Raw genomic sequence first — 231,697 nt, 5'->3', positions numbered from 1 at the left:
ATGCAATGCAGCTGTTGCACAACTGAGTCAGAAACTCCTGTTATTAGATAGTGTTGAGAGAGATCGTGTTAAACAATGCTGATTGTCCTTGTAAGGGAATCAGTAAATAATGTAAGTTATAAGCAGACTTGATATGGCACTACAATCAATTACTCATTAATACCAGTCCCTGCTTGCAGAGCTGTCTGAATAACACTGGAATGTAGCTTAAAAATGTAAACAATCACAGTCAGGCTGGGACAATCCTGATCTTTTTCTTCTGAACAAAATGGCTTTCACAAATAACTGTTGTCTGATTTATCTATCTGAGTTGTCTAACTTCTCTATCTACAGTTACAGGCTGAGAGGATCTGATAGCACTTTGGGTGTTTGGGTAAAGCGTGGGTGCACTCTCAGGGGGAAGGGTCACATTTCTATACCGACGATTCCTAAACTGTTCCTATAAACAGTGAAGCACACCGATCATAGGTTCAAGAGGAAAACATCGCTGATTATCTTGTGTCAGTTTGCTTTAAAAGGAGGTTTCTCACTAGTCACAACATAAAGTCTTTGCAGTACATGTAAGGCTATCATGAAATATGCGAGAATCATATCCTGCATATCCTGCTTATAAATGGGGATTCGTTACATTTTTTTTGACAGAATTTTACAGCCTGATGCAGTCACGCACTGATATCTTTAATGGATGACTCCATATTACATCTCGTTTATGGAACCTTTGAGAAAAAGAAAAAAGAGAGATCACGGTTTGATGAAAATGATGTGATAGCTCTAATTGCACATTTCTGCAAATGTCCAGGATCATGTCAAAGGCATATTGCCCATTCCAGCACACAGCTACAGCTACACCAGTTCATGTTAAATGTAGAATAAAAATGCACCGATGGCTTCCGTAATGAAGTTCAATTAAGTCATACCTAATCAATGATGTGTCAAATCCAATTAATTATGACTTTGGTAGCTGGACATGCTTGTGGGTCACCGAGCTAAAGTAACGTTACCTAACAGGAACTAGTTCTTACATGAATGTTAAGCAAAGGTTACATGCTACATGCTAGATAGTGAATTTATAGAACGTTTGGTAAAAACCAAGTTTGACAGCTGTGATTGTTAAATTTTATAAATTATACTTCTTCCATCTTTTACATGCGGCTCGTTGGTCTAGGGGTATGATTCTCGCTTTGGGTGCGAGAGGTCCCGGGTTCAAATCCCGGACGAGCCCACTGTTTTTGTGCCGTAAATCACAATTATTTTTGACGCACCATTCCACAGTTTCTTACAGACGTGTATTACGTTAAACTTTTGGTTTTTAATAATGTTCTAAAGTAACTGATATTAGTAATAAGGCTTTTTCTCAAAAGACACGGGCTGTGTGTGTGTACGTTCCTGAGTCTCCTATCACTCAGCGATATACTGATCTCTTGTGGATTACTGCGAGTACTGCAGGTAGGTGTGCCGAATACTGTTTTTGAAAATATTTCTCAAACATCATTTAGAAAATTTAATGTCATGAATACACATTTGAACCAAATTTAGATGAAACATAGTTTAAATGCCTTCCTGGTTAAAATAAATAAATAAATAAAGGTAGTTTAGAAAACATTCATGTGGATTGAAGGCTGTCTTTCTGTATTCAGCCAGTAGTAGCAGCTTGTCAAACCTTACATTGTGCCAACACCTCAGCTCTCCCCTTTTTAATGTAACCCAAGAAAGCCACTCCTCTGCTTAGGCTGAGTCCAGAAGACGTCTTGGGAAATACCAGCCTGTTTCCCTTTCTGTAACAGCACTCACATCATCGCTACAGAAACTACACTATTTCCATTATTTCTATAAGCTCCTTAGTGGCAGCTCAGTCTGTCATATGTATTGGCTTCATAAGATGAGGCGTCTTATGAAGTTTTTTAAAAAATATATTTCATGTGCTTGTTTCCTCGACGCGACAACATGGCAAAAAGCTAAAGTTATGCTTTGGATAAGAATAAAAGTTCCTGTGAGAGAGTGCAAACAAGAGAGATCCATGTAACGAGCCACAGCTTCTCTTTTCTCAGCATCATGTTTTTTCAGTGGAAAACAAACTTCATAGCAGAATCTGAGACAAACAGGGAAACAAATTCTTCTCTGGTTTTTGGTCACATGTACAGCAGATATGTAGATATTTTACAGATGTTTAACATTTTCTGTCAACAATATTAACCCAGGCAAGCACTCCTCTCCTCCCTCCACCGTCGCCACAGCCTTTTAACCAGAGTGTTATTTAAAGTAAGCAGCTGCCTGCTTAGCCGGCACCTTTCACTTTTCAAGCAGCACTTAATTTACTGGAGGACATTTTAAATCTCTTGCCTCCATGGCACTGAGTTGCTGACAAATGCCTGGTTGCAAATGTATCTCATTGACTGCTGACTCGGTTGTATTACAAGCTGGCTGATAGGGGCTGCCACAGTAATGTGGCCTTCAGGTTTATCCTCAGATGTTGGAGGAAGTGTATTAATTTGGTTTAGATGGGGCCTTATGAGAGCGTACTGGCAGGCAGACACGAGCCAATCCCCCACCCCCCTCTCCGTCGACCTCGGATTGAAGCTATCTGCCACAGAGCCAAAGCATATTCTACCATCAATGTGTCAGGGGAAAGCTATTAAAACCGCTTTACTTTTCCTAAGTATCATGAGAATAAGCACAAGATTTAGTGAAATCCTCCCTGGAGCACTGAAAATCTTGGGGATTTTCCCGCTGAAACGTTTCCTAATGGGCAGCTCAGAAGTGTCAGAAACTCTTGTTAGACTTGAATGTTTCGGGATTTCAGTGTATTTATTTGCAGCTGAAATGACAAAATTTTAAGTCTGTGCGTCAGAGCTTTCCACATCATCAGATGGAAACAAATTCACCAGCAGAAAAAAACAGAACCTTAGATAAACTCAGCTTACCTTTTCTCAAACACCATCAGTGCACACTCAGATCACGCACACTGATGTGCAGCAAAGCACGGCAGATTAATGTGGTAAAGCACCTGAGCAGTTTCTCCATATGATGATCTTTATCTGCTACTTCGACCCTTCACTGAGATCTTAAAAATAAATAAGTAAACAGGGGGCTTTTTGTCAATAAATCAGTAATTTTCCCACTCTTCTCTGCTGAGTTTGTTCGTTGATAGAAGTGATGACTGAGATTACAAGCTCAGCATTTTGATTTATTACGCAAACTTTCCCCATTTTTATGGGAATTTCATTTTGACCATCAATTAAACTGCTAATGTATTTTTGAGTTTATTCATTGTTTGGTCTACAGAAAAGAGAAAAGTTCATGACAGGTTTATTTGATTTGTTTTGCAGTCTGAATCCATTTGATGCCACGATTACTGTATCTTGGGCATAAAGTAGAATATCTGTGGTAGATGTTCGTAAATATTAAGATATTGATCCAAGATTTATTTTGGTTTTGAAATAGTTATTACATCAAAGTGGAGTGCTGTAATTCCACCATGTTAGGCAGAAATAATTATTCCCACTACTGAAATGACACCATTGCTCATTACTTCTCATGCATAAACTCTTTAGGCTGCATGACTACCAGCATTAGTATTAACAGCATTGGTAAATCACTTTAAGGTGTCTTCTTATCTGTTTACAGTGAACATAAAATTACATTAGACAGACCCATCTATGCTGACACAATGATACACATTAACCCAGCAACCCACTGCACTTATGGTGTCTCAGCTTTCATTATATTAATGTATTTTTAAAAAAATCACAGGCTGAGGAACTGACCTGTAAATCAATTCAACAAACAGAGAACAATGGTACTTCCCCGGTGCATGCACTTAGAAAGCTACAACATTAACTGACAAAAAATTGATTAAAATTGTTGATCAGCAAAAAAAAAAAAAAAAAAAAAAAAAAAGAGAGAGAGAGAGAGAGAGAGAGAGAGAGAGGGTAGAAAAGTCACTGAAACTCAAACTATTTAAGTAATTAGGTCGGGGGTGGGGCGTTCACAGCTTAATCTATTTAATTCATTTGTGGATTTGGGCTGAAAGTACTGAGAAACATACATCTGCCCAAATGCATGTACGAGTCACTTTACTGGCTACACTAGTACTAGGCTGGACTCCACATCCATGATATTAATCTCCTTTTCTACCAAACACCAAAGGAGATGTGGTGACTGTGGAGGTCATTTAAGTGCAGTGAACTCGCTGTCTTGTTCAAGAAGCCAGACTGAGATGATTTGAACTTTGTGACATGGTGCACTGATAGAAGGAGCCATCAGAAAATGAGTACACAGTGGTCATAAAAGAATGGACGTGGTCAACAGCAATATTTAGGTAGGCTGTGGCGTTTTAACAATACTCTGTTTGTACTACAGGAAGCCAAAATGTGCCAAGAAAACATTCCCCGCACCATTACACCACCAGCAGCCTGAGCTGTTGATGCATTCATGTTCTTTACACCAAATTATGACGCTACCATCTGAATGTCATGGCAGAGATTGAGATTTAAATCACCTTTCTTCCACATTCTGATGCTCAGTTTGAACTTTACCAGGTCATCTTGACAATGTCTACATGCCTAAATGCATCGAGGGGCTGTCGTCTGATTGGCTGATTGGAGGGGATGATGGATAAATTCAAGTAACAATGTTTCTCCCTTCATATTTTACGGGCTCCTGTAACTACCTTTCATATCATTAAGAAAGTGATCCGCCCCAGCTCAACTTTTCATTTGCTCTCACGAGCTGAAAAGGAGCCGTTGTTTACACGTCACGAGCTTTACCCAGTCAGTAAAATCAGGCCGTGCTGTAGTTCCAAGCCTTGTCAGAGCAGCCCAAACTCTCCTATTAATAAGCCTTTACAGCAGCTTTGATCCACCTCCCAGCAGACAAGGTTGGGCAGATTGTAGTAAGGATTTTAAAGCCATTCATGCAATTTTCCAATAAACCCTTTTCCCCAAAGGAAAAATCCCCAGAACATCCCAACAATGACTGTAAGAAGGTTCCTCTGAACCATGATTAAACGATTAAAACAGGCTGATTTTAGCCAACTGACTCCCAGTTAAAACAGTGAATTCGAAGTGGGGGCTTTATTTTAACAATGCACCGTGACATGACCTATCCGGGATGTAATCTTCTCTTAGGGACAGCCTGGAGGAGCTTCTATTAAGCCCAACACAAACTATGTTGGAACATCAGTGAACAATATACCTGTCAAACCCATGAGTGTTTCATCTTTTTAAAAAGCTATTTCATAAGATTAAAGACTTATGTGATTACTAATCAGCTCTGCCAATAAATATGCAGTCAATTAATGTGGTAAATAAGCAGGAAACTGCTCTTCCCTCAACATTAAGTTGACTTGATGGATTCTTTTCTTGTCAGACGCCAGCACACTCCCCGGCTCGAGTGCCTGGCCTGCCTCTCCGTGTCGTCTTTCATTTCCTTTTCACCCCCAGGTCTTTTTGTACCTGTCAATTTCTTTCTACAGTGTGACTCCTTAATCCACCTGAGTGCATAGAGGACAGTTTTGACATAAGAAGAAAAGATAGACTCCTAAGGAGAGGACCGGTATCTTTAGAGCCTTGGGGATAACCGGATTACGACAGCCATTTTGTGCTGCTGGCAGTTTTTCTTATTACCCATTTCCCCCCCATCATCTCTCCAGAGTTGAAACACTGCCCTTTCTTAGAAGTCACTCCAAACACAGACACAATACACGTTTTTCTTTTATTTATTTTTATTTCCCCCCCCCCCCCCAACTAAAACAACAGAGAGAGCTTTCTGCAGGATAAAGAAAAAAGACATATACCAGTGACAAAGATAGTTTCCCCGCGCTGCCCTTTGTGCAGTCTACCTTGCACGTTGTTGTTCTCAAACAGTGGAAAACTCTCTAAAACATGGTCCCTCTGCAGAAGCAATAATTGTCTCTGTGTGGCTGCGGGTGCCTCCTGCGTGCGAGGCCCGTCTGAACCTACCGCATGGGAGATAACAGCACAGCTATGAGGAGACAGATCAGCTGTCTGACCCCTGCTGCCAATCACTTTGTCCCTCCAGCCCGTCTGCTGCGAGGGAACCCACAGGGAAAAAAACACTCCCCGAAAACGTCTTATCATCTCCACCACCGACGCATTGTGCCCTATCGGATCTTTTATGTCCATTTATTTCGCCTTTGAAGAGGCCTGCGGCGCCTTTGATTGTGGGAGGTAAATGAAAATAAGCCCCCCCCCCTTCTCGCTGGTACCCTGATATCTGAATTCATCGCTGCTACCGAAACCTAAACCCTGAGTTTCAGCTGACCACCGCAGGTCTGCTCACAGACAAACACATCCTGCTTCTGTCGTGGGTATAATCCGTTTCGCAGAAGTCATTTTTGGGCCTGGAAACCCTGTTATATGTTGAGCCTCTACAGTACATGTATTCTATACATTAAACCATTAGGGTTACCTTTTATATTAGGCAATAATAAATTATATGCACATAAACTACATATAAATCATAGTTAAGTTGCTGCTAAGTTTCTAAAAATGTCATTTCAATAACAGATGAGAAAGCTGAAGCATACATTTGATCAGATAAGGTAGTAATGATAAAACCTGTAACAATCAATGGAGTCACCCAGGACCTGTGAATTACAGCTCTGATTAATATTGATCCCACAGAGTACGAAGGAGGGAGGGGTGAGCCACTCACGCACATATTGATATATAATAAACCTGCATTGTGTCATTGGACAGAATTCAAATGAGCGATGTAAAAGGTAAGAGTAAAAACTGATTTTGCGGCAAATGTGGAAGCGAGTTTGGAGAGAACAGAGATCGGGCCATGGTGGGTGGCATCGCAAAGTGGGAAAACTGCAGGAAAAAGGGAGGGTGAGAGTTTGGGGGCGTTTTGTTAAGATCGGACTGAGGTCTGAATCATTGTCAGTTTTACAACCATGGCATGCAAAAGTAAGATGTTGAGGCAAAGAGGCAAAGACCCTTGCCGACAAGTTTCTTTCTAAAGACAGTCAGCCAAGCTGAATATGGGGAAATCTTTAAGGCATACTAATGAAATAGCACTTACCTGTTTGGAAATGTACTGGTCTTTCCTCACTAAAGCCAGTGGAAGCATTTTAAAGATGTCAGCTTATTATGCAAGGGCTTGTTGGGGTTTGGCCCAACAGCCAAGACCTGCAGGCATTCCCATTTAATTTAGTTTTACACAGGGCCATATTTCAAGAGCCGTGTCATCCGTGTTGGAGGGGAATCTGGAAGTTTTAGCAATTTGAGGGGAATTAACAAGCTGCAGTTGGATTTTTTGGGCTGATTACATTGGTTTTAGACACTGTGTTTTTTCCACCATGCATTTAAAAACAATAGGAGCTGGTTCAACGTGGATTAACAAAAGAGGTATGCAAGAATACTTTGAATGGACAGCACAAAATTTAGAACAGAACTAAGAGTAGAAAAAGAAAACACTGTAGCCAAGAACAACTGTGGTGCTAACTGTGGCACAGTTTCAGAAAACCTGTCAAAATAAAATAAAATAAAATAAAATAAAATAAAATAAAATAAAATAAAATAAAATAAAATAAAATAAAATAAAATAAGGGTAGCTGACTTCCTTTGAAATGAAGATTATTATTGTGCAAATGAGGCATTCAGGGCCACAAGCAGCCGCACCTTTCAACCCCCTCATACAAATCCTTTTAGCTTCTAGTTTTCTGCAGTCCAGCTTCTTCGCTGGTTTTCATCCCTGCTTCTCTCAGTTGAGATTTGAAGAGACTAAAAACTGTTGGAGAGCGAGAAGAGGGGGTGCCCCTCAAATGTTGTAGGCCTTAACAGTCAGTTTTTTTGTGAGAGGATTACAGTGCGCTCTCTCATTCCCATTGGCTTGGCCCGCCGTGACAGTGGTGTGATGATGAGGAGGATGACATGCCCAGCATCTTCCATAACAAGCTTCCTCTTGGTTCCATTCATACGCCCAGGCTTTTGGCTTTATGTAGTTTTCAGCTCCACTTTGTGTAAACGCTTCAGTCAATTTGGACTTAGTGTTAGCTTAAAATATTTCTCTGGCTATTCCCGAGAGTTCTTCGCACTTTTCCATTTTACTCACTAGAGAAACATGAGCTTTTTGAAGGAGTAGGTGAATTTAGAGTGCGGTCAGTGGGTGTTTTAATTAATGCGTCTGTCCCTGCGATGGCAAAACCTTTAGATCACATCAAGAGACCTATGAACGCCTTCATGGTTTGGTCCAGAGGTCAGAGGAGGAAGATGGCCCGGGAAAACCCGAAGATGCACAACTCTGAAATCAGCAAGAGACTCGGAGCGGAGTGGAAAATGCTCTCTGACTCTGAGAAGCGTCCCTACATCGACGAGGCCAAGAGACTGCGGGCTCAGCACATGAAGGAGCACCCGGATTACAAGTACAGACCCCGGCGCAAACCTAAGAGTCTCCTGAAGAGGGACCGGTTCGTTTTCCCGTTGCCGTCTTTACTCGGGGACGCAGCGGAACACTTGAAAGGATTTTCCATCGACTCTTTTCTCGTCCCCGGGGATAAAGCCAGAGCTCTCCTGGCTCCCGCCTCCGCTGCTTCCTCATTCTCTCTCCTGGAGCCGGTGGCACATTTCAGCACCGGAGCTGTCCAGCGGATGGCGGAGATACCGCACTCTCTGACCGCAGGCGCCGTGCCCTACAGCGCGCACACCTTTGGATACCAGACTGGAGGGTTTGGGGGTCTGCCCTGCCCCGCACAGCACACCCACACTCACCCATCGCCTTCCGGCCCGGGATACATGATGCCGTGTAACTGTGGCGCCTGGTCTGCAGCTACTTTACAACCCCAGGTGGCATATATCCTCTTTCCTGGAGGGATGACCAAGAGCGGCATGGACTCGTACGCTTCACCCAGCTCCAGTGTGTGACAGACTGGATACACATAAAGACGCATGGGCAGGAGGGGGAAAGTTTGCGCACAGAAAGAAGAAGAGGTCGTTTAGAGACTCAGGCTTAGATGACCACATTTAAATATTAAAGTGTCAGCGCAGATATTTCAATCACGGATTGATTAAAAAAAAACTATAAAAGTCCCTGTATTACTCCTTATTCCATGTAAATAGAGTAAAAAAAAGTATTTAGAGAAGGGGGAGGGTGGTGATGATGCTAATTTGTTACTCTTTTGTAAGGAAAATCGTTTCAGTTTAAATACAGTGGACATGCATAACATAGGACCAACATGCTGAAGTTATAGACTTGTCTCCTCCCCCCTTTCCAAAACAGTCAGGTTTTCATTAGTTCTCACACTTGGACAGTTATTCCACAGAATATCTGCTTCATTAAGTGGGACTGTTTTTGTTTGATTGATTGATTTGTACTCTGAATTGGGAATAATAAATGTTTTCAGAGGGACTGTCTATATATGTATGTTTAGAACTGCATTAAGACTGTGTTAAACCAGGTAAAGCAGTGGGTCAGTTTCTGTTTGATGAATAATATTAAGCAGAAGCTGGTAGTTGTAGTCACTGGGGGTGATTCACAACCCTGTTAATCATATTTTACATCACACATGAGCTGTAATAATTACTTCACTGTTGCGATTGTGTTAAGCTCTAACCACCTATATCTCCTGATAAGCTGTTTTACAGACTTACACTAAAGACAAACAGATACTAAACCATCACAGACACTTCACAGCAACTGACAAACATTGCAAACATTACAAAATTACATTTTCCAGTCCAGTCATGTTTGACTACTGCATGACTCCGTGTGTGTAAGTGTGTGTGTGTTTAAGCAAAAGTGAGCCAGGGTGATGATAAGCGAATAATAGGAACTTATCTCCTCTCCCGTTTGTTGACCAAGTGATAAGCAGAATCATGGAAACTGTATGAGGTACAAAATTGTTTCACGTCTACAATATACAAGAAAGAGAACTCACAGTGAGCTCTGGTCTTCATGTACAAAAGCTCAGCAAGCAAATCTCTTGTATTTGGAAGTGTAAATGGAAAAAAACAAGGTGTCCTTTATTGTCTAAATGTGCATTTGTTCAGCATTACATGGTAGAAATGCATCAAATATTCCTCACTGTACTTTTAGCAGGGACACTGCAGCTCAAGAGAGAGGAGAGCCTGCAATCTTCTTAAACTTCTTAAGTCCTCCTGTGTAGCTGATGGTGATCTTTGGCCACCCTGATCGGTTCCCGCTCACCTGTGTGTATCTGTACGTTGTTTTTCCAGACTTTTTTCTGGTGTGAGGGAGTTACTAACGATTCTAGACTGACAAACAGTTTGTAATTCGCAGGAATAGTAACGTTCTTTCTCAGGTGTCAGGTGTTCCTATCACCACTGCGTTCACACCACTTGGTAGCCCAACCCATGCTGCCGTATCACCCAGGGGTAACACCCAGTCTCCTCCACCCACCACACTACCACCATGACTACAAAGCACCTCTTTGCACATTTTGATTCTCTGCATCACACGGCACACCTGTGACACCTTAATCTACACTCAGTTATATGTCCAGCTATACTTTAAGTAGTATCTATTAATCTACACACACACTGCATCTCCGAGGTGTATATTTTCCAGCTTCCGAACCACCACACAACAATGGCGCCTTCAGTTCTGCAAAATGGTGGATTCATCTTGGGTCTCATCGGTGCAGCTGCCCTCATTGCGGCCACAGCCATGAACAACTGGAGCGTGAAGGACAGGCAGGAGCAGGTCGTGACCTCCGTTTATACCTACAAGGGTCTGTGGCAAGACTGTGAGACGACCTCCGCCGGACTCACAGAGTGCCGCCCGCTCTACGGCCTTCTGGGTTACTCAGGTATGGCGAGGCTCTCTCAAGCCTTAATTTTCACATCCTATCTGGTGACTGACTGTTTGCTTTCAAATTAGTCTAAATCATTGTTGTCTTAAACACTGAACATATTCAGGCTGGGAATTATTTTTCCCTCACTGACAAGGCCACAGCCGCAGGAGTTTTTCTTAACAAGGAAATGAACACTCTTCCGTCTCTGCTCTAAAAGGAGATGTTACATTTTCACTGATCATAGAAGCAATTCTGTAATTTGGTTATTTTAAAATGTCTTGAGTGCTCAGGAGACGTTCAGGACAAGGCCGTATGTCGAGATCCAACATATGCTTCCTCTCAAATGTCCCAGGAGGAGGTTGTTTCACATCAACATTTCGGCCATGATGAAACATGTAAAAGCAACAGCATTGGAAAAAGATTGCTTTCCTCTCTGCGTCTCTTTCATTCAACAAATTTGTAAAAAAACAAAAAACAAACAAAACAAAACTGTAAAATAATGAAGTGAACTACATTGGCTGATTAACATCCTCACTTAGAAACCTCCCTGAACTCTTTGCAAAGTAAAATGTAATTATTAGGTTGAAGAACTTGTAGGGAAAAAAATATGTTTTGCACTTCGGAAACTCATTTTGGTCAACATAAAAACTTGATAAACCTGACTCACAGGTATATTATCATGTCTGTAAAAACGTATTTTTTACATTTATTTGAAAATTTCTTTTAACAAAGACTCTGAATATTAAAATAAAAAAATACACATATGGATAAACAAACAAATAATGATCATTTTAAAAAGCAAATCCAAACTGGAAACCAACTAAAACTGAAGTGAGGACAAAAATGAAAAATAAAAAAGGAAAAGTGCTAAGAAGTGAAATGCCCTACTGGTAATAATAGGGTGAAAACCTCACCATGTTCATCAGCCATGAACCTGAGTTTTTAAATGTGTCTGTAGAAGTTTTGAACTGTCGTGTAGGATGTAGATACGTTTCAAACTAAGTAAAGAGGAAGTTAAGACAAAACAAAAAAAGTGTCACCGAAAGAGATCAAACCCTTGGTTTTTGTGAGGGTTGGGCCCGCACCTATTAGTGTTTGCATTAGCATTTCTATCATAAAGGCCAGGCCCAGACTCGGTTATCAGAAAGCAGAACAAACAACAAGCAAAGGCACCTCCCAACAGCACATCTACTGTAAGAGAACACACTTCAAATCTTTAGACACATTGTATTTGAAGAATTAGTCATTTCAGTATAAAAGCCTACCTTGAGTGTTTTTTGTGAAGCCATCTACAGTTTTTGACATAATAAGACTTGAACTGAACTCATCAGTGGTCTTAGGTTGACTAGAGTCAATGTAACGCGCTAAGGTCTCCGTGTTTTCTGTCCACCAGGTACCTTCCAGACGGTGCGAGCTCTGATGATAGTGGGTGTGGTGCTGAGCGTGCTCGGGATGCTGATATCAGTCTTTTCCCTGAGCTGCCTCACAATGAACAAGATGGCAGACAGCGCAAAGGCTAACATGAGCCTCACTGCTGGCATCATGTTCGTCATCGCAGGTCATTATTTACCTCTGTGAACTTTCTAGTACAAACTAAACTGAATTGTTTTTGTCTTTTTGTTTCTTTTTTTTGGGGGGGGGGTCTATTATTGAACACCCCCAGAGTATCTTTGTATGACCAATGGTTCAAAATCATCTTTTTTTTTTAATCTTGCACATTGCAAAACCCGATTGGATGCCCCTCACAAACAGGCAGGTGGGCGGGGCCTCTGTGCTGAAAGTCATACAATTAGGGACATCCGTTGTGACTGGTGTCATTCAAATCAGTGAATGTTTCTCCTAAACTTTGTCGAAATATCCCATTTTTGTTTTTTATACAGTAACTTTAACAGGATTGTCAGAGTTACAGGCCCCTCAAGGAATGCAAATGGCTTAAAATCATTGTTACAGAAAACTATTTTGACATAGAAGTAATTGCAACTTGAAGCTGAGCCTGGCCTGAACAGGTAAAAAGGTCAAACGGAGCTCTTTCATATGAGATAGCTTGTGTGAACCACCCTTGAAGTTGACCCAAATTACATTTTTTCCATTTGGTTTCAGTTTTCAATAGAGTTTAAATGGTTTTTGTTATTGATTTTTTTCAACCATGAAATATTCATGTGGTGTATTTATGAAGTTATGAGGGCTCAAATATACTGAAAAAATGTATGCTACCTAAAAAGAGCCAAGTTCTACCCACCCTTAAATACTTTGAGGGCCTGTAACTGGAACAATATGTGAACTGAAGTTAAAATTTTGTACACTTTCATTAGATTATGTTAAAGTTACGGGACCACCAAAAGTAGCAGATTCTGAATGGGTCGGTTGTAAACTTTCCTCAGACCTGGCTGATTTTATATAAAACCATCCACTGACACCATACTGAGCTACACTGTAAGAGTAAGTAAAATACTTACAGTGTTGCCAGCAAGTTGCTGTAACATTTAAAGCAACCATGCTGTAATTTATTTAACATTTGTACAGGACAATGCTGCACAAATGTTGTGATGCTTTAATTTTACTGAGGTTCTTTCACACTAATGTAATCTTGTGCTTTTGTTGTATTTACTTTAATTTGTACAGTTTCTATGATAATTTCTTTCATGAAACTGCAGTATTTGCAAAGAAGTATTGACATTCATCATATCCAGGAGATAACTTTAACTGCAGGAAGTATTCTTAAAGTTCTAGCTAACTGCATCTGACATCTGAAATTTACAGCACAGACTGTATATTTGATCTAATGGTCAAATAAACTGATATGGGCTCCCAGAATGCAGTTTGGATCAGTCTGGGCTCCACAGGAATTATTTGCACCTCATTAGTTAAAACACCTCATATTTAATATGAGCATCCACTGCAGTCATTATAGCAGTATTTGACCAAGCTGAGAGTGTGGCAGAGGTAAATAAATCACTGAGCTCCTGTTTTTCTCCTTCTCTCAGGTGTGTGTGGCATTGCAGGAGCTTCTGTGTATGCCAATCAAATTGTGGAAAGTTTCAGGACGTCCACCTACACCAGCTACACACAAGAAATGATGGGAGAGGGGATGAACATGGGAATGGGCGGAGTAGGAATAACCACGTATGATGCTGTTTTGCTTGCATGTAATTATTTCACCAAATAATTCCTATAGTGTGTGTGCAATGTAATGTTTTTTGTTTTCTGCTTCTTCTTTTTTTTTTACCAGTTACACATTTGGCCCAGCACTGTTCGTTGGCTGGATCGGCGGGGGCGTCCTGCTCATTGGTGGCATCCTGAAGTCTCTCGCTTTCAGAGAGATGATAAAAGATGAGAAACCACGGTAAGTCCCCTCATAGATGTATCATGTTTTTAAATTACTTTCTGCTGCAGTTTTATCTGGAGCAGTTCTCTACAAATGCCCCCCTCAATTTTTCATTTACATTTACAAGAGAAACATTTTCACAACAGATTTTTTCCTGCCATTTGTTTCTTTTGCAGTTACCCAGGGGTTGTGTACAAACCTCAGTCCAACAACAAAACTGAAGTGATGGACCACCGCTCAGAGGGAGGCAAGAAAGAGCACCAGTATGTGTAACCTCAGCCACAGCGTAAACACGTGTAGTGACTTTACTATAGAAATGTGTTTCCAGCTTTACACGTTCAGTTTGCCTTATAAGGGGATTTATTTTCATTTGCTTCATATACGCATTCAATTGTGCATTCTTATTTTCTGATAGTAGAAGTTAGCAGTGTCTCACGTCTGTCCAGCTGCAGGTGCAAGGAAAGAGTTTTTGGCTATATTATTATTTTTATTTTTTTACATGGACATAACAGTGGTTATGTGATGCTCAGATGCTGCATGTAACTGAAGCTTCTTTTTTTTACTTGAGTTTTGTGTAATCATTATCTGTCTGAAAATAAAACAGTGATTCCATCAAGTGGTTGTGGTCGCTCCAAGCATTTACTGACTATACATGCAGGTATTTAAAGTATGACGTATGTATAGAAACTTTTACTAAAGCTGTATATTTTGCAGATAAGTCCAAGGAACAGGCAGACCTGGTAAAATCAGCTACTGTATCACTGTTTCCTAAACAAATGTATTGTTGTAAAGGGAGATCTGTAATAAGGTCAGGCAAGTTTAAAGCTGACACAAGCAACCAGGCAGATATCTTGGAGCTCATTTTAACAGTGCTTAGAAGCTTACTGCACCTGGACTCAGGCTGTCTGAAATCCACCTACATTGTGCTGGTGCCCCATCTTCAACTGGTTCTGCTGTAAAAAACCATCAGACAGCTGGATCCAGTCCAGTATCCAGAGCTTTAATGGCTCTGTAACTGTATCTTTATTTTTGGTGTTGACATGGAAACATCTCTACTGAAACCCAAACTAGCAGCTGAAAAAAAAGTTTTTACAGTTTTATAATAACAAAAAAGGCCATTCAATAAGAACACAATTTGTAAAGATAAAATAAATTTTTAAAAATGGCAATGCATCACAGGACTGATGTGATGTCATAAATAACCACTAGATGTCAGTAAAGTCATACCTATGAATCTAAAACCTGCACCCACAGTACAGTCAGATGTTTGGTGACTACAAATGACTTGGCATGGAAATGTCTAATGGAAAGGACAGAGCATGGAGAGAAAAATCATCAGTGACTCTGTTTATTGTTGCATATTTCGACCCATCACCTGGACATAAAAAGCTTTCCAAAAACAAATGCAGTTTCTGTTCAAAGCAGATGGTGCAGAAAAACACAAATTTACATCAGATTTCACATCCCAAAACTGGTTTCCTGTGAGCTCTTCACTAACGTGTGCCTCTGCAAAGACATCTGCATTTGGAGAGGACCTAGAATTTGTTCACTCCGACTATAAATGCGATCAGTCGCAATGCTGAGCATTATTAAAAAAAAAAAATAAAAAAAATAAATAAATTTAAAATGATACAAGAATATCAAACAGACGGGAACAGGAAGTCCCACATACAGACAATACAGTTCATTATGTCCAAGGTCGTTTCAAACCTAAATGTATGATCAGTACTTAATGAGTAAAACTGAACTGAAGCTCACATTATCCTGTTGAACACTCTCACGTGAGCAGTTTGGTGAAATCCAGATGACTCGTGATTTTCAGATACAAAAAAACAAAACAAAAAACAAACAGTCGTACAGATCAGAGATTCAGAAACCATCTATCAAGGCCAAGTTGTGTACAAATTGGTAAATAACTAAGACATCTCAGTTCACACAAAATACAAATCATATCTGCTCACTCCTCTAGTAATCCCCAACCAGGGCGAGAGATTTTGATGAATTTTTCACGTCTCCTGAGTTTTTCTGCCACGAGCTAATAAAACGCAGATGAACTAGATTTCATTTGTGGTGACTAAAACGTGGGAAATCAGATTAACAGCTGCAACAGTTCACCTGTTACAGCAGCAGCCTGATCACAGACGAGTTATGGATGGCTATTTGTACGAATGTGTCGGAGCACCACAAACAAAATCCCTCTCACCTGAAGGTGGAGGCACAGACCTCACAGCGAAACTATCTGCACAGCTAGAGTCAAGTACAAGCAGTGAATAAATCATTATTTGTAATCTGGGGAAACTGAGTCTTCCAAATTATAAAAAACACAAAAACAAAAAAAAATAAAACTCGTGTCTATATTCGGTCCAACTTTTCGCTCAGGAACTCCTCCACGCTGTCTGTGTTCCACTTGAGGATGCTGAGTTCTTCAGCAATGTTCCCGTTGTCATCCAAAAGCTTTAGTACAGGATCTGAGCCTCTGACGTACTGCGGGGAGAAGAACGAGAAAGGCTCATTTGATCAGCATAATCTGGTTTACATCTCCTGAGAATAATTACTGTGGCAAACAATGCTGGTACATTAGCAACACGATTCATCATGGCTACCTTGATCTGAAGACCCTTGAACATCTTTGGCTTCTCACTCCTAACAAAAGCTGATGAGAAAAAGAGACAAATGAGTCAGTTAACTCTTTATATTTTAGCTCAGAGGTTTGGAATGAGTGACTACTGCAAAACATCCCCGAAATAGATTTTTAACAGCAGAAGAGACTGTTGTAAACACAGGAGGGACACAGCTGAAGCAAGCATATGGCACAAGTGGGGCTCCAGACGTCTACACCGCTGCAACCTGACACCAGGTTTAACCACACGTCTCCATGTGGGAGAGACAAAGGATAAACAAATGCTTCAAAAGGCTGTTTGAAAACAGTCCTGCTGGCTTTTTAGTGCTGTTGTCCCTCCCACTGATTAAAACACAGACTCACACAATGGAGGAAGATCAGTTTCAGTTAAAGCTGTTGTTCCAAAAAAAAGTAATGATGCCCCAACTGAGGACTCACCTTGGACTTGAGGGAACCTCCCCAGTTTTCATCCACACACCTCGAGGATGGCTCCAGCGTAGAGCTGCACAGAGAGAAACGCAACATGAGGCAGTCCGAGAGATTTCCTCCCAACACATTAACGCCTGCACACAGTCTGAGAGGACCGAAGCTCCACTGGGGATGGACTGTCTGCCCGAAGGAGTAATTTGATTCAGGCAGACTGATTCATAAATGTGTCCGGGCGACTCCTTGGGGGTCATTAAGCTGTGAGCCTGTGCATATGGAGTGGGGCTGATGGATGGCGGTTTGTGCAGGGCTCACTTGTAATCAAACCTCCGGCACCAACACACAATAAGTTAGAGGAAATTGGAGTGTCACAGCAGTATTTCAAGGCCACGCTCTGCGTGTTGTTTTCAAGGAGGAGAGTGGTAAATGGCCTGGTTGGCCAGTTCACACAGCAAATTAAATTACGCATGCAAGGCTAAGATCCTCTCCTGTTCTCTCCCCGTCCTCCTCTGTGTGTCTGTAAACCATCGGCACAGCTTAAATTAAATTTCCAAGCTTTTCATTTTACCACACATGGCAGATCAGAAGATCGGTGGAAAGTCACGACTCGGTTGGGAGCGGGAAGCTAATGATGGATTACTTTATCCAGACCTACTGCAGCACTTTAACATTTCAAAGTGTTGTTAATTAACTAATCACCCCCTCCATCAGTGATTTCAAAGCTAAAAATGAATAAATAAAGAAAGAATCAGACTTTAAAAGCTTAACTTTACCTCTGGCATGTCTTAATCTAATGGTTATCCTGTCAAAATAAGCTGACTTAGAGGTCAGCTTTGATAGATCAATATAAAATCATCTCATCTGAACAGATTACATTAGAAGTTTACAGGGAATATACAGCCAACGTATAATCCATATTTTCCACGATGATCAGGACCGTTCCTGATTCTAACACTTCTTTTTGAGTAATCAGTTAGTCGCTGATCTCAGAACATTTTGCTGTTTGTCCAGCAAAGAAAAGCTTTTTTGTGGGGGCCCCAAACACTACGTAACCAGCCAACAGGAATCTTGTTCAAAAATCAGCCAATGTATTGTAAAGTATGATTTTTAATGAAGAAAACAGCTAAAATAGCTTGTTTCAGACCAATGATGATCTGAGGGGCTGCAGGGAGGCTCAGTAAAATGCACTTCTCAAGAAAACTAAAGCTAAAAGTTGAAAACATCAGATCTGAATGAGAAAACAAATACTGCTGGATATGGACTGGCTAATGTGTTTGTTTTCATTTCCATCAAATGCAGCAATCAGAGGGCTAGATTCAAAGACACCCCAAAAATCTAACTGAAACTATGATGTGGCAAAGAGCTCCTGGGCAGTCTGAGGAGCAACTTAGTGGTGTCAGACCAAAACAAAACGTCCAAGAGGTGTTTTGGTGGATTTAGGTCGGGCGAGTGCGGGGCTGATCAGTGGTATCAGTTCCTTCATCTTCCAGGAACTGCCTGCATACTTTCCCCACATGAGGTCAGGCACTGTCATGCATTAGGAGTAATCCAGGACCCACTGCACCAACGTAAGTTCTGACAACGAGCACAAGGATTTCATCCAGATACCTAATGGCAGTCAGGGTGCTGTTGCCCATCTCCATGGATTTACCTCCCCAGACCATCACTGACCCACCACCAAATTTTCTCCTCGGCTTCTCCAGATCCTTTCAGGTCTTTCACATGTGCTCTGGGTGAACCTGCTCTCATCTGTGAAAAGCACCGGGCACCAGTGCCAGTTCTGGTACTCTATGGCAAATCCCAATTTGACTACACAGCCTCATGAAGTCTGTTTCTAGTTGTTTGACTCCAGAGGTCATTTTGGAGCTTTGGCAGTGCTTATCCTGTTCCTCCTTGCCCAAAGAAGCAGACCGCTGTCCTGCTGCTGGGGTAAGGACTTTAACCGTCCTGTCCAGCCCTCCTAGAGTAACTGCCTGTCTCTTGATTTCATTAACACCAAAGCAGCTGAAACTGATTAACAACCCCCTCAGCAACTTAACAGCAGATCAATATCCCAGAGGTTTAACTGACTTGATGCTATACAGGGATTTAAAAAAAATGTTCCTTTACTTTTTTGAGCAGTATATAAATGAGGAGGTCACGGAGTTTTTACTGTTTTATTTGATTATGCTTCAAATGTTATGTCATGCTTATGTTCACATATTTCACCAGACACAGCTTTCTGTAGAAACAGGAAGCTGACCCTGTGACTTTTACTGAAAGAGATTAGCACACACACACACGAACTTAGTGATACATACACCCACGTATGCAGAATTAAAGGAAACTGCTATGCTTGTCCCACCCTGCTTCTGCTATAAAAATAAACGAATACTGCAGCTCGGGGTGACTCTCTGTCTGAGTTTCACCCGTGCCGCACATTATCAGTATCAAGTGTCTCAGTGTTGTTTATTCACCTGACTGTTTGTTAACTGTAAATCTCTGACAGAGGATTATTTTGAAATGAGAATTTCCTAAAGGTGGTCTAGTGTAGTTTAATAATAAATCGAGCTGGAAACAAGCACAAGTCAAGAAACTAAGGCCTCCAGTGTTACCATCATCAATTGTGCACCACAGAGGTCTGAGACACTCTCATAAAGGTTTAGCTGTTCTACAGAGATGTAATACATCATTCACACCCAGAGGAGCTGAAGTGCTGCTGCACCCAGGTGGTCTGCAGAGAAGAGCACATTCGAAGATGAGTAAGCGAAATGCCCTCCGTGCTCAGTGAATCTTACTAATCGACCAGGCTGTGCAGTAAGCCATTTGTCCGAAGGCTTTAACAATACGGCGCTGATGGCAATTGAGATGCTGAAAGGAATTCTTAAGGCAGATAATTGTCGCCGTCTGAGGATAAAAATGTGCTTAGTGACGCCGTCGTTTCCATCGGAGACCTCTGAGTGCAGCGAGAGATGGGCAACTGCTCTTCTAAGTGACATTTTCACTCCAACGCCGAAGAGGAGTAATCTCTGCTCTAAGTGTCTGTCTGAAACACAGTTATCATCAAGAGGTGTAATGAGGTGTGTGCTGCACATTTCCAAGGTGCTGTTGCTAGGATACCGCACGCACGCACGCACGCACGCACGCACGCACGCACGCACGCACGCACTGGGGGCCCTGCTTAATCAGGGAAAAATTACATTGTTTTTCCACCATCACTTAAGTCAGTGTTGATCTGCCAGAGCACAGCAGAGAGTCCTCCCAAGCAAGCTGTAATATCCGGGGCAGCGAGCATACAGTAACTTGCCCTCACTGCTTAGACAGGGTAACACCTGACACGCCGACCCCGAGCTGAGGTTAAGGAGCCTCGACTTTGAACATCTGAGAAAGATTGAGACGGACAGCTACTAACAAGCTGTGTGTGGCACAGCTGCAAACAGTGTCAACCGGAAGGCTGGATAAAGCTCGGCTGTTTTTAGTAGCAGTTCGAGCGTTGAGGGACATGACCCTGTCAGTAAACGTGACACATTTCGACAGAGGTCCTGTAAACCCTTCTGCAAACAACTGAGGAACAGAACAAAATGTCTTCTTTAAAACTAAGTATTCATTCATAGCTCAAGACCCCCACAGTTAAGAAACATGAATTTTTTAATGTCACTATATGCTCTTTATTTAACCTTAGTTGTGGTTACACTTCATCTACTCTGATTGAATCTCCTTGTGTCACACTGCACGCTGTGCCTTAATCTAGACAGGCAGTTGCTTTCTGTCGACCCGATCCGTGAGCCCTCCGTTTTTCTCTTTACCTTGCGCCCGTCCATCTGGGCCTCCTGCTGGCAGCACTGCCGACAATTAGGCTGGAGCTTGGCGAGGCTGAACTCCCCGAGCAGGTCACAGGAACTGCACAGCAGGTTGCTGGAGAAACCCAGCTCCCTGCAAGCCTCAGACGAAAGATCGGCACCGTATGCCGACAGCTGTAGGGAGGTACAAGGACAACGATAAAGGGAGGAAGAAACAAATGTTTTCATAAAGGACAGAAGTGTTAGGTTCCAACGGCACAACTACAACTAAAAAGTTCAAATTAGCAACAATTAAGTACTTTGTCATATAAGATTTTAGAGTACTAGGACAGTTATGCCATCTCAAAACAAATTTAGATATCAATGTAACTGGAAAATATATTATTAATTATTATTCTAGGCAAAGCTGAATTATATTATTGAGTAAAACCAAAGTATATACACTTCACCAATTATAATTTGTAGCTTTTATCCAAAGTACAATCTAAATGAGTACCTCAAATGGTATTAATACTACTGTCACTCAGGGAACATTGAGTTATCTGTGTAATATTTGTATAGTGAAACACATTAACATGCTACACGCTACAGTGCTGTACAGGTTATACAAAATATACACTTAACAGTCACTACAATGTGTACACACTAAAAATCTAATAAAACAAGTACACAAGACTGTTTGCAGAATAAAAACCAGGGTACAAAGCAAGAACAAATGGGTTTTTAAAAGTGTTTGAAAATGATAGGAAGAGCAGGCAGCTCTTTTGTGAAAAGGTAAGTTGTTAGAAAGATTAGGAACCAACAGTGAAAAGGTTCTATCGCCTCTGCTTTTAAACCTGGATCTAGAAATATCCAAGAGCAGATGGTTTGTAAACTTCAGTGCTCTGATAGAAGTGTAGGGTCTCAAAAGTTCACTTAAGTGGGCGTCAGACTCTTAAAAATGAGTAATAAAATATTCAACTGAATTCTGAAATGGACTGGAAACACTGCTAGAAACTCTTGTACCCTGCTGTCAGCTCCTACGTAGTGCAAAATTATGTGACATGCTATATTTCTGTGTGTCTCCTTAACGTGACAGAGTACCACCCAACCTGACAGTGTGTGTGGTACTTTCAAGCTCAGGCTTCACACTGCTCCAAACACTCAGTTTGTTTGGTTTTTTCTCCATTATTGGCTCGGTATGCTGTCATAAAGCGAGGATGCCCTAACATGGTCGTCTAAGGCAAGCAGCTCTGGCTACAGCACAGCAGCTCACCTACCAGCTGATTAAACATTTTGTTTATGAGGGGCAGCCAATCAGAAGAAAGCTAGCTTAAAGGACGGGCTTTTATCATCAAAGGATGAACTGGGGTTTCCACCAAGCCCCCAGTATAAGATAAAATAAGAATCATTTTAAACTGTAAATGATGCATATTTACTCTAACAGAAACAAACATAAAATCACGCATTTCATACGCCAGATGCCTTTGAACGAGATTTCCAAAGAACCTAACACACCAGTTTAAAACACATAACAATAACCTGAAGTAGCAAAAGTCTTCTGCGTGGAAGATTTCAGGGTTAGATTGCTTAAATCAGCCTGTGAATAACAGACCACCGGGCTGCTGTTTGTTAATCAACTTTGTCAGCTTTCCTTGAAGACGCCCCCGGCAGGAAAACGTGATTCGCTTTCGCATCAGTGTCCTCTTACATTCGACCACCCCACAAACACTTTCATATTTGGGTCGAGGAAGATCTCATTCTGATGATTGTCTCCCTTTAACTTTAGCATGAAAGGTTATCTTCTAAATAAACTACAAGATTTTAAACTGTTGTAGCGCAAACGATTGTCATTTCCAATGATTCTGTGTGTGTTTTTATGTCAAAGGCTTTTGCTTATATTATTCAATAGACTGCAGTCAACAGGGTCTATGAAGGAAGTTCTATATAAAATGACCTGTTGCACAAGCATCTTTATGACCCGGCTTTATTGTACCCACTCTATGATCTACATTATAACCAATCCAGTCATTTTTAATATCGTTATAGAAATATGTTATATTTCTTGCTATTTGTGCTGCCATCTTGGCTACATCTCACTCTCTACAAAGAAAAAGACAGCTAATGTCAATGAAGCTTTTTTGTACCCAAATAAATAAAGGGCACATAAAAACTTGCAGATTCTACCTTGTGACAGAAATATTCCTTGTAGCTCAAAACGACTGGATATCATTTATAAGATGTATGTTTGATAGAAAATAAATCATTTACAACAGTTGAAATTCTACCAATCACTTTTCAGCACGGCACCGGCACTGAGAAGCGCTCAGGTACAGTAAATTTAGTACACCGGAAGTCTTCTCTTTGTCATCGACTTTCTCCTAAAAATACACAAGACTCGAAAAAGTAACTACATAATAAGTAGCAAAAATCTAACAAGCACATTATAAAGGTATCACTTCCCCCGGGACTCGGAGCTGTTTTCAGGATAAGCCACGTCAGTTTGAAGCTCCGGGTGCAGCAGGATGTGGCTCATTAAAAGCTGAACCTAAAGATCGCCAAAAAACAGCCCCGCAGCCGCTCACACTCACTGTAAGCAGCTGTGACAGCGGCCAGCGCTGCCATTTCTCACAGTTAATAAACTCACCGTCTGTAACAGCGACAGGAGCCACAGGAGATACACCTCTCCCGACATTTTGGAGCCTGCTTTGTTAGCGAAAACTACTATTAGGACCTCTTTATTCCACTGAAGGCCGGTCCGTGGTCGCGCCTGTCCGATAAACGTTAGTGATAATCATTTCTGACTTTTATTTATCATTTTTAACCTTTAATGATAAAATACATACAAAAAGCTTAGAAAGCACATTGTGTAAATATTTGAAGTAAAAAAAATATTTCTTTTTAATTTTATGCTTTTTTGTATTTTGGCATAAACCAAGCCAGCCTAAAGAAATTCTTCCTCACCTCGGTCATTTCATGGTTGCTAATGGAAGTGCGACCCCTGGTGTCCAATTCTGGGTCCCACAACGGAAAACGGTCCAATCCGAGAGGAAAAGGCAGAGAGAGTCGACGAATGGGAGATCTCAGCTGTGTGGTGGACTGTTAATACACCCAATGGCCTGAGTGGTAGTAACAGTGTGTCCGTGGTGCGGCTGTGAACACACTGGATGGGACGGGACACCTCTGTGTGGGGGACGCAGACGACAGCGGCTGGTACCATCGCGAACAAATCCCGGAGGGACAAATACGTACTCTGGAGAAATCTCTAAGGCTCTACGACCCCTCCTCCCGCTCTGCCGAGATTTAACAGAATGAAATAACCAAGCCGAGTTTGAACACGTCGCGTTTGAGGTAACCACAGGATCTGAACGCTGGGAGATATCCACACACACGGAGGGGGAGAGATTGAGAGAGAGAGAGAGAGAGGGCCATGCACACACTCTCAGCCGCTTTGTAACCACCATCGTCGCTGCTGTGTGTGTGTTTTCGGTGTCTCCTCCTCTTCCTCTGAGCATGGACTGACCATCATCTCTCTCTGGATGATTTGATGGGGCTGCTCAGAGTCATGATGCCGCCCAAGTTGCAGCTTCTGGCGCTGCTGGCGTTCGCAGTGGCCATGTTCTTCCTGGAGAACCAGATCCAGAAGCTGGAGGAGTCCCGGGGAAAGCTCGGTAAGTTTACGGGGCCCTCCGAGCCTCTGATCCCGTCCTGTCAGGGACCACTGCAGGCTTGTGTGTGAGAGTGAGGTCCCTGTATAGATGTGGGCATCACCATTGTTTTGCATTTGGGTCAATCAGAGCTTCCAGCACATATGCTTCACATGGTCCAGACAAAGGTTCACAGTAAGGACGTGTTTTCGTATCTGGGAGCTGTCCTGCTGAACTTTGCATGACTGTGAGGCAAAAATATTGAACGAATTTGAGTATGTGCAGTAAAAGCAGTGCATGCAAATTGAGTCAACCTCTCATCTCATTTTATGCAGTCCAGTGTGAGACAGAAGACTGGGGCGCTTTTTGTCCCTGACTTGATGCATAATGGTGTTTACACAGTATTGTTTTCATTGGAGGTTAACCTGACAGGTATTCTCTGTGCTTATGATTTGGCCTTTCCATTGTTAGAGTTGATGCAAGTGATGAAAATTGACCTTCAGAGTTTTCAGAAGTCCAGGTAGAGATCCAAGATTCCTCTTTTTTTTTTTTTTTTTTTAAATCACACACAGATAATCAGAGATTTCTTCTCCCTGCGAAATGACTTATATGTGTAAATCCCCCAGCTCTCTGTCAGAGGAATGATCAGCTAATTTAGAAAGATGTGAACGTAAACTGTGCCTGGGTCTTAATGGTGCTGGACGCAGACTGTAAGGCCAGGGCGGTGAGTGAGGAATATATCCCAGTGTTCACAGGGCAGAAAGCAGCTCTTTGCTTAAAGTACTTCTTAGTAATATTTTGTATTCATGGGGGACACCGCACTGCTGCAAATCCTCTCATGCCCCCATCACCAAACTCTTTCCTCTGATTGAAACGTGGCCGGCGCTGCCTTCAATTCCCCTCGCTGGCTCCCACCAGGGGCTCAGTCCCAGTAAAGATCTGGGACATTGGAGGATTATCTCTCTGGTGCTTCCACTTTGGGGATTTTTTTTTAAAGCCGTGCAGACACTGTGAGAGTGCAGCCAGCGTACCTCAGGGGTTCACACCACATCTATTTGAAGGGAAGGCAGCCGGGGGACCTTTTGACATGTGGCAGCAGGGAAAAGCACAGGTGTAATTCTGTGGCAGAGGTGATAGCAGGAATGAATTCAATCCAGGCGAGGCAGTTTGGGGGTCCTGATGGCGCGTGGGCTGGCTCAGGCACGGCTTACAGTTAAAACTGGTGAAGGAAAAATCTCTTTGGCATCATTACACAAAGGAACCTGTAATAACTTTTCACTATTTTTAAGTTTAAGTGGTCTGAGAGGGAGCAAGACTCCCTCACCTCCTCTGAGCTGTTTTTTAGAAAATCTAGCCCACGACAAGGGACCCTGTCCCACAACTGCAACCTTCATCAGTCAGTTGTTCAGAAGGTAAAATATGGCCCGTGTAACATCCCAGAGCTGTGGGTTACCAGCAAATCCCCACTTAAGGGTTGTAAATTAAAAATGAAAACGTATTTTCAGGCAAAAATTCCATTTCAGCTTCTCAAATGAGAGTTGTTTGTTTTTTTTGTTTGTTTGTTTTTTTTAACACTTGCGTGACAGCAGTTCGAACATCTGTGGGTTTTTCGAAGTCAGCTCCAATTCCACTAGTGAGCAGCAGGTTTACCGATGAGTGGATCGACTTATGAAGCCACCTGAATATTTTCTGCTTCGATTTCTGGGCAGAGAACCATCATTTGAGTGTGTCGCCTTTGCTTTGTGAAACTGAGTAATATACTGATCATTGTGTGTGTATCCCGGTCACGTGTTGTATGGCATGTGCTCTGTGGTCACGTCTCCTTTGTGTTACGGACTAGAGGAGGTGATCTATTTATCCGACGGCTGGTGGTTCGATCTCTGGCTCTTCCAGTGTGTGAGTGGGTAAATGAGTGATGTTGTTTAAGAAGTGCTCACACAGAGTAGAAACGTGCTATGTAAGAAGCAGGACGTTTACCATTTGTCAGCCCAGGCTGACCTTAGAATTTAAACACAGTCCTCTGAGAGAGAACGTCATGCAGCTGTTACCCTGGGAAGGATGTTAGTTCAGCCTTGTTGATAGTCAAAGCTGTCAGTATTTTTCTTTGTTGTTTTTTCTGGTCATAACCAGCCTAACCTAAGTGCTTCTATAGTGTAGAGGTTTACGCATTTGTCTAATGAGTGAGATGCCTGGTTCAGTCCCAGGAGAGACACAAATCTCCCGGAGGTGACTCCCGGTGACTAACAGCAGCTGAAAGTAGCTTTATCAGCACTACCTTAGCTTGGCAGGCTGAAGGTGTAAAATAAAAAATATTGTAGTTTCATATTTATATCATTTGTCTTTGGAAACGTGTGTGTTAGGGGACTTTTTTGGAATTCACTTTATTAATGAGATTATATGACATCTGCTGCAGACCACAACAATCTGCTTGGATTAAAAAAAATCTAATTAGATGCTGACAGCTCAAATCCTGCATATCAAAGTACTTACTTCATTTTATGTTTATACCCTGGACTCTACTAGAGTAGCTTTGCATGATTCACAGTTCAAAATAATCCTTATTTACCTGATATTGAATCGTGTTGGAGCCTCTTAAAGCCCCTTTCCATTAGTATGTAGTCGGCTCGACTCGACTCAGTGTTTAGGGTTTTCCATTAGGTGATAGTACCTGGTAACGGGTACTTTTTTACTAGCTGCTCGGCCGGGGTTCCAAGCAAGCTGAGTAGAAAATGTGGCGTCACGCACATTTGGTGGTACTCAATTATAATGGAAAAAGAACGAAACCAAGTGGAGTAGGTGCTCTAGTAAGTGGAAGAGACTCTTCTGGTGTCTGAAACAAACTGTATAGATCCTCTTTGAGAAAACTTTCCTCTGATTGGCTGCCCTTCATAAACAGGTTTGCTGGTGGGTGGAGCTTCTGTGATCACAGCCAGAGCTGTGATAACCATAATAGGGATATGTCTTCTCCTTGACATCATATAGATCAAAGAGTAGGATAAAAACTCTCTGAAGCCTGAGCTTTTGGCTTACTGGGATTACTTTCACATATACTGACCTCGGTGTTTAAACATGTTTAGCACCGCAGCAGTATTTATGTGTCTGGGGGGAAAAAGGCAGGCGTAATAGGTCCACCTTTAGGGCAGCTGATTAATAGTTAGATATTATCAGATCAGTTGATGTTGGAAGGCGTTCTGGCCAGGTTATAAACAAGAAGCACTCAGAGGGTGCTAACATCCGCCAAGGCAGCGGAGTCTCCCTGTGCAGTATTTACTTTTAAGGTAATGGTGTTCTATTTTATATATTCATTTTGTTTTCTTTGTGCTCCAAGATGTTTTTAGTGTAGTTAAAAACTAAAGCAATGTGTAGGGTTTTGTTATTTGCTCTTTTTTTTTTTTATACTCCTATAGGACTTTTTAATCAATTTGACCTTCAACTATATCTGTTGACCTTAAAGGGAGGTCAGAGGTCAAATGCGGCATGATATATGGTACTTTCCATATATGGACAGCACACACCACACTTCTTCAATCATAGTGTCTAAGCTATAATGCTTGTTGCCAATTTTTAACCAATAAATCAATAAGTTGACCTTGTATACCTTGTTGAATTTAAGCTAACTTGTAATGGACTGTGAACATAAGCTCACTCTACACCCCTACAAAGATTTCATGCAATTTGTTCAAAAGTTTAGGAGCTATCGTGTATACAGGCAGAATGACTTGCATGTACGCAAACCAAAAACCACGACCTCCTTAGCGGAGGCTTAATCTTAATTGAACAAAGCTGAGATTTCCCATGTTGGAACAATCAGGAGTCCTGCAGGAATAGATGGCTATATTGGTCTGTGACATAGTTTACTGCTGCCGTAAAGAGCTATACTTTACACCCAGCGAAAACCCAAACACACACACACAGCGAAAGCTGAAACACAACCTGAGAGGCCTTTTCCCTCACCGCCCACCACCATGAGAATCTGTTGACTTGGCAAAAAGCAGTCTGATGGATGACTGGACTCGGTGGACGTCTGTATAACGGAGCTCTGAATTATGTGCTGCATAGCCAAATAGTTGTGACTGATGCCTTCATGTGCTGACAGACAGCCAGGGGGCCGGTTACAATACCAGGTACGCCTGTTACAGATGCATCTGTGCAACAATGAAAAAAGAAGGTGGGGGTCTAAATGTAACTGAAAATGGGGATAGGGGTTTGAAAAGATGAAGATCTATGTGATCATGCCGTGTCACGCTATTACTTGTTCACTGTGAAATTTTTGTGGGATTGAGTAACGGAAACGTGCGCCTCACAGCATGGGATCGAATTACGCAGCATCCAGGTTGAATCATTTCTCCCATTAGACACCACCCGCAGGGCGGACAAGCTGGGATTTGTTTCCAAGCTAATCTTCATCCCAAGGTTTCACTTAGAGGAGCTTCCTGCATCAGAAACACGCTGTGGTGCAACTGCGTGTCCCGCTGTGGGCCCCGATCCATAATTCTGACAGGATTCCTCTCTCCGGCTTCTCACCGGCTCGGCTGCCGAGCGGGTCGGCGGTAACGCAGACGGGATGTGCAGGGATGGATGGAAAATAAAGTTTCTGTAATAAAGAGCCAAACAGAGAAGCATCCAAGGCTTCTCTCGCCCCGTCAGAGTTGTCATTAATTTCCTCTCAGTTCACGCCTGACCTTGAAGAATATCACTCTGCTTTGTTCTCAGGTTTGAGACTGAAAATCAGGAGTAATGTTTCCCTAACAGGAGACAAGCGCCCAGTTTGATTCAGCAGGGACTGGATCTTCTCCAGAAGTTGACAAAATGTAATGAGGTGGTTAAAAGCCAAACCACATGTTTTTTTGGAGTTTTTTTTTAAATCACCTTAAACCAGAGAGAATCCCGTGCTAAAAATGACTGATGGTGACAAAGATGTAAGTGTAAATCGTTGCTGGGGTTCGTGACACAGCTGAATAATTTTTATTTGTCAAAACTGTGAGTGCCTCCTTATTTTGTTGGAAATGTCTCGATGAATGGATAGCGGTGCCTTTCACTTTCAGGAACACTTTCTTCTTCTCCCATCTTTTCTGCCTGAAAGCATGTTCATTACATAGCTGAGTGCATCATTATTTGTGCCTGTCCTTGCTACCTTGCTTTTATAAATTGAAGCCACGCTAAACGTATTTTCCTCGTGGAGAGGCTCGGCTTTTCAGCAGCTTCTGTGCCTGTTTTAAAGGTTTTTAGATCAATCAGAACCGAGCCGTGGCCGCGCAGCTATATGTCGCAGTTTCATTCTAGGGTTAGATAGTGAGGGCTGTGGAAACAGACACATTTCTTATTAGGGTGTCGCCTCGTGGCCCTTCTAACTGGAGAAAAAACAAAAAGACCTCTTCAGCTCTCTGCCCTGCAGGCCATGTGAGGGTTGCGTGTCTCCCAGCAGGGCACATGCTCAAAGACTTTCTTCTTCTTTTTTTTTTTTCTCCCCCCATCGGCATCATCGCTTTTTTCTTTTTTTACTGGCCGTTACTCACCCTGATTAAAGGAATTCAATTTCCATCTGTTGCGTGGTGATATTCAGTTCCAGACACAAGCGGCTCTGTGATGAGCTCTGAAGAGAGAAGAGAGATGCTGTTGAATGCAGAAAAAGGAAGCCTCGCGCTCATTGTCGGCGTGTTTGCAGAGCTGACGTGAGACGTTTAAGCATTCATTTGTTGCCGCAGCCCATCGCTGCGGGGCCCGCGTTTGAATTTGACTTTGATTGTTATGCTGGGCACTCACAGCCCACACTCCAGCGCTCGGGGAACAGGGGGACGTGGTCAGGAATTTGCTCTTGGAAGGACATCGGTCAGGCACCGCTACCCTGTCCTCACGCACGCCCTCGCAGACTTTAATTAGACGGCCTGATCGCTTTCTGAGCCGGCCTGCCGCTGTCTCCTCCTCCTGCTGCTTATGTTGGAGATCGAGCTGCAGTTGTGTTTGAATGTCACTCTTTTTATGTCTCCCTTTACTCCTACACATTTGTCAAGAGGATGTCAGCCGGTGTCTGTGAATCACTCGACACCAAACAGTGGCTTCCTTTCTAAAGTTAATTGGTGACGCGTTGGCAGCGCTCAACTAGACCCGTTTAAACCTGAACCTCCTTGAACGTGTCAGTTCCAGCTTCTCTTCATCTCTTCTCGTCTTTTCTTTGGCTATGCCGCTGAGATTCCCTTTGAACTCTCCCTGACACCCTGCATCTCTGTTTTTAGTTTAAAGGGGGGAGGGTGCATAAGTCATTTCCTTTCACTCTGCACCTTGGCATCTGCTACCAAGCAGCCGGTAGCGCCTATTGCCCGGACCTGCCAGCTCAGTCACTCTCTGATACGTGCCATTTGAGCAGCTAATGGAGAGGAGCCCGCTGAAGGGATGGGCATAGGTGTCAGGGATGGATTTGTTATGGGAGACTGGGAGGCAGAGTGTACTAATGGTCATACTGGGCTCTTTGCTGTATTGTTAGAAGCAGGCTCTGATTGAGGCCGAGGATTTATGGCCCCTGGCGTGCACTTTGTGCGACAGGAAATGTGTTCCTGCAAAGTGGAGCACGCAGCAGCAACCGGAGCCGGCTCTGCCTTTGCTGCCGGAGCAGGATGACAGACAGGCTAATCGGGGTGTTATGGACGGTTTCACACCCTGGATGTAATTGGAAGCTGTTCTAGAAGAGCAACCCACTCTACTACCGCTCGGCTGGCCCGTCCCCAGTACTCCCTTCCTACCTCCTCTCAGGCTCTTCCCTCCTCACTGTCTTCATATTTTCCGGCGTCACTGCCGGGGGAAGGTGTCAGCTCACTCAACGTGATAAAATTGGCTTTGAACATCACGCGACGCGGAAAGCCTGCCGGTCATGTTATATCGGCCAAGCTCATTTTGACGACGGGAGGTGTGACTGACAGCTGCTGAGATATTATTTAATTAAAATGGAAGTGAACACTGACTCTGAGAGATGATGTATAACGACGTGTTTAAGGCCATTTAAGGTGAAATGTATAAATTTAGTAAAAGAAAAATCATGATTTGACAAAAAAAAGAGCTTGAAATAAACAGTTTTTATTTTATTAAGTAAGTAAATCAGACACAGTGTCAAGAAAATAGTTGGTACTTTAGCTCATAGTCACCTTATCTGACTGATATGGCACTTTTAAGACCAATAACTGTCACGGATTGCCGGGGCAAGCCGTGTGGAATTGTAGAAAGGGACCAAAAGGCGGCAGCTCTGGTGCAGGTGAGTGTTTATTCACAGAGGTGGGTAAGTACAAACAACGGTGGCGACAAAACATGAAACTGGAAACCTAAACTGGGTAAACTAATAAGACAAACCAGAAACGAGGATGCAGGGAGGTCCGGAGAAATACATACGGGAAGACGCAGGGAGACCGAGGGGAAACAACACAGACGAACCAGCAATTACTATGACAGAAGACACAACTTAAATACACTCAGAGAACACAGGGGGATTACATACAGGTGGGAACACAGCTGGGAGTGATCACGTGACGAGAGTAGGGAGACAAACTGAAACACTCACATAAGAAGCAGACCTTCACAATAAAACAGGAAACACATACACGCAATGACATAACACACCAACTTAACACAGACTGGGGGACACAGAACATAGGAACATGAACCATGAAACAGAAGAGTATAAACACCCAAGGTAACCAAAACCACAGAATACTAATAAACTAAACAAACACGGAGTCGCAGACTCCGGATCATGACAATAATGATATTTGCTGATATAATTAGTAAGTATCCGGTTATAGTTATAGATATTGTTCATCCTAAAACCGAGGCAGTTAACAAAGAAAGTTTCATCCAGATTGATTAACATAGGAGTCGTACACACATACCTTAGATCAGCGGTGCCCAACCTTTTTTCACCACAGACCGGTTTATGCCCGACAATATTTTCACAGAACGGCCTTTAAGGTGTCGCGGATAAATACAAAATAAAAGTAGTACCGGTACCGAAAAAAAGAAGATTTATTGAAAAGACCCAGGACAACCGAGTAAACGATAAAAAGGATAACAAAATAACGCTGACAACCGATAAAAACCCTGAAAACCATACATTTCACACCTGAGCCTCAACTCTCGTGGCCTGGTACCAAACGACTCACGGACCGGTACCGGTCCGAGGCCCGGGGGTTGGGGACCGCTGCCTTAGATCATTATCGCATGATTTTAATTAATTAACTCAGGCTTGGAGCGGAAAGGTGCCCTCTGGTGGCCAAACTTTGCAACATCAACACCCATAACATGCCTGAAGGGTGTTTCTTGGGTTTCTTCTTTGATGAACATAGTTAGCTAATATCGGTCGATAATATTGGTTCACTAATAAATCAGTCGGGCTCTAATGGATATGCCGATTGAGATGACGTCATGTTTTGGGACTTTTCCGAAATATAAACACAGATTCTTGTTAGTCAGAAGCAGCCTGGCTTCACTCTGTTGCAGCTCCTCAATAAAATAAAATACATCTACATTGTTTACATTCGCTGGTACCTCTGTCTTTAAAATCTGTTTATATACAATTTTCCCCTTTGTCACTTTAATCTCATTGAATAGGTTTGTCCCACTACATTTACAACATGGAAATATTGAGATTTTTCTTGGAGCTTTGCCTCCTTTTCCATTAACTTTTTCTGTTCACCTGTAATTACGCTGACATCCCTAACATGCTAACATGTACTAATGTGACTTTTCCTCCTGCTGATCTCAGAAATGATCTGTCCTTTACTCGTCGCTCTACTTTTTTTTTTTTTTTTTTTTTAATGATATTAAATGCTACATGAACAAATTTACACCGGAGGCGTACTTAGTTAATCCTGTGCGCTTCTGACAGACAACGGAGCCTGTGGTTGTAAACACGTGACAGCAGGTGTCAGTTTCCTTGCTTCTCCTTTAGCGGGGCTTCATTTTTCTCCTCCTCCTGACAGGAGAAACAGCAAGGGGCTAATAAAACCCCGCCGTGATAATGACTTATAATGGCACTGCTCTCATCCAGCTCTTTCTGGATCAATACTTGTAAACAACTTCTTCATTTGCTCGCTGAGCCCCTTTTGTGATATTCAAATCCCTCTTGTGTTTTACGAACCCCACTGGACGAGCGCATGAAATGAGAATATCTGCTGCTGGATTTGGAAAATAAGGCGCCATCAAAGGAAGAGGAAGTGAGGTGGAGAGGGGTGAAACGCAAGAGATGATTTAATTTTCATTGTCACACAAAAATATTTAAAGCCATGGCTGGTGGAAATCGTAAGCCTCTACGGAGCGGGGGGGGGGGGGGGGGGGGAATGAAGAAAGCAAGCCTGCAGCATTTTTACAACCCATTTCATCAGAGCACAGAGGGATGTAGGAGGAAGGAAGGCTGAGCAGCGCTGCCCTTGTTCTTCCTCAGCCTCCGGTTCATCTTTGCTTCTAATTGTCGCAGAGTGGGCTCAAAGCCGTTCAGCGCGTTCACCTGTGACATGTCCAGCACCGCGCGTCCTCGGGGAAGAGCTGCTAATTTCATGCCACCACGCTGTTTCCAATCAGGCTTCTTCTCATCCATTTCTTTATTTCCCTTTTTTTTGCACTTTTCCCCTTCTTCCTGTCAGTGATGGAGCGCCTGACATTCAGCTAGAAAGTTTTGGTTGGTTGTGTTTTTTTAGGCAGAATACAAATAAGTACAAACACCTGGGTTGAGATGTGTGTTTGTGCGTGCGCAACACTTACTAATGAAGTATCTGGGCTGCTGGACGCACAGGTCCGACACTCGGAGGATAAGTAGATTCGTGTGTCTGCGTCCCTTTCTGTTTTTCATCAACGTCTGCTCAGGCAGTGAACGCCACGCACCAGATTGATTGATCGAGCATTTTTGTTTTTTCTCGTTAGCGTAGTGTCTCTGTGCGCCCTGCTCCTCCTGACCAATACTAATGTGCTAAAGCAGTGCACCGGATTAGATTCCTGCTAATTGTGACCTTATCAAACAGACTGGATGCCGGCTTGACACGATTGATTCAATGCTACATGTGAGCATTGCCTGGATCGAGTAATAAAGGGCCTGTTGTGCAGGTCAAGTGTCCTTTCATTCCCCCTTCTTTTTTTTTTTTTAAATTTATTTACAGGAGCAGATCAGTGCAGCTTCTTTAGTGTAGACATTACTAGGCATTTCAACACTTCCCCCAAACAACTCCCAAATCTCCTTCATGCCACACTTGCAGCATCTTAGCTGACTTACTTGGGTAAAAGGAGTCCAGCTGGGTATGGAGTAGTTCGATGGGTTGTTTAAAGGTTAGAGTACAGTCTTGAGGAGACGCGAGAACATGAAGGACATGAAGGGCCTGCACCACTGAGCCACCGTGCTGCCAAATGTTAACCGTTTCCCTCCATAAAGACATCATTTTACGACCTCATTTGCAGCCTCCATGACGTGTTTTGACACCTAAGTGTATATCAATAAAGATGCAGTTTGATGATAGCTGCACAGAGGCCACCTCACTGACCCAGTCATTTTGTTCTCGACGCAGAAACCGCTCAGTTCAGAAAAATACCTTCAAGAGTTGCTCTTCAAGGCTTTCAAGCAGCAAAAGTTAAAACTTTGATATTCCTCTCTCTCTTCAGAGCTGCGCGTAACCTTGACAGCAACACGTAAGCAAATAAATAAAAAGGGTTTAACCTTTAATCTGTGCTGATTACAAGCACGGTGTGGGAAAGTGACTGTTGTGACCAAACAACCAACAGCCTGTTGCCTCTTCAGAGGTCACGGGGCTTCCACGTGACAATCCCTTCCCCTTGCACTGTTTTTAAAAATGTAAATTAAATGGATTACTGTTTATACAGCCCTCATCTACCCTCACTGAGCACTCAGTGCTTTTACACCACCAGCCACCACAGCTGCCTCAAATCGTGAACAACATGGTTAAAATGTGCACGAGCTTCAAAAGCCTGTTGCTATATTAACGTTTACTTATTACGGATGCCACCCACAGTCGCTTGTTAATTCATTCGGGTTCCATTTACATATTTTTGCATTTTGCTCTCAAATACCATCATTAAACTGGTATTCTAATGCGGCCTAAATAAAATAGGAATGCAGCCCTGTGAAACCCTCACTGAAAACAGCATTAAAGGGATTTTAACACTCTGCCCTAGTGTGTTGTTCCTTTTTTAATCAGTAAATCAGACTATAAATGCATCCAAGTGGCCTGAGAGGCTGTACCAAGAGTAACCCTAGCAGACCTAAAGCTGTTTATTTCTTTTATATGAATTCTGCATCATAGGTTTTAGAAGGAAGCTGGTCTCGTTGGTTGGGAAGCTCCCATTTTACAGTCTAGTTTCATTTTTGACTTTTGCATGAATGACAGGGTGAAGTGCTGGCTCAGCTGCTTACTCTCGCTGAAAACTGAGCACAGACTTCTTGGACGACCTGTCAGCATAATTAACCTTCTTATTTTATTTGATATCTGATTTAAGTAAAAACGGTCCAGAAGACGCCAACATCGCAAATGCTGCTGAAAGGTCCAGTTCACTGACTACGCTTTGCTGTGTCCATGGTGATGTAAATTTTAAGCGTTTGTCCACTTCAGACTGGGGAGTTAAATATCCCAGTCCCACCCACAGAACCTACAGATTTGCACAAATGAGAAAACGACTCAGAGAAACCAAAACCATTATTGTACCCGACTGTAAACATGTTTATTCCTGCTGTGATGTTGGGTAATTTTGGTGCTCTGTGAGGATTGACTTTCTTTTGGAGCTGGCCTCATGTGGCCATCTCAGATACTCTAATTTCCACACTGTTGATTTTCACCTAGTTTACCCACAATGCATCACGGCCATAGACGGTTTAACCAAGGACACAGGTGTTGCACTAGTTGTAACTAGCAGAAATGGGTAGCGGGTTACAGGGGTGGGCATTAGCGCGTTAGCTTAAAGTCTGAGTCGCTAAAGGAGTTAGATCGTCATGGTAACATATAGGTTCAGGCTACGTTCAGAGTCTGAGTTTAAAATTGACTCTCAGTGTGCATCAAGTGTGATATACGTTCCAGTTTATATAGACCACTTGTTGATGTTATTGGTACCGCTGACTGAAGTTACTGCAGTGCAAACTGTGGTTTGCTTTATCAGAGGATTCGCAGTCATTCAGCTGGAGATGCAGAAAATACTTAAATGATTTTTGTTTTAATGTTTTGACCTGATCTACAGCTTTGATTTCCAAATTTATAAGTTATCTTTGTAGGGTAATTATTAATCAGTAAACTTAATTTTACTTTGATCTGGTGACAAACTAAAGCAACAGTTCTTATTGTTTGGGGTTTTTTTTTTTTTTTTTTTTGGTTTTTTTTTTTTTACATCTTCTTTATTAGTCATATCTGAACACACTGAGTGACATTTAACATTTGCATGCATACAGATAAAAGTTTCAGAGCTAGAAATAAACTACAGCGCCAGCAGTAAAAATAAATGAATTAATTAACTCAAGAATTTATATTTATCTAACTGGTTGAGCTTGCAATGTTCATGAATTCAGGACTAATCTGCAGCATTACTCTCTTTCACCTTTTTTGCAGCACCAGTGTTGCATTTTACTGTTACACTGTAATATTCTGCATAGATCTCGATCACCCATTCCCCTGGTAAGGTCTCTGATTGGAGTAGTCAGCACTCAATTGATCTGTTTTGTGAAGAAGAAGAGCTTCAAATGGTTCCTTCTTATGCAGCCTGAAGCACGGAGACTGAAGCAGAAAGCCCGAGTTAACGGAGAAAGCTAATAACCATCGTCGTGATCCTCATTCTCTCCGACTAGGTTTTTAGGTTTTGTCAAGCCAGTCAACACAAAGAAAGCCTGGCTTCTTTCAGCTCACCTCATTTGCAGTCTTTACACAAAAACATCATTAAAATCAGAACGTTTGCACATCTGCTAACCTGAAAATCCATTTTTATGCTTTTACACCTGGGGAAAGACGTTTTCTTTGGAAAGATGTTTTCAGATGTGTACATTGTATAAGAATTGGTGACGTTGATCAAAAGGATCAATGACTTTTTATTCTTTTATGTCCATTGCGAGTTTCTGCCATCTGGCTTATGGTTTTGTCGAGCGAAAGATTTTATTGAGCAATCCAAACTCTGACAGACCCGAAAAATGGGCAGGATTATTTTATCAGCATCTTGAGAAGCCATGTGTATTTATATCCTCGGACGACCTTACACACAGCGGAAAGTTTCATATCGATCCAACACGGTGAGGTTTATAGACTTCAAACTGGAAATAGAAAACAGAGACTCAATGCTGACTGAAAATCCTGAGTTTAGACCTGCAGCTGAAGAGCGGAGTGGGACCTGATCTCCTGATGGTGAACTCGGTTCTTCATCCTTGGCCTGCAGATGCTTTACGTGAAGAGATGAAAGAAGAAGACAAACATAAATGTTCACCTGTCCCACCCACTTATCATTATTAAACCTATGAATAGCTGTTGTCAGCTCCATCTAATAGAGTGTGGAGTTTTCCCCGGACTCCCATACATGCATTATTAATTACGTGTTACGGGGCGAAGAGGCGCAGAAGCACAGTCAACACAGGATATCTGAGTTGTGCTTGCAACCAGATCTGCACTGTTATACAAACATCGTTGTTATATCAAGATACAACTGCTCTGAGGAAGACTGCAAATCTATATGCATTCAGCCGCTTCAGGTTTCTGCACAGATTTGACTGCAGCGTTTGTGAGCCTTTGAGTGGAGGAAGCATTTAGCAGTGACAGAGACCTTCCTGCCGTGGGTTTTTTTTTCTCCTTTTAGCAAATGCATTTACTGGCTCATCCTCTCGACAACACACGAGTTACCCACATATTATTCTCCTTCCCTTTGAAGCGCAGCTGCCTCTGAAAATGTTGGCTAATTCCCACTGCTTAGTCACTGACAATCTGTGCCAAGATGAGATCTGTTCCAATCAATCGCCCCCCACCCCACTCCTTTGCAACTTGTCAGACCCGCCTTTACTTAACAAGGCAGGGGAATGATGAGATCTGCCATCTGTGTAAATTGCTCCATAATCTCATCTGACTGGTTGTTTTCTGATGAAGCAGACAGAACGTGGCCGCCTTTACTCTTTCGGTTTTTCCCAGACATTATTGGCTCACCTGTCAGACAGCACTACTGGCTTCGATCGCGCCAAAGACATATTAGGGTGGGAAATGGCAGGTTGAACCATGATGATTATCACCTCCATCTATCCTGGATTGTTATCATTAGTGTGGAGACATGTTTCGCATTTAGACTAGAAGATAAAAACGGCCCGCATGTGTTTGGGGCTGACTCGGTGTACTATTTGAATTTGATCCTGCTTCTTCATCATCATCATCTGTATTTCAACTCCCCAGTTAAAGCCGACACTTTCAAAGCATTTTCTGCCAAAAAAAGGGCACTTTTGTAGTTTGTAGTCTGAACGTCTTCCTCCTAAATGACATTCAATGGAGTAATTGTGGACTCGAGACCCATACCACCTAACCACTGTCTGCGCTGACAAGGGTGCGTTTTGTTGTCGTCTCCCCATCTGAGGGATGCTTTGTGGGTATTTTCATGACAGAGATACCCTTGTTTTCAGCTACTTTTGTTGGGAAGCGGGGAAAAAATGTCGTTTTGAAGCTTTACAGGAGGATACGTGACCTTTACGTGGACTGTTTTTGATTAATTCAATTCCAGAGCCGACGCAGAAGCAGCAGAGAGGGCGCTTCCATCGCCCTCGGGTCGTTATAGGTGGAAATCTGACCTTAACAGTGCGTCTCTGCACCTTCTAGTAAAAGCAGAACAAACAATTAAACAGAGAAACTCTCTTTGGTGAGCATTTATAGAGCCTCGCAAAGCAGCAGTGCCAGGTCCTGGGCGGGAAATATCGCGTCACTGTGAAACTTGTTATTTATTAGGATCTGCAGTGTAGCCAGACGTTTTATTTTCACACGTCACCTCCCTGGCTGGTTTGAAATAGTGGAGCCTTCCTGTTACTTATATTAAAATCTGACTTTGATGCATTGTTCGCCATCATTTAAAGCATTCTTAATCAAACTTCCCCTCCTTTTACGATCAATCTAGACAACAGACCAAACGGAGGCTCATTACATCTTCTTGTAGACAATAAATTTTTGTGTGTTTCTGTGCTGCTGCTGTCACTGACATCCCCTCAAATGTTGACTTGAATTCTCCTGGCTAAACACATACCAGTAAATCATCGCTCATACTGGGACTGTAGATGTATAGATTAGCTACCATGCAGCTATCCTGTGGTTAATGTTCTGCCATTAGCAAGCTGCTGCTTTAGCAAGTTTTAAGCTTGGACTAAATACAATTTCTGCAACAAAAATTTAAAGTTATCGTTTACTGTGCGACTCTTGTTTCGCCCTACTCGTCTTTATAACGTTGCTTCAGTTCATTGAGGTTTGCACCACAGCATTTCAGTTAAGGTCTAGACTTTCACCGGACCTTTGCAGCAGCTTGATTTTCTGTTGTTGATTTGTTGCTGTGCATGGCTTAATTGTCCTGTCGTATGAGCCAGTTTGTGCCAAGCTTTAGCTGTCACACAGATGATTGAGATTTGACTCTAGATATGACTACAGAGGACATCGTTCCAGAAGTCTTCAGGTTTGGTCAGATGATACTTTGTAAGAGGGAAAAGGCTATTCCTGGAAATCTTTCCAAACAAACTTTAAATTAGTTCAGTCATATTTTTTTTTCTTCTAATCGTACTGTCGTGAATTTTAATTTGTAACATGTTAACAGACCTGTAGAGTCTGAAATCTAGGTCTTCATTTTTTTAGTTTCTCTGAACATTGCATGGTCTAAATTTGCTGGGATGTTCACACCTCGGAAGATTATGGTGTTTTCTTAACCCTCCTGAATGCTCCACGCCTGCTTTTATAGAGATGCTCACACTTAATCAAGTGCACTGGATTAAAAGAACAGATCTGCAATTTATCGCCTTAATTTCTATGGAAGTAGTAAAGGTGTACTTAGTTTTTCACACTGCTGTAGCTGCTAATTAGTGCTAACACATAAATTACACCTAGCTGTCACTTAGAGCACTCCTCTTATATAAATTGTAATGGAAAAGTAAGAGTTGAAGAGCAAACCCGTTATTTGCTCAAGGATGTAAACATTTTAGTTTCTGCAGGGACCGACTCGCTTCAAGTCGGTCCCATGCAGTTCCTCATGTGGCCAGTCGAGGAACTGCAGTTTTTGCCAGTTTGCAATCACAATTAGCTAATCCAGTGGTTCCCAAACTTCTTTTTGCTAGGCCCCGCTTTGTTTTACAAGAATATTTGTAAACATTTTTTTTTATTTTCATGCCCCCGCAATGGCTCTGCTCCCCACACTTTGGGAAACTCTGTTAGTGCTCTGTCTCATAAAAGCTACTTGTTAATTTATTATAGTGCCTTCATTATTCTGTTCACACACCACTGACAGGTTGTCAGCCAGCAGATACATCTTAGCAATCAGAAATAAAATCATGTATCTGGCCACATGGAAAATGGAAATCCAAGTCGTTTTTCTTTTACCTCTAGTTGGGCTCCACCAGCTCATTGGGATAATATCGGTTCTTTTATCTAATAATGCTGAGGAGACCAAAGGCTGGTGGCATCCCTGCTACTCCAGCTCTGCCTCATAATAAACAGTGAGCAGATTCTCTGGCCACATTTTTGTCTGTCTCCATCTCAGACCTGGTTCGTCCTGGCCTCCCTCCTTCTCCATAAAGCCCCCGCCTCCTTCTGTCTCCCCCAGCTGTACGCTACTGCGGAGAAGCGACGAGTGAATGAAACCTTTCTTTGAGCGTCAATGTTGCACTTATGTGTCAAATCTAGCGGAGAAAAAGTTCCACGGCGTTAGCAATTACCCCCATTTCCTTAGCACTTCAGTCTGCTGGAGACTTCTCTGTTTTTGTTTTGGTTTCTTTCCCACTGAAGTAATGTGCAATTAAATAAAAGTTTTCATGTGTGGTTTTAAAGTTTAAAGGAAGGTTGCTTTTTTTTTTCTCCTTTTTTTATAATGCGCTGCAGTGTGCGTGGGTTTTGCACGTCTCTGTTCCTGTCTGTCATTCTGATCTCGTTTGAATGCACCCAACACCTTCACAGCCACTTAGTGCAAGCGGCCTTGTTTATCTGTCTCTGTGTTCGGTTCTCTGCGGCTGCCAGCAGCGCTGAAAAGCTGCACCAACCGATTCCTCTCACAACATGTTTCATTTTCCTTGTCATCGCTTAACTAACAGTGCCAATGCAGGTTCTGCTCCGTTTGGTCATCCCTGAATCTCTCCCTGTCGGTCTGACTTTACTCCTTTTTCCTCTGATAATCCACCCTCTGCTAAATGTGTCCAAAGGCTGAATTATATTAGAAATTCAGAAGTGCACAATTTATCCAAATGTTCGTGAGTGCTGCAGTGGTGACATAACTGTCCCCCTGGAAACCTGGCACTGCAAAACAGTAGCATGCATCCAAGTCTATATAGAGGGGGACGAGGAGAAACAGCAGCAGTAGACTAACTCAATTTTTTTTATATATACAGCAGCAACCTAGATCTCCTGCCTGTCATCCTTCATTGATTTTGCAATCCAGCGGCATCCAAGCAGAACCATACAAGCCCATAGACCTCAGTCTGCCGCTGATAGCCGATCTCTATTACCCACCTAGCTCAAGGCTTCGGTTCGAGGGGCTAAACTTCTCAGGGGAAGAGTCAGAGAGCTCCAACTGGCGTAACGGAGCGACGGTAAATTTATGAGCTGCTTGGAGAACGGATCATCTTCTCTCCCCCACTTTTATTATCCCATCAGATCTGACGTGATAGCAATAATACATGACGGCCTGTCACATTCTGCAGATCTGGCGGCGAATATGAATGATGATTTCAAATGCCTGGGTCTAATCGGCGTTAAATTGCTTTAGTAAATATGTTCAGCTACCAGCACTCTGTCTTCCTCCTGTCTCTGACTTTGAATGAAGCTCAGAGTAATAGGCTTGTAGTTGTCACAATGTTTAAGACCCGTGTTGGCGTCACGGTTCATAATTAGCTTTTAATGCACATAGTCGGCTTGAGGGGAGGAAATCGACGGAAATGTGGAATGAAAAGAGGCCTGCTGTGTGGCCATAGTAATTCAGGCTTTTGTTCTCTAATTAAATGACCTCAGAAGGGAGCACTAAGCTTAAGTTTGTGTGTGGGGCGCCCTCTGATATGGAGGTTTGCGCCAAGTGTGTTCAATCTTGCAATGAATAGGGCGTCTACTACAAAGCCCAAGAAGCCCTCTCCGTGTCCCCTTCGTCTCCTTGTTAACTGTTGGAAATTTGGCACAAAACGCCGTGTCTTTAACAAGTGGCTCACAGCCCCTTCACATAGTTCAAGACACTGTAGTTAGGGACACGGTAGCCCCCGGTGTTTTCTCACTATTCTATCCTTCAGTTTTAAAAGCAAGACACTGAAAGACATCCCTGCAAGCTGAAGCTGCACATACTCTTCCATTAGTGTGTTTATTCCACGGCAAAGCAAATTGCACGCTCTTCTCTTTCTTTCTCTTCTCTCTCTGATGTCTGCGGTTCGAGGCGGACAGAGCTGAAGCCTGTGGGAACACATTTTAACAGTTACCTCCATTTATTTGTGTTTGTATTTTAACCATGTGGGCTAATTTGGTTCTACTTTGAACGGGGTTTTGTTTGCCATGCGCACACAGTTTCAAACCGTGTTGTTTTAAATATGCAGCTGCAGTCGAAGCACTTACTCCTTGCTCTGGATAATCCAAAGATCCCCGCTGTCAACAGTTCTCACTGGGAGTATTTTATTTAATGGAAAGTAGTCCCAGTAAAACACTCCTGACAGTGAGGCCTGTGGATTATTTAGAGTAACTGGAGCACTGGAAAAAGTTGCTGTTGAATATTTCAGATGTTTCTTTTTCTTTCTTTAAGCTGTAAGCACTGGAAACACGTTTTCATTCATAATATATTTGGCATGTGAGAAGTGAGGTAGATATGTGGATTAAAGCTGCTTTTAAGTTCAGATGATGAACGTTTTCTGAATAATCAGTAAGAATAGCACAAATCAAACACAAATTTACAGGTTAATTAATTTTGATTCATGAATTGCCAGTTTTATGGAACTTTATATTGTAAAGCAAAGACCCTACAATATCAGAGAGAAAACCCCAACAGTCATGTGACCCCATCTATCAAAACAGGTTATTTTATTGTTTTAGCTATTTTCCAAACAGTACTGAAAATACAGAAATATAATGAGCACGAGCTAAAGTGCAAGCTCTCAGGTTTAATGAAAATATTAGATTAACCATTGAGGAATTACATGTGTCTATATTTGTCATAAAACTTGAGAGTGATTATGCTTTTTTTCATTTTGTTTGTTTGTTTTTGTCCATATAGGCCTCGGTCACACAGGTCTAAAAAAAACCCTTGCAGGTTAAAAGTAATTACAAGGTGATTCTCTCAGTGACACGAACCAGAAACGGAGAACATTCACCTTCAAAATAAAAGTTATGCTTTGCACAGCAACCGACACATTTCAAAAGGTTCAAAATGTCCACGTTTTAAGTTTGCAGAGTTTGACTGCCATCGTGTAATTAGTTTGCAAGTGTTTGGAGACAAGTCGGCATCTTCCATAAAAAAATCCTGGCGACCTCAGCAACCTGTTAGTGATCCAAATAGTCGCAGCACCGAATACTTCTTTGTGACAGCTTTTACACCACCAACTGCCAGCAACCTCCAGCAACCAGCTGGAGGCAGAATGCACATTTTTCCCTAGAAGCAGGTGGTTGCCAATGGGTCATCAATTTCACGGTGACTACCTCTTTCATCCACTTGCAACCAGTCAGGGATTATTTCTTTTTCCCTTGTGGTCGGTGGTTGCCAGCCCTTAAATAACAAAAAGTATGTCATTGTCCAAAATTATATAGACCTCATTGTGGGAAGTATAGGAAAAATAACTAAGATGTAATATAGCGCTGTGCGATATGAACAAAATCTCATATCCCGATATAAGAATTCTATCGTCCTGATAACGATATAAATCACTAAAATGTAACATTTTCTGTGAATTCTGTGAATCTCGGGCAGCTCGACTTGCGGGAAGTGTTTCCAGCTGCGCGTCATGTAGCTGGAGTCGAGTGTTTTAACAGATGCATGAAACTAGACATTTTTAGACATAAGTTGTAACGGCCGCCGTTTTCTTTGTGAGTATTTATTACACGGCGTGCTGCGGGGGAAAGCCTGTTCTAACGTTTGAGCCTAAGGTTTATTTTTTAGCACCTGACGGCTCTTTTTTTACTTCTCATCCGTAAACTCTGTCCATCTGCTCTTTCACGTGATTCGGTTTATTTTGAAAAGTCTCAACAGGATCTTGAGCTTTATTGTGAAAGGTTTATGTGGAACATAAACAAGCGGACACGAGATGGTTTTACCATCGTTGCTGCTAACCACAACGCATAAAAACAGGCGGTGTCCGTCAGTAGTGTGGTTATATTAAATATAAGAGAAAAAGAGAACTTTAAGAAATTAATATAGCCACTACAGTGAGCATCAAAACGATGAAAAAAATATTACAGTAAACAGTTTATTTTGCGACACCACGAAACAAACAATAGCGTAAAATGAAACGATAGACGTTTTTATATCGTCATCCGATATATATCGTTATATCGAACAGCCCTAATGTAAGATAATATTTGGAATAACCATTATATTAAGGTTCCCATCATTCATATGAGTCAACTCTCTGTCAAAACCTTTGAGAATAAAGAGTGTGTCCTTAAGACACCTGGCACTGCACACCCGTAAAACTCTTCTTTTGTCTTTGCCATTCTCTCTCTGCAGTCGCAGTACTCCATTTTAAAAATAATCCAAAAACGACACTTGATCCCACGTTGGGAAAGTTTCAACATAGCAACTGTTATTTCTGTTGTTGTTGGCCAAGGCGCTCTTTGGACGGACATGCGAATGAGTATCTCCATTACAGCTGTTCTGCACGCTGACAGCCTTCAGCCATTACAGCCACCTGGCACGTCTCCACGCCATCAGTCCAGTTGTGAGCATGCGGAAACGACGAGGCACCGTCAGAAACCAGATCTCGCTTTCATGAGTGGAACATTAACAGCTGCTCGGGAAGCTGTAAGAGCAGGGGCTGAGAGTATGTTCGCATTCACACAGATGAAGGGGAGGCTGCTGGAATCGCAGATGACATCTTAATTGGCCTTTTGGTGCCAGATGCCAGCCTGGAAAGACGTCCAGGCCAGGTCCAAGCTGTAACTGTGTCTCAGTTGCCAGGCATGGCATTAGGAAAGGTTTTTAGGAGCCTAGTGGCTCCGCTGGGAGCTCCCACGGGTATTAGGTTCTCCAGTGTTGTGCTGCCTCCCCTCCTCGTACAAACACCCTTCTTCTCTCTCCATGCTTCCTGCAGAGCACTCTGAGGCTTTGTCAACACCCGTCAATCTGAGGCGAATTCAGATAAAGAAAAGCCCAAGGACGACAAAGGCCAGGCCTTCTTTGTGTTCAATCTATTCACACCGAGCTACTGGGGTCTGGCTTTTCTGCAGCTTCGTGCAGTGTTTAGGTGGAAACAGCCCCCCCACGCCTCACAAAAAAACCTCCACCCTTCTCATTTAAGCTACATTGATGTCCTGCAAATATCCAGTTAGCCACAAAATAACTGCCAACCTCTAACCCTGAACCACCTCTTACTGTTCCCTTTCCCACTCCCCTTTATGTGACACCTTTCTCAGAAGAATCATTTGCCATTACCCTGAGCCTGTTCTCCATGCTAGTCCAAATGAAGGTACATTTATTTGATCTAAAATATGAGCAAACACACAGTCCACTCTGCAGTTAAATGAGGAGAGTGAAAGTAAAGGTAGAGGACTGATATTAAAGATGAATCTGATTAGCGAACAAGAGAAGCAGTACCACAGTGTGAAATGGGCTGCTCACAAAATGATTACCTAATATTCCTGTTTGACATTACTCTTGATCCTCGGCGTGAAGCAGGGAAAGATCTTGAAGCTCTCCCGACAGATGGTGAAATGAAAATCCATTTTTAATGAAGTTACAGTTTAGTCTCTCACACAGCGCTGACGCTTCTGACAAGGAAACACGATATTTTAAGGTGTAAGTGGATCAGATTTGAATCAAAGACTATATTTGTAGCATGCATATCAAGTACAGTGAGTGTTGGATCATAGTTGTAAGTAAGAAAAAAACACAAAGCTTTGAGGATTTGGGATGCTCTGAAATCAAACTGGAGCATGTGGTCTTCTTATTTTTCTCTTAAATCGATCAGTAGTTTAACAAATGAGCTGGACCTTTTTCACGGAAAAGTTCCTGCTGTTATTCTGCTTCACAGGGAGGTCAAAGGTCAAGTTCAGCTTGAGAACAGCTTCACCTGGAGCTTGAGTAATCAGTAACTCACCGAAGGACTTTTTTAATCTTTCCTTTCAGGCAACTCTCATTTAAAAAAAAAAAATCTAACTTCTGCATCTTGAACTCGCCTTTTTCTAATTTCCGTTCGTCTCCCCAGAACGAGCCATCGCCAGACACGAGGTACGAGAGATCGAGCAGAGGCACACGCAAGACAGCCTGCGGGAGCGGGACTCAGCCGCAGCGCTGTCCGACAGCGAGGATGACGTGGTCATCATCTACAACCGGGTGCCCAAGACAGCCAGCACTTCCTTCACCAACATCGCCTACGACCTGTGCGGGAAGAACCACTACCACGTCCTGCACATCAACACCACCAAGAACAACCCGGTCATGTCCCTCCAGGACCAGGTCAGGGGACCTGCGTTTCCTCCATCTTCCTACACCTGATCATCTTTGTCTGCTACGGAGGTCATTATTGTGATATGTTGATTTTGGTTTGTTCAGGTGCGGTTTGTAAAGAATGTGACTGAATGGAGGGAAATGAAGCCGGCTTTCTACCACGGACACGTCTCCTTCCTGGATTTCACCAAGTAAAGAAGCCTTCATTTCACATAGTGTTGTTTTTTTTTTTCTCCACAGCCCTGTAACCAGTTAATCCACCCTGCTGTGGCTTTGATCAGCTGACTCCACCTTGTGGTCACTTAAAGCTGTTCACTCTCAGAGTGAAAAGCAAATTGTAGCCATTTGAATGTTTAAGAAAACAAAATTGCATAAAAACAAAAATTCTGTTTCATGCATTTTGATTTCATTCCTGGTGAGCTTTCTGAAACGAGTAATTCTCCTCAGGTTCGGGGTGAAGAAGAAGCCCATCTACATAAATGTGATTAGGGACCCAATTGAAAGGCTGGTGTCCTATTATTACTTTTTACGTTTCGGGGACGACTACAGGCCCGGCTTGAGACGCAGAAAACAAGGAGACAAGAAGGTAAAACAGCTTTATTCTTTTATTTAAAGAATGGATTCATTTTCATTTAAATAACAGGGATCTGTGGATGAAATCTCACTTAATATTTGGCTTGAGTGATCAAACCGAGCGTTTATCTTCCAGAGCTCAGCATTTCGAGGCCTCTGTGCTGCCGACAGTCATCAAGGCATTGAGTGGTTTTGGGGTGTCCGTGGTTGAATCCCATGGTTATAAATGGAAAAACATCAGGAATGCTAGCAAAAACAATCTAATTACATCTGGCACAAATGTTCATTTGGACTCAAGGATGAGCTCATTAAAAGTTAGTAGTCAAGATCAGTGTCACCTCACCAAAGTCGAGAATTCGCAGTTTAATTATCGCTAAATTTCACACAAATGCCTCTAACAGGAAAATCCGATGAAGTGGTGACATAAAATGTCACCAGACTGGGTTGTTACCAGCTACTTAACTAGCATACCACTGTGAGGTGGTAATTCCAGTTAAAACAAAATTCCCTCTCTTTCATTTCTCCCAAATGTGTGTTTTGTTTTTTCTTTTGAACTAGAAGAAAAAATTACTGGAGAATTGAAGTTCTGACTAAACTGTGGAAAATAACCACTTAAAGTACCTTTTAAAGGCTCCGTGTAGCTTCAGGATTATATTTGTGCATAAAGCTACTTCGGAATGTTGTCGTCTTTCTTTTGTTTCACAGTGCATTAAGGGATATGAAGGTCTAATATGAAGGAACACTTATCTTTTCGTCTGCTTTCTTGGTGTTTTTCATGTTCTGTGTTTCAGACGTTCGATGAATGTGTATCAGCTGGTGGCTCGGACTGCGCTCCCGAGAAGCTCTGGCTCCAGATTCCCTTTTTCTGTGGTCACTACTCCGAATGCTGGTGAGAATTTAAACACCTGCTGCTCCTGCTGTGTCGCATTCAGACCACACTGAGTCTGAGATTATCAAACGTGTCTCCTTTTTTTATACATTTGCATGTTGACAGAAGAGATCTGGTTATATTGCAACCAAAAACAGGAATGAACAGGCTTAATGATACAGCTTATGTACCTAATAAAATAGTGTAGCTATAAATCAATACACTGTTTTGTTTTCTTCGAGGTGTGCATTGTGTGTTTTAAAAAAATTTTTTTTTAAAAATGAGCAAAGCAGACAAGATGAGAACAAAAGAAGAAGTAGCAGACCTGAAAAAACTACAGCAGAGAGTAAAGTATCCCAAAGTCATGTCAGGCTTTTATGTAGCATTATTGCTGTTGGCAATCAGTGGATGGATCAACTAATGTTGCAGGTCCTGTGTCAGGCCTGTGCTGGGTGTTTAACTGTTTCTTAAACACATGACTTTTCAGATACTGTTCATCAGTCACAGGGAGGTTGTTTTTTTTAAACTTGCCATTTCTTTTATCCTCCAATGTCCAGTTTTTGGGGGGGTTAAGGACACGCTGCACACCATGCTGAGTTTTTGGCTAATAGTTCTTTTGGGAATCACCTTGTTGGTGCAAAAGTACTGTTTTATGCCAGTTTAACTGTGTTATCTTCAGCATTTTCTACGGATTCAACTGCAGAAATTGGTTGACAGGGCAGATTTAATGTTTTCATAAAAGAGTGGTTAAAGACAGACTATTAAAACATCTATCCATCTTGTTTCGCTTTTCTGGGTCGCGGGGCAGCAGTCTTAGCAGAAAAGCCCAGACCTCCCTCTCCGTGGCCACCTCCTCTAGCTTGTCCGGTGGAACACCAAGGCATTCCCAGGGCAGCTGACAGACATAATCCCTCCAGCGTGTCCTGGGTCTGCTCCTTGGCCTCCGAAAGAAAACCGGTTCCTCCTAAAACAGTCAGGTACAAGAACTTGACTGAAAGTGAGCGAAAAAGCAGCCGATGTCTGAAGAAAAACTTCTGAAAGCCCAGAGTACCATTGCTCAAGAGCACTTTAAAAAAAAAAACTGCATTATAATTCTGCCTCCTTGGGAGCAAAATAAGAATAAATCAGGATTGGCTCGATGCATTTACACAGTATCAAATGTTAAATATGCTCGGTTGGGTTCAGATTTAACACCACTGTTAGGGTAGGAATAAATGCAGCGGTGAGATATTTTTCTCTGGGTTTGTTGTCAACAACACAAACAAGCAAAGTCACTGACCTTGTCTTTTCCTCGGTGCATGCAGATGAAATTGTTAAAAAAGACGTGATGTATCAGTCTTCTTCAGTAGAGCACCACATTCAGTCATTCTCTGCTTTGCTACACTCTCTCCTCAAGGTCTCCAGTAGCCCTCTCACTGCCTTGAGCCGTTCTCTCTACATTGTGTTTTCTTCCTTTTTTATCAGTCTCTCGCTGACCCTACTCTTCCCTCTCACCCTGACTAATCCATCTACCCTCTTGCTGACTGAAGGTCTGAGTGTCTGGGATTTAGAGAGCAGTATATTAAAGTAATGGAAAGGCCCTTGGAAACATTAAATAAATAGTGAAGACAAAAAGGTGAGGTCAGTGCAGCCAGTCATAGATTGATGTGTTTAAGAAGGCCTTGCCAACAATTTACTTTATAGGTTTAAACAATCCTTATTTTATTTTCACTACCAAGCTTTTTTTTTTTTTTTTCCTTTTGCTCCGCTCTCCTGTTGTCTCAACCCTCTCCGGACTCACGGCTCACCTAATCGTTCATCCTGTCTGTCTTTCAGCTCCTCTCTGCTGCTCTTCTCTCCATCACCTCCTCTTCCTCCGTGTCAGGCCTTACATCATTCTTCCCCTCCATTTCTGCTCAGTTTTTCCAAGCTGTGTGGGATATTTTTTTCCCATCCAGCAGAGCAGCGACTCCCTGAGAATAAAGAGAAAATATCCACATCGAAAAGAAAAACATGACTTTTTTTTCTTTTTTTTGTGTGTAGGAACGTGGGCAGTCAGTGGGCTCTGGAGCAGGCAAAGTACAACCTGGTGAATGAGTACATGTTGGTCGGCGTAACAGAAGAGCTGGAAGATTTTGTCATGATGCTGGAGGCCGCGCTGCCACGCTTCTTCAAAGGAGCCACTGAGCTGTACAAAACAGGTGCTGCTCCTGCCACACAGTTTGAATAAAATAATAATAATAATAATAATTATATATATATATATATTAGGGGTGCAACGATATTCGTATCGATATTGAACCGTTCGATACAGTGCTTTCGGTTTGGTACACATATGTATGAACAATACAACATTTGTAATTTATTTGATCAATTTTCCTTCTGACGATGCTGTCTGTGTTGAGCGCTCAGTGAATCTGTGTTCGACTACTCCGCCTAGGCTGCACTGTCGAGCGCAGATCCACTGAGCGCTCAACACAGACAGCATAGTCAGAAGGAAGAGCGCAGGGCAAGCTAGCGAGACAGAAGTTAAGCTCTCCTTGCAACAGGCAAATTGAACCTCATTCAGATCTGGCGTTTGGAATTATTTTGGTTTTCATGTGACGTATGACCCTGAAGGTAAGCGAGTCATGGACTAAAGTAAAACAGTATGTTGGATGTCCATGCAATGCTCAATTACATTGGTGTGAACTAGTGTGTTAGCGCAGTTAGCTCATTAACGTGTTGGCCGTCCAGCCCCATGCACAGAGCGATCGGCGGTAGCTCGTTAACGGAGATTTGCCGTGTTGTGGCGTTAAGGTCATTTCAACGAGATTAACCTGAAAGCACTAGTGGGAACACAACGAATATGACTGCACATTTACGCCGACATCATCCTAGTGCAAAGACAAGTGAAAGCAGACAAAAAAAAGCAAGCATGCTACTAACTTTAGCCGAGTCATTTAGACAGCTGTTAGCACATGATTCTCCTTATGCTGCTGAGAATATAGCCCAGAAGAAGCGGATAGTATAGCTTTTATTTTGGAAAGAGCCATTTCTCTGTAATAAACTCTCTTTTCCAAAGATGAGTGATTCCTCAATCAGATACAGGGCTCGCAATATCGCTAGCCCGAAGTCCCGAAGCTAGCGATTTTTTCAGTCGGGCTACCAAAATCTATCTCTTCCCTGCCCGTCGGGCTATTGTAGGAAGGGAAATATATGTCAATGCTTTTGCATTCTTTCAGAAATGTAGCTGGGTAATTATGTCATTGGCATCATGAGCCACTGTCAATATGTGACATATTGAAGTCGCGTTTGAATTTGCGCTTGTTTTTTTGCTTTCACTTTGCAATCGTGCGAACTGTGTATAGAGAACAACAGCACTGATCTGTGAGTGATGATAATTTGTGCACCAATTCCTCTGACATCGTCTTATTAATCGTTAGCTTACTATGCAAACATGACAAGTGAAATCTCCCGCAGCTTAAACATGTGAGAGGTTGATCGTGCAGAGAATCGCTGAGCTTATGTGAGTGAGCGTGTAAAAGCATTTCAGTTCTGCTGAGCCAAATAAGACAGGTCAGGGTGAAGAAGTGACAGCCAAAGAAAAGCTTACCACAAAACGGAGAAGTTATGACAAATCAGACTATAAGGCAAAAAGAAAGTGCAGCTTTATGGTTTCATGGACAAAAGAATTTCTGTGGCTGCAATATGACGAGCTAAATAACCAGGGCTGCACATAAGTGGTCCGCAGGTGCGCATTCGCTGTCAAAATAAAAAACACGCACAAGGGTTAGGGTTAAATTTAAAAACTGTACTTTTGAGTTAAAATATATATTTATAATTTTAATAAATGACAAATTAAAAATGCATGAACATTTTTTTTGTATCGAAAAAATATCGAACCGTGACACCAAAGTATCGAACCGAACCGTGAATTTTGTGTATCGTTGCACCCCTAATATATATATATATAATTAATTTGCTGCTTCAATCCTCTCACTGCAATTTCAGGGCTAAATATTGTGTGTTTACGTGCTGCGGTTGTTCATTAGCGCTTTGAATCGCTCTCCTGTGATCGGCTGTGATCAAAATGCAGTCGTGCTGCTTCACTGATGTAGTTACAGATTAGTTATAATGAGTGCAGCCAGAATGAATAATGGGCAGCACAATAGGGTCCGGTGTGACAATCACGCCGATGCACAATGATTCAATATACCCGAGCGCATTAAACAATTAATCTGAAGACTAAGTCTCACATTCAAATGTCACGTCGTCTTGATCTGTCTCATTTCTTTGTGCACGGGTACAGCTAATGTTTACTAAATTACTCAGCTAGCACCTGGTTGCCAGGTTTCTGGCATTAGTAAGTTATCTGTGACTTTCAATCTGGTCAAACCGGAGGACTGTAGATAACGCATGACCGTTTGTGGTGCTTCTTTCTGTTTGTTTGTTTGTTTTTTATTTCTCTGACTACTGCACAGTGATGATGCACAGTCGCTGTGCCTAGTCAAGTGTCAGGCAATTAACAGTTAATTAAAGAACTACTTATTTTACAGTGCGTGGTTTTTGTTTTGGGTTTGTTTGGTTTTTTTAATACAGAGCAAATAAACTTGACACTATTTAGTAGCCTGTTTCCAGAGTTAAACGGACAGTTAACTGCAAAGTCATATTTATCTATTATTCATCTTTATTGTAGGGCTATTTATTCCTTTTAGATACACTATATTGCCAGAAGTATTCATTCACCCATCCAAATCTTCTAATTCAGGTGTTCCAATCACTTTCATGGCCACAGCTGTATAAAAGATACTGTGATGTATAATGTGCAGAGGTGGACAACTTTCTGTAGAGTCAATGCTACAGATCTTCAAACTTCATGTGGGCTTCAGATTAGCTCAAGAACTGTATGTAGAGAGCTTTGTGGAATGGGTTTATCATATTAAAGCCAATGGATTAAATTGGGATCTCACGCAAGTGCTTGTGACGGCAGACGAGCATATAGTTTTGGCAATATAGTGTCTTTTTGGTGCAGGTTGCCTTGTTTTGGAGATACTGGCTATAAAATCTGCTGAGTCTGATCCATCTTGATTATGCTTTGCTTAAATATAGGAATATAACCAAAATATAAGCAGTTAATTCAAGTCCCCCTTCTGCAAAGACTGACAGTTGACACAACAATTGTTTTCAAACGTTTGCCGATCGGTCTGAAAGTGACTGCAGTCTTGTTTGGAGACGGGTTGGAGATGAGTTGCCTCCCAACCGGTGACCTATTTGATGTTTTGCAAAAGAAAGTGGTCACCATGCCTACCTGCAATTGCTTGTCGAAGCAATTTTTGTTGCCTACAAGGAGGTGGCCCCCAATTCCCCCCTCACCCACACTTATGTATTTTATTTTTACATTTCTGAAGAAAAGGCTTAAATAACTGTGCGTCACACACCAGCACAATCTAAATGAATAAAAGTCCTATTTTTAGGTGAACTGGCCCTTTAAGACAGCCTCCCCCACACACAGAGACACACATGTTTAGTGTTAGCTGTTTATTGGACATACAGATAGCAGTGTTATGTAGGATTTTGTTGTTGTCGGTTGTGTAGTTTATATTAGAAAAAGCTCACACTAAGTATGCTTTAATGTTGCTGTTGTCACGGCAGCCATTTTGACACGAAGCAGCAGGAAGTCACTTTAATGAAGGCCACGCGCCTAAACAGAAAAGAAGCTGCTGCTGTTTCATGTGAAAATGGCAACTGTTCAAAGATCTCGGAAAAAAGAAAAGGTGTCGTTCTGATTGAAGCTGCTTGTTGTTAATGCCAGTGGATTAACAGAAGAACTGCAACAATCGCTTCTGCAAAACTAACAAAAGTAACACTTAAATGCATTACCAGTAAATATAACAGGCCGCTTATGTACTAAGTACTGAATGATTGCGTTCATGTCCTTTAATCCCATGTTGTTCCTCCCACTCGCATCACAGGTAAGAAGTCCCACCTAAGGAAGACCAGCGAGAAGAAGCCACCCACAAAGGAGTCGATTGCCAAGCTGCAGCAGTCCACCATCTGGAAGATGGAGAACGACTTCTATGAATTTGCCCTGGAGCAGTTCCAGTTCGTCAGGGCGCATGCTGTCCGGGAAAAGGACGGGGAACTCTACCTGCTGGCCCAAAATTTCTTCTATGAAAAAATCTACCCCAAAAACTAGAGAAGAGAGCGGAGTGCTTTGGAGGAGGACGGAACACTTCGTCCATGCTCAGTCATGCGCTCTTGAGACAAACAGAAGTGGGAGTGAGGTGAGACTTGAGGACTACCGCTGACCGTGTGCCTCGTTTGAGAGCATGATGCGGAGCTGGAGAAGCAATCCGGCTGTGACGCAGCGACCGGACTGGCAGCAGTTGCTACTCGCGGCTGTGCCGGCCAGCTGGACGAGGAGCTCGCGTTTCAATCGGCAGGTTGCTATCGCTACCGGCAGCTGCTCCACTCCCTTTCACTTCAACGCCGAAGGTCGTCCATGCCGAGGGCCTCTCCCGGCTCGCGTCTTAAAGGCGACCGGCCGACAGCTGATCATCCCTCCACTCCTGATTGGATTCACTGTTCTTCTATCCAGAAGATTCTCATTGGCTCTGTACTGTTTGGTTGTGTTTGGTTGTATTTTATCTCTTTATTACGTTTTTGGTTTGTACGTAAAGACGTTTGACGGTGAAACTACATGCCTCACGCCTCATCACCACTACTAACTTAAAGAGACGGTACTGTAAGAAACGTTGCTGTGTTGCTGGACTTGAATGGAGCCTTTTGAGGTTTTTATGAGTAAAAGTCCTGTGAACGCGGACTGTTTCCTGGGGCACGCGTGTATGTTTTATACTATACTAAGTGTGTGACTCTTGTAAATGTGCAGCTTTTCCTTTGGAGGGTAACAGAGGAAACATTTACACCTTATTTTATTGAAGTGAGGTGAACTTGCTGCTTCTGTAAATATTTACAACTTTTTAAATCCATTGCATTTCCTGGCAGATAGGTTACAGAAGTCTGGACGTGTTGTTGGTTTTATTTTTGTCACGTAGAAGCATTTAAACACGGGAGGCTGCTAAAATCCGTTTGGGGAAATGTGCTTTTCCTTGTTTTCAATGCGACTTTTGTACCAGTAAATTTAAGACTTTTAGCAACTAAAGCATGAAGAGTGGACATGAGGAAGTTCCCCTGCTGTATTGGGTGTCCCCTAACTCCACTATGAGCCAAACGTTTCCATTTTTTTTTCTTTTTTTTACAAGTGGCGAAATTATGCATTAATTCAGGAGCTTCAGAAGAGCATTCCCAGTCAAAGCCAGACTGTTTCTCATTGATTTTTATGCCAAGCTAACCTAACCAGCTGCAGCATTACAGTATGTTTAAAAGGCTGATAAGAGATCAGTCTTCATTCATTTACTTGATAAATTGGCTTTATTTGGGCTCTGATGGGGTTTATTTTTTTAATCGTGTAAGGGAAACGATGAAAATTACAAGTATTTTAAAAAGTATACTTTGTTATGATGGGAAAGAGCCCCAGCTTCTTCCTGGATGTGCTGTCACTGTCTGTATTTGTATATCCAGGTGAATGGATGCTCCCTTGCCATCTGAGGACATACTGTAGTTAACCACTCTGTCTTGTGTGCCTTCTCTAGAGTTCGCCTTGTTTTGCAGGTTTTTCTGATTGAACATAAAGACAACACGGCTGCCATGTCTGTTTTCATCTTTTGATTGACAAACAATATAAAGAAGACTTTAAAAAAAACTACCTGAGGTTCATGACTGGTTTTTAGTTGTTTTTTTTTCTTTTCCAAATGTTTTTGCATCATCATCATCACTGTGTACAGCAAAGCAAGGATTTTGCGAGGTGATACACATAAACGGAAAAGTCGAGCTGGCTTACTTCAGGTGTCCTGCAGGGGGCGATAAAGAGCCTCCAGGTTCACTCCTGCCTCTGAGTGTGTGTTTATCATTTTCACATGACTCTTCCAAACAGTGTTTGATGATTGCAGTGACATGTGGTTGTGTGCCAACCTCTTTATATTCCCAGCACGTGTTCAGCACCTCCTCTTCTCGTAGTTCCTGCAGCTGAGCTTCATAAACGGAGGGCACTGAAACAGGAGCCACCACAGGCCAGGGAAAGTTTATGTGAGCCAGTGCTGCCACTCAGCGTTATTCACCCATGCTCTCAGATAATCCCTGGACAGGCATCAGCTACTGGACTCATCCCCGGTAATCTCAAATCATTCTCCAGTTACAGCTTCCTGGTCTTGGCCCTCTGACCTAGATTAACATGGACAATGCCCCCCCTCATACTCTGAAGCCTCAGTTACACGCTGCCTTTTAATATTAGACCAGGGACTGCCTTTTTTTACGACAGTCTGCTACTGAAAGCTCCATGTACACAACCTAAAATAAACCTTTAATACACACCCATACATGCACAACATTTAACATATGGTCATGTAGCGTTGTGGTTTTCAGTGTCAGATGTGAGGTTCCCTGTTGATTGGATGACATATAACAAATGTATAAAACCACTACAGATACCAGATTTTCTACTGATTCTTTTTTCTTTATTTTATTGTTTACTGGTAATTAAGTGAGCCGGGGGATTCTTTCAGTTTAGCAAAGCTGGTCAAGAATTTAAAATGAGCCAAGCTGTCACATCCTGGGGTTTTCATTCAGTCACTAGGGTAATTTTTCCATGCGCTAACTCTGTTGTCATGTCAGTCACTACCACTCCCACATGCCTGTCCTTTCTTGTCAGTAGTGTCACCTGATCTGCCTCTCCTCTCCACTCACCTGCTCCTATTCAGCCAACCGATACCGCGGTAGGTGTTCATCCAGCTCCCCACCACTGATCAGTCAGACTGTCTTTGAGCTCGGTGCCTTAGCTTTCCAATATTCTGTGTCAGTGCCTGCTTTTTAATATCATTACCTGTAGTTTTAGAATTTGCTACATCTCGTGCTTTGTTTGTCAGTAGAGTTAATTAGCTTTTTATTTATTTAGTTGTTTTTTTTAAACCAGGAGCCATTTTACTGGATGTTCATTTCCCCACTGTAAAACCCGTGCTATGTAACGTCATTCAATATGTTTTGCTTAGTGTTGCATCACTGGAGGTTTGACTAAGAATAATGCATGAGCAGAGTTTCACACGCAGGCTGTGGATATCGACCTGAGAAACATGGAAAAGGAAAATAAACAAGCTAGCCTGAATCATTCCCTTTATGTCTGTGAAGTGTATTTTTATGCTTTGCCGCTATTGGTAATAATTCCATCCATTCATTTTCTTGCACCTATCCAGCTCAGGGTTGTGGGGGTGGTTGCAGCTGTCACAGGGTGAAAGATGGGGTACATCCTCCACAGGTTGGCAGTCTATTGCCGAGCTAACACAATGAGACAACCATTCACACCAGTCACTTTGAAAATCACCAATTAGCCTTTCCTGTGCAATGGAGAACATTTAAACTCTGGTAGAGTAGCTGGTGGATTTTAACCCACTACCTTTAGGAACGAGTGCTAAACACCACACCACCATAAACTCATATATATGGGGTTGCTTTAAAAAAAAAGGCAAAAACAAGCTAACTTGAAATATATAGAGTGAATGAAAGGGTTGTTTTTCCTTTTTCTTTTTAAAATCCTGTCTGAACCATAGCCATCTCACTAAAACGTCACCATCACCTCAGTAATCTGGATAATAATCGTTTATCATGTGTTGTAACACACCCACATCTGTATTATTTGAGTGAGATAACAGAGGTGGAACTCTGGGGAGGTGCAACGCAGACATACACGTGTCTGATAATGGCAGATATCAATAAATATAAACAAACCTGCCAGCACATTAAATCGCCTCCATTTTTTTCCCCTCCCACACCATGCACTACGCCTGAGCAGTTCACAGATTGTGAATACTGATGATGTATCACTGATGTATATGAAAGGCATCACAGCATCTATTCCGCCCCCTCCTGTCCTCAGTGGGCTTTTGGAGAATGACCTTTGCAGGAATTTAAACAGGAACATCACATTTAAAAGTCTTTAGTCTCTTTTGCATGTACAATATGCTGACAGTGCTCAGTTTATGACCAACAAAACAACTAAGTACAGAGAAAAAAGTAAGTCCGGTCTCTGGGACATATGGCTGGTGATGAAGAGTGTGCCTCTGTGGGTTATGTAATGCTGCAGTAACTCTTCTCACTGAGGTGCGACATATCAGCCACTGATCTCACTTCAAAACCACAGCAACAGAGTAATGTTTAAAAGAAGTGGAAGCACAGTGGGAAAGGAGCCCCTGTACCAACTTTGTGAAAAACATGGCATCAAATTAAAAATGAGCATATCATTTTCTTTTAAATAAAATACGATTGTTAACATTTGACATATGTTTTGTGCTATTTTTATCCTTGGACATGGTTAGCAACAATACTCAGGTAGGCTGTGATGTTTAAACGATCAGCTGCTATGCAAAAAGATATCTACCACACTGTTATATCACCACAAGCAGCCTAAGCCAGTGGTATAAGGCACGATGGATCCATGCTTTCATGCAGTTTACACCATATTGTGACGCTATCATCCGAATATCGCAGCACAAATCAAGACTCATCAGATCAGGGAATGTTTTTCCAGTCTTCTACTGACCAGTTTTGATGAGCTCGCGTGACCTGTAGCCTCAGTGTTATGAACTTAGCTGACAGGAGTCCCATCTGGTGTGATCTTTTGTTGCCTTGGGCTTCAACATTGGATGTGTTGTGCATTCAGAGATACTCTTCTGCATACCTTGGTTGTAATGAGTGATTATTTGTCATCAAAAAGGGATTTTCAGCCAAAGAACTGACCGTCACTGTATATTTTCTATTTTTAAGACCATTTTGTATATGGTTGTGTGGGAAAATCCCCGCAGATCAGCAGATTTGCATGTTTCAAAGTCACGCACATCACCTTTGTTGCCCACTCTGATACTGGGTTTAAACAGGCTGTGATGACTTCATCTACATGCCTAAATATGATTATCTGATTAGATTAAAAGCAGTTGAACAGTTGTACCTATAAGAGTGGCCAGTGAGGTTAGGGTTAAATTTTAAATGTTATCTTTTTTTAAATTGTACTTTCACTTACCTTCTCAACTTTGAATAAATATAAATAGTTGCAAGACTTTTACTTGTAAAAGCATTTTATTTAAATTGACCGGTGTTACTCCTCCACCTTTAATGTCTAATACGGCTGCTTCACATATGTAAGCCTTGATTTAATTTCTTTATTTGTGTTTGGGGAAGATTTGGGGATGTTAGCCTGAGGTGAGGCCAGCCTTTACGAAGTTTCTGATCACATGTGTGTAGTAGCTGTCCCGGCAGTGTTGCAGCTCCTCTGGGCGGACTCTTCTATTATAACCACCGCCTCTTTCTCCAGCTGCACTGGGACAGATTTATGCTTCAGCTTTTTATTTATGAGCGCCAGTCCACCCTCCTGGACTCCGCTAGGACGGTGCGAGCGCGTCAGAGAAGTGTGAAGACGGCATGGGAAACTCCGTGTACCCGAGATGACCGATGGTTTGGTCAAAATAGTGAAGTTTTTTTGTCGCCAGAGAGGGAAACTTAAAACAAGGTTTGCTTTTGGAGTCCCACCACCCCTCCCTCCGCTCTCCCTGTAGGATTTGATTCAAAGGCGAAAACCAAGATGGCCGCCGACTCCGTGCAGGTAGGAAAAGTTGACAACTGTTGCGAAAAGTGCGCAAACTTGCTCCAGAGGTGCAGTTAGAAGTTAGCTAACAATTAAAACGCTTTAAAACGAGGCTTGCTGTGAGTTAGTCGTGTGTTAGAGGACTGCAGGGCCTCTGCTAGGTCCCAGAAGGCTGCCTGGGAATTATCCATGGATTGAGGCCTGGCACACAATTGTCCAAACTAACTTTCAAACCGGGAATTTTGTGCGAAAACCGCCGTGTTATTTAATGTAAAGGATCCTGTTGTAGTAAACGAGGTTTAGCGTTTGCGTAACCGTAAAAGCTCTTAAATAGTGGCTGTTTAAAGTAAACGTACAGGTCTTAGTTAACCTGCGTTACTTTTTTGGGAAAATAAAAGTTGCCGCCGTGTGTTTAGATACTGGCAGTGTGCAGAAAATGTGGTAAAACTAGACAAAAAAGAAAAAATGTCGTCTTTGTAAAGAAAATGCTTTGAGTTTTCTTTTCCAAGCTCGTTATAAACTGGTTGAACGTATAACCAGCGACACCACAGCAGCCAGCTTAGTGCCAACTGCAACAGTAATGCTAGTTTCTGTTTTTAAAAGAGAGGCTGGAAGTCAGTGTTACGCTCTCCTTTTTTTGTTCGGTGTGAACAGTTATGACTCACTGATTAATACAGTTTCACTCGAGTGACGTCACTCCCCCCTCCTCCTCCAAGTGCATCTTTATATCAGAAACACTGTTGAGTTGTGCGACAGCTCATCCATACAGCTCGTTGTCCGATGGCACTACTTTATGCGTGACCTCCAAAACTCGTGTTCAACTTGAAAGCTGCCTCACCTCCACGGGTGCGGGAACCTAATGCTGTATTTGTCATGTATGGATGACTCAGACCGATGAGGTGTTTAATTTGTGCATCTTAAATAATACATGCCACATGATCTAGGTAGATTATACAACACAGAATCTATACTTGTTTATACTTATTATATTTAAACATTATATTGCCTGGGAGCAGCCATGTTTGAATGCTGTACATGTGTAAGGACAGACATGTATGTAAGTTAGATTAGGCTCACAGACTAATCTTACTTTGAGGACTGGTTGATTTGTGTAATTAAAAGAGTGTAACCGTAATTTGGTTTGTACCTTTTGTTTTTCTTTAGAGCTAACGAATAACAAAAAGCAAAACCTTCACCGTAATGACTAAAACTAGATGATGTATTAATACTTCAACCAGACTTTTAACAACTCCATCACAGTAAGAGAATCGTGGACATTTGGATAATAATTTCGGTCTCTGTTTCAGAACCGTTACACCGGTTAAATTATAAGAAGATTTACTTTTACTTTCTCAAAGGTTAGCAATATAATCTGGAGTGAAATCTGACACTGCACATTTATGGTCGTGTGTGGGTGATGATGAATGATAAAAACAACAGTCGGCATAATGTAACAGGAAGGCAGTGTCAAATTTGTGTGCATGAATAAATAACAGTAGGACATGTTGGTTTCTCCGGTGCTGGGGTCTTTATCCTGTTAAAAGCCACACGTAGCTTTTAATTTTATCTTTGGCATTCTGCTAAATTTAAACACCTGCTTCTGGAAATTGGAGTCGAACTCAGCAGGGTGACAGGTGCAGGAAAGTGGTTTACCTCTCATTCAGGTTTTTTGGACACCTACTGCCTGAGGAGCTCAGAAATGACCTTTAGCTGCTGTGACGTGACATGTGAGGCGTTCCCTGCTGTTTGACTTGCTGTGGGATATGTAGACTGCTTGCGAGAAGGTTGCACTTGTAAGAGCTATCTTTATTAGCTTGTGTTGCTATTTTTGGCGGCAGCACAGAGTACAGGGCTGTGGCCAGTGCTCTGCAGCCAGCTGTGGGGGTAAGATAGACCGGGTGTCGGGTTGTAGGCTGCGATTAGGCCTCGCACAGAAATGGCAAGGGCTTGGCTTTTTTAGCACAGACTTCGATAGCGGGCTCATACTTTGCATTGTCCTTTTGTGTGAGTGGAGCTCTTGTTGTTAGACTTCTACTTCTACCTGAGGTTCAGACCAAATGTTTGCTTTTACCTCAGTTGCCTTTCATGTCCCGGAGCTCTAAAGGAGCTCATTAACAAAGGTCAACATTTGTAGGTAACCCTTGCCCTACTCATTTAAGAATATGGCACCTTTTTTGTGTGCTTTTCCTTAGACGCGCATTAAGTGGTTCCCAGCAGGACTGTTTTTGTAACATCAACTAAAATATGTATCCACAAGGTTTTCGGTACTGTTTACATTTGTTGTGAAGCCTTGGATGTTTCACAGTGCAGCCAGCAGAGCCACACTGGCAAGTTCCCTCCATTCATCATGAACTGTATGTATTGTAGCGTGAGTGGAGACATTTGCTTACAATTTCTGCTCTGCTCGTCTTTGAACTTAGTAAGTCTCGAGTTCCCGGTATGATGTCACTCCCCCTTACGGGGTGATACGTTCTAGCGTCAAAAGATGATAAGAGCAGTTAGAGGTAAAGGAGCAAGTCAGTGAGGTATTGCAGTGAGAGGAGAGCTTGGTCTTTTTCTTTTATTTGATCTCAAAATTAAAACACAGGCCCCGCGGGGTCTTCTAGCTGATTAATTTCTGCCTTATCTGATTGGCCTTTCATGGATTTCCTTGCATTGTTGAACAGTAAAATAGGCCTCTTCTGGTGTCCTCCTGCTATCGTCATTCCACATTGGGCAGATGCAGCTACAGTGCAAACAAGTTTTGCAGAGCAGCCAACTTAAGAAGAGGACTCCCCCACCCCCCTCCCAGCTGTGACCTCCATTTTACCTACGAGTCGACCAGGATATGTGCAAACTATAGTTTCCTTTAAAGACTACTTATAGAAGAGAGGCCAGGATGGGGGAAGGGAAGGAATAAGCTGATGGAAAGCCCTCATCTTACCAAGCGTGATGCGTTTTCCTTAATATTAATCTGTCAGTCATATGCCATTGACTCGATTCAGGGTTTGGTCCAGGTACATGTGGTTAGCTCCTGATGTACCTTGTGTAATGATCAATTCAGGTACATGGTGATGGTCCTAGAAATAGCTTTTAATGTGAAACAGGGGTTCAATCCTTGGAAAGGAAGTAACTGTGAAGAGAGGTGGAAAACCAGAAATGCAGCTTGGATAAAGGACAATATACCACAGTCTTGTTTGAGAATTTCTTTCTCCACCATCACTGACACACACACACACACACACACACACACACACACACACACACACACACACACACACACACACACACTGGCTGTCTATGGCAGGCACACTGCTTTCTGGTCTGCCATAGACAGCCAGCGTTGTTTTTTAACATGGGTTAATTTTAGCCACAGCCCTCTGCATGGAGTCAGATTAAGTCCCATTCTGGGCTGCTCTGACCTCACAGAGTGAGAAGCTAAGAGGGATTTGGCCATCGCTGCTCAGACGGTTTATCTTCCCTGCTGATGTCAATAGTCTGTAGGAGAAAGAAAGTGTGAAGAAGGGAAGGAAAAAAGCTGGAGAAAATCGGATCATAGTGGAGTGAATGATTGTGGCTTTGGGCAGAGCCTAGGTTGGTTACGCTCGTCTCACCTCCGTGGGAGAGGATACTATTAGCTTTATTAGACAACAGAAATCCACTGGAGTTGATGGGATGATCGTGGCTGGTCAGCAGAACGTGCGTGGACCGGTTTGTTCAATGGATCTAGAGATGGAATTGGCTGAAACCGATGAAGTTGTGGTAAGACAGAATGATCCTTTCAGCATCCTCTCATTAGCAAGTTTAAAGAGTAGTAAACCTTGAAACTGAAGATTTCTGATTAAACCTAACTACAGTTATGAGGGTGCAAATTTCGTACTGATGGGTTGAAAGCAACAAAGATTTTAACAAATCATTCTTTGTTTTCTTGAATAGAGTAAGTTAATGTCCTTCTGCTTACAGCCCAGGGGCTTTCAGGACGAGGCAGTGAGTTTCTCTCATGTTGAATCTGTTGTTTATTATTATTATTATTATTATTATTATTATTTTATTTTTTTTCCCCAAAAAATCATTCTTGGAATAATAAAGCAAAGGCCTGGCTAATATTTTGTTTATTACAATTTGGCTGCTTTAATTAATGGTTAAAATGAAATGCCGGTCGTTCATTGTTGCCATGGAGCACAATTAAAAGGTCATGCTGACAACTTCATATTTAAAATCAGGAGATATTTTTCAAGCCAAATAACTTTTGCTTGAATGACTTTATAATAAAATGTAATATGCTGATAATCAGACCTTAGATGCTCACATACTAGTGGATCATTATGCTGTACTATGACCTTCTAGAGCAGAAGTGTTCAGGAAGCGACTTCTAATCCCTCTTTAGTTAAGGTGATGGTTTTAAGGATGCAGGTCATTGGTGACTGACAGCAGCAGGGAAAACAACACGCACAGCGGCTAGCTCAAGTTCAAAACACACCACTATGCTGGGGTGATGCCAGAACACCGTGAATGGGCTGCCTGCGCCGAATTTCTGAACCCCGTGTTTTGTTAATGGATATTTTCAGTGTAGTTGATGTGACACGTTCATTTCGCATAGTAATTTTATAATGTAGAGGTGAAGGGGGGGGACCCTTTAGTGTTTGGGGGATCAGTATTGTGGTTTCTGTATTACACAAGCAAAAGATCCCCAGCTCCATCCTGGGAAAACACCCACATCCCTATGGAGTTGCTTCAGGAAAGGCATCTGGTATAAAAACTTGTCAAATCAAACATGCGGGGCTACTCGATGCGGCGGCCTCTTGTGAGTAAGAGAGCAGTTGAGAGTAGGTCTAATACAGAAAAGACTGGCAATCTCTTGGTGATGAGATCATATAAATTTGTGTCCAGGAAAACGCCTCTTTGGGCTCCAGAGCTTTGATGGTAATCAATAAATATTAAAAGCTTCAGCAAACAGGAGGATTGCATAATTGTAATATTGTCTACGCCTGTGCTGTGATGTCTGACTGAAATAGTCAGTTAAAGAAAAAGAAACTGGCTCGTGTGCTTTCTCGCTGAACAGAGGTGAAGGGTGAAATATGCTTCACTCTGCAAGTGGACTTCTTCCAGTTCTTTTCAAGGATCTTTATTTGTTGACGTGTGCATTAAAGGCTGTGAATGATTGCTATATCTAGCTACAAAATCATGAAGTTGACAAAAAAAATGAAAAATCGTAAAATTAAAAGAAGAAAACATTTGAAGTTGGGTATCAAGCATAAGATGTACTATCTTGCATCAAAAAGCCAAAAATAACAGGAAAAACACGCGGGACCTCTGACTGTACGTAGCTGTGTCATGTGACCTGCTGGCTTTACCTGGTGCATTTCCTACTGGACCTGATTTTCGTTTATTATTAAAAAGAATTCCAAGAGCTTTTGAAAGATTCTCTCTGGCTGTGCGTGTTTCTCTTGTTTGTACAGTACCTTCTAATCTCAGCACGTCTCAAACATTTCATCACTCTGAGGGGGACAGTTCTTCTGCTTTTGCTGTTAAATGCTGTTTGATGACCAACATTAAGGTGCATTACCATGATCTTCCTATGCATTAAATCTACCAGGTGTTTGTTGGCTACTTCTTATTTAAAATAAAATACAAATCCCTTCTGTCTGCTCATCAGTCATGCTTACATGTGTAGTCACCACACAAAGACCAGGAACAATTTGGATTTGGTGAATATTTGCATTCAGGGCTTCAGATTTCACATGAACTTTGCTTGTGATTGTGAGAAACTCTAACTGCTGGGCCGAAATTGTTTTTAACTCCTCCTTTGTGTTTCCATCTCGTCATGAGCGCTCATGACGAGATGGAAATCCATGCATGTTATGAAGCAACAGCTTCAGCTGTTTTGCAATTCTGCACTTTAATGCAGTGCAGATTTGTTCTCTCCTTCATAGTTTAACGTTGATAAGACCTGTTGATTAAATGCTAGTTTAAAATGCCAGTGTGCACAGTACGTGACTGACCTCTGCTTGTCCTTTCCTCCTCTTTTTTTTTTTTTTTTTTTTTTTTTTTTTTCCCTACCATCCCTTTACTCTTCTTCTTCTCCTCCCTTGCTGAACTACTCTTAATTACATTCCACATCTTCACCCTATCTGCTCTTTTGTTCCTCCTCCTCTTCCTCCTTCTCCTCCTCCAGGGGGATGCCCGGGGCCAACAGGTGGCAGAGCGTCTCGGTCTGGGACACAACCTGGACCTGTCGGACACCATGGTCCAACAAAAGCTGGATGAGATCAAGGAGCAGATCCGCCGTGAGATCCGTAAGGAACTAAAGATCAAAGAGGGTGCAGAGAACCTGCGAAAGGTAATGTCACAGATATAGTATAGTATCCGCTGTTTCCCTCAAAATGTCTAAATCTAAATATATTATGCAGTTTTTTCTATCTCTCCCTTGTCTAATAACATCACATTTATGATTAAGTTAATGGAGATGCTTTTCAAGGCTTTAAGGTGGTCTCCTCTCATTTTTCCGCCTCTCAGGTCACCACAGATAAGAAGAGCCTGGCTTACGTTGACAACATGCTGAAAAAATCTAACAAGAAGGTCGAGGAGCTTCATCAGGAGCTACAAGAACTTAACGCCCACATTGTGGTAAAAGACCCCGAAGAAGTGCTAGGTAATTACACAAGCACTAAAGGAGGGCAGGGTCAGATTCAATAGATGGTACCAAAGTAGGAAGGGGTTAATATAAGTAGTCAAATAATTAATCATCAGAAAAATAATGTTCCCACCTAAGTTTTTGTACAGCCACTTAAGTAAATGTAATAATGCCATGCAAAGATTAGCCTTCATACAATGAATATTTTCCATGTTAAACGTCCAGGAAGTCTGTCATAACTTAATAATTACAAAAGCTGCCTACATCAGGTTTACAGGGCCGAAACTCTCATTTAAGCTTTGGTAAAAACTGTAACCAAATCAATACACCCATGTGTCACCGCCATCAGATGGACAGCGTCTTTTTAAAATCAAATACCTGACGTTAAGTTTACTTTAAGCTTCACATGCAGTTTTTCATATACACACAGTGTTTGTTTAATTGTCTTATATGACCGAAAACTCGCTGAATAATTAACAGATGAAGCACTGATGAAAATAAACTGTAGCTCCAGTCCTAATTGGCTTGTTGCAAATGACAGCACAGTCCAGGAGTCATGGTCTTGGACATTTTTTTTTTTTTTTTTAAGTCTTATTATGAAGCTCTGTTTCTTTATATCTTAAAGTGTTCACATTTATTGTCGTCTTGTTTGCAGTCGTAATCGTACGCTGGCATTCTTGTTTGCAGCCAGTGTTTTTTAAAGCTAAATTCATTCTCAGCTATGAGTTTATCCAGGTCACATAAGGCAACAGGCCACTCTTCCAGTTAATGTATGTGTAGCAGTCTTATGGTTTAGCTGTAAATGCACAGCACCAAATAATTTTGTCTCTGTTGTGTCAGACGAGCACCTATGTAAACACACACAGAGCACATTCAGTGTTTGGAGGTGACTCACTCTCCAGAGGCTGACATTGTTGCATTCCACATTCCCGTGGCAGTTACAATGAGCTGTCGATTGTTCCTCTCCGAGGCTGTTGAAAGCCTGCTCCTTTGCATTTGTTGACAACAGTGGAATTTGGAGAGAGTGGACCACAGCAGCATCTGTGCATTCAGTGTGCTTTTTGTCACAGTAGCTGCCTTTTAGGGTAGCTGTTGGTGGCAAATGTCTGCGCAAATTCAGGAAGAGAAGGAATGGTATTTGTCTGCCTGTTGCCGTCACGTTGTCCCGGCTCATTTGACAATAGGAAGTTGATGAGGAGGGATTTGTGAGTGTGTGTGTGTGTGTGTATTTGTTTGCTGGAGGAGGGAAGGGAAGTTGTCTTAGTAAATGGTTATCTTAAGTGAAAATAAATTTAGCCTGACTCTGCGACCTATCTGGTGAATAAGGGCTTTCTTTTTAAGTGACGCGAGGCCAGTGGAATGTCGCTGGCCATCGCAAAAACGGCCAAGAGGGACTGAGCGCAGTTCAGCTCCTTAGACACGAGACAGCTTCTTGAAATATGTTCAGCTCTTGTTCCCTGAATTAGCAGGAAGGAGTTGCTCTGTCTCTCCGAGCAGCCCAGAATGTGTTTCTGTTCCAGGAGAAAGTTGAGGGGGCTCTGGTTATTCTCCGCCACTCAGCTGAGGAGGCCAGAAATGGACTGACTCGCACTCAGGCGCTTTGTGTGAGCAGCAGGGGACACCAGTCAGGTCCTTCTGTCACATATGATCTCATTCATAAAGAAAGCTAACCCCGACATCGTCTGTTATTAAGTCTCAATCTGTTTGTCTACCGCTCATCACACACAGGTTTAAGGTTCCCACTCACGATGTACTAGTTTAGACGGTGTAAGCATGTCTCATTGCCTTCTCATCAGATGCAGATGGGGTTAATCTGAGGGAGGGTTCCCCTTGTCGATTGTCCAGCAGTGACATCAGCCCTGCAGCTATCTTGTCCTACGGCCCAGCAGGGACTGGATCACTCTTGGAAGAGGCGGGGGTTGTAGTCCTTAAATTCTTGGCTCAATGCGACCTCAGCCAAACCGCACCCCCAGGCGAAGAGGAAAGCCCCAGACATGTACTAGATGACACAAGCAGCACTTCTGCATGTGTCTTTTTAAATAGATGTCCTGTGACAGTTTTGCCCCGAGCACCTCTAAAATTCTCACCTTGCTCCACAGGCTTTTCTGCAAATACTCTGCTTTTCTTGTCTAGCCCTACCTCTTCAAGTGTGTCACCATATCAAAGCGTTACCCTGGAAGGACTAGCATCCTCCCCTCCTCCACATTAACAGAAAACTCAGCAGTGAAGCGCTCTTTCAGCTTATTAAGTCTCATTAGATGAATCATTTAGACTTTTAGTTCAAAGAATAAGTTACTTCCTTTTTGCCCGTATCCCGCAGGTGCTCAAAGGAATCGTTAGAGGGTGTTTTGATGAAGCATTCGGACTGAATGAATCACAGACCTGCCTGCTGGTTATTGTTATCTGCATCTGGCTTTGTCTCAGAGTACAACGCCGTTTCTTTGCCAGTGTTATTTTGGGTCTTGACACCTTCAGTGAACTGTTGGTCTTTGGTTATGTCATGTGACATGTTTTGTGTCTTTGGATTTGGAAAACTCACTAAAAAACAGAGCTGAGCTTAAAGGCTAGAAGTTAAATACATAATGAAGAGTACCATGTTAAAGGACCTTGCAACAGATTGGAAGGGTTCATGCTTCAGATGTGGGCTCACTTAAAGAATGCTCTGACTCTTTTCTAAGACTACTAGCTTTATGAAAACATAGCTTCTGAAACTCAACTTGCAAGTCAAGTCAGGAGAAGTCGGGCAGGTTTTTTTGCCCACCTCACCCGTGTGTGTGTGTGTGTGTGTGTGTGTGTGTGTGAGAGTGAATGTTCTGCTCTGCTTTCAGCTGCAATGATCAGCTTGGAGAGGGTTTTTTATTTTTATTTTATTTATTTATTTTTTACCTGCACCTTTCAAGTTCAGACTTGACCAAAAAACACAACAAAACAGTGAACCTATCCACCAGGTCTGTGGTCCATCTCTGAAAGTAGACGACAGTGGGTTTAAGTATCTCTGTGTGTTTGCCTGTGTGCATTTATGTGTAAAAGGAAAAACAATTAAATGTCTACAGATCTATGGACAGATTATTGTTTAGTCTTTGCAGCCTGTGGGATCTGGACATGGATCATTTTTAAGAGTTGATATTCTGTTGCATGTATCTTTTTTGGGTTTACTTTGTCTTTGCATAAACAGTATAGGCACTAGTACTGGCAATCATCTGCATGTTCACACTTGTGTGTTGTTCCTTTTTTTTTTTTTTTAAATGCGTACAATAGAGACGGCCGCAGGGGTTTCCCTGTGCTGTTGGAACAGCGCAGACTTCAGGAGAGAGTCAATGAGCTGAGATCAGAAATGACAGCCTTTCATATTACAACTCCTGAATACCAAAGCATTAAAGCCAAACTCAGACTGAATAGTTGTGGCTTCACATTTGAAGGATTTCCGTTCTGAGCAAAAACTTGTTTGAAAAATCCACGAAGCTTAGCTGACAATAGATTTCTTAATCCTAATGTTGTTGACTTCTGTAGTAGTTTTTGTGCTGAGTCAAGCATTGTGCTAACAAACCTCATCAAGTCATAAACAGCACACCCTTCTGAGCATGTAAAGTGTCCACTGAAGTTGCAACAGGACACGCTTTATAAGCAGTTTATCAATCCTTTTGCAGAGCTGCAGGATTGTTTAGCTTAATAAAAAATGGCGCACACATGCTCCGTTAATATTTGTAGCCTCTGCATATTTGTGCCAAATGTAACATGCTTTATGTAATGTCTACAATTGTTTCCAGATGGCCATAAGATGCTAACTTTTTTTTCTTTCCTCTTCCTTTACCCAGAATGCCCTTTAACACCAGGTACCCCTAACAGCGAAGCAAGAATGTGCACCAGCAGCAACCGACTGGCGGCCTTAAAACGGCAGGTTGACATTGAGCTAAAAGTCAAACAGGGCGCCGAGAACATGATTCAGATGTACTCCAACGGGTCCTCCAAGGTAGGCGAAGGGTTACCCGGAGATTCAGGCTTGCTCTGGTTCACGTCGGACACATTCTGATGATACTTTATTTAATGAATAGATTCACTTCTACATAGCTGACTGCTTCTTCTGTTTTAGTCTTTGTTCAGTAAAAATAACAATGCTGAGATCTGGAAGCACAATATTAGCCACAGTTATGTACAAACGATGATGTTGCTGGGTGGTAACATTATTACCTCAAACTAAACATATTATGTGTTTATACAGTCAACAGACACACTTCAAACCAGTTGGCATAGTGCCGTTTTGAGCTGTGTGGGTTCAGCCTGAACCTCATTTAAATTCAACAACTTAAAAACAAAATTTTCTCCTCCTGGCACCTTAAAGAAAGCAAGTAAGCAAAAACACCACCTGTAACTGCAGTAGGAGTGTTTTTGTCATCTCAATCCGGGTGATTTGGATGGCAAATGATTGTGATTCTTTACGGTTTAAAAAAGATGACATATCTTTACTACTTTGGAAAACGAATAAAATGCAGCGGTACAGATTCAGCGTTATAGCCGTCTTCTTGTGAGCTGTCAGCATTTCAGTAGATTGCTTTCCCACCACCACCAAGTGGCTCACTGCCATGATAACAATAGGACCAATTTTCCTGTGAAATTTGTGATTATCACTGATCTGTTAGTTTTCACATATTTGCATGTAATTGTGTATTTACTCAGAAAATGACAGCGCGAAGTGTGTCTGCCTTACCTGGACTTGAGCATGCTTCATCACAGTGATGAATGAATTTACTTAAGGGGCTCACTACTATTAATTAAGCTAGATTTGTACTTGCAGAACCAAGGATTTTTTTTAAAAGTCATTATGAACAAATGATGAGGCTTGCTGGTTAATCTGAGTATCTGATTTGACCTTTTCCAAAACACTACTTAGTGTAATTTTTGTACCGCAGGTTGTCAGTTTCCAGACTCATAATCACAAGTGCTTAGACTACTTAAGGTAAAGTCTTTGCAGAGAGGTGCTGTGAGCATAATCGCATGTTAACTGGAGCCGGCTGGCCTGTTGCCATTATGAATACCAGGCTGCTGCATGGCAGGTTTGCTTTTATAGCTTCACTGTAGGGGAGGAGGAAACGGGAGAAGGCGCTGACACATACTGTGTGTCATATGCACTGCTGTTTGTTCACAAAGCTCTGTTGGTCCTTGTGTGTCCTCGAGTCCTCAGAGTCAGGGAGGACTATAATTTAGTTGGGAGGTGTGCGTTAAGTCACGAAGACCGGTAATAACAGCCGAGAGCCTCTCGTGTTAAGCTCGGCCCTTGTATCCGTCAGTAGTAATTCAAGCCGGTGTGTAGTAGATGGTTTGGTGTAGTCTGGGGTTTCTGGATTGAATTGGAATCATTGGCAAACCCCAAAGAGGTTTTAAGCCGAGTCGAAGGAACTGTAATAACATTATTTCTAACATTTATTTTTTGTTTTTTTGGGGTTTTATTTCCTTAACAAAAACAGACATGGAGCCTTTGGTTTCATGAAACATGCACACGACTCATTTTGTGTGTGTGTGTGTCTCTCAAAATCATCCTAACCTGACAGAGTGTGCGCTGCGCTAGCGTACTGCCACTCCCTGGTTTCTCTAAGGAGACACGTTTGCCTAGAGGTGTACCATGCAAAGAGTGGTGGAACTGCTGTCAGAGTGACGCTTAGACTCGAATTCACAGCTGAAGAAAGTGACACAAAAGTGTGTTGAGTTTGAAGCTTGAAAGAGCCGAGTTCTCAGGAGTGACAGTGTGTTAGAAATATAAAGGTTGTAGTGTCCGGTAGCAGGTGGAGACCAAGGACCACCTGATCTGTCCATCCAAGATGAGTGGCCCACTGCAATCGTAACTGGGAATAACTGCAAAAATGCTGGAATGTAGTGTGATGATAGGTTATTGCCTTTTTAACCAGTGTGTGGCTCTATTAATGTAATTTAGGTAAACTGTGTGAATACTTTTATTTTATTTATATTTTTTATTTGATGAGAGCTGCGTCTTTGTTCATAAACTCTGCTTGAGGCAGTTCTACATTTGTAATGAAGCAAACTGAGGTTAAGGATATTTTGAGGAATCTCAGATTTGTGTGTGAATCATGTGGTTTAACTTTGAGTTTGTGAGTACCAACTGTTTGTGAATGAGGCCCCTTGCTTTTACTGTACATAGACAATGTCATGTAATCACCACCCACCAAAAACCGAAAACTCTTCTGCTTTGAAATGATATAATTTAGCTTTTTATTGCAGGATATTGTTAATAAAACTGTTTTGGTGGAGGACACTTGAAATTCTGGTGAGTGTAGTTTGAAAACTGTAATGCAATAAGCATTAAGGGAGCTGTAAATTGATTTGCATTGTCTGGCTTGCTGGGGCGGGTGTAAGCGACCTTTCCCTGTCAGACCGACGGAGGCACCTTCCAGTTGGAACTATTCCTCTCCTGATGTCAGAGAGGAAGTGCCTGTTGAACGGAGGCCTTTCCTGCAAGCGCAGATATCAACAACCAGGATTTAAACTTAACAGGAATTTGGGGTGGAGTTTGCTTACTCCAATGTGTGTTTGCACGTAGGAAAGGTTCAGCAAACACAGCAGTGCACACATTTTTTTTTTTTTCTTTGGTGAATAAGATTTTCCATGTTGTCATTTAGACTTCAAGTCCAATTAACGGCACGAACGGGTGTCTGGGCTTTTTGTGTTACATGCAACAAAACAGAACACGTGCAGAGGGATTAGGTGCATTTAGACAAAATGTTATTGAATCCTCTGATTTGGTCATCAATGGTCTGTAGAGATAAAATACCTCCCTAATGAGCGGTGATGGTTTAGTTTCCAATTTTACTCACAGGATCGTAAGTTGCTAGCAGCCGCTCAGCAGATGCTTCAGGACAGCAAGACGAAGATTGAGTTCATCAGGATGCAGATCCTCAAGGCCAGCCAGGCCAGCGAGCTGAGCTTTGAGAACAATGATGTGATGGGTGAGCCTTCCCTTCCTTCAGAGCTTTTTTTTTTTTTCTGAGGAGATTAAAACAGAAAGACAGAAACAGTGGTTATAAATCCGATGTCATCAGAGTGAATGATTTAAGTGTGACCTTGTACTCCAGAAAAGCCCATCATCAGCCCTTTAGATCTGCGGGTGGAGGAGCTGTGTCACCATGCCAAGATAGAGGCTGCGGTAGCCGAGGGAGCCAAGAATGTCATGAAACTTCTGGGCTCTGGAAAAGTCACAGAAAAGAGGGCACATTCAGAGGTAGGCTGTGTAAAACTGGACAACAAGTCAAAATCTGTCACTTTTGAGATCATGCAATCTTAGACTTGAGATGAAATGGATCTCTGGACTGCTGTAGTAAAATAATTTCCTTTCAATCTGTCTTAATTCGCTGCCTTATCCTCTTCCTTTCCTTTCAGGCCCAGGCTCGTTTCAATGAGTCCAGTCAAAAGCTTGACCTTTTGCGATATTCTTTGGAGCAACGCCTCGCTGAGTTGCCTAAAAACCATCCTCGCAGCAACAGCATCATAGAAGAGCTGTCCCTGCTGTCGTCACCAGCCCTCAGTCCCAGATCCAGTATCATCTTCCCACAGTACAGCACCGTGACCAAGCCTGCAGCACTCACAGGTAACTGGACTATTGAGCTGTTCCTAATCACTAACAGTGCAAATATGACTCTGTTTCTAAAGGTGGTCTATTGGTTTTTGTTTGTTTCTTTACCCTTTAATTTAAAGTTGTATCCACTTTTAAGTATACTGAGCTGATCTGTGTGGACTGGTTTTTATTTTTGGTTGTAATACAGTGTGTACTTTTTGCTGTTGAATCAAAAAAAGAAGATGGATTATTAGACAATCAGATCTGGTTGGTTGGTTGGTTGATTAGTTGTTTTTTTTCCCCCCTAGTTATTTGGAGGTGCACAAATTATAGTCCAGTTTAGGAGCAGACAGTAAACTGGGCTAGCTCATTATACCAGTACATGGTGTCACTTGAAGTAACCTGAAGTGGGAACAAATTTGTGCAGGAGCAATTGTATAACACGTGTGTCCTGTCCTCGCTCACCTCCAGGCACATTAGATGTCAGGCTAATGGGCTGTCAGGATCTACTGGAAAATGTCCCAGGTCGTTCCAAAGCTGCATCTGTCCCGCTGCCTGGCTGGAGCCCCAGCGAGACCCGCTCGTCCTTCATCAGCCGAGCAAACCGAAACCGCGGCGTGAGCTCAAGGAACTTAACCAAGAGCGAGGAACTCTCCAGTAAGTACATCTGATCTCGTACACAAAATAATTACCGAAAGATGAACTGTGATATTGTGCTGATTCACAAACAAATGATCTGTTTACTTAAAGTGTGGGCATGACCCAGAGCAAGTCACACCTGAAACTATAATATGGGTGAAGTGAAGCAACTGCCTGTTTAATACCAACGGGGATAGAATTGGGGTTTTGTTAATAGCTCAGTGCTTTTTCCTCAGATGAGATCAGTGCAGTGTTGAAGCTGGACAACACAGTGGTAGGACAGACGAGCTGGAAACCAGTCAGCAATCAGGCATGGGACCAGAAGTTTACATTGGAGCTGGACCGGGTAACACACACATTTCCACCCTTGAACTACACCTGCGCTGTTGACTCTGTGTTTATACAGCACGGACGCTGAGTTTCACATCTTTGCGTTGCAGTCCCGGGAGCTGGAGATCGCTGTGTACTGGCGGGACTGGCGTTCACTCTGTGCTGTCAAGTTTCTGCGGCTGGAGGACTTCCTGGACAACCAACGTCATGGAATGTGTCTGTACCTGGAGCCACAGGGAATGCTGTTTGCTGAGGTATACAAACACCATTTCAGTTTAATTCCATAAAAGGGGGATAAGTAGTTGTAACTGTCGGCATATTTTAGTAATCTAAAAATTGAAAAAAGTAATTTAAGTAGTAAATTAGCTTTGAATGGTCACAATTAAACATTATCTGGTAGGACATGTATGGATAGACATACTTACTTGTACTTATAGGAAATAAAATTGGAAACATGGTGAAGTGTGTCAGTTGGTGATCTTTTTGCTTATAAAAGCTCACTTTTAAACTTGAAAAAAAATTGTAAATTATAAGAAATAAATACTCTGAGAAGACCTAGACTGGAATCTTGGTAAAGTCTGTCCACAGAAGAATATTTCAAACGTATTGTGGAGATGTCCAACTCCATGTTTTTTTTGTTTTTGTTTTTTCATCGTCTTTATTAGAGCAGTTTCATCACTGGGTTCATCCACTGTCTGAAACAAGCTCCAAAACAACAAGTTTTTAGCTTCTCTGCCTTTAAGCCAGCTTTCTTCTGATTGGTTGCCCCTTGTAAAGAGAAGGTTTAAGCAGCAGGTGGGTGGGGCTTCTGCACTCGCACTCAGTCAGCTGTTATTGAGGGTATCTCCTCGATATCAAACAGATCCAGGAGTACAAAAAACTTGCCAATAAAATGATATCTGGAGCAGCCTGAAGGTTGAGTTCTGAAATAACAACGTGCCGTAAACTAAGTGTGATTGTTAAGCTTTTGTTGCAAGACGGGGTTTAAATAATCGCTCACAGATAAAAACAAACTAATGACAGTCACTTGCCTCAAACAGTGTCTGCATCAGAAGTGTAGTTTAATAGATGTTGTGTGTAAAATTACTCATGCATTAAACTTAAAATAAAATCAGAAGGTTTTACTGTTGGATGTAAGATTGTAAGATTAGATGTGGAGCTTTTTCAGTGTGATCTAATCCTGACAGAAATCTGTAAAGTGTTACGGGTGTGCATGATTTGGCACACGTTTGTGTTAGTTTCTAGTCTTGCGACAGCGTGTCCTATGCTTGTGCATAACTACAGACATGTGTATTTGCACAGGAGTAAAGAATGCACAGGAAACAGATATTTTGTTTTGTGAAATTACTTTTTTATTTCTCTGTTTTCAGGTAACATTTTTCAACCCTGTCATAGAGAGACGACCAAAGTTGCAAAGACAAAAGAAGATTTTCTCCAAACAGCAAGGTGAGTCGCTGCTGTGAAGCCATCATGTTCTTATTTCTAAGGCAGCAGTGATGGATTCTTGGTTGACTTGCGTGTTTAAATATATTCAGTGATTCTCCAGTGTTCATACATTTACTAAGTACTGTATGTAATTTCCTCGGATCCCTTACTTATTTGGTTGCATATTCCTGATTCTCTTCTTCCATTATTCATTTTTTCCTTACAGTCTTTTTCCTGTCTTTTACTCTTTGTCAGGTAAAACTTTTCTGCGAGCCCCTCAGATGAACATCAACATCGCCACCTGGGGCCGTCTGGTTAGAAGAGCCATACCAACCGTCAGCACAAACTCCTTCAGCCCACAGGCGGCTGAGACTGGATCCAGCAGCCTGCCTGGTTCACCCACACCCAGCAGGTACACAGCCATACAGCAACCACAGACTGTATAGAAAAGATGTGTATAGCCACTGTGACATCTGCAATTTTAATTTTGATCTCTGCCTTCTTGTAGGGTGCTAAGTAATTAACTAATGCTAGAAAACTTGTTTAGCATCTGCATAGCTCCATAAAGTGTATGGCTGCATTGCAAAGATTTTTACTCGCATGTAAACATGCATTTTAATGCTGTAGTGTTTGCCATTTTACATGAGTGTCTATGGGCACAGCTGCTCGGTAAGAAGAACTTTCACCACTGCTGTACTTCTGTCCCTTACACAGCGACCCGCTGGTGACCAAGCTGGACTTCGACAAAGAGCCCACTCCAGGGCCCAAACGTTACTCCATACCCGATGACATCCGAGAACCACAAGTGCATCACAGCGTTTCTGACAAGGGGGAAGTACAGGTATGGTTTTGTTTAAGGAATTACAAGAAGTGGTGATAAGACGCATGCGAGCTGATACAATCACAGATGCAGTCATGCTGAGCTCTCTGAGAATCTCCTGTGTGTAAAAGTCCACCATGCTGGGCCTCATTCCTGTCAGCTGGAAGGAAGTGTGTTGTTGCCAAACAAGTGAAATTTAATTTAAAAAATTAAAAAAAAGGAAGGAAATATTAGATTGTTACGCACTGAGAGAAATGATTTTTGAATTATGTTTTGTTAGTTAGATTCTTTAATAGAAAACCTTTATTTCTCCAACGTTAGTTTTCATCTACAGAGAAACACTAAAGACTAAATTTAAAGTCACAACAAATAGGTGACCAGCACTGTTTTCATATTTACCCTGTGTGTCTCTTTCTGTTCTCCTGTGTTTCCTCTCCGCAGGATGCACTCGCCTCATTTGACTTCCTCAACAAGAGAATCAGCACGGTGATGAAGCCAGATATGGATGGAGTGGTGCACCATGAGTTCCAGCATCCAGACCTGGAGCTTACAGCCATTCAGAAAGACACAGAGATAAGGTAAGGAGGGTCACTGCTTGCCATGTATATGCTACTTTAAAGCTTTGAATTGGTTTCCTTCAAATAAAAACGACTTACTACTCAAAACAAATTACACTGGGTTAAACACTGCCCCCTGGCTTTGGCTCCAAGTCACTGAATTTTCATGGTGGTGTCTCTTTCCTTGTTTTGTTTTGTTTTGCTGTAACTTTAAAGTTTAATGCAGGTTGGTTTGGAGTGAGTGAGTACACTGATGTATGCACTGGTCTCCTTCTAGGGAAGAAGAGCCGTTCCAATTCAGTCTCCAAGACTTTAAATGCGTGGCAGTCCTTGGACGGGGTCACTTTGGAAAGGTACTTTGAATAAAAATGCTGCTGATGATTATCTTCTTGACATTTCTACTATATTAAGAATGTTTAGTCAATTTAAAAAAAAAAATAAAAAATGTTTGCCATAAATTTTCTGTGGACTGAATAACTTTTAGTAGACAAATCAAGCAGGAAAAAACTGAAGTGTTCATCTCCTCCACAGGTGCTTTTAGCAGAATACAAAAGCACTGGAGAGATGTTTGCCATCAAAGCTCTAAAGAAAGGAGACATTGTGGCTCGCGATGAGGTCGACAGGTACTCACTTAAAGCTCTTTCACAAACCCCCCACTGTCAGGTCACTTCGGTGTAATGTGGTGACTCAGCTTCCTCCTCTCTTTGCCAGTCTGATGTGCGAGAAGAGGATCTTTGAAACGGTCAACAGCGTCCGTCACCCGTTCCTGGTCAACCTGTTTGCGTGTTTCCAGACGCAGGAGCACGTTTGCTTTGTGATGGAGTACGCGGCTGGAGGCGACCTGATGATGCACATCCACGCTGATGTTTTCTCTGAGCCCAGGGCTGTGTGAGTGTCTTGTTAACGTGTGGGCAGGACCACAAACTCTCACAGCGGCACGTCGTCTAAATCTGTGTTTTTTTTGTACCTTTTTGCAGGTTTTATGCAGCCTGCGTTGTTTTGGGATTACAGTTTTTACATGACCATAAGATTGTGTACAGGTAAGGCCTGAGAAATTTAAAGTAATACTTCAATTCAAAGTCAGGGTCCCGAAAGTTATTTTTGCTCTCATTGCAATTTTCAGAGATTTGAAGCTAGATAACCTGCTCCTGGATACAGAGGGCTATGTAAAGATTGCTGACTTTGGGCTTTGCAAAGAAGGTAAATGGATGATGATGTCAAATTGAAACTTTGAGAGTTATTGAAAGCATAACCCTGTGGTAGATTGTTCACTCCTGTGCTGTAAGATCTTCAGAGAAGCAGAGTTATGAACTTGCTCCATCAGTTGTTGGAGGTACACATGTAGATTTGTTTTGGAGTGATGGACGTGCTCTGTGCTGCCTTCAGGAATGGGTTTCAGGGATCGCACCAGCACGTTTTGTGGCACACCAGAGTTTTTAGCTCCGGAGGTGTTAACTGAAACGTCGTACACCCGCGCCGTGGACTGGTGGGGCCTGGGCGTCCTCATCTTTGAGATGCTGGTTGGAGAGGTGAGCATGTGTTTCGTCAAGATGTCAAGAATCCATCATTTATTTCTTGAATATGTTCCTTACATCAGGTTTTTTTGTTTTTTTTTTTTTTCTCCTTGGCACGTCTCTCTTTCAGTCACCCTTCCCCGGTGATGATGAAGAGGAGGTATTTGACAGTATTGTCAACGATGAAGTCCGCTATCCACGGTTCCTCTCAACTGAGGCCATCTCCATCATGAGGAGGGTGTGTAGACAGACAAGAAACGGTCTCTTTGTGCTCCTGGGTGTAAACTTTAACATTATATTTTTTGTCTTTGTGCTCAGCTTTTGAGGAGGAGCCCAGAAAGACGGCTGGGAGCAGGAGAAAAGGATGCAGAGGAGGTTAAGAAACATCTCTTCTTCAGGGTAAGAGGCGCAAAGAGAAAGTTATCACTGTGGTAATCAAAGAAAAGAACGCTGTTGTTACCCACTTGCTCTCTGTCTTTATTGATAGACCATCGATTGGACCGGGCTTTTGGCCAAGAAGGTGAAGCCGCCGTTCGTCCCGACCATCCTGGGCTCCAGTGACGTCAGCAACTTCGACGATGAATTTACCTCAGAGGCTCCGATCTTAACCCCGCCCAGGGAACCCCGAGTGCTGAACTCCGAGGAGCAGAACCTGTTCTCTGACTTTGATTACATCGCTGACTGGTGTTAGCTCCGCCTGAATCACACACATACACACACACACACACACACATACACATACACACACACACACTGTGAACCAAGCACAGCAATGACTGTAGATCCCATTTTTTTGTTTGTTTGTTTTTTAAATCCTTAAACAAGAACAGACAAACTCTTCCCTGCCCCTCATGTTTGGGGAGGAGCTTTCGGGCAGAACTGTGTGCCATTGAGAAGAAAGTCCAGATGCCTCCTGAGGACACACACTTACTACTTCTTTTTTTTTTATATCCACATGAAGAACTTTTCTTTTTTTTTTTTTAAAGGAGAGGGGAAAAAGAATGAATTCTGTTGTTGGAGAGTGAAGCAGGCGGGATGTCCTCCTGTACAGACTGCCATCGTGTCCGTTGTCTGACCACTGAGAATGTTTTCCACATGAACTCTGAGAAAACGGCAACATCACAGTCATGCTATTTAGAGTCACTGTTTTCAATTTTTTTTGATCTGTACAGATAATATTCAGTCGTATATTTTATTGTTTTGTTTTGTTTTGGTTTTTTCGTTAGTCTCGAAGCCCTCGCCGTACCTTATCTCACTGTAAAGTTCTGCAGCAATCGCATCTGAAAGTGGCGCTCATTGAATTTGAAGTGCTTAAAGCATCGTCACTGAATAGTCAACAACAACAAAACATCTTGACGACTACTACTACTACTGCTTCTTGACTTGAAAACAAGTAAGAGTATTCACTACATATTCTTTTGGGTCTAGCGGTCCAGTTTACCTCCTTTTCCTCCCAGCGTGTCCACCTGAAGCTTCCATGTCTTACACACCGCCCAAACTGGTAAATGAATTACTGTTTATTTTGAGCCGAGTTCATTAAAATGCCCTTTGGCTGGGGAAAAAAATGATGAAAAACACTAAAATTATCTTGTCTGGTGCCCTCTAGTGGCCTCGCTGCTTTTAGTGACCAGCTGTGGAGTTGATACAGTATCCAGTCGAGCATCACGATCAAACCATAACATTATATGACCGCTGGTTTTGCGCTTTGATTCCTTCATGTCCTTACAGAACAACCATGTGTTGGACTTGACTTCTTCTTTCTTTTACCTCAGTAAAGACACTAAAGCGTCTCGCCCAGTTACAGCTACCGAAACCAAACTCATCCTGTCCTCCTCGGGAGTAGCAGAGGAGCGGCTCTCTGTAGTTTAAACAATCTGACACACTGAAAGTTTACATAAAGGCAGATTTAATGAGGTGGTTTTGTGCAGAAGTCGGTGTCCTCAGCTGTTGCTTTGGAAATGAGGCTACAAAGCTCATAGTAACTTCAGGTCTCCATCCAGAAGCCATTTGAAAGCTTCCTGTTGTTCAGGTTACATGTTGTAGCTGACATAGGGGGCACGGCACTCTGTTAGTGTGGCTGTTCTGTATAAACTGACTCAAATGTTGCAGACCTGTTTATGAATCACTACAGGGGGAGGGCAGGGTATATTTTATATAAATATATATACATACTGTATGTATACAATTAAGCTGAAAGCACTAATTTTATCAATAGTTTTTAATTATCAATGTTTCTTAATGAAAATAGATTGTACAAAGTGTTTGTTTTTTATTCTTTTGCTTGTGCATGTTGTTGCCAGAACAGATGAACTTTATGGATGGTACACCAAGTACTCACAGCAGTTGCTCTTCATCCTCCGGTGTAAAAAAACAAAGAAAATCAAAGGCATTGTTGCAGTCATTGTTTGTTGCCCATCACGAATGCACAAATTAAACATTTGTAACAGTGACTTTGTTTCTGGTTTTCCCATCACCTCTGGAAGTTTGAGGTCATCTCCACATACACAGAAAGTTTAGTTTGATCCAAACACTGACCTGGTTTAAAGAGAAATTTTATTTTTAGTTAAATTACCCAGAACAATTCAAACACTAACAAAATAGAAACTGGTAATTTTCTACAAAAAAAAGTTTGTGTACAGTAGGAAATCAGCCTAAAATTGCAAGTATCAGTTACACTTCCCACTTGGACATATATACATTGTACAGTATATACACTCAAATGAAATACTGCAAGTACAGTCTGCAAGCTGTTTATTTAAGTACTGGAATGTGTGTCCGTTGCACCTGTCAGACTTTGGTGTCGTCTAAGGCAGGACGAGAGAAATCTTCCAAAACCAACACTCATCATTTAAAAAAGAAAAAACAGCAATAATAATGGTGATGATCTTGTAGGTACAGCAGAAATTGTTGTGCTGTACGAGAGGAGTGTTCTTCACAGTTGGGGCAGTTTATCAACAGGTGTATCAAATTTGAAGTCTGGGGGGAAAAGCTCTGCAGCCCGTGGGTAGATGAGTCGATACGACTGTCTGATCGTCACATCTGCAACACCAGCGATGTCTCCAATTTCTGTGGAAGAGCATGACAGACAATTCAGCCATTACTAGAAGTATATGCGGAATGACGCCAGTGCATTTTTCTTAACAGCTTTCTTGACAGTAAATAGAGCTTTAACACTCCTGACGTTTTTAAAGCGGTTAAAAGTTCTAACTTTGAACAGAAACGAGCATTGCATATATGATGAAAAAAAGAGGGGCTTTTGTGACAGACTGCTAGGAAAGAAACAACTTAAAACTATTTCTTTCTCCAAAATGGTACAAGGTCTGGACTGAAGAGAAGTAAAAAAGCAGCCAATGCCCAAAAAACCTTTGAAAGGCCTTCAGAAAGTCTGGAGACCTATTGCTCAAGACCTCACAAGAAAGTCTTTCTCCTTGGAAGCAAAATATAAGGAAACGAGGCATGGATCAAGACTTAAAAATGGCGTGAAAAGTCTACCTGTTGTCTAACTCCAGTCCATAACCTCTTACCTTTCTGGGTCTTCTTCTCTGCTGAAGCTTGGGAAGCCATGTAGATGGCAGCTGCAGCTACAGAGATGGGGCTCCTGCCAGGCACCAAGTCGAGCTCCACGGCCTTCCTGGCGATGAAGGTGGCTGCCATTTGCACCTGTTTGGGTAAGCCGAGGTTGGAGCAGAAGCGGGACATGAAGTCCCCGGTGGTGATGAGGTCTACGCTGGTCTCCAGTGCCTTCAGGATCAGCTTGAAGCACCTACCGATCTCTTTCTTTGAGATCCGGGACACAGCGCAGATCTCTGCAGAGGAAAGGAGATTTTTAGGGGTGGTTGGATGGACTGCAATTACTTTTTTTTTTTTAAGGTTTTATCCTTAAGCACATCCTACACTTCTGCCTCCTGACTACTCCTGTAAATAACATTTACTAATGGCAGCACATGAATAACAAACAGTCCTATGTTGGCTTATTCCATGAAAATGTGAGTGAATAAGTTCTTTATGTGAATACATTTTGTCCTGAACACAACAGAGTTATATATAATCATTTAAACAACGATAGTAAATTACTCAAAATCACACAAGACAAATTTATTCTGACCTTTAAAGGTTCGCGGCACACCCTCCTGTCTGCAGGCGATGTAGAGACAGGCTGACGCGATGGCATCATTGGCTCGGCCCTTCAGGCTCTTCTGTTCATAAACCTGCTTAAATAAGTTGTTTGTTCTGTCCTGAGGGGAAAAAACATTATTTACACTTTAATTTCAGTGTCATGGATTTTATGCTTCTGTTGGAATTTAACTGCATGTTAACAGTGTGATGTTTGTCTTTACATGACCTTAAAACAGGGAAGTCATTTCGTTTCAGTTTAACAAAGTTGCTGAGCCCTATGTTTGTGGCTCTTTTATGACACCATTTTGCTTAATTTTGAATGAAAATGATATGATCGTGTCTGAATTAATGTTTAGGAACACGACCATAGCCCACGACCCTTTTGTTCCTCAAAATGAGAACATCCTCACAAGGAAAACTGCGTGACAGCTTCAGCTGAGACTTCAGTGTGAAAAACAACAAGAACTTTGATAAAAAGAACAAAGGAAACAAAAACAAAAGCAGTTTTTTGCACACAGCAGGATTTTTGTTTCTTGCTCCTCTCCATTAGCAGTCTGTTAACTTTTAACATCTCATTAGATTCACTTTCTATCTCACAGGCTGTCACCTGTTCACAACAATGACAAAAAGCAGATGGGCAACTTTCTCTGCTCTCAGTGAGACTGTTAGGCCACAGCAGAAAATATTTTTACAGGTCCTTATTTTTTGTTACTTACTACGATGTTCCTCGGCAGGTTGATGCGATCCGCCATGGTGCTGATCTCTTTGAAGGCGTTGAGCATGGCCCGGTCAGAGCTGCTCATGGTTCTCCTGTTCTGGTACTTCGAGTTCCCAAATTCATCAAAGCTGGCAGCTCCTGTTCCCTGTGGAGGTAAACGGTGCACGTTTACCAGTGAAATTATTTCATGTGAAACCACAGTAACGTCAAATAAATTACAGCTAAAAATTAAATTCACTCAATATTTTTGTACCCAAATTGAGCCAGTACACTTGACTTCTTCATTCAGCCACTAAAAGTAATTTTTCTGTTCAGCAATGTCAGTAAATAAGTAATTTGCAATCTAACAATAATGTGGTTTGCTATTTTTTTCTGCATTTGTTAAGTACTGTACATTCTGTTACAATGCTCTAATTCAATTTATGATGTCAAAATTAGGGGACATCCCCTAATATGGTCGTTCAGGCTCACAGGACAGCTAATCAGAAGAAATTTTGTGTAAAGGGGAAGAGCTAATGACATCCCGTGACATCATTTGTATGCGACACAAACGCCACAATACAGGTGGACGTCGAGGTGATGGTGTACCTGCTGCTCGGTCTGTGGCTTTTCCTCAGACTCGGGGACCACGGTACAGTTTCTATGTAGCCGGGTTTAGCAGGGTTTCAAAAATATTGGTTTTGATTTTCCTGATGGAGATTCTTTCATGTCTCATCGAGTAATGCCGCTGACTAGCTATTCGTTGCCATACAGTCTGCTGACATCACATTTTTGGATCGCCTTGGATTGTCCCAGTCAAATAGGAACTAAAAAAGTACCTCCTACCAGGTACAATTATTTAGTCTCAGGAAAACCTTAAAAACCGTGTCTAGCTGTGCCAAGGCAACCCGAGCACATACTAATAGAAGAGCTACTCTGGCAGCCATCTTTAATAGGGTGAAAACAAAAGGTTGGCTTTTTATTTCAAACAGTGTCTCACCTTGCTGATCATGGTGGTTAAGTCTCCTCCATTGAGTAATGGGTTCTGGGCGTCTCCCACTCTGGATGGGTCCTTGAGGGCTTTCTCATTAGAAAACGTTCTCCACTCTGAGCCCACGTCGATTACACGATCACCTGAACATATGATTTGGATAACTGAATAAAGATTCATTTAATACAACATTTACTATTCAAACTACCAATAGATCAAGATCAAGTTCTTGAGCTGCAACATTTCACTGTATTACAGCTTGGACTGAACGAGGCGTTTCTGATGAAGCTCCAGCTTTTAAATTGTTGCTGATTATATAATTTTCTTTAAATGCTTAAGATTTAAAGTTTACTTTCAACTCGATTACCTAACACTCGCAACTTAATCTTCAGCTGCTTGTTTATCTGTTTTGAAGTCACATCCACTGCTCTGAAAAGGGTTACTCTCTGACAGATATAACTGACACTACAGAAGGTTTTCAGGGATTCACCAACACTCAAAAAGCTTTGATGGCTGCTGGTGTTCCTTGTGCCTGGTAATATTTCATCCCTCTGAAATAAGTCACCAGAAGATGGTGCAATAATATAAGCAAATTCACTCAAAGACATGCTCAGAATTTAAGTTTCAAACACGGCTGCTACTATGTCAGTCCTCCTCTATTGTCTTTCTTTGGCTCTTCCTCTACATGTTCTCCTACTACGCTCCATTACTACTACTGCGGTTTTGAATATGGCTCAATTATTTTACACCAAAAAGGAAAAGATAGGGGTGTGACATCAGCAATGAGGCAAACTGTCTGAACAAGGCCATTGCATTCTTCAAGTTATTATGACTGTCTCTTCCAGGAACTGTGTACTGGGGTTGAAGATTAGATTTGATATTTTAATCCTGTTTTTCTTGCCATCCATCAGTACTCCTAATATCTCGAGGCAAAGTGACATTCATCTCCTTAGAGGCTAACCAAAGCTATGGAAACGGGAACAGAGGGCACTTAAGCTTGCATTAAAGGGCGGCGGGCGTCTCTATTCTCTCGGCTAACCTGCTCTGTCCTGAAGGGGCTCATTAGAGGAGAGCTTGTTGCTCCCTAAAGCTTTGTCTAATAGCAAGCATCAAGCTTTTTGCCTCTTTAACTCTATCCACAAGACAAAACCTGTCATGTCACCTGACATCTATGGATAATTTTAAACAATATATTTAATTTACCTATACACTTTTGGAAAATGTGGCCTTGCATAGCTTGGAATTGAACTATGATGACAAAGCAAATGAGTTCAGGAAGATGTGTGCTGAAAAAAAAATTGTTCCGTTTAGTTGAGATAACAAGTACAGGAAACCAAATGCAGGATGTGTTCAGTGGAAGCTTGATCTAAAACCATGTATACTTGCCTACTACAAGGCCACATTCAGGGCAGATCATGTCCCCTGCTCTGTAGTCCTCCACCAGACAGGCATCAGGGTGGTTGGGACACTGAACTCTGGGAAGGGCCATAACACCTGGGCTGCAGAAACAAACAGATAAGAGGTCAAAAGCAAGAAAAGTTTAAAAACAAAGGCAAAGATGGGGAGGGGCAGAGAGAGAATTTGTGTTCAATTCATGACAGTAAACATAATTTTTACCCACAAAGTCAAATCTAAATGAAAAATAAAGATTCAAACGGCCAATTCACAAAAGACTACTCAGAGTAAAACATGGGAAAATAACACCAACTGTTCTGAGAGGGCAAATTTACATACATACAGACTATGTTACAGTCTAAATATACTTCACCTTTTCAGTTTCCTTTCCCTTTTTGTGTTTCAGAAGAAGTGCCTAACTGAATGTTCACCAACAACACATCTCCCAAAGCAAGTAACAGCATCAAAAACACAAAGATAGTAGCTAGCAACAGTACTTTAAACACAAGGCTGTTTTGGTGACAGGTTCATCTCACTGTTCTGATAATCTTTAAGACACACTAGTGTTCAAAGGTTTGAATTCAGTCATAAACCTAGTGTTTTTTGTTTTTTTAACTGTGTAACAAAACACAGGGCATGGAACAAGACATGGGAACAATACACACACAAAGTAATATACTGGTATAAACATTAATATGAGATTGTGTGTGCCGCATGGATGTTTACAGCTCTACTTGGTCTAAAAGCTGGGATTTACAAACATGATAAGAAATAGGGGGGCGGAGATGGCAGCGTAGAGGTCTGGCACGATCAAACTGACTTGTACACAAAATAACTTCAACCAGGACTCTGTGTGCTCCCCCAAAAAAGCTTGAACTGGTGATAAAGGACTATAAAAGAAAAAAACGAATGGCTCACAACAAGCATTAATCTGCTGGATGTTAGCAGAAATGCGGTGTAATGAAGAACAGGAAAAAAGATCTAGCAAAATTCAAACTACGCTTGACCAAAAGTTGAGCAATTTAGGTGATGCAGCAGAAATGCTGGTCAACAAGAACCACACAATGCGACAGAGTTAAAATAAACTGAAGATAAAAAGCCACCCACACTAAAATCCTCAACTTCCTACATCAAGAAATTAGTGACTGCTGTGGATGCTCAGGTTAAATCTGTCTCACTCTTTGATCACTGAAGAAATAGTGTCCTGTTGAGTTCCACTGTGTCACTCTTCATCCCTTTATCACGTATGGATTACTACAACTGTCCACATACCTAAGCAAAGCCTCCCAGAAACATCTGCAGGTTGTTTAAAACGCCTGTTCTGACTGAGTCTTCCAGCTATTCACATTTCACACTATTGTTAATTCGGTTGCACCGACTCCCCATTAACATCCACGTTAAGATCCTGAGTTTGACTTTTAGGGTTATGCATGAACAGGCACAATTGTACATCAGTGAACTTTTACATCCCTAGCAGGTTCCCTGAAATCATGTGATCAGGGCCTGTCGGCTGTGCATCATACAAGGCTGAGAACTAAATGAGAAACAATTCAGACTCTGGAACTCTCTCTCCCACTGAGCCTGAGATTGTTGAACTCTTTTTAAAAAAAAACAAAACAAAACAGCAGCTTAAAAGATTTTTAGGGCATTTCACACAATTATTTTACCCTGGTCTGACTCAGCTGATAAGTTTGCAAACTTGTAGCTCATCCCCGTGGTTTGGTTTGTTTTCACACAGAAAAATTCAAGTGAATGTCAAGCGAATAAAAAATGCGTCACAACAAATCATATGAGAATGTTCAGTCCGCTCACTGGCCAGATGTGTCTGGGGTGGATTCAACAAAAGTAAATACAGGAATATGGTGCTGTGTGAGAAACCCGAGAATTTATGTTCATTTCAAGGTTAGTTGAAAGGAGATATCCTTGAGTTATATATATATATATATATATATATATATATATATATATATATATATATATATATATATATATATATAGTTATACATTCTTACTTAGTTTGGGCAATCTGTGAGAGTAGTGGGTGTTGTTCCTCGCCGCAATGACGAAAAGTAACAGAACAGTCAAGGAGTGGGAGGTTTCTGATTAAGGGTGGATGAAACAAATAAGGTATCCTTTTTATCCGTTTAATCAAGAGAAATCCACATCTCTTTGACAGATGCTTGTCAATACATGACCGCTGGTGGGTCAGTAACCACACAAGGTGTTATACACAAATGTACATTTCTGTCATTGGCAAATTAAATTGTAAGCCACTTTTTTAGATCATGGATGGTAGTCTCGTCATTGTTGGTGGATTTCTGATTTATATCACATTAGGGGTGGGTTTTGATTATCGATTTTCTGTGTTTTATCCTAAGTTACTTTGATACAAAGGCATCTGCTGTGATGCTTACACCTTTGATAAAGTCTCACAAGTGTCAGCTTTCTTTTTATAGGTATAAAAATATGGCTATGTACTGATAAATGATAAGAATTATAATATTTCTGACTGTGAGGCAAAATTTCACTGATTCAAATCGAATCCATTCGGGACCTTGTGAATCGGAATCGAATCGATTCTAGAAATCTGTGATGACACCCAACCCTATAATACATACGTCCAATATTGAATTTGAAAAAAAACATCCATCGGTTCTTTACATTTTGCTAGGAAAACAGGGAATACTAAACAATATCAATCATTAAAAGAGTGGATGTGAAACTGTCAGTCAAATTAGCTCAATCAACTGCATTTTACTCCTTCATACGCACACCCTTACTGTGCCACTGATAGGAAAATCAATAACGTAAGAAACTTTAAATGCAAAAATTATTTGCTAAACTACAGTAATTGATTATACGTGCTTAAAGGAGGGTACGTCAAACCACTGTTGTGTAAAGGTAGACGGACTCCACGGGAAACTGCGTGTGTTTACAAATGATTCACAACTGCTCACTGAGTGGTAACGTCAACAACACATTAGCTTCAGTTTCAGCTACACACCATTGTAATACACGAAAAAATTTGAAATGGTGGACAAACAAGTCTACAATGCAAAGACGATAACGTGGCAAAAAGCAGGAGCATCAGCACCACATCGCTGTGCAACAAAAACACCGACTTCTGGTGACATCTAATGATTAGCTGCTAGCCAGCTAACTAGCTGTGCTAACAATTAGCACAATGAAACGAACAGCAATCGGTAAGCACAGCGACGTATATTGTTTTAGCTTTAGTAACCACGACGCACACCAGTATTTGTTCTTATGAATTAACATTCTTAGAACCATATGCAAAGAAAGTATAGGTATTACATTTACTCGGCTCTACCACTTACTGGCTTGTAGACGCCATGTCACTCCTCGTCTCAAATTCAAAGAAACAAACGAGTGCGGCACCTCTATTTATAACTTCTTCTGATCACGTGTCCATATGAGTACGGGAAGAGAAAAAGACCAAATTAAATACAGGTAGCCTTCGGTTTCTTTTACGTTGGGCTGTAAAAATTCGTTACATAAATACGCAATATTTGTTTTGTTTTTAGGAGATTTTCATTTATTGTCAAGAATGACGTACCATTGTAACACCATTAAGGTGTTGTCATTACAACACCTTAATGGTTTAGCGAGCTAAGCGAGCCTAACGTTAGAGTTTTCTGTGACATGAACGTGTCTATTTATTTGGCTAATGACCAAACCGTACTAAAACCACTAAATGAAGTGCAAAGTGGCTTTCACAGGAATGTGGATGCATTATAAACACCTATAAAAACGTAAATAAATGTTGTTATGTTGATTCTAATCTGTTTCTGACTCCAGCTGTAAAAACAGAGAACACCACGAATTTCGTCAATAAAATTAATTTCAGTTTGAACTACTGACAAACTACAGTGACTTTCAAGCATCCTTCATTACACCGTGGGACGGTATCAATCAATCAATCAATCAATCAATCAATCAGTCTTTATTGACAGACTTTATGGCCATAGTTAAACAAAACAAAAACAAAAAAACAACACAACACAACATATAATCCTTAATGAAAAAAATATTTTTAAAGATATTAAACCATGATATACATAAAATACACAATTACTTAAAAGATAAGATAAGACTTTTTTGATGAAATTTTTGTGTTACCTCAGCTCAGGTTCATATATCAGAAGGAAATACAAAAATACAAATAAGTACAATCAATGAAAAAAAGTAAGATAATACACTATACACAATGGTAGCATACACAGTATGTGATTATGGATATGGTTGGAAATATGCAAGACATAAACTATATAGCTTGACATAACTATTGTACCACTATTATTCCTAAAGAAATATTCCTAAAAGAAATCAATAAACACACAAACTCTTCACATTCAGACTGAATGAGTAACAGGAACCACTCACTGTCAGCTTTGTCACTGCTAAAATTATACTGTAATAGTATTTGCCTGAACAAAGAGTTTCCACATTGTCCATATATGTCATCATCATTCATTCATTCATTTGATCAGTAATAAAGTGACCAAGGTATTTCACCTTTTATGAACCTCAAGAGTATTGTCGGACAGTTTAAACACAAAGAAATTCAGCTGTTTATCTTGCTTGGTTCTACATGTCAAGATAGCACTTTTAACAGCATAGTACATTATATCATATAGCACACCATATTCAGTACATGTATTAAGAAGCTACTCTAATCCAGCACTACTTGGACTAAAAACAACCAGTTCATCTGCATACGTATGATGATTCATCAATGTTTTACCTAATATACATACAGTGTTACAGGTTCTCAGCTGTATGGACAATCATTATCAACATATAAATTAAATAAAATTGGAGACAAAATCCCACCCTTTCTGACACCATTGCTAACACAAAAGGAGGCAGAAATCCTGCTTCCCCATTTAACCAGCATCTTCTTATGAGCGTACCAGTAAGACAGAATCCAATGTATCCAGGAACTCCCTGTCGCTTCAATTTATCAAAAAGTTTTTCAGGGTTCACTTGATCAAAAGCTTTAGAGGCATCAATGAAACCCATAAGGGCAGATGAAGTTTAGGCCCTATTCAAACTGAATAGTGGCATTGTAAAGCGCTTTTCAAGGCACCCAAAGCACTTTACAATGCCACTATTCATTCACACACTGGTGGAGGCAAGCTACGATTGTACCTACAGCTACCCTGGGGCAGACTGACAGAAGCGAGGCTGCCATATCGCGCCATCGGCCCCTCTGGCCAACACCAGTAGGCAGTAGGGTAAAGTGTCTTGCCCAAGGACACAACGACCAGGACAGAGAGCCCGGGGATCGAACCAGCAACCTTCCGGTTACAGATACGCTTCCCAACCCCCTGAGCCATGGTCGCTCCAATTTAACAGCTGTGTCCTTTGTAACTACTACAAATAAAATACATAGCATTGAGTCTGGTAGTTTGCCATGAATCATAAACCTTTAATATCTAATTGTATGCAGGTTAAAGTTTCACTGTCATGTTTTTAATGTTTGTTTGTCTTTTATCTCTGACTGGAGGCACTCATATGGATCGTTTTGTGAGAAAGAAGAGTCATGGGCCCACCTTTCTTTACCAGACATGTTGGAGACAAGTGGTGATAATTGGCACTGTGCCTTTTCGTACTTGGAAGTGTTGGTGACTATGTGGTGATCTCCTTTGAATTTTTTCCTGTAAGAGAATACAGAGAGTAGGCCTACTCGAACCTTAGGGCTAATGGATCCACACGGCAGAAAAGCCCAGCAATATCAACAGTCTCCTCCTATCCCGTTATCTCTGGTTTGTGTTGAGCCAGCTAACACAAAGAAATCGTGGCTATGTTGAACTTCACTATACCCCTCACATTGTCAGATAGACCACTAAGGCAAACATTTAACTACCGGCCAAACCAGCCTATGCAACAGACACATGGTACTGCATAACCTAATAAATACAAACCTCACATTGCACCAGACTGTGACACAAATTGTGACTGTGGTTAGCCTGTGTTGTAACACAAACCCATCGGTGGCTCTATGTTTGAGAAAAGTTAACTGAATCTTTCACACTTCTTTATTTAAAACAAATCTTTAAACTGCACAGTTTTTTTTTCATAAGAGGCAACAAAGGTCTGCCAGATTGCTGTCAGTTTGTCTGTGTGACTCAGTACCAGTCTGTGTAATAATTCTTTGGCATATGCAGGAAACCACAGTCGCAAAGACTCAGGTTTTGTGGTAGCAAAATAAGATAGACATCAGGATCTGAAGCAACTAAACCTGAGTGAGATAAATACAAATATAATTGTGTTTGCAACTTATATTAATGTCTGTTGCTTAAAGAAAATGCTTTCAGCTGCAGTCTGCAGCGACTGCATTTTCATTACATCAGCGCATAAGCCAGGACAGTCAGCGTGCATCAGAACAACACCAGATGGAGCTAAAAAATAAAAGCAGTGACTGAGGTGTGGAATATGCACGTGCTACGAGAGCTCGGCAATGCTTAGCATGATTACAGTTATTGATCATCATTCAGCATGATTTGGTTCAGATTTGCTTGAACAGTACCACGACTCTGAGACTGTAACTCTTTGACGAGTGTATACATCTTATATCTGCAAAGCATGGCTGATTCTGGCTCATTGAAAAAAAGCTTTTGCATGGTTATCCTACCAGTATGACTTAAAAAAGAAAAAAACAAAAGAACACTCCAATGTGTTTCAGCTGTTCAGGAAATGATACAGAGGACAGCTGTGCACTGCGAGATAATCTCATTTTTTGCTGCACAAATGATATTTGCCTGAAACATGGCCTCGTGTGATGCGTTTATAAATCTTTTAATATACAATAGCTTTATGAATATTCGAAAAATGTTATTAGTAATGATCAAAACAGAGGCAACGCAGAAACATAAAAGAAGACCAACAGGAAAATGTCTCTCTTAATGGTAATTTAGTAACAATGACAAATATAACATACATACATGTGCAGAATTCAGCGGTCTGTGAGGTTTGTGACTGTGCTGGGGTTACAAAATGCCTTTCTTACTCAAGATCCCTTTAACCTTTGAAAATATATTTCACTTTACACCTTCAAAACAGTCCAAATTGTCAGGCTTAATGTGTGGCTTTAAGTGCTCCTTCAGCCTTTTCTCCCTGTTTCACTTCCCTAAGAATGGCTTCTTGACAGCTACACTTCCACTGGGACCATTTCTGATGAGGCTTCAGAGAACATTAGATGGATCAACTGAAAACCCAGATGCAGCTCTCATGTCCTGTGTTAGATTTGTATTGTTGATTGTCATTTATGCTTAGAAATATCTACTCATATATGCTTAGAGTTTTATAATCAATGTCATGTTGGTAGAGGTTTGATCCTTAGTAGTCTGTGGAGACTCTGTGTGCCTCCCAGAGCACTCTGGCATGCACACACAACTTAAGGTCAGGAGAGAGGTTATATCTGCTCTTACTGATTTATGGTATAGAAGGACACCTACTCTGTATCTGGTTAAGTATAAGAGCCTTTTGTTTAGATGGACCGCTAGACTCCTGGCACCAGCTTTGGGGAGTCTTCACGGGGTCACATCTTGACCCCACACACACACACTTACACGACACACACAGACAAGGTATTCTTTGTCCACATGTATACCTATATGAAACGTCATATGTTAATGAACCTATGCATATTCATGTGACCGCAATAAAAGGAGTGCTACAGGGAACCTGGCTGAGAGTCTGACGGAGGTCAAGTGGGTGGAATGACACTTGGCTCCAGGCAGGTCTCCCTCATGCACGAGTAACACAAAGAACTTTGCCTACTTGTGTCTTGCTTTTGCTGTGTAGTAAATTGTCTTGAACATTCCAGCGAATAGGTTTATGCTACAAACTTATCATACTTCACTGTGCAATACCTTTTGTGCAATACTTTTGTTAATGGTCAACGGTGCAATAGACCTCAATACTTGAAATGTGCAATTCACTTGTATTTTTATTTTTATTCCTATTTATTCTATTTATCCCCTTCGTATATTTTATTTATATATGTCTCTGTATTTATATATATGTGTGTGTGTGTGTGTGTATATATATATAATATTCTGTAACTGTAACTTCTGTCGGTGCTGTGCTTTTGGAAACCGAATTTCCCAGAGGAACCCACCCGAGGGATTAATAAAGTTTTATCTTATCTTATCTTATCTCCTGTGTGTTTTGAAGATTCAGCTAAAGAAATTAGAACAGATTGTAGGATTCTTGTGATGTGCCGCTAGTAACAAAGTGCCGAGAAATTGAACTTAAAATTGACACTTTGCTAAGCTGTCTGTTGTGTGTGGACACAACTCATTTCATCTCTTGAGTCATTCAGGGTCATTCTGTATGCTTTAATGATTCATAACTAAAAAAAAAACAAGAAACGTTTGGCTCAATATTCAGTGTCTCAAGATAAAATACTGTTTCACCAAATTACTGGAATCACTGATCTTCTGTTATATTCAAATCTTTTACAATGGACCAAAAGTGCCCCCAAGCCTTTCAAATATTTTTTGTTTGTCTTTCAGTATAATCTTTGTCTTTCTAGTGAAATGTTTGCCTGACTCATGCTTTTTAATATCACTGATAGCGAAAACCCTTGAATGGGCCAGCTGTTTCTGTGCAGATTCCACTTGGAGAAATTGTTACAAATCACAGCATAATGACATAAAAATGGTAATGTGCTCAGTCTGCTTCTTTGTCTCAAACACATGCAGATGCACACAGAGTAACAACTACCTCAGGGCCTCAGAGGTTGTTATCCATCATTTTCCCGCTGCATCACCACATTATCATTCTTTATGACTGTCATATTACTACATTTTCTTCTCTAAGTATACCCAACAAATCTTTATTGATTGCATTCATCCACCAATCCCAAGCCCTCCCCTAGCACATAGCCAGCATTAGATTAGTTAGTCTAACTAACCAAAGGCTGAATTTCCCTCTCCACTTTGTGCGTGTGTGTGTTTGTGTGTGGGTGAGAGCTGTGTGTTTACAGTGCATGTGGGGGAAATTAACTGCCATAGAAACAGGTCTGTTTGTTTGTCTTTGTTGGTGCTTTGTGGCTTGAAAAGAAGCTGAATGTATGTTTATTTTTCCTACTTCTACACAGGGACCTCACCTGTATACATGCGCAGTTATTTCATATTTATTATTAATGCAAAGGCTGATGCAAGAGTGTGATGTTGTGCAGCGCATTCTTTAGAAGGAGATCCATGCTGAATAATTTATGCCACTTGTAAGCCTCACCACAGTCACCTAAACGAAAAGAGGTTTGACATGAGGGCAGTGGCCAAATTTAAACCTTATGAATGGTTATAAAGGTGGTCATGGAGTGACTGGGAGTTGTGTAACAGCACTTTGTGAGATCAGAAGGTTAAGTGAGTCCACTTTCTTTTTTCATTCACTTCTCTTTGTGCAAACACAGCCATCACAAGATGGTGTTACTTACTCTGAGTAAACATTTGGCCCCACAGTAGAAATAATACATTTGATATACTCCACTGTATGGATTCTACCTGCTTTCTACAGAGACAAAAATATGCATCACTGTAATTCTTCTACACGTGTTTAAGTCAGGAACCACTTCCTCTTTTGCGCTTCTTCTTCTTCTTTTTTTTCTTTTACACACATCATGTACTCTGAGTCGTCTTTCTTTCATGTCTTTCTTCTCCTGCCTCCTCCTGCCCCCCCCCCCCTCTCAGAGTACAGAAGTAGCGTGAGCACAGCTGCCAGCAGCCTTCGACCGGTTGAAACCTGTATGCATTGCTACTGAAAAGACACTTCCTCCACCCATCACCAGCCAGATCCAGAAAGAGCTGGAAATCAGGAATGAATCTGATACATAGTCACAGTGACACAGTGTACCCCTGCCTTGTGTGTGTGTGTTTAAATTATCTTTTTACTGTAACTTAAGTGAAAGTGTACACTATTTGTAGAAAATACCACTTTTATGTTTCTCCTACCGAGTTGACGTTTAATTAAGACCAGCTATAAAAACATTCCACGCGACCCCTGTCGTGGTACTACTTGCACGGCCGTAACGCGGACTCGTACGGGCAGTGCTGCGGCCGGCCGTTGACCGTCTGTGACTTTTCCGGTTTTCCCCACCGCCACAGTGAACGCAGCACCAGGAGACGAACTGGTGGGTGGAGCATTCGGGAAGTTGCCGTGAACGCTATCCTCCAATCAGAAGCGCCCATCGCACGCGCAACAGCGGTTCGCGCAGCTCCATGTTGGATCAGTCGTTTTTTCTTAGAAATGTAGTGACCCGGAGGTGAGGCTGCGCTTACTGTCTAGTAACAAACGGACGGCCCCGGGCAGTCAGACGGGTTCAGGTATGAGGGCTACCCGCCGACAGACCGCAGGGCTGCAAACGAATGTTTTCTGGAGGTTTGCGTGAGCGAGCAGCGTCATCCCTTTGCTTTGAAACGAGGCCGAGAAATTAGGTTAAAGACGCACCTGGAGAGGGGAGCGAAAAGTGGCATGCGGGGTGAAGAAGAAGTAATTGGATTGAGATAACGCCTCGCTGGCAGTAAGTATATTTTCTTCTCGTTATCTTTTCAACACATTACTAAAGGGATAAAAATAAATCGCTTTAATAACCCGCAACCTGTTGTTTATTGACTAACGGAGATAAGAGGCTGATGAATGTTTAACGCGGGGACACGTGCTGCTTCTCTTTTCTCACGCGTCTGGGTGAATCACCTGATCCCGCACAGCGGGCAAAAAAAGAAAGAAATGGAAAGAACCATCGCGTGCGCCAAAAAAAAATCAGCAGTTTCGTCAGACTGTAGCAGAGATGACTGGTGTCCCATGTGGGTGCGCAGGTCTCCACGAGTTAAATACATCGTGGTGCCTGGAGCTGGTGTTGTAACTTCAGGTATGACCTAAAGTTCAGTCTGGCCATCTTTAAACTTCTGCTCAGTCCTCAATGAACTTGACTTGGAGCAAAGCGGCTGCTGTCACGTGGTGAAAGTCTTAATTCACCCTGAACCGAGTAGCGTTATTCCTCTACGAGTTTAATCAGGAAACTATCGCCAACGCTAGCCCGTCCTTGATGCCAGGGCCGCCTATAATAACCGAGGGCCCCACCCTTTCCTGGGGGCCCCACATCCTCTCACGCAACGCCTCCCCCCTCTCTAATCTGTTTGGATCTGTTACTTCGCCCATGTGTGAATGTGTGTGTGCATGGGTGGATGACTGGTTGTGTAAAGGGCTTTGGGATCCTTAGGGACTAGTAAAGCGCTATACAAATACAGGCCATTTATCATATGCAAAAGACTGGGGGAGGGCTGATAATGCAAGCTCCTTCTAGCTTTGCCACAGTTTGATAAAGATTACTCGCTCTGCTTTGCAAGGATATAGAATAGAATAGCCCTTTATTGCCACTGTACATGTACAATGAAATTATGGGTGCTCCATGCCAACTGTACAGGACTAAAACATAAATAGTAAAACAGCAGGAACAAATGACTCACAGAAGAAATGTATACAATCAAGAGGAATGTATACAAAACAAAAGAGACATATAATAGAAATAAATATAACTATATATTATCTATAGGCTATCACAGTTGCCACTAACAACAATTAATGGTGATTCCTGATGACTTCACAGTGGTGTACTAAGAAGCAACATTTCGCATCATATGCTGAGTTTAAAGTCAGAGATTTCTGAATACCTGTTCAATCAATAAAAGTAATTTCACGAATTCCACGTGTACTTTTTTAGGCTGATGTAAGTAACCTGTAATGGTCCAGTTAAAGTTTGAAAGCTCTAAAGTGCATCCGGCATGTTGGAATTAAACATCAGCCCTAAGGGTGTACTCAGTTAAAATAATAAGCTTCAATTAAAAGTTTTATTTTACGGCTCTGTGACACAAAGCTCAAGATTTTTCTGCAGTGTAAATCTCTTTGTTTGCAACAGCTTTGCATTTTACTGCTGTTTTTATACTATTTGCAGATTTTTAATCACCATTTTTGCTCATTACACGTTAATGTCTCTGATTGGAGTAGGTTGCACTCACAGGGATCATTTTGTGCGGAAGAAGAGTCATATGATAAAAAAATGCCCACTTTTTGTGAGTGTGCAAAGAGCCTGAAGCAGAAAGCCCGGCTCACAGAAAAAACGGAGATAACCATCATCATGATACCCTTTCTTTCTGACTGGGATTTGCATTTTAGATTTTGTCCAGCAAACTAACACAAAGAAAGCCTAGTTGTGTTGAACTTCTTTTATAGTACACTGCTGTTTTATTTACAGCCACAGATTTCCCAAACATATTTCTTAGGTAAAATATATGGTTAATAATGTGGCACTATGACACAACACCATTCTAATAATGACTAGACAGCCAAGCTATTAGTGTGACCGCATCTAATAGTGCTAAGTCATAGTGGTAGCTGTAACAAAATGCGACCTCTCATTCAGTATTTCTTTCTATGTTCATTCATTTCTATGTTAAATCCATGCAGTATGTTAAAACAATTGGATATCATAGTTAAAAAAAAATTAAACAGCATTTTCTTTATGGGCACACAGTAAAACGTAGAACCAGCAATCCGGTGTGATCAATGGATGCATTAGGCCACACCAAAACTACATGCACAATCCTTCGTGCAAACATTTGACTGTCAATTTTGTGTTCTTACTGTGGAAACTGAGGGAAAAACACGTTAACAGTAATGACGTCTGAGATGGTCATTCATGTATGTGACTGTACCAAATGCTGTATATGCTGAATAGAACTAAAAGCTGAGTGAGTAATGGTCAAGGGATTACCTCGTGGCCGATACACAGACAAGCTGTTAGCCTTAGTTAAAACATCCTGTAACATGTAAGGCTGTCACGCTAAGTGAATTTTTAAATTGCAAATGACTATTCGTACCTCTAAGGAAAGACTTGTATATATCTGAAGGATGTTGAAACATTCAAAGCAGATTAACTGCTGATTTGAATGCAGATCATATTATGATGTTTTAGTGTGTTTTCCAAACTATGTAAAAAGTGCAACATTCACTAAGTAAGAGAACAATTTTCAATGCATCACTAAAGGAAATGCACATCTGTCAAAGGTCTTAGTGAGTAAGAACACTGGTGGATTTGGGGCTTCATCAAAGGACTCTGTTCCAAAAACAGCATGTTGTAATATGTCTGGATTTAGCACAGTTTTGGCCTGGTGCTTAAACACTATGAAAAGGAAGTGAGAGTTCAATGTAGTTCACACCATGATAAAATGATAGGGCACTTTAATACTTGTAGTCACTGATTCATGGCTCATGTAGCGGGAGGATAAATGTGTTACTCCAGCAGACTTAGCTGAATGCATGAAATCAGTCTCCAGTTTGGTAACTTGCTATGGATTTAGATTTGTTTTATATGGAGGAGGCCATGATGGAAACAAATTAAATGCTGGGACTTTATCTCCCTTCCGGTCTTTTTCTTTTTTTTTTTATATATACCTGTTGTTTATTTTTCTCCTTATAGGGGCAAACATATGTTGCTCAAGCTTTTCTACAACTTTGTGCATTCCCTCAGGAATTTTCTGACATTTGAGAATCCTTATATTTATGCTAATATTATTATTTCTTATATTGAGACAGTGATTGTTATCATCTCACTGATAAATTCAAAAACTGGAGTGAAAAAGTAGCTGAGCATGTATAGGAGGAATCAACAGTATTGAACAGGCCAATCACAATAGTTACGGCGTAGGTTTTAGATTTCCTGTTGAAGCATAAATCCACATCAACTTTGTCCTCTAAACAAAATGTGTCAAGTTATTTTGGAAGGTTTTTTTTTTTGTTTTGTTTTCTTACTCGGGCTGCTCATGACAAGAACTGAAAGAGGACTTAAAATATCTCCAAGATGTCCAGCTGGCCCTGTGCAGTTGTTATGTCCATGAGTTCCCAGCAAAATGTCAGATTTTACAAGCATGGGATATCATACCAACATACCGTTTGAAATACTAATATTAAAGTAGTTGGACAGAGTCATCTGTTCTTGCAAAAGGACACAGGGCATAAGTACCACAATATCCTGCACTCGTGTCATAATTTCCTGTTGCATGTTTAACCCTTTTTCTATTAGTATCTGATCGCCACGGTTCACTAGTTTTCAGGGTTTTCTAGTTGGCCATAGTACCTGGTACCAAGTGCTAAAATAGTACCTACTTGGCCACCGGTTCTAAGCGATCCAAGTAGGTACTAAAATGTGACATCGTCAGACTGCATGTTAGCGACTGGCTGGTCAGTGGTGTCACTCAATGAGTCATGAGAGTTTCTTTCTCATGAAAATCAAAACTGCCACACGAAAAGCCACAAACTGAGCAGTAGCTATATCATCGCTTCGACGGTCATCTTTGTTGTAGCCTTCGTGTCACATGCTTATGTCAAGGGATGCACGGATGGGTTGCTGTAACAATGACCACGCACATTATGTGGTACTCGATTGTAATAGAAAACCAGTTGAGTTTTGGCGAGCTGATCTGAGTAGGTTTTAATGGAAAAGGTCCTTTTGTTGGACCACAGTGTTTACAAAGGTTAAATGCATCTCATAGCACTGCTGCACCTCAGTGATCATATCAAAATGTGTCTTTGTGGTGGTATAAACTTTGTGTTGGTTTAAGCTAAAAGTCCCGAGACACGTCTGGTTTAAATAGGGTTACAGGTCTGTAGGTTTTATAAATATTCAAATATCATGTTTTATGCGACAGGCATGGTGCACACCCCAAATACAATCAGCTTTCATTAACGATCATGATCATGATGAGGATGAACTAGAAAAGTAACTGACCAATTTATAAATAATCAGAATTAATCAGTTAATTGTTTTGTTCAAGTTTAGTGCCAAAAAAACCATAAAATAAATAGTATAAGTAAAATTAATTGAGTTTTGTCTCTTTGTTCCAGCGATGTTCACTCTCACTGAGATTGCATCTCTGAACGACATCCAGCCAACATACCGCATCTTAAAGCCATGGTGGGACGTCTTCATGGACTACCTGGGTCTGATCATGCTCATGCTGGCCGTATTTGCAATGACCATGCAGATCACCAAGGACCAAGTAGCTTGCCTTCCATGTATAGATAATGCAGAGGAAGCCTCAGGAACAAGCTCGTTGCCCCAGCAGAGACCTGAGGATGTAACCTCATCCACCAGAGCCCCTGTAGGAACAACCATCCCACCGGTCACTAAGGACCTAACGGATGAAGCGGTCAGTAAGATTACTGCATTACAAGCCCCTCCAACAGGGGTCAAAACAAACCTGGACTTTCAACAGTATGTCTTTATCAACCAAAAGTGTTACCATGATGCCTTGCCCTGGTATTCCAAATACTTTCCATACCTCACCCTCATCCACACCCTCATTCTCATGGTCAGTAGCAACTTCTGGTTCAAGTACCCCAAAACAAGTTCGAAGATTGAGCATTTTGTTTCTATTCTGGGACGGTGTTTTGAATCTCCTTGGACAACAAAGGCTTTGTCTGAAACTGCTTGCGAGGACTCGGAGGAAAACAAACAGAGGCTGACCGGCACCTCTTCTGCACCAAAGCAGGTGTCTATAGAGGGGAACGATGACAGCACAAATGTGAGCCCATCCACACCCATGCTTGGGGTGAAATTTTCTGCAGATAAGCCTATTGCGGAGGTCCCAAGTAGCATGACGATCTTGGATAAAAAAGATGGGGAGCAGGCCAAAGCTCTTTTTGAGAAGGTGAGAAAATTCAGAGCCCATGTGGAGGACAGCGATTTTATCTACAAGCTTTATGTAGCACAGACAATTGTCAAATCTGTGAAGTTTATTTTGATATTGTGCTACACTTCAACCTTTTTAGCCGAAATAAAATTCACACATGAATGTAAGCCTGATATAAAACATTTAACAGGATATACAAAGTTCTTTTGTACACACAACATGGCTTTCATGCTGAGCAAACTGCTCGTCACCTATGTGGCATTGATAATGATCTATGGGATGACATGCTTGTACTCTCTCTTCTGGGTGTTCCGGCGACCCCTGAAAGAGTATTCGTTTGAGAAGGTCAGGGAAGAGAGCAGCTTTAGTGACATTCCTGATGTCAAAAATGACTTTGCATTCCTTTTACACATGATTGACCAGTATGACCAACTTTACTCCAAGCGCTTTGGCGTTTTTCTGTCTGAGGTCAGTGAAAATAAGCTAAGGGAGATCAGCCTCAACCACGAGTGGACTTTTGAAAAATTAAAGCAGCTTGTCACGCGTAATGCACAGGACAAGCAGGAGCTGCACCTCTTCATGCTCTCTGGACTCCCGAATGCAGTGTTTGACCTCACAGATTTGGAAGTGCTCAGACTGGAGCTGATTCCTGACGTGAGGTTCACTGCAAAGGTCTCCCAGATGACCAGCTTGCAAGAGCTGCATCTTTGCAACTCTCCGGCCAAAGTTGAGCAGACGGGCTTTGCTTTCCTCCGTGACCATCTCCGCTGCCTTCATGTCAAGTTCACCGACGTTGCCGAGATCCCGGCTTGGGTTTATTTGCTTAGGAACTTGAGGGAGCTTAACCTAATTGGCAACCTGAGCTCAGAGAACAACAAAATGATTTGCCTGGAGTCCATGCGAGATTTGAGGCATTTAAAGACGCTATGCCTGAAGAGCAACCTCACAAAAATCCCCACAAACATAACAGAACTTTCTCCGCATCTGATTCGGTTAATGGTTCACAATGATGGTACAAAATTGCTGGTCCTAAACAGTTTGAAAAAGATGACAAATCTGATTGAAGTGGAGCTGCACAACTGTGAACTTGATAGGATTCCCCATGCCATTTTCAGCTTAACCAATTTACAAGAACTTGACCTGAAATCCAACAATATTCGAACCATAGAGGAGATCATCAGCTTCCAGCACCTCAAGAGGCTGACGTGCCTTAAACTGTGGCACAACAAAATAATCACCATTCCAGCCACCATCGGCCACATCAAGTCTCTGGAGGCTCTCTACCTCTCTCACAATAAACTGGAGACCCTCCCTGCTGCCCTGTTCACTCTGCCCAAACTGCGACACTTGGAGGTGGGCCACAACTCCATCTCGGTGCTTCCTCCAGATGTGGGTCTCCTCCACAACCTCCAGCACTTGGCCATCAACTCCAACAAGCTGGAGGGGCTGCCCAAGCCTCTGTTCAGATGCACCAAGCTTAAGGTGCTGTGTCTGGGGCACAATGCGCTCACGATGCTGCCAGAGGCTGTGGGTCAGCTAGTCCAGCTCACTCAGCTGGAGCTCAAAGGAAACTGTCTGGACAGAGTGCCTGCCCAGTTAGGAAATTGCCGCCTGCTGCGCAGAAACTGCCTAATCGTGGAGGACCATCTTTTTGACACACTGCCCGTGGACGCTAAAGAAAGTATCAGCCGAGAAACCTTTTAGCACAAAAGCCACCTAAAAAGACGGATGGCTTCAACCATTATTTTTGTATTGTATTATCCATGCATTTCTTGATTAGTATTTTTAGGCTGTCTTAGTTGCTTCTGTTTAAATACAGCATAAGAAAACAGAGCTTTTGTTATTGCGAAGTATGTATCTAATGCAACATTGTTATTATGCTTTTTTGATAGCTTTGAGATATTAAAAATCCAGCTTCTTTGTATATTATTCTATAGACCAAAACCATTTCAGTGGCACATTATATACATTTGTCATTATTGTTTTAGGTACTCAGGTATAAATGTAACCATTGGGAACAATCTTTTTGCCTTAACTGCTGCTATTTGTTTGTTTTGTTTTTTTACAGTGAGGGCTTTCACAAACAACAGGACAAAAATTAATAATTTATGATTTCTTGTCAGATTTCTTTCTTTTTGTGTTGAAACTATCAAGGTACTTTTTAACTTGTTGAAATCAAGTAACCAGTGTATTTTTTTTTTCTTCATACCTATGTAGCCGAAAGAATTTGAGTTGTAAACTCAGGTGGAGACCAGAAATGAACTTTTACCCCACTGTAGTAAAGATTGTATATGAAAGCCTCCAGTAATTCATTTGCACATTGAAACCCTAATGATGTAAAGATTGGTGAATGTCCTGCTGAGAGAACTAATAAAAGGGAAATCGGTTGACTAGCTTTTGAAACCATGTTTTGAAGTGTGATTTGAATCTGTTGTGTTGAGCTACTGGTCCCACATGTCACAATCATGTAAAGATGATGACATCTGCCTTCATTCTTGTCAATGTACTTCTGTGTAGGCCTGATATACGTGTTCTTCAGAGCTGCTGTACCACCTTGATGAGCCTCTGCTCAAAGTTCACATTTTTATTGTACAATAAAACAACAGTCCAGATTAACGTCTAATGATTATCGATCGCCTTCAGGTTCATGACACTTGCTGCTGTCCTGCAGTGAAATCTGTAAGTTTGGAGATTATTCTTTTAAATATGTAAGGTGGATTAACAACATTTTAAAACTGTATCATTGGAAAATGAACAGATTTTCTTTCAAAATTGACTTTTTTTTTCCCCCACTTGTTTCCACTTTCATTGTTCTATTCTTGGACTTGAGTCACAGTTCAAAATGATCCTTACACTGGGCCTTGGTACAACCCCCTGACTTCAGCCTATAAAACCATCGTCAAACTTTGTTCTAACTGGTTTTAAATAGAAGCTTCAATCAGCAGTCAGTCTGGGAGTGTTTTCTTAGCCGACCATGAATTGTGTAGCAGAAATCAAGACTCGTCAGAACAGGAAATGTTTTTCCAATTTTCTTTTGTGTGTAAATTGTGTGTAGACTCTGTTTTCTGTTCTTAGGTAAAAGGAGTGGCACTTAGTGTTAAGTTCTGCTGGTGTAACCCATCTCTTTCACAGATGTGCCTTGAAGGTTGCTCTACTGCATACCTCGGTTGTAACGCTTGACTTCATGTCAGCTCATTCTCCTCCATCTTCTGGCACCAATAACCGTGCCACGATCAAAGTCCCCTATCTTCCCCATTCGGTTTGCTTAACCATGTCTACATGAATATACCACAGATGTACCTATTTAAAAACAGTATATACTTATAATTTTAAAAATAAATAGAATTTTAATACACTTCAAGTTTGTCACTGGCTTAAGTGTTATATTGACACTAAACATGCTTCTTATTGAATATGGTGTTGTTTGATCATCCCTGTTTTTTTTTAACCCCCTGGCATAAGTTTTTCACACTAACAAAGCTCCAAAAAAAACTTCCCAAAAAATACAAGCTAATGGCAAACTCAAGTGTTTGTGTTTAATCCAACAAACCAGTAGGGAGATAAACCTTTTAAGAACAGTCTATGATTTATTTGAAGTTAATTTGGATTTTCTTTCTGACCTGGCTCACACTTGTTTCTGTTTCTCGTTGGATTCGCAGCAAAAAAGATCATGGCTGCAAACCTCCTGATTCTAATGGAGCTGTCCTGTATGAAGTACATCAGTTTCCTCTCACAGTTATTTCAGGTTAATTAGTGATTCTAAAATGGTACTCGTAGATGTGAGTGGTTGTCTGCCTCTCTGTGTTAGCCTTGTGAAGATGGACAGTCTGCCCACTGTTTAACCAACTCTCACCCTGTGACAGTCCCCACAGCCCTGAAAGCAGTTAAGAAAATGAGCACAGGGACAGCAGAAAATATACAGGAAGAACCAAAAATATTAAGGGTGGCTCGTTCTCAGTAAGTACTTCATTCCAGCATTTTATTATACCCTTGTTTGTTTCACTCTACATTTTTCCTCCTGGAAAAACAGTTTTTTCCCCCTCCACCCTTTTCTGCTTCCTGTCTGCAGCAGAAACTCAAGAAAGATTTAAAACGTCCCTTAAGGGCTTGAGTACAAAGGCCCCAGAGTCACGGCTCTTTTGTTAATGTTGCCAAGAGACAACTGACAATGTTACATTGACCTCAGCAGTTCCCAAGTAATGGTATGATCCCAGTGTACTCTCCAGTGAAGTTAACTGAGTTCAAATAATGTGTTTTTAGTCATCCGATGTCTAAAAGTTAATGACTGATAAAGTAAATGTCTTGAGTTCCTCCATATTGTCATGCACGAGATATTTTCTGAAATGTGAATCCTATCAGACCGTTGAGAAGCAGGGGCTAGATTTGGTGCTGCACTGCAGACAAGTAACAATGTGTTTGATTCCTCCAAAGGAAGAACAATAACAGCACTGTTTCTAGGTAGGTCTTGACCAGATTTTTCTGAGAATTATGAGAACACACCTGTCCTTGAGATATCCTCCTCTGGAACTAAACATGCCCGCATGTAGTGTCATGTTTCTGTCTGCCTGTGCTGACACACATTCATTCTTAAACAAATTCTTTCAGATTTCACACTGCTGTCTGTTTAATCCCCTGTTCTTATCTGTAAGTTTTTCTTAACTTATAAACACTCAAAGAATTCAACATTGTGCATTCATCTATATATAATTAGATGAGCAAGCAGTCTACAAGACCCTACTGAGGTCCTGCTTGTTTTAATAGACTTAAACACAGTTAATACTGGAACATTTTTAAACTAATCAAAAAAGGAGATTTTTTTTTAAAGCTGTGTTTGACAAATGACAAAAAATTAATATGCACAGAGAACGTGTTATCTTCAGTAGGCTATCTGTTCAGTATAAGATGTGCGACACTGAAACATCTGAATGTAGTTGTACTTCTTTATAGAGTTAAAAATAAATTGAATTCAAATTGATATCTTCTTTGGGGAGCATTTTGAATTTCTGGTGATTGTAAAGACAATTTCAGTACAGTAAAATCATTGTCTCGCTGGAAGCAGTTGTCAGACAATGGGTACACTGTGTTCATAAAGGGACAGAGATGAATTAGCAACAATACCCAGGTGGATTGTAGCATTTAAATAGTCCTTAGTTGGTAATAAGGGGTCCAAAGTGTGCCAAGAAGATTTCCCCACATTTTCTTTTTACGTTTGTTAGCCGCTTGGCTGTGATAGTAAACAGTAGACACTGATGTAGCTTACTGAATCTTTTGGACTGTGTTCAGCACAATATTAATTAGTTATTGTCAGTTGCTGATTTGTCCTATTTGCATACTATGCATACTCTCGCTCTCTCTTCATATATATATTTGTGTGTGTGTGTGTATGTGTGTGTGTTTATCTTGTTAAATTCAGTATGGTTCCAATAACATTTTTTACAGTAAAATATGTTAATGTACAATCCTTAATATAAAGAGGCGGGGTGGGGTGGGGGGGGGGGGGTGCCAGAGGGGGTGTTCGCCCAGGGCACCAAACAGGCTAGGACCGCCACTGATGGCTACATTGACTTTCTGGTATGTGATTGACTGATTACACATTTTTGCCCATGAGCAGTTGATTAGAAATGCTTATTCGGGTATCAGGTGAATGTACGTTATTATGAAAAGGTTTTTACCTCTCGAACCCACCTAAGGTCGGATCAGAATGAATGTGATCCATGAATCGATCCATTCTCTGCTGCACTTTGCTACCATCTGTCGGCTGCTCTAAGTATCATCTAAACAACCTTTTAATAGGCGAACCAGCTTTAGCTTTACCAACAAAGCATATCCTCTATTTTTTTTAAAAATAATGAACCGTCACAATGTGGAAACGTTTCAGGCCCAGGCAAGAAGCAAAGGAGCTACTTCAGGATTTAATAAAATGCCGACTACACGGTATGTGGAGGCTGCACTCTTTAAACGGGGCTAAAATTGTTATTTGGGAAAGTTTCTGATTTACAACCTACATTAAGGTGCCTGTTAATTCAATTTCTGACTCAGTTTTTCTTTTGTCGAGTGGGTGTTAACGGTGCAAGCATTTAATTCTACCAGCTAACGGTGCATAAAGCTTTGTTGTCAACAAATTGTTGTGAGTCTAGCTGTGCAGCTAAAGCTAATAGCAGGAATGGCTAGCCGGTGATACATTCAGTGTTAAATGTTGCGTTTACGTGCGTTGACATTTTATGCTTATTTTTGTTTCATTCGATGAACAGAGTACCCCAAGACTTTATAGATGCTATGAAACGCATATCGGGAGGACAACCAGACATGGCTGCTAACACTCCAGCAGCACAGAAAGGTACAGGTAACCTCTATGCATGCAAGAACGAACACGCACACGCGTCCTCACAGAGGTGCTTTATTACTCTTTAGCTCAACGCTTCCTTTGTCTTTGCGTCGCAGATAACCACTCTGCAAATACAACTGCTGTTTTTGTTTACCTTTTGCCTGATTTGATTAATTTCTGAGTCTAATACGTGTCTTTGAATTATAATGAAAAAGATTTCAGGAACTAGGGCAGTGCAGACGTCACCTCGTGTCTTTTTTTTTTAAATAAGTTACACACAGCAGAATCACAAGTTCATTAGTAATCAATTACACCTAGAAAACCCGAAATGTAATGTCCCCATATGAGAACGCAGAGGCTCTGAAAGTTATCGCTCACTGGACATTTTATCAGGTACACCTTAGAAGCACTTTTGCCTTCAGAGCTGCGTCAATCCTTCATTGCACAGTTTCAATTAGGAGTTGGAAACATTTCTCCAAGATTTTTCTCCGCATTGACAATGTAGTGTCAAATAGTTGCTTCGTACTTGTCGGCTGCACATCTATGATGTGAATCTCCCGTTCTGCCACATTGCAAGGCTGCTCTGCTGGATAGAGATCTGGTGACTCCGGAGGCTATTTGAGTACAATGAACTCATTGACTTCATCAGTAATCAGACTAACTAGATTACATATCTGGAGGCGTGTATTCTCTGAACATACGTTGCCTTCATTTTTCATTTTTATACTGCAGCTTCATCCTCAGTTGACAAATGGAAGTCTTCATTCAAACCAATCGGTGATGAAGATGAAGACTCTCAGGACAAAAGCAGCACAGAAAAGTGAGTTGTGTCTCCTGTAGCCTCGGTCAAGGCTGGCCCACATTTGAGGCTTCATATTTTCATGTAGTGAATTAAATTGTAGAAATAGTGTCTGTCTGCCCAATGAAAGCCAAAACATTTTGTTTAATGTGTGAACGTTCAGTCATTGTTCCAAAAAAAAAAAAGAAGAAAAAATTAATTAATCCTTCTTACCCTCATCTTAGGACTGGGCTTTATGACCCTTACAACCCTTTGTCGTCAGACTCTGAACCTGAGATGCCACCGGACCAAGACCACAAACTCTCCCCACCCACTGAGGATAACAGTGTGGAGCGTCAGTGTTTAACTTCAGCGAGAGATTGTCCCGAAGGCCGACACTGGGGCTCAACCTACTCCAAACCAGGAAGCGGACCCCTAGACAGAGGAGAATTTGGCACTGGAACCAGACCTATAGAAATCCCAGGTCTCAGTGCAGGAATTAGAAAGCATGAACAACAGATTTATAGCCCAGAAGCTGAATCACTTAATTGTTCAAGCTTTGGCTCCTTGAGTGAAGTATTGGGCCAGAGAGGTGGCACCCCTGACAGGTGTATTCACAGCTCCTCCACCCAACAGTTTCCTGTGCCTTATGGACAGAGAACCAATGGGGAGGAGACGATAACAGTACCAGGATATAAGATGGAGGTATAGATTTTGACAATAAAGAATCATTTTTATGCAGTTTGGCTACTGTGGTTCAACTGAATCCAGTGTGATAACCGATCCTTTCTGTTCTCTTTAGACTATTAGATTATCCCCACCGAGGTCACAGGACTATCAGCATCAGGTGGGCTATATGAAAAAAGGTAATGGTAGCTGGGTTACCTTGTTTGTCTCACTATTTCAAATTAACAGCAAGAAATGGCTGAAAGGACTAGATGCTTTAATCACGTCACATTGTCTGAGTAATTCTCTGTATTATATTGTTCTACAGGACGGGACCAAGACCTACCTTCTACAAAGGTGACAAGGAACATGCGCCAAACTGTGACTTTGGAAAAGTAAGCACTGTTCCTTCTGATGTCAAGTTGACAAAGTGAAATCACATGTCCTCTCACCATGTACTCTAATACAGTTTAGTTAAGATGTTGCAGGTCAGTCTGTAACTTTGCCAGTGTTAATAATCTGTCAGACGCACTGAGTCCAGCTGAGTTTGCAGAATTAGTTTTTGCTGCAGCTGAAGCTTGTAATGCTGGAAGTATTCATAGTGATGTCAGCATTTTGGCCGCTTCCATGTTGGTTTTATAGAACCAGAAGTAACCATATTTGTACAAGTGCACAGAAGCAAATTCAGTTAGTAAGCTGACGAAACGTTTCTCCCACTGAACACGCTAATTATACTTTGTACCTCATCCAGCTGAAGGACCAATAAGCTCAAGTCACGTCATCGCGAGGGATCCATCCCTTCACAAACAAAAGCTTCTCTACTCCCTGAGTGTTCAGAATTTATTCAATTTTTCATATAAAGCTCATCAAATAGGTCCTCGCCCGAAATGTGCTCAAGGTCTAACCACATTCGGCGTTGACCTTTTAATTCGCATTATCTTGTGTAATACAGCCAACTAATAATAGACCTTTCTCTCTTTTTCTGTACTTTACACACATCACAATAACCTGTGACTTGTGAGTCACGGGGTTTTGCAGTAAGCTCGATGAGCTGCGTCATTGAAATTCTGGTTTCGGTACCACGCTGTAAACATGTTCATTTTCTTGCTAAAGCTGGAACTACAGTTTGGCACTTCCACCTTGGCTTCCTCTTTCACCCCTGAAAGTTACCACAAGACGTTAATACGTTAAACCTGATTGACTAAACTCTACAGCTCTACTGACTAAAGCCCTGCTAAGTCCTGATGAATATGAGCTGTAACGTAAAAACAAATTAACTTTCCTTATTACACAGACCTGTTCCTATTTTGTTATGTACATTTCCATCACAGCAGTTTTGTCGCTCTTTTGTATATGTTAGGAGGCAAGAGACTCTGAGTTACCTCAGGCAGTGCATGTGTTGTAAAGACATATTTAAAATAAGCAATATGTAGCAGATCAGTTGAAGAGTGGGACTGAAGCACTACGCTGATATGGTTGTTTCAGATGCTGCTTTATATCATAATATTTTCCAGGTTTGACCTTTTACCTCCTACTGGGGCAGTCTGGATTAGTTAATGCCCAAATATTTTTAAATTGCCCAAATCATTTTTCTTCTAGAACGCCCATCACTTGTGACCTTTGTGAGGTTGAGCTTGCCAATGGGCAGGAGCTGCAGGATCATTTGGACAGCAAATGTCACTGGGACACCCTGGAGCACATTCAGCAGAATAATAAATACGATGACGTAATGATAGCGTTCCTTCAGGTACGATCACTGACAGAAATGGTAAAACGAATTTCCCAGTCATGTATTCTGGCTTCTGTATCATAAGTTTGCACTCTGCATGTACTATAGATCCATAGATAGATGTCCAACAGATCTTTTCTTTTTTAGGAAGTGATGCTGTATAAGAGCCATTATTGTAGCCAAGCGGTAGAGGACAACGCTCTTCAAAGTAAATACATGTTTTGAAATGAAAAGTCATGATGTTCATGACAGACTAAAAAAGAAATACTTTCATCCTACTCACCCCTATCGTGTTGTCAGCTCTACAGGAAAATAACCACATGACAAAGGTGGAAATGTTTCATTGTGCTGCTTGCAAAGTTTACATATCCACATCTGTTGCTGAAGTGCAGGCTCACATCACCTCTGAGGAACACCTCTCTCGCACAAAGGTAATGCTGCTGTCCTACAAGTGCAACAACACAGATGTGTTTTCATTAAATATCCTTTTTGTTTACTGTGATTGTTTGACTTTCCCGAAGGAGTTTGAAGTGCATAGGAGACATGCTTGCCTCAGCAAAGCAGAAGCCATGATGAAGGAGCTCAAACCACAGTTTGAACACTTCCTGAAGGTATTTTGCAAGAGATTTCCAAACTATCTAGAGTGTACACAGTGTGCTGGCAGAGCTGCTTAACATTAATCTACCAAGCCAAAAAAAGCAGCTGGGGCCTTAGACTTTTTTAATATTTAAACAGTCGTTTTTACAAAGTGGTTATTTTGACCTAATATTTTCTTAAGTTGTCCAATTGTGGACTAAGTGTACTCAAAATTCAATCTTCTACATGATGCTTCTAAAACGAGTACCTGAAGCTATCCAGTGTTTGGACAATAATAGGATTTTGCCTCTGTTTAAGATGGCAGTGGAGTTTGAGTGAAACTATGAAGATCTGCGGTTTCAAAGGTTTTAACGAAAGTATTGTGTCCGCTTTTTAGAAATTGCAGACATTTTCAAGAGGCTCAAAAGTAACTCGACAATTGATTGACTAGGAGTTTCATGGCCAGTTTTGAGGTCTGTTTACTCCATGACAAATTAACCAGGTAAAAGATCTGGAGTTGGTTTCAATTGTTGCCTTTTGTAGGCTGGAATTCTAAATATGAGGTCCAAAGAGTTATCAGTGTTAGAGACGGAGGGCATCTCTTAGGGTGCCAAACAGAAATAAACCTTTCAGAGAGATAACATAACAAAAGGAAAAAAGAGAGAGTGGCTAAATCAACAGTCTCTTTCCTTGGTTTAAAAAAAAAACCCTCTCATGTAGTCAAAGCTAGTCAGGCAATGAAGTGAAGAAAGTCTGATATCAAAATTCATCTTGTAAATACAGAGGATTTGCAACAAGGTGCACACCACCGGTTACGGTTAAGAACAGACAGGTTAGAATAAACTTTGCCAGAAGGAGTCTGCACAGTACTGTAGAAGGTTAAATTTGCGGTTTTGTTAATACTTATTTGTAGCTTCCACACCAAAATTTGATACATAAAACCCCCCCGACTTGAATACAGAAGTAATTTGAAAAACATTAGCTTGCTTCTTTGTCTTTTATTTAGTACAACTGGAAATAAATCTTTTGACAGATTAAACCAACATGAACTTAAAGAACAATAATGGGAAGAGAAATATACGGGCAAGGAGAGAAACAGCTCATCCAAATCAAATGTGGTTGTTGTAGTGTTAAGATATGGGGATGTATGGCTGCCTGTAGTTTTTATTGATGAAATACCTACTGATAGAAGTATCAGGATGAACTGTGAAGTGCACACGGCTATACTCTCTGCTCTAATTTAGACAAATGCTGCCAAACTGCTTAGACAGCATTAGACAAAAGCAACCCAAGAGTATTAGTCACCTGATCTCAAAACAACAAAGCATGTTTTACAGGTAAAACTGACAACAAACAGGTAAAGACCCACAATTAAGCAGGATCTGAAGGCAGCTGCTGTAAAGGCCTTGTACAGGATCTCAAGGGAGGAAACAAAGTATTTGAGGATGTCCATGGGTTTCTAGACTTCAGGCAGTCATTGAGTACAAAGGATTTTTATCCATGTATTGAAAACAATCCTTATATTTAGAGTTTGTCCAGTTACCTTTGAGGCTCTGTAGATGGAAGTCTGTGTATGAAACTGGTTCTATTTCCTAAACACTTGAGGCATAATTTTTGTTAAACCTAAGCTGAAAGTCTTCACTTTATATTTGGGCCTGGTATTATCACTTTCCTTATGTTTCTATACATTTATCCAGGATCTCTGGGCTACTTGGATCTTAATCAGTTATACAGATGTCATCTACTGCATGATGTATTTTGATATTTTTAAGTAATATGAGACTATTGGGTAGATGCGAATGATTTTTTTTTTTTACTTACCAAATTTAATGAGTTCAAACTTAATACTAAAATGAATTGGCTATTTTTTAAATAAAGATAAAAATCAGTTCTTAATGGGGGACAGTTCATATGCAGAAGATATTCATGATTCATATGAGTTCAAATAAGTAAAATATGTCTTATTAGTGTGTAGGTAAGTGCAGGGAATGTAATCTTCTGTCTTGCAGAGTTAACTTTAATGCACTTTTGTGTGAAGTGAGACATCAAAGCCAAATTGAAACGCAACATTGTACATAAAAGCATAACTTTATCTTTATGTATCAAGTGAAACGTAACTGAAGCCATAAATCTTATTAATGCATTTGTTTTCACTCTCCGTACACTAGCTCGATTAGTAGAAGCAAATGATAGCCTGCAGAGCTAGGAGTAATTACTAGTAATTAAAGTGTGTGCACTCAGCATGTCTGGAGCTCTACAGATGTAACTAAACTAATTCTTTTCTTTCAGGGTGGCAGCCCATTCGAATGACAGAACTTACGTGATGTTGTCATGAGACTGTTTACACTGAGATGCTGCGGATGAAGAGCAGTCGACTTTACTCTTCATTACCACACAAAACTGCTGTCCCAGTACTCGTGTCTAATGCTGACAGACATGCTGTTGTGGGCCTGTGAACACAATGCAGCTTTTCTTTGTTTATATACGGATTCCCATTTCTCATCTGCCTTGCGTTGCACTGACTACAGCTGCTCCCAGACGATCTCCATCTGGGTGCTTGTAGAAGGTTAAACTTGCAGTTTTGTTAACACTAATTCTTTGTACCGTCCACATCAAAATATGCTACGTTAAAAAACAAAAACAAAACATGAATGCATAAATAATTTGAAAAATGTCAGATTGTTTCTTTGTCTTTTATTTAGAACAACACAAATGTTTTAAGCATTGTATCTGTGTGATATAGTACATTTAAAATTAAATTATTTCAAAACAGTATATTTAAACATTAAATATAGGTGACATGTATGAAGGGCTTGGTCAGCACGGGTTGTGCGTGTTAGGTCTCTCTCTCTTTTTTACCTCTTTTCTTCCTCAACCACCTTCAGTTTAAATCTTGTGTTAGAAACAATGCAGTTACTGAAATACTATAAAACACTCTTTCTATGCATGACAAGTTTTCAGACATTTTTTTTCTTTTTCTTTTTTTCCTCTTTTTTTTTTTTTTTTGTTGTTTTGCACTTTCATTCAAAATATTTCTCTCAGTAACTCTGGCCTGAAAAGAGACTGTGGGTTTTGATTTGACCATGTTGCAATACAAAGGAAACATGACTTGATGTGAATATTGATACAGAAGAGAAGTGCTCCCAGAAACTGACTCAAACCATGAGAAATCTGAGGTAAAGGTTGTCTTCATTAGAAATGGATTCCACACTACATTACTGCATAAAACAAAACAGTCTGTCCACTTGGAATTGTATTCCAAAAAAAATGGACCATGTAAAAACAGACAGGGTAACAATATCCAAAATAATTGATTTTTTCATCTGTCCAAATGTGTACAATATCTCAGGCAATATTGTACTTTTGGCCGGTAATTTGTTGACTAAAAAAAACCAAAAGTGAACATCGAATATACATACACATACAGTCTAGTGAAATCTAAAAAGGTCCCCACTGGCCTCATGAGACAGCATGTGTGACTGTCAAGGAGCCATCTTGGTCAGTCTTGAAGGTTGGGGTGTCTGTGGGCAACGAGGTGACCTCTACCATGCCTAGCCCAGTGTGAGGGACGCTAGTGTTCATTATGTGTCTTTGTAAATGTTTTATCCAGTCCTCCTGAACTGACAAGGGACCTTGGAAGACCAGGTCACAGAACCTGGAAACACAAAGAAATGCAAAACCAGGCAACCAGGTTATCTGGCAGCTTGAGACTGGGGAAAAATGAATTGGGGATTAAAAAAACAACAAAAAAAAAGCAAACACATTACCTGCAGGTGAGCCTGTACATTTCCTCTGGTGTTTGAGTTAAGGGCAGTGTCTTCTTTTTTGAGCCAGGCCTTGAGCGTGTCCTAACTGCTTTACAGTCAATCGCTGAAAGACAGAATTTCATTTACAGCCCAACATTAACACTACAGTATATTTAACATTATAATGGATGAAAATATTTGATGAACACTGGAAAATTGTCTAATGACATTTCAGCAAGAGTTCTTTGAATGGGCTTTGAATGTGTGGACGTTTTTGACTTTTGCTGTATTATGCATGGTCGAGTGTGGCTAAGAAAGGGCCCAAGATCAAAGTGTGATGATGTGCGCCTGCAGGAAAACTGGGTCCTGACAACTTGAAGCCACCAAGAGGTCGCTCTGCAATTAAAATCTCTGCTAAAGCTCCAAAAAGCTGATGCCCTCCTACATTCTTACCTTGGGGAGCACACAAATAACCACTGGTGGACTAAATATAACTAAGATTTGGACATCGCAGCTCCTTTTGGTTTCCAGCTACACAGTTTTATCAGGCTGAGATTTCTGCTGCTGTTGGTGCCTGAAAGTTTGTGAACCCTTTGCATAAATATGACCTGCTGCCAGAATAAGAGATCCCAGTTAAACAAGATAAAAAATATTACATCATTCCTTTTATTCAATAATCCAACGTTACATAAGAGAGGTAAAACTATGTGCTTTTTGCTTTTGCTCTAACATTCTTGCTAGGTTAGGGGTTAGGATTCTGACTTGGCCGCATAGTCTTTATTCTTCTTTAACCTTTAAGTACAAATATTAGCGATGAAGGTCATTGTATTGCTGCACGACCTACTTTCTCTCTCGAGATTTACATCGCAGACAGATGTCCTGGTTTTCCTTTAGAATTTGCTGGAATAATTCAGAAGTCATTGTTCCATCAGTGATGAAGAGGCATCTTGGCCTAGATGCAGCAAGCAAGGCCCAAACCATGATACGACCATCTGCTCCTCTCCCTGCCACGCACAGCTTTGCTGTTTGGTGTTCTCCTTTTAACAATTTAATGAACCTGAACATTTGCCAGCATGGAAGTGGTGTTACCCTGGGGTCCTTTATGATCATATGAACTACACACCTTGCTCTTGGGTGATCTTTGTGGGTCGACCACTCCTGGGGAGTGTAACAGTGGTCTTGAATATCCTCCATTTGTACACAATTTGTCTGACTGTGGAACGGTGGAGTCCAAACTCTTTTGAGATGATTTTGTAACCCTTTCCAGCTTCATGAGCATCAACAATCCTCTTCCTGAGTTCCTCAGAGAGCTCCTTTGTTCTTGGCATGATGCCGTTCCACAAACACAGTTAGATTCTTTTTTTTTTCTTTTTCTTTTTTAAACAGAACAGGCGGTGCACTCACACCTGATTGTAATCTGGCTGATTGAAAACATCTGACTCCAATTTCAGATTAACTGATAATCCACGAGGTTCACATACTTAATGCTAAAATAATACATTTTAGGACTTGAAAATCTGAAGTTGTTTTTGGTCACATTTATGCAGAAATCTATTAAATTCTAAAAGGTACTTTTCTTTGGAGGTTTTAACCAACAGTAGAGCATTTTTTATAAGTAGATGCTCACTTTCTTTGCATTGGCTACACTTGAAAACAAATATTTTGAAGGTAATGCGATCTGATGTGATGCTAGTGTAAAAAGAAAGCAGAAGGAGACTTCTTTGTGGTAAATGCTCCAAGACCAAAGATTTTTTTTACATTTTTTTTTATTTGAAGTGGAACTGCTACTAAAACTGTGGTCAACACTGCAGAAAACAGATTGGCTTTTGCAACTATTCCCAATCTTCCAAAAAGGGTAAAAGGAGATTATTCAGTACCAGGAGAAGCCAAAGAGTATGCACAGAGGAAGAATAAAATCACTTGTTTTGTGAGCCCAGCTGTTTTGAGTTTTGATGTTTTTGTTACTGATAAGACCTAGTCAGGAAGAAGGCTAAGACAAAATTCTGGCGTGAAACTGGATTAACAGTTTATGGGGACATAGTAGTGTGAATGGTAAGTGTAACTGTAAAGGTTTTAAGAAGAAAGCATACAGGGCGTAGTCTGACTAAAGATTTTACTAGTTGCACTTACTGGTTCCCTCGAGTAAGGCGATCCTTTTTCTTTTTGCATATGCCCGGAGGTGATTTGACAATGCAACACCACTGTGGAACGTTGCGTTGCAATGGATGCACACCTTCCTGTTGAATTCACCCTTCTCTGCGAAAAGACAAAATCAATAAGAAGAAAGTAAATACAGAGGTTTAGTGAGGTTTACTTATTCGTCAGAGGTGTTGATGAATTGTAGAAACAGACACTGGTAAGTTTATCATGTCTAAAATCAAGCTTTCAACAGTTTTCATCACATTTCAGCAAATAAGCTGTCTGTGACAAAAAAGAAATGTACTTGGAAATGCCTAAGTGTCAATACTTTATTTAATATTATACTATTAACTGCAAGGCAATAAAACAAGAATAAAGCTAATCTGTATTTCGTGTAACAGGCACTTCCGTTTCATCCACAATACAAGGTACAGTGGGGCAAAATAGTATTTAGTCAGCCACCGATTGTGCAAGTTCCCCCACCTAAAATGATGACAGAGGTCAGTAATTTGCACCAGAGGTACACTTCAACTGTGAGAGACAGAATGTGAAAAAAAAATCCATGAATCCACATGGTAGGATTTGTAAAGAATTTATTCGTAAATCAGGGTGGAAAATAAGTATTTGGTCAATAACAAAAATACAACTCAATACTTTGTAACATAACCTTTGTTGGCAAAAACAGAGGTCAAACGTTTACTATAGGTCTTTACCAGGTTTGCACACACAGTAGCTGGTATTTTGGCCCATTCCTCCATGCAGATCTTCTCGAGAGCAGTGATGTTTTGGGGCTGTCGCCGAGCAACACGGACTTTCAACTCCCGCCACAGATTTTCTATGGGGTTGAGGTCTGGAGACTGGCTAGGCCACTCCAGGACTTTCAAATGCTTCTTACGGAGCCACTCCTTTGTTGCCCGGGCGGTGTGTTTTGGATCATTGTCATGTTGGAAGACCCAGCCTCGTTTCATCTTCAAAGTTCCCACTGATGGAAGGAGGTTTTGGCTCAAAATCTCACGATACATGGCCCCATTCATTCTGTCCTTAACACGGATCAGTCGTCCTGTCCCCTTGGCAGAAAAACAGCCCCATAGCATGATGTTTCCACCCCCATGCTTCACAGTAGGTATGGTGTTCTTGGGATGCAACTCAGTATTCTTCTTCCTCCAAACACGACGAGTTGAGTTTATACCAAAAAGTTCTACTTTGGTTTCATCTGACCACATGACATTCTCCCAATCCTCTGCTGTATCATCCATGTGCTCTCTGGCAAACTTCAGACGGGCCTGGACATGCACTGGCTTCAGCAGCGGAACACGTCTGGCACTGCGGGATTTGATTCCCTGCCGTTGTAGTGTGTTACTGATGGTGACCTTTGTTACTTTGGTCCCAGCTCTCTGCAGGTCATTCACCAGGTCCCCCCGTGTGGTTCTGGGATCTTTGCTCACCGTTCTCATGATCATTTTGACCCCACGGGATGAGATCTTGCGTGGAGCCCCAGATCGAGGGAGATTATCAGTGGTCTTGTATGTCTTCCATTTTCTGATGATTGCTCCCACAGTTGATTTTTTCACACCAAGCTGCTTGCCTATTGTAGATTCACTCTTCCCAGTCTGGTGCAGGTCTACAATACTTTTCCTGGTGTCCTTCGAAAGCTCTTTGGTCTTGGCCATGGCGGAGTTTGGAGTCTGACTGTTTGAGGCTGTGGACAGGTGTCTTTTATACAGATGATGAGTTCAAACAGGTGCCATTCATACAGGTAACGAGTGGGGGACAGAAAAGCTTCTTACAGAAGACGTTACAGGTCTGTGAGAGCCAGAGATTTTCCATGTTTGAGGTGACCAAATACTTATTTTCCACCCTGATTTACGAATAAATTCTTTACAAATCCTACCATGTGAATTCATGGATTTTCTTTTCACATTCTGTCTCTCACAGTTGAAGTGTACCTCTGGTGCAAATTACTGACCTCTGTCATCATTTTAGGTGGGGGAACTTGCACAATCGGTGGCTGACTAAATACTATTTTGCCCCACTGTATACTCTTATTCTCTACATTTATGCTGATGAAACCTTAATTTCAACACACATGCACACTCACAAACACACAAAAAAATCCTGACAAAAAACAGCTGCTGCAAATCTGAGTTTTAGAACATGCACAAGCTTAGACAATTAAATTTAATGGTAGTCCAAAGCATTGTTACTTACCAGATATTTGGTTTGGCAGTGAAGATACAACTTTTGCTCCTGAATTGTGTTCACTGTTTGAAGAAACTGTTATCATGTTTCTGGATATCTGAGAGGATCCCTTTAGTCTGGCATCTTCCTGACACTTCCTTTTCTTTAGAATTCCTATCAAGGCAGTTGTGCCTGAGAACGAATTTTTAACATCCAAATTCGTCTCCTGTTGCCTTTGTTCAGATTCAATTTCTGCTAAAGAAAAGGTGGGTATCAGTGGTTTGGCTTCAGTGCAAACGCTTGAATCGGAATTACTTTTTATGATTCCAGTATGGGGCGATGTGAAACGATCAGCACTGGACAGCTTAGAAGAAGCACCATAGTGGAAATGGTTCCGTCTCTTTCCCACAATCTGAAGGGCCCTCTGGAACTCCTTCTTGTCCCTCATCAGCTCTCGTAGTAAAAGTAATGGGGATTTGTTTTTTGATGCAAAGCTTTTACCAAGCTTTTTGAGGTGGCCTCGTATGTGGTTTGACTGCCCAGTCCTATTGTCAAACGAGTCCCCACATAAGGGACAAGAATGAATGCTCTTCACGGTCTCAGAGTTTGACTCTAGCTGTAATGCTGAGAGAAATAAAATAAAATTAGGCACAAAAACATTGCACCGTATAATATCAGACATTTGAACTTTGTAACACTGAACGACTTTTAATCTATAATTTAAATCCAGTTTGCAAGTTGGGTTTTATGTTTTATGCTCACAGTTCCTTCCACTGGTTTTATACAGGTATCTCAAAAGAATGACTGTCAAGATTTCGGATGCAGCTAGCTACTGTTGGCTAGCGCTTTGTCACATGGAATTACACAGCGGGTAGCTCTGCATGCTTTATTTGGCAGAGTTTTTACCCCAGAAGGCCTTCCAACTATTCCCATCAGGAAAGGCCAGATAACCAAAGGGGATTTGTGTCTCTGGCTGGAATCAACACAGTAATCTTCCACTTGCCCAGCAGATGTGTTAACCACTACACTATGGAGATGGACGCAGCCAGGCGGCTAACCACCCCCCACCAAAACAAGATGGAGAATTTGGAAGAAGGTAGCCCCACTAATTTTCACAAAGCAGTTCTTGAGAGTTTGTCAGTGTTGATTGTTACAGATACAACCTACTGACCTTTGACACTATAATGTTTACATATAAATTACCGTATTTCAAAATGCTTAAATTCTGCTGCACTGTTGGCTGCAGAAATCACCAAGACCAGAAAGAGAATCTTTAATTTTCTCTTGTTGCTGCTGATGTGGACAGAAGATGACACTGGATTGCAGTGACAGATCACAAACAATGGAAGCCTACAGTAGATTGTGGAGCGAACATTTCATTTGATCTAACCATCTTGCAGAAAACCCTATTTATAGATAGTGTACATTAGTGCTGGGCGATATGACGATATATATCGTGTGGACGATAGAAAAATGTCTATCGTGCCATTTGTCTTCTATTGTTTCTATCGTTTCTAACCTAGTTTTATAAATTATTATATAAAATATATCATTAAATAGCCTGTGGCAAATATATTAGTGTTGTCTTGTCACTATACATACTCTAACTTTATGCAAGAGAAAATAAAGTATAAAAAATCTGATATTTTTCGTAGGGGTGCAACAATACTTGTATCGGTATTGAACCGTTTGATATAGTGCTTTCAGTTTGGTACGCATATGTATCGAACGATACAAAATTTTAAATTTATTTTATCAACTTTTCTTCTGACGATGCTGTCTGTGTTGAGAGCTCAGTGGATCTGCGTTTGACTACTCCGCCTAGGCTGCACTGTCGAGCGCAGATCCACTGAGCGCAGCGCAAGCTAGCAAGACAGAAGCTAAGCTCGTTGCAACATGGCAACTGCCTCAACGCTACCCGAAACTGAACCTCCACCACCCTCATTCAGATCTGGAGTTTGGAACTGTCTTTGTTTTCATGTGAAGCATGACCCTGATGGTAAGCGCGTCATGGACGAAAGTAAACCAGTATGTCGGATGTGCCACGCAATGCTCAATTACATTGGTGGGAACTACTGCGTTAGCGCAGTTAGCTCGTTAGCGTGTTGACGCCGTCCAGCCCCATGCACGGGGCGATCCGCGGTAACTCGTTAACGGAGATTTGCCGCATTGTGGCGTTAATGTCATTTTAACTAGATTAACGCTGACAGCACTAGTGGGAACACAACGAATATGACTGCACACTTACGCCGACATCATCCTAGTGCAAAGACAAGTGGAAGCAGACAAAAACAAGAAGCACGCATGCTACAAACTTTATCCGAGTCATTTAGACAGCCGTTGGCACATGATTCTCCTTATGGGGACCTGATATGTTTAATATGCTGCCGAGAATATAGCCCAGAAGAAGCGTATAGTATAGCTTTTATTTTGGAAAGAGCCATTTCTCTGTAATAAACTCTCTTTTCCAAAGATGAGTGATTTCTCGATCAGATAGATTTATTTTTATTTATTATTTTGTTGTTTCAGCAACATTAAATTTAAAAACTGTACTTTTGAGTTAAAATATATATTTATAATTTTAATAAATGACAAATTAAAAAGGCATGAACATTTTTTTGTATCGAAAATATATCGAACTGTGACACCCAAGTATCGAACCGAACCGAACCGTGAATTTTGTGTATTGTTGCACCCCTAATTTTTCGCAAAGAAACTCCGTCTTGTGGTTTTGCGACATGCTTTATGGTAACTCAAAACGATGGACGCGCGACAGGTTGCAGTTTCATGCCCGGACATGCAACAGGCAGAGACAGCTACAAAGGCAGCCCAAGAAGAAGCACTTTCACCGAAAAGAGGGGATACGTCTGTGATTTGGTTACATTTTGGGTTCAACAGCACCGACACAGAGCAGAAGACGCCCATTTGCAAGCTATGCTATAAAACTAATCCCGCACCCGATGGCAACACAACAAATCTCTTCTATCACCTACAGAAGGTACACAAAGGAAAACTCAAGAACCCAGAAAATCCAACCTAAACCAAGTTATGGAACAACGGAAGCAAGTTTGGAAAAGAAAAACTATAGCCAGCCGAAGATAAAGCAGTCTTTCGCACAAGGTACGCCGTTTGAGAAAACATCCCAGTGCCATAAACAAATCACAGGAGCCATCTCGCGTTACATTTGTAAAGGCATGGCCCCTGTTCATGTAATTGAGAAGGACAGCTTTCGTGACCTCGTCACCCTCTGCGCTCGCTGTTTACAGACTGCGTACTTTCCACATGACCACACTGGAGTCATGTTAGCCCAAGGTATGAGTCTGCCATTGATACATATTTAATGTGCATAAAGTACATTATGTACATATATACATGCATGTAGTACTCATGTATGTATGTATATATATATATATATATATATATATATATATATATATATATATATATACACACATATTAGTTTTACCAACACGTGACTTTCGCGCATTGCATGCCGGGAACTCGTGGCAAAACAATCCAAGTACTGCATCAAATGCAAGCATTTGCAGCACCGCAAAACGTTCATTCTCCGGTTCCAATACCTTCTTGCTTTTCCTTTGTCCCCCAAAAAAGTTATGTACAAAACGAAGGCGAACAATGCCGGTCCGTACAAAGACAGACTTGATGAAAAGTCAAAGAAAAGATACGAGGAAAAAAATCAAACGACTGAAAGGGTCAGACCCTTACGAGCACACAGAGTGGACAAAATACATTAGCGTGCTGCCCAACTTTCACCACGCTCATATTTATAATTATACGGTTCTTGGAGTGAGTGCATACACTCATGAAGTTTAGTAACTTCAGGTCACTGCAACAAGCCCAGGTACAGTTTACCGATGGATGGGTACAAATATTTTCATCTACTGTTCTGGCTGTAGTAATTCCGAGTGACCCCTAATTAAGAATTAATGTGTCTAGGTCTTTGTCAAACTTTTCAGAGAATAACTGGAAACATTGTGGTAATATTGCGGTATATTGTGATATATATCGTCATTGTGATATAAAATAATTCATATCGTGATAAATATTTTTTACATATCGCCCCGCACTAGTGTACATAACTAATTATTGCAGTTAATAACTGGTCAGTAACAACCAGTCACTAGAGAAAAACTCCAACCAATTGGCGAGTGGTACCTTCAAATTAATTTGATTAATCTGTTGATGGTTTAGTTTTTGGAACCACATTTTGAGATCTCCTGCAGTATCTGTTACAACTCGGCAAGAGCACATTTTAACAGTAGTAATAAGGAAAGCTGTAATGTACAAGAGTTTTTCTTTTAAAGAAGAACATGCAATAAGCAAGTACCTTTTTTCAATCGGCGTAATGCTGACATCTTCCGTCGAATTCGCGGCCTTCTGTCTTGACAAGCCACCTGCTCAGGAGGCACAACATGGCGCGCATTGTAGCTGAGCCCTACCCTATGAAGATGCCCTCGGACGTGATTTGACAATCCAACACCTGACTCAAATACTGCAGGACAATAAGGACAGTTCTTGCGGTCCGATTCCAACTCTGACAAATCATCTCCGAAGGACTCTCCCAATGGTATTTGGTGGGCTTCAAAGGTTTCTTGAAACACTTCTGTTTCTATGCATTCTTCTTTGATTTCAGGGTCAGTCTGCTCTTGCTCTTCAGTCTTTATCTTCTCAAAAAGCCTTTTAGATGCTTGAAGGGCACCCCTCATAGACATTCTTCTGCTATATGTGTAAATGATGTTTTGTTTTTCTTTTTTGATGCCATTGTCAGAAAGGTTACTGTTTGCATCTGTATCTTTAAACTGGAAAATATCCCTTTCATCATAGTTGGCCACTTCTTCAGGATTGACTTTTTTCGGACTTGGCAAAGGTTTTGGTAAGATAAAGCATGAGTCTTGGTCGGAGGTGTTGCGATATGGGGTGGACATCTTTCTTTTAGATGGTGTCTTTTTGACTGTCGAGGGATCTATAGTCACACTGGAGCCATTTGGGGATAAAGTTGATTCTTCATCCTTGACTGTCAATGTTTCAAGCAACTCATCACAACCATCTTTGTCACTGTGCTGAACAGGTTTACTACAATTATTGCGTTCCTTCTTCTGCTCTAAACTCTTTTTTCCATGTCTTTGTCGAGACAGGAGAACATTAATAGATTTGTCCAGTTTTGACTCTGTTACTTGAGACCTGGGGCCTCTCTTAAGCTTGCTATTTCTGAATAAGTCTGAAATGTCACTGGACCCATTAGGTGAACAAGCTCTTTTAGAGGCAATCTGATTTTTGATAGAGATTTTAGATGTAAACTCTGCATCTTCGACAGGAGTTTTACAAGTAGGCACTTGCTGCTCCTTACCTAGTTGTGCGTTTTTCTCTCTATGCTGTGCGGCTTCATATTCTTCAAAACTTTGTTGATGGCGTCTGAGAAGGTGATTCTTAAAAACAGTTTTGCTAAAAGCTCTATAAGAACAAATATCACATGAGAATATTCCATGATCATCCTCCTGCACTTGCTTTCTAACCGTAATAACAGTGTGCTGCATAATGTCATGTCTCCTAAGGTCATTTTCACTAAGAGTCCTGAAGCTACATTTGTCACATCTAAACTTTCTCTTGTCCTTCTCATGTGTCTTTGCATGTTGAACAAATGTGTTTGGGCAATTTGTTCCAAATGGACACTGAGGACAGAAAAACTTAGCGTTTTTATCATCTTTTTTCCGATCATTCACACCTTTGATCTCTTCAGTAAGTCTTGTTCTCTTGTCCTTATGGATGGACATGTGGTCAATAAGCAAACCACTTTGTCTGAAAGACTGGCCACACTCTCGGCATATGAAGGGCTTTGGTGAAATATTGGGAGGTTCAACATGAGACTTCATATGACGATGCAAATGATGTTCTTTCTTAAATATAAGTTTACATTTTGAGCATGGGTAACAGGACGGCTTCCCCTCTGAATGAGAATTTATTGTGAGTCTTCCCTTCAATGGAGAAAGTCCGTGTTTCATGTTGTTCTCATGCGAATTCCTTGAAGGTCCATTGTAAAGAATTTCCTTGATGGCCTTTACTGTTCCATTTGGATACTTTGAAACTTTTCCTGTTGGTGATGACTGTGACTTAGAGAATTTCCTTGACTTTCTGACTTTTCTGACAGGAATGGAATCTTCTTGGCCTTCAGCCTCAGACAGTTCCTCAGATGACTTGGGGCTCAATTCAGGGTAAAGGTCTTCTGAAGGATCTACCATCACAACCATGTCCATTTTCCGTTTCCTTCTCCTTTGGCTATTAGCAGGAGAGACTTCCTCTTTAGTCTCCTCACCAGGGGAATCACTATGGTTTTCCCAAAGAAACTGCATAAACTCTTTGTGTGGGTCCCAATTTAGGTCACTGGTGCTACTGAAATTATCCAATGAGTTCTCAGGTGACTCATCAAATCCCCAAATTCCTGCAGTGTCGATTTCATGTACAGTTTTTAGAGGCGTGATACTCTTTTCCTCCTCTTTTTCAGAGGAAATGCTATTTAGTTCATGGGCTTGTGTAGCCTGATGGGAAGAAGGTCCATTTCCCAAGCCAACCGGAGACAACATATCTTCATTCGACAGAACATCAAGGACATTGTTTTGTTTTGGGGAAGGCTTGCCAAAGGAATCAGTGCAAGCAGTGGATTCTTGCGCCATTCTCACTGGTTCCTGTAGGAGTGTGAGGGCATTGATCTCAGGATCTGCATCTTTGTCATCTTCATCAACACCTGTCAGACATGACATTTCTGCTGCCATGACCTAAAAAAGAAAAGACATTCTTAAATATACTCACTAACAAACAACTAAATAGTATAGTATTATTCAGTTCAAACCTCTGCCCTGAAAATAGACCATTGGTCTGGAAATTATGTAGCTTTTTTGACTTCCTCTTCATAGTACACACATATTTGTAAATAAAAGAAAACTTCTGTGTTAAAAAATTGTATGGTAATTTTTTTAACATCATACGTGAGCTATTGAGGTCACATGAGGCAAGGTGTGCATGGGGGATTAAATCAAGGATCACGTTAGAATAGTAAACTATAAGTTAATGCTCTCATACAGGTATTTTCTAACCAACTATTTTCTAACCATTCATTCATCGATCCATTTGCTACCACTTATCCAGCCAACAAAGAAACCTAGATCTCCCTCTCCTCAGCCACTTCCTTAAAGTGTTCCTATGACAGTCAAGACATATAACCTCTCCCAGGACATGTCCTTTTTCCAGGACATGCCCTTCTTCCAGGGTATGTCCTGGAAAAAGGACATGTCCTGGAAGAACGACATGTCCTTGGAGAGGTTATATGTCTTCTTCCAGGACATGCCTGGAACACCCAGGAGACACTATAATCAGATGCCCAAACAAGCCCCTTAGTGGTTCTACTCTGAGTCAGTGAATGACCCAGCTTGTCCCTGACCTGGAGTGGGTATTCTATCCTTTTCTGACTGAGAACCATGGCCTCAGACTTGTGTTAAGTGTTAATTCTCATTTCTTCCAATTAACACTGGGCTGCAAACTGCTTCAATGTGAGCTGGAGGCAACCACTTGATGAAGCCAATAGAACCACACTGTTTACAAAAAGCAGAAGCCACCAAGGTGAAAGCCTTCCGGCACCTGTTGTTTCCACCTGAAGATTCTGTCCGTAAAAATTAGAATAGAAACTGTGACAAGCCCCGGTGAAGTCCAACACCCACTGGAAACGAGTCCGGCTTATTCCCAGCAATGCAAACCAAGCATTTTGTTTTTCTTTTGGTACGATAACAAGGAACAAAATGACTATGTTTTTCCATCACATTCATGGGTGAAGGGAGCAATGCTGTCATCCATAGGCCCTTTCCACTGGGCATATGGAGAGCCAATGGAAAGGGGTTTTCCATTGGCTCTCCATAGGCAAATACCTCAGCAAATGGACACAACTACAAAACCATGTTAAGCATAAATCTATTAACAGTTGCTTACTACAGTACTAGTCACAAACATGCCAGGGATGGTTACTAGCTAGCTATAACTTAGATATTCATCATGTAACTTATTATACTAATAGTCAAGTATAAAATATATATATATACACCGGTTAAAACCGGATGTTTTTATCAGCATGTCAATATTATTGGCCAAAATTTGCCATTTGGAAACCTATCAGTATCACTATTCATAATGGTCGATAATTTAAAAACTCGAGAGATGGGAGAAACACCCTTCTTGCTATGAATATTGACATCACATCATTTTTCTGCCTCTCCAACCTCTCTAAACACAAAGTAGGGCAGGGCATAAACAATTAAGTAAATACCCTAACAGTTGTTGTCTGTGGTTAACTGTTTAAGGAAAAAACAATATGGCAACATATTGGAACATCGATTTTTTAACTCACCAAACAAAACATTTTTGCAATCTTGAAGTAACACTTAAATTGCACATTACCGTTAGCTAATATTTTTGAACTTTTTCATACCTCGCTGCACAGGAATAAATGTTTATTTTGAACCTCAAGGGCGTAGGTAGGAAAAATGGTGCAGTAAGCATAGAATCCACAAGAAGCTGCTGCCAAACAGCAAACAGAGCTGGGGTCATCAATCAACCGGAAGAACATTATTCATTTAATTCAAAAGCTTCTTTCAGATTGGAAACCATTCCTGACACAACCCTGTGTCTCCACCCATTTTTTTGCATGTTAGGCAAATGTGTTAACCACTACACTGCTGAGCCACTAATTGTTGTTTTACTGAGTATTTTGACTATTCATGTCATTTTTCAAAGTAAAACACAATTACATTCTTATAAATAGTACTTCTTTATCTTACACATTAGGTGAATGAATGGGTTAGGTTTTGGACTAAAGCCAAAATTCATCTTAAATTTGCCAAAAAAATTGTTTTTTGACACTAGCCAAGAGAACCAAGAGAACAAACATTTAATGGTAAAAATCATTAACAGGAGCCCAGAAATGCAAATATAGATCAGTGGTAGTTAGCATTGTCTGTACATGCAGCTTGTAGCATGCTTTAGCAGATAGTATAAACTTGACAAAACAGGAAACTGTTCAAAATAACATTGAATATTTATATTTTTAAATGTGCAATTTGTAGTTCTTGGTTATTTAGATGTATAAAGTAAAGCGTTTGGCTATGCTACCAGAGTTGACTTCATGGCTCAATCAGCATTTACTGTCTACAAAATAAATAAAACTAAATACAAAATACACTCGATCCTTAGCTTAGATAATTAATTCTGGTCATTGTTAACACCACAAGGTCGAAGGAGCGAGAGGTGTTGTTTTTGAAGGGCAATAAAAGTGTCATACCAAGTGAATGCTTCTGTGGCACACAAAGGTGATCCTAACATGTACGTAGCAGCACCAAATCTGCACAGGGATGGACCTTATAAATGGCTTTTGGTGAGCGGTGTTGGATTTTGTATAGAGCTGAAACTTTCAGCACAGTTGTTCAGGTACATGCCAGCCCACGACAGTTGGTGTCAGTTTCAAATATGCCTTTTTTTCAGAGCAAATATGATCATCTAGACAAATGTTCCGTTGAAGGATCATTACATTTCTTTGACGTTTATATCACGATGTGTTGCTGGATGCTGCTTGCAGGAGCTGCAGACCATTCCATTAAGGCTGTTCCACACCAAAACCTATTCCTCAGGCTAAAATCCAGCTAATGACAATCGTTACTCGCTACTCATAATACAAACACCATTCCAAATGATGAAAAACAAACAAACGTTACCTCTGAGCGGTGTGGATGAAAACAGGGCGCAATTTATACGCTGCATTGAATAATTTCTTACTTTCGTCTTCCATCTATTTCACAGTCGCCATTTTCCTGTGGTGGTCTGGTGTGGGACAGATCATTTCTTTCGTACGGGTAATCGTACACCTAATTTACTCTAGTGTAAGAGGACAAACTTTTATCCAAATAATTACGTTTAATCCTGTGACTGTTTTATATTACAGCTATAGCAATAGCTCATGTTTTCGTCAAGTATTACTTCGTCGCGTATTGTTTCGAGTCGGCCTCATGCTCCCCCGAGAGATTTGTAATGGTTCAGTCCAGATAGGAGGCATAAAAGCAGAGTTAATGACCATCTCTTTTGGGTAGCAGATTTTTGGGGGGGCTTGATGTCGTATAATCACAGTTTTAATTGATAAGATAAATTGATAGGTTTGGTTTGGATTATTTTAAGCACACATCTGGTTTTGCTTTTTAAAGTTGCTACTGACGCACAGACAGGAATTGTATGCCAACACAGGAGAAATGTTAGCACTACCCCCCCCCCCCCCCCCCCCCCATGGTTGTCTTCTCTTGGGTCTTTGTTGCGTTTGTAGCCGGTTATTAGCTTAGTTCTGTAACTCTCTACCTCGTAGTTTAAAGACTTGAGACACATTTTTTAAACATACGCGACAAAATATAAAAATTAATCCTGTAACCACTCTTATACCTGCCCCTGATTGTTTATAAGGGCATTTTTCTACAGCTGAGTTCAGCACTGTCAAAAGGAAAACGTATTAATAAAACTATTGTCAGTCACTGTGGAGTGAGGTCAGGGGGTTAAACTCAGGCCTGACTAAACAATGTCTTCGTATCTGCAGAGTAATGTCTGTTATCACAGGTGGGTATACAGTCATCATTTTAAGAAAGACATTGTTTTTAACTTACCTAAGCGGTGAACCGTCAAAATGTCTGCATAATTTATTGTGATTAGCTGGTTCTTACATGTTAGCTAAACTAAAGCTGCCGACACTTCTTTTGTCCTTAACATAACAGCCTAGAAAAGTAATAATGTAAGCATTTTGCTCTTAAACACCTTCATTTAAATGCAAATGAAATGCAAACAGATTGTATGTTGCTTTGTTCAGGAGGTGAGCTGTCATGCTATAAACATTTTCAAGAAATCTGTTAATAACTTGTATTAGCTTAAATGCTAAAGCGATATCAACTGGATTATGACTAACACGAGGGCTGTGCAAAAGGCCTTTGCTAGGAAAGTGGGCAGTAGGTGCAGTGATTTATTGAAACATGTTCAAACGTACATGGAAATGCAGTATATAAGGCAAAAACAAAAAAACAGAGTTCATATAATTCTAACGTGCTTGAAAGTTGATATTTGACCACCTTTATTCTTCATCACAGCCTGAACTCACTTAATCAGAATCAGAATACTTTATTAATCCCTGGGGAAATTACGTAGCATTAGGCAGGTAGAATTAGGCACCTTTCCTGTAATTTCTCTAAGTAGTCTTGCTAGTGCTCCAAGCTTCTCGAAGGACATTCAGAGGTCGTCTTTGGATGTTAGCTGCCTTCTGTTCTCTGTCAAGATGATCCCACACTGCTTCAAAAATGTTGAGGTCCAGGCTCTGGGGAGGAGAATCCATAGTGTGATAGTGTGCCATTGTGTGTGTGTGTGTGTGTGTTTATATACAGGTATGCTTTTACTTCATCTGCAGTGTGTTTGGGATCATTGTCATGTTCAAAAAATGGTGTTGTCAATCAGACGCTTTCCAGATGATATTGCTTGGCGAATCGAAATTAGGTCATGACTTTCAGATACTGTTCATGTGCTATAGATAGTTTTGTTGGCCTTATACTTCTTCTTTTGTCCTCTGCTTGCCCAGTTTACTATTTTCCTTAGGAAAATACTGCACACAGTACTGAGATCTGATGCATTTTCAGCTAACAGCTCGTTGGGAAGCACCTTGTTGATGCAATAATTTTATTTTAATGCCTGCCAAACTTTGTGATCTTTGGTATCTTTTGTACTACAGAAATGTAAAGAAATTATTTGCTGACCAGCTGCTAGTAACAAAGTGCCTAAAGATAGAATTTAAAATAGGTTCTTTTGTAAATTGTCTGTTATTTGTAGACACAACACTGGTACCCTTTCATGCTTCAGTGAGTCATAGGTTATTTTTAACTGGCTTAACAAACAACAACAAAAAATTCGTAAAATGGTCAGGTACAAGGACTGGACTGAAAAAGCACCCAATGTCCAAAGGAAAACTTTGAAACACCTTCAGATGTTTGTTTTTTTTAATACCAAGAAAATCTGGAATCAAAATATTTTTAATAATGAGGGATGGCTCAAGATTATAGCACAGAACTGTATATTAAAGCTAAATCATTCCCATGTTATCTGCCCAATGCTATGATACTGTGGGGATTGAAAACTTTAAGGCCATAAGGGCATAAACATGGTATAACTACATCATTAAGAGGCTTGATTGAGTCATGAAACAAAAATGAAGATAAACCTGTTAGCTCTGTGTTAATCTTTACCACAAACCAAAGTCCTTTGGTTGGCAGCAACAATGGCAGTTTCCCCACATTCTCTAATCTAGGTTTTATAGCGAACAGGTCAGTTGTGCATATGCATTTGTCAAATCTCTATTTTCTTTCCTCTTAATCATTTACCCCTAAACCGGTTTGTATTCAAATTCAGTGAGTACATAGCTGTATTATCTGGTGAGATGTTGGACTCTGATGACTGCACCTTGGCCTTGGATGGTCTGTTTTTTGACAAACCCGCTGTCCATGAAGTGTAAGTACAAAAAGGTGTCCCACTTATTCCCTTTTGTCTTTACTCCTGTAATCTGAATTATTCTTTTTGACAGAAAACCACTGCACCAGGAGGTCAGTCAATGGCAGCTGGAAGAGCCTCCATCTCTTACTCATATTCCAGCCACTCAGGATATACAAGAGGAAGCTGAATCGCTCTCTACACGATACAGTATGTTGTGCTCAGGATTAGGTTGAATTCCTTTTCACTTGACTTGAGTAAACTGCTCAGTATCAGGCCAATTGAAGCCCTACTAAATTTAACTCTGTGACTCACTGACTCAGTGGCTTGAATAGGCTTGAAAGCATTCCCAGTTTTCTTTGACTTTGCATAAACAAATCTGAATCTGGGTCTTATGATATATTCAGGTATAGATGGAAAGGTTAATTCCCCGATGTTAACTTTGTTTAATCTAATCAAAGCACTGAAGGCGGCTTTATTAAATTTTTTAGAGGGAAACGCATCACAGCTACCAGCAACTTGGATTCAACTCTTTCTCATTCTTCAATGTGACTTGCAGGTTTCTCAGAGGCAACCCATAAGTTTCAGCCTCTTTTTAAAGGATCTGCTGGCCTTAAGGTGCTACCTTCAGCAATCAGCAGTTCCTGCAGTTTTAACAGTGATAAGAAAGAGACTGAGAAGACTAACGGAGGTAGCAGCAGCAGCACCAGCCAATGCGATGGCCTCCAGGGAGGTGAAGGGTTCAGGGATTACTCTCAGGGTGGTTGTCAGAGTGGCAGAGGTGGCGATGAAACCCTGCAGGACTCTGGTCATGTGGGCCTCAGCAGATGGTTGTCTCAGGACTGCAGCAAAAGCCTGCCTCTACGGACAAGGAAAGTCTTAGTTATGTGCACATTGTTTTCAGATATTTACTTTGTTGCATGTGTTTAATGATGAGTAGAAACGTAACAGTTCCTTGTTTTCAAGGCGTTTTAACTGCAGACCCATCACTGTGACCCATGTGATGCCATAAAAAGCAAGTCAACTCTTTGCTGATCTGCGTTATATGGCCCGTGGGATGTTTAAACTAACAGGATTACTATCATTCACTCTATAAAACACACATTTCCATTTTTTTATACATGTGTACCGTAGTGCTGATTTACTCTTTAATCTCTGGACTCATAATAACACAAGAAGATGCTAAGCTATCCTCCATGTTAGCCTTGTTACCTGATTGTGCAGCCCCCTAACAGTCTAATCTGCTTCCACCTCTCTTCTCTTTCATTTCTTTATTTCCTCCTCCTTCCCACAACAGCTTGTTCAATATTCAGGTGTATACCAGTGGAGGTGACTCTTTAAACACAGGTGACCTCAGTAGCAGTGGCGGCAGCAATCAGACAACATCCAGACCTCAAACTTTTCTCAGTCAGGTTACCATGGCGACAGCGCCTCCTCCTCCTCCTCTTCCTCTTCAGCCGCCACGGGCGACAGTTGGCTGCGCAGCTCCTCCTTTCCCCTCCAAGCCCACCCTCTCACCCCCTCCCATGGGTTCATCTGCAGCGAGCGGCCGACCCCCGCAGCAGGCGGCACATGCAGAGACGCAGGACAAGGGCACAAAGAAAGGTTTCGTTCCGCCCATGACGCCTCGGCCGCTCCTAATCCAAGGTGTTACACTGCACTGATATACTGGCAGGTTGACGCTGCGCTCACTGTGTAGGAGCTCTTTAAATACAGCTCATATAGCTTCTGTAAAGTGTTGCAGCTCATCAACATGCCAATGTCTGGCCATGGTAGCAGCTGCCATGGTGTATTTGGGTGTGATGAGGTGAGCTCTGCCCATTGATTGCTCCAGTGTAATGAAACATACTGGTCACTAGGTGGTGAATAGTAGACGCAGTGGACAGGAACAATAGAGGCCATTTTAACCCATTGTAGTCTGCAAAGAATCAGCAGATTCTCTTTCGTCACAAATGTACAACACTACCAAATACTGCATATTCAATTCAATGTGTAATTGTTTCAATGAAAATCTTGCATTAATGAAAATTTATAATGTCTTAAATAATATTGTCATTTCAGGATCTTCTGGATCTGGAGTTTTGCGCCCAGTTTCAGAAATACGTATCCTTTTTCTTGTTCAAATTGACACAATTTGAAGCTGTTAGGTAGTGTCTGAATCAAAGTGATGTTTCCTAAAACCTGTTACACAGCATTTAAGTTCAGATCTGTCTTCAGTGAGTTTCCCTTTTTCAATTACGTTCAGTCCAAAGCTCTGGATGATGTAAGCATTTGTTTGTAAATCTGCATACACAGAAATCATGAAAAACACATCTGGTTAAATGTAAATTTACACCTGTGTAAATGTAAACTACCCCTGGCACTGTGTCCTCCAGTGTATGTGTGTTTGGTCTGTCTGCAGGTTCTTTATACAAATAAAAACTTTGTGGCCTGTGCTCCGACTGGATCTGGTAAAACAGTGCTGTTTGAGCTGGCAATCATTCGCCTGCTAATGGAGACACCAGAGCCCTGGAGAGATGTCAAAGCTGTATATAGTGAGCATGCAGTATTATTGGCTATAAGCTGCTAAATCCCACTGCTCATTCACATTTATTCAGTGCTTTGAAATGGCACACCTAGCTATAATCACACACAGGGGCTTTGAATATGTGTGTTACTTTCACCATGTTCTGATTTTTTTACTCCAATAATTTTTGGGGGGAGGATTTTTGACTTATGAAGCTCTCGTATAAAGAATCCATTGTTTGTTTTCACCAGTGGCCCCTATCAAAGCTCTCTGCAGTCAGTGCTTTGAGAGCTGGAAAAAGAAGTTTAGTCCTCTGGGGCTGACCTGCAAGGAGCTGACTGGTGACACAGAGATCGATGACTTCTTTGAGATTCAGGACTCCCACATCATCCTGACCACACCTGTATGTGACAATATGAAGCAGCATAATTATGCAAATGCAAAATAAAGGGTAGAAAAGGAGGGGAAATGTAAAATAAGATGTTATGTCTTAGTTAAATATTGTTATATTTCTATGCATCATAGATTGATACATGATCATTTATATTTTTAAGGAAAAGTGGGACAGCATGACCCGAAAGTGGAAGGATAACTGTTTGCTGCAGCTAGTTAGGCTCTTCCTTATCGACGAGGTCAGTGTGTTTGTCACATATTTTGCTCACAGAACCGTTTTTGGATGTTACTTCTTGCCTCTTTATTTTCCTGCACAGTGGGGGATGCACTGGCTACTTTGTGTCTTAGGATGGAACATTGCACGATAGCACATAATTAGCCTCTGCCCTCAGCACTTTATTTTACTTGAGGTTATCCATTAAAAATGATGGAACATCTTGTTCCTGGAGTCTCTATTATGGGAGTACACAGACACTGGCCTAGTTCCTTTAGACTTGCACTCATTTGTGTTAATAATAAAACATAAAGATTGATTTTGTATTTTACGTGCATACAAATATCCCTGAGCCGTTTCCACACATGAAAAATATTTTTGTACCAGGTGCATGTCGTGAAGGATGCAACCCGTGGTGCCACGTTGGAAGTGGTGGTGAGCAGGATGAAGGCAGTACACACCTTCAGGACTTCACAGTATCCAGAGGCCAGCCTCTCTATGAGAGTTGTGGCTGTGTCTGCTACCATACCCAATGTATCTGATGTAAGCACCCGCTGTACCTGTTTGCATTGTCTCTCATTTGTAGATCAGTAACTTGTGGATTCTCAAACTTCCTGCTTGTTTTTAGATAGCAGACTGGCTGTCAAATGAGAACGGCCCGGCCATATATCTGGATATGGATGAGAGCCACCGTCCGGTGAAGCTAAGGAAGGTGGTGCTGGGATTCCCCTGTGGTCCAAATCAAACTGAGTTCAAGTTTGATTTGGCACTTAACTACAAGATAGCCAACATCATACAGACGTACGCTGAGCAGAAGCCTGCACTTGTGGTGGGTTGTAAAATGTATCCAAACTGCATGTTGTTTATGCTTTCTTTCTGAACATGACAGAAGATGCAGGTTTTTGGGTTTTTTTGCCTCATTATCTGAAAATTGTGTCTTGTAGTTTTGCTCTACAAGGAAAGGAACTCAGCAGTCAGCCGCAGTTCTGGCTAAGGATGCTCGATTCATCATGAGCATCGAGCACAAGCAAAGGTTTGATGTTCAATCATCCGCAGTGAAACATCCGCGCACGTGCAAGTTTACAGAGCAGGCTGTTCTGATTGAACTTGTGTGATCTGCTTGACTCTGCAGGTTGATGAAATATGCAAACTCCATTCTCGATTCTAAACTGAGAGGTAAGGTATCTGAAACATGTTATCAGTGGTACTTTTTAAAAGAAAAATGACCTTGGGGCCTCCTTTAGTGGTTTGCAATGTGCTCAGTGATGCTTTGTAGTTTCAGTTTCAACATCCTCTCGACACAAAATAAAGTCTAAAGAAATGAGCTTGAAGAACTTGAATGGCCTGCACAGAACTCACAGATCTCGTTTGTATCTAACTTATGTACGATGAATTGGAGAAAACACATTCAATAATGCAGATGTTGCATTTGGTCATATTTATGTGAGTTTTGACATTGTCGACTGATGATTATGTGACACATTGGTGTATGGCCGAAAAGTAACAAGATGACAAAGACACTTGTAGTGCAGACACAGTGTATATAGAGTGTAATCAAAGGAGCTTGCAAAGAAAAGCGTCTGGACTTCTTTAAGTTGCTTGAAGACGTTTCACCTCTCATCCGAGAAGCTTCTTCAGTTCTAAGGTCAAATGGTGGGGAGTCCCAGATTTAAACCTAGTGGGAGTGACCCCCCACAGAGGGACAAAAGGACCCCCTGATGATCCTCTAATCGCCTGAGCCAAGGTGTGAAACTGGGTGTGGGTCCCAATCAGCCAGAGTTTCGGGTGTGTTCATTGTGAAACCTGGCCCCACCTTATCATGCGAATTCCTGAGGTCAGCTGGCCCAGGATGTGAGTGGGCGTTAAGGCGTCTGGGAAGGGATCTCAAAACTGGATTATAGATGGCAGAGAGTTGGTGTCGTAAACCCCCGCCTCTGTTCAAAGATGGTCGCTCACAGTGGACATAGATGGCTTCTTTCACTCCTCTTTCAAACCATCTGTCCTCTCTGTCCAAAATGTGAACATTGGCATCCTCGAAAGAGTGTCCTTTATCCTTAAGATGCAGATGGACTGCTGAGTCTTGTCCTGTGGAGGTGGCTCTTCTGTGTTGTGCCATGCGCTTGTGAAGTGGCTGTTTGGTCTCTCCAATGTAGAGGTCTGAGCATTCCTCGCTGCACTGTACAGCATACACCACATTGTTAAGTTTGTGTTTTGGCGTTTTGTCTTTCGGGTGAACCAGTTTCTGTCTGAGCGTGTTGCTGGGTCTGAAATACACTGGGATGTCATGCTTGGAGAAAACTCTCCTGAGTTTCTCTGATACACCGGCTACATAGGGGATGACAATGTTGTTGCGTCTGTCCTTCTTATCCTCCCTCGCTGGTGTCTGGTCTTCTTTTCTGTGCCTCTTTGCTCACACAACACACTCACTTTCACTGCACACAGACAAATCGTGCTTAACTTGTGTGTAACCCCGTTTATTGAAAACTTTGTGTTTTGAATATGCAATATGTCAAATGTCTAACATAACTTTGTGGTAACTTTGTTTGCGGCCCAGATTTGGTGGCGTTAGGAGTCGGCTACCATCACGCAGGAGTTGACTTGTCTGATCGGAAGTTGATAGAAGAAGCCTTCACTATGGGAGACCTGCCTGTCCTCTGTGAGGCACAGTTTTATCCTGCGCTGTGAAGTAATATGTTACCACACAAGTGTGCAACATGATACTTTTTTTTCCCTGTCACACTGCTGACACAAACAGGAAGGACAAGTACCACAGTAATTGTTTTTGCACATCAGCTCCTTGTACCAATCACAGGGTTGTGTCAAAAATAACTTAGGTTTCTGTACAACAATAAGAAATATTGTTATTTTGATGGTAATAGTATATATATTTAAGATGATATACTTCATTTGTCTTAAAAGTGCTGAAATTGTGTGACAACAGCCAAAATATGAAACGTATCCTGTACAAATAGCAGCTAATTAATTTGAACAAAATGCAACAAAACAAAAATGAAATAATTAAAAAAAAACTAGAAACAGAAGCAACAGTGAGAGCTCAGTGAATAAACATTTAAGCAAAAGATAAAATATATTTTTTGGGCAGCACGGTGGCATGGTGGTTAGCACTGTTGCGGCACAGCAAGAAGGTCCTGAGTTCAATTCCACCATCAGGCCGGGGTCTTTCTGTGTGGAGTTTGCATGTTCTCCCCGTGTTTGCGTGGGTTCCCCCCGGATACTCTGGCTTCCTCCCACCGTCCAAAGACATGCAGCTTGTGGGGATAGGTTGATTGGAAAATCCAAATTGCCATTAGGTGTGAATGTGCGAGTGAATGTGAGTGCGAATGGTTGTCTGCATAGGTGAAGACAATAAGGGAGTCACACAGGAAATAACAAGAAGACTAAACACAAAGAGCAGAAAACTCACCGAACGTGAGACGAAAGCAAGACTAGCGGAATAAACCAGAAATACAGGAAATAAACACAACAACAAAGATAACAAAAACTCCATGAATGAATACAAAACTAGACAAATACAAACATTAAGAAAAATATGGAAAACTCAACCCAACGATGCTAGTAATGATAACTCTGGAATAACAGTGAAAAACAAAAAACTCCAACGTCAGGCAGATCCTTAGATCATAACAAACTGAGCACTAGTAGAATAACTTAACCAGTCTTCTGTTTTATTTTATGGTGTCTCAATTTGTGTTTGCTCTCTCCTAGTTACCACCAGGACTTTATCCATGGGGGTAAACCTACCAGCTCACCTGGTGGTGATCAAATCCACCATGCAGTATGTTGCAGGCTCCTGTCAGGAGTACAGCGAGGCAGATCTGCTCCAGATGATAGGCCGTGCTGGAAGACCACAGGCAATGACATGTTTATGACAGAATATAACAGCAATGAATGCATTATTATATTTAGGTTTTATGATGTACTTTCATTTTCATCCTTTCTGCCTCCAGTTTGACACATCTGCTACTGCTGTGATCATGACCAAGATTCAAACCAGAGAGAAGTACCTGAAGCTTATGAATGGGATAGAAGTCATTGAGAGCAGGTAGGACCAGTAGTAATGCTCTCTTTAAAATCCCTTCTGTCTTTTTCTTCTTTTTCTTCATATCGCTCTCTCAAGAGGACACACAGGTGGAACGATCATGGGGTAACACTAGACTCTGTTTCCACAGCTTACACAGCCACCTGGTGGAACACTTGAATGCTGAGATTGTTCTGCAGACTATCAGTGATGTCAAAATGGCTTTGGACTGGATTCGCTCCACCTTCCTTTACATCAGAGCCCTCAAGAACCCCACACACTATGGTTAGAGCCTTCTCCTGTCTTCTGCTTGTTGTTAATCAGCTGTGAGGTCCGTTAATTTTTTAAAAAACCAGTGAGTGTCAGTTTGTCCGCATTTTCATTTCAGGATTCTCTGCCGACCTAGACAGATGTGGAATTGAAGCAAAATTGCAAGGTGGGCCATAGCTGTACTTTTATGAAACTGTAGGTTACTTTTAGAAAAATACAAAAAAATTCAAGCCACAGTAACCCGGCTGCTTAAAGAGGTTTTGTGTTTGCTTGTTTTTTTTGCTCAAATGTAAGTGTCGGATCTGTTCCCTTATTGAAATTTAAGCTATGTACCGTTTCTGTCATCTTCATTAGAACTGTGTCTGAAGAATCTCAACTCTCTGTCCTCTGTTGGGCTGATCTCTATGGATGAGGATATCACCATCAAACCGACAGGTAGATGTTCAGGCTGTTTTCATGTCTTTTTTTGCAGCCAAGTCTAATACTAAAAACTTGAAACTGTTAAGCAATTTATTTCTCTCTTACAGAGGCTGGCAGGTTGATGGCTAGGTACTGCATTGCCTTTGACACCATGAAACAGTTCAGTAAAGTGTCTGGGACTGAAAACCTGTCTGATCTGGTAGGTTTTCTGTACTACGTATTTGATGTAAATACATTTATTCAAGATTGACTCTATACAGTGTTATCCTTGACATTTTGCAGGAACAGCATGCCTGACCTTGTTCTTTCTCTTGCTGCCTCTCACAACTAAACTAAACTCAGCTAGAGAAAAAATAACCATTATGAGTATTCACCGTCCTTGTATTGTGTGTACAGATTGAGCTGCTGTCAAAGAGCAGAGAGTTCAGTGACATCCAGCTGAGAGTGAATGAGAAAAGGTCCTTGAATGCTTTGAACAGGGACAAAAACAGAGTCACCATCAGGTCAGACACATTTATAGGATGCACAAATGTATGCACAGCATCAAAAACTTTGTTTTATATGGGAAATGCATAATAGGGGGGTGAGATAGACACAAGCCAGTGAAAACTAAATCTTTATGCGTTTTTCCAGGTATCCCATTGACGGAAAGATCAAAACCAGTGAGATGAAAGTAAACTGGTAGGTTTAAAAGAAAGTGTAGTTTTTGATTTTATATTTTTCAGAATTTGCAGTGTTAAAGAATTGTATTACTGATTGTCCATGTACATAAATATTGTGCTTTGTAGTTTGATTCAGGCTCAGTTAAGCTCCATCCCAGTTCAAGATTTTGGACTTACACAGGACACAGCAAAGATCTTCAGGATTGGCATGCGCATCAGCAGATGTACGTTCAGGGAATAAGAAACGTACAAAAGACGAGTTGCCTGTATTCATGTTTTTAAGTTTTGATTTTATTATGATCCCATTCAGGTCTGTCTGAGTTTCTGAGTCAGAGGGTCAAGGCTGTTTTTTCTGCTGTGGTCAACTCCCTGATCCTGGCTAAGTGCTTCAGAGCAAAGCTTTGGGAAAACTCACTCTATGTTTCCAAACAGCTGGAAAAGATAGGTGGATGCCTCTCTATGTTCTTTTTACATTATAAATTGATACAGCATACTGCATTGTAGGTCAACTGCTCATGCAGTAATACTAGAAGAAATATTATTATGCCACAACTGCTGCATAATGGAAATATTAATAAACCAAATATTCTTTCTGTTAGACGTACACTCACTGGACACTTCATTAGGTACACTTTGCTAGTACTGGGTTGAACCACCTTTTGCCTTCATTTCTGTCTTTTATTCTTTATGGCACAGATTCAACAGGGTGCCGTAAACTTTCCTCAGAGATTTTGGTCCATATTGACATAATCACATCACACAGTTGCTGCAGATTTGTCAGCTGACTCTTCTTTTGCATCACATCCCTAAGGTGCTCTATTGGATTAAGATCTGGTGACCCCCGGGGCCATTTGAGTCCAACAAACTCATGTCATGTTCAAAAAAACAGTTTTAGATGATCTGAGCTTTGTGACATGGTGTGTTATCCAGCTGGAAGCAGCCATCAGAGGATGGGTACACTGTGGTCATAAAGGGATTGACATGATCAGCAACAATACTCAGGGAGGCTGTCGTGTTTTAAAGAACTTCAGCCGGTACTGAGGAGCACAAAGAGTGCCAATAAAATGCCACCTCATTACACCCCCCCACCCCCACCCCCACCCTACCGTTGATGTCATGTTGCTAATGCCAAATTCTGACCCTGCTTTTTTGAATGTTGCAGTAGAAATTGAGACTCATCAGACCAGATAAAATGTTTCCAGTGCTCTGCATTTTTGTGAGTCCCTCCAGTTTCCTGTTATTCGCTAACAGGAGTGACACCCAGTGTGGTTTTTCAAGGTTCCAGAGATACTCTTCTGCATTCCTTGTTTGTAAAAAGTAGTTATTTGAGTTACAGTTGCCTTCTTATCAGCTCAAAGCAGTCTGCTTATTATTCTTATTCTCCCACTTGCAGCGTCGACCATTTTCTCCCAGAGAACTGGCACTCACTCGCTGGCTCGCTAACTCACGCCCTCTTTTCAGGTCATTCTTTGTAAATCCTAGAGGTGGTTATGTGGGAAAATCACAGTACATCAGCAGTTTCTAAAATACTCAGACCAGCCCATCTGCAATCAGCAACCACAGCATGTTCAAAGTCATCATGTTAAATAATGTTGCGGCTAACAAGCAGTTGAACAGGTGTACCTAATAAAGTGACACAATAGGTTATTGTATATTGTCGTTACAGTTTATAGTAATTAAGTAATAACATGGGTTGTTTCAGGCCAAACTCTGTCAACTGCCATGGTGCATGCTGGACTCACCACATTCAGCAAAATAGAGCAAACCAACGCCAGAGAGCTTGAGCTGGTAAGTCTGTGTAATACTTAAAAGTAAAATGCTTTATAATCTGAAGATAATCTAATAATTAATCTAATCTAAATTATCTAAAGCTTTTAATTTGTGTGCTCAGTTTGTTGTTCAGTGGGTGTGTGGTTGACGTGGTACGTTTTGGTTCACATGCGTGTGACTACAAACTTTGGCCAGGTCATGAGGAAGTTGCACCACCCTACACCCACCTACTTTTACCTTCACATGATGCCACTATTTCTTTCACACTTTAGGTTAATGTGAAAAAAAAACAACTAAAAAAACAAGAGTAGACAACAATACCTAGTTTCTTAACCAAGTATCCTCACAAAACGTGTCCATTTCACGTTTGCCTCTCCAAACCTGAAATGGACACTTGTGAAATGCTGTATCATTTCACGTGGAGAGGCAAAGCGTGAAATGGACACACATGAAGAGGTTGCATTAGTGCATGCTGACATTGCATTATTAGCAGGAGGTAATATATTTAAAGCCAGAAAGTTGGTATTGAGCTAAAAACATAAGTGCATTCCAGTGTCCTTAATCATCTGACTCTATTAAACTAATATGTACGTACACTTAAATGTGTCTGTTTAAACGCTTTCCCATGATTATTTTCATGTTGGCTTTAAAAAAAAAAAATCTCCCTCCACTGTTACTGCAGATTACTGCAACTTCTGCATGCTCGTACGTTTCACATTTTGGAGCGACAAAATGTGAAATGGACACGGTGAACTGGTGTGTCTGTTACACACTTGTAGTGATATCAGGTTGATGTTAAATACCAACAACTAAAGGTGAAAGTGTAATTCTGTTTTTTCAAAATCACTCAGTTAATGTTAAGCATCTCCTCAAGCACTTAATGTCTGCTGAAAGTGTTTGGGTGTAACTTTTGCAAACTTTATGTTCAGATTCTCAATAGGCATCCGCCATTTGGAAACCAAATCAGAGAGTCTGTCATACACCTCCCAAAGTATGACGTAATGGTGGAGCAGGTAAATGGCATTGCAAACTATTGTTATCACGGCACAAGGCACAAGCACTTCAAATTTGTTGATCTTAAAAAATCTGAAATCATAAATATTTGATCATAAATGTAGTGAAAAATAGAAAAATACACTAAAATTTGATTATTTTTTTTTGTGCTGGATGTTTAAACCACATTTACATATTTAATTCTTCATTCTTCATTCTTGGCCTTTGCTCACACGAGAGCTTCAAGAGGGCAGTTAATGTGAATGTGATTTCTTCTGGGCATGGCTACAAAAAATCAAAGGAGATTATTTTGAGCTTTCAGTTAGCCACAGTTCCCTCTTTAATGCGTTTTAGCCAACATAATCTCTTACTTGTTAATATGTAAAATGGCACAGTATACTGTTAGCTTGCTGAAGGTCCAGCATTTAAATTATTTATATTTTCTTGGCTTTTATTTGAAAGCTATTTCAAAATTGTACCTGTTTTCACCCATATCAACACATTTAAGTGTTTATTTCCATGTCTGTTCTGTATCATGTTCCTCTAAAGCTGTTGTGATTTATAGCTTCCAAGGTACAGCAGCACCACAGCAGAGATTGTGCTTAAAGTGAGCCTCAAAAACCAAGCACAGCTGCTGACCAGGAGAGCAGCTCAAGACCACCATTATGCCTCCGTCGTCATCGGAGACGCTGATAACAATGTCGTCTTTCTGCAGAAACTCACGTGAGGATAAAACACCATGTCTTGACTTTCACCTTTTGTAAAAGAAGCCAAAATATGGAACGCCAACATATGCTGTTTGTTTTCCAGGGACGTAATGCTGCTGAAGGGTGGTAGCTGGTCAAAGAAGATTGAGGTGGCGAAGGCTATGAAAGGAGATGAGATCAGTGTGCATCTTATCAGTTCAGAATATGGTAAACCATGGAAGCACATTTACATTGTAACCAAAAAGAGGAAAACAGCAACATCTCATTTGGTTCCAATTTTTTGTATTTTTTTAAATGAAGGTAACAGCTCACTGTGTCCTTTGGTGTATAGACTCTTATACTGGACTGAATATATGTAAGGAGAGGATTTACCATGTGTTTCTTCTGCTGTAGTGGGTCTGGACATCCAGCAGAAGTTCACAGTGTACTACTCTGCAGCTCGAAGATTTGGGACTGAAAATCCACACAACATAACGCAGGATGCCAGGAGACCGCAATCGGTGCTGAAACCACTATCAACAAATCAGGCTGCAACTCACAGGGAGAACGGCACATCTGTGGGAGAAGAGAGCAGTTGTAGCTTTGGTACAGATTACTTTTTCATGCTTTATCATGATATGGTTTATAAATATTGTATTTCTTCTGAGGCAAATGCATATTTTGTTTGTTGATACATTTTTTTCAGACTTCAAATGTTATTTTTTAAACTTTTTAAATGTTCTTTTGCAGATATGGGCAATAAAAGACATTGCAACCACTTCTGCAAAAACAAGGCTTTCTGTGCCCATGACTGTTGTGAGTATGATGCATTTTATGAATCTGTCTGTGCAGAGGTCCTTCCTGCCACAGCGTGCCAACAGTGTTCATGCATGTCCTCCCAAGGTAAAGTAGGTGTTACTGTGACAAGAAAGAGGTCAGCAAACCAAGAAACCAGTTTCACTTCATATTTGAAAGACCTGAGGAGCCGATGTGACACATTTGCGCCGACCCCTGTTAAGCGACTCAAAGTGAGCAAAATACCATATCTGAACCCACATCTCATACTTTCAGTAGCTTTATCTAGACTTTTAAATGTGTTGTGTGTCTGAGGGTGTGCTATATCCAAGCAATCTCAATAGGTCATAAACAGTACAGCAGAATAACATTGTATTATGTTCTTACTCCTAAAAAACTGCAGAAGCTGACCAGTCACCAGTAGTTACAATAAAACAATTAAAAGAAATTTCAGTCAAGTATGGAAGTTGCAAATAAAAAAAGATATGCACTATCCACATGGCAGACTTACATATATGTCCTATTATAAGAATAGGACGTATATGCAATGTAAACAATCCTTATTGTGGATTTATAAGTGGAAATTGTTTAGTAGCAATAAGGGACACTGAAACATATATAATGCACATAGTATGTGCATTAAAGTTGTATTTGGCATACAGAAAATACAATTATACAAAAAAGAAAGTCTTTACAGCTATTTACAAAACTGAGGTACTAACGCCAGACACACACACAAGGTTATACTTGCAAATTACTGGGCACAGACACTCTATCAAAATAACGAATCAAAAACACATGCTCTTTGTTGGATGGCGGAGGCTAGTAGAGAGGGGGGCCAGGTGGCTGTCATCTGGTAGTTAAGTACTGGAGGTGATCAACCAATTATCCAATCCCAAGACAGGAAGAGACTCCACCCAGCTACTCAGCAGGCACGCCCAGGTGTCCACCTCCTAAGAGAGAAAGGGGAAAAAACCCACAGCCATCCTCTGGTGGGAGGAGTCGCACATAACACAAACACTGACAACCTTGGATCATAACACTAGTGTATTTAGAAAAAATCAGAATGTTAGATTTTTAAATCACCAAATATCAGTATCGATCTTAAAAATCCAATAAGTCGAGCTCTAAAACTTCTACTTTACAGCGTTGTTTCATTTCTCCTGCCACAGTCTTTCGATCAGCTTGAGGCCTGGACTTTGACTGGGCCATTACTACGCCTTGGCGTAGATTTGCTGCTGTGGTTCTGTTTTGTTTTGATCGCGCATGACCCAATTTCAGCCAGGCTTCAGCTGGAGACAGATGGCTTCACATATGAGTTTAGAACAAGTTTGGTATACAGAGGAGTTCATGGTGGACTCAATGACTGCAAGGTGCCCAAGTCTTGTGGCTATAAGACAAACCCAAATCATCACTTCTCCACCAACATGCTTGACAGTTGGTTTACAGTGTTTATGCTGATATGCTTGATGATTGTGTTGCTGTGCACTATGGAAAACTTTGATCTTGTCTGTCCAGAGGACATTGTTCTAGAAGTCTTGTAGTTTGTTCAGGGACAATTTTGCATACCTAAGCTGTGCTGCCATGTTCTTTTTATAGAGAAGAGGCTTCCTCCTGGAAATCCTTCCAAGCACACTGCACTTGTTCAGTCTTTTTTTGTAATTGTACTCCCATGATCTTCAATATTTAACATGCTAACTGAGGCCTGTTTTTGTTCTTTCTCTGAACACTGCATGATCTAATCTTGGGGTGAATTTGAGAATATTGTGGCATTGTGTTAACACACACATAAATGCTCCATGCCAGTAAACTGCCAAAAAGTTTGCTTTTATAGAGGCGCTCACACTTGCTGATGATCAGTTAATTAACTGTATTGGATTAGCAGCTGCTAATTACCCTTTATGATGGTTTTATTAAGTATAAAATATAAAATATTTCGAAGCTCATTCAGTCCAAAGTTCCCTAGGCAGATATACTCTGTGTATAACTATGAGGGCATAAGGATTGTTTTGGGTTTCTGTAATATTTTGCACCAAAATAACTAATTATAGAAAATGGCATATATATATTTTTTGTAAAGAAAACCGTCTTCTGCACACGGCGGGCACGTTGTCTGTATTCCTGAGCTAATTAATAATATGGGTGATGTTCTGTTTTATTTCTTTAGATGAAAATGGCTGAGGAGCCTGTGTCGCTCAGCATGCAAAGGTTTGCTTACAAACCCAAAGAGATGCTTCCACCCCCTTCATGGTACACACAGCCACACTGAAATTACAGATTTATCTTGATTCTTATGTGCAAACATGTTAATAGTTTCCTTAAAAGAAAAGCTGAACATTAGATTCTCAACAATCATGAGCAAAGACGCACTTGGCTCACATTACTTTCAAGCTTGGTTTTTTTCCATCTGAAGGAATAAAGAAAATCTCTGTAAAGCTTCAGTGAGACCTCAGTCTGGGACTGACTTGGCAAGTGAAGCTCAACTACCTGACGTAGAAAGCCTGAATGACCTTGACGGAGGTAAACGAGTGACATGACTAAGCTCCACATATTCCTTAACATTTGAATGTCACTTCTATCATATCTTCTTTGTGTCACGTGTTATATCATATATCATTGATATGTTATATCATCAGCTGTTTTCTTTCTTTTTATTTTTTGAGATTATGATGACTATTATGTGGAGGACATGTACACAACGATGGGAGGGCCTTCCCAAAACGCTGCTGCAGCTCATCCTCACCATCAAAGTATTGTTAAATAACTTCAAACTCAGTAGCAGACGGACCATCCTGTTGGTTCACATGTTTTTGTTCTGCTCAGCTTTAAGTTCTGCTCAGAGGAGGTCCAAGTGCAGACAATTGTTATATGGACTGTAGTAACAAAATAAAACATATTAATTAAGTCAGACATACTCAGGAACAGGTTTATTCAGCATGCACAAGATTAAATGGTAGACTTAACGAGTATCACCCAACCACGGTCAGCTTTGAAATCAATAGCTGCGTGGGAGATGGAAGAATCTAAAAAGATATTAGATAGATATTATTTTTCAAGTTGAATTTATAAATGCACACAGTTGAGAAGGATTTGATGATGTGACCATGCTTTTATCTTCCTCTGTGTTGAGGTTCCTCGTTGTGGATGACCACAGATATGAGTGTTGGGAGTCAGGACTCTCAACAGGATCTAAACCAGGTCAATATAACCAGCACGGGTCACTCAAAGAGCTCCACCGCACTGCCAGAACAGGCTGCTCTCTGCAAAAATACTTCATCCCTCCAGATACCGACTGTCAACTTTGACCTTGGAAACGAGTGGGATGACTGGGGCGATTTTGATGATGATAATCTGATCCATGCCAGCGAGCCAGCACTGACTTCATACACAACTGCACAACCTCAAATTCAGCAGTGTGGTGAAAACCGCACACCAGGTAGAGTGAACTGAAAATCAGCTTTTCACACATTTCAGTCATTAGGACTTCACTGTGACATGAACACAGTGATGTTTTAATATCACTGGATACCCTTAAGCACACATGCCCATGTGGGATTATACGTCAGATGTTCTTATGGTTTAATTAACACTATACATATGTCTTTATGTAGGCTATGTTACAGCTTCAGCACCAGTATTACTCAGCCACTCACACATCAAACCTTCCATAACCGCTGTGACTACACCACTGAGGTAAGACCACAACCTTATGCACCATTAACCAACAAGTAAGGTATAACCAGGAAGCCAGGAACCAGAAACTGTGTGACATACTGTATGTGTAGTGAGATAGTACCAGTAACCGTTAGAAAATTTGTCATATTTGCAGACTCCAGTTGTTGATCCTGGATTTTCTAAAAGTAAAAGCTTTCATGTTCCCTTCCGTTGGAAACAGCTCCCAGTTTGGATTCAGGAGACAGCCGCCCTCTCTTTTCTATTCTTTTAGTTTTAGTCGATTAAAAATCGTAATAGTGTAGATTAAATCTAAAGTAAAATACAAGTGTCAAAGTTTATAGTTTTTACACAATTTACAATGACAACTTGATATCACATGCAAAAAGTGTCTATTCTTCTCTTTTGTCGCATTGTCATGAGAAACAAGGAGCATGGAAGATGGTTGGACTGTTTAATGACAATACATGTGTAATAAATGTTTTTCATGATTATTTCAGGTTGACTTCAACAAATGTCAGTCCTGAAATCAAAAAAGCGGGACCCTCACCAGTCAGCCGGACATTCACACCACAGAAGAGAATCACACCCAAGTGGAATCCAAAAGTGCATGTATGTGCACACGCGGGAATGTGCACATGTCTATTTGTGCAGTTAGTTGTTATATGTAAAAACACTGAGAACACCATTTTCTGTCTGTTGACATCTTTTAGTTATCTATTATCTATTTAACTGTCTATTTATTCAGTTAGTACAGTAAAGCTCATACTTGTGCTATTTTTCAGTTAATGGTTCTAACCTCACCTTTCTCAAATGTAACAGCCAGCAGTCAAGCTAATGTGCAGACATGAATCATGGCTCTATTTCTTTTTGTTGTGCAGAGGCCAAATATTTTCAGTGAGGAAACCACTATAAAAACATCATTAGAACTTCTAAAACAGCCCGAGGAGGCAAAAGTGACTAGGAGATTGGATTTCTTTTCAGCATTGAGTGCCCCACCCAACGCCAGCTCATCTCTCAATAGAAGGTAAAAAAGTGGCCTTGATTCACACCTATTGCATGTTTTCTCAGCAAATAAAAAAAGTGATCCTATATGCAGGGGATATGGGATAAGCATACTTCCTTACAGGATTAATAAATACCCTTTTTCCTTTTTTCCCCCTTTTGCATATAACACCAGCAGCAAAGAGGAAGATGCTTTTGTTGGCATTTTTGATGGAATATTTTAGAAGTACTGGTGGACACACTCTGATATAAACATGTCCCTAATGTAAGGTTCTTTCTGTTTCCTGTGAGATTTTCACCTGGAGTTATATATTGTTGCATTGTTCATTCTTATTTTGTATTGTAAATGAAACAAGTTCAAAAGGGTTTTTTGATGTGATTGTATTTATGTGCGCTGTTTACTTAATAAAGCCTGCGTTCACCGGAGGATTCAGTGGAGTCTTTGGGTAATTTCTCAATGTGTGAACTCACTTGTAGACTAATTACAAGTAGTTTTGTGACAACTGTCTAGTATCATAGGTGTGTATTCAAAGACTGCCATTCAAGTTGTTGCGTACTCCAGTGAAAGTATTAATTTCAACTTAATGCAAAGGAATACGTTCACATGTCTCTACATATAAATCTTGTTGCATGGTGGTGCAAAAATAGTATTTTACTGTTATTTTTAGATATTTTTTTTTTGTAGATTCAACTAGCTGTTGTGAAAGTAATGAGCATACTAGTAACAAAGTACCTAAAGATACAATTCAAAACTGGTTCTTCACTAAGTTGGCTGTTTATACCTTGTGTTAGATGATGATGACTTTTTTATGCTTAGTTATAGTTCTGTTTTTGGTGGCTTAACAAACAAAATAATTAATTTCACTAAACATGGTCAGGTACATTGAAAAGACTGAAAATTATTTTAAAAAAGCAGCCTCCTAAGAAAAATGTCCAATGAGGTTTTGAAAACCTGGAGAGAAAAAGTATAAGGAATTCTGTCTCCTTGAAACCAAAGTAAAAGCAAGAAATGAGGACTCAAGACTTTTGCACAGTACTATATATCCAAGGTTATTAAAAATATAACCACAGCTATATGATAAACCTATAGGAGGTGTTAAAAACATGTTTGCTAACCGAAGTGAAAATAACCGGACATGAACAAGAAAAACAAGAACTGAAATTATGCATTAGATTTATCTGTGGGACGATATTATTGTAAAATATGAACTATTTCACAACCTGTTGATTTCTGCATTTATAACTGCTGATAAATGGAAAAAAGTAAAGTGATGTGAGAAACATCCTTCAACCATGTTAACTAAGTTTTGATGAGGCACAATTTGTCCACCAGAGGGCGCTCTACATCTGTTTTTTGTGTTTGAAAGGGAAAAAGAATATTCGACTATTTCAATTGAATATTATATTTTTAATCAAAAATCAGTGTTGAATGGGCTCCTAAAATATACAGGAAATGTTATTAGTTTTAGTCTTTTTAAATTTGGTCAAAATTGTCAACAGCCATTCTTATGAGCCAACAACTCATAACGGAGTAACAAGGAAAATAAACAGAAAACACTAAACTGTTATTTGGCTGTGTAACGTGTAATTCACAGGCAGCAGTTTTAGTTTTAAATAAGTCATGCAGCGATACATCACAACTGTAATTAAATCGTTCTCGTCCGTGTGCTTGGAGCGTCACGTGATTTCTGCTGCTGTACCGCGAGATTTCGTTGACGTCACTTTTAGCGCGGAGTTTGTTGTTGGCGGAGACGCTTCAATCCGAAAGTCTGTACAAAGTTCTTCAGCCACCGCCAGAGCGGAATATAAACCTATAATTGATGCTTTACCGGTAGAGATGTTGGTCGGGGCTGTATGGTGACTTTATGAGGCGTTAATTTGAGACACTTTTGGACTTTACAACCAACTGAAGCGGTAAGTTTCTTTGTGTTTTTGCTCTAGCAGCTGCAGTTAGCGAGCTAACTAGTGCTAGTGGTATCTAGGAAGTCGGACCGCGCTCTTCAAAAAACTATAACTGCAGACGTTTACAGTAACGAGGACTTGTACAGCTACAGAATATTTTAAATAAAGTGTTTACCAAACTTAAATCACGAGTGTTTGCTCCATCTGTAAGTGTCTCTAACGATGTTCCTGTTTTCTGGTTTTCAGATGGAGTTTTCTCCTGCCTGCGTTGAGCCCAGCACAGACGGATGCCTTATGAAAGCTGACAGAGGTCAAAAGAAACGGAAAATCTCCCGTGAGTTGGACAACTGTGATATGACAGAAATATTTCAGTAGAAATGCATCCTTATATTGGAACATTATTATAGCTGATATACAATTAAAATCTGTGTGCTCAGCTATAGTTTGTCACTGTAGCTTAGGGTTTGCACACAGTATTAATAACCTCACTCTGGGCAGAATTCATTTTTAAGACAATCATATCATATTTTTTATATTTATTTTGCTTTCTTTATTCTTTTTAAACTTACTTTAAGATTGTAGGATTTTTTTTAAATAATACCATAAGTGCATCTACTAGAAGGCTGAGGGGTAGCAGTGTGGCCGCCAGTATTTTTCTTTAACTCCAAATTGTGTCACAGTTACTGATCTCCGTCTGCATTTAACACATTCACTCAGTGAAGCAGTGGGCGCCCGGGGAGCAGCGTAGGGACGGTATCTTGCTCAGGGGTACCTCAGGGTAGCCGTTCAGTGGATTTGAACCCTCGACCTTCCGATCATGGGGCCTCTACCTACTGAGCTATCCCTGCCCTCAATGCGAACGCCCAACGCAGCGCTCAAACCCACCACCCTGAGATTAAGCCAGGCTTATACAGCTGTATCGATACTCTATCTCTCTCCCTTCCCGTTCCTATTACTTTCTATGTGTTAACCATATACACCACACTAGTAATGGTGTTCTGACAGTTGATTTTTTTTGTCTTGTTTGTTTCCAGCGGACGTGGAGATGGACATTGAGTTTCTTTACAAAGCTGTTCCTCAGCTAGCCAAAGTTTTCCGCATTATAGACAAAATTGGAGCAGGTACGTAGTCAGTTTTGGAGTTTTTATACAGCTGGGAGAAGGATTGTTAGCCGTTCACTAACCTCATAAGGAGAAGTGCTGATGACATTTGTGCGTCTTCATTAGGTACGTTCAGCTCAGTATACTTGGGTGAGACGCAGATGCGAGATGGGAGAAGAGAGATGTTTGCACTGAAGCATCTCATCCCAACAAGCCATCCCACACGGATTGCTGCTGAGCTTCAGTGTCTCACTGTTGCAGGGTGAGACCAATGAAGTAACTTAGAATTTTATTGACATTACACTGATGTTTTTTCTATCAACATCTATTTATTTATTTAGTTTGTGTTACTGTAACACTATACACTGTCACTAATCCTTCTTAAAGACCTGGACCTGGTTAAATTATAGAGTTCCTTTGAGTTGCACTTTCATATTTGGCATTTCTTACATGCCTAATGCATTGAGTTGCTGATATGATATTGGCTGATTAGATATTTTCAATAAAGAGCAGAGTAAGTAGGTGTGCCTAATAAAGTGGCTGGTGAGTGTATGTTTTTATTCTTTGACAGATAATGCGGGGATTCAATTTGATTATTATTTAATTTTCCTATAATTCCATGTGGAATTGGTAGCACACCTCCAAATTAAGTCTGTGAAGGTTCTCAGTCCAAATTAACCTCCACACTAACTTTTCTTTTAGTATTACCGGTACTGTGTTTGTGAAAGAGCCGAGTATCCCAAAAATGTAAAATCAGAAAAGACCAAATTTTATTTGATTTCTTGCTTTTAAGTTTATTTTTATGCTGTGGTAAATCGATGTGTGGGTTTCTCATTTGTGACATCTTATGATTCAGTTTAACCTACGCAGTTTGGTACACTGCTGGCTGGGGTTGACAAGACGTGCAGCATAAAACACACCAATTTATAAATGAGTGTGCATTTGTGGTTGAGTGCTTCTGTAATGATTCTTGGAAGTGAACGTCCGAGATTGACATTTCTTGCAGACATAACACATTATAATGAAATGACGCCTGTCTTCTGAGCTGTGCCCTTAATCCACTTTGCAGAGGCAGAGAGAATGTGATGGGAGTGACATACTGCTTCAGGAAGGAGGACCATGTGGTGATTGTAATGCCCTACATGGAGCATCAAGCCATTGTGGTAGGTACTTTGTCGTATGTTACTGCAGTGACATGCAGTGTTTATACTGAAGTGATTTATTTATTTTTAATGGACACAATCTGAGCTTCTAAATCAGTCTCTTCTCCTGATTATGTTGACGTTGCTTAAAAATGTCTTTTAAAACTTCTGATTGAAACTAAACATATTCACCAGGACATCATTGGGTCGCTAACTTTTGAAGAGGTCCGCCTGTACATCTACCACCTGTTAAAGGCTCTGAAACACATCCACCAGTTTGGCATAATTCATCGAGACATCAAACCAAACAATTTCCTCTACAACAGAAAGAGCAAAATGTAAGTAGCTGCAGAACATTTGTAATGTTTTATCTGTTGTCAATTCTTTTTTTTTTTTTTTTTGAAAATATTTTTATTGAAAAAAGAAAACAGTACTTGCAGTTACCGAAATACAATCAACCTTTCTTAATTTTCCTAAGTAAATTAACATATATATATATATATGAAAAAAAAACACAACGCCCCCCCCCCCCCCCCCCCAGTCCCACACAGATCAACACAACCATCAAACATATTAGAGGAATATAACAGTAACAAAAGTAGATTTAAACAGGCAATACCTCTAGACTAGCAAAATAAGAGATAAAGGGTTGCCACTTGTGAAAAAATTTGGCTGTGCAACCTCTCAACGTATATTTAATTTTTTCAAGTTTTAAAAAAAACGGGAAATAGTAGGATACTTAGCAGACTTCCAATGCAACAATATTAGACGTCTCGCTAATAGGGATGTGAAGGCTATAATATCCCTTTGTGTGGAATCAAGTGTAAGTGAGCGAGCAGGAATCCCAAACACAGCAATCAGAGGACAAGGATGAAGAGTTACCCCAAGAACAGTTGACATAATAGCAAAATACCTTTTCCAGAAACCTTGTAGCTCAGGGCACAGAAAAAACATGTGGCTAAGGTGACAAGGAGAACCATGGCATTTATCACATTTATTTTCCACTTCTGGATACAATTCAGAAAGTCTAGACTTAGAGAAATGCACCCTGTGTATGACCTTAAATTGAATAAGTCCAAGACGAGCACAGGAGGTGGAAGATCGTATCCTCGTTATAGCCCGTTCCCAAGACTCCTCATGTATTCGAAATCCCAGTTCTTCTTCCCATGTACGCTTAAGCTTAACATTAGAGTGGTTACTAAAAGACAGAATAGCATCATAGAGTTTCGAAATGGTTCCTCTGTGATGAGGAACAAATGATAACGTAGTTTCCCACTGCTGTTCTGGAGGTAAAGAGGGGAAATTTGGGAAACACTTGGCAACAAAATTTCGAATTTGAAAATGGCGAAACAAATGGGTAACAGGGAGATTGTAACGAGAAGACAAGTTGGGAAAACTATCGAAAACACCATCCACATATAAATGTTTGAACTGTTTTATACCCTTGTCACACCACACTGAAAATGTCGAGTCCAAAAGTGAAGGGGGAAACAAATGGTTTTCGCTTAGAGGACCCGAGGAAGACGGCATTACAAAATTAAAGTGACGTCTAAACTGAAACCAGATTTTGAGTGTGTTAAGAACCACCTGATTATCAGTGTACAGAGAGGGTCTCACGGGTAAAGAGGAATAGAGCAAAGCCGGTAAAGAAGAGCCCTTACATGATGATAGCTCCAATTTACACCACGAGGAACCAGAAGATTTTAGCCAGTAGCAAAGTTTATGGATGTGAGCGGCCCAGTAATAGACTAAAAAATTAGGTAATGCAAGTCCTCCACTAAATCTGCATCGCTGCAGCAAAGTTTTAGAGACCCTAGGTGGCTTCCCTCCCCAAATGAAAGAACCAATAATCTTGTCCAGTGAAACAAAAAAATGTTTCGGCAAAAATAAGGGAATTGACTGAAATAAAAATAAAAATTTTGGTAAGATGTTCATTTTAACAACGTTAATCTTACCGATTAAAGAAAGGGGGAGATTACCCCATCTTTGAATATCAGATGTGACCCTAGATATAAGAGGAGACAAATTTGCTGATTTAAGGCCAGCTAGAGAGCGAGTCACGTTAATCCCTAAGTACTTAAACCCAGACGGACTGAGACGAAAGGGTAGATCGGACTGTTGAAGTTGACGTGCTGCCGTATTAACAGGAAAACACTCACTTTTCCCCAAATTCAATTTATAACCTGAAAACGAACTGAAGTTCTCCAGAATACTTAAAACAGCAGGGATGGAGCATGCGGGGTCAGTCATATATAATAACAAGTCATCCGCATACAATGATACTTTATGTGTAATTCCATTACGGATGATTCCCCTGAATACAGAAGAAGATCGCAATGTAATAGACAGAGGCTCGATGGCAATGGCAAAGAGTAAGGGAGACAAAGGGCAACCATGACGACAACCACGACCCAGCGCAAAATAATCAGAGTAAACATCATTAGTATGAACACTGGCTTTAGGGGACGAATAAAGAAGCCGAATCCAGGAAATAAATTTATCACCAAAACCAAATTTCTCTAAAACTGCAAACAAGTACTCCCACTCCACCCTATCGAAAGCCTTTTCAGCATCTAAAGAAATCACAAGTTCAGGAAGTTCAGATAGACGCTTTGAGTAAATAACATTAAAGAGTGTACGGGTATTAAAAAACAATTGCCGTCCCTTTATAAATCTGTTGTCAATTCTAATGCTAATATTCTGATGTAGTGCTCATGATCTGATGCTATGTGTTGTCTATATTGATACAGTGCTGGAGCATCACTCAGCTATAAGATTAGAATGTATGTTAAAAAGTAAATTACACTAATAAATTCCACATACACTTTATTACATTTTGGCTTTTGTGGTTTGTTTTTTTGTGTAACTGTATGCACAGGTACGCACTGGTGGATTTCGGCCTGGCACAGGGTACAGCTGACACCCAGATTGAGCTATTGAAGGTGGTGAGAAAGAGACCATCACAGAAAGGTGGAGGGTCCACAGGGAAACAAGTGGCTGCACAGCGGAGCAAAGCACCACCTAAACTCTCTTCAAAAACCACAACAGTCTCCACCTCTCTTCCACTGCCTGCACGGCAGCAAATACACCCAACAAATTCCTCCGCATCTTCCTCCTCCACCACAGCTTCTTCAACCTCTCGAAAAGCACTGATTAAAAAAGCACATTCTGCTACCACCACTGTGACCACCTCTCGCACAAAGCACACAAAGGTGTCTGCACTTATTTTATTTACCATCATTTTTATCTTCATTAGGTGTTTCTGTCCAGTGATAAAATTTACTCTAATTACACTTCACTGTGTTGCACAAGACTGAAGTATGGTTATGGTTGGATGTTTATAACATCATTGTTTATGTTTTGCTTATGTCATCGTCCATGTTGGTTTTCTTTAGGATTTGATAGAGCTACGCAAAGCACCACGGACTGTGTTTGGAGAGAGGGACCTGAACAGCTGCACACCAGCTCTCTCCAACACCAAACACGCTGCCATTAGGACAGAGGTAAGCAATGGGGGGAAACTACAGTACTGTGCAAAAGTCTTGAGCTGCTGCTCATATCTTTAGATTTTCTTGCAAGAAAAGTTTTTCTTTGAACATTGGCCGGACCCAAGCATTTTAAGAGGAACATTTTTTTGTTTGTTAATCCACTCAACACTGACCTTTGATCCAAGCATAGAAAAGGGACTAAACTAAAGGGATGAGCCAGTGTTTTGTCTACACATAAAAGACAATTTAGCCAAGAAAAACATTTAAATTGTAGCCTGTTACAAAAATAAATTGTTTTACTATGAAGTGATGGAAGAAAACAATAACGACAATAGCGCATTATGAGAGACATAAATGGTATATTTGCACCACCAGGGTGATTCCGAAAGAGCTATTGGCTGAAAGCTTTCCGTAGCTCAGCATGGTGTGCATCACCAAAAAACATATTCAGCTCATCTACAGTTATGCAGTTCACACTGAACATGACACAGCCATCCTAATCCTAAACCTTGCTATTTTTCCTCCCTGTACTGCAACTAATTACCTTTAAAATATTAACACTGAAAGCTTTTTGTAGTCTTTGCGCTGCATATGTCGCTGACCTCCAGACTTTCATTCCCTCCCACTCCCTGTGGCTCATCAACAGATTTACTGTCATTAGCTTTCATCAGCATGGACAAGATGGGTTTTTAGAGGCTTCTCTTATGCTGTGACGAAGCTCTGCAACTCTTGTCTCTCAGGTTCACATGTAGGACTGCTTAACAGAAATAAAATTACTTTTTTATATAAGCTTATTCAGTTTGATAGCATTAGGTGCTATCAAACCCCATACTGAGCTACACTGTGTTCCCTGCTGCAACTTTTCCTGCTGGGTCTTATTATATATTATTAAGTGATATAAGGTGACCTTGAGTGTTTTGGAGGTGACATTAAAAATTGAATCATCATTACTCTTTAGCTGGTAAAACCAAGTAAAACAGAGGACGCAACCAGCCGTAAGTACTCTTCAGCCACCCTGCCTGTCAGGACCCAGAGCAGCAGTCAGAGACCCGTACAGCGAGGTCTAACCTGTAACTGCTACTTCACTGATCGGGTCTGCAACGTCTGCTTGTCCAGGTAACTAACAAAACATCCTCCTGCACCTCCTGTTTACCTTGCACATGTTTTGGGCATTATTCTAGACAGTGAAACATTTATATGATTTCTTTCATTTATATGAAATATGATTTAATGGTGCTTGTGTCAGCTGTACAAGAACAAAAATTATTTATTATTAAAACTAAATTCTCGTTCCAATCCACTTCCACTAAACGAAGAATTGTTAGTTTCTGTTTTGTGTCACTTCTAATACCTCATTCCTGTCCTTGTTTGTGACTGCAGAAAGTCGCAGGTGGCGCCCCGGGCAGGAACTCCAGGGTTTAGAGCACCAGAAGTCCTCACAAAGTGTCCCAACCAAGGCACGGGTGGGTGTCTCAAGTCATTATTTATAATACATGTTTAAAAGCAAAGAAAATAAATATATGTATCTACCACACTGCTGCTTTAGCCCATCTGCTTTGATGTGGTTTGTTGAACGTGATTTAAGGTGCTGCATGCTCAGAGATGCTCTCTAGTATTAAAAAAACAAAATCTGTTTTCTCATGCTTGGTAACATTTCCTGTCATATGAGCCAGGCAGGTTTTCCAAAAATTGCCTAAAAATAGCAAATTTGGGATGTTCTCTTTTTTATTCTTACTAATCTGCACTCTTGCACCCTCCCCTGTCCTGTCACCCTGCACTGCAGCCATAGACGTGTGGTCAGCTGGTGTGATCCTGCTCTCACTGCTCAGTGGCCGTTACCCGTTCTTTAAGGCCACCGATGACATGATTGCGCTCGTTCAGATCATGACCCTACGAGGCTCCAGAGAGACCATCAAGGCTGCCAAGTCGTTCGGTGCGTATAAATGTCTTCTTTTGGGTCTTCTGCAGAACGCAGATCCTCACTGCACCTGCAAGACTGCAGTGATTAATCCTGCAGGCAGTTCATCACCAATAGAGTCACTATAATTCTGCAGTGGAACAATATTCTGCAGCACAGTTTTCAGAGTTAATGCACTGCATAAATATAAATATGAAAAAAAAGTATAGTGAACTGAAAATGGTGCAGAACAACACATGAAACTTTTTGTGTTGTTTTAAATTTGATGCCAGCTCCATGTTTCTGCAAAGGTCTTGTAGCAAACTCTGTAACCTGATCAGACCAGGGGGTGCAGTGAAATGCTTTCCTTCTCTCACGTGATTTAGGATTTAAGAATTCATGGCTTCCTTTGTTGTATTTTTGATTTCATGATGCTCCAAATGCATTCAGGGGGTGACAGCTCTGGCCTGCATACATCTTAGTTTAACATCTGGAGCCGTGCTGCTGAAATGAATCCTAAAAGAGGTTCAGCAGGACCTTCCCTGAAAAAGACGTATGCAGATGTTCCAAAACATTTCAGAGATGTTCTGGATAATCTCCATACCGCAGAAAGACTGAGAATCTAGGATGACCTTTTTAGCTCGACTATTTTTAAAAATATATTTCACACAGTATAGAATTATTGTTTTTATTAGGTCCTGAGATGGGAAGAAAAAGATTCACAAATCACTGTGTTCCGTTTTCATTTACATTTTAGTGTCACATTTTCAGAAACAGGGTTGTAAAAAACCTCTGTACAGAGTGATCTTATTTTTATGGGCTTGAATCTGATTCAGGTAAAGCGGTGGTGTGCAGTCGGGAGCTCCCTCGACAGGACCTCAGGACCCTGTGTGAGACACTCAGAGGATTGAGGCCATCGCCAGATAACAAAGTCACACCACTTCCTGAGGCTACGGCAGATTCCACTGACACTCATCATCACAAGATCCAAGATGATACGCCCACACACCGTCCCACTGAAAGAACACTCAAACCACACAAAAAGGAAGCAGATGAAACTCCTGCAGAACTCTTGTGTAGTCACACGAACAAGCACAAATATTCAGGTGGTAATGACACCGCAACTCGCCTTCCAAAACAGGAAAAGATGGGAGAGGAGGAGGATGAGCGTGGCTGGGACAGAGTTCCTGATGAGGCTTACGACCTGCTGGATAAGCTGCTGGATCTGAACCCTTCCACCAGGATCACAGCTGCTCAGGCTCTTCAACACCCGCTGTTCAAAGACCTGTGAGACTGTGCTGTGAGAGCACCAGGAACCAGTAAAACTATGATGTCCTAGGCTGTGGTTCAGGTGCAGAAAAGGCACGTCAGCATGAGAGAGAACGTTCACTCCTTGTAAGGTGCTGCAGTTTTCCCCCCTTCGGCTTCGTGGTTGACACGGTGCACCTCAAAGTAAAGATTTCTTATATTCACAGCAGCTATGATGTAGTCTAAAGAACTGTGAAGAAGGGCATTTTAAAATGGTGGAAACATTGCAGATATTGCTATAACTCTTGACCTTTTAAAGAGGGAATAATCCATATTTTGTTTACAGTTATCACTGCCATAAAGGCTTTTAATTTGAAGGTGCATATCTGTATCCTGTGAATGTGTGAAATTCTGCTTCATTAGTGTGTGCATGTCTGAGTTTGGTTTATTTATGGAAAACACTGAAGTGTCAGTTTTTCCCAGTTCAGGTTAATAATAAAGGCAAAAACAAAATGACGTCTCTCATTCAGGTTACATGGTTATATTCATTTAGAAGGAATTTATTTTCCACTTTTTGTTACCTGGACCCAAGAAAACAGTTCAGCATTTATTTATTTTTTGTAGTAACCTGGGGTAAAAATATGGGTTGTAGTGAAATAACTTGCTTATGAATTGCTAATATCACCAAATTTTGCAAAGTTTTTTAAAAATGGTTGAATGAATGAAAGGAAGTATTTTCTCAAGATTGGACTATTGCTGCTCTCTTCTCTGGCATTAATGAAAAGTTGCTCTCTCTCTTGTCAAAACACGCCTGTGGCCTCGATGTACGTAGCAGAACCTCTGACCCCACGTGTGCCTGCTCACAGCCTCGGGTTGGACCCTTCAGGCTGTGCTAAAGGCAAGAATTTAAATCTGTAGGTGATTTTGCTTTTTCAGGCCCCCTCACATCTGGAATGACCTACCTGAGAAGATCGAGCACACAGAGCCAGACTTCCTTTGAATCACTGCTTAAATCTAAATTCTATAGACTTAATTTTAAACAATTCTGTTACATGGGATACATTTTATTACTTTAAGTGTGTTTACCCTTTTGCACTTTGTAAACTTATGTATCGTTTTGTGAGCTACTTTTCTGAGTCTTTTTTTGTTTTTACCTTTATAACCTATAGCATCTCTTTGTGCTAGAGTGTTCTGGGCAACACAGGCTGCATGAACTTGAGATATTTTTGTGACGGCAGGAGAAACTGAAGCTTCCAAAGGTTACAAATTATTTTTACCAAACCACAACTTTTTTACACTTTCACCAAAAATGAAAACACTTGATTTAACCTGCAAGTACAAAAGTTTGAAAGTTTATTACAGAGCTGATACAAACTTGCCTTTTTTTTTTTTTTTTTTTAAACTTCTAATTGACAATGTATGCAACATTTTATAATTACACTGTAAAACAAAGAGACCAGCAGTGCACTAGCACTTTGTTTTGAAACAAGTAACAGTTTTCTGTTTGAGATGAGCTTGTGTGGTTACAGGTTGTCCTTCACCTCGATGAGTTCCTCTATCCGTGCCAACACGCTCTCAATCATGTCAAACGTGTGCAGGGCAGAGTGCAGAGCCTGGCAGGACCAATGAAAATGCAGTCAGGAACATCACAGTGCTTTCTTAATCCCCACACGCATAAATACGTAGTATGATATCTGACTGTGTTACTCACCTGAATCTGTGACTCTGGTGTCATGCTGGGCAGCTCCTCACCACCAACAGACACAGAAAGTACAGACTCTTCTGTGAAGAAACAAATGCTGTCAGAAAGCCTCCTCTGAACACTTTTGATGATGCTACATGTTGAAAAGTGCCATTAAGAAGTCGTTTGAGTTGGGACGAGTACAAAAGAAGCCTGAGAAAAATGAAGCCAAGCTACCTACAAAATACAACCCCTCCTGTGCATGCATAGAGTCTCTATGTTGTACTAAAAAACTGGAAATTAAAGTAAGTGTTGCTGATCTGACCTTTAGCCTTGCTCTTCTTGGCCTCCATTGTGTTCTGCAGCTCTCTTTCATAGTGGGCCCTGGACATGTTCACACCAACACGAAGAGGCTTCATGAACATATCTTCTACTTTATACAGTTCTGTCCAGATGCCGGTCTTCAGCAGCATCAGAAAGCACAGATAGAGAAAGCTTATATACCCTTATAGGCCATCATGAAGGTGAACAGCTTGTTTTAAAATGTAATTTTTGGTGTTTTCAGCTCAACAGTGCACTCACCTGGTTCTCTGTCACTTTGTCTCTGATGACCAGGTAACGCAGCAGATTTAGAGACTCCATGACTCTGTAGAGATCAACACACACATGCGCTATTTCTTAATCTACCTTCCAGACATTTCCAAAACTTTCAACTACTCTCGTCCATAAAGTCCGAGATTTTGTTGTTAAATAATGACTTCTGATCAGGGCAACACGTACACTCAACCAGCCACACCGATTCAACTGCTCATTAATTCAAATATCTAATCAGTCAATCACATGGCAGCAACTTAAGTGCATTTAATAAGTGACCAGTGAGTATATTTTACTGGCCTTTTTTAAAAACTATAAAATCAACAGCAATACTACTTTGTTTATACTTATTGCACAATTTAATATAAAAAGCACCAAAGGATGTTTGTTTTTTAAAATCTTATCGAGAAAAAGACTTATAAAATTCCTCTTGATTACACAGAAGTGTCCAATTAAATTTAAACATCTCATATTTTCTCAGGAAGAAACAAAATTAAACAATGTAATACTTTCTTTTAAACTGTGTATGATCCTTTTTAACAGTGTGTGTTGGGGCTGGCTGTCACACTCCTGTGACCCGCATTAGTGTGTGTGCACAGACCTGTCCAGGTACTGCAGGAGGTCAGTCTCTGGGCCATCTGGAAGAATAAGAACCTTACGCAGCAGAGGCATGAGCTGAATGCCTTCAAACCAGACGTTACTGTTACCTGGCTGGAGACAGAGCGATAAAGATTCTTTTAGGTCCCCCAAGAAATTTTAAACATGGCCCACACTGCCATTTTTTCCTTTAATGTACATCTTCACCTGCAGGGCAATGTCTATCTGATTCTTGATATTTTTAATGATGTAGCCTTCAACTCCTGAGTGGTTACTCGTCTTCAACATGTACCTGAAACAAGGACACAGGTCGCTTGCAGTGGGAAGTGGAAAAGACACATTTCTGATTAATTTTCAGGGAAGAAAGGTGGAGCTCACTGGAAGAATCTGTACTTGGCTTCAGTGTTGAACTTATCAATGCTCAGCTGGAAAACCTTCAGTCCTTTAGTTCTCTGAAGACAAAAAGAAGTATCGTCAAAATTGAGTCCCAAGATAAGTTTCATTCTAGGTACCAAAAACGAGATGAAGGTGACACAAATGAAAGCCGATTTCAAACCAAATGATCTGACATTAGATTTTAAACACATCAAAATTGATTAAAAACTTACCAGTTCATGCTTTGGACATATCGTCATGACCTTTATTAAGTTCTGAAATTAAACACTGACATTAATAACATTATATGACGCACACAAAACACAACAGTAGACCCAACAGGTCTATAATGAAGCGACTGCATTCACCTGAGGGACTGTGAGGAAGGTTTTAATCTCCAGCAGGTCGGCACGCAGACTGCCGTCCTCGACTCGCACCAGACTTTTCTCATACAGCTCCTGTGTGATGCACATCCATCATACACTGATGACTGCTTTTAATGTGCAGAAGAAGATTTAAGTAACACAGTGACCATTTACACTGGCAGGTAACGACCCTTACAGCCTCATTCTTTTTCTTCTTTGGCTTCTTCTGATTGGCTATTATAAGAAAAAATGTGGGGAACCTCAAGTTTTAGAGTCTAAAGCCTCTCCAAATGCTAACCTCATTATTTGAAAACTTGGCCATGTTGAATATGAGCATCCAAGATGATGACCGTACATATCAAACCATAAGAAAAACTTTTCATAAGCTTTTAAACATGTTGTGTTTAATTAAAATAGCACCATGGAAATATATAGGATTAAATCCAGGAGTCACGTATTGACTCCTGGATGATTAAGGTCATTATAATTTATGTAATAAATAACTAATAAATAAGTAAAAATGTCACCTACCAGTCCTTTCTGAAGCTTGGACTCCTCAGTTCTATAAAAGATAGATATCACTGATTACAGGTTGATCATTAAAGTGGACACTTATGGTATATGTGTGTGTTATATATGTGTGTATAATGTGCATATTCATATTTTACAGCTTTTGTAAAACGCTAACAAAGATTATAACACGACACATTATTATGTCATGTTACCTGGACAGGAGGACAGAGACGTGCTCGATGTTACATCGAAGACTGAACACGGGACTGCAGAGAGAATACGGAGTGTTGGGAGCATTAACATTATTTAAATGTTTCAGTATTTGTTAATGTAGAACTACTGAAACACCCAAGTACAGATTCATTTCAAGCCAAGTGTGAATAATCCCACATTGTGCATCCCAGGAGAAAAATATGTTTTCAAAATACCTGAAAACAGTGGGGAAGGTGTCTGCAGCCAGGTGATGGACAAACACCAGATGAGCCAAGCTGGCCAAAGACTCTTTAGGATAACGCACCACCTCCTCGAGAAAGCCGGGAACCTGCTTTCTCTTCAAAAGAGGCTGGTGCACGAGACTGCTGAGGGACTCCCCGATAGAACCGAGGATGTTCTGCAGGACACAGAAAACCACGATTACCACGATATGCAAGTACGTGACGAACCGATGACATATTAGAAACCAGCAATGACACCATTTACACGTTTGAAAAATGGGTTTACCAAAATCTCGGTGGCAAAAGTCCTGAGGGGGGACAGAGCCAGCGTGTCAGGATCCTTGAGGTGTACTTCCAACAGAGGATGACTCAGACTCTTCATACAGCTCAAGAGGAGACAAACAAAAAGGAAGCCTCAGCATCATCAGTTTTCAAGAGCCCTGCAGCGCTTTTCTATGACATTATGTCGGACTATCAAACGTGAGTCTGAGCTGGAAAACGCATTTTTTTTCACTCACAACTTCAGAAGTTCTGTCCGCAGCTCATCCTCTTTATCCTTCCCCTGTCTGCCCACAGTCCTGTTTGCAGTCTTGCTCTGCATCTCATTATTCAGCAGGTTATGCCTGACTTCTTGAACAAAAGGTCTGACGAAATCTATCATGTCAGTGCAGCACCGGCAAAACGAAAAGACGTCATCCTCCTCTTGCTCCTTGGTGTGAGGGAGAGGCAGTTTGGCCACCTGGTCCAGCACGGACGACAGCGCCATGCCCAAGGATGACGCCTTACGGCCGCCCAGGCGCACGAGCACTGTTCGAAGCGAGAAAAAGAGAATACATCACAATAATAATAGCAAGAAAAAGCACCCAAACAGCAATATGCAACATATACAGTCAGCTCCATAAATATTGGGACATCGACACAATTCTAACATTTTTGGCTCTATACACCACCATAATGGATTCCAAATGAAACAAACAAGATGTGCTTTAACTGCAGACTGTCAGCTTTTATTTGAGGGTATTTACATCCAAATCAGGTGAACGGTGTAGAAATTACAACAGTTTGCATAAGTGCCTCCCACTTGTTAACGGACTAAAAGTAAGGGGACAGGATAAGAACCATAAATCAAACTTTCACTTTTTAATACTTGGTTGCAAATCCTTTGCAGTCAATCACAGCCTGAAGTCTGGAACACATAGACATCACCAGACGCTGGGTTTCATCCCTGGTGATGCTCTGCCAGGCCTCTAATGCAACCGTCTTCAGTTCCTGCTTGTTCTTGGGGCATTTTCCCTTCAGTTTTGTCTTCGGCAAGTGAAATGCATGCTCAGTCGGATTCAGGTCAGGTGATTGACTTGGCCATTGCAAAACAGTCCACTTCTTTCCCTTCAAAAAACTCTGCTTTTGCAGTATGCTTTGGGTCATTGTCCATCTGCACTGTGAAGCGCCGTCTAATGAGTTCTGAATCACTTGGGTGAATATATGAGCAGATAATACTGCCCGAAACACTTCAGAATTCATTGTACTGCTTTTGTCAGCAGTCACATCATCAATAAATACAAGAGAACCAGCTCCACTGGCAGCCATACATGCCCATGCCATGACACTTGCAGCACCATGCTTCACAGATGAGGTGGTATGCTTAGGATCATGAGCACTTCCTTTCCTTCTCCATACTCCTCTCTTCCCATAACTCTGGTACAAATTGATCTCGGTCTCATCTATCCATAGGATGTTGTTCCAGAAGTGTGAAGGCTTTTTTTTAGATGTCGTTTGGCAAACTCTAATCTGGCCTTCCCGTTTTTGGGGCTCACCAATGGTTTACATCTTGCGGTGAACCCTCTGTATTCACACTGGTGGAGTCTTCTATTGATTTTTGACTTTGAGAGTGTTCTTGATCTGGCCAACTGTTGTGAAGGGTGTTTTCTTCACCAGGGAAAGGATCCTTCGGTCATCCACTATAGTTGTTTTCCGTCTTCCGGTGTTCTGACAAAGCATCCTACTTTGGCAAAACGTCCTACCGTAAGTAGTTTATCCACATTTCTGCTGTCACAGAGTAATTCCAGCACAAATTTAAGTGGGTATGACGGTTTGCCACTTACCTTTGCCCATCAGAGTATGTTTCTAGCTCATAATTATAAAGCCAGGACGGCTTGCCACTTCATTTTACCTGTCAGAGTATGCCTCTAGCTCTTATTAACAAAGGAAAAATGATTTGCCACTTCATTTTAGCTGTTAAAGTATGCTTCTAGCTCAGATTAACAAAGGTAGGACAATTTGCCACTAAATTTTAGCTGTTAAAGTATGCTTGTAGGTCACATTCAAAAAGGTAGGATGGTTTGGCACTTCATTTCGTGTTGTGCGCATGCGCAAAAACAACGGGTAGGATGGTTTGTAGGTAGGATGGATTCCCAGAACACCGGGTCTTTTGGTGTTGCTGAGCTCACCGGTGCATTCCTTCTTTTTGAGAATGTTCCAAACAGTTGTTTTGGCCACGCCTAATGTTTTTGCTATCTCTCCGATGGGTTTGTTTTGTTTTTTCCAGCCTAATGATTGCTTGCTTCACTGATAGCGACAGCTCTTTGGATCTCTTCTTGGCAGTTGACAGCAACAGGTTGCAAAGGCAAATAGCACACTTGAAATGAACTCTGGAGCTTTTATCTGCTCATTGTAATTGGGATAATGAGGGAATAACACACACCTGGCCATGGAACAGCTGAGAAGCCAATTGTCCCATTACTTTTGGTCCCTTAACAAGTGGGAGGCACTTATGCAAACTGTCGTAATTCCTACACTGTTCACCTGATTTGGATGTAAATACCCTCAAATGAGAGCTGACAGTCTGCAGTTAAAGCACATCTTATTCGTTTCATTTGGAATCCATAGTGGTGGTGTATAGAGCCAAAAATGTTAGAATTGTGTCGATGTCCCAATATTTATGGAGCTGACTGTATGTAAGACAAGAAGAAAACCAGTAAGAAGAGTAGCATGATGACTAAAAAGATTCTTTACCTTTCTGTAAAGGCTTCAAGAGCAGATGGAGGCTCTCTGCTATTGTATCAGGATCATCCTGCTCCAGCTGCTCCAACAGGCCGATCAGCAGCTCTTTCGGTCTGCACGTCTGCAAAAACAACCACAAAGATCACCCTTACAATGCCACATTCATCCAGTTTTCATCAGTGATGTTTTATCTTAAGTCCACTCCTGACCACTGACCTCCAGCAGGTGGTTAAAAATGGCCAGACACTGAGGAAGATTCTTGTCTTCTTTCTTCAGCAGGACCTGGATCAGCGGAGGCAGCAGGTTCCAACCCATGCATCTCACAATCTCCTGCACAGATGAAGACAGTTACACAGATGAGTGTGTGACAAACCTGAGAAGCAGCGATTGGTGTCAACTTTGAGAAACGTTACCTGATTCTTTTCATCCAGCACAATACTGAGGACCTGCGCGCTGTTTCCCTCCTTGATACAAGTCTGCCCAGCAACCGTGAAGATGTTGTGATCCTCGGTGGTGTAGCTGTCGTCTGGAAGAGCCTGCTGCATGAAAAAGAGACAAACAAGTGGGTAAAAATAGAGAAAACAGACATTTTAAACAGTTACTTATTAAATATTATATTCTATCAAATATCTCAAAGACACAATCCTGGCATATTACACTCTGGTTTGGGTTCAGAACACAGTCGCCCCCTCTGCTTTTAAGATTAGGCTTTTTGATAAAGTTTACAGTTAGATCAGGTGACCCTGGACCATCCCTTAGTTTTGCTGCTACCTCAGGCTGCTGAGGGACTTCCCATGATCCACTGAAGATTTCTCCTCTATTCCCGTCTTCACTAACTGAGCATTTATACACTGCTGCTGTATACCAGCATCCAGGTTGGTGCCAGTGGCTGTGCCGACATGCTTTTTAGGGAATTGATATCAAAATGAAGGAGTGGATGTGGGTTACAAGTACCACTGAATACTTACACATCTTTGGACCACCTCACTGAGCTGCTCCAGAGCCATCCCTGCTGTCTTCATACGGGTGTTGTCCTCATGCAGAAGTCCTCAAAAACAGGGGAAACTTCAAGTATATAAAAAAAAAACAGGTCCAAAGGTGTCAGAGGTTAAGTTCTGTGCCTGTGTGACTGTAAACACAGCAGAGCAGCAGGGATGCTAACCCCGCTCCGAATTAGCCGAACAGTGGCTAGCCAAACAAATTCACCGCCACGAAAAGAGCCGTTGGTGTGGACGCAAACGGGACCGAGGTGAAGGGGACACGTACCTCAGCTCAACTTCCACAAACAGCCCGGTGAAAAAAAAAAAGCACACACACACACACTACACGCTACGGACGCACCGCGCGAACGTGAAGTTGTCCCCCTGGCTTGTCGTAGATGGAGATACGTCACAGGTCAAAGTTGAAAGTGTAGAAAACAGAAACAGCATGGAGATGGATGAGAGAAGAAGGAGCGGGAGCTCCAAAAAGGGTTCGTTAAAAGCCTGTTTTTTGTTTCTCGGGTTTTAGAGAGGTGTTTACAGCGTTGTGGAGGGTTACACGGATCTCAGAGCGCTCACAGCTGGCTTGTGTAGCCGTTGGTTGGTTGGTAGAGTAACGACATCTCTTCCTTCAGAGATTCGTTTAACTCGTATATTCAATTTTTTTTGTTGTTTGTGAGGCAGGTGGGAAACGTGTCAAAGCACTCGCCGCGGAGGAAGAAGCGAGAAGGTGAGAAACCCCTACTCCACCAGGACATCTCTACTGGACGCTTCAGCTGCACCAGTAATCATTACCAAACATTTGTTGGTTGTGGAGTAAACACAGACACTTCTTCACGTGTGTGCTTTGTGTCAGGAGAGAGGAGCTGAAGGAGAAGCTGAGGGAGAAGTTGGAGCTGGAGAAGAGAGCTTTGAAGGTGGTGGAGCGGCTCCTGGACGACAGTGTGGCTGAGGACTTCCTAGTGGACTGTGTATGTGTCACCGGTGACTTTAGACAGGGCACAAGCTTTAGGCAAACCAGGAGACGAAGTCTTTCCTCACTGCTCTCACGCACAGGTCCTGTTACCCTTACATCACTGCCAAGCCTCTGTCATACTAAACCCGTCTCTTTTATTCACACACCATGTCTGCCACGATTAATTAGAATCTCACAGTCTCAGAACATGGCCCAATCTGCAGTTTCCAGGGTTTATAATTGCCATGACATCCCTATGATTGAGGTTTTGCTATTGGCCCAGTATAACGCAGCCTGGCTCTAGCATGCTATTTAGACTTGTTAGGAATTTGAATACACCGCCTCACTGGTAGCAGTGCCATTGCCTCACAGCAACAAGGACCTGAGGAGTATGCTAAGTTCACTACAGCCAGGCTTTGTTTGCGTTAGCTGTTGACAAAGCTTAAAACCCCAGTCGGAGATAATGGACATCATTATGATGGTTATCACCTTTCTTTAACTAGGCTTGTTGTTACGGGATGTCATATTCTACTCTTCTTCCACACAGAATGATCCCTGTGAATGCTGTCTAATCAGACTCTATAAGGTTATAAGGATAAAATGCTGTCAAAAGTCTCTAACGAACAGCAAAAATATTACAATAAAATGCAAAACTGTTACAGACAACGCAAGATATTAATGCTGTGGAAAAATGTCAATCATGGCATCTAGTGCTTAGAAGGATAAATTAAACAACGTAATGTATCCGGCATTAGTTACCATGGTGATGTAGCCAGGTGAAAAGAGAGACACTTTTGTGGCACAGAAAATTCTGACTTCAAGTTCGACATAACTCGCTAACCCATAATCTCATTCTGTAGTGCCTTTCTGTGTGGAGTTTGTTCCCCCTGTGTCTGTGTGGATTCCCTCCAGATACTCAGGCTTCCTGTCACAGACCAAATGCATCCATAATTGGTTAGCTGGTCGGAGCTGTGAATGGTTGCCTGTATCTGTGTGTTAGCTTTGTGATGGACTGGCAACCAGTCTAGGGTGGACTCTGCCTCTCACCCTATGGCAGCTGAGATACGCTGTGTAAACACACACTTTTTTTTCCATTTCTGATGACAGACTTTAGATTACATGCAGGTTTTCTGTCAATATTCAGATAATTTAAAATGTCAAGCAATATTAATTTTACACAAATTTAAACCAGAGAAAAGCTGCAAAGTAACCGAGTTCTCTTTACTTCACAGGCCAAAATGATCACCCCAGCTAATTACAGAGATACTGTAGAGGAGAGGTCTATTGCTAAGCTGTGCGGTTATCCCATCTGTCCTAATAAACTGGGCAAGGTAAGGCCACTGATATTGCATTTTGTTTGCAAATAATAAACATCTCCATGTCTCATATGTGATGACTGAGTCTGTGGTGCTGTTCACTTTCTAGATCCCATCTCAACAATACAAAATTTCTACTAAGACCAATAAAGTGTATGACATCACAGAGCGCAAGGTGAGTGTTTCTACATGAAATAGTTTTTTTTTGTTTGTTTCTTACACTTGCCAGAATGCGCTTAAAGACACATTTTGGTCTTTGCTTCTTTTGTCTTTAGTGTTTTTGCAGTAATTTCTGCTACAAAGCCTCCAAAGCGTTTGAGCTACAAATACCAAAGACGCCTCTTTGGGTTGGGCAACATGAGAGGTGTGTGTGTGCTGCTTCTCATCTCTGTCCTAAATCACCTGATTGATCTAATCGTTGAATGCAGTGATGTTCTGTATAATGTCTTTGCTCCCTTTCTCTCTCTCAGTCCTCCTGAAATTAAGTTGTTGAAGCAAGGAGAACGGTACGTAATAAGTTTCGTGTTTAGTTTTCCATATTTAGCCTTATAAATAGAAAGACTGATCCAGGGTTACATGTGTGCATTCAGTGGGAGCTCTGGTGAGGAGGTGATGCTGTCTGAGAGGTGTCTAAAAGAGGAGGACGTCGAGAACCCTGTGGCTGCTCAGCACAAGGAGCTTCACGGCTCTCGGGATCATCCTGCTGGAGGCAGCCACAGTGATGTCAGTGACGACGAACATGAGCAGGACTTTGTCTCCAGCGTGGTCTCTCAGCAGCAGAGACCCCGGGTCCACTGGGGTGACCTGCCTAAATGCTCAGATGAGAATGAGAAAGGACAACAAAGGAATTCTGAAACAAGAAAGATAAACACCAAAGAGGGGAATGAAGAAAAGATCGAACCTCCTCAGAGTCAGAATACAGAGGAACAGAGAAGTATGATAGAAGATGAGGAAAGAAAAGAGGCAGACGTGCGTAAAACTGAAGTTACCGATGCTGAAAAACCCAAAGAGCGGCAGGTGACACATACGGACCAGGCGGCATCACAAGAGAGAGAGTTGTCTGAGCTTTCTGGTGTGGAAGAGACTACAGCTGAGATGAGCGTGTGCAGTTTATCGGAGACGGTAACTCACAGCGTTCCTCGCTCAAACCCTCCAACAGAAAGTAAACAAATTCCTGCCACTAATCAGAACAGCCACGGCCAGCAAGAGCTCAACATCACGCAGGTGGGTATGAGCAAGAGGGGGGCAGCTGGGCTGCGAGGTCTACTGAAGAACCACGCCGAAGTCAAACCTGACTCTGTACGGATGAATCTGCTCGATTGCCTAAAAAACACATTGAAGGAGTGGTGTACCGATGAGACGTTAACGTTCCTGTACGGCTCCGATCACTCCCTTGGTTCTCCCTATGCCGAGGTAAGAGAAGAAGAAGGCAAAGAGGAGTTGGATGAAGATGACCTTGAGGATGAGGTGACAGCCGACAACAGCGAGGACAAGAAGAGGCCGTCAGCTGCAGCTCCAAACTATGACACGCTGCGGAGGGAGACCCAGGATCTAGAGCTCCGGGTCAGGGAATTTTATAAGGGCACGTGGATTCTGCCTGACGAGAAAGAGGAGCCCAATAGAAAGCAGGTAAGTGCATATTAAAAGACTTGCTTTAAGAGTTTGAGTTTAAATTAGGTGAGCTCACAGAGTGAGTTTTGTTCTTAAACCGTCCCCACACCAGGTGACAGTCCAGGAAAGCATCAAGGATCCGGTCCTGCCGCTCGTTGACTCTCATGCTCAGAACCTCATCCAGAAACGAATCACAGTGGAGAAACTCTCCAGCTGGTGCGTGTTTGTCCTTTATTTCTTGGATGTGGCACACGGAGCTTTATTAATTTCTTTTCCTGGTTTTTCTTCAACAGCTGTGAAGGTCCCGTGAACCTCACTGCTGCACAGTTTGACATGGCTGCACATAATCATGATTTTCATGATCAGTTCATCTTAATTCTTTGCTCTCTTGTCTTGTGGTTGTGCTGTGCAGCCTCAGAAACATTGTAGGTCCACTGCATCTCACCATGATTGACATCACTACCGACCTGAACAACCTGGTGCGGACGTTCAGGTCAGTACACTACACACTCAGTCTGATATGTGCTGTCTGCTAGTCTGCCACCAGAAAGGGGACACACACACACACACAGGAGAGGGGAGGCGAGGCAGGTGTGAGTTTATAGTGGATGAGCTCTAGAAATGTGTCAAAAATTGCTGTTAAATTTAATTCATGTTAAGGAAAGGAAACCTAGCATTGAAACTGCCTTGTTCTGTGGGTTCATATTAAGCTCAGAAACATAATAGTGAAACTTGATTGTTTGTATGTAACTGAATGGCAGTTTACTTTTGAACAGCTGCAGGATATAGACGTGTCCCGTTACCCTCTTTGTCATAAACCTAAATCTTTCACTTTTGCAAATTGGTGAGCTTTTGCACAACTATGAGCATTTATTATAGCCATGCCATACAACCCCAGCTGCAAAAAATGTTGGGATGCTGCGTAAAATGTAAATAAAAACAGAATGCAACCATTTCCAAATCTCACAAACACTGATTATACAAAGAATAGAAAACATATCAGATGTCTAAACTGAGACATTTCACGATTATGTGAAAAATATTAGGATCAAGACTGAGCAGCTAGGGTATCATGTCAGACAAGAATGAGACACATGCCTCTTCCAAAAAGATGCTACACAGCAGTAAAAACGACTCTGTATTTGGACTCTATTCATAATTAACTGTTATCACACCACATTGGATCTACTGAGAAACACTGAAAATCAAGCTACATAGAACAGGAAACTAACTGATTAGTTATCTGTTGTGATTTCGATCTCCTCTTTTATCTCCTTGCATGAGCAAAACATGCCATGAATGTTCTTGGAATCGCTCTTATTCTTCAGAAGAACTCAAAGAAATGAGTCTAACGTGTATTTAATGAGTTGATTTCATCTAAATTCCACAACACACAGTTGTTTAGCTCTGCTTCCCCCTACAGGCACACATGAAGTATGACGAACAGTAGTTTTATTGACTCTTTAAAACTTGTACTTTTTTCATGTGATGGGGCTAAATGTCTGCTTCAAAGAGAATTATGTCTGTTTTCTGAGAAAGTGTTTTAATCTCCTGCACATCAAAATAAGTATTACGAAATGTCATATATCTCACAGTGTGCCACACATGCCAGCATGCATGACACCAGGACTGGGTAGAATGAATTATTATATACGCTTGCTGTTTTTACTCAGTCAGCATAGCAGTATGGCTTCTGTTTCTCTATAAGAATGACAGAGCTCTGTTTTAAGAAAAAAATAGGGGGAGGGGGGGGGGGGGGTTTAAACTTGTGCCAGAATTGAGCATTTCCTGCCTTAGACACACCCTGGATTGCCATTGGCTGCTTAGGATGTTTTCAACAGCCCTGCTGTTAAATCACTGTGTCTGTGATTTAAACGCACATCAGGCTATGGAGCAACACCGCCACGGCCCTGCTTCCGGGAATTGTCTTTGTGCTGTCAAGAGGCCCCAATAACAAGAGGCTCAAACCAAAGAAAATACACAGCGCTGGCAGAAAGACATAAATCATTGCTGCATGCAGTGTTTTTGGTTGTTGCTCTTGGTCTGTGCACAATTTATATTTCTATTATTTATATCTAGAATGAAGCATTTCTGCAGACTATCTGCAGAGGGACACAGATGTATGGTGACTGTGGCCCAGAACATATAGCGGGTTATGATTTGATGTCCAGCTGCTCCAGTCGGAATTCTGAAATGTCGATGGGCGAGATACTGGAACTGCTGTGCATCCTCCATAAAATGTGCACGCACGCGCGCACACACACACACACACACACACACACACACTGTACTTAACAGTGGTGCTTTATGTTCACAGGTTCACCAACAAAAACATCATCCATAAAACTCCAGAGTGGACCCTCATAGCTGTGGTGCTTCTGCATCTGTAAGTTTTCTCTGTGTGTGTGTGTGTGTGTGTGTGTGTGTGTGTGTGTGGTGTGTGTGTGTGGTGTGTGTGTGTACACACGTGTTTAAGTTTAATGTCAGCTGTCGAGCTGCTCCTCAGCAAGCCCGGTTGAACATTGGAGAGAAAAAAACATTGCAAGGAAATGAAGAACCATAGTTTCTCGGGAAATAGACCACGTCGGCCGTCTTTACCCGTGTGTGCAAATGTTTGCGTGCCTTGACAATGAGAAAAGTGTGTATTTAAAGTTTACTGTGCTGGTGTATGATAAGATTTATTCTTTTATTTTTTAATTTTTTTGTAAAACAAGCAAGAACCAGATTTCTAAGCAATAAATGAGCATTATAACGTATGACTGGGTGAAGATGACCCATATAGACACATACTGGATTTAACATTATGTTATTTCCAGTCTGGTGCATGAAGAGGTGCTTAAATCAGAGATGCAACAGCAATCTGCATTTTTAACACTGTTTGAAATTGAAAGAAAAGAATAAGAAGTCATCATGGTGCATTTGATAGACTGCTGTGTGCTTTGGCATAGTTTGGCACCTACCATATGGTCTGTGTGTGTTCGTGTGTATGTGTGTCTGTGTTGCTGGCAGTTCACGGACAGTTCCGTGCTGCTCCCGTCTAAGTACACAGAGACGCCTCATGGCCTTATCTGCACCTGATTACCTCTGTCCAGATCCGTGATGGAGGACAGAAGGCACACAGTTCCTGCGTATCCTTTATATTGCCCCGGGCTGGGAAACCTTTCACCTGACGCTGACGGCTGATTCTGATTTATTACTCCCTCAATGGTTCCTGGTCAGTTTGCTTTAATATCACGGCACACTGTGTGTCGTCTTGAACTTTAAAAGAAGTGTTGCACAGCTTTAGGTACTGTAGGGGATCTGCCACCAAGAGGCCTCTGAAACCTGCCCGACAGAAACTGTTGTGTAATTTTCAGGGAAATAAAGGGAATGAAATTCAACTTGTAAAACAGAACCAAGATTTCTCATCTGGGGTCTGAAGTGATTTTACTGTTGCAAAAAAAGAAAGATAAAAGGGTAAAAAGGTTAGTGAATGCTTTGGAATTACCAGGATTTCAGCACTGATTACTCACAAAGTGTGTTTGTCACATTGTGAATTATATGAAGCTCAGGCCGCCTTTTATGAGTAATCACTGCAGAAATCCTGGTAATTCCAAAGGGTTCACAGAGGGGTTTTGGGAACGGTGTCCATCTCTAATTCTGACAGTTGTTGTAATACATTTCCAGATTTGATTTTAAGAACGTACTGACTCCACTTCTGAACAGTCAACATTCATTTGTAAATATTACCCTTTCATTGGTCAGATGTGACACTGGTGCTCTATGATTTCATCGGTTTCCATCCTTCCATTCCTCCATCATGAATAATTTGGTGCGCTGTCTTATCTGTCTGCTGCACGGCAGCTGTGGAGCTAGTCTGGCTGCTATTGTTCAGCCCAGCTGAATAATGGATGCCCCCCCTGCAACACTAGACCCTGGGCTGAACCGGAGATTGACCAGGAGTGTACCTCCTTTCTGGTAAGGGCAGGTAGAGAGGCGTGGGTGGGGGAGGATGATGGAGGTTGGAGACAGATGACAGAGGGCTACAGACAGTGAGTTTAGTGTTGGAGGGAAATATTCTTGCACTAACTTGACAAATACTCTGTTTTTTGTACTGATACTGTGAATCTGGCTTCATGTCACTCATGACTTGTCTGAGCTGCGGTCTTAAGATTGAGCAAGTGGTTGAACAGATAAAGTCCATCTCGTTTAAATTGGTGGAAACTTTGACCGTCTAACCTGATAAAAGATGAATCTCACTGTGTAATTTTCCATGTTACTGAAGGCATTTCCCAAATAGAAACACATTTATTTACCTTTTTTTTTTTTTTTTTTTTTTAATTCAATAATTATTTACTTTTGATTTATTTCAAAAACAGTGGACAGTAAAACACTGGAGCCTCTCCAGCTGTCGTAGGGTGAGAGACCCACGATGGGCCGGTTGCCGGTCCATCACAGAGGCAACAAGCATCCGCGCTCACATTAACACCTGCAGTAAAATGTTGAGTCACCACTTAGCCGATCATGAATTTTGTTGGATTGTGGGAGGAAACCTGGAGCGCTCGTGGAAACAACCCACACGAGCACAGGGAGCACCCACGTGATCGGCGGATTTGAACCCAGGACTTTCTTGCTGTGAGGCACAGCGGTTGTTTTTTGTTTGTTTTTAAACAAATATACAGTGGGGCAAAAAAGTATTTAGTCAGCCACCGATTGCGCAAGTTCCCCCACTTAAAATGATGACAGAGGTCAGTAATTTGCACCAGAGGTACACTTCAACTGTGAGAGACAGAATGTGAAAAGAAAATCCATGAATTCACATGGTAGGATTTGTAAAGAATTTATTCGTAAATTAGGGTGGAAAATAAGTATTTGGTCACCTCAAACATGGAAAATCTCTGGCTCTCACAGACCTGTAACGTCCTCTGTAAGAAGCTTTTCTGTCCCCCACTCGTTACCTGTATGAATGGCACCTGTTTGAACTCATCATCTGTATAAAAGACACCTGTCCACAGCCTCAAACAGTCAGACTCCAAACTCCGCCATGGCCAAGACCAAAGAGCTTTCGAAGGACACCAGGAAAAGTATTGTAGACCTGCACCAGACTGGGAAGAGTGAATCTACAATAGGCAAGCAGCTTGGTGTGAAAAAATCAACTGTGGGAGCAATCATCAGAAAATGGAAGACATACAAGACCACTGATAATCTCCCACGATCTGGGGCTCCACGCAAGATCTCATCCCGTGGGGTCAAAATGATCATGAGAACGGTGAGCAAAGATCCCAGAACCACACGGGGGGACCTGGTGAATGACCTGCAGAGAGCTGGGACCAAAGTAACAAAGGTCACCATCAGTAACACACTACAACGGCAGGGAATCAAATCCCGCAGTGCCAGACGTGTTCCGCTGCTGAAGCCAGTGCATGTCCAGGCCCGTCTGAAGTTTGCCAGAGAGCACATGGATGATACAGCAGAGGATTGGGAGAATGTCATGTGGTCAGATGAAACCAAAGTAGAACTTTTTGGTATAAACTCAACTCGTCGTGTTTGGAGGAAGAAGAATACTGAGTTGCATCCCAAGAACACCATACCTACTGTGAAGCATGGGGGTGGAAACATCATGCTATGGGGCTGTTTTTCTGCCAAGGGGACAGGACGACTGATCCGTGTTAAGGACAGAATGAATGGGGCCATGTATCGTGAGATTTTGAGCCAAAACCTCCTTCCATCAGTGAGAACTTTGAAGATGAAACGAGGCTGGGTCTTCCAACATGACAATGATCCAAAACACACCGCCCGGGCAACAAAGGAGTGGCTCCGTAAGAAGCATTTGAAAGTCCTGGAGTGGCCTAGCCAGTCTCCAGACCTCAACCCCATAGAAAATCTGTGGCGGGAGTTGAAAGTCCGTGTTGCTCGGCGACAGCCCCAAAACATCACTGCTCTCGAGAAGATCTGCATGGAGGAATGGGCCAAAATACCAGCTACTGTGTGTGCAAACCTGGTAAAGACCTATAGTAAACGTTTGACCTCTGTTATTGCCAACAAAGGTTATGTTACAAAGTATTGAGTTGTATTTTTGTTATTGACCAAATACTTATTTTCCACCCTGATTTACGAATAAATTCTTTACAAATCCTACCATGTGGATTCATGGATTTTTTTTTTTCACATTCTGTCTCTCACAGTTGAAGTGTACCTCTGGTGCAAATTACTGACCTCTGTCATCATTTTAAGTGGGGGAACTTGCACAATCGGTGGCTGACTAAATACTTTTTTGCCCCACTGTATGCTCATTTTGATGACGCAACACTGAAAGTCAAATTTGTTAGGCGTTCAGCTACTCAACAATTCAGAGCCTCTTTTGTCCTTATTTGGTTTCATAATGGGCCAAATGAGCCAGTTTAGGCTCTTTTGTTAGCGATGCTGTTATAGTGCATGCATATGTGGCTTTGCTGACACAAGCGAGGCCTTGCTGGGAAAAACAGCACCTTGATGGCAGCATACCTGTTTATGTCTCTCAGCATTAATGGGCCTTCAGACATGCACACGTTCCCCCTGCATGTGCGTCCTTTTGAGCAGCCTGGAAGCTTCCACTTCTCTTTAGCCGACGTCTAGTTTTGTTTTTTGCTGTATTTTGTTTTCTGTGTGATTAATAATAATATGCACAGACGCCACTTATCAGTATGCCTCTCAGCAACCCCCACACTACAGCAAAGCTGAACATACACTCCTTTTACAGTGACTCAGCAGAGACTGAGCATTATTATGTTCACGAAAGTAGGATTGACCACACGGCAGTATCAGCTTGTGTCATATGAATATACACGACAGTGTTGGCCCAAGGCGCTGTGTGATTTTCTTTTTTCTTTTTGTAGACATACGCTGTGAAGTGTTTAAAATCTATTCTCTCATGTCGGTCTCTTTCTGCTTGACATTCAGAGCTCGTCTTTACAGCTCTAAAAATGTAGTCGATGGCCAGATTTTAAATTGTGTGTGTGTGTGTGTGTGTGTGTGTGTGTGTGTGTGTGTGTGTGTGTGTGTGTGTGTGTGTGTGTGTGTGTGTGAGAGAACACTTTCATGAATAAAAAAAGCAGGATATTTTTCTGCCTCAGGTCTGCAATAATTCTATTTGACCCGATCACTTTGCTGAGGAAAAACTCTATAAATAAAACTTTCGAGTTCATTTTATTCAACAAATTTTATCTGTATGAGTCAGCAACCGCTGCTTTCTCATAGCACCGGCACCTTGGCGAAGAGAGGCCTGTGTGAGAACATGGCTTAAATAAGAACTGACTGCTAACTTTACACATCACGCTATTGAAGGCTGAACATGTCGTCTTTTACTTTTAGGGTAGTCATTATAATGCTTACAGATCCCTTTTGTAATTTCGAAGAACTGGGTTGCGTTTGTGTTGGAAGATAAGTCGCTTAGTGTTGAGTTGGTTTGAATTTGTTGGTTTTTCACATTTCAGGTTGTCAGAGGTGTCTCCGTTGGTGCGAGAAGCCCTGAAGACTTCGGCATCTGTGGAGTATTTGAACACGCTGATGGTGGAGCTGGGTCTGCAGGAGCAGGACCTTCTGAATTTGGTCCAGCTGTTTAAATCCCCTGCGCACTGACACGGATACGGATAAAGCAATAAAACTGCACTCTTTGACTGTGTGACAAATGTTTGTTTGTTTGTTCTATTGTTTTCTGGATTGTCTGTTTCCACAAAATAAATGTATCAATAATAATAATAATAGTAGTAGTAGTAGTAGTAGTAGTAGTAGTAGTAGTAGTAGTAGTAGTAGTAGTAGTAGTAGTAGTAGGAAGTTGTGTGTTTTATCCTGCATGTTGTTGGAGACTGTTGGTGTTGCGCACACAATCTGTGGTGAGATATGCCCAAATCAGATCCTTGAAGTTTTAAAGCTGTGGATGTTTAACGTAGGCGGGGCCAAATAAATCACACCCAGCTTCTTCTTTTTTTTCTTTCCCCTGAGTGAAAACGCCATGTGGGCACGCTGCTTATTGCTGCTGCTAGAGGAGCTCCTGCAATAAAACCAGCGCTATTTCTCCCGACTTCCTTTACGTGGAGGTTTTATGGCGCCATAATATCATTTATTATACGGGTATGCCAGCAATGCGCTTGTCTGAAAATATTTGGTTTTGACCAGGTGGCGCATGCAGCGAAACGTTTCTGCTATTTAATATCTGAGATATAACACCGAGACGTGATTGATGGGTCTGCACGGCTGAGCGCACAGCTTCTCGTTTGTTCACGGGTCAAACGAGTGGACCGGTGAACGGTGGGTTTAGCCGGTAGAGTAGATGTTTGTGGATAAAAACTACATGTGTTTAACCGGTAATTAAATGTAGAAATATGGGGGAAAAATGACAACTGCGCTCCTTAAGTTAATATTTAATCCGTTAAAAAGGCTGACTAAAACAGCACGGTAAGCTTATAAAAGCTTGTGAAATTATTTAGTAGTTTTTTTTTCATAATAATAAAAACACAACAGATAAATAAACAATCAGCGTATCTTAGGCTAAGTAGGGGGGAAATAAACCAATTACAGCAAACTTAAAGCGCCACAAGTTTCGATTAACTCCTGCTTATTTCAGTCCGTGCTGCGTCTCTTTGTGCCTCCTCAGATCCACTTTCCTCTGGAAACCTTTCCCGCAGAGGTCACAGCCGAAGGGCTTGAAGCCCGTGTGTTTCCTGCTGTGCGTGATGAGGTTGGAGCTCTGACTGAAGGCCTTCCCGCACACCTGGCACTTGTGCGGCTTCTCACCTGCAAGCAGGGACAAAATGGGAAACTGTTAGGTCTTATTTTTCTTTTTTGCACGTCTTGATTACTTTGACTTGCTAAAGCGTCTCACCTGTGTGAATGAAAGTGTGTTTTTTCATGTCTGACTTTTGGTGGAACCTTTTCCCGCAGTACTGGCACGGATAAGGCCGCGTGTCGGAATGGATGAGCAGGTGCGTAGAGAGGGTTGAAGAGCGCTTGAAGCTTTTGCCGCAGATCTTACAGCTGAAGCTCCTCTCCTGTAAAATACAGCATTCTGTCAGTGTCGAGAAACCTGGAAGTATCAGATTTAAATGTAGAAATGCAGTTTAAGCCAAGTCAGAGAGGTTGGTAGTGGGAAAAGAAAATGTCATCTGTGGCCTTTATGTCGAGGATGTGGATCTAAAGCGGGTTTAGGGGACGTGTGCACTGGTTTATTTCCGGCTTGGAGGCCCATACCTGCGAGTGAACCGCTCTGTGCTGATCCAAGCTCACTGCGTGTCCGAAGGTTTTTCCGCATATCCCACACTCAAACGGCCGCGTGCCGCTGTGCGACCGCCGCACGTGAACTTCCAGCCCGTGAGGCGTGGAGAACACCTTTGGAAAACACATGGATGATTCCAAATCAAACCCAAAATGAAGGGAAAACAATAGAGAAAATGTTAAAGAAGCGAAAAGGAAAACTGAACAAAATAAAAAACTGAAAATGATGACTTTAAGTGAAATTAGGGAAACGCCTACCTTGCAACATTTAATGCACTTGTATGATCCACTCGACTCGAGGTTTGCGCGGATGAAATCGTTCTCAGACTTGATTTCCGCCACGCGGGCCTGTTGCTTCGCATCCAGATACAGCTCGTCTCTGTCCCGCATCCTGCAGATTTGGGCCGTTGAAGAATAACCCTGGTAACATCCGGCCGCGAGGCCCCGCTGTACATAAAGGGACTCACTGCCGCTGTCCTCTCCCCTGTAGATGCTTATAGGTGACTGGGACTCCCTGTGGCTCTGGAGGTGGTGGTGATAAGACCCCTGAACCAGATGTCTCAGCTCGGTTCCTGAGTATGCCGACCAGGAGTACGGGAAGATTGGCATGTTCGAGTGACCGTCCTCCGCTGCAGGAGTGGAGCATTTCTCAGAATCTGAAAGTTAATTTGGATATCTTTAAAAACTTCAAATAATGTCCTGCATTAAAAAAAAAAATGGACACCTGGAAAATGCACTGCACTTTATTGGACATGACTCCATACCGTGCGTAAAAGTCAAAGCAAACAAAAGTTTTAAGTCGTTATTGGGTCGTGTGTCCGGTCACTAATCACAAGTGTCCTTTTGATTCTTTCACCAAATATTTTATATATGAAATAGAAGATATGAAATATAATTATTCGTATCTTCATCACTTCATCAAAAACCTTAAAGTTTTTATGTTTAATTTATAGCCCAAATAATTTCTGCTTTAATAAACAACAACAATAATAATAATAACAACAATAATAATAATTAATCATACACAAATATAGTTGGACAAGTCGGGTTGAAAATGCGTAAAGGTTTTGACATCTCATGAACCCAACACCAAATGAAACGAAGGATTAAAAAGAAAAAGAGAAAAATTCTTTACATTTTAGACACAAACTGATGATATTTTTGTCTTGATAAGAACAGACCTGGTGAGGACGAGGGGGACGGGGGACGCCAGAAATCACAGTCGGAGGACCGGTCACAGGCGCTGCCTCCGCAGCTCAGCGGGGAGCTGGAGGACAGAGACCTCGGGGACCTCAGCCGCGACCCAGGGGACAGTCTGTCAGCGCCGGTCCTCACGTCTTCCTGCTCCAGATTGGAATCGAACTCGGCTTGAGATTTTGTTTCTATATTGGCACAAGAGGATAATCAATGAAAGGAGTTATGAATTTGTGCACTTGAATTTTCAGAATTCCCACTAAGACGACTCCTTTTTCTTCCCCAAGTTTCGTGCGTAATTACGCACAAATGCACCCACCTGCGCACACATCAGCCATAATAGTGTCCAGTCTACTGTAGTCATCGTCGAAGTAGCGGTGCTGGTGGTAGCTGTGGGCCCTTTTGCTTTTCACCAGGAAAGATCTCGGCATGTTGTTGAAGTTTTCTTCAGTCTTAAAGCTCGGCGCTGCTCGGGTCCGAAATCCTTCACGTCTGTCCCCTCAGCGTTGCTCTGACTTTATCTCTGGACAGATTGGAACACTATTGGTTGTCAGGCGATACGGTGTTAGGATTTTTGGCAGTCTATTACGCATGCGCAGAGAAGCCGTATCGTTTACCAGGTGACGCCGGGCAGGTGACCAAAAGTGGAGCCACCTTCCCCTCAAAGAGTAGATATACGTCTGAAGACCACATACTGCGCTTCAATTCAGTTTACTGTAACGGACGTCAGCTGAATCACAGAAGAGGAAGTCTATGTATGTTTACGTAGCTCGTGGAGTAACGTCGACTTAAACTACATACGGCCTAAATTAAAAGCATATGGTGTAATAATATTCACTGATATTTTTATGAAGTAAACATGTTTAAAGTAATTTTGAAAATTTTACGTATAATGACATCTTTTTTGTTTTGTTTTTCCCATTTACAATATTCTAAAGGCATTAAAATACATTTGGAGCCGAAATTTGATTTGTGTCCTGAGAAGTTGATGTTTGTATATTCAAAGCATAAACTAACTGAAATTATCATAAGTAAATAAATCAGTTGATTATATATAATTTGGATAAAGTGAGACATGAGAGTTGCGGGTTTGAGGCTGGTGAATACAGGCAGAGCAGGCAGTGATGGATAATGACCTATTTGTTTGACTGGTTGTAAAGTGATCTCGTTAATGAGACGGCGCACGGCCGCTATGCGCAACAGCCTGTTGGTGGGGAGCCGAAGTATCCCTTTACAGTCGCTCTGCTTCAGCTTACCCGCACTGACTTCAGCCTTATTGTTTTACATTATTAAAACCTCCTCCAGGCTAATAGACAGACCCAATTAAGCAGTCCACTGAACAAAAGTACAAGAAGAGTCACATGCCAGTGCCAGCTGGAGAGGATAAAAATGTGTAAATACTGATGATGATAATAAAATCACAAAAGCGAATTTTTCCCCCTTTAAGCAGAAATCTGTCAGGCTCAAAATGCAAATCATTGCGAAGATTTGGGTTCAAGGTCATACTAAAGCAAAGCGGTATCGATTTTATCCGTTTGTGGGAACAGACTTTGTTTGATGCAGCTGCAGCAAGTTAGAGACCTGCAAGCAAAACTCAGATAGCCGAGGCACGAAGCCGAGCGCACATGTCCCATACTCACACGGCACTGACACCGCAGGCACTAATATCCCGGCTTCGAGAGCACACACTCTCCAGATCTCTGTCCGCACTGGGTCTGACTGTCAGAGAGCCGCTTCTCATACTGTCTCAACGCATTCACGCGTGCACACACACACACACACAGGCGTGCGCGAGCTCCTTGTCCCTCCTGATCTCGTCCCCTCCCTCAAAAATGAATTTTAATGTCAGTCAAGCATGACGGTCAAACAAAAACACTGATTCATCTTTTGATAAAAGAGTCCCCCAGTGCCAAAATCGTTCTGCATTTGCGTCGCACAAAAAATAAATCCCGCTGCCTTTTTAGATTTCCTTCTCACGACTGTCACTCACAGCCCGCACTCCGAGCCAGATTTCTGTCCATTTCTCTGTGATATTAAAAACAAATTTACATCGGTTTCATATCTGTGATTGCCGTTATTTTTTCCTGATAAGTTACCAACGTTTACTTTCATTATTGCACTCACTGAAAAAAAGAATGAAACAAAAGACAAAGAAAAACAAAAGAAAAATACTTCAGCTATAAAATCAACAAGTCCTAGCCTCAAACTCACCATTTGTTTCTGCTTCATGGTTGCTTAATTACACCTAGCAAAGATAAAAATAAAAAAAACCCCAGCTCAATCGCACATTTAAATCGCCCTGTTTGAATATCAGCCGCTCTGATTATTCTTAAAGCTGTGAGAAGTGAGAGAGAGAGACACACACACGCAGATGGACAGACAAGTGACAACAGTCAAACTCAGGGTTACACACTGACTCAGAACAGGAAACCATGCAGAGTGAGAAGACGCTATCAGGGCTGCCACAGGCTCCTCTCGTGTGTCTCCCCCTCCCTCCCCCCAACACAGACAGGCCTTGATTCTTGCTCTTTTAACTCTTACAGCAAGTATGTGATTGAAATAGAAGCTCAATCGCAGCGATCAGAGGGGGTGGAGGAGGAGGGTCTCTTTTTTTTTTTTTTTGCTTTGCTTCATTCGCCACTCATCAGCCTTGTCTACCTGCGAGTCACAGTCCCACGGGGTTAAATAAAGACTTGTGCTGCCGAGCCATGAGGTTATTTTCTCAAGCTGAACCTCGAACCCCCTTTTTGGCTCTATAGCGAGGAAAGACAGAGGCTGTGGGGGGACTCCTCATGGTTTTAAATATACTTGAGGCTACAGCTTTTGCACCACATGCATGTGAATGTTGACAAGAAGAGGTGCAGCATGCACTGTGACTTGTCACATGTCTTGATTTTGCCTCTTGCACGTCAGGTGAAGTCAGGCCTGTATAACTCCAGTCAAACCTGGTAACTATCGATAACAACCATGGGCTCTTCAAAGATTTTAAAGAAAGCCATCAAGTCTTTTGGTCTAACTAGCTTAACTGTTTAAACGTTGGCCTTACTTGGTAGCTGAAGCTCACATTTTTCATCTGTACCCAGCCATCAGCATGAAGGGCTGACAACTGAAACCACCAAGAAGTACTAAAAACGGCAGTTCCTGAATGCCGCTTAAGGCTCCAAAAATGAATCAAGTCTATAAGTTTGCTGTGAAGATATCCTCTTTTTTAAAGGCCCTTAAGATTTTTCAAGGGAGACCTGGCCAAGAAGGGAATCTATTACAAGGTTACAAAAAATATAAACTACACTGTAAAGATGAAACGAACAGAGAAATAATAAGCAAATGAGCAACATCAGGCCAGCTTAGGCTTGGAAGCTGCAGTCTTCAGGTACAGAATTTGTGATAGAAGCTCTGAACTTTCCCTGATAGACAAAAATATTTATCTTTTGCATTTTCTAAAAGTCTTTCCCCGGCCAAGGGACAAAATAAGAAAATGTTGATCTATCATATTCAGAAAAAATCTAAAGGAGCCTTCAGCTGTCTGCTTTTGATTGTCTGAAGTGGACCTTGACAATATTTGTGGTGCCGATGCCTTTTGGAGCATTTGCACTCCAAGTATGTGCCAAATAATACCGTTTGATCTCTGCTTAATGTGCTTGCAGCCTATCCAACAAGTCTGTTGTCAAGTGTTTCTGAGTGAATTTCTAGTATGTTATTTGTACGTTACTTATCACTAATTAGCAGATATCTGCAGGAGGCCTGGTTATAGCTGAGCTAGCTAGCATTAGCTAACATTCCACTCTCTTGTCCAAATATGGAGACTTCTAGCTCCAGAAAATCAAAGTGGTGATCCCCAGAATGCTAGAATCCAGGCTTGGGAGTATGAGTCCACAGATTATATATATAGAACAAAATCTTTGTAGCTAGTGAAACGAAACAAATTCAGGAGTGCCTTACACCTGCTTCCCCCCCCCCTATAATGACAAGTGTGAGTTTGCAAAAACAAAACATGTAGTTCATTATGAGTCTTCTGGAAAGTGGCTCTTTGGTGCCCTCGCTCTGTGGCCTCAGTGAACACTTTCATGATGAGCTGATAGTTTCAGTCGCTAATTTAAAGTTTGCAATATGACGTTGGGTTTCATAATTTTTGACTTTATTGGTGTCAAAAGGAGGATTAAACAGGGTATGCATTACCATATGACTGTCACATTTTCACAATTAGATTGGCTTGGAACATTAGGATGGTGACAGCTAATGGGATTTTGGTAACCAGGGGATGGCTAAGTCCATCTTTGGTATACAGTCTATGCTACAAACTAATGCACAGTACCAGACCGCCGCCCCCCCCCCCCCCCCCCCCCCCCTTATTTTTAATGGACTGTGGGCATATCAGACTGTTTACTTTCCCATTGATTGCGTGTTTGTTTCCTGGAGATTCATCAAAAAACTGCAGTCTCACATTAAGTCAAAATGAAACTGAATGAGGAAAAAAAAGTTTGTTCTTAGAAAAGTCATTCAGTCCTCTTTTCTTTGGTTTTGTTGTCGGACCAGAAAACAGAATCATTTCAAGCAGTGCTCTCTCCTTTTGCAGAACATAACCACATGAGGCTGATTTTACTAACTGCCCCAGTCTGCAGTGGATTCATGGCATAATAACCTGTTGTGGTTAAACTGACTTTCCTTGGTTTATGTCCTTCTTCAGTCCCATGTTTTCAGCAAGGAGCGTTCACCTCTGTACCTCCGGACTCTTGTGGCATCTCAATGAAAACCACATCACGCTATCTCATCCCCTCACAGGTTCCTTTGGCTCCATAGCTCTAACCACCATTTAACCTCCCCACCCCACCCCAACCCCCACCGGCTTTCTTTTAAACTCCTTCATTCTTTTTCCTTCAGTTAGACAATAAGATTTTAGTCCTTGTTTTGGGTTCAACTGTATGCCCCCCCCCACCACCCACCCCACTGGGAATTACCAGCCAAATCTCATCAAGCTCTCAGCTGGGTCCACCTGCAGCTACCAGATAGGGACAGAGTACTAAAACAATGTATGATTTACTGGATGCAGCTGAACATGAGACAGTTCTTCTTTTTCACAGGCGATCAACAAATGTGTTGCCTTTACTTGCACACTCTCAATCAAGTCTGCAGCTGTGAGCGGCGTTTGAGCTGCTCTAACTGATTCGTCTCTGTCAAAGTTTTACTTATTGGGTTAATATCCTGATATGACACTAGAGGATCACAGAGGGCACCCGGGGATCTGCAGTGGTGCCAAATCCCAAGGACACAAAAGCCTCGGAAGCCTGCAAAAACAGTGAAAAGAAACTGCTCAGCAAATCCTCTGAGTTGTGCAGTAAACACCCCACAAATCACCTCCCTCATTCATCACTTTGGATTCAGCAGCTCCCCTTGTTTTAACTGTTTCTGGTTGTAAATTTCTCTCCCCCTCCACACACCTCACCCCAACCCCGAGATACCGAGAAACTCAGTGAGGACATTGGTGTCTGGACGTGAAGAAAGCTGCTGGGTGTTTCCTGGTCATTGTATCTGTTTGCATGTCTGTGGAGGTGAGGCAACCATTCGAAAGGTCAGAGTTCAACAGGCACAGTTGAGTCTTAATGACCCTTCACTTCAGGTCACAGCTTCCAAACGGCAGGATTCAAACCAAAGAAGTAATTTTATACAGAATTTATACAGGAAGCTCATGTGTTTTAAGTCAAGGGTAAAGACTGCAAAAAGTGATGTTAGGAGGCGTTTTCTTTGCATGCTGCAAGTATTAAGTTGTTTGAACTTATGGTTTATCACACTGATGCATTTTCACAGAGAAAACACCAGTATGACTGTTTTTTTCCTTCTTTTTTCACAGGTTGTAAAACACTAGTCACAGCTGGGTAGACGAGACCAAAGGTGGCGTTTTTCACACAAAAACTTCATCTCTGCACCATCTCTGCTCTTCCTTGTGTTAAAGCTAGCAGGCTCAGTTTAGTTTCAGCAGAACTGATTTGGCTTTGCTTAGCATTTGTGCGTCCTTGCATTATTTGCCTGTTTGCTTCAGCATGCCATCCTGGGCAAAGAGCTTTCCTTGCACTGTAGAATCTCTCAGGCTCACCCAGAAAAATCTCAAAATGCACGGGCAAGAACGTCACAGGGTTAATGATGTGTGTGAACGCTGCAGATTTCACTCCACCCGTTCTTCTTCATGGGCTTTAGACGGGAAGGGAGACATTAAACTGTGTCTGTATGCAAATGAAAATACATGCAATCAGCAGTGAGAAAACGAGCAGGAAAGAGTGTGCTGTGTTTCAACAAAGTGCAGTCTTCTTATCTGTGGTGTGCCTGCGAACACATTTGTTGATGTGTGACTTTCTGCAAGTCATTTCTAGTCCACTGCAACCACAAAAGTCTTCTTTTAAATCTATGTCCTGGCTTTTGGGGATGAAAGCATGATTTACATGTAATGAATGGTTTCCTGTTGATATTACTTCAGTGCAGAAGCCCTCAAAAAATAAAAGTGAAATCCTAAACATTCCACACTTGGAAAACTAGTTCATGGAGCATCTTCTGAGAGAGGATAAACGCACTGCAAACGTAACCCTTTGTTCCGCCCACCACACCCTCAGCCCATGTGTGAACCTTTAGTAACTGCTGACCACTACTACTGCTGAGGCATGACTGGACAAGTGCTTCTCTTAATTGCGAAATCAGTTCTGCAGAAACAGAGCTTGAACGGCCATGAGCAAGCTGTCCACAAGAGTGACTGTGACTTTTCTTATCTAACACTGAGACATCTGCACCAAGAGTGACAGTGAGGGATATTATCTATTTCACTCGAGCAGAAAAGCAGAAGATCACTGCTTCCCCTTTTCAAAGTAGCTGTTCATAGAGCTAAAGAGTTAACAGGTTTTTTTCTCCCCCCTTGACACAAAAGCAGTCTGTTGACTATGTGTTTGGTACCACAGAAGACACTGCAGTCTAATACTGCGCTGATAAAAGAAAAGCCGCGTATAACTAACAACTACCCACATAAAATAAAGATTTTACCCACATTGAATCAGCGCTGGCATGTAAAATGGATTATTTTCTCTACACTTCTTTGCTTGTTCTTTTTTTCCCTGCCCAAATGTGTTTCTTGCATGTCTAAGCTGAATATAAAGGAAGATCAAGCAAACAGTCAGTTTGTGGGTGCCTTTGTGGGTGCCTTTTAACACGTCTTGTGGCACAGGTGACAAAATTCACTTACGAGCTCATTGCACTTTACTTAACTCTTAAAAAATCGAATCACAACTGCAACGTTTTGCAAGTCCACGGGCATCTGTGCACACTGAGAATTGCTACATTTTGATGGATAAACATGACGACTGTAGAGAGAGGTCAGCTGAGCAGCGCGACACCAAGAAACAAGTGCTCTGAAAAAGTCTGATCAGTCACTGCCACAGGAAGGTGAAGCATGCGACCCTATGAAGGCATTTTTCTATGTGATTGTTTGTCTTCATGAGTGTTTGTGAATATCTAATTGTTCATCATGACTCAGTGAGTTGTAGAGGTGTGAAAGCCTTAGAGCATACGCCCGTTTTGACAAACTGTGCAGTCTGTGAAAGTTATCTCTGATTGCTTTGCTGCTCACACCAGCCCTGATGTATCTTTGAGATTGAAAAAAAAAGCTTTGTTTACAGAGTACTCTTCTGCACAAATTTACAAGGTGCTCTGCCAAGATACTGAAACAATAAACCAAACACAAGAGATCAACTCCTATTGCATCAACGATGAACTGAAATTCATAGATGTGCAAGAGCAGGATTGTCTTCCTGCCCTTGTTGGAGGATGGGATGGCAGAAATTTTGTTGGGCTCCTATAATACCTGGAAGCCAATTAATGACCCTGGAGCTCATATAAAAGGCATGTTTAAGCCATTTTAAAGCAAAAATTCACTTAATGCAACTTCTCAAATGTGCATGTGTGTGCGCTTTGTAGTAAACTCAAAATCATTGGGGTTTGACAGTTTATCAGGCAAAAAAAAAAAAATGCGCAGAGGAGGGATACTGGATGCACTGGACAAAAGCTGTTGAATATGGAGCTGCCAGGCAGGTGGAGACCATAGAAAAAATACATGGATGTAATAAAGGAGACATGGAGAGGGTTGGTGTGACAGAGGAAAATGCTAGAGATAGGGTGAGATGGAGACAGACGATCTGCTGTGGCGACCCTTGACAGGGGGAGGAGCAAGAAGACGAAGAAGAAGCTTTTCTAGTTTTACTGCACCTGCAGCCATCAGGTACACGAATGACGTAAAAGCACATCCTTTGCTCTGCTATCTCAGAGCAAAGGTCCTGGATGCAAAGGCAAACCCTTCTCTGTCTCCCCATCAATGCTGCCTTCTGCACCCAGCACACCCTCTGAAGAGGTCCTTAATGTCAAATAATAATAATAATAATAAAAAGCACAGTGGAGTCATAGTTTGCATTGTTGCCTCACAGCAAGAAGGTCATGATTTCGACTGCACCATCTGGGATTTCTGTGTGGTTTCTCATGTCCAAAGACATGCAGTTAGTGGGGTTAGGTTAATTGCTGACCCTGATAAGGATAACAGGAAGAGAATGGATGAATAATAATAATAATAATAATAATTGATGTAAAAAACAAACAAAAAAGACCGTTTTGAACATACCTTCATGGGAAATGAACTCACAACAAACCAAATAAATAAATAAGTAAAATAATTTAAGTATTTAAAACATACTCATACTGTGGCCACAAGAAGAAGGAACCATAAAGTTAATATTTTAAAGCGTGTAGGAAAAATGCTCTGATTAATCAAACGGTCTCAGCTGACGTTGATAACTTTCCTGCTCCAGCCTAAAATCAATTTCTTTCCACACACGCAAAGAAGGGAGGCTGCTTCGCTTTGCTTTGATGCGCACTGAGTTTTGCAACTGGTGTCAGGTGCTGATTTTCTCTGCGTTGCTCCTGATATTCTGACTCTTATCTGCGTTACTTGCCGTGTCCGAATGCGTTCCACGTCCATGAACTCTGCGGATGACATCAGATTAATCACAGCAGAGTAACACCATAGGCGGGGCACTGCTTTGCTCTTTGGAAATAGGTGGTTTCACATGGTGGGATGGAATCTTTTGCTGCTCTGGCTGCTCACGTCCCCCTCAGTAACAGCTGATGACTGTCTGCTCACTCATCATATGGCGTCACTGATACTCCACCTCACTTTTACAATGTGACTGAATTATAAATAGAGATCTTGGAGTGAATATGAAATAATAGCTGCTGTTTTGCATTTACACGTCAATAATGACACTATTATAAATATTGAGGGTATTACCTAACTTGCCTCACAGCAAGTGGGATTTTCTCAGCATTGTAGCATTCTTTAAGCTCTTGATCACTTTTATTTGACATTTGTTTTACAACATAATGTTAAGTTGACTTCATTAGCCACATTCCTTCTCATAAAGAAAGGAAGAGCTTTTTATTCACCGGAAACAAAGATGGAAATACGCAAATAAAAAAGAGAAAAACCATTTTGGTCACAAATTCCATTTAGAGTTTTCCGCTGGACGGAACGTTGCCCTCGTTGTGATAGATAAAAATGTTCAAATTTCCATTTTTCTGAGCTCTTTGAGCATTTATCAGCCATGTTTGCCTTCACTGAGTCTGAGAGTTCAATGCTGACCCTGGAAACAGCTGTTGAGGTGAAGAAAATCCCACTAGTGGGTCCATATAGTCAGGAGGAGCTTTTGAATGTATTGTGCTTGTTTTGGGAAAGGAAATGTAAAGTTAGGGCAGTGAGGGTCAAACCAGCATCTGGAGCGGTGATAATACAAGAAAAGAAAAAAGCAGAGAAGCAACATTATTCTGGCATCTCTTTACTTGTCATTTTTACAAGGAAAATTTACAAGTTCCAGTAACAGCCCACAGACCTTCCAGGTACAGAAGTGCTTATTTCCGGACAATAGCTCCACGACTGCCAAGGAAAAGTGAAAGATTTCTCTTACAATATACTACAAGTGAAGGACTCAACGCCCACAGCAGTGAAAACTGAAGTCAGAGGAGCCTAAAAAGCAGACTGTGAGGCCTGAACACTAATGTCAGAGAGGTTAAATGAGGCCACACAAACTGCATGTGCACACTGGGCTGCCAGCTCATCTACCTTAGATTCTGATTCAGCTTTCAGACATTGTGACCTCTCTGGGGACTGAGAGTCCACCCTCCCGGCAGACTCGTTTCCAGCTCGATGCATCAACATTGTATTGCGTGTCTTGATTTCACCATCGTGGAGGATGTGTCACCAAAAATGTGCTATCACATCAGACGCTTGGCGTCCACAGAGTGTATGTGGACAGCACATGCGCAGGGCTGCTGTGGCCCTGCGCATGTCACCTCAAAGCTTTTCCTATTTTCTTCTTTTCTCTGTGTAAATTTAAAATCCTGACACACTGCAAATGTCATCCTGCTTTCTAGGGCGTTGGTTTAAAATGTAATAATCTCTTATAGATCTAATGAAAGATTTTTCTCAGGTATATTTAACTTAAATGTGCCGCTTTTATTCAAATTGGGAAGCACTTTAACTATGCTTTTTAAAAATGCAATCAAAATGAAGTTATTATTATTATCCATCCATTTTCTACCACCTATCTGGGATCAGTTTGTGGGGACAGCACCTCAACAGAGAAGGCTAGACTTCTCTCACCCCAGCCACCTCCTTCCAGCTCATCCAGGGAGGATGCTGAGACCTTCCCAAGCCAGACAAGTCCTAAGTCTGCCCACAGCAGGACATGTCCGGACTGCCTCACTTAGAGGCATGCAGGAGGCATCCTGGTCAGATGCCTGACTCAACTTAACTGACTCGTTTTAATGTGGGGGGAAAAGCACTTCTACTCCCTCTGATCCCTCTGGAATGACCAAGGTACTCACCCTCCTTATTCTAAGTGGATTATTAATTACAAAAATGATTAATTGAATATTAATTTATATAATTAAAACATTTAATAAAAAATAATATATTTGCCATTTTAATTCATTAATGACACAACAGTTATTTAATGATCTATGTGATGTATTTGTGGCCCTCCACAGACCTGTGCTCTCCGTGTAGCTGCTGCCCTCTGTTGGCCTGTGCTGTTTGTCTCCGGTGCAGCAGGGGGCGCTGCCAACCCGCGACGCTCCGTGGAAAACCCCCCCAAAGATAGCGACATCAGACTTCCGTGTCCCGGAGTCCGCTAGTTAGTGCAGGAGGGGAAAGAAGAAGAAAAAATACCCCAAAATGGTGAGTGGATAAAGCTCATATACACCGGGTGGAGACGGTTTGAGTTTGTGGAGGCGTGTTTGTAGTTAGATGAGTGTCTAAAGCGGTTTGAGGGACAGATGGAGCTGGATATTTGCGGCTTGTCGGGCTGTTCCGGCCGGGTGAGCCGCTCGGCTCCAGCGTGGCGATTCATGGCTGCTGAAACCTCAGCTGACCTCCTCGTGGAGACTTACTCCGAGCGGTTAAACAGCTTTTGTGCCCATAGGGACAACTGGAGGCTTGATACTTATGGTATTTTCTGCTTCTGCTGACATGTTGCTTCTTCGTCTCTTCTCAGGGTTTCGTCAAAGTGGTGAAGAACAAGGCCTACTTCAAGCGCTACGAAGTCAAATTCAGGAGGAGGAGAGGTAAAAGTCAACATGAATTGCACATGGGCTCAGATCCCCTTTCTATGGAGCATACGCCATTAAACCACATGCTGTTACTTATTATTTGACAGAGGGGAAAACCGACTATTTTGCCCGCAAACGCTTGGTTGTGCAGGACAAGAACAAGTACAACACCCCCAAGTACCGGATGATTGTCAGGTTCTCCAACAGGGACATCTGCTGCCAGGTCAGTGACAGAAAGACTCAAACTTGAGAGGTCACGTGTTTTTAAGCAGCTGTCTTATCTTGCTATGTCTGCGTTGTCCAGATTGCCTACGCGAAGATTGAGGGAGACCATATCGTTTGTGCTGCTTACTCTCATGAGCTGGCCAAGTATGGTATCACAGTGGGCCTTACAAACTATGCTGCTGCTTACTGCACCGGGCTGCTGCTGGCTCGCAGGGTAAGCGTGCGCACAAACACACACACATATGTTGCCATACATTGGAGCAGATTTATGTTTTTGCACATCCTCTCATACGCCTTCATCCTCCTCCTCCCTAGCTACTGCAAAAGTTCGGCATGGACCAGGTGTACGAGGGCCAGGTGGAGGTGACGGGAGATGAGTTCAACGTAGAGAGCGTGGATGGACAACCAGGCGCCTTCACGTGTTATCTGGACGCAGGTCTGGCCAGAACCACTACAGGGAACAAGGTGTTTGGAGCATTAAAGGGGGCGGTGGACGGTGGACTTGCCATTCCTCACAGGTCAGTATGATGTCAGAGTTGCACTCGGGTGGACTTTTTTTGCAGCTTCACTCCTGCAGTAAACATGCGCAGAAACAGGAATGTGTGCATGTTTTTCTTTGAGACATTTTTACAATCGCATATTTCCAGTTAGAGTTTACGTGGTTATTCGCTGGTCTCCGTCCAGCTAAAGTTTGTCCGTTTAGTTTGCTGGTGCATCTCTGCTTCTCGATGATGATAAAAAGCACGCTGAGCAAAATGTAGTTGGTCCTTCATTTGCATTAGCTGATGTTTACTGTCCTTTTCAAGACGGGGCTGAGAGAAGCAGGATGGGACCGTTTTTAGGATTTGCCATTAGGTGGTAGTTCCAGGTTCTGGGTACTTTTTAGTACCTGCTTGGGCGTGGTTTCAAGTGATCTGAGGCGTGTGACGCAAACAGATTGCATGCCACTGATTGGCTAGTCAGTAGTGTCATACCATGAGTCATGAGAGTTACTCCCTCACGAAAATCAAAGCCACTATTGTTGAAACCCGGCAATGAGGAAAATGGCTGCACAAAACCCCCCCACTGTAGTCCCCAAGACTGACAAAATGCCATATACCGAGCATCAGGTGTACGTACCATCACCACAACATCCTCTGTTGTTGTTGTTGTGTCGCATACAAATGAGGTCACAGACTTTTGGACGTGCTGCTCTGACGACCCAACACACAATACACACGATTTATACTTCTGCGTCACATCTACTTTGTAACTTGCACCATAGCCAGTGACCATTTATAACCTTAATTGGGGCGTAACACGACATGCACCACCTGAGAAATGTAACTACACGTCGGGGGAGATGCATGGCATGGAAAGTTCCCATGTAGGGAGAAAAGGGATTTCTGGTTACTAGGCAAAGTCAAAATCAAACTTGAGGTGGTTTTGTAATGGGAAAAGAGCAGAACTGAGTCAAGCCCAGTAGGTAATAGTGGGAAATGGCTAAAAGATCACTGGCAAAAGTCTACATCAGGCCTTGCGGTCGCTGCCTGTGAGAAGGCAAAGTTGGAGCAGCAGCAACCGTCTCAGCACTCACTGGTAAAACGCTGCCCCCTGATGGCGACAGTTCAACTTCACAGAGGTTGATTACAAAAAGCAGCTGTAACACGTTGTTCCACAACAAAGAACAGAACTACCTTGAACCTTGTGTTTTTGTTTTGTCTGGTTTTTGTTTAGTTTTTTAAACTTGATTCTTCAGAGGCGTCTTTTAATAGCCCAACTCAGTTTCTTCACACTTTCTGTTTTTTAGTCTGAAACGTTTCCCCGGCTACGACACAGAGAGTAAAGAGTTCAACGCAGAGGTGCATCGGAAACACATCATGGGCATGAACGTGGCCGACTACATGTCCTACCTGATGGAGGAGGACGAGGACGCCTACAAGAAACAGTTCTCGCGCTTCATCAAGAACGGAGTCACTCCAGACATGGTAACATAACACTTGCTGCGTGATTTTTACGAACACGGCCTGAACAGATTCTGTTAGCTAGTTTCGTGTCTGCTTAAATCATGTAATGTTGAGGTGACACTCTCAGATGCATTTAAGATTTGGTTTCCTGTTTCCAGTACTCGAAGTGGTGTTCAACTCAGTGATGCAGAAAAAGCTTGACCGCAATTATTTTTGGCACTATATAAAAATAAAGAAAAGTCTGACCTGTTATGTATCATGTAGATGAACATTTCCTCTGCAATTTGATCATTTGGTGATGTTTACATCAACATAATTTAAATATTGCTTGCATGTCAAATATCTAATTTGAATGCATCAAATGCAAACAGGAAACTTGAACTCATAGCAGTGATGATCTCACAAAGATCCAGTATGGGCTTCTCTACATGTAGACTGTATTGAATTAGTATATCAATTCAATACCCCCTCCCCTCTTTCCGGTGACAATGTCGTCTGATGTTTCCTGTTATTTTTTTCAAGAGAAACGACAATCTATTAGGTACACAATGAACAGCTTTGTCATTAATTAAATTCCTGTTTTGTTTTCAGGTCGAAGAAATGTACAAAAAAGCACACGCCGCCATCAGAGCGAACCCCGTACACCAAAAGAAACCCAAAAAAGACGTCAAGAAGAAGAGGTGAGTTGACAGTCACCATCGTGGAACAATAACTGCTCTTATTTCATGCCAAATCGAGGCCAAAGTAGTTACTTTTTCTCTCGTGTGGTGAATGTTAATGGAGTTGTTTTTTGTCGTCGTCTCTTTCCGGGCAGGTGGAATCGCGCCAAGTTATCTCTGGCACAGAGGAAGGACCGCGTCGCCCAGAAAAAGGCCAGCTTCTTACGAGCGCAAGAGCAAGAAGAAGGGGACGGTTAGGGCCTCTGCAGAGAAAATGCAGCTCACATTGCAGACAAATAAATTTATTTGAAACTCACGCCGTCTCTGTCCTGTGTCACGAGTATTATGAGTCGCTCCTTTCCCTCAAGTTAGACTCGTAATTACTCATCTGTTATCATGTTTGAACCACAATGGTGTCTGTTAACTGACAGGACTGAAATACTCAAAAGGAAACAGTGCAGTGGTATGCATTTTAATTGTGCAAAATCATGCTGTTTTGTTTTGTTTTTCTTCATTTCTAAGTAAACTTTTTTTTTTTTTTTTTAAAGTTTCCAAACTCAGCAGCAGTCTGATCTGCGTTGTAGTGGCTTAACACATCCAGCTGTAGTAAGTTCATTTCAGTAACATGTGACAAGTCATGGAAAACCTTTTGCACAGCATGACACGTGAGCACAAGATTTTATATTTTGCACAAACTGTAAACATTCATAAAAAGGACCAGCATGAACTCTATGGCACTGTGATGTGAAAATCCATAAATAATGCCGTACGTTACCACAAATGCTCTTTTCAATGGAAAATACAAACGGCAAACATTCACAAATTAAATACATTAGTTTTTTGGGTGGGTCAGTGATGCAGCAGTGACTTCACAAGTGGGAGATGCACATTGATAAGATAAGCCAGACTTCTGTGGATACCTTCACATCGGCCATACAGGATACTGTCTCAGTCTATCATGCAGATGAGTGACATTTTTTAAAAATCCAGCACTAAGACAAGACTTGGAATGTATCGCTAAACCTTTAGATTGTGTTTGGAGGACCAAAATCAACAACCTGCATTTAAAAAAAACAACCTGTTGAATCAATTGTGCTGCCCCACTGTGGTGAGCCCCGGTGAATAAGGGAAAATCCAAAAGTAGCTTCTTTAAGACAAACAATAAAGGTTGGAGGGAATCTAGAGAAATCTCTGTTCAACAGCTTGCTGAGGTAGTACTGAATCGTACAGTACTACTTATTATCAGTATACTATTAAAAAAGTAAAATCAGCATGATAGTATGTGGGTATAAATCCAAATGGCATGGGTAACCTGCACATCTGTGAAGGCACCATTAATGCTGAACATTATTCCCAGGTTTTCCCTACAAAGGCCTTGCTTATCTCAGATGACGCCAAACTCCATTCTATGTACATCTAAACAGCTGGCTACATAGAACTAACCTGCACGGATTCAAGACCTGTCACCCATTTAAAACATCTGGTATATAAAATTACAGCATCTGCGCTGGTCTCCTCTACTGCAATTAGTAGCTCCACAGTATAATGCTTTGCACATTTGGCTAACGAGTGAAAGATCGACACAGATCCCTGTAGGATTGCGTCAGGAAGGACATCCGGTGTATAGTCCCGACTTTTTGACAATTGTATGAAACGCATGCACTGTTGCACTTGGTGACACATTCTTTCGTGATAACACACATAAGAACTATGATTTATTTTTGCTTCTGTGTAGATTTAGTTATGTTTCTAGAAGTGCTGATCGTCCACCGAATGAGTAGTAATATGTGAAAACTCTTGTTTAGACACTACAGCACAGTTTGGGTTTTTAGGTCGGTTTAAGTCCTTTGTTAAAAGTCCACCCTTATCCTAAACTCCCTCAAGTTCTAGGTTTTAATATGAAATTGTGGTATTGATGTTCATTGATTTTACAATCATTATTTTACCAGCGTAGTGCGCACTCATCAGCATGATTTTTTGTGGCAAAAACAGCAATTCAGTCTCTCGGCTTTTGAGACTTTCAGTAAAAACTACAAGTATTTTCTTTTCCAGCAGTGCTATCATGACATTCCACTGTAGTGAACAATACAATACACAATGTGTGTTTCTATGAGCGTGACTGACGGTAACATGCAGTCATTTAATCATTTAAAATAAGTTTTTCCGGCCTCCAGCTTCATCCATATGTGTGACCGTTCCTAAGTGTTAGTTAAAAATGACTTTAATAAGTTTGCTACTCTTACATCACAGCCTATTTTATACCCATTTCCTCCTTCAGAGTGACTTCCCCTCCTTGTCACGAGTCCTTGGTGTGTGAGATCTGTTTCCACAGCAGGGCTTTCAGGTTGTTGAGGATAAGTGAGTGCTCCATGTTCATCTGTCCAGCATTACCTTTGAGAGCCATGCAGGCATACAGCTGCCTCTCGAGCTCCTCTCTCATCTCTGATGGCGCCCCCCGCAGGAGGTAGTCCTTCAGCGCTTCGCAAGACTTCGCCAAGTTTGGCCTGAATGGCTCCTCCCTGCATCGCCTCTCTGACAAATCGCAGGATGTGTGGCAGTCTGCCCCGTAAATGCAGTCGGCATCTGTTTCGCACTTCAGTGCTCGCATGGTGCGCCTGAACTCCTCCTCAGAAACCACTGCTTGGGTGTTAGTCAGACGGAGCTCATGGCGGTCAGTGTAACCAAAGTGTGCCGCAGTGAGGTCGCAGATCAGAAAGCTCCCGTAGGTGCCGTGAAAGATGTCCTCCACGAGCTCCAGCAGGCCCATGGAGATCTTAGCTTTGCGAGGCCAGGAGGGGGTGAACCACTGGTCCATGGAGCGCTGCAAACCACTAGGAACCCAAGAAACAAGAGGCCAAGGCAGAGATAAACCGTACAGGGGTCCATAGGGAACACGCTCCGTCATGTAGAGATCCCCGCAGTAGCCGATGAGACGAGGAGTGTGTCCTCTGTCCTGGAGCAGCAGACCCAGCAGCACCTCAGAGAACAGAGCACGAAAGTGCCTTAACATCAAGCCTCAGAAAACTGTTCTCCACTGTTAATTATATTATTATGAACTTATGATACCTCATCCATTTGCAGGAGGGCCCATGTAGAGCGGGCTTCTGGCAGTGACACCCGTCCATCCCTGTTGCCATCGGCGACAGAGAGGATTTGGCTGACGAGGCTAGCAAGGTTCGCGTGTTCTCCAAGCTTGGACTGGTGGATAGAGAATGAGAGAAGCTGTTTCAGGATAAATCACAGATTTAGTTTCATCGCAACTTTTATGACTTGACCTCTTTTACCTTGAGGTGATTAAAGACCATCTCTTTAAACTTCTCCACTGAGGTGCCTCTCGTAGGCTTGTCAAACACTGGGGTTTCCCTCCGTGGCTCTGGTTCCTCACCTAGCTCATAGTGCACAACCTCCCCCAGCTTACAGTGGATGATCCCATCGTGGTCTCCCCAGCTTCCTGTGTATACCTAATGAAAAGCAGAATGGGATAATTGACCGATCACTCATCTTTATCCTTTGCTAATGAGAACTCATATAAGAATAAACTTTTCATGTAACTCTCAGAAAAAAGAAATTCTTTAATATTCTACAGAGGTCTCAAAAGTTGATTCTGTTCATCTGGACGTAGCGTTTTCAGTGGGAGAAACGTTTCATCACTCATCCAAGTGACTTCTTCAGTCTCAGCTGACTGCAGGTTTCCCCAATCTTATCATTGTAAGATGGCGAAAGATGTACCCTTAGGTCCCCTCCTTGATTCAGAGATGGTCTTTCCCTTTTCACATAAGGGTAAGGTTACATCCTTCGCCATATTATAGTGCTGTGATTGCAGCCATTCCCCAACTCTCTGTGAATGGAACTCATGGCCATTGATCAGTGGTTGTTGATCAATGGTCATGAAAATTTGCATAATTATGATGAAGGAACTGACCTCCCAGCCCATTGTTCCTTCAGTGGTACTAGTTTCAGTCATTATGCAAATGCACTGTTTATAAGATTGGGGAAACCTGCAGTCAGCTGAGACTGAAGAAGTCACTTGGATGAGTGATGAAATGTTTCTCCCACTGAAAACGCTACGTCCAGATGAACAGAATCAACTTTTGGAGATCTACATACCTGGATGATTGAGCATGCATCAAGAAGATTCTACAGAGCTAATAAATCTAAAAAATAGCTACAATTGCAAATTCTTTAAATGTTTCTATGTATAAAAAATGGCTGTAGAGAAATGTTCCACAACAGAAAAAAAATGTAAAAAATACCTTGCAAGAAAAATAGTTACTAGGTGAGCTAACAGAGGCTAATAGAAGCTGACAGAGGCAATAAAATCTGTGCTTACTGACAAAAAGTCCAGGATATCTTCAACAAGTTGACTCAGTATCACTGTCATCGGTCAAAAGTGAACTCCACTGTATCGACTGTATTGGACTCTTGTCACAACGTTTTATAGCCTCCTCCAAAGTAAATACAGGTGGGCCGCTAGCCTATTGACTGCTTGCTGTGGTAAACAGCCTACACTCATTACAAATGAACGTCCTGAGTTTTTGAGGTGACATTGAGGGTAAAAACATAAAAATACTGCACATTTTTTTAATTAATTTTTTATTAATAATTCATTATTATGTGTTGGTTTTCTAACAGTGTTTAGAAAAATGTTTATATACAGAAACAGTGGAAGAAACATGTCGGCCCATGGCAGCAGTTATGGAGTAGAGTCTAAATTTGACGTATTTGTTTGTCTTGGCTGACTAAAACCTGTTTGTCCTACAGCAACCAGCTAGGTTTGTTCATTTCAACTGGGTGTGTTAAGAAAACAGAAGTCATGTATTGACATCTACCAGTGAGATTTTACACACAGTAATCTACTGTAAATGGAAAGTACAGTGGTCGCCTACCTGGTTGTTTGGCAGTGTTGACAGACACCTGCCCATGTACAGTGTTTCCTTGTCGCACAGACTACTGCAAGCAGACCCATCGATGATCCCCCTCCTGTATTTATCACACTTTAACAAAAAAGAAGAACACAATTATTATTCTAACACGGGTGACATTTTCTTAATAGCCACAAAGATTTCTGAGACAAGTTCTTGCAATTTTCAAACCACGGTCTCTTCTAAACTACTGCAGTCACTCACAATGGCATTCTTGCACTCGTGTCCTCTGCACAGCTCTGTGTAGGCGGAGTATTGCACATAGAACACCCAGCTCCCCACCAGCACAGTCAGCCATGTCAGGAACAGGTAGTTCACCCGCACAAAGGAGATCCGAGCCTGTGAGTGGAGAGTTGAAACAAAACTGCGTTGATGGACCCAGATCTGGAAACTCTACAGTACCAAGGTCCCGGCAGTTCATTTTGTTATGAACCTGCATTTCTTTGTATTGGGATTACCTGGATTAACGTGTTAGACAACCATGGATTTGATCTAATCACACAGCTTTGATCACATAAAAGGTTATTATAGTGAGAGTTGGGGACTCTCACCAGTACCAACCAGTACCTTGTCCAGTAACAAGGTACTGGTTGTGTGGTTTATTGCTAGGTGCAACAATAGCTCATTAAGCCAGAAAATGTTTTTTAGAGTTGGGAGTCCCATTCTTTCAGCGCGACATACCATTTTAGTTGTGGCTGGTAACAGCTTACTGCTTGAGTCACAGGATGCACACATCACATGTCTTACAATGCCCCTTTGAGCAGACGTCCTGTTATTTCTGTGACACGGTGAAAGTTAATGCAGTTATTTGCCATCGTGATAAAAATCAGGCAGAGTGAAACTTCTGAAGAAAACTACACTACAAAAAAACAGTAGTGTTGTCCATGCCAGTATTATACCATGGACACCAGATATCAATATTTTACTAAATAAATTAAAATACTCAGGGAGTACTCCAAAGAAGAAGGCTAATCTCATGCACGACCATCCTGAGATTAGCCAAACAAACTTACATTAAATCAGCTCAAGTGAAAGTACAACATTGGACACACTTAGCTACACAGAGCTACCTCCTAATTCAGAGCTAGCTAATGGCTCAAGGACTAAAAATATAACACCTTCCTTAGATCCATAAAAAAAAATTTTCTTATTCTGTGACCGATTGGAACTTGTGGTGATGATATGGTTGCTCAGAGCTCGTGGGTGTTGCACATTCACAACCACTTTTAATCGCAGAGCGATTGCACAGATTGCCAGATAGGAAGCAACTTTTCTGCAAACAGCTGCAGCCTGACTTGGACTGACTGCAAAATATTGCTGTCTGATTTATAAATGCAGACAGATTGGCAACATGCTGCCATCAGTCTGAATGAGTCTTTGTCAGTAAACACAATTCGAGAGGACTTGAGTCAGCTGGCTGCTTGTGAGCCGGTTATATTTCTATAGAACAGGAAGGCTGCTGAATGCAAATGTAATGTGAATTTCTTTTAAAAATGAATTTGAGTCTATGCAGACTTCAACAGATACGTGATTTTAAAGGATTTATCACAGTTAATTGATGTATTATTAGTAATAGATTGCACTTAATTGCCAACTTGGTCCCGTTCAATCATAGACTATCTCACAATAATTATGGCTGGTTTTAGTGAGTATTGGTATTCTTGCCAATCTTATTGTGATAAAACAGACACTGACAAAGTTCAACTTTGAGGGCACAGTTTGCAAAACTAGATAAATATAATAATAATATTGTATTGTGTGAAGCATGGTGATGATATTGTATCATGTGGTATCTGGTGATTTTCACCTCTAATGGAATAAAAAACTGAACTGAAATTAACCAAATCAGAAACAAAAACAGCTGCAGTTGTTGAAAACAGGAAGAAAGATCAAGTTAAATGCCAAGTTAGTCATACAGTCCAGCTGTACATACAGAAAGTAACTATTTGCTTCATTACCAACCTATAGCAGTGTTATATTTGCATCTCTGCGAGGCTACACTTATAAAGAGTGGTGCTTTGAGTTAAAGTGTAACTTTAGCAGGCAACAATAAAAACAATAACATGGCAATGATTTGCAGCTATAACTTTGACCTTGTTTGAAACCCTAGTTTAGTATGCAAACATACTCCAACATACTAAATACTGATGTTGTGGTGCTGAAGTCAGAGGATCGCAAAAGTCCCTGGGAGGGGTAACATGAAGTTTTTGTGTCAATAATTTGTTAATTTGTTCTTTGGTCACTGTGGCCAAAGGTTGCTAAGCCAACTATCATGGCAATCCACACAACACAGCTACACATTTCACCATCTCGTCTATGGCAGAAAAGTCTGCGGCCTTATCAAAGAGTCTCGAAGTAGAATTGTGAAAACTGTTGCGCTGAAGTCAGTTAATGAAATGATCCTCTCGGCAGCACACAGACTAAGAGAATAATTAAATAAAAGCAAGCAAAAAGATAAAGCAAAGAGGACTGTTGGAGGGCAGAGTGGAGCAGTGAAAAGAATTTAGGTCAGACTGCCTTCGTCGGCCACACTCCTCGACTTTTACCCAAACAAAACTGCAGTTAGTTTTCCCTCCGAGGACTGTAACTGCACTTGGGAGGATAAAGTAATTTTGCTTCTCTCTTTGATTGCATGGCAGGAACTGGTTATGTCGTGTGGGTTTTGGCAGCTTGGCGTGCCTCTCATTCAGCTTTAGCACTGTTTCCAAATCCCAGCAAAATACCCTGGCAGTGTGGCAGGCACCAAGTCAAAAGCCTTTTTATCTTTCATGTGCTATGATTACTGTAGTATGTAAACAGAGCAGAAGAACTCTCTGTTATGGGTTTATACACTCTGTGGGAGACATTAAAGCGTCTGATCCGCACTGACACACAGAAAGAGGGTCAAATTACTCTTAATTTGTATTCTTTTGAGATTTGAGGCATCTCGCGAAATATTTTTGCAAGGAGGTTAGGGTACGGGAAAATAACAAATTACCTGTCTCTCTAATTGGTGCATTTCATCAATCTGTTACTGACAACAGCAGGAGTTTATTTGAGCTTTAGCAGCTGCTTTTTAACAGAGCAGGACAGATGTCTCCTCTGCACGACTGCTTTGCTTTTAAACACCGTGTGCCCTGAAGAGATGACTAAATAGACAGTTGGCCTCCACGAAAGAGATAGAGATAAGGATAAAGAGTGAACATTGCTATCACATCTGAATGCCTTGGCATGTGTAGAGGCTCTTTGCAAAGGGAATTAACATTTCCTAAGTGCACACATGGAAATTAAAGGTTGGATACAGCCCAGCCCTCCATGGTCATGACAAGCAAGTGACTTTGAGTCATGCGTGCCTGTGAACTGTCTGTGGGGTGTGTGAAAGCTGAGCAGGACAGAGCTTAATCCTTCATCAAACCCTTTGGTCCCTTACAGTGTATCCTTTGCAATGACACCTGATATGTACTAAATGTCTTAACTAGGAAAACAATGCATAAACCTAACTGATGCCACGTATGAGGGTTAAAATGAGTCAAAAAGATGTTTATTACTATATTACTAATCACAAAGACAGGGACAGAGACTCCACATGTTTTGCAGTTGTATAGCAGCCTCAAGGTATAAATCAATAAAATAAACAAAACAAGATAAGTCAAATAAAATGACTAAGTGCTGAGAGCTGAATGACCTGTGCACGACTGAGCTAAGTGACAAAGCACAAAATCCATAGTGCAAGCTTTAGTGTCACTGTCTGTCAACAGATGGTCTCAGTTACCCAGACAAAAGGCCCATATCATGTAGAGGGGTTTGCGGTGATGGCCACTGTCATTTCATCCCACCTGAAATCCACAGAGCGTCTCAGGACGGAGCTGGCTCTCCTTGTCAGTTTTTGCCTCTAATCCCGCGTGACGCACTGAAGGTGGCTAATACTCCCTGATTGAAAACGTGTCTTTACGTGCTCAGTGAAGTCTTACTAAACTGGTTTTTAAATGTAGCAGGCTTTGACATCTGAGCTATTTGATTTCTGACAGCACAGTTCGGTCCAGGAGACATATATATGTCGGCTCTGCAGTAAACTGTGATGGCTTTGCTGAAACTTGCCCTGTAAGCTTGCTACCTGGAAGATAATAAGGAACACATTTTGCCGTGGTGGCTTTATGAGCATACAAATCAAATTCAAATGTAAATTTTATTTGTCACGTACACAGTCATACACAGTACGATATGTAGTGAAATGCTTGGACAACTGCTCGTGACCTAAAGAAAACAAAAAAGGAAAAGGCTATGAATAAGACAGGAAATAAATATGAAAAATTAAAAAGGGTAAATTTAACTAGGAAGGAATAGAATATAAATTAAGGTTAAAAATGAAATAACTGTACAACACAAATTAGAATGAAGGGTAAATTTAACTGGGAAGAATAAGATAAAGATAAATATATAAATTAAAGTTGAAAATAAAATAACTGTACAACAAAATACACAATACACAATATAGAACTATATAAGAATGTATGAAGAAATCTAAATATAAATAAATATATACACAATAACAGCAGCTGTACAAGTATTAACCGGAAATGAAGAATATAGTGACCAGTGTTGTGCAAAACCAAAGTCCAGAAAGTCCAGTGTGTGTGTAAGAACTGTATGTGTGGGTCAGTACTGTGTGGTGGTGTGATTGAGAGACCGTATCGCCTGCGGGAAGAAGGTTTCCTAGAAGTTCTTCTTGCTTTTTCTTAAAATTTGTGAGCCCGTTTGCATTTTTCACTGACCTTTTGTTTGAGATACATGGACATGGGGAGAAACTGATTTGAGTAGACCACAAATAGAACACATTTGCCTAATTGTTGTGCAAAATGTGCACACTGCATGCACAATATACAGTGAAAACACATGCAAAATTCTTTTTTTCTTCTAGGATCGATGTCCTCTCAGGCCTCAAAAAAACAACGCCAGGTACAGGATGACATGTTGCTTAGTAGCAACTGATCTCACTGAATTAAACCACGGGCCTACAGGAGACACTTGTTTACTGTAATTGGTTACTGGTTATAGCCAGATGAAATGAGCTGAGCTTGCCAACATGTTTCACACTTTGAGCTCAACATGTTTCAGCTTTCAGTAGACTGCATTAAACTGACGGTTGTGCATGTTGTAATGCAACAGCATTCTACCCTTTTTAAGAGCAAATGCAGCCCTCTTGCATAAGCTCCTTACGGTATTGAGAGAAGTTGCTGGCAGCTGCTCCTCAAATCAGAAGGTTCAACCCTTATTACCCAGCCCAAAGGAATTACTGCTCCTTGGCACTGCTGAAGGCAAGGAAAAGACTGAGTGGAAGCCCTGGCATCTTTACAGTCAAAAACAAAGCAGTGCCAGGGCAACAATCCTATTGTTTCTAGAGCAGGCCCGCATTCATCAGGTATTTTGCATTTTGCATTCATCAGGTATTTTGATGTCCACACCGAGCAGCAAGAGGAGGTACCCGTTTACTGCCAGCTGTCAGTGTGATGTGGCACCACGGCGAGCTCAAACAATCCCACAGCATCACCTCATTTTTTTTAAAACTGCAATCCGCTTCACACAACAGATCCTGGGTAGCAATCTTACCTGAAAGTAGAAAGACTTCTTCACCCAGGCCCGTGGAAAAAGACCCTTCGCCATCACAAAAATAGATCATCTCAAGACGTGGACCTGGCTGTGGGGGATCATCCAAAAACCCATGGGACAAAGCGTGTTCAGCATCAAACGACGAACACAGAAAAATTATTACAGGTTATCCGATTTTAAGCTCAGATTGTCGGTTTGAGTTGACGGCGTGAGTCGCTCTGACGGCACACTTTGCCTGCGCCTGGGCTCTCTTTGCAGCAGCTGCTGAATTCCAACCAAAGCAACATAGTTGAAGCTGGGGAAAAACGCAGGTTCAGAGCGCAGGCGCAAACTCTACCAATAAGATGTGGGTTTTTTTAAGTTTACACGTGATCCACTAATTTGACCAAAACTGCTGTCCAAGCCCACTCACCGAAGCCAGATCCCCTCTGCAGATAACGGCGAGTCAATATTGCGTGTTTGCGAAACTCCGGAGGTACAAGCGGATCAAGCCAGCAAGGAGGGGGAAGACAAACATCCGCTTCCTCCTTCAAAATAAAGGTTTTATTGTGGAGACGCTACACACAACTTCCGGCCAGGAGGTCTGATTAAAAATTACCTGTTAGCGTCATGTTATGTTGTAGCGCCATGAAGTGGTCGTACTTTGCACAAGTTTATCAAACATCGCGTCGTTAAACTTCTGATGTTTTTGAGTAAACATATTTTATATATAGAACGTCTCTCTTAGGCAGACATTAACGCATAACACCTCCAGAAAAACGTCGACTAAAATAATTTAAAAAATATGCTTCTTTAAGGGGCGGATATGTTTTGCTTACTAAATGCCCTGCCTACAATTTCAAATGTTTGAAAAAATGTGAGCGTCGCGGCACAGACAGCCAGCCGCAGTCGTTTAAGCTCTTCCCATAATGCACTCCCCGATCATCAGCGGGAAACCAAAATGGCGAACTTGCTTGGGGAAAATGAACCGTTTGTTATTTTCTGAGGAAGCCACAAACCCCGCATGTTTTCCCGACACGCTTTAGAAGTGAATTCAGTTGCTCGAAGAGCGGGATAAGAGCGGCTCTTCTGTCCGGTTATTTTTGTCGTACGAGTCGTTTGTGGAAACGGAGGTGACCGAATGAGGTATTGTTGTCATGTTTTCCTCCCGTTAGGGGGGGTGTGGGTCCGACGGTCAGCGACCTGGCTGGGGTTACGGCTTTGCATGTGGATTATTCCCGCTGCTGAGCTCGCCCAGCTGCCTACTATTTAATATACAAGACATTATATCAGCCTGCAGCGGCATCCCAAGCTGTCTTTTTTCATCTTTGCTAAGTGGCTGGCACTGAACATGTCCACTCATTATCCGAACAAAGGAAAGCCTGCATTGGAGGACAGGGTTTAAAGGCGAAGGAAAAAAATCAATACTTTCTTAACATCTGAAATGAATAACATTTACAATAGAAGCTAGAAATATGACATGTTTTATTAGTATGATCAAAGTATTAGCTGTCACTGAGACCTGTAGTTGAATGGAAGTGTTCAGTAGTAAGTACATTGGTCTTTATTTTTGAAAGGGTGGTTAGGTTTTTGTTTTTTGTCTTTCATTGCATTGAAGCCATGTTACTGACTATGTGGTTAATTAACAATTAGCACTAATTATGAGTATAATCACCTGTTGTTCAAAGCCAGTGGAGAGGAAATGCCATGTTTCACTCTTTCTTTTGTAAGCCCTTCTGCAAGCACACAATGCATCCTTGTGTTTGGATGCATTGTGCATCCAAACTACACATACAGGACTGTTACTCTGCTGGTTGTTATCAGTTAAAAAAAATGCCAATAACATACATTAAATTGTACTAGTATTCTTTTGAGGATCAGAATACACCACATATAAATAATTACAATCTGTTTACAGTAAGCAGGAAAAAAAATCGCATAAATTAACTTTGCACTTATTCCATATCCGCTTACTCCATAGTCTAAATTCATGTCTGCCTCTGTTCTCTTGCCTTGCACTGTTTTTCAGAGACTCAGGGGTTGTGGATCACCTGTCTGTGCATCACAGAGCTCATCCCCTGCAGCAGCAGCGGCAGCAGCAGGCTGTGTCCTTGTCCCCCACAAGCCTTTCTGCCAGGGGAGAGTATGGAGAAGACAGCATGTCTGACAGATTTTCAGAAGGACAGGATGTCCTGGCCCGGTGGTCAGATGGCCTTTTCTACTTGGGAACAATTGCAAAGGTTAGTGTGAGGATGATGCATATGATGCATGCAGGTAAACGGACTGTGTGGAGAGCGTTGGCGGAAAAACTCTTGAAATCAGTATAGGTCATCTACAGCAAAATCTGCCCCTGTCGCATCTGGAAACAAGTAAATCTTTCTTTGTTTTGTTTTTCAGATAGATCGGGACAAGCACCGATGTTTTGTGGTTTTTGAGGATCGGTCAAAGTCTTGGGTTCTTTGGAAGGATATTCAAACAGGTGAATGAAATTTAAAATGTGCAATATATTTTAGTTTAATTGCTAGATAATATGCAGTAAAGATACTGTAAGCCATTGCAAAGAGGGTAGGGAGTCAGTTATCCACAGTTTGTGCTGTGCAAACCTGTCTGCCTCTTCCTGGACTTGCTTATCTCTTGCTCTTCACACTGACAGTTAACTGTAGAGTGTATCAGTACAGTCGCAGCGCATTGCTAACATGCAGACGGGCAGCTATCGCTCCACTTAAGCCCCTTTAGCTATTATGGTGTTAAGAAAAACGTATTCTTCATTTTTATTCTTAAATGGGATGGGTCATGAATAAAGCATTAATGAAAGACACAAAGACGCTATGATCAGACACATTCGTCACATTTGACTGTAAACGATTTGTGAGAAGTATCTGGTTAAGATTTTTCTTGGCATTGTGACATTTATCAGATAACTTTTTATTTATTTATTTTTAACCTCAACCTGATCGCGATAGTTGAATTGTGATATATTAAAAAGTATGACAAAGATTCACCACATGAGATGCAATCAAAATCTTATTATAAATTCTATTCCAGTGTGAGTGTGATAAAGCGATATGAGGCAACTGTTGCTGCGATTTGGCGCTACAGGGGGAAAAAAAATTGGTTTGAATAGAAATCCACTTTCCAGGTCCACAAGTAGTTATTACAAACATCCCACACCCTCGAATATCCTCAGGAGGATGAAGGCAGCAAACTGTCCGCAATCAGGATGAAAACTGCTTTGTTCCTGCTGAATCAAAAGTTAAGTCAGTAGACGGAATCTTCTCTCTAGTATCCTGGTGTAGACCTTCAGGGACATGGAAGTGCAATTTCGCCCACACCCCCCATAACCAGACAGTTTGGATTTTATTTATCCAGGTTGTAAAATATTTTCCCTGCCACCTTTCTCTAGTTTCAGCTGGGTGAATTTGAGTCGTCCTTCTCACAGCAGCAAAAGTTGCTGTGAGAGGGATGTCTTTTGTTCTTGTGATGACTCTGTGTACTCCTCTGACCTCGTTTGACTGAAAGCTGCTCTAAATTATACCCCTAGTCATACCACCATTAATCTGAAACTTTAGTCGCTTACCTTCATGACTTTGCTGCTGTTTAGGGGAAGAAGATGATGAGGATGACGACGACGAAGACATTGTGTGCTCCATATGCCAAGACGAAACTTCAGAGGAACCCAACGAGATTGTCATTTGTGACAAGTGTGGACAAGGTATCATTTATCGTCTTTGATGTTCCAACATAAGCCAGAAACAGTTATTTTATATGATATTTGTAACACATTTAAACAGCCAGTCTCAGTAGTTTATTTATTCATCTGTTGTGCTCTAATCTCTGGCCATTACGGATGTGTTCATTTGTGTTTTAGGCTACCACCAGCGGTGTCACTCCCCTGTCATCGATGCTGCTGTCATCGACTCTGATGACAAGTGGCTTTGCTCAGAGTGTGAGCTCACTTCTCTCGCTAAGGTACAGATTTTTCTTTAAGAAGAAATACGTCAAACATTTACCTTGAACAAGTGGTTTAGACGAGTTTGTTAACATGACACATGTCTGTTTTGAAGAGTGCATTACTTGCTTTGTTTGTAAATCAAAGTGGATATAAAAGACTTCATAGATTCCAATGGAGTGAATAAAAGTGATTGAGGCTTTAATCCCACAATAAAATGTCCCAAGATTAAGAAACCCAATTAAGTGAATGAGGCTAAACTATTCTGAGGTCATTTATTTATTGAAAAATCCCCAAATATTTATGGAGAAATTAAAAATTTTCCAAAGAGCTTACCAGCTTTAAAAAGCACCTCTTTATATGTGTTTACCAAATTTTCTTTTTATGTATTTATTTTGGTGGGAAAAACACGTTTTTTGTTTGTTTGGTTTGCAGACGGGTGGTCCACACAGAAGAGGGGCGTCTGCTAAAGACTTTCTGCAGCAGGAACAGCAGGAGCCGCAGCACATGGAGCTACACCTGTCCTTCCCATACGTGCTGGAGGAGCTGGTGTGGGACCACGGCCACAAAACCAACATCCAGCAGTGCTACTGCTACTGCGGCGGTCCAGGAGAGTGAGTGACGTTGCATATTCTGGCAAGAGTGAAAAGCTTGGATGGAAATGTTCCCATGTCCACAAAAGTTATAATGTTCATATTCTGTTTGCTTGCAGCTGGTACCTGAAGATGCTGCAGTGCAACATGTGTCAGCAATGGTTCCACGAAGCCTGTCTCCATTGCTTACAGATGCCAATGCTCTACGGAGATAGGTGACCATATTTACTGCTTCTAATGTAAATGTTTACCCTCGACAGTGGATCTTGACTGTATTGTTGTACGTATTCAAGTCTGCTCCCCAATGGCCTGCAAAAGTGTGGCTTTGGAGAACAAGGACAGCCTATTAAAACTGGTCTTGAAATGATGGTGAATATACTTCTGGGTAATATTCAGTTTTTAAGTCAAGTTTTGGAAAAAGTGCGTGCACACAAACAGAATGGTAAAAAGAAACGTGTCTCAGTGGACAGTCAGCTAGAGCATAGCTAGGTTTTTATGTTAAACTTTATATTGTGTTCTTGTTTCCTGAGGCCTTTTTATTTTTGCCTTCAGGTTTTATGTGTTTGTTTGTTCGGTTTGCAATGGTGGACCGGAGTACCTCAGCCGTCTGCCTCTCAGCTGGTAAGAGGAACTTGTACTTTGACACACACAGCTGGCTTTTTATTCTATTAAATTACACAAGCATGCATTTACTCTTCGTCTTAAAAGCTCTGCTACCTTTGACGCCCAGGGCTAGAGAGCTGTGATAAACTTTTACTCCACCTCTGTAATTAAATCTTGTGGCTCCAGCAAACATATTTGGTGTCTTTATATTAGTATTATTATTATTATTATTATTATTTTTTTAAGACAGACTGAAAAACAGTATTTACTGAAATATTTCAGGAAGGATGTCGCACACCTGAGCCTCTACAACCTGAGTGTGATCCACAAGAAGAAGTACTTTGACTCAGAAATGGACCTGATGGTGTACATCAATGATAACTGGGAGCTGCTGCAGCTGGGTGAGGTAAGGATAAGTTATGTAATGCACCAGTGACCAATTGTAGACCAACAGATTTTTTTTCTTCTATTATTCATATTTCATTTCATGTCCCATCCATGTTTACTTGTTAGATTTGGAACAGGATGTCAGGAATTGGCAGCCACACAAGTCAGTGTTTTTTGTTTTGTTTTTTTTGTTTGTTTTTTTGTTTGTTTTTTTGTAGCTGCTTAATGCATCAGGTTGATTGGTGGTCTGAAAGCCACACTGTTAGGTAATCCTAGTAGAGGGTTATTTCCCAAATAGAAATAACCTGGCCCCCATTTGGATTTTTAAATATTTAAGTTTTTTCTTGTACAATATCTTTCCTGTGTCTACAGCTCGCCAACACTCCACGATCAGAACGATATGAAAATGTTCTGGAGGCGCTTAACAATAATAGCTGCATGTAAGTTTATCTGCTGCTCTTGAAATCTTTATGCTGATGACAACATCAAAGTGCCTCAAATATCTCCCAGTATTTGCACAGACTCTATGTTTTTTACATGGCCACCCTTTCACCGTGTCCCAGGTTCATGTCAGGAAAGGAGGTGAAGAAAAAGAAGCACTTGTTTGGCCTTAGGATCCGTTTTCCTCCTGTTCCCCCCAACTGTGACGAGCCAACCAGCAGAGTGATGGAGAAGGCTTCACATGAGATAACCATCAAGGGATGCAAGTCCACTAAAGCACTGTCCGCCATCAGGTTAGACATGAAACGTGTCGATGCCCTAAAGTTAAAGGTGCCCACTGGATACTGTGTTAACCTGATCCTGTATAGAACTCATTAATGCTAGGTCCATGTAGGGAGATCTAAAGAGAGATTCAGAATAAAAAACAAAAAGTTGGCATCTGCTTATTGTTAGTACTTATAACGATTATGCTTGTCTGGTGGGAGGAGCTTAGCGCACGTAATGTAGAGTAGTGGTGGGGGACTAAGCCTGAAAGTTGTATCACTATTTTTCAAGGAAGTTTGGGATAAAGATATTTATGACGCTATGTGGCCCAAAAAATACTGAACTGTGATTGCACCTTGCCAGGTGCAGCTTCGATGATCTTTTTCCTGTGAAGTGCTGACATTGATGACATGCTAAGCTAATTTTGAAGTGTGAATCTGTTGCCCTAAGGTGGTAGCAGCAGCAGCAGCATTATAGTGCAATAGAAGTGACACATAAGTCAAATGCAGGCACTAAAGTTACCTAGGTAGTTTTTTTTTTTTCCCTTTTTTTCTCAGTGAAAATGTTTATTTAACACTTTATTTACTGTTAAAGTGTTAACTACACCTTTTAACAGGAGCTATACAGTACCTGTTTCATAAAGCCCTACTTTCCCATCATGTCACCATGAAGCCCGTAGACGGTCTATAAAAGATGGACCTAGCCGTTGTGACATCCCCCCCCTCATTGGTTTCTGAAATAGCATTTTGAAGCCTTGTGTTTGGTGCTCCTTGCCACGTTGTGTTTTTTGAAACAAGACTCAGAGAAGCTGACCGAAAAGTTGAGAACACTCATACTGTACTTACTTTTAATTTACTTGGTCGCTGAGCGCTGCTTTATGTTTGATTTGACTCAAAATGGGATCATTGTTCATGTCATATCTCATGTTGCATTCTTGACTAGTAGACTTGAAACTGGTGACTGAAATATAAACCTGTTGGGAAATCGTTAGTCAAGTCATAAATAAAATGAGATGTAGAGCCACAAGGTCATGGACTTTTCATATAGTGTGACTTCTTTTGCAGTGACAGGAGTCTCCCCCTGCTGGCCAGAAAGAATGGCCACTTTACCTTGAAGCCTCTCCATCTTTTATATACAACCTAAAAAAGAGAAATGATTATTTGCTAATAAAACTCCTGTTATTTGTTTTTCTATAGTTCATCATTACATGCACAATTTAGAAATTGCTGGTGTTAGACTGGCGAAGTTAAGGACCAAAAAAACATTTTTTTAGTTGTGCCCCTTTACCTTGTTAATTTAATTTAAGTGTGATTTTTTTTTTTTTTTTTTTTTTTTTTTTTTTTATGTATTATAAGAGCATTTTGTTTGTTTGTTTTACTCTAAAACAAAAACAATGCCCCTTGTGATCTACAGATGAGGACAGAATTTTAGCCCCCCTATAAAAAGCCATTTTTGTGAACTATTTTCCAACTACTGTTAAACAGAGTGAGGAAGTTATAATATAGATTTTCCAAATTATGAAATGATTCTTCTTTGCACATGAAACAAGACTATTTCACCAAAATTAGCAGGATTGATATTAGCCTCCCTGTTGCTAATATTCAGTTATCCTTCTTTTGCTTGGTAACAGCATGCAGTAGTTGTTGTTGTTGTTGTTGTTGTAGTTTTCAACAAGTCTCGCACACAACTCCTGAGCAATCCCAGCCCAATCTTAAATCTCTTAAGCGCCTCCAGATTTGATTGTCTTCTCAAATGGATGTTGGTCTTTAGTTCACCCCGCAGATTTTCAGTGGGATTCAAGTCGGAGCTTTGTACAGGCCAGTCAGTAAAGCTCATTTTGGTCTTGTGGAGGTCGTTCTTTACCAAGAGCAACATATGTCGTGGGTCGTTGTCATGTTGGAAGACGAAGCAAAGAGCCAGTTTTTGCTGCTGACTGCTTGAGGATTTCTTTCAAAATCTTCACATCTTCCTTCCTTCCTTATTCCTTTGACCTTGATGTGAAACCCAGATCCAGACACTGAAAAATCCCCACGACATAAAACTTCCACCTCCACGTTTCACTGTGGGGACAGTGTTCTTAGGGTTCTGTGCCTCTCCCTTCTCTCCAAAAGCAGCATCTCTGTAGTCAAAGAGCTCTAGTTTAATCTAATCTGACCAAAGGATGCAACTTTCTCCAACTTGTCCCTAATTTCTTTTTCTTTTTTTTTTCTTTTACCTGAAATCATTTGCTTATTAATTTCTAAAGAAAATATGTTTAGAAATATGTTTGAAAAGTTCTTGCTCTGTTTAAAAAATAAATAAATAAATAAAGACAAAGTTTTCCAAATTTCATAGGGTGGCTAAGAATTTTCTCCTATCTATAGATGAATTTCCCTTTTTTAAGATGATTTTCAAGGGTGTCCTAACAGTTTACATAACACATGAACTGCCTAACAGTTTCACTGTTATTTCAGGCACAACTGCCTTTATATGTAAAACTGTTCTGAATATTTGTTGTTGCTCTAGAAGTCCCAGTGCTCTTACCAATGGCACAGAGAAGAAGAAGAAAAAGAAGAAAAGAAAGAGGAAGCAAGGAGCACGCTCTCTGGAGACTCTGGCTAAACCACAACGCTCCAGTGAGCCCTCGTCCCAGGTCTGTCTGTATGTTTGCATGTGTGTTTCCTAGTGGGCGTGAGCTTGGGTGTGTGCATGGAGGGATGGGTATTTTTGCATTGTTATTTTGTATAGGTGTTAGACATTTACTGTTGGTGTTATATGAGAAGAAACCATCTTTTTGTTGTTGTTTTTTTTCCTTTGCTTTGACAGGAAATCAGGAAACCGCCACCGTTAGAGCCCCATGTTTTGGATCACTTTACATCTGTCAAGTAAGTAGGCAATTATAAACTGTAGTTCTAAAGCAATCAGAACTGTTCAGCTTTGTTAGGGTGAAGATTCGGGCAAAAGCAAATTGAATTATCAATCACAAACACAATGTGTTTATTTGATTTGCTTGATTCACTGTAACATAACAAGAACCATAATGTTTTAATCTTTTACCTTCCCCCAAACCACCAGGAGTGACAGGTCTCTGCTGTCTTTAAAAACTTCAGATGTGGAATCCATCGGCGCCCTGAGCACTTCAGAAACTACCTCAACTAGCATTTCAAGACAGTCCAGGTATGCCTGCCTGATGTTTGCACTGCACTGAAAGTAGAATTGTGCTGGGTACAAACTCAGACTTGCATGGCTGTAGACCTTAAAGCCTTGTTTTCCTAATTTTCTGTAGTCTGTTTTTTATTGTTGCTCTTTGAATTAACAGCATTTTTTTTTTTACTTCCTCTTTTTCCTATCAAACACCCTCCAGCCTCTGCAGCTCCAGCAAGACGCGTACAGCAGCCCCCATCATGCCTGTTTCCCCTCCACCTTTAAAACGGAAACGTGGACGGCCACGGAGGGTCCCCCAGCCCCCCACCCCAGACATCCCCCCTCCCAGCTACGCAGACCCACACCCCTCAGCCACAGAGTTGTTGAGCTCCCTCCCAGGGCTTCACTCTGCAGACATAATTCACGGCATGGACCCCAACAGCCAGCTCACCCACCTAAAGAGCTCCATCAGCAACTATTTTGGAGCAGCGGGACGTCTGGCCTGCGGGGAGAAGTACAAAGTCCTGGCCCGACGGGTCACCCTTGATGGCAAGGTGCAGTACTTGGTGGAGTGGGAAGGAGTCACTGCCTCGTAGGTTTTTTCACATGTCGCTCGTCACTTCTAACTTTTCACCAGCACCCGTGGGACGTTTATGTCTGTGCTGAGGACGTGTGTATTCAGAGCATTAACTGATTATATGCCTTTATTTAGTTTGGACAGGAGCAAGTTCTGCTTACTGTAAAGCCTACTGGTTCAGTCCAGTCCAGGGTGACTTTTACAGTTATACACACCGTATATGTGTTTAAACAGTTTCATGCACAGCACAAAGTTGTCACAATAGCACAGCATTTTTGTGCTGCTGTGGTTTCAACTTCAACTAACAGGTTTGAGTGTTTACAGAGAACAGCCCCTTTTATTCAGATGCAATTCATTCATCTGTATACTGCACCTGTAGGCTTTCAGTGACCTGTTATTGTGCTTAATCCAGTGATATGCTTTCATTTCAAGACACGTTAATAATAACTGTAACGTTGTGTTGTTTTTTTTTTCAAATAATATCTTTAAGTGTTATCTTGGAGGATAAGAGAAAGATGGGGAAGTTTTATTAACTAATGCTTTTTTTTTTTTTTTTTCCTTCCCCCCCCCCCCCCCCCCCCCCCCCCCCCACCCTACCACCACCACCAAATGAGGTAAATAATAATCTGCACCCACAGTCGTGCCCCGTCTCTCTCTAGTACCAGCTACGAGTACCTCTCAGTGCCTTTGGCAGGCATGTTGTTCAGCTCTGTTGGAAAGTGTGCTCGTTTGTGAGCGGTTAAGGAGAAACTCGAAGCAAAAGAGATGTGCTGCTGCAAATGTTTATTGTTTTATATAGAAGTATACTACATTGATTATTACCCTTTCTACTTGTTCTGTCTCTTGACTTTTCTGTTCAGCGGGGCAGTTTTTTGTTATTTTAATCATGGATTCACTTCACACATCAAGTTGATGGAATATCCGTTAGGTCGCCAGCTCATTTTCAGTAACAGTTGGATCATTTCAGCTTATACAAGGCAGTATTTGTCATGGATGGTAACGTTCTCAATTTTTAAAAATGTATTTGTCTACTCCTAATAGTTTAAATTCAAGCGTGGGATTCTTATAATTAATCTCTAAAATTCACAAGCCCATATATAAGGGCATTCTTGGTAAATTGTGTCACTTTGTTTTTGTCTACATAAATCTCCTTTTTAAAGTGTTTTGATTTGGATTAAAGAACCTAACTTGTTTTTTGTTTTTTCATTTTGTCTGATAGTAAAATAAAATCCTGCATAAAATGAATGTTATATACCCACCAGGAGTTCAGAATTGTTCCCTATGCATGTTAGTCCTTGTTAAAGCTGTTTGCGTATTTAACTGGACCGCATGACTCAACAGAAGGAAAGTTCATCGTTATGATCATTTGACTCAGGCTCTCAGTTTTGTGTGCGTGTGCGTCCGTGTGTGTGCATGCGTGTGAGCGTGTGTACAACAAAAAACATTGCACTTGGGTTTTTTTGTTTTTGCTTTCATGTCAAGTTCACCTTGTGGTCTACACACTCAGGATATGCCCCAAAAATGTCACTGCAATGCATATGTCTCTTCGCTGTGTGGCAGGAGGATTTAGTGTAAGTTGTTCTCATAGTGTTGCTCATCAGTATTTTATTTTATTTTATATATATATATAAAAAAAAAAATTTTTTTAAGACGACCCTCCATGTGTCATTACTTTTGACCATATTTCCATATGTAAGTTTTTGATAAGTCTCATTTGTGGTCTGTTGCAAAACCTACTTGTTTTAAACTGGGTCATAACACAATCACTGGAATATAAAATGCTGTATATCATTGCAATAGGTGAGTATTCAGTTGGTATCTCTTTTTGGAGATGTTTCTGCTTTTGTTAAAACACACAGACACTGACATGTCTTCTTTGTAGGGGTATAGTCAGTGTATTTCAAGCTACTCTCTACTCAGTCAGTGTCTCAGCCGACATGTTGCTACCACTGGCTTCCAGCAGGCTTCTGTAGCCAAAGAACATACATGTAATGTCTGCTTTGTCTTTTGAGATTTTTCTTATTACATTTTTATACATCATTATATAGGTTGATGTGATTTTTGAAAACCTGTTTTGTTAAAGGATTAATAAAGTCAGATATTTTCAACTGTCCTGTTTCTCATGTCTAACTGCCACGTGTGCACTCACGGCAGGACCACGAGTGTCTAAAAAGGTATTTATAAAATATACAGCGAGAGGGAGATCACGTGCAGTGTCCTCTTGTCTGCTTTATTTCTGGGAGCTAGCTCCACTTTGAGGTTCGCCTGTGGTAACTAGGGCTGAGTATCGCCACTGATTTCTATAATCTATTCAAATTTGACTCAGAAAGATTTTGAATCTGATAATTTAACAGTACAACACTTGTGAGACTTCATCAGAGGTGTAAGCATCACAGCAGACGCATTTGTGTCAAAGTGAGGATAAAACAGAAAAACAAGATTGTTTCAGCTGTTTGGTGGTTGTTGAAATATCTTTGTGAGCTGTAACCTGAGATTCTGGTGCTTCTGGGAAAATACATTTATATTTAAAAGTCAATTCAGGATTTAATTAATCATCGTGTTATTCAAGCTAAAATAGATTTGAATCACATTTTTTTAACCCACCCCTACATTTAATACAGCTTTTAATAGGCACATTTGAGAACACCACATTTGAATACAAAATCAAAAGTACAAAATACAGGCAAAAAGCAAGAGGAAAACGATCCACAGGTCGACAGGCAGGGACATACCAGTATGAGACAACAGCTGAGGTCTGATTCTCATACCTGCATTAATTTACTCATAATGTTGAAATTATGGGGGGCAGATCAGCAAACGTTTATTTTTCCCTTTATAACAACTGTGCACAAGAAGATTTCTTTAGGTGACTCATCATTTAAAATTCTTCAGTGCTTACAGTTATGCAGAGTCAGGCATGGAAAGGCTGCTCTTTGTGACAGGTGGGTACTGACATTCATGGGTGCAGCTGCTTGCTGTCCTCCAGGCTTTACCTCAGCTAAACCTGTGTCTCTGAACTGGACCTGTCAGTGTTTGTGGTCTCATAAGATCTCCTGTGATATTTAGTTTGCATACTTGGATTATTCAGGCTGCACCCACCTGTAAAAGGTGGAAGCTCACCAGGACATTCAGAAGTAACAAATTCCTGGCTCGACTGTTTTGTAGAAGGGTTTCTCCTTCACCAATTCTTTTTGTGTTAGCAATAGACTCTCTAGGCATAGCTGTGAGAGCAAATACAGAAATATCAGGTACCAGAATTAGAGGAAGAGACCATCTAATTTCTTTATTTGCAGATGATATTATATATTTTGACTAATCTGAAAGATAGTATCCCTATTTTAGTAGCATTAATAAAAAAAAATTGGAGAATTTTCAGGATACAAAATTAACAATTCTAAATCAGAATTAATGTTTCTTAATGAGAAAGAAAGAAGGTGGTCTGTTATTGCCACCCCATTTAAAACAACTACAACAGGCTTTAAATATGTAGGCATTATGATTACCCCAAGCCTCAAGGACATAACCTCAATCATTTATGATCCCCTTGTAAGAAGAAACGCTAAACTGTTGGATAAACCTGCCTGTATCTATGATAGGCCAGATAAATATCCTAAAAATGACAATTTTACCAACATTTTTATATTATTTCCAAACACTTCCGTTGCCTCTACCAACTTCATTTTTTTTTTTACATTTTAAACAAACTATTTAACCAATTTATTTGGAATAATAGGAAGGCAAGGCTCTGCTTAAAACTACTTTACTTGCCCTATGAAAGAGGGGGTCTCCAAGTCCCCAACCTCAGATGGTATTATATGGCCGGCCAACTAACATCAGCCACCCATTATTTCTGCCCAACAACACCTCCAGCCTGGGTTGACATTGAGCAAAAATCTGTTCCAGATCTTCCGTTAAACACTTTTCTATATTCTTCAGACACTAAGACATTAAAAAAGAGTACAAAGAACCCTTTCTTGAATAATACAACTATAATTTGGCATGCAGCACATAAACATGTGGGCGATCCTCCATCACTTTTGCAATTCACCCCTATTTGGGGAAATGAAAAGTTTACGCCTCGTGAAAATTATGGAGGATTTAAAATATGGAAAAATAAAGGTATTCAAAAAAGTTAAAGACCTATATGCAGACAGCATGCTTAGTTATGTGAAACACATTTAACACCCCCAAAGCACTTTTTTAAATATTTACAACTGAAAAATAATTTGTCATCAAAACTGCAAAAGATTGCTGAATTCCACCATTAACAAAAATAGAGGAGGTATGTGTTAAGAATACAAAGGGAAAAGGTTTTCTCTCTATATATTATAATTTATTGATGCTTCCCTCCAAAGACTCTGGATGCTTGGAGAAGGGAGATCCAAGAGGACATGGATGAAAATGACTGCAACCAATAATAACCTATATAACACCTGCCAAGCTTTATCATATGTCCAATGATATTCCAGACATCTGTACTAAATGTTTATGGGAATGTCCTAAAATCCAGGAATTTTGGAAAGATGTTATCAAATGTCTGTCTGAAGTGTTTAAGGTAAAAATCCCTTTAAAGGGTAAACTCTGTGTACTTGGAATATACCCAAGGGAATTTAAGCAACCGGAAAAACAAACTAAATTACTGGACTATGGACCACTTCAAGCCAGAAGAGCCATTGCACTATGTTGGAAGAGTATGGATGCTCCCGCTGCACAGGAGCCGTGAGAGCCAGGAACTTGTGAGTTGTGTATGTCCCATCAGGCAACATTCATACCTGCTCTGTTGGCAGTTCCTGTGAGAAGGAGAGGCCACAGTGGAGCTGCCAAGGGGCAAGTCGCAATCAGTTTTTGGCAGTGACTTTTATATAACCTTTATTTATGCAGTTTAAAAAATCTCATTAACATTAAAAATGTATTTTGTAAGAGTAAGCTCGCCAAGAGGACAGCACAAATGGCAACAAATATTACAATGGTTCTGTAAAAATATTTTAAGTGGGGATAAAGGATTGGTTATAATGTAAGTACAATACACAGAATTGTAAAGATACAACTATATTCAACTAATTCTATATATAACCCCTTTGTAAACCCTGTTCACCGAAGTCTATTTACGAACATACGTAAAGATATTACACAGAAAAAATACACAGAAACATTGGAAATCAGTTTTTGGCAGGCAATCACTTTTTGGCACACCACACGCGCCGTTGTTCGCGGCTATCCCTCTTCACCAATCAATTCACAGGCAACTCAGTATTACCCAATAGCAAGGTTGGTTGTTAGTTGTAGGCGGAGACTAGGAATTACAAACTGTTTTGGATACCTTCTCCTTCATTGCAACTGCATAGGGTAACGTGTAAAGATTTGTCACAGTAGAAACGATAAATGCGTATGATATGCTTTTATAGCGTAAGAACAATAAAAAGTAAATTTTTAGTTGAAAAGTTAATGCTGCCTGTGGGTCGTTTGGTGGCTTTTTGCTGTGAAAACAGTGATAAGGTTGAGGAGTTAGCCACCTGTTGATCCATCGAGCAACACTGTTTACATTTAGCGAGCGTAGTTGTTCTGGTGTAGCCTCGGATACTTAAAACATAGCCACATGCTGATGAAGTTAAAGGTCTTCTGGAGCTTTTCAACCGTTCACACAAGCGGTAAATGTTGCTTCAGCGCCGGAAAGCTAAATATGCACCCGGTAATAGTCTGATGTTTGACATCAAAGAGCTAATCGGTTTGAGGGAGCTCAGCCTACACAGAAGCTGAGGTGAGTAATCACAGAGACCCAAACTGTAGCTGGTGTTTTTTGTAACAGAAACCTGCAAATATGTAGTATGATTCTGTTTTCGAGCCGTCCACCCTCTTCTCTTGGTTTCCTCTCGCTGGTCTGCAGTCAGTCAGATGGCCGTGGTGATGAACAGGTTCAGTCCTGGCTGCCTGATGTTATAATATCTTGTGGGACGGCCGAGAGACGGATTGTTGCTGGTAGGTGCAACCTCCTCCAAGTCAAAGGTAAAGGGCAATGGAGTTATTTCTGAGTGAAACACTAAGAAAAAAAGTGTTTGAATATCATTTACACATTACCTGTCACATCGGACTATGTTACATGCTGTATAAAGGTATGCACGTCCATGAATTCGGTAATTGTTCCCTCAAATGAGAGAAACTATTTTGGTGGGCTAGTTTTGTTTGCATAAAGGGTGACTACCCATTTGTGGGCTGGTTAGTGGTCTATATTTTCTATACACATAAAACTGAGTAAGTTGTTCAAAAAAAATGAGCAGATCTAGTGTTACATAGCAGCTCTAGGGTAAAAAAAAATAAACGTTTCTCATCCACTCCTGTGTCATGCCTTTGTTTGTCATCATCATTCAACACTTGTTCTGTAGAGATGGAGTCCATTTCTGCTTCGAGGAAGAAGGTTGGCTGTGTGCGGCAGGAAAACGCCTGTCTGACTCTGCAGGATGAGCAGCTCATCAGTGACCTGGATGCAATGCAGTATGAAATGGCTACCTCCAAATCTCAGGTATGATATTACACATGTGATTTTTAATTTTATTATTATTTTTAAGTGGAGCTTGTTAAATCTTTAAAGACTGTGGGTTAGTCTGCTGCAGATCCCTCTACAACCGTGCCAAACACCTCCATTTGACCAAGCAACAGTGTTAAATTAGTGTTAGATTTCAGTGTTTTTTTCTTGAAATGTCAAATATGATATGACAAGTCTCCCGTAATAACTAGCAGAAAGTGTACACATGGGTTATCTGTGTTCTTTTGCAGGTCTACCTCAGGGGCCCTAGGGCTGGGGTTCACAACAATGTGGTGGTCATGAGTGAACAGATTCGTCAGCTTGAAGCGGAGCTGGAGGCTCAGGCCAAAGAACTTAAGTATGTCATTGACTGAAATATCCACAAGGTTTTTATTCTTAACAGAACATAAAAAAACATAGCTCAAGCATTTAAAGTGATTTTTATGAAAAATATTAGCTCATTTTGAATTTGATGGCAGCAGCACATCTGAAAAAATTTGGAATGCGTGCAACAAATGGGTGGAGAAGTAAGTGGTACTGAAAAGAAACATCTGGAGGAACAGTTTACAATCAGTTTAGTTGGGAGCAGGTGTGTAACATGATTGGGCATAAAAAGAGAGGCTGAGGTTCACCAGTCTGAAAAAAACAAAACAAAACAAAAACATAATCTACAAATTGTGGAGGAATTTCAGAATAATGTTCCTTAATGTAAAGTTGCGAGACTGCGAATATTTCATCAAATGGACTAACGAAAAGTGGAAAACTGTTTGTGGTCAGGTAAAGCCATCAAAAGGCATCTTTGAATGCCTGGAGGTGGATCAGAGGCTGTGAAATTAACAGCTTGCACATCTGCAAAGGCACCGTCAGTGCTGAAAGGTGTATATACAGGTTGTAGAGCAACATATGCTCCCATCTAGAAGGGAAGGCCTTGCATATTTCAGGAGACATTTGGAGCATCATGAAATGAAAACTATAACAAATTGGAACAGGCAAAGATGGGAACAAACAGGACAACATTCCTCTCCCAAAAGTCCAGCTGGTCTCCTTAGTTTCCAGATGTTTCCAGACTGTTGTTAAAGAAGGGGGTTGCTACACAGTGGTACACATGACCATGTCCCAAGTTTTTATTTAGACATACTACTGCCATCAAATTCAAAATGAGTTAATATTTTTCTCAAATATGTAGATTTTCTCAGTTTAAAGATTTAATTTGTTTTTTATTGTTAATAAAATAGAATATGGGTTTATAAGTATGCAAATCATTGCATTCTGTTTCTATTTACTTTTGAGTAAGTCAAGCTGGAACCTTTCAGTTTCTTTAAAAAGGTCCCCAAAAGATCAAGTTCACTCTGGGTGGAAATGTGGCTCTTTATTCGAGCTTTTCAAGATGTACTTATTACGTTTGCCTTTTGTTTCTTGAAACTGTGCCTTTAATTTTGGCATTAATAGCATAACCTGTATTGTCTGTGTTTCCCAGGGCAGCAGAGCTGAGGGCAGAGTGTTGTCAGGAAGCTGCAGCTCACAGCGACATTGTGGTAGCGACTCTTACTGAAGAGCTGAGCACACTCAGGGAGGAGCTGGAAAAGAAGACGGCGTTAGGAAAACGGTGGGCTTATATCCAGGCTCAGCTCTGCTCATGATTTCAATCAGTACAGTTTAAAATATGAGTGAAAATAAAAGAAAACAATCTGGTACAGTGTGTTTTGTCTGTATGACTGTCTGTATTGGGCATCACATTTTCTTATGTTTAGTTGAATTATTTACTGTATTTTACTAACGCATGTGCAACACCATGGCTTGCAGGGCAGAGCAACAGAGGAATCAAGCACTTGAAAATGCAGAGAAGCTCAAAGAAGCCTTCAAAGATTATAAGGCTACAATTTCCATTAAGCTTAAAAGGGTGTGTTTATTGAAATATTGATTGATTTAAACTAAAAAACACAGTTTTACTTGCATGTTAACATCAGAAATATATGTTTTGGTTTGTGGTTTTCAGGTGATGGAGAGTGAAAACAAACTAAAAGGAAGTCTCATAGAGTGTGACCGAGAGAAAGAGGAGCTGGAGATGAAGTGCACTGAGCTGGAGAGACAGAAGGCAGAACACAGACAGACAATTAGGTACTTTTAATTTAACTGCATCGTTATGTAGTTCTTTGATTGCTCGCAGGATTTCTAATAATCATAAAAGGGATGATTTTGTCTTTTATAAGGAAATTTCTGTGTGCTTGCATAGCATGTTTAATCTGCATAGTTTCTCCTCGTCTATCTCGCAGTCAGCTGACGGAGGAGGTGAAACAGTTTAAGGCTGCGGCCGCTCGCCTCCAAGCCCAAATTGAAGAGGCTGGACATAAAGCTTCGCACCTGGAGCGGCAGCTTATGGAGCGAGGTGCAGAGTGCAGGGATGTGGCCTCTTTGCGGAGGGAACTGGAAGACCTGCGGGCTGTGACCCACAGCCAGGAGCAGAAGGTCGCCCAGAGCCAGAAAGAGGCTCAGCTGAGCCAGACAGAGCTGGCCGGCTTGGAGGCCATACTGTCCCTGCTGCATCTGCGGGAGGTGGGGAGACGTCTGTGTGTCGTTTGTGTTCTTACCCAGTTTTTGAATCAAGGTTGTGCTACGTGATTATTTTATTTGCTTCCTCAAAACAAGCCGCCCTTTATGGCTGATCGTGCAAAGCAAAGACATGGTTACTGTTGTCACACTTTTTTTTTCTTCTTAAAGGGTACTTTGGGTCAAATCTGTGCCAGTCCTTGCATGTTGCCCCCAGTGGACTATACGGGAGCTGCACACCTGATGAAGCTAAAGCCAGGTAGGCTCAATCAGATTAATCAGTTCATACTTGCAACATACTCTTCATCTTCTTTTTTTCAAACTGAAAGGGAAATTATTTGTTGATTACTAACAGTTTATTTCTTTGCACTTTGTGTATGTAGTTTAAAATGCAAGAGTTTAAAACCAGCCTCTGAAATTATTTAATCTAAAAAATAAAAAGAGTAAAGCTTGTGGGTGTAGTGAAGGAGGACATGCAGAGAGGAGAGGATGCTAGGGTTTAGGATGAGATGGAGCCAGTTCACTGTGGTGAACCCTTAAAGGGAGTGACTAAAAACAAAGTATAATGAATAAATTATGAACTAGTTAATGATTTGATGTTTTAAAAGGAATGTAAAGTTAAAAATAAATTCCAATATCTATCCATAAAAATGCCTAAAAAAAAACAGAAAAAAGAAAAATGCATCAACTGCAGTCCTCTCTGTTAATCCCGGCAGGTGAGGGCTACCAGCAGCTCACGCGAGTGCTGCAGTCAAAGGAAGCTGAGCGGCTGAAACAGAGCAACCTGATCGAGCGGCTTCAGGATCGTCTGAGCAGGGCCCAGGAGGAAATCTCCTCCCTGCAGAGCTCCATGGCCCAGAGAGCCTCCCACTACCAGAGCCTCCACACAGAGCTGCTGGACAAACTCAAACAAGCCACAGACACAGAGAAAGAGGTAACACACTTTTTCTTATGTTTCCACACACACCAGTGCTAACAGCAGTGTAGCACATACAGTATTATTTCTACTTACAGATTTTTTTTATTGGAACAACTCAAGCCAAATGTACCAAAGGGTACAGTATAGTATTTTATAGTATAGTATTTTAGGTAATAAATCACTAGATTGTAAAGTGTACAGCGAGTTTTATAGCTCAGTAAGCTTTTGTTCCAAGTTTCAAAAGTCATGACTGTTACTTACAGATTAACTGTCTCTGTTGAACTCAGTTAAAGAAGAAGAAGGCACGAGTTGCCGCACTGGAAAAGCAGTTACAGGAGAAGACTTCAGCCTACAGTCTGGCTGCACTGAAAAACACTGAGCTGGAGACTCAATTACAGGTACGCGGTTATGATTCAAATGTAGTTTTTCTACTTTTAGAAAGTCAACGGCAAATCACACTTTGGTTCTTTTTTCATTTTGATTAAAGGAGAAGACCAGCAGCTTCCAGCATTACCAGTCACTGCTGACCAAAAAGCAACGAGAGTATCAGCAGTCTCTGGAAAAGTGTCAGCAGTCTCATTCTCACCAATTCACAGAGCAGCAACAAAGAATACAAATGGTGATCTACAGCTTTGTCTTTTACCTCTGTATTATGAATTTAATCATACTGCGTAATATTAAATGTGCTGCAACCAAAGGGTAAAGAAGAGGAAAGATGGAGATAATCTGCACTGTAATATTCCTTGTAGTAAGATTATTTTCTGTCTCCTGCAGCTGCAGTTGTCTCTGGAAGAGGTTCAGCCTCGGGTGGCAGAGATGGAGCAGGAGTTGAGTTCCCTCCAGAGGGAGCGAGACGAGGCTCAGAGAACAGCTCTGTTGCTGCAGAACTCTCTAGATCAGCTCACACAGGTCAGAACACTTGTAGCATAAGACCACAAATGCATCCTCTGATTCAGAAGAAGACATGTAGACGGTAGAAGTCGGAGAACCATTTAATAGACATGCATCACAGTACATATGCTGTTTATGAATGAAAAACCTGAAATTATATTGTTTTCAGGAGAAGCAGGTGGAAGTCAGACAGAACGAGGAGTTTCTCCAGAGTTTCAAAGAGCAGGCAGCTCGCTCTGCAGCCAAGGTGTGTACAAATAACACTGCTAACAGATTTGGTTTACTGGACATGAACTTCTAGAACAAGCCAGGAATCAAACCACATCAACAACTGCAGTTACCAATTTGTTTCTACACCAGGTGTGTGAGCTGCAGTCGTCTCTGTCAGCATGCAGAAAAGAGATGAACTCATACCTGCAGCAGATAGAAGAGATGAAGAAGAACTACGAGACCGAGCTGGAGAGGAACAAGGAGAAGGTACAGTGTTGGTAACAATGCAGGAAAACTCATGCAAATTCATCCAAAACCCACTTCTGAGGCACATGTTCTCCACTCCTTCCCTACTTTTTAGGTGTCCTCTCTGCAGGAGAAGCTTCACAGCACCACTCTGGTTTGTCAGCGCTCCAGTGAGGAGAACCTGCAGCTGCAGCTTTCTCTCCAGCAGCAGCAGACCATGCTCACAGAGAGCAGCGCTCGAGTTTCTGAGCTGGAGGAGAGCCAAAGCCAGCTGCACAGGCAGGTGAGCTAAGACGGAGCAAAAACCTTCTCACTTAGAAGGTAAACTTGGGGAAAAATGCATTTTGCATACATGTTTTATTGTAATTTATGCTTTGTATTTATAAGTGGTACGTTTAGAGTTGTTGTCATATTTTTAGTTGAATGTATGGAAAATGCTAAAGATTACACAGCTTCAGAACACACAGAAAAGTGACTGTACCCGAATATTCAGACCTTTTCTTAGACACGTTTCATCGATAACTTTTATTTTTAAGTATCTTTTCTGATGCGTCTCCTGATTTATACGGCTTGTAAAACTGTAACAGTTTGCTGTTTATTTTTATTCATAGGGAATAACAATAATTCAAATCAAAGTGTATGTTGTTGTTGGTACTCTCTGCCTGCAGGTGTCGGGTCTGGAGCAGCAGCTGGAACGAGCCCGAGTGTCTCTGCAGGAAGAATTAAGCAAGAGACAGGAAGATAATCAGGTGAAGGAGAAGAAGCTGCGGGAGATAAACCAGCAGAATGAACGGCTCTCAGAGTCTGTGAGGTGAGCACAGCTAAAATAAGAGAAACTATAGCTCTAGTTTTAGTTATAAGAACCATGTTTGCTTTTTAAAATGCAAAGCTTGGTATTATGGGCGTAACAGTCATTCGCTTTTGTAGCTG

General features: G+C 41.4%; 19 protein-coding genes and 1 non-coding gene across 35 annotated transcripts in view; 14 read left to right on the top strand and 6 right to left on the bottom strand.

Annotated features, from left to right (window-relative positions):
- The first annotated feature begins 1,150 nt into the window (after positions 1-1,150).
- Positions 1,151-1,222, top strand: trnap-ugg (transfer RNA proline (anticodon UGG)). Its single transcript has one exon. It is a non-coding gene; the product is annotated as a tRNA-Pro (tRNA).
- A 6,730-nt stretch (positions 1,223-7,952) lies between these two features.
- LOC146553889 (transcription factor Sox-14) lies at positions 7,953-9,250 on the top strand. Its single transcript, XM_085253745.1, has one exon. The coding sequence runs from the start codon at positions 8,163-8,165 to the stop codon at positions 8,886-8,888; it is 726 nt and encodes a 241-aa protein (XP_085109871.1). The 5' UTR covers positions 7,953-8,162; the 3' UTR covers positions 8,889-9,250.
- A 1,213-nt stretch (positions 9,251-10,463) lies between these two features.
- Positions 10,464-14,803, top strand: cldn18 (claudin 18). Its single transcript, XM_085254505.1, has 5 exons — positions 10,464-10,792; positions 12,171-12,335; positions 13,762-13,900; positions 14,007-14,120; positions 14,279-14,803. Exons 1-5 carry the CDS (start codon positions 10,573-10,575, stop codon positions 14,373-14,375), a joined length of 735 nt encoding a protein of 244 aa, XP_085110631.1. The 5' UTR covers positions 10,464-10,572; the 3' UTR covers positions 14,376-14,803.
- Positions 14,804-15,434: 631 nt separating this feature from the next.
- selenof (selenoprotein F) lies at positions 15,435-23,647 on the bottom strand. The gene is made up of 5 exons (XM_085255060.1): positions 23,554-23,647; positions 20,934-21,101; positions 17,161-17,224; positions 16,706-16,755; positions 15,435-16,586 (listed from the first exon to the last, which is right to left on the bottom strand). The coding sequence occupies exons 1-5, from the start codon at positions 23,599-23,601 to the stop codon at positions 16,455-16,457; spliced, it is 462 nt and encodes a 153-aa protein (XP_085111186.1). The 5' UTR covers positions 23,602-23,647; the 3' UTR covers positions 15,435-16,454.
- Positions 23,648-23,943: 296 nt separating this feature from the next.
- On the top strand, positions 23,944-57,965 carry hs2st1a (heparan sulfate 2-O-sulfotransferase 1a). Its single transcript, XM_085254793.1, has 7 exons — positions 23,944-24,577; positions 47,109-47,359; positions 47,456-47,541; positions 47,798-47,936; positions 48,715-48,812; positions 50,814-50,971; positions 54,725-57,965. The coding sequence occupies exons 1-7, from the start codon at positions 24,454-24,456 to the stop codon at positions 54,946-54,948; spliced, it is 1,080 nt and encodes a 359-aa protein (XP_085110919.1). The 5' UTR covers positions 23,944-24,453; the 3' UTR covers positions 54,949-57,965.
- A 2,206-nt stretch (positions 57,966-60,171) lies between these two features.
- Positions 60,172-82,347, top strand: pkn2a (protein kinase N2a). Of its 2 annotated transcripts, none has more exons than XM_085256033.1 (23): positions 60,172-60,456; positions 66,593-66,757; positions 66,934-67,069; positions 70,867-71,021; positions 73,878-74,007; positions 74,134-74,279; positions 74,438-74,645; positions 75,084-75,269; positions 75,488-75,597; positions 75,692-75,835; positions 76,952-77,027; positions 77,262-77,418; positions 77,721-77,847; positions 78,268-78,404; positions 78,661-78,736; positions 78,915-79,006; positions 79,095-79,271; positions 79,361-79,423; positions 79,507-79,583; positions 79,770-79,912; positions 80,028-80,135; positions 80,216-80,296; positions 80,385-82,347. In XM_085256033.1, the coding sequence occupies exons 1-23, from the start codon at positions 60,436-60,438 to the stop codon at positions 80,586-80,588; spliced, it is 2,919 nt and encodes a 972-aa protein (XP_085112159.1). In that variant the 5' UTR covers positions 60,172-60,435; the 3' UTR covers positions 80,589-82,347. The 2 variants fall into 2 exon arrangements, with proteins under 2 accessions (XP_085112159.1, XP_085112158.1); XM_085256032.1 differs by lacking the exon at positions 60,172-60,456 and adding an exon at positions 63,870-64,179.
- Positions 82,348-82,433: 86 nt separating this feature from the next.
- gtf2b (general transcription factor IIB) lies at positions 82,434-90,568 on the bottom strand. Its single transcript, XM_085256034.1, has 7 exons — positions 90,435-90,568; positions 87,088-87,200; positions 85,711-85,844; positions 84,730-84,876; positions 84,003-84,132; positions 83,422-83,703; positions 82,434-82,963 (listed from the first exon to the last, which is right to left on the bottom strand). Exons 1-7 carry the CDS (start codon positions 90,449-90,451, stop codon positions 82,830-82,832), a joined length of 957 nt encoding a protein of 318 aa, XP_085112160.1. The 5' UTR covers positions 90,452-90,568; the 3' UTR covers positions 82,434-82,829.
- Positions 90,569-97,305: 6,737 nt separating this feature from the next.
- On the top strand, positions 97,306-106,170 carry LOC146553883 (volume-regulated anion channel subunit LRRC8D-like). The gene is made up of 2 exons (XM_085255745.1): positions 97,306-97,648; positions 102,028-106,170. The coding sequence occupies exon 2, from the start codon at positions 102,030-102,032 to the stop codon at positions 104,517-104,519; it is 2,490 nt and encodes an 829-aa protein (XP_085111871.1). The 5' UTR covers positions 97,306-97,648; positions 102,028-102,029; the 3' UTR covers positions 104,520-106,170.
- Positions 106,171-108,367: 2,197 nt separating this feature from the next.
- LOC146553882 (uncharacterized) lies at positions 108,368-115,563 on the top strand. 2 transcript variants are annotated; one of them, XM_085255748.1, is made up of 11 exons: positions 108,368-108,386; positions 109,067-109,152; positions 109,873-109,960; positions 110,164-110,623; positions 110,721-110,784; positions 110,913-110,979; positions 112,184-112,331; positions 112,461-112,521; positions 112,614-112,744; positions 112,835-112,924; positions 115,179-115,563. In XM_085255748.1, exons 2-11 carry the CDS (start codon positions 109,092-109,094, stop codon positions 115,197-115,199), a joined length of 1,191 nt encoding a protein of 396 aa, XP_085111874.1. In that variant the 5' UTR covers positions 108,368-108,386; positions 109,067-109,091; the 3' UTR covers positions 115,200-115,563. The 2 variants fall into 2 exon arrangements, with proteins under 2 accessions (XP_085111874.1, XP_085111872.1); XM_085255746.1 differs by lacking the exon at positions 108,368-108,386 and adding an exon at positions 108,404-108,749.
- znf644a (zinc finger protein 644a) lies at positions 115,564-130,902 on the bottom strand. 2 transcript variants are annotated; one of them, XM_085255744.1, is made up of 6 exons: positions 130,784-130,902; positions 125,301-127,743; positions 120,983-121,576; positions 118,766-118,891; positions 116,657-116,759; positions 115,564-116,544 (listed from the first exon to the last, which is right to left on the bottom strand). In XM_085255744.1, exons 2-6 carry the CDS (start codon positions 127,738-127,740, stop codon positions 116,349-116,351), a joined length of 3,459 nt encoding a protein of 1,152 aa, XP_085111870.1. In that variant the 5' UTR covers positions 127,741-127,743; positions 130,784-130,902; the 3' UTR covers positions 115,564-116,348. The 2 variants fall into 2 exon arrangements, with proteins under 2 accessions (XP_085111870.1, XP_085111869.1); XM_085255743.1 differs by having other exon boundaries at positions 130,723-130,854.
- On the top strand, positions 130,273-134,441 carry LOC146553880 (uncharacterized). 5 transcript variants are annotated; one of them, XM_085255750.1, is made up of 4 exons: positions 130,273-130,385; positions 133,433-133,531; positions 133,605-133,720; positions 134,070-134,441. In XM_085255750.1, exons 1-4 carry the CDS (start codon positions 130,363-130,365, stop codon positions 134,438-134,440), a joined length of 609 nt encoding a protein of 202 aa, XP_085111876.1. In that variant the 5' UTR covers positions 130,273-130,362; the 3' UTR covers position 134,441. The 5 variants fall into 5 exon arrangements, with proteins under 5 accessions (XP_085111876.1, XP_085111877.1, XP_085111878.1 ...); XM_085255751.1 differs by lacking the exon at positions 130,273-130,385 and adding an exon at positions 130,723-130,860; XM_085255752.1 differs by lacking the exon at positions 130,273-130,385 and adding an exon at positions 130,779-130,887.
- A 370-nt stretch (positions 134,442-134,811) lies between these two features.
- Positions 134,812-151,378, top strand: hfm1 (helicase for meiosis 1). Of its 2 annotated transcripts, none has more exons than XM_085255742.1 (36): positions 134,812-135,157; positions 135,572-135,613; positions 135,703-135,773; positions 135,912-136,044; positions 136,268-136,419; positions 136,571-136,648; positions 137,011-137,166; positions 137,252-137,452; positions 137,568-137,656; positions 137,756-137,799; positions 139,178-139,279; positions 140,350-140,495; positions 140,592-140,686; positions 140,814-140,947; positions 141,051-141,098; positions 141,287-141,367; positions 141,460-141,551; positions 141,749-141,855; positions 141,986-142,033; positions 142,141-142,238; positions 142,325-142,459; positions 143,717-143,802; positions 144,714-144,797; positions 145,343-145,500; positions 145,588-145,691; positions 145,878-146,069; positions 146,214-146,279; positions 146,367-146,491; positions 148,426-148,508; positions 148,672-148,778; positions 148,922-149,008; positions 149,389-149,694; positions 149,870-149,951; positions 150,431-150,542; positions 150,812-150,957; positions 151,114-151,378. In XM_085255742.1, the coding sequence occupies exons 1-36, from the start codon at positions 134,929-134,931 to the stop codon at positions 151,157-151,159; spliced, it is 4,065 nt and encodes a 1,354-aa protein (XP_085111868.1). In that variant the 5' UTR covers positions 134,812-134,928; the 3' UTR covers positions 151,160-151,378. The 2 variants fall into 2 exon arrangements, with proteins under 2 accessions (XP_085111868.1, XP_085111867.1); XM_085255741.1 differs by having other exon boundaries at positions 151,111-151,378.
- A 1,269-nt stretch (positions 151,379-152,647) lies between these two features.
- Positions 152,648-163,053, top strand: cdc7 (cell division cycle 7 homolog (S. cerevisiae)). 2 transcript variants are annotated; one of them, XM_085253479.1, is made up of 12 exons: positions 152,648-152,849; positions 153,084-153,171; positions 153,872-153,958; positions 154,064-154,199; positions 155,007-155,100; positions 155,275-155,417; positions 157,958-158,021; positions 158,475-158,582; positions 159,526-159,683; positions 159,948-160,030; positions 160,351-160,500; positions 161,301-163,053. In XM_085253479.1, exons 2-12 carry the CDS (start codon positions 153,084-153,086, stop codon positions 161,753-161,755), a joined length of 1,566 nt encoding a protein of 521 aa, XP_085109605.1. In that variant the 5' UTR covers positions 152,648-152,849; the 3' UTR covers positions 161,756-163,053. The 2 variants fall into 2 exon arrangements, with proteins under 2 accessions (XP_085109605.1, XP_085109604.1); XM_085253478.1 differs by having other exon boundaries at positions 157,958-158,291.
- Positions 163,054-163,057: 4 nt separating this feature from the next.
- glmna (glomulin, FKBP associated protein a) lies at positions 163,058-170,745 on the bottom strand. 3 transcript variants are annotated; one of them, XM_085253481.1, is made up of 19 exons: positions 170,613-170,745; positions 170,240-170,336; positions 169,685-169,810; positions 169,488-169,601; positions 169,284-169,392; positions 166,790-167,078; positions 166,558-166,657; positions 166,266-166,447; positions 166,050-166,103; positions 165,856-165,886; positions 165,328-165,417; positions 165,193-165,234; positions 164,963-165,036; positions 164,792-164,876; positions 164,589-164,698; positions 163,976-164,039; positions 163,719-163,854; positions 163,424-163,494; positions 163,059-163,325 (listed from the first exon to the last, which is right to left on the bottom strand). In XM_085253481.1, the coding sequence occupies exons 2-19, from the start codon at positions 170,291-170,293 to the stop codon at positions 163,236-163,238; spliced, it is 1,821 nt and encodes a 606-aa protein (XP_085109607.1). In that variant the 5' UTR covers positions 170,294-170,336; positions 170,613-170,745; the 3' UTR covers positions 163,059-163,235. The 3 variants fall into 3 exon arrangements, with proteins under 3 accessions (XP_085109608.1, XP_085109607.1, XP_085109606.1); XM_085253480.1 differs by having other exon boundaries at positions 170,538-170,676; XM_085253482.1 differs by having other exon boundaries at positions 163,058-163,325; positions 169,685-169,807; positions 170,240-170,676.
- rpap2 (RNA polymerase II associated protein 2) lies at positions 170,610-181,779 on the top strand. The gene is made up of 12 exons (XM_085253477.1): positions 170,610-170,742; positions 170,936-170,981; positions 171,108-171,222; positions 172,439-172,537; positions 172,632-172,697; positions 172,798-172,886; positions 172,993-173,028; positions 173,113-174,151; positions 174,246-174,349; positions 174,546-174,626; positions 176,451-176,519; positions 181,585-181,779. Exons 1-12 carry the CDS (start codon positions 170,700-170,702, stop codon positions 181,727-181,729), a joined length of 1,932 nt encoding a protein of 643 aa, XP_085109603.1. The 5' UTR covers positions 170,610-170,699; the 3' UTR covers positions 181,730-181,779.
- A 668-nt stretch (positions 181,780-182,447) lies between these two features.
- gfi1aa (growth factor independent 1A transcription repressor a) lies at positions 182,448-187,043 on the bottom strand. 2 transcript variants are annotated; one of them, XM_085253485.1, is made up of 7 exons: positions 186,196-187,043; positions 184,875-185,078; positions 184,543-184,743; positions 183,620-184,017; positions 183,338-183,475; positions 182,973-183,138; positions 182,448-182,884 (listed from the first exon to the last, which is right to left on the bottom strand). In XM_085253485.1, exons 2-7 carry the CDS (start codon positions 184,984-184,986, stop codon positions 182,706-182,708), a joined length of 1,194 nt encoding a protein of 397 aa, XP_085109611.1. In that variant the 5' UTR covers positions 184,987-185,078; positions 186,196-187,043; the 3' UTR covers positions 182,448-182,705. The 2 variants fall into 2 exon arrangements, with proteins under 2 accessions (XP_085109611.1, XP_085109609.1); XM_085253483.1 differs by lacking the exon at positions 186,196-187,043 and having other exon boundaries at positions 184,875-185,945.
- An 8,630-nt stretch (positions 187,044-195,673) lies between these two features.
- Positions 195,674-199,327, top strand: rpl5a (ribosomal protein L5a). Its single transcript, XM_085256074.1, has 8 exons — positions 195,674-195,809; positions 196,126-196,195; positions 196,288-196,403; positions 196,485-196,619; positions 196,721-196,923; positions 198,195-198,372; positions 198,943-199,031; positions 199,166-199,327. The coding sequence occupies exons 1-8, from the start codon at positions 195,807-195,809 to the stop codon at positions 199,266-199,268; spliced, it is 897 nt and encodes a 298-aa protein (XP_085112200.1). The 5' UTR covers positions 195,674-195,806; the 3' UTR covers positions 199,269-199,327.
- Positions 199,321-210,280, bottom strand: dipk1aa (divergent protein kinase domain 1Aa). 2 transcript variants are annotated; one of them, XM_085256073.1, is made up of 7 exons: positions 209,931-210,280; positions 209,519-209,813; positions 204,137-204,271; positions 203,897-204,004; positions 202,295-202,471; positions 202,077-202,208; positions 199,321-201,987 (listed from the first exon to the last, which is right to left on the bottom strand). In XM_085256073.1, exons 2-7 carry the CDS (start codon positions 209,570-209,572, stop codon positions 201,307-201,309), a joined length of 1,287 nt encoding a protein of 428 aa, XP_085112199.1. In that variant the 5' UTR covers positions 209,573-209,813; positions 209,931-210,280; the 3' UTR covers positions 199,321-201,306. The 2 variants fall into 2 exon arrangements, with proteins under 2 accessions (XP_085112199.1, XP_085112198.1); XM_085256072.1 differs by having other exon boundaries at positions 209,519-210,045; positions 210,117-210,280.
- On the top strand, positions 209,931-220,005 carry mtf2 (metal response element binding transcription factor 2). 2 transcript variants are annotated; one of them, XM_085256071.1, is made up of 15 exons: positions 209,931-210,058; positions 211,527-211,737; positions 211,895-211,976; positions 213,099-213,209; positions 213,366-213,466; positions 213,882-214,060; positions 214,159-214,254; positions 214,592-214,660; positions 214,925-215,048; positions 215,402-215,469; positions 215,593-215,763; positions 218,240-218,366; positions 218,540-218,598; positions 218,789-218,890; positions 219,078-220,005. In XM_085256071.1, the coding sequence occupies exons 2-15, from the start codon at positions 211,657-211,659 to the stop codon at positions 219,451-219,453; spliced, it is 1,746 nt and encodes a 581-aa protein (XP_085112197.1). In that variant the 5' UTR covers positions 209,931-210,058; positions 211,527-211,656; the 3' UTR covers positions 219,454-220,005. The 2 variants fall into 2 exon arrangements, with proteins under 2 accessions (XP_085112197.1, XP_085112196.1); XM_085256070.1 differs by lacking the exon at positions 209,931-210,058 and adding an exon at positions 210,131-210,643.
- Positions 220,006-224,732: 4,727 nt separating this feature from the next.
- ccdc18 (coiled-coil domain containing 18) overlaps positions 224,733-231,697 on the top strand; it is a 13,774-nt gene continuing 6,809 nt past the window's right edge. The window contains exons 1-17 of one of the 2 annotated variants that reach the window (XM_085255198.1): positions 224,733-225,192; positions 225,319-225,410; positions 225,815-225,951; positions 226,206-226,312; positions 227,432-227,560; positions 227,758-227,854; positions 227,951-228,072; positions 228,228-228,507; positions 228,673-228,760; positions 229,218-229,435; positions 229,708-229,818; positions 229,908-230,039; positions 230,195-230,329; positions 230,481-230,558; positions 230,672-230,788; positions 230,883-231,050; positions 231,436-231,578. In XM_085255198.1, coding sequence (XP_085111324.1) covers positions 225,817-225,951; positions 226,206-226,312; positions 227,432-227,560; positions 227,758-227,854; positions 227,951-228,072; positions 228,228-228,507; positions 228,673-228,760; positions 229,218-229,435; positions 229,708-229,818; positions 229,908-230,039; positions 230,195-230,329; positions 230,481-230,558; positions 230,672-230,788; positions 230,883-231,050; positions 231,436-231,578 — 2,060 coding nt within the window. In that variant the 5' untranslated portion in view covers positions 224,733-225,192; positions 225,319-225,410; positions 225,815-225,816. Of the gene's footprint in view, positions 225,193-225,318; positions 225,438-225,814; positions 225,952-226,205; positions 226,313-227,431; positions 227,561-227,757; positions 227,855-227,950; positions 228,073-228,227; positions 228,508-228,672; positions 228,761-229,217; positions 229,436-229,707; positions 229,819-229,907; positions 230,040-230,194; positions 230,330-230,480; positions 230,559-230,671; positions 230,789-230,882; positions 231,051-231,435; positions 231,579-231,697 lie in introns of both variants that reach the window. The other variant, XM_085255199.1, reaches the window with a different exon arrangement.

The sequence above is a fragment of the Mchenga conophoros genome, linkage group LG18 (genome assembly GCF_057382185.1).
Source record: "Mchenga conophoros isolate Kocher_MC1m ecotype Shallow Benthic linkage group LG18, M_conophoros_male_GT1.1, whole genome shotgun sequence".
Lineage (NCBI taxonomy): Eukaryota > Metazoa > Chordata > Actinopteri > Cichliformes > Cichlidae > Mchenga > Mchenga conophoros.
Note: the sequence above shows the minus strand (reverse complement) of the source record. Positions and strands in the feature narration are given on the sequence as shown.

Coding starts and splice junctions, on each gene's coding strand:
- LOC146553889 (XM_085253745.1), top strand. CDS start 8,163: ATGGCAAAACCTTTAGATCACATCAAGAGACCTATGAACGCCTTCATG.
- cldn18 (XM_085254505.1), top strand. CDS start 10,573: ATGGCGCCTTCAGTTCTGCAAAATGGTGGATTCATCTTGGGTCTCATC. Junction 12,336..13,761: donor CATCATGTTCGTCATCGCAG/GTCATTATTTAC, acceptor TCCTTCTCTCAG/GTGTGTGTGGCATTGCAGGA. Junction 14,121..14,278: donor ATAAAAGATGAGAAACCACG/GTAAGTCCCCTC, acceptor TTTCTTTTGCAG/TTACCCAGGGGTTGTGTACA.
- hs2st1a (XM_085254793.1), top strand. CDS start 24,454: ATGGGGCTGCTCAGAGTCATGATGCCGCCCAAGTTGCAGCTTCTGGCG. Junction 48,813..50,813: donor GGTCACTACTCCGAATGCTG/GTGAGAATTTAA, acceptor TTTTGTGTGTAG/GAACGTGGGCAGTCAGTGGG. Junction 50,972..54,724: donor CACTGAGCTGTACAAAACAG/GTGCTGCTCCTG, acceptor CTCGCATCACAG/GTAAGAAGTCCCACCTAAGG.
- pkn2a (XM_085256032.1), top strand. CDS start 64,093: ATGATCGTGGCTGGTCAGCAGAACGTGCGTGGACCGGTTTGTTCAATG. Junction 77,848..78,267: donor CTGACAAGGGGGAAGTACAG/GTATGGTTTTGT, acceptor TCCTCTCCGCAG/GATGCACTCGCCTCATTTGA. Junction 79,007..79,094: donor GCTCGCGATGAGGTCGACAG/GTACTCACTTAA, acceptor TCTCTTTGCCAG/TCTGATGTGCGAGAAGAGGA.
- gtf2b (XM_085256034.1), bottom strand. Junction 84,133..84,729: donor ACCTGCCGAGGAACATCGTA/GTAAGTAACAAA, acceptor TTTTCCCCTCAG/GACAGAACAAACAACTTATT. Junction 82,964..83,421: donor AGAGAAGAAGACCCAGAAAG/GTAAGAGGTTAT, acceptor GCTCTTCCACAG/AAATTGGAGACATCGCTGGT.
- LOC146553883 (XM_085255745.1), top strand. CDS start 102,030: ATGTTCACTCTCACTGAGATTGCATCTCTGAACGACATCCAGCCAACA.
- LOC146553882 (XM_085255746.1), top strand. CDS start 108,664: ATGAACCGTCACAATGTGGAAACGTTTCAGGCCCAGGCAAGAAGCAAA. Junction 109,153..109,872: donor CACTCCAGCAGCACAGAAAG/GTACAGGTAACC, acceptor TTTATACTGCAG/CTTCATCCTCAGTTGACAAA. Junction 112,925..115,178: donor AGTTTGAACACTTCCTGAAG/GTATTTTGCAAG, acceptor CTTTTCTTTCAG/GGTGGCAGCCCATTCGAATG.
- znf644a (XM_085255744.1), bottom strand. CDS start 127,740: ATGGCAGCAGAAATGTCATGTCTGACAGGTGTTGATGAAGATGACAAA. Junction 118,892..120,982: donor ACTGCCAAACCAAATATCTG/GTAAGTAACAAT, acceptor GTCTTTTCGCAG/AGAAGGGTGAATTCAACAGG. Junction 116,760..118,765: donor CGCCTTACTCGAGGGAACCA/GTAAGTGCAACT, acceptor TCTGTCTTTCAG/CGATTGACTGTAAAGCAGTT.
- LOC146553880 (XM_085255749.1), top strand. CDS start 131,568: ATGTCTTCGTATCTGCAGAGTAATGTCTGTTATCACAG. Junction 131,606..133,432: donor AGTAATGTCTGTTATCACAG/GTGGGTATACAG, acceptor ATTCAAATTCAG/TGAGTACATAGCTGTATTAT. Junction 133,532..133,604: donor AAACCCGCTGTCCATGAAGT/GTAAGTACAAAA, acceptor TCTTTTTGACAG/AAAACCACTGCACCAGGAGG.
- hfm1 (XM_085255741.1), top strand. CDS start 134,929: ATGGCGACAGCGCCTCCTCCTCCTCCTCTTCCTCTTCAGCCGCCACGG. Junction 142,460..143,716: donor CAAACAGCTGGAAAAGATAG/GTGGATGCCTCT, acceptor GGGTTGTTTCAG/GCCAAACTCTGTCAACTGCC. Junction 149,695..149,869: donor TGGTGAAAACCGCACACCAG/GTAGAGTGAACT, acceptor GTCTTTATGTAG/GCTATGTTACAGCTTCAGCA.
- cdc7 (XM_085253478.1), top strand. CDS start 153,084: ATGGAGTTTTCTCCTGCCTGCGTTGAGCCCAGCACAGACGGATGCCTT. Junction 158,583..159,525: donor ACGCTGCCATTAGGACAGAG/GTAAGCAATGGG, acceptor ATTACTCTTTAG/CTGGTAAAACCAAGTAAAAC. Junction 159,684..159,947: donor TGCAACGTCTGCTTGTCCAG/GTAACTAACAAA, acceptor TTGTGACTGCAG/AAAGTCGCAGGTGGCGCCCC.
- glmna (XM_085253481.1), bottom strand. CDS start 170,293: ATGAAGACAGCAGGGATGGCTCTGGAGCAGCTCAGTGAGGTGGTCCAA. Junction 169,602..169,684: donor TGCTGGATGAAAAGAATCAG/GTAACGTTTCTC, acceptor TCATCTGTGCAG/GAGATTGTGAGATGCATGGG. Junction 164,040..164,588: donor CTCCTGCAGTACCTGGACAG/GTCTGTGCACAC, acceptor TGATCTCTACAG/AGTCATGGAGTCTCTAAATC.
- rpap2 (XM_085253477.1), top strand. CDS start 170,700: ATGGAGATGGATGAGAGAAGAAGGAGCGGGAGCTCCAAAAAGG. Junction 174,350..174,545: donor GTGGAGAAACTCTCCAGCTG/GTGCGTGTTTGT, acceptor TGTGCTGTGCAG/CCTCAGAAACATTGTAGGTC. Junction 176,520..181,584: donor GCTGTGGTGCTTCTGCATCT/GTAAGTTTTCTC, acceptor TTCACATTTCAG/GTTGTCAGAGGTGTCTCCGT.
- gfi1aa (XM_085253485.1), bottom strand. CDS start 184,986: ATGCCGAGATCTTTCCTGGTGAAAAGCAAAAGGGCCCACAGCTACCAC. Junction 183,476..183,619: donor AGTGCATTAAATGTTGCAAG/GTAGGCGTTTCC, acceptor TGTTTTCCAAAG/GTGTTCTCCACGCCTCACGG. Junction 182,885..182,972: donor ACACACTTTCATTCACACAG/GTGAGACGCTTT, acceptor CCCTGCTTGCAG/GTGAGAAGCCGCACAAGTGC.
- rpl5a (XM_085256074.1), top strand. Junction 196,196..196,287: donor CAAATTCAGGAGGAGGAGAG/GTAAAAGTCAAC, acceptor ATTATTTGACAG/AGGGGAAAACCGACTATTTT. Junction 196,924..198,194: donor GGACTTGCCATTCCTCACAG/GTCAGTATGATG, acceptor TCTGTTTTTTAG/TCTGAAACGTTTCCCCGGCT.
- dipk1aa (XM_085256073.1), bottom strand. CDS start 209,572: ATGGCGAAGGGTCTTTTTCCACGGGCCTGGGTGAAGAAGTCTTTCTAC. Junction 204,272..209,518: donor AGAAGTCTTTCTACTTTCAG/GTAAGATTGCTA, acceptor CTCCACTCACAG/GCTCGGATCTCCTTTGTGCG. Junction 201,988..202,076: donor CCCTCCTGCAAATGGATGAG/GTATCATAAGTT, acceptor CTGTTCTCTGAG/GTGCTGCTGGGTCTGCTGCT.
- mtf2 (XM_085256070.1), top strand. Junction 211,977..213,098: donor TTGGAAGGATATTCAAACAG/GTGAATGAAATT, acceptor GCTGCTGTTTAG/GGGAAGAAGATGATGAGGAT. Junction 213,467..213,881: donor AGCTCACTTCTCTCGCTAAG/GTACAGATTTTT, acceptor TTTGGTTTGCAG/ACGGGTGGTCCACACAGAAG.